The sequence below is a fragment of the Anas acuta genome, chromosome 8, assembly GCF_963932015.1.
Source record: "Anas acuta chromosome 8, bAnaAcu1.1, whole genome shotgun sequence".
NCBI classification, from domain to species: Eukaryota; Metazoa; Chordata; class Aves; order Anseriformes; family Anatidae; genus Anas; species Anas acuta.
Genome location: NC_088986.1, coordinates 17,032,358 through 17,320,715, shown reverse-complemented (window position 1 = coordinate 17,320,715; position 288,358 = coordinate 17,032,358). Strand labels below are relative to the sequence as shown.

At 40.2% G+C, this 288,358-nt stretch overlaps 6 protein-coding genes and 1 long non-coding RNA gene across 20 annotated transcripts; 5 read left to right on the top strand and 2 right to left on the bottom strand.

Moving 5' to 3' along the window:
- The first annotated feature begins 61,178 nt into the window (after positions 1-61,178).
- Positions 61,179-78,343, top strand: IVNS1ABP (influenza virus NS1A binding protein). 3 transcript variants are annotated; one of them, XM_068691258.1, is made up of 15 exons: positions 61,179-61,344; positions 67,102-67,349; positions 68,675-68,797; positions 69,261-69,430; positions 69,512-69,587; positions 70,297-70,470; positions 70,912-71,037; positions 72,428-72,535; positions 74,701-74,827; positions 75,116-75,340; positions 75,441-75,562; positions 75,734-75,860; positions 75,941-76,072; positions 76,227-76,400; positions 76,908-78,343. In XM_068691258.1, the coding sequence occupies exons 3-15, from the start codon at positions 68,687-68,689 to the stop codon at positions 77,159-77,161; spliced, it is 1,926 nt and encodes a 641-aa protein (XP_068547359.1). In that variant the 5' UTR covers positions 61,179-61,344; positions 67,102-67,349; positions 68,675-68,686; the 3' UTR covers positions 77,162-78,343. The 3 variants fall into 3 exon arrangements, with proteins under 3 accessions (XP_068547359.1, XP_068547357.1, XP_068547358.1); XM_068691256.1 differs by having other exon boundaries at positions 68,671-68,797; XM_068691257.1 differs by lacking the exon at positions 61,179-61,344 and adding an exon at positions 66,425-66,692 and having other exon boundaries at positions 68,671-68,797.
- Positions 78,344-79,365: 1,022 nt separating this feature from the next.
- SWT1 (SWT1 RNA endoribonuclease homolog) lies at positions 79,366-119,628 on the bottom strand. 6 transcript variants are annotated; one of them, XM_068691246.1, is made up of 19 exons: positions 119,428-119,628; positions 118,343-118,417; positions 110,095-110,153; positions 108,043-108,781; positions 106,439-106,504; positions 106,257-106,313; positions 105,525-105,654; positions 105,292-105,393; positions 103,734-103,922; positions 103,087-103,180; positions 101,715-101,851; positions 100,745-100,896; positions 99,512-99,650; positions 98,444-98,589; positions 96,733-96,941; positions 94,899-95,021; positions 86,296-86,362; positions 85,223-85,287; positions 79,366-80,755 (listed from the first exon to the last, which is right to left on the bottom strand). In XM_068691246.1, exons 1-19 carry the CDS (start codon positions 119,626-119,628, stop codon positions 80,650-80,652), a joined length of 2,856 nt encoding a protein of 951 aa, XP_068547347.1. In that variant the 3' UTR covers positions 79,366-80,649. The 6 variants fall into 6 exon arrangements, with proteins under 6 accessions (XP_068547347.1, XP_068547349.1, XP_068547350.1 ...); XM_068691248.1 differs by having other exon boundaries at positions 119,432-119,535; XM_068691249.1 differs by lacking the exon at positions 86,296-86,362.
- A 2-nt stretch (positions 119,629-119,630) lies between these two features.
- TRMT1L (tRNA methyltransferase 1 like) lies at positions 119,631-140,633 on the top strand. Of its 2 annotated transcripts, XM_068691254.1 has the most exons (16): positions 119,631-119,890; positions 121,760-121,915; positions 122,992-123,054; positions 124,970-125,083; positions 126,212-126,276; positions 126,790-126,919; positions 128,789-128,912; positions 130,173-130,252; positions 131,149-131,395; positions 132,949-133,161; positions 134,573-134,763; positions 136,101-136,179; positions 136,971-137,137; positions 138,698-138,757; positions 139,171-139,297; positions 139,411-140,633. In XM_068691254.1, exons 1-16 carry the CDS (start codon positions 119,728-119,730, stop codon positions 139,790-139,792), a joined length of 2,361 nt encoding a protein of 786 aa, XP_068547355.1. In that variant the 5' UTR covers positions 119,631-119,727; the 3' UTR covers positions 139,793-140,633. The 2 variants fall into 2 exon arrangements, with proteins under 2 accessions (XP_068547355.1, XP_068547356.1); XM_068691255.1 differs by lacking the exons at positions 119,631-119,890; positions 121,760-121,915; positions 122,992-123,054 and adding an exon at positions 123,562-123,656.
- Positions 140,634-143,420: 2,787 nt separating this feature from the next.
- On the bottom strand, positions 143,421-167,109 carry RNF2 (ring finger protein 2). Of its 4 annotated transcripts, none has more exons than XM_068691261.1 (7): positions 166,970-167,109; positions 150,217-150,305; positions 149,708-149,868; positions 148,527-148,742; positions 147,530-147,802; positions 146,230-146,401; positions 143,421-145,767 (listed from the first exon to the last, which is right to left on the bottom strand). In XM_068691261.1, exons 2-7 carry the CDS (start codon positions 150,301-150,303, stop codon positions 145,666-145,668), a joined length of 1,011 nt encoding a protein of 336 aa, XP_068547362.1. In that variant the 5' UTR covers positions 150,304-150,305; positions 166,970-167,109; the 3' UTR covers positions 143,421-145,665. The 4 variants fall into 4 exon arrangements, with proteins under 4 accessions (XP_068547362.1, XP_068547361.1, XP_068547360.1 ...); XM_068691260.1 differs by lacking the exon at positions 166,970-167,109 and adding an exon at positions 166,669-166,949; XM_068691259.1 differs by lacking the exon at positions 166,970-167,109 and adding an exon at positions 164,103-164,121.
- On the top strand, positions 167,027-185,629 carry LOC137860700 (uncharacterized). The gene is made up of 3 exons (XR_011099134.1): positions 167,027-167,504; positions 167,969-168,068; positions 184,646-185,629. It is a non-coding gene; the product is annotated as an uncharacterized lncRNA (long non-coding RNA).
- A 3,841-nt stretch (positions 185,630-189,470) lies between these two features.
- On the top strand, positions 189,471-254,422 carry NIBAN1 (niban apoptosis regulator 1). 2 transcript variants are annotated; one of them, XM_068691244.1, is made up of 14 exons: positions 189,471-189,658; positions 218,347-218,477; positions 219,857-219,988; positions 220,663-220,777; positions 222,330-222,497; positions 237,774-237,889; positions 243,351-243,455; positions 243,550-243,712; positions 244,690-244,877; positions 245,129-245,290; positions 247,430-247,540; positions 248,173-248,280; positions 250,089-250,200; positions 251,080-254,422. In XM_068691244.1, the coding sequence occupies exons 1-14, from the start codon at positions 189,604-189,606 to the stop codon at positions 252,804-252,806; spliced, it is 3,393 nt and encodes a 1,130-aa protein (XP_068547345.1). In that variant the 5' UTR covers positions 189,471-189,603; the 3' UTR covers positions 252,807-254,422. The 2 variants fall into 2 exon arrangements, with proteins under 2 accessions (XP_068547345.1, XP_068547346.1); XM_068691245.1 differs by lacking the exons at positions 189,471-189,658; positions 218,347-218,477; positions 219,857-219,988; positions 220,663-220,777; positions 222,330-222,497 and adding an exon at positions 229,045-229,120.
- Positions 254,423-255,359: 937 nt separating this feature from the next.
- EDEM3 (ER degradation enhancing alpha-mannosidase like protein 3) lies at positions 255,360-286,753 on the top strand. 2 transcript variants are annotated; one of them, XM_068691252.1, is made up of 21 exons: positions 255,360-255,667; positions 257,841-257,886; positions 261,755-261,855; positions 264,414-264,453; positions 264,915-265,027; positions 265,784-265,937; positions 267,098-267,232; positions 268,746-268,851; positions 269,447-269,544; positions 270,863-270,988; positions 271,544-271,627; positions 273,104-273,187; positions 273,734-273,858; positions 274,354-274,519; positions 277,916-278,070; positions 278,830-278,983; positions 279,581-279,775; positions 280,540-280,705; positions 281,198-281,383; positions 282,261-282,308; positions 282,939-286,753. In XM_068691252.1, the coding sequence occupies exons 1-21, from the start codon at positions 255,507-255,509 to the stop codon at positions 283,340-283,342; spliced, it is 2,847 nt and encodes a 948-aa protein (XP_068547353.1). In that variant the 5' UTR covers positions 255,360-255,506; the 3' UTR covers positions 283,343-286,753. The 2 variants fall into 2 exon arrangements, with proteins under 2 accessions (XP_068547353.1, XP_068547354.1); XM_068691253.1 differs by lacking the exon at positions 282,261-282,308 and having other exon boundaries at positions 255,363-255,667.
- Positions 286,754-288,358: the final 1,605 nt, after the last annotated feature.

Sequence of the window (288,358 nt, the reverse complement as noted above, 5' to 3'; positions counted from 1 at the left end):
GCAAAATAGGAAAAAACAAAGGAAATCATAACCACACATAAACAGCCTGAACTTCCTCCTCCTTCCTTAGCATAGGGCTTTGTTTTTCCCTTAACCACTGTTTAGATGTTCTGGGAGGTCAGAAAGGCAGCTATCCATGCCCTGAGCTCTCAGGCAGCTGAAGGAGTAACTCCTGACAAGATGCTGAGGGCCTGAAGAGGTCGAGACTTGGTCCTATAGGTGTCAGTAGCTAACCTACAATTGACTTCAGAAGGTAAAGACCATATTCAGAAAGATTTTATATTTTCCAGCATTTCCTTGGGTGAGGAATGGTTTGGTATCCTGTAGCCAAGGTATCCTGTTCCTCAACAGAAAATGGGGTAGACCCCAGAGACAGAGCAAAGCTGAGTAAGTCAAAATGCCTTGGGGCAGGGGTGTGTGGAATGGTGGAAAAGGGAAGAAGGGGAAAAAATCGTATTTCAGATAACAAAATAGACAAGAAGAAAGCAGTTTGCTATATTACCTGTACAGCTGTGACTACAGCGGTGTGATTTGTAGCATACATGCTACATTCTGTGATTCAGCTAACAGTAACTGCAGTTATTCTTCTTTACTTTTGTTAGTGTATTTTGAAATACTTTAAAGATATGAAACAACATAAGCAAGAGACAATAGTAAATGTGTAATAAAACCAGCTTTCCCTTGTGAAACATTTCAAGCCCTATCAAGACTACCAAGTGTTACCCTTGCCCTTCATTTACCATAGGTGCAAGACATCATTAAATACTTTTACAGAAGCAGTATTTATTTATTTCTGCTATTTATTTCAATACTTGAAATACTTGAAATAAATAGCAGAAAACCCTACATGTCCCATTTGGGACTTTAAATCTTGCAGATGAGCAGCATTGCTGGGGACACAAACAATTTTAAAACTGTTTGAAAAACTTTTCAAACACCAGAACACCAGAACACCTCCATTGAAATGGATAGAAAGAGGTGGATGATTCATCCAAGGATCATGTTTTAATCGCTAGTCCCATCGTGCTAAAAGTATCAAGCAATTCTCAAAAGTATCGAGCAAAACTCAAATATGAACACTTATCCCAACACACAGCAGGCAGGTAATAACAGTTTGATTTCATCAGCATAACCCTCACCGAACTATGAGCACTTTATGCTGGGGATTGGATGGGCTTAGCTGGGGCTGATACACAACCGCAGGGGATGGATATATGCCTTGGTTAAAAGCAAATCCACATATTGGATGTATCACTCATTCTTTTCAGGATGTATGGAACCTTTCCAACATATTATGGACCAATATTTTTAATTTCGCACAATGGGAGGCTGAGTTCGCCTACAGGAACTGGTGATCCACAGAGATTCCCCTTTATGCAGTGCGTGGTCTTGTTTGGTCTAAACACAATGAGAGAACAGTCTAATGTGATTTCAGACCCTTGCCCCTTTCGTCACTAACCTAGAGATGTTTGTGCATCAAAAGGAAGAACACACAATGTGCACTCAACCAGACAGAGCCGAACTGCCTGCAGCCAAAATACAAAAGATTGGATATGTGGTGTTTTTTTTTTTTTGTTTTGTTTTTTGTAGTATAATCATTCTGTCATGTATAATGGATGCACAGGCACAGTTTGAGCTTTTGAAAACCTAAACCAAAGCTTTACTTTATTCCTGTAAATCTCACTGGCTTCAAATTGACACATTCTCTTCTGCCAGCAGCACATTGCTTAGCAATGAAACTCCATGGCCCAAATAGGATTTTGAGACCTCAATCATAGTTTAAAAATAGATGGTTATTAATATTTTTTGTTATTGGGGGGGAGAGGTATGAGATACAAGAGCCATAATACATCCACATCACCTAAGGGGTATGGGAAGCAAGACACCAAATAACAGATGACCCCCAGATTCTGTTCTTTTTCAGGTATAACTAACTAATATTGAGTTAATATTAGTTAGTCTTAAGACAAACTAATTAATGTTAAGACTAACTTTTCCAGAGGTCTCAGAGTGGAAGAAGTTAAAGGTGCTGAGACAGGAGGTAAAAAAATACCTGGATGCAGAAGAATCTGTTTTGCACATTGTCCTGCACTAAGGAATTAATTAGGCAATAATTTTGCCTAATTTAGTCTATTCAAGAGTGTTTATGGCTCACAGTAACATCATAGATCAAATCACCTCGAGTATGTGGCTTGTTTTCTTCACAAGATAAGCAGAAATGTAACCCTTGTTTTACAGACAGGGAATTATTGGGAACAACAACAGCAAAGAAGAGAGAGACTGGATGATGTGGCCCATATCAGCCAGAATGTCTCTGATGCAGGTGGGAATGAGCCAGGTATCTCTCTCTTTTAGATGCTGTAAGAACCACAGTCCCTTTCCTAAAAATGAAAATCATATTTTCATACTGATGAGTCTGAGCTGCAGTGTCCAAATTGTAATAAATGCTCTTGATGTCTGGTATCTTTGACATTCAAAACATTACTTCAGCATGATTCATTACAAAGAATGAGGCCAGCCACCTCACTCAAATCTAAATTCTCAATTTTTGAAGTGGTCAGTACTGAACCTCTGGCTCTGATAGCGCCTGCCCAGATGCAGTGAGGTCCCCTTTGTGCCACCATTGCCTTCAAGAATTCCAAACAAGTGATAACAACCTGTATGTCTGGGAGCTGGTTGCAAGACATCCCAGACCTATTCTGAACAGGCACGGTGCAGTAATAGCCCACATGCAGCAGTAATTTCAGCCTCAACGAGTTTTTAAGGCTCAGCCTTGTAGGGAGAAAATTCCACCAGCACAGCCACTACAAAGTTATCCAGAAGAGGGAGTGCATAGCATATGTACACGTAAATTGGTATGTTGCTACACTGTCCTCAAACTCAGTGCAGATCATGGGGGCTCAGCAAACATCCAGCTTGATATCAGACTCAGCCACATGCCCAGCGCTACACACTGCTCAGCAAAATACCTACTGCACAGCTCATCCAACAACATCAGTCCTCTCTGCTGGGTGCTTGCAGTTGGAGATTTTCCTGAACATTTTAAATATATATATACACACACACACACTTTTTTTTTGCTTTCTGACAGGCTTGCCTTACATAATGTCTTGCTCTCAGGCAACAATTTAAGTAAATTTGGTTACAAGTCTTTTAAAATCACTCTTATTTCCTGACATAAGTAATTCACAAGAAATGCTGCAGAATGCAAATTCAGACTTGATTGCTCAGACTTATTCAAGAGCAAAGTTTGTAAATTCACTTTTCATGAACAGTAGTTTTCCCAAGTACAACATCCACTTAGGTTATTTATTTAAAACAACAACAAAAACCAGAGCAAAACAGTACCCAGAGAGTGTTGTAGGTGCCCTTGACAATTAGAAACGCAGTTGACTACAAGAGCAAAGCCACAGGCAACCAGCATGTACAGTAGTTAATCAGTTAAACCTAGCGCATGAAAAGGAAGCAAGAAATGGGCATGCATATTAAAACAAGTTTATAAAGAAAACAATTTTGATGATGTTTTCATGTTTTTCTTAGTATCTGTATGGGCACATCTCCTCTCCCTTCTTAGCACATGCTGTTCTATATCCTAAGGAGTGATGTTCTCTTTATATTGGATTAAATCTCTGACCTTGATTTGACTTTTCAGTTTGCTTATCTTTGTCCTCTGTAGTTAAGAAGAAAACAACAACAAAAAAAGAATGCATACCTTCATTTTGAAAGGACTGAATGGCTACATTAACTTTGTTTAGCTCCTAGTAATAGTATAATTAGTAACAGGAGTCCTTAAGTGATTATTACCTGTTTTTATGTGCCTCCCTTACCAAACACTACTTTTTTTTTTTTGATGACTTCTACAGATTATTAAGAGCTAGTATTTTGTTGACTTTTGTTACTTGTTAAGAAATGAACTTCAAGGTCATTGCAGCTTCTACAATATATTTTGTTGTTATGGTTTTGAAAATAAGAAACTTCCTATGTAGTTCAGTGAATCAAATTTTGAAGAGGAAAAACATGAAATGGAGTTCTTGACAGTGCTAGAATCAAACAATTTATCTAAGTGGGCTAAAAAGAAAGTCAGCACTGTAATTTAAGTTATCAGTACAATATACTGCTTTATTTTGCTCAACAGGCACTCTTTTTCTACAAAAGCAAAAACCAAAATAGCAGGTTCAGGTAACAATTCCTCCTATCTTCAGCAAGTTAAAAAACTGAAGATGCCACCAGCAGTAACTTGCAACATATGAGCATTGTTTCGTCTCTGTTATCAAGCCCTGGAAGTTGCAGGCCCAGGTCCTGACCAGTTTCACCTGATCTGCGATTAAACACCAGAGCAGTGGAAGCCTGAGGACAGCACAGGCGTGTCTGTGGGGCAGCTGCAAAGTAGGGATATCCCTCACAATTGCTCTCATTGAGCAAATTACTTCCTTAGAAGACTGAGAGAAGAGGCTCTGTGGCTCCTCCTTTCACCTGTCCCCAATACAGTGAGTAGTTTTCTCACTGTGCACGTAGACTGGCCCACGTTGCAATTCCTGGCCAAGTGTCTGACGGCAAGGTCATGCCTGCCAACTGGGAAGTTGGGAGTTTTCCGACTCCCAGAGGCTGTTCAGGGCAATAATCACATCCAGAGCATGCCGGTGCCGAGGACACAGGTGAGCCCTAAGCGATAAGGGAAAAGGTGTTGTTCAACAGTGATTTAACAGCTGCTGTCCCAGGCAAGAACTGGCAGAATAACTTTGGACATCTGGAGAGTACATAAAAATCCCAATCTACGCATTTTCCCTTTTTATAAGCCTAAAGCAGTAGCTACTGCCTAATGCTACTAAGGCAGTAGCACTGAAAGAAGAGATCTTCCAAAGAGCTTTTCATGAGACAGCAAGCAACAGATTTCATTTTCCTTTGCAAACAAAGTCATTCTGAATTGTTTCCATGAAGCCCCAGCACAGAAAGGACTGGGCACACATGGCTACTTGCACCACAATGCTTGGCAAAGAGAGTAACTTTTGTTAAAAGGTGTCCTAAGGGCTAATAAACCACGTAATAGTCTGCATTCAAACATATAGTAAAATTACCTACCTACATTCAGTTTATCAGTTTTATCAACTGAATCAATCCTCTGCTATAGTAGCTGTGAAAGGGGTGGAACTTCAAAGGCTTGCTGCTAACAAAGGCCCCCCCCCCCCCGCCAAAAAAAAAAAAAAAAAAAAAAACCAGCCCCTCCTTCGCTAATACGTATTCCTTATTCAAACAAAAGAAGGTAATGGCAGTAGGTGAGACCTGTTGAATTACTAGTGTCAATAAGAACAGCCATGGAAAGTGGAAAATGACGACAGAACTAGAGCTGTGTGGCACACAGCTGAGAGCCTGGTGTAAAGCAATGAACTACCCTCACCTAACTTTCATTTCATCAAAAGACAAGGGTATGTTGTTTCTTTTACCACCTGTCCCAAGGAGTGGTTTGCTGATTTGCTAAAAGCTGCATCTGCTTCCAAAAAGAACCAGTTGTTATTCTACTTAATGGTTGAGCTAGAGTACAGCTGGGGAAAAAAAAAAAAAAAAAAAAAAAAAAAGTGGTAGAATCCAGGGCAAGCTTTTCTACAGCAGTTTCCCATGAGGAGAAAATAAGTCTTTTCTTGTTGACCAAAATTCTGGACTAAAGTACAGAAAGAACAAAAGGCTACAGAATAAATATCTCCTTGTTACACAAACCAGGCATTCATTAAGCTTAACTTAGGAGCTGAAGGTCTCTGTATAACCACTGCAGTCTCCAGGGCTTCTCAAAACGTCTTAAAGACCTCTCTCCTTCCACTGAGAAAGGGTATCTTGGTTCATAGTTACAGCAACGCCTTCCACATAGAGTAGTTTTTTGGAATACCTTTCAGTTTGACCTCCTTCAGTTTCTTTATTCCTTAAGTTTTTTTTTCAGGGATTTGCATACACATATTAAAAGCAGGGTAATCTATTTGCCTATCTGGTCTGATAAGAAAATTAATTTCCTGTCATAGTAGGATTTTTATTTTTAAATAGAAATCCACGATGCCAGCAGAGTAGCCAAAGATAATGAAATGTTCGTAAGCCCTGGGCCCCTGACTTAAAGCCAAGGAGATACTAATGCTGACAGTCTGTATTTCAGCTTTCTTTTTAAGAAGTTGTCAAGTAAACGTAATGTGTCTAGAGAGATCCATAGCATATTCGAGGTCCCAGGTGTATGTTTGAAGAAATAACTATCGGATTTCAATGTCCCTTTTCCTTCATAGCCTCCAAACAAACAGCACACAGAAAGGTTATTCCATTAAAAGATAAGAAAGAAAATCAACAGAAATTCCTGATGTTTGGTTGTTTGCACATCCCTATCTCACATGCTTGGAAAGATCACAAACATCAGATGTGTTATTGTTTCTGGAGAGGGTTAGGGTTTGGGTGTTTGTTTCCCACCCCCCCCCCCCCTTTTTTTTTTTTTTTTTTTTTTTAAAGGAGGTCACAGCTTTACAAGCTCACAGCAGCGACTCCACACACAAAAATCTGTATTTTTCTGGTTTTGGGGGAGGCTTTTTTTTTTTAATTAATTTTAAACAGTTCATTTGCTAATTTGCCATTTCCAGAATGACACAAGACATTCAACAAAAGATCTGTGCCTTACCCATAAAGCTTAGGCACCAGTGTAATGCAACAGAACAACTAGCAATTCAATTCTCCAAGCAAGTTTGTTATTCCAGTTCTGCAATAGGTCTTTGATTTTAGAGAAAATCTTCTCTCATTGCAAATCTCCTCAAACTACCAGTTCAGCAATAGACTCACAGAATCACAGAATCATTTATGTTGGAGAAGACCCTTAAGATCATCAAGTCCAACGATCAACCTGACACTGCCAAATATTATCGTATCTGTGGAGCAGCAGCATGCAGGACCCATGGGAAGGTGTGATTATTTTTTTTCCCCCTGTAATGTGTAAGCCCCATTGAGTGTGTTTCACCTGAGAGTTGCTCCTCAGCAGCAGCAGCATACACACAGCCAGCATCCTGCCAGGAGCAAATGCTAAAGTAATCTACGTAGCTTTCTTACTTCAAGCTGCAATAAAGTGTGTAAACTTGGTAAAAATAGTAAGAAACAGCAACTAAGAGAAATCCTTGCAAATTTTCTGACTTCTTAAGAGCCTCACACTAGAAGTAGAAAGCAAATGTTCATCAAAGAGATTTGAGAAAAAGCAAAAAGAAAGAGGCATGGCCAAACAGAATGATTAAAGTTATTAAGCACACACCCTTCAGAAAGCTGAAGTCAGGAAAGACTGCAAAACTCCGACAGATCAAACCTAAAAAAAATAATAATAATAATTAAAAAAAAAAAAAAAAAAAAAAAAAAAAAAAACATGCAGAGAAAATAGTAAGGCAGGCCAAAACAAAATTTTTGAGGAGCAATCCATAAAAGACAGAAATAATAGTACTACTTTTGGAAACATACCAGGAACAGGGTGTCTGTTAAGATGAGTGTCTATAAAATGTACTCTCTAAGATCAAATTTATATGGGAGAACAACTGAAATGTTTGTGTATTCACTCCAAAAGAGATTGATGAGGTTCGGTGCTGGGATCCTCCTTTCTGAGGAACTCTTATGAGGACCCACTTCAACTAAATTGTCAGTAGAAAGGTTACTGCACAAAGACAGAAGTGAACATTGGTATCAGATCCAAGAGTTTCTAAAAGACTGGTGATGGATTCTGCAGGACTTCAGTGGTGTGACCGATGGGTTACTACCTATGCCATGGAAAGGCTCTCTTGAAACTGGAAGTTTAGGAAGTGGCAAGTAACTTAACCAATTTTTAATACAAGTTCTAAGAGAAGTCTGGAAAACTACAGACCAGGAAACCCGGTATCTAAATTATGCAAATTTCATCTGCTGTGAAAGATACAGTTAGTGAATACTTAGACAAATATGATTGGTTGGAGAGACTCAAAAGATTTGATTTCAGGACTAAGATCTTCCAGAGAAACTGAAGTCTGATTAATTCTGTGTAAGGCTCTAGGTCCTGTGATCACACTGCTCTTGCATATCTCTCCTCTGTGGTGGCTGCCCCCCTTCATGTTATGTGTAGACAATTACATGCACTTAACCAATATATTTCATATTTAATTCACTGTTATTGGAGTCTGATCCCCACAAGTTATAACAAAGCATCAATTCTCCTTTTGCACTTTGTTCTAGCCCTGTTTGCTGTAATCATCCAGGAAGAACATTCAGAGTTAACTCTTACTGTTACTGGGTGAAAGTATTAATCCGCATGACACAGAATTAGACATCTGTTCACAAGGATAAGAAAGAGTTGGAAACAAGTCCATTCAGTAGCTATACTGCAAACTTTTGAGTAGTCAGATATGGACACAAGATGATGTAGGCTTGTTTTCTAAGTCAGAATCTAGGACAACAGAGTTCAATGACACTTGATCAAGTCTTTCTCTGTTGCCCAATTTAAAATTCGTACCAGGCTTGATCCATGAAGACAGGTCAATTTATGTTTTTCTCTTCCCTATTGGAAGATACCAATATGAGAACATGCTCATCTATTCTGCTGAGTTATACTTGAATTTTCTTGATTTATGTGTATGAACTGCAATCTGTTATGGTAGGAGAAGTATGAACTTGTTCAACAGAAGAGCTGTGTGGCTACATCCAGGATGCTGAGAGCACCTGGGCACTTTTATAATCCTCCCTGTGACTGTGTGTAAACAATTTTAATAGCTGTTATAATTGCACAGAATGAAAATGCACTATAATTGTGTTTGTGACTGTGTATCTCTCATCTGCTATTTCAAAAGAAAAGGGGTGTGGGAAGATAAATACTGTGGAAGTTACTCCTGACATTAAAAGAGAGAGAGAGAGAGAGGGAGTGAGGGAAACTAATTACAGTAAATATAAACCCTTAGTCATGTGAGTAAACCTTTCCCCTGCAGTTTTATTGACATCAAGATATGCTCCTTCTGTGATTACTTATGTGACCGAGGGCTTGCAGGATTACATCCAAACATTTTTTCAGAAAGATTATGTCTTCAAGATTATTTTAATTGTTTTACCCTTTGTAAAGCAGTCATTCATCTGAAATTCCCTCTAATAAATTCAATTTATCCTCTGTGTTTTGTATTATCTTTCTATGGGGTTTTGGTTACTTTCTTGCAGACATAATGATTTGAACCTGAGGTTTAATTTGGCAGCAAAAGGTAAACTCATTGCAAGATTAGTTTACAGTAAAATAATACAGGTCTGGCTTTAGTGCAGCATTACCTATGATCAGAGTTTATATACTGCCACTCACTGATTTCAGAAAATGCCAGTATCTCTATTTCCATTACAATTATTTGATACAAGATTTCTGTGTCAAATTATTACATCAGAAATCAAGAAATCCAACTTGCAGAAGGCTTTAAAGATTTTAATATATAAATGACAAAAAAGAAAGTCTCCCTTTCCCATATAATTTCAATTATATTATGCCTCTATAGTAGAAAAAGACTGTAGTGTAACAGCACTTAATATATTTCAGTAATTATCATAATAAAGTCACGTATCATACCAACACTTGTTTCTACTGAATTTTTAACCTTGTCCAATCTTACACTATTTTATTAGGAATTATAAAGCAGTATATTTAGGAGGTCATTACCACAATATCAGCTCAAGTATAAATGATTCAAATTATGCACATTGAAAAAGAGAAAGTTTCTAAATTAAAAACCCTACTATCTTCTTGGGCAATTGTTGAAATAGTGTTGGCCCTTTAAAACTGAGTGTATTAAATTATTAATCTACCAGAATACTATAACAGTGAGCAATATTAAATTGTTTACACTATGTCACCTTGAACCCTTTATCTTAAGCAATAAAAGCACATTAGGGTATGCACAAGTTTATATGCCTCTGTGCTGTGCTCTCAAATATACCAGTTTACCCAGAAATGAAGCAGTTTTTAGTTTCACTCTTTTGTCTTTTGCTGTAATCCCAACACTTAATTTCCCACTGCCAAGTTTAAGATGCTAGAAAGAAACCCAGACCTCACACTAGTAAGAAAGAGAAGTGCTGCCAGAGCCAATTTTAAAGCATGCAGAAGAAAACATCTGCTCTGGTAGATCTTCCAGAATACACCACACATGAGGCAGGGGAAAATGGCCCCTTGAGGGCTGTTTTGTTTTAATCTAGACACAAAGAAAAAAGCATACAAAGATAGAAGCGTCTCTTACCAGATAGGTCATCATCTGAACTCCATTATTCCCCACGGCCATACACAAAAAATTGTTGATCAAGTTCAAAACAGACACAACTCAACTTTCCAGATTAGCACTCGCTACAGGATTGATACAATTTAGACCTACAACAGAGAAACGCTGATCAAAGTGGCAAATAGAAATCTGTACCCCAGACTTGCAGTTAGAAATACTTTCAGTTATACCATACCTAACTCTGTTTCCAGACCTAACATATAAGCAGACACTGAGCTGCAGGAAAATTCTACTGTTTTGTAAGTTCTAAGCTGAAGTGCATTCAGACTCCAGATTTTTTATTTTGAAGGTACAGGATTTGTTCTGTGGGTTTAGGTAATCAACCATTTCCACAATGACCAAAAAAAAAAGGGGGGGGAGGGGAGAGTGATGTTCGGCCACGTCCTGGGAAGCAGGGCCTCAGAACGCGTAGTGGTTGTTCAGGAGGAACAGCCCCCTCCCCCACAAGAGCCCCCCTTTTTATTGCTGAGTGTGACATCAGGTGTTATGGAATATCCCTTTGGTTTGTTTAGGTCAGCTGCCCTGGCAATGTCCCCTCCCCATCACTTGCCCACCCCCAGCCTGCTGGCTCTTGGGGGCTTGGAAGGAGGCCTGATGCTGTGCCAGCACTACATGTATGCAGCAAGAGACACAACACCTGAGTGATAAGTGCTGTTCCAGCTACGAGTGCAGAGCACAGCACTGTGTGGGCTGCCAAAGGGAAAAGGTGACTCCAGCTCAGACAGACCCAACACATGACCCTATATATCAAAGTCTCTAATGTTGATTTGTTTTATTTTCTTTTCAATGTTAAGTTGGAACATCTATTCCTGTCATCAGGTAATCTTGCAAAGTACTAACACTGTCATCCATCCATAATAAAATTAATTATGAGAGATCTAAACAGGACAAAACCGAAACATTTTGTAAAAACCACAAGCTTTGCACATTAAATTATTTCTAATTCAAGTTGTTTAGACTTGGTATTTAGGAAAATGTGATCCAGAATGAAAAGGTTCCCCTGAAAAAGATAATCTTTCCAAGCCTAAATTTCTCTGAAAATTGCGAACAGCTTCACTGTAGGAAGCGGGACAAGAGCAAGATCTCCTGAAATCTGTGATGCTTGTATCATTTCAGGTCAATATAGTTGGTGGAAAACTGACCACCATGTTCTTTCCCTTCCTCTATCAATAATATTTAAATTCAGCTAAAATTGGTTTGAAGACACTGCTTATAGACTATCTTTCTGGACTCGTGCTTCAGCTGAACTAACAATTCCTTCTCAAACACAGCATGGCTTATCAGCAGAGCAATCCCATGAGAGATTTCAATGCACTATTCTAAAAGAAAGCATCAAACTTTGAAGATATTTTCCTTCTGGGTTCAACACACTCATTTATATCAATATAACAAAGAAAGCATTTGCTGTGAGAAAAAGTCTTCGCTGTATTATGAACATAATAAATTAAAACTGGCCATTTGGAATTCTAGCCTCATTTAGGCCACTAAAATTAATCCACAAACATTTAGTTTGTCCGAACTCTAATGATTTGTTCTTCCTCTGAGGACATTAATGCATTAAGACTAAAAACTCCCACACATACCTCTTTCTATTTACCCACTGGAAACAGAAAAGGGGCCTGAGCTACCAACTGAAGAGTGAGATTTGAACTGCCCCTAATATCAGGAGTGCCCAGTGCAGGGCTTTTGCTGTGGGCCTTCCTCCCATTATCAGGCTCTTTAGTGACAGACAAATCCTAAGAAGTTAAGATAAAGCTCCTAACCAGATTCAAGTCAGTGGTAGCTTTATATTGAATTCAGATCTACATCCACATCTTTGTCCCTTTCACAGCAAATGCAGGGTTTTTAATGAGATTATCATCTGCCTCTGCACAAAGTAGATGCACAAATACCACCAAGCAGTACCATTTTGGGACCAATTTTCAGTCTCAAGGAATGCAAGTCAGCATGCGTTCCATAACACTTCACTCCTCTTTTTACAAAAAAATACAGTTCCAGTGGGGCCACTTCCACCCTGAAAAGTCAGTTTGCAGAGAAACCAGTTTGGGATTATCAGTGACTTCATAGAAACCAAGCTGTGAGCTGTCTGCCTGCTTGCCAATCCAGTCACCAATCTGCTGTTCATTATCAGCACCTAATAGGCTCAGAGCCAGCAAATAGGAAATAGCAGGTGGAGAGGATGAATTGGAATTTAGGGAACAGGACACAAGCCTTTTAAGGCATCCTATTTACAACCACAGAAGAAATTGACACCCAGGCTTTTTCTTCTGTCAAGCCACTGTCTATCAGGAAGTACCTACTGGCATGTTTTCAAACTCTTATATCAAACCCTGTCAAAGAAAGGCAAGCAGGGAAGAAAAAATTTCAAAAGGTGTTAACGTTCATCTACTGACCGATATATTTGTATAACATCTAAATGAAGCAACATGCCAAAGGTTCCATTAGCAAATTAAAAGACTTCCTCTATAGTCCCCAGTTTGCTTTAGATTTCTACTTATGTCGTAAAAAGAATATCTATATGTACCTGATCACATTCATATGTTTTGCAACAGTTCACTTCATGAAATCAACAGCAACAACACCAAAACCAAATATTGATATATTTCCTAAGTCTGAAAGCCCCGTGTGTTTTGGTTTTCTGCCTTATCTGGCCAATACACATGACCTTATAATGTATTATGTGTTTTCCAAAAGTCAATTTTTAATCAACTGCAGTCTTAGTGACCTCCTTTGGAGCATACAAAGTACAGTCCAGGTTTGGTTTACATATTGATAGGTCACTCCAGAACAAGATCAGTGATCCATGGAAGCATTTCATATGAAATTCAGCCAACAGCATACTCTGCCAGCACCTGACCATACTGAAAGCCATCCTGAGCATGCATGGTAACTACTTTTTCTAGCTGAGCCTGGTCCAGCCTCCCTCCAGACAGTCATCACTCTGTTGCAAGTATATCTAGCTGTGTCTCATGTGATTTCCTCTGGATCCAGGCTGAATTCAGTCCCTGTTTCTCCTAAGAGGTCTTTCAGGTATGCCTGCACTCACATCTTGTCCCAGTGCTTTCTGTAGAGATGTATATCTGTAGTTGGTTTCACTTTCCAAAAAACAGGGACCCAGCTGTACAGTTGCACACACTCCCCCAAAATGCTGCTTCGCTCTTCAGGCATCTGGCAGCAGATGGTATCCTCAATACCAGTGGGAACTACTGTGAGTGTCAAAGCAGGCAATCAGTGATGTACACAATACACATTAAACTCTCAACAAAGAGTCATCCTCACTCCCCACCATCCTGAGATGTAGGAAGCACTGAGGAAATGCAGTGTGGGTGCAGCACTGAAGGACAGGAAGCAAGGCAGAGGACATGCCAGGCGGCAGGGATACGCAGCACCATCTTACAGGCCAGGAGCATCAAGAAATTTCCACAACACTTGCAGTGTGCTTCCTCCAGCAACCTTGGAGCTAAAACTGAGCGGCCCTAAGGACACTCTATGCACCTTGTATGGATACACTTTGTCTGGTTTGTCCTTACATGATTGAGCTCTGAGCAGAAAGGGAGAAGGACCTGGGCATACCAAAACTGTACCATCAAAACACCTACATATTACTGCAAGAAGTGTTATTAAAATGAGTGATGCAAGCATAAACATATCTACGACAGGCAAGGGAAAATATGAACACAGACTCCTCGAAGTAAATCAGAAGTTTGCTCTTTGTGCAGCTATCACAGATTATCGCATAGGTATTCCTGGACACTGCTGTAATGTTTCTGTCTTGAATGAAAACTGAGCAGAAATGTTTTATCCTGTCTATTGGAAAAATTTCTCAAACCCACTAGCAGGTCTGATTCATTCTCTAGGAGTTTATACAAGGCTCCTTTATACAGCTAACCAGCAAGATGGATGGAAATCTTGAATTCCATGTTTTTAGCCAACTACTTTAATTTACTTTCAAAGTGTCCCAAACACAGCAATAATCTGTAATATTAAATAAAATTGGATTTTCTTTAACACTAATTGAACTGTGCTACCTGCCACCTCTTGTTTTGTATACAATAGATAAATAGTACAAGTAGTTTGGTGGAGTTACTCTGAGAATAGTTTATTTCTGTTTCCCTTCTTAAAGCTGCACAGAGCATTCCCTCAGGTTCACACTTAACCTACTCCTTGTGCTAACATTGTGTTGATGTTTTTAACCACCTGAAATATGTTTGTTTTAATGACCCATATCCTAATGTCAACCTGGCCACAAAAATAAGTTCATAAAAGTACTGGCAAATAGAAGGTACAAGTTCAAAGGCAGGCATTTCTGTTTTGCCTGGTTTAGGGTCGTGCTGGCCAGCTTCCAGGGAACAATGGTTGCATCTTGTTTACACAAAGGTGAGCAGACAACCCCTTCCTGCCAGGAGTACTTGAAAGCCTGCTGTCAAAGTGGGCTACCTGCCTGGGAAATGGGCAAGGAGGCAGAGACCTGTCATCTGGAAAGGTCATTTTTTCCCACAGTCAGGAGGACAGCTAGAACTGCCCTTCCTCCTCGTATGTTGTTTTCAGTTTGAATCAAGATTGCACTCTCAAAAGCGTCAGATCCACTCCACAGACTCGTAAACAATCATATTCTCTTTTAAATATTCACAGCAGAAAGAAAACAGGACAAGTCTTGGTCACTTTGCCGCAGGAGTATGTATGACTACTGTGTAGTTACAACACTAGTGCAGTCTTACACTTGCCTCACACCCACCCAGGACATTGCTTTATGCAGTGCTTTCTACAAAGAGATGGGCCAAACTGTTCCCTTATTTTACACAGATGACCAGATTGGACCTCTCCAATAAAACACAATATGTGCTTTGTCCTCACAGAGATATGGGCTGTTTACCTAAGCTTGCTAAAACAGGATTTGATCTGCAGTGTGTTGAGCAAATATACCACTGTCTTAAAGGTGAAAAGAGAATCTAAGTAGTGTTTCAGCCAGCCAGCCTTAAATCCTTTGAAAAGTCATGCTTAAACAAATGTGAACCAAGAATACATGCTAATTAAAATAAGGCAACAAGTCATCAAAGCAGTATACCTTTGGGCCTGGATGGGGCAAGTGCTCTAGTGGCTAAAGGTTTCTTCCCTCAAGGTAGAAAGGGACATTCCCACAGGACATTCTCACAAGGAACTGCCACCCAGAGCATAGCTACCAAACCAAGGATGTGCAACACGCTGAAACAAATTCCTCTCCAAATACAGCCATCAACGTAAGATTAATATCAGACCTGGAGGGTATTGCAAGTGGGACCGTATCATGTTTAGGGCAAGCCTAGAACTCATATCTTAATACAATAACTCAGGTGAGAATAGAGGAAGTTTGCTTATAAAATTTGCAACGCAATTGCAGATGCTTTGGAGGACAGGATAAGAACTGAAAGTTGGAACAACAAATAGAAAAGGAGGTCAAAAAGAAAAGAAATAGGACCCCAAAGAGGTCATCTTATCTACCCAGTCTGACCTACAGGATCGGTTCTGCCAAAACAACTACTTCAATTTTTCTGTCACACTAATACCTACAATCCTCTAGTATTCAAATATTCCACTTACTCTGTGTTTATTTTTCCCCCAAGGCTTTACTACACTTACTGCTAGAAGAGCTTTCCAAAAAAATAAACCAGATCTCCCTTAATGCAATCTGAGTTTGTTTGTTTTTGTTTTTTTAAGGGTTTACAGATTTATGTCCCACAGTCCTTCCTTTGGCTGTCTTTAAACTGGAAGAATTGGGGATGTTTTAATTTTTCCCTAAAAATTAGGTTTATATTATATTAGATCTTTGACCACACTCACTGCTTTCCTCTTGATGCTCTCTGATCAGCCCGTGCCTCTCCTGAACAGCAGCATCCAAAGCTGGACCCAGCTCTCCAGTGAAGGTCTTACTGAGCTGAGTAGACACATTACTACTCTTTCAAATAAGGCTCCTCATTTCGCACTCTGTTACAATATTACCTTCTCCATAACATTTCACCATCTCCATAACAATTGCTGCTTAGCATTTGATTTGTGATTCCTTCTGCTGGCCTCCATTTCTTTGCTGTAGCTTCCTTGGTGCAACAGCTTCCTCCATGCCCACTAAACGACATCTTGAAATCAAACTAAAAGTTGAGGGCTCTGAAGTCAGAAGCCCACACCTCCACTTTTCCAGGGGAAGGCCAAATGACACAGGTGGTTATAAGCTTTAGTCAGTGGTTTAGTTGTGAAATTTTACCGGAATGGCAAATACTGTTATAGGCAGAAGGAGTTTGCAGATTTACCCCAGGGGTTTCATCATTGCAACATGGAGTTAGCCTACCAAAATGAAGATAGTGCTCAGAAAGATTAATGCAACACTGAGAGGCACACTCACAGCGTCTTCCATGTGAGTGACATTTCCTTCAAGCACCTGCATAAACCTGACTAATCCTGATCTTTTTTGAATCAAAGTGACACCCTGCTTACCAAGGAACTTTATTCAATCAGTACATGTCATCTCACAGGAGCCAACAACCTCTCCCCTCCGGTCTTTCAGGAAGACCTTTGTACAGCTGGCTTCTCCTTTGATCCCTAAACTCTTGGCAAAACAGCTATGTCATCCGGGTCAAGTAAGGTAATCTGACTCTTTAGATCTATTACCTTGCTGTTGTTTCAAAGAGTATTGTTTGGAGTCCCTTACAAGGCGTTAAACTGCATTGGCCAAGAGATTTCCTCCCCTTGCCTGGTCTTTAAACATGCAAGGAAATGCAACAAAATTACTTTTTTTTTTTCCCACCCTCACCCCCTTCCTTTCTTAACTTCCATTCTTTCTTTTCTCTATTTCTCGCTTCTCCTCTTTCTCTGTCTCTTCCTTCTCCACCATGTATCTTACCAGCAATGGATAATAATAAGCCTCATTAAAGACTCAATTATTCAGCCTTAGGTTTCACAAACCACAGAAAGCTAGCATCCCATTTTAAGTGATGTCAAGAAGTCAATGTTTTAAAAGCCCACAGGAAATCTTGGCAAATACTATAATCCCATTACAGATGGGATTTCAATTAAAAATAAACAAGCACACAAAATAGCCCAACACCTCCACGTCCCAAGTCAGGCTTTCATTTCTCACCCTTCCTGCTTAAAATCGATTTTTGCTATTAAAGACGCTTTTAGAATGAGACCACACAGGACCCTGACCTTATATTTATCTACAGATGGGTGTTGTATACGAACATAAGCATTTCCACATCTATTTGTTGTGATGGTCCAGCCTTTTGTAAGTAAAAGAGCAATTCAGCTGCTGTCAGCTCCAGGAGGCTAATGATTTATCAGTGAGAGCACAAAACAGAGTGTTAATAGTGCAGGAGATGGAAGGCTAGAATAACAGCTTTCTAGGAACCCACTGTTGACTTACACTGGACATCTCTAAGTGTCTGCTGAGGAGATGGAAAACCATACTAACACATCCAGACATTTCAAAATACACTAAGCTTTGCATCAAGCAAAACCTGAAAGATATTCAGATTTCCATTTAAATCTTGTTTGCCCTAAAGTATAATGAAAGTGTCAGTTCCTCACTTCTTCATCCACCTTTCCCCAAAAACTTTTCCAATTGTCTTTTCAAATCTGGAAAAGTAATATTGTCAAAAGGAAAACATGTAAGGGTTCTAAATATCATCTTGTTAATAAAAAAAGATAATTTGATTTTACAAACATAAACACATCCAATTCACTTTCAGACCGCTGTTTAATCATAAAAATCCACACGGGAGAGTAGAAGTTTCCACCAAGAATATTATGTCCTAGGTACATGAGCTGCACAGCACTGAGCCAGCCTTAACACCCTAGGAAAACAAACCAAGCCTAGGGAATAGCTGATTAATAGCCTGAGCACAGGGATGAGTGATTTCTGGGGAAGAAAATTACCAATATACACTCAAAAAACTAATCTCAGGAGAAGAGTTTTTACCAGCTTCTACATGTTTTCAAATGCAAAGCCTATTTTTTTTTACCTTATTAAGCTTACCAAAGCTAGAGTCTATCACCACTTTTTCTAGCAATGAAACGGCATTTCCTTCAACAGGAGACTAACAAAAAAACTCTAAATAAATACTGAGTTTACAGATGGGTATTTGATTAAGAAGAGGCTAAAACTCCCAATTAAAAATTGCACAAAAGGAGAGGAAAACAGATTAAGATGCTAGACTCATCATTAGTTTTCTGAGAAGCAAGTATTATGACCAGTACAGAGACTAGCAATTCATTTTGTATACCAAGAGAATATATGTTGATCAAAAAGTCTTACGAGGAGTGGCTGAGGGAGCTGGGATTGTTCAGTCTGGAGAAGAGGAGGCTCGGGATGACCTTGTCACTCTCTATAGATACCTTAAAGGAGGCTGTAGCAAAGTGGAGGTTGGTCTATTCTCCCACATGCCTGGTTACAGGACGAGGGGGGATGGGCTAAAGTTGCGCCAGGGGAGGTTTTTGGATATTAGGAAGAACTTCTTTCCTGAAAGGGTTGTTAGACATTGGAATAGGCTGCCCAGGGAAGTGGCTGAGTCACCATCCCTGGAGGTCTTTAAAAGACGTTTAGATGTAGAGCTTAGTGATACGGTTTAGTGGAGGACTCGTTAGTGTTAGGTCAGAGGTTGGACTCTGTGATCTTGGAGGTCTCTTCCAACCTAGATGACTCTGAAAATGCATGCCAAACTGTCCTTAGGACTCTCATATGGCCAAATATTACTGAAAAGACAAGAGCAGAAATGGTGGTGATGTTTCCTATTCTAGACAGTGGCAGTAAAAGCTATTCCAAAGAAAAACTTAAATGCAGACCAGCCAGTGGAGTTTGGAAGAGTCACTGCTGGTGCCTTACAGACTAAGGGGAACAATTTCTGACTAGCTGCAACCAGCACGTTGCTGGAAGTGGGGGAGATATTTAAAAATGTCTGCTGAAAGAGTTATAAAAAGCAGTGCTGCGCATTATCCATGCTGGTAAGGAAATGGTGCAGGAGCACATTGGTTGGCATACAGTCTATTTAATCAGCCATGCATGCAAGCAGACAAACTAGCTTACACCTAAAGTAAACATGGAAGAGATGCTAACCAGTCACCTCCAGCAGGGAGGGGGAAGCAGAGGCTGGGTTTTGCTCTTGTAGAGAGCAAGAGAGGTTGTAAACCAAGCAGAAATTTGAAAGCTTGCTGAAGCTGACAGATAAATTGCCCTCGATTTCTGAATACTTGTGCATGTGTTGTCTTCATTTGTGAAAGACAAAACAGGTCTCAGATGAGAGAAGTACTTTGTTGTTCTGCATCTGGATCTGGACAGAACTTTTCACCTTGTTTAGGAGTTCTTTGGGGAAGCTGACTATCACCTTTCTTTCTCTGACATCCCTTCTGACTCACCCATCAATGAGTCTCACCACACTGGCCACGTTTCACCTCAAGCACAAAGCTTAAGGTATGTCTGGCTGATTGAGAACTACAGCCATAAGTCACGAAGACACAACAGGGGATGAAACATTTCCACTGCATGCATTAAAAGGCACTATTGCTACTCCTTTTTCCAAACTTGCAAGGAACGCTACCAGTGCTTTGAAGCAGAGTTTTAAAGCAAACATTTAGAGACAGACTTAAGCCACATGACTATGGAAAATAAACAATGTATTGAACTCTTCTGTAACCACACTGCAATAGTCTTAGAAATAAATAGCTATAGAAATAATCCCTGCTGCCTGGCAAAAAATAAACAAAAAATAAACAGTATCTTACAGCTGAGAAATGATGTCTTTGTGCTGCAATTCATCCTTTTCTTCCAATTATTTTTCTTTAGTCTGGAAGTGCTGTTTGTCTCTTCCACTGCTCTGAGGTACGCTAAACATGCCAGCTTGCATTTCTCTGTAGCTACTGCAACTGCAGCCACTGTCAGAAACGTTGCCTTAAACATAAGCTGGCAAACTCTATTTCCATAGTCCTCTTACAGAGATACTTCATGGACAAAGCACTGATTTCTTGGCAGCATTCACATTTTCATGTGGCAGTACTGGTTGCATGGAAATCAAATACAGAATCACACTATATAGAAAGCAGTCCTGGAGCTTGGTTCTGGTGTCACAGTTCACCCTTGTGATAGCTCTTTACTGCTAATAAGTGCAGAACTGCAACTATCTTACTCAAAGCACAAGATCAGAATCAGGAGCTTAAATCAGGGCTACGAAGATGGTGAAAGGCCTGGAGGGGAAGACGTACGAGGAACGGCTGAGGGCTCTGGGCCTGTTCAGCCTGGAGAAGAGGAGGCTGAGGGGAGACCTCATCACAGTCTACAACTTCCTCGTAAGGGGGTGTCGAGAGGCAGGAGACCTTTTCTCCATTAACACCAGCGACAGGACCCGCGGGAACGGGGTTAAGCTGAGGCAGGGGAAGTTTAGGCTTCACATCAGGAGGGGGTTCTTCACAGAGAGAGTGGTTGCACACTGGAACAGGCTCCCCAGGGAAGTGGTCACTGCACCGAGCCTGACTGAATTTAAGAAGAGATTGGACTGTGCACTTAGTCACATGGTCTGAACTTTTGGGTAGACCTGTGCGGTGTCAAGAGTTGGACTTGATGATCCTTAAGGGTCCCTTCCAACTCAGGATATTCTATGATTCTATGATTCTAAAACTATGTCATGACCAGCCTGAACATCCCTTGTATGCAGCAGGTAAGCAATGTTTTGGCTGTTGGAAGTGTTACATATGCATTAAATAGCACACACAGTCATCCCCTAAGGGGTAGGGAGCATTAGTGACCATGTAGTACAGATGTGGAAAACAAATGTAGATGTGAGAACTAAATTTTACCCACACTGAAGCACCACGGATAAGCCATGGCTTGGTCCCATGCTCCACAAACCATTTTAACTATGACACAAACAGACAATGTCATATAAGTTTAGGCCAGCAGTAGGATCAAAACTCAACACATATCTAGCTAGTTTTGGTTCTATTCTCAGGTCACCGAACCATCTAATTAGCGCCACTGAGTCTGTGGTGCTGATTTTTATACAAGAAAAAAAAAAAAAAGACCCACTCCAAAAAAAGCAAAAATGGGAAAGGAGAAGGGAATGCAATGCTTGATATCCATGACCATTTAATAATGGAAGATGCAGCTCTTCAAAATAAGGCAATTAAAGAAACTAAAAGGGTTCAAAACCACAGTGGTAAATTAGAATAGCTTCCTGCCTGCAGTGATAACCAGCTTACCAAAAACCTTTGCAACAGATCAAAATCAGCCTATTCCTCATCTGTGCCAACAGGAGCAAGCCCTTTGCCTGCAGGCTCACCAAGATGGCAGCATGAATCACAGAACCATTACGGTTAGAAAAGACCTCCAAGATCATCTGGTCCAACCACCCCCCTACCACCAATATCACCCACTAAACCATGTCTCTAAAATTAGATTATTTGTTTGTTATACCCATTTCTCTCAACAAAACAGCTGTAGGATAAAAAGTCCATCAGCACTGACATCCTAGGACTTAGCCTGTCCCATCAGAACAGCCCTATGGCTCCTTTTTCTGTGTTGTGGCACCATTCAGGACGTGAGACAAATTCCCCCCCCAGTTCCATCTTTGCTGAAATCCCCAGGAAAAAGACCATTCCTCCACCTAGCCATTTCCCCTGCACCAGCTGCCATTGCTGCTCCAAGCTCCTGCCACTGCCAGCCTTTCCCTCAGATTATTTTTTTCTAAATGGTACCTTCCCCTTAGCCCCATACATTCCCACAGGCATTATCTCCTGCATAGGATATATAGGCTTCGGCCTATTCTGAAGTCCCAATGAATTTTATGGGGTGCATGTGGCTATAAATGCTGGAATTAACTATGACCCAACACTACAACTCCAAAAAGTTGTTACTCCTCTGGACTCTAGCAAAGATGTAAAAATGAATACGATAAAAAAAATCAAATGATGTGGCTCTAAAAATAAGTATAAAATCAGGTTACTCATGAGTTTTTGTTGTTGTTGTTGTTTTGTAGTTACACTGTATGCTGTTATTGTCAATCTACTTACATTTTTGGAACAGTCCTCCTGGATGTACCACCTGTACAAACTTCAGAAATATCTCATTTCAACAACTAATATAAGAGCTGGATCAGGGAAAAACTTTGTAGGCTTACACAGGTTCTTACAGTATTTTTTTTCAGTACGCATTGCAGAGAATGTTGTCTGAAGATTTATGCATATATTTTTACATTCCTTGCAACAAGATAGCTAATTAACACATGCATAAGTCTTTGCATTATTACAACCCAACATAACATGATACTGCTATATGTTTTCTGGTATATGTATCTGCTACAGAACTAAATGGGTTCATTAAAGAGCCTATTTAAAAGCATCTCACTTTCCATTAAACTCTTTAACAGCTTTGATTATCACAGAATTTCCAACTGGTTCATCCTTATTAAATACTGGACAACTTTTTCATGACAGTATTTTAATAGAGGCTGACAAACTGTGAAGATTTCATTTTTTTTTTTTAAGCATTTGATTATTTACGTCCGTAAAAGCACTGTGCTCTAGACAGTGAAATTAATTTGAGCTGGCTTGCATTAATTTTTTTTCCAGCTTCTCAAGCAATTTTGCTACTGGACTTAAAAGAAACAATATTAAGCTGGTAAAGAACAAAGTATGACAAGATTTGTAGAACAATCTGTAAATCTCATAGATAATGAAATTTCAGGGAATTAGACCTGTTTGAAATAAAGGAATTACAGTGCAAAAAATAAAGAGAAAAACTTGCCCAAAATAGTGGTGTTCTTACCAGACAGTAAGCCTAGGTATATAATTGATTTTTCTGTGTAAAAATGTTTTTGTAAACTATTACTGGACTACTTTTGCCAGCTACGGGTAGGACTGGGAAGAATCTAAGGAAGGACTCTTTCCTACTCAAAATATGTTCAACTTCACCTAGCATTCAACATTGAAAGTCTGCAGAAGCATGCCATAATATCAGATGCACATTAAAACTACCCATCTCTCACTAAGAAGCGCATCCCAAAGCTCTTCTACAGCCAGAGCTTCCCTAGAGGACCAGCAGCAGCAGTCCTTGAGCCATTTCCACAGAGTTCCTTCAGGCACTACAGATGTGCATATAGCTCTCCAAGCTGCAAGAAACTCCGTGCAATCAAGTATATCCCTTACCTTTCACATGAACAAGATGTAACATATCAGTAATGGCAACAGCAGCAAGGGACCCCCCCCCTCCCTCAGCTGCCAGGACTGAGTGAATGCACAAATTCCTGCTGAGCGTGAGAATCGATGGGGCCTTATTTGGCCTCACTTCTCAAGAGGCAGCTGTTCTGACTCCCAGGTCCTGCTGAGGTTGTAACTACATCCCCCACTCCTCAGCTGCTGGCTGGCTTTGTAACCAGAGCAACAGGACTTTAATTCAAGGTCTCAGTGTGGAGGTATGGCACTTTCCTAGAGAAACTTCTGCAAACTAAATTTTTCTTGAGGCTGTGTATTAGAGACTTCATAGACATGGAAAACAAATTAGTCCTTTTGCCTTTATATTCCATGAAACTCTACATCCTTCTTCAGTCTCCTCTTCCTTAAGCTATACAATCTTCATGCTTTCAGATTGCCTCATACACCTTATTTTCCATATCCCAGATAACTCACATCACTCTTGTCTGGATTGTTTGCAAAAGATCTACCATGTTCTCAAAATGCATTCCTCAAACACTGCAAACAGAATATCTCTTTTGACTTATGGAAAGACAAAAGCTTGTCCTTTAAAACCAGTAAGTTTTTGCTGTAGGAAGAGTCCCAGACCTTGGTAGTCAGACTAGGAAAACGAAGTTATGATCAATCCTTTAGTGACAGCAATGACAAAAAAGAAAACACTAATATTGCATTTCAGTTTCAGATTTCTATAATTAATCATACCCATATGAGAATATTTTCAGTAACTTGAAGGTATCTCATTAATTATCCATTACAAAGCCTGTGTAATTGCAGATGGCATAGCTGTTTCACATATTCTGTGTTACACAACTACGATTATGGTGACCTCAAACTGCCACCACAAGATATTTAACACTCATTTCAGGCCAAATGTAAAAAAGATAATATGCCTGAAGATGCAGATTGAAATAACTCAAACTATTAATGCTAATTAAATTCAGTATGCATATACAAGTATGATCTCGCAAATACCTATTATGAAAAATATTACTTATGAGTTTTGGAATTGCTAAAACAACATCAGCTAGAGAAAAATGGACACTGCAGGAACTAGGGTTAAAAAAAAACTTTCATAAAATCATCGACTCAGTGCTTGGTAGCTGCCAAAAAGAATAGAGAAACCTCAGGAATTATTAAGAACATTATACATGAAAAATTGAAAAGGTTCATGAGAGAACAATGAGGATGATCAAATGTATGAAACAACTCCCCTATGAGGAATGACTGAGTGGAAACTCTACAATACAGAAACGACCTGTTAGTTCTTACACTGCAAAAGAAAGGAAATCTTGCAGGACACAGGTTTAGAACAAACTAAGCTTGTTGGTTCTTTCCAAAGCATGTGTTCAGCTGTTCAAGGTCCTGTAATCTGCAGCTACAACATCCTTTGGTGAAGAGTTGTGCAGATCTACCCCAAATTGTGTGAAGAACTGTCTCCTTTTGTGTTTTGGCTGTAGAGTTCTCTTAAATGAAACGTCACATGGAAGCTGTTCCATACCTTTGCTGTCCTTTCCGTTCATTGCCCTTTCCATTCATTGCCATTTCCAGTTTTAATATGCAATAAGCTTACATAAGATCCCAAGCAACTGGACAAATGCCTAGGAAATAGCTGCAGCTGGCTTAACAAAATTGATGACACATCAGACTCCAGAAATCCCTTACTTGAATACAGCTGGGGGTGAGAGAGCACACGGGGGTAGATAGGAAGAGGGAAGGGGTAGTGAGAGGTGTCATGTACACTTACGTTATTTTTACTCTTCTCATGCCATCCATCTACTTCTGGCAAACACTGGAGTCAAAGTAGTGTGCCACATCACTGTGCTCAGAAATAACAATAATAAATAGTAATTGATTTAAAAATATTGATAGCATTATGAATATTGCTGTGCAGTTTATGATTTATCAAGATGCTTTGCCAAGATACTTTTTTGTGACTCATTTTTCCAGGATATTTTTTCCCTTCAGGACTCCTGTAAGCTTGCCCTGGTGACTCATTCCTGTTACTTATTCTTCCTGCTAAAGGCATGGCTATTTTGTAAGAATCACTAACCAGACCGATGGATTATTATCAGGATCAAAACAGAGGGGAATAGACAGCTTCAACCTTTCACACAATTCTGTTGTTATTACATAGATTGCTTATAAACTGATCTAAAAGACACAAACCATGTCACTCCAGATTTTGGGGTATGTCCAACACTCTGACACACAGAGGTTGCTAAGTGGCACCTTACTCCCTGTCTTTGATAACACAAAGGCCAGAAATGCATGATTCTGCGTTGTAAGATAGCCGATAAGCACAAACAGTTGCTTCCCACTTGATATTGCTGTGGATCTAAAGGGGCCATTTCATCCAGCAATAAGACCTGACATTGGCAAACAAACTCTTTTCTCTATGCTGATAATTTGATTCCTTTGATCCTCTTATTTCAAAACTGGATCCAAAAAATCCCTATTTATCCTCATTTTAGGCCACTACACTGAGCAAAAACTATCTTTTAAAATCCATTAAACTTCTGAACAATGATGAAACAATGTATTCTGTATTTTTCAAACCCTGCAGCAGCATTCAGAGGGAAAGGGTGGGCTCAAGAAAAGCACTAATAAATTCCTTGACAGAATTTTTACAGAAAATATGGTTATGTGATGTAGCAACACAGGTTCAAAGCATGTTTATTACATCTAGTCCTGCACAGAACAGGTTCATTGCAAATACCAGAGAAGCCTTACAGATCTTGGACTCTCCTGTTCAGATTTACCTTGCCGTTTACACACTGAGAATTTTCATATTCAAAAGAAGAGTGTGGACCAATGCTTCAGTGTTTTTCCACTGGAAATCAAACAGGTTTGCTCAGTTCTTGTGTTTGCAAAGCATTTGCTAAATTAGCTTACATCCCAGTCTGCTGCATTTATAAATTCTTTCACATAGCAATATTTGGGGAGAAGCACAAAGAAAGCTTTTCCACAAACAAATGAGTTCTGAATAACCAAGCTGTAAAACCTTGCTATAGAGCAACAACATAAGCTGCATAAATATTTTTACATTTCAAGACTGTGATAAGCAAGAGAATTTCTAGAATTAACAAGGCAAAAATAAATCAAAGTGGATGAAAAATGAATTTACTAAAAATACTAAATAAAAACTTCCTTCTTGTGAGACTGCATGCAGTCACTACCAATAATTCACTGTAAGCCAGTTACTGTAATATACAAGTCAATGGCAGCATGTACCTCATAAAATAGAGGCTGTAAATTTAATTCTTACAAGGTTTCACCAGATTCCTTCATTTACAATAAGATTAAAACAAGTGAACCAAGCTTAAACTTATCAGAAGGAAGACCTTATTCCTAGTATAAACATTAGTGAACTGACATCACAAAGGGGAGAGAGACTTCACCATAAATCCAATTTATATTGTCTGATCTTCTCCAGAGACAAACACCCTTAATTCCAGGAGAGGTAACCTGAAAGCAGTTTATCAGGCTGATCACCTTGTCTTTGTAGGCCAGGCCATCTTCATTAGCCCCAGGAATTGTGCTCCTACACTCACCTGTCAATTTGGGTCACCTGTATTTTGCCTTTGTGATTACACACACTTCATCTACTCTACCTCACACCTCCCTCAAAGGAAGAAAGCAGGAAAGGGTGGCTGAGAACAACATGGGCGAAAAGGGATTTACCTATAAAAATCATTTAAAAATGCATACAACGGAGGAATATAATAATGTAGTCTGACAGCAGAACATATGTTAGCATATTTTTTCATAGAATGTATGACTTTCTAGTAGCCTTTCTAAACAAGAGTTGTGCATTACTACAGTAATTCAGAAGCATAAAATATGTATTTTTTTTTCTGAGATGGAAACACAATATTTTTCCCCACTATTTATTTAAACTGCTGTGAGCAGAACTGTCCCTTGCTGTGGCCAGACGCTTTGGAGACATAGCAGTTCCCAAAAGTCTACAGAGAGGTTTATTTTTCCTTTGACAACTCAGACAGTATTTCCTTTTAGCCCTGTCATACTGCTCTTTCCACCAGATGGTTTGTTAGTTCCTATTCTAGCTAAGAAGGATTTAACCAGCTTGAATTAATCCTTACAGTTGTCATCAAGTAAGTGTTAATGCTCTGACACTGATCTAATCCTGTGGGATTTCTTTCCCTTCTGCCCCTACCATGCCTTTTTGGGAGGGAGGAGAATCCTTGTGGTATTGAGCTGGGGGAGAAAAATGTGCTCCATTTCTACAATGTTACAGTACCCACCAGGTATTTTCATATGGCAAATGCAAACAACTGGGAAAGAGCTTTTTCTACGATAGGAAAACTGAACAATTTAACTGCTTATATGAGAAGCAGAAGCCAGTACACATGTAAAATTTTGCACATTTGGTTTGTCACTTTTTAGTGTACTCAGGCTAGTTTGTGTTGTTCACACTTAGTTTTCTTGTTCATGTTTTAATATATTCCCTTTTCAACTTTCAAAACTACAGTCTATTTTAAAATAGCCTTAGCCCTGTTTTCTTTTGTTCAATATTCTATATGCACCACTGTACTGCTGAGATTAAAAATCCCATACACCTGCATGTCCTCTGTGCATTAAGAACAACTCTTGGAATCTGGGTCATTAGCACATCACTAATCTCTGGAAACTAATTATTAAGCACATGCCCAATTTACACTGACCTTTTTACCACCTGACTTAGAATCCAACTACTCGATTGACAGACCCTTACTTTTCTCTTCCCATTGTCCCTTGGGGAAGGCAATGTTTTCAGTAAATCTTCATAATCTGGCAGGCATTTAAAATTTTGTAGGAGATGGTAATGTTTGTCATTTGTTTATCAACAGAAGCTAATATACAAGGGGGAAAAAAGAAGGTGTCAGAAGAAGCATCTTTGCCATCAGCGCCTCTGTGGCAAACCTTGCCTCCAGAAAACATTTAAGCTCCTGCAGAGCACAGTGTTTCTGTTACAGAGAGCAGTCTGGAAAGCATCTATATATAAGTAGGATGATTATTCAGGGGCAATCTTCCTGCTGTCTTTGCAGGAAAGCTAAGCATAACAGAGAAATGATTTTGGCTAGTATAAAATCAGAAGCCATCTTTTGGAGGAAATATTTTAACCAACACAGCATCAGATCTGTTTTACTGTGACAAAATCTTTTCAGCAAAAATGGGCAGTCTCCCACTTCCAGATGTTAAAGCAATTGTATTTGATTTTTTTTATTTGATTTTTTATTTTTTTGCAAATGTTTTGATTGTTAGGCTTGTAATCTTTCCTAGGTAGATCATCTCAACAGCAACCAGACAACTCTAGACCTCCTAGTTTTTGTAAAGAAAACACGCAGCAATTTAGCAGAATTTAGACTGTGATCTCACATCGATTGAATTTAATAACCATTCAGAAGTATGAAATTAATACCGTCAAGTGTTTGCAGGATGAAGTGTTTAAATAAACATTTTCAGATACTGAATGAGTAATTTCAGAAGAGAATATAAGCCTTCTTTAGCTACGGCTGGGATACTGAACAAGTCATTCACATTTCCAATTTTATCTTTTCTGTCAGTATTTTTTTTTTTTAATTCTTTTTTTTGCACTAGCACTTTAAGGAGCATAACCAAAGTGCTTTTACAATACAAATGTATATTTATTCTACTTTCCTTCAATGTTTTCATGAAGAAGCAAAGGGATTTTCCCTTAGTTTTTACAAAACACTAATCTGCAGGCAGCAACAGGTCATGCAGGACTTCTGCCCCAAAAAAGATGCACATGTAAACACATTGTTATAATGGAAACTGCAGCAAGCCTGCAGCTGATATGACCTGCTTCCAGTATTAGAGTTTAGCTCATATTTATATTTCTAGATGTATATAATTTCCAGCAGCTTCTCCTACCTCTCCTCATGTTTATACACATTACACATTCCTTCTTCTTTTTATACCCTATTTTAACAGGACCACATTTATTCTCCACTGCAGTGCCTGAGCTCTGGCCTCTCGTTCCTTTCACCAAGGAGAAAACAAACACAACTACTCAACCAAATTGTGTGGATTTTATATATCCTGAATTTATATAACATAATTAATTTTAAGTATAATCTTGAATAGCAATATTAGAAGATAAAAACGTAATGCAATTACAAACTGGGGGGAGACAATATGCTAGAACAGCTTTTATTTTTCATGTACTTTTAGCTTGGACTGACTTTTTTTCCCTCCTGCTGCTCTATTCTGAAAATTCTTTATGATGAGATGCTGATACCGATTTTGTTGGGCTTTGGATGAGTTTGTAAATATTAAGGCTAGAAAAGTTTAGGTCCCAAATCCCTTTTTCCTCTGTCACGTAACAGAAAGTTTGCTTAAAGTCAGGAATTGTCTCTCCCATCTTAGATTTTGGTTCAAGTGCCTTTTTTTAGTGAGCACACAGTGTTTGCAAGTGTCTCAGTTCAGCAAAGCTCAGCTCTATGACTGATTTCCAAAGCTTAAGTAGCCCCCCCCTAAAGCAAAACAATTATTCACACAGTTACGGTAAGTCTCTGTTGTCAGCATGAGACATACAAACTCATGAATCATAAACACAACTCATTCTTTCATATTACCAATCCCTTTCTCCTAAAAATTGAAAGTATACATTGAGAAATTAAAAGCAATCTTACTTGGGGGGGGGGGGGGGGGGGGGGGGGGGCAGACGACTCCAATTTTTTCAACCTCCCCTTCTCCTCCCAGTGGAGACATAAATGGCAGTCACAGTACTACTTCTTCTCACACACCTGGAAATTCAGTTTGGCTCAAGCTTACACATAATGAAAGCATGACAATGAGGAAAAATATGACAATAAGCCATTGTCAAGTGTGGGGGCTGCCAGAAACCCCAGCTGTGGTGACACTCCCCAGTACCGCAATTAAACCCACCTCTGGCCCTGGGTTCCACACTGTTCTTGGGTTCCAATCCATCCAGGGTCAACCAAACTGCAGATTTGCCAAAGATTTGCTTTTCCTTGGTCACCTGGGCATGTGGCCACCTCTCTGCTCCCTCCCTAAGGCATCTGTATGGCCAGATATAGGGCAGGGCAGATGTCAGCCCCCTTGAGTAGCCAAAATGGTGCCCACCAGCCTGTCCCCTGAGATGAGGAGAGGCTGGGACTGAACATAAAATGGATGCCACTAAGGCAAAGAGCAAACATGGCATCTTGCTGCAGCCAGTGCTGGGGGAGGAAGAAGCTTTGCCATTATACAGATACTAAAGGGAGCTAAAAATGGATAAGGAAAAATAAGCCAAAAAAGACTGGAGTGACCATTACTGAAAGACCATTCAGTGCACCATGGAGAGCAACTGGAGACTGTGACCAGAAGGAAGAAAGAGTGACTTCACTCGTTAAAATGGCACCTTTCACGTCCCCTTTCCAAATTCCCTAATCTAAGGAGAAAAAGTCCCTTTTGGGGGTTCACCACTGCCACCATGAGGGCACCCACCATTGTCTCCTCACCTCAGCAGGACCTAAACACTGGCCATGGCACTGCAAGGGCTCCATCCTTGTGTGAGGCAAAGGCGGAAAAGCTTCTCTGGAGAAGAGAAACGCATTCCTGGCATCAAGGCAGCTATGCAAAGCATTCACACAGCAACCTAAAGTCTAAAACCACATACATTTTGTTCAGATGAAGATGCAGACCCTTGAGGGTAGGTAGCAGGAGGAGGTAACATGTTCTTGGATACTAACTCAGATAATGGTTTTATCCTCCTGTGGGCCAAAAGAAGCCATTTTTCACATTCTCCCTTTCCCTCTTGCTTGTCAGCACGTCTGACATTTAATGTAGCTGCTGGACTAGTTTCTTATGAAAGAAACTACAGAAATATTTTCAGGATTTTTTCTGGATTTTTTTAAGCAAGAAAATTCATATTCAGTCCTCTGTGAATTTTACAACAAAGCAGATGCTTCAGGTTGCCCTCTCCACTGAGTTTTAATTAATAATGTCTTCCTTTCACATTTTATGTGAGTGAAGTGTTGATTGTGTGCCAGTTAACAGGAGGGACATTACCTAAACAAACACAACACAAACACAGCAAGGCAATTGGTGACTGTTCTGCTCCCCTCAGTCTTCATGCCATGTCCCCAAAATCTTCCATCACATGCTTGTCTTGATACACAGACAATATGCTTACTACTGACTGGTGGGTGGTGGTACAAACCTGTCCTAAAATGAGTGCATTTTCCCCTTATTCCAATGAATGACAGAGAAGAGGGGATTTGCTCAGTGTCAACAGTAGGGAGAGTTATATCTAATCTATGAATCAAAACATTTCCAAATCTTAACAGTTGTACAATAGATATTAGTTACCTACTACCTCTAGTTTAATAATTCATAATGTCAGTCGTTGTCAACTTGCTATTTTATTCATGTGAATATGCTTATGCAGACATATACTCTAAGCCTATAAATAAAAACTGAAAGTAGAAAATAATTACATGCAGATAATCACAAGAATTGGTCTTCCATCAACACTATTTCATCCAGTACTGTAGAAAGCCTGGGCCAGTTTGAGTTTTGCTGGCAATGGTTTTATCTGATAAAATGGCATTAACCTACTGATGTATGGTGATCTAACACTTATGATTTTCCTGAGGTGCTGACGGAAATAGCATTCTACATAGGGAGGATTACCCTTTTATGGCAACATTCTATCTCAGGTTGAATTTCTAACACTTGTGTCTCTCTGCTGTGCTCCAGAAGTTTAGATTTACTTTGGTTATATACAGTACATTTATTTACTTGTAAATGCCTACAGAGTTGTGACTGATTCCCTAAAGACTGATAATTTAAAAAATCTATTCATTAACATCACAGCATTATTTTTCACAACATCAGTGATTACTTCTGCTATTACTCAGAACACCTTGTATAAACCTGCGTCTGACAGTTAATAAGATGGTGACTTCTTGTCAAAAAAAAGAGGGCCAACAACTATTTTACTCATTCTTTCTTGAATTTAAGCCCTGACATGTGAACACACTCACATTAAACACCAGTATGGCTATGGTCTTTTATTCAAAATAAGTATAGACGTATTATATTTTAAACAAACACGGAGATCTGGCTAGAACATGTAACAAACAACTAAGATTTTTGGTCTTGTTGTAACCTGTAACAATCACCATACTTTCCAACAGGCTGCTTTTATGTTTGCTTTTATGAATATTTTCCCTTCTGCTCACTAGTTAAAAGTGGTTCAAAACAGAGGGAGTTCACCCATACTAGTGGGTGCATGTTGCCCTACACACTGCATCACCTTTGTGGTTAGATTTAAGAAAAGCGGACAAAGGAGCACATATGCCAGGTTGTAGAGAAAGGAAAAAAGTTTACATTGCTCTTGCAACGTAAAAGATAACCCCTCATGTTGCTGCAACCCCACTCAAGTAGTTTGACAGAAAGCAGAAAAAGACTTCTCACAGCAGTTTTCTTTCCTGGAGGGGAAAAAAAAAGATAAAGCAAAAAGAAGCAGTGGAACTATCTGTGCACTCGTGACAAAGACAGTCAAAGCCTGTTCTCTCAGCTACCCCTTACAGGAAAAAGATGTGGAAAAGATAAAAGGCAGCAGATGTCTTCTCCATTAAAACTACCCACCTGGTCTTTATATATTGTTTTAATGGACAGTAGCACAGAAGCAACAGAAATTCTGCACTCCTTTGGAGTATACGTTACCTTCTTGTCTGAAGAATTTATGTGCCTAAAGGAGCTGGACAAGCTCCAGGGCACCACAGCACACAGTATTTTTCTGCTCAAAAAAAACCCCATGAACTCAACAAACCTTGTTGGATTTAGACAGTTTACCAGACCTCTGTCCTTTCTCTCCCCAAAATGGCTTGAAATATCTGTTTGGTTGGGTTTTTCTACCTGGAAGGATAAGGTCCTATGTGCTCTGAACTAATCAGATACCCAAAGGTCTGGAGCTACTACCTAAAGCCGTTTTTAGAGACCCTTGGCCAAAAAAATCATAAGAAAATTAAAATGTGTGCTTAGTCTATATCCAGCTGCAGGTACTAATAGGAAATTGCAAGTTTATTCTGGTGAAAAATGCTATGACTTAACCATGTCAGATACCTTGTTTTGTCAGGTTAACAACAGGCTTTTATATCCATGGTTTTATTACAGGAATCTAGAGCTCTGCTTTCAAAGGAAATAGCTTTAGGCTGCAGTGCATGTTATACTTCCATATGGTGATAGTTATAAAACCTTTTTCTTAGACATATCCAGGAAAACTCAGAGTTGCTGTCAAAGCTGACATAACATTCTGCTTTATCTCCTTAGTGGATGAACAGACTAAAATAGCCTTTTTCTCACTGAATGCTAATACAGTTTTGTTTCTATATATAAAACATGGATTTATTGCAAACCTACTGATAAAACTAGCAGTACAATAACTTCTGCAGACTACTTAGGAATTTTTTCCCCTTTAGAAAATTCAAATATACTCAGAGTACTTCTCATTTTCAATCTTTTTAAAAGTATCTTTAGGAAAACAACACAGTTTCAATGCACACTAACACTTCCTAATTTGACAACCATCTCAGAAAGCAGACATGAACTTAACAATGCTAATTCATACATTTGAGCTCAATCTGTCAGCTAGAGAAGTAAAGTTAATATTCTATATAGGCATTAATTTATCAAATGTCCAACCAACAATATCTTGCCCAAATCAACTGACATCTTTGTTGACAGCAGCGATCTCTAACCCTGCCTGGCTAGGATTTAAACTGGTGATCAGGTTTCACAAGACTGCATACCACTCACTGCCAGTAACATGAGTTATTCCAGCTCACATAGACTTTCCTTTCCTATATAGTTTTGCCTGAAGCAGGGGAGGTGGAACTAAATGATCTCTAAGGTCTCTTCCAACCCAAACCACGCTACGATTAGTAAATCTTCATTTTAGACATACATTCTGCATGCTCTTGATAGCTGGTGGTATGCCAGCACCCTTATCCTCACCTATTTCCAGTTCTCCAAATAAATTTTTAGGCAGTTAAGTTTTTAGTAAGCTAAAGGGAGGAAGGGGGAGAGAAGGTTATTTATGGTAAACTTTAAGCTGCTTTTCTCCCACATTCTTCTTACAAATTTCTTCTTTCTTTCTGCTTTAACTGGCAGGCTCTAGCTACTTCTTCACTGTGTGCATGCAAGTTTGAGATCTGATGTGATTCCGACAACAATAGGCCACACCTTTCAATGGCAAGTTTCTAAGGTGTGGTAAGAATTACTGTCTCTTGTGCTTAGAGGGATGGGTAAATAGGTAAAATGCAGCTGGATCTCAAAGTGCTATTACATAATGCTCCCACCTTGAGCTCCAATTATCTAGTAATGCAATATTTTCTTACAGTTCTGGGCGAGCTTTTTCTGGAACATGTTAAGTCTACGTAGGCTTTAAATGTGAGAATCTGCTCTTAGCACTATTCAGCAAACACTTTTCATTTCCTGGTAATTAGTAAACACTGGCCTTGGTATTCCAGAGCTAGAGCAGAACAAAGGCAAAAGAAGCCTTGGATAAAGCCGAAGTGAGAGAGTACTTCGTCTTTTTCTCTGTTTTGACAACTTGTTTATTGTTCTCCTTCCTTTTCAGATTTGCAAGGGGGGGGGGGGATTAGGGTGCTTTTTTTCTTTTTTTCTTTTTTTTTTTATGTCTTAATTTTCCCTAAATGCAGAAGATCATATAGAAATATGCCATTTGCAGGCAGTTGTGCTGGCCATCACCTCTACATGCTAACACCAGATGTAAATTTGCTATACTGTATCTTGTTCACCTCCGTTTAATAAGGTGACATTGTTTTTTTAAGAAGAACAGTTTAAAAACTGTCACAGAAACTGAAACTGAGCCAGCCAGGAAAGAACAAGATGTTCCCTTCCTCAAAAACATCAAGTAGTATAAAAATGAAGAACAGATCTTGCATTTTCCACTCTTACTTGCACTATCTGCATGCTGGAGATGGCAAGAGAAAATAAGTCTGCTCTGAAATCTCTTCATTGCTCCTGAGTAGTCTTGTTTGTCCATATATCCAAACCTCTCATTATTCAGACAGACACTCATACTATTTTCACCTTCTTGCTTTGTTTATCCATGAAGGCATTTTTTAGTAGTTTTCTCCTTTAGCATGCAAATAGATGTTATGATTTATGATATGTTTTCTTAAATAACCTCCTATAGCAGACTCGTTCTTCTTCAACATACAGTCTCCAGTGCAGTTTTATTTTTTCACATGCATCAGGTTAGGTAACATTCATGTTGTCGTTTCTCTAACCCCAGAACAGTGGCAGCCTGGCTAGAACTGAGCAGTACTTACACTAGAGCAGTCTGTCAGCCACGATGTTGATGTAAAAAAAGTTGATTGAGTGGCCATGGAAGGAAAGAAAGAGTTCAGTCTTCAAATCTCTTCAATCCTTGTCCTTTTTACTGAAACATTGTGTAATAGAAATATCTCTCCCTCTGGAATAGAAGAAACATCATATTTCTAGCCAGCAAGCACAAATTGTATAGTTTTTAGCCCATGCCAACCTTGACATGAACTGATAACTTCATAGATGAAAATAATAAAATCCCATTCTTCAAACCAATGATTCTTTGCCACTGGACATTACATTTTCAAATACTCAATAGGATTATATCATTGAGTTTTGTGCATTTCTCCCACAGGAATTACAAGTTGTAAGTACTAGTGCTGATCTATGAATTCAGTAATCAAATCCTGTTTTGCAAGTCAAAATGACAGAAATCTTCCATTATATGATACCAGAATTTCCAAACCAAACATGCCCTTGTAGGTGAAAAACAAAACAAAACAACAACAACAAAAAAAGTATTGTTATTTCAAGGAAAAAATAAATATTTGGTAGCTACTACTGAAACAAAGCAGAGTAAATACAGAAGGACTGACATATTGTACGTATTACTGGATAACCACTTCACAATTAAATCTGCTATTTCCCAAATACATGGACAGTATTTACGTTACAGCTTTATTACATGGAGTGAAAATATTCTGAAAACTTTGTCACTCAGTAAATATCTTGAGCTAATTGTTAACACTAGATGTTAAAATTTAAATGTCCAACTTCCTGTTGTACTTTATCATGTTATCCTGAATAATGTTTTTCTATTAAACATCTTTTTAAATTGGTTTTACTTTGCTTCACTATTCTTAACAAAGCACTAAAGGAAGTTCACAGGATAGGGATTTGTCATGTCTTTCCAAATACAAATGCATCTCTTAAAGTATGCAGTCCTAACAGACATGGGGTCTCCCACTTACTGTCTATGATGTTGTAATAAAAAAAAATAAATATTGTACTTATAAACTTACAAGAGTTTAAAAACTCTTGTAAACTTATAAACTTAGAAGCACGAAGATGCAAAGCTAATCATATGCAATCTTTATTCATATACCCCATATGGTTTGCCTTAAAAAAAGATTTGGTCTGCCACAGGTCAGTCCAGAGATCTACGTCGGAAGCAAACACTGAGATAAATCACTTATTTCCCTGCTTTTTGTCTTCAGATTCAGTCACATGTCCACTCCTTTGTATAAAATAAGGAAGCCTCAAGCTTAGTTTGAGGCTGCCGTATACCAAGGCTATTTTGTAACATATGCTTTCATTTCATTTTTCATCATGCATACATGACCCTGCTTCAGCAAGGGAGTTGGACTAGATGGTCTCTGGAGGTCTCTTCCAACCTCAGTCATTCTGTGATTCTGTGGTTCTGTGATATCTTTGTCAAAGCCCACTACATTTAAGGAATTAAAAGAAAAGGCTGTAGTAATAAGGCAGAAATTTAAGAAAATTTCTAGAAAGACCCAGCAGGTTTAAGCTTCATCAGTATGAGGTAGCTTCTACTCAAAAAGTAATTTGGCTAATTATTCTGTATCCCAAGCTGTGTTCACTATTTTTGTTTGTCCTCAAGTCCCCTTCATCCTAGCACAGTTAGCACAGTTTCCTTTTTTCAACATAGAATGATACTGATAGTTAGATACCTTTGTTCTTTAACCGTGGGCACTAAATGTACCACATAACAGAGTTATAGTGACTTAAGTCATTCTTTTTGTGATAGTCAATGATCAGAAAATACTTCTGCAAATTTAGTAATGCTTCATCAGCCATTCCTTACACATTATAATAGTTTATTTTTCATTTTTTTGCTTACAAGTTTTGTCTCTGGAGGCTAGTGGTATTTTCATATATTTATATAAGCTCTCAGTTTCACAAAGGATAACAGCATTTATGATGGTAGCAACATGAATAATTGCTATCACCCAAGAGGGAAGCAGAGCCTACCAAGTTCCTCCTTAAAATTTTGAAAAAAAAACTTATCTCACACTAGAGATTTCATGGTTTTAAGTGCCTCCAACTAATGACTGTTGCCTTGCAGATTCACAAGCTATCCAGTGTTTTCTGGAGAAACATACAGGCTAAATTCTTTCCAGAATCTAGAAAACAACACTTGCTCACTATAGATAATACTTTCTACAGATTTTGTTAACAGCTAATGTTTCTTACATCTTGAATAATTATAGCCTTAAGAAATTTTACAACTTGTCTTTATCTTCCCTTTTTTCTCCCTCCCCCATGGCGTCATATGAGATCTGGCTGTGTACCACTAACAGCCTGATGTGTTCTGGATATAATCTGGAGCCAGGACATTTTCATGTTAAATTATTTTTAATGAATTTTAAATAAGAAGCTCTTACTCCATCTATTAAATATGTTTTATGTTAGCTTCAGCTTTCAAACTGCCTCAATTCATGAAATCTCCCAGAAATTTACAACTTATATACTACAATGTGATACCTAATTGAGTTTATGCTATGAAATTCTGATCCAGTTCCCATAGAAAAAAAATGAAAAACCTTGTATTGACTTGAAAATTGGATTTGACTCTAAAAGTGTATAACTCTTTTAAGTAAGAATGAAAATTCGTGAACCTCTTATTTGAGAGAAGGAGAGAGATAAAGACATAATACCAGTGGAGTCAGCAGAGATAATGTGATATAAATTATTTCAGATAAATTGTTCCATTCTGACACATGATCCAAAACTGCAGTAGCTGTTAAAGCCCCAGGTAAAAATCAAGACACAAAATAAAAATGATTTGCATGATAGAGACTCTACTGCATTTATGAACATAAGATATATTCATCTCAGCATTTTCATCCTTTTCATTTTATGCTTGCATTTATGATCTCCTCTAGATTTCCTGCTCTTGTTTTCTTAGCAGTTGTAAACCTGCTACACTCTTTACTTAGGGACTTTGTGAACTATTACGCATTCTGCTTGGAGAGTATATATTTCAATCCCTACAGAGCACTGCTTCAGCACTATAAGCCGGCTTTTTGTTTAATTCATATGCTACGGCTTTCATATTTGCAAATGGTATTTCATGTAGGGATAAGTTTCCTCAAAAATAAACCTTGGCCACATCAGCAGAAGTCCTGAGGTCTTCCTGTGTTCTGCATACTATGGAAAAAATAGTCTTCCCAAAGGTTATGTTGTTGCTTCCTCAGATCTTCCAGAAGGAAGCATAGCAGCTGAAAAAGTTTAATTATTCTGTGCTGTTAAGGCTGTGTGTGACTGGCATTTGGGGATACATGTATTGCTATGAAGCACTTTCTGATAGCTTCCATATAGCATGGGCCAAACCAAAGCTGTTACCACTTGGTGAGTGTGAAACACAGGGGCACCCATTTGTTTCCTCCTTATATAAAACTCCCTGCAGCATTACTATCTAATAGAACTATCACTGTGTATCTAGAACCATCCTGTAACAAGGCTGGTCCTTAAAATCTGAATAATCATCATCAATGACATGCTTAAGTAGAATCTGATAAAGTTTACATACTTTTATATTTACTTAAAAGACAGCAGTAACTTACCCAAAATGTGGATTTTTGGAAAATAATGTTTAAAACTAGCAACACCCGAAGTGGAGCCACCATTAGAGAAAATTGTTGCTTAGGTTAGTCAGATTATCGGCTTTTTTTAGTGACTGAACTTGATCTGTTTCCGCAAGTGAAGAAGGGTATCAGATGTTAGGCCCAGCCGTTCCTCTGCATGACAGTTCCCGTAACTACAAAGAGTAAGAAATCACATTTGTGGTAACATTGAGGTTCTTCATTAAAAAAGGCTATACATTAAGCAAAGAACATAAAAACAAATTGTAGAAGAAAAGGAAATACTATTTGTAAAGACAGAGAATAAGGAAACCTGCCTAAGATTCATTTGATTAATACATTATGAGTAACAAAATAACCCAGGTAATGTTAAGCTTCCCAGCGTTAAGTAGCCTTATTAAATTCTACTTCTGTAATACAAAAATATATGCGTGCTGCAGCTATCTATTGTGTTGAAAAATAAATTATACTTTTATTTACATAATTCTCAGTAACAGCAGCATATTTTAAGAAGCAAAAAATAAAGTAATAATGTTTTGTATTTAGGTTCTGTTCTATAGCCCCTGGAGTTAAATGTAGTCTCCCACTGAATCCCCCGCATTAAACTGAGCTTTAATAATGTGAAGTGTTTCATTCTGGGGTGTGTAATTGCTCTCTGGCCTATCTGCCACTCACTGAAATGCTGTATTTACCACCTTGCTGTAGGTGAGAAACTGAGTATCAAAATTATGACTCAAGCTCTCTACCAGGTTTTACAGCACTGCATTGCTAGGAGGTTGTGGGCAGCAGCAGTTACCAGGAAAGATTTGCTGCTACCCGATCCTCAGCAGCCCAGACTCGGCAAAACATGAAGCAAGGGCAGATTGCTGCCAGCTCTTCCATTTGCATAAGGCAGAAAGTAATTTAGTGGCCATGAACGTTGTGTGTGGTGGAGTCATGGACCCTACTGGTGCTGCCCAGCTCCATCTTTTCCCTTTTCAAGGGGTAAAGCATGTCCAGACTGACACCATGCATTTGCAAGCATCTGCCATCTCTCTTTAGCAGCTAGATGCTGCTAGTTGACTGAAGACCTAAGCCTTAGATGAACTGTTAAAGGACAAAGAGGGACAAGGTAAGAGTTAACATGAAACATTTGAAAACATATTCTCCTGTTCACGAATTCACCCCTTTTCGTATATTTTTCTCAGTGAAAATGATTTGTGAAGGGAGATAGTAGCTGTTTATAAATGTGGCAGCGTGTGTTATTACTGTGAAATACAAACCACTCCTGAAAAACATAAAATTATCTAAATTATGAGTGAGGCCATTGAACCCAACAGTGCTGACGTTTAGAACGGTAGATATTGGAATGAAGCAAACAAGTAAATAATGTCTTTCCACAAAACACTGCACATAATAATCGACTTTTTCAGTCCCTATTTTATTGTTATGTCGTATGTTAAATACTATTGCCAAATTAAAATATAAATTTCAAATTTCAAATGCTACAGAAATAAGTCCCACTACCTTGAGGAATTATTTTAAGGTCAAACACAATGGGCTCACCTGTAAACAACAGCTTATCTTCTGTTATGGACATTCTGCCAAGACATGCAAAAACATTTCTACAGAGGCAAACAGGTTTGGATGGGAGGGGTTATAGTACCCCTCTGGAGCATGTATTATTATACAAATATCAGTTTCTTTTTACCTGTAGCTTTGTTTAGCCTAAAGTACTCCATGGCTCATGTTATAGATATGATTGCTGATGGTATGGGGAAAGGTATGGGGAAAGATGGTGGAAAAGGGGAGGGAGAAAGGATGAAGAAGGCAACCCTCTTTCCCTCTGCTTACCCCACCATCCCTCCAATTCAATTCTCCTGCTTTCAGATGCAGAAGTACACAGTAGGGAGTGGTATGTGGGCGGAAATGCTCTCCTGAGAGAATTCCTACAATTTTCAAGATGTTTTGTTGTTTTTTTTTTTGTCTGCAAAGTGTGAATACTATGCTCTGTACCACAACATTCAAAGCAGAGAGGAAATGTAAAAAATATGAATCCCTAGACTGCTTTTCTAGACTTCATGGAGGCCTGCAGCTCCCTCACAAGGGGAGCAGAGGGGCAGTTGCTGAGCTCTGCTCTCTGGGGACAGTGACAGGACCTGAGGGAACGGCATGGAGCTGGAACAGCGGAGGGTCAGTCTGGGTGTTAGGAAAAGGTTCTGCACCAAGAGGTGGTTGGGCACAGAGACAGGCTGCCCAGGGCAGTGGTCACAGCCCCAATCCTGCTGGAGTTCATGTGTTTGGACAATGCTCCCAGAAATGTGGTTTGCTTTTTAGGTTGTCCTGTGGAGAGGCAGAAGTTGGATGCCATGATCCTTGTGCATCCCTTCCAACTGGAGATATCCCATGATTCTACATAATTTAGATTACAAAGACAATGTTCCAGGTACAACAGAGTCAGCGTGATGAGTTGAACCCATCAACAGCTGTGCATCCAGTTTTGGTCAGTGAATATCTGAGGTTTATTAATAAGAAGCATTTATAATATTTACTAATGTATGTGCTATAACTAAAGCCATTTTTGCACTTCTAAGGAATTTGCACTGTATTTATTCCCTTTTAAGGAGTTTAATTTTTATCTGGAAACAGATTTCCTGTTTTGAAGCTTTAATATTTAAAACTAATATTATATCATATTAAGGTTGTTACCTAATGATTAAGACAGGGATTCAGCTCAGCTGGTCAAGTCACTTCATATCTCTCCAAGATGTCAGATTTCATGAGATGAGATTACTAACATCTGCCTCCTTCATGCAAAGATGGGACAAGGTTTATTAGCTCTTTGTAAAGTTTGTTCAGTGAAGGATATTGACTTTGTGAAGTGAGGGAGGTTTTGCTGCTTCTTGTGAATTATCCTCCTGTACCACTGATCAGCGTAAGACTTATGTTTTGCAGCCCAAAGGAGGGGTTGTTGGGCTTTAGTGACCCACTGATTCACTCAGACACAAAGGTACAATTAGTAGGATGTACCTGAGCATTCAGACTTCAAAACCTCTACTCCAAAGGAAAGGCTGATGCCGGGTTAAGTAGCTCCCATGAATTTTAGCTTGTGCACTCCATAATGCACCACATACATGAGGCAGCCCAGCTCTTTTCTGAGTTTTGCTGTTACAGATGACTTTTCTCACTCTGTCACAACTCTGAATATGAGAGCCTTGCTAGTGTGATGTTTTTGGGGCTTTACAGATTTTTTTTTTATTATTTTTATATTAATTTTCATGAAGTATTTGCACAAGACTTTACAAGCACGTTGCTTTCAGCAAAGGAGGTGTGTTTGTTTATTCTCAGATTGCTTTTGACTCACAGACCTTTCCCAGATTAACAATTATCTCCAAATTACATTCTTGGTTTCAAGCTTAAGGAGAACAAGCTAATTGCAAAGAGACTTTATGCACACAGAGCTATTAATTGCAGTTAGAGTGTAATATACAGGAAGGCTGAGAGAGATAAAATTTTGTTATCTGGTTGCAATCAACTTACACGGACCAGGGTTGTAAACTTTATTTCCCATCATATGACTTCTCTCTCTATTCCATGGTTGGCAGCCTTGAAAGACACCATTGTAATTTACAAGTCCTATTATATTTTCATAACTATTAAACTTCGGTGGTGATTTGCTGAGTATCCTGTACTTTATTTCCTCTTTCATCTTGGAGTGATTTCCCTTGATAAACATTCATGAAAATGCAAGCAAAGTTAATTGACACAATTTCCCATTTTTATTCTGAGTGCAGTTGCTCTCAGTTTTACCCTGTTTGCACATGTCAAGGATCAATTGTCTCAGAGATGGACTTACTCTGCCTGAGAGAGAAAGCTCCCTGTTAATCATAACATTTTTCCACAGGCATTTCTGTGACAATCTCCCCCAGCTGTCCATAAGTCTTTTGCCAGTCATATTCATACCCAAAGATAGCATTAATCTTGTGGAAAATCCTCATAAAACTGAAAACTGTTTTCACTGTTAGAAATCAAGAAGCACTCCTTCCCTTCCACACAGCCCCATAACTTCTCCCTGAAAAGATGCATCCCAGAAAATAGACTTTCTAGCTCTGTTTTAACCAGAATGTATTTAAAAGTTTGCTTTTCTTTAGAGATTTACGTCTTCTCTAAGAGCCATGATATCAAAAACATTGTTTGGCAGTGTTTCCTAAACAGTATTCATAGCACTCATTTGTCTCTAACCAAAGTTCACCAAATATTTAGCGACAATACCAACTACTCTTTCTTAAAAATAACAGCACCAGTTGCTGCATTCCTGAAGATTTTTATACCATTTCATATTAAGGTTTCAAAATAGGAAGATAACCAGAGAAAATAAATGTATTTTTGTAACATTCATTTTTGTTTATGATGACATTATGTACACAGAATGCTTTCTTCAGACATGCCTCCAGCTTATGTATTATTTCCTTGCTCAAAGCCCTCCAAATATTAGTATGTCGACATCAGTACAAAAGCAGCCTCCAGCACCAAACCGTGATGCTAGTAAGGTTTGCAATTCTGCACTGAAATGTCTTACAGTTATGAGTGTGTCACTTTATTCTTACTATAAGCTATAAAATATCATTACATTAAGAATTTGCAAATATTTTCAGTTCCCTTCTTTTATAAGGGAATGTTGTTACCATGCTCCTAAAGATTCCTGAGTTTTAGCAATTTTCTAAAGCTTCTCCACAACAAATTCTGACTTACACTTGCCAGGCAGTTCTGCTTTTTTCCTTTTTGCTGTAGCTGCAGGAGCCAACCTGCTTGCCTTTGGGTTCCAAGAACAAGACCATGCAGAGTTAATCAGACAAGAGATTTCCCTGCCAAGGAATGGACAGAGTCAAAGAATGTCAAGAAAATTTGTGCATTCAATCCCATCTGATCTCAGTTCTCACCTCTCTAATTCCTGCAAGGCCAACCCTGCTGAGATTCTCCTGCTATGAGAACTAAGGTATCTGGACACCTTGCAAAGCTGGGCTCATTGCTTGAAGGTAACCCATGATCAAACGATTAAAAAATTGGCACTGAGGCATTCTGGGGCATTCTAAAATGATTTTTTTTTTTTTTTTTAATTAATTGTTTATTTGTTACTGGAATGGTATAGCAAAATAATCCATTCCCTGCTGATTGGATTTTCAAAGTAAGGCCACAGTTTTAGCATTCAAATTTGGTTTTCTTTAACATTAAATCCCCAATACTAGTTTTTTGGAAATACCTAAGTCCTGAAGAAAATGAAAAGCTTCAGGTGATTTTGAAAATATCATCAGGCCTCTGTATTTTTCACACGCTTAAGCAGCAGCTTTTTCTGTTGGAAGAGACACAGGGGTTAGTCTCTTCACCCCAACATCTCTAGATGAAGAGGTGTAGAAAGCAGTGGTGCTTTTCTGTCTCATTCATCATCTGGGCAGAAATTATGCTTCTTTAGACAGGTATTGGGCCATGATTGTGTGCTGCAGATAGAGGAATAGAAAGAGATGAATACAGAGACACAAACAAATCTACTCTACAGCCTGATTGGGAAACAGGATATGAAGGGGGAGCATTTGTACAATGAAACTGTTTTTCTACAGGCTTTAAAGTTCCACATTACAAAACAGTCACTGAAAATGACATATAAGTACGGGTAGTACGTATTCACAGGTGATCAGATCAGAAACAGGGATTTTCTCCATACAGTGGATGACACCTAAGGGGGCTGGTGAATGAAAGTGGTGAAAAAGCTGTGTGTGTAATGGGAGTCAGCCTGTGGCAGGGGTGCTCAGGCATCACTTTGAGAAAAGGTGGCTGAGACCTCTTCCCTGCAAACTCTCCATCCCACTGGCTCCAGATCACAAACCAAGAGGCTCATCCACTCTTCTGTAGCCACTCATGTTCAAGGACTCACGTTATTTCTAATTCCTAATTTCTAATTTCTAAACTAATGTAGAGTAAGAAATTACCTCATTACGTATCTCACTGTTCTCTCTGGTATGAGCTGATAATCAAGGGTGGGCACACCACTTCCATGCAGCAGCTGCAGGATTAGTATTTGCTGTTGAGAGATACAAAACTGGTAAAATATAACAGCCTAACGCAAAACCTCCTGAAGTTTGCAGAGTGACACCCAAAGATTTCAAGGGGATCTTGCTCAACCTCAGAGCATCAGATTTTCCAAAGATATTTAGATGTCTAATGGGATTTTCAAAAGTACCTTAATAGATTAGGCATCTAGTTGCCCTGAGATTTAGGCACCTCATTTTCTTTTCATTAGATCTTCATTTGAAAATGTGATGTCTGGGTGCCAGCTGCATTTCTGGAAATCCACCAATCTTTGCAAATTTGACTGCTAGCAGTTTGCCAGTGAGCACCTAGTATGTCAGTGAGCAAACTGAAGAGCACTAGCTCTGCAGTCCAGTGATTGTGGCTCTCTTTTTGAAGCCTTAAGCATTAATGAAATGAGGATGTCTGACTGACATGAATAAAAATAACTGTAAAGACATCAAAAGTAATTCCATGTCCTGTGCATTCCACATTAAGTCTTATGGGAAAAGGAACAGGTATTTGTACTCTAGAGAGAAAGAAAAAATCCACTTTAGGTTTTGGCTTTAAAAATGAAAATTAATTTATTTTTATCTCATTCAGATGTCTGATTTTATTTTCCACAGAGGCTGAAAACTCTCTGTGCATATTATTATTTTTTTTATTTATTTTATTTAAATCCTTCCTTTAAAGTTCTATGCCCTATACTGCCTCTACTTCTTCACGGAAATTTTTACCATGACCAAAGAGGAGCAGGCTCAGTTAGTGTAATTTCACTTTTCACTTTATTTCACTTGGCCTTTGCATGGACCTAGATAGTTGCTTCTGATTTGCAAGGTTGCTGCTTTCATCTGGGCAAAAAGTGGTTGCTAAGCAGCAGTATTGCTTTTGCAAATGCAGACCCAGGGCCTGATCCTGCACCAACTCGTACATGTGCTTATTCACAGGTTTGTGCCCAAGGAATGGAAAAACAGTAGCTTATGCATATTTCCCACCTACACGAATGTATGTCTCTGTACAACTGACACGGGTGTGTACATGCGTGTACACATATGTATCCACAGAGAGAAAAAGGAACGGTGTTTGTGTGATATGCATTTCTGAGTGCATTGGTACAATTTGGCTTAAAACCTAGTAGCTGTTCTATTAAATGAATAACTAATTGCCTGTAATTGTGGTGGTGGTATGCAGCAGATCCACTGACTTGTGCCTTCAAACAATCCATCACAAAAGCCTTGCATCAGCTTTTTGTTGTGAGCTTCTTGCCAGACTTCAAACACAGAACTGAAAACCTTTGAAGCAAACAAACGAGGTTCATAATGTATACGAGAACTATCAAGTAATGTCTCAGCCAGTAGTGCATGGTTGTGTCTCTGACATTATTTATATTAAAAATCACTCATTTGTTGAAATTTATGCAAGTGTGCAAGATGCACAAGTGTAATACTGTTTTGAAATTTCTCTCATTTCATTAAATTTATGCAAGTGTGCAAGATGCATAACTCAGTAATAGCATTTGGAGATTTCACTCATTAATTCTTCACTGAGTTTTTACATTTGGTCTTGAACACAGCAGTCAGGAAAATTCATGCTGTTATTTTCATCTCATAAAACAGACCAAAAGCCTTAGAGAGATGAGTGCAAATACATGAATTAATTTTAGATGTGCAGGTGAAGTAACTTTAGCAAATGTAACCTAAAACATGGGAAAGCCACCATTCCATATAGTACCAAGAACTGGTGTGTTTTTAATATTCAGGCTGCTTTGTATGCTTTACCTAATTCTCAGCAGTGCCCTTGAGAGGTGAGTCAAGTATCTGGGTGCTTCTGCAGAACCACAGGAGCAAAAGCACTGCAGTGACTGTGTTAAACAGTGGGTTGGATTGAGCAGAGGTGTCATAAATTCCTTGCTTTGTGAGCCTTGTGGTAAATAGGCTGGACTGCAATCCATAAAACTAACTCATAAAATCCCCCAGATCTGGCACAGGCTGCCAGGTGACTTGGGGCAAACCACGTAGTTTATCCACATGTTGTTTTCTTTGTGTGTATAATGCACTGCTCTGGCTCAGTGTTGTGGCACAGGGGAGATAATGTTGTAGCAAACAAGGGTACATACACATGCCAGACAGCTCTGGATCATTAGGGGACTGCACACATGCACATGTGTTTAGATAACAGTCTGCAGATCACCATGTTCTCTCTTTCCTCCACCAGCATCTGCATTTTTGTGGCAAATCATGCAGTCATAAGTATTAAATGACACGGATGTGAACATTTTAAAGTGTAGTCACAATGTCTGACAAGGAACAAGGTTGGTTGTTTTGTTTGTTTGTTTGTTTGTTTTGTGTTTTGTTTGTTTGTTTGTTTGTTTGTTTGTTTTTTAACAGGCTTCTGCCTCACTCTTTCCCTGTTACTTTTATAAGAAACAGGAGACTGCAGAAGACCACAGAATCACAGAATCATCTAGGTTGGAAGAGACCTCCAAGATCACCTAGTCCAAACTCTGGCCTAACACTAACAAGGACTAGATGAACTTAGAGGTCTTTTCCAACTTTAATGATTCTATGATTCTATTCTATGACTGCAGATTTTGTACAACTGGAGAATCTTTCAGCATCAAACAAAGGCTGGGGCCACGGTTTTGTTGAAATGAGCCCCTGTATGCAATCCCATGGACACAGAAGAATGGGATGATATTGCTTCAGAAGAGCATGATTAATTTGGAGTACATGCCAGTAGCACTTAGCTCAGGTGAGATCCCTGGCACAAAAGTTGGAGCAAAATGAAACAAGCTTCAGAAGCAAACACTCACACATTGTTGGGGTACTAAGGCCAGTTTGTCAAAACTCTGTTTGAAGTACTATAGAAAGAGGACAAGGAAAAGCAAGGGTTAATCATCAGGGGTTGTCTCATTAATCCAGACAGGATTATACAATATACTTCAGTAAGCATTGCACAGTCTTCCCCTGTATGTGTTTATTACTTTTTCAGACTACCCACCTTACTAAGCTTTAATAGTTAATTAACAATATATGAGTACATTGGCACAACAGTGGGACTGTAGCCTAAACTCATATTTTTTTTTTCCACTGCTGCTAACATGAATTCACTTTTCCAAGGTATTCCAGTAACCAACATTTTAGCTATCTTGGTCCGACATGGTCTAGACTGCTTGCTTATCTAAAATAACTTCAGCAGCCACTCAGTAGCTGTGTTCCACCATTGACTAAATGAGATACACCTAGTACCTCCAATCTGAATTTTAGATATATGCAATCATATATACTTCTCTCATATTCTATAGAATTGTGTAAATGTCAGAGTTTAAAATGACTTTGCATTCTTAGCACATGAAAACTTAATGCTTTGGCCAAATCTCCAGTTCTTGGAAGAATTTATTGCTGTTTCTCTTCAGTGTCAAAAAGCAAAACTGATTTAAAGTATATTTTTAAAAAGCCAGTAGGAAGTTAAAAAGAGAAGTCATACACGACTCATGGTCCTGGAAACAGCTGTACTGCTTTTGGTAACAAAGGGCTGTTTTTTGCCTTACGTAACTTTGGCAAAATCAATATGCTGCAAACGTACTGAGCCAGAAAGGAATTTGACCCCAAATTTTTAAAAATAATACAAGCTGTCCAATCTTATATCTTTAAAAGAGGGTACTTGTCTCTCCAAATATCTTGCTGTCATTTCCAGAGAAAAGAATGAGTGATGCGTCTGTGGTAGATTGGGTCACCGGGGAACACCACAGATAAGGATGGGTTCAGGGTTAATCACTGCTACATCAGGATTGTTTAAGAACATAAGGCTTGTTGATCAATTTAAAAAAAATGACAAAATACCAAGTTGCACCTAGTCTAACTGCAGGCATCTTCATAGACATAAAAAGGGTTATATGGAACCACCAGGCAAATGCATCTGCACAGCACCTACCTGGACATCAATTTCCAGAGATCTCTGTACAGGGCTCTCAAAACCGCTCACTTCCACACTTCCCAAGTATTCTGAAAATCAGAGCATCCTCTTTGGTCCTTTTTTTCACCCTAATTTGCAGAACCCCATAACTCCATGTCTACTGGAGGTATAGGCTGATGTGATAGTCCTATCAAATCTCTCAAAACTGTTCCTTTACTGCAGTTTTTGGATCTGCTCCTGAAAAATAAAAAGACATTCCAAGTAATCCAGCGGGCTGTGCAATAAACGGTTGTAGATTATCTCTACTGCAGGAGAATCCGCAGTCCTGTACAGCAGCAAGAGATGGATCCCTTCATGGAACAGCTCATATTCTTATCCTTTTCCATTCTCCTGAACAGAAAGTGAGTACAGCTGCAATGTCTTCTTCCCCTGTAGCTCATTTTCTATATTTTATCCATTTGAATCATATATCCACTACCAAAATTATAATCCCAAGATAGTGAAGCATCTATCCAAAAGCTCATGGCAGTGCTGTGCCTAACATCACAAAACTTGGAGACAAGTTGCTGTGGGGCAGTCGATCCTACAGGTCTGTTTCTGTCTTCACTTTGTGCCTGGCAACTGCTTTTGATGGTGTACCAGAGTTGCTGTAGTCCCTGAAATCTGCAGCACACCTGATTCTCATGCAGTATTTCCAGTACCACAGCACTGAGTGGAGGCAAAGGCTAAGTAGGCAGGACTCTGTGCAGAGCTCACTTTCTTCTGCCACATAAAATTAGGACATGTTTTCCATATCTAGGAATAGTATTCATGCTGTCTGATCTCCTGTTCCTTTAGATACAGCAGCAGCTGCATGCACAAGTGTACCAGTGGTCTGAGACAGGAAAGCAAGAGTTTCTGCATCTGTCAGGGGGTTTGTGAAGGAATGGGTCTCACTTTACCACTTCACCACCTGCTTTTCTAACCTAAATTCTGGGTAAGGGAGGGAGACAACAATGAGCATGGGAGCAAGCAGAGAGCGATCAGAAGTGAGAGGTGACAAGAAGTTTGATAATAAATGAAGGGTTTTCAGGCAGCAGACCTAGATGTGTGCCTGGGAATGTAAAGGGAGACTGGAGAAAATGACTGGGGACCACAATGAGCTAAACAAGTCCTAAGCTAAGGCAGAGTTAGAACTGGCAAAGTCAAATTCATGAAGAGAGTTAATTTTAGGATGAAGATGAATTGAGTCTGTAGGTGGAGAAGGATAAAGGAAAGTGATATAAGGACTGCATCTGAAAAAGGAAAAACACCACAAAATGTCAAATAATACCACTTCCATTCCATTTTGTTGTCTGTTCTGTTTGTTTGTTTGTTTACTTCAGAAATCCTGGAAAGCTTCAGAATGTTTCCTTCTTTCCCTCCTCGCCCGGTCTTTTTGCTATGATCCTAGTGTTACCAGGATTCTTTCACCAAACATACCCTTTCATAGTCCCAGTGTTTTATTTTTCAAAGTGGTGGCTAGGAATACTGCACAATACCTGCAAGTAGCCAGTTATTTTGGCCATCAGCCTTCACTGATGACTTCAAAAAAATCTCAGGTTTTTAATCTTAGCCAAACTAATTTCTGGGTATTTCCTCCTTAAGATCAGGCTGAGTTATTCAGATTCTTAAGGTGGTGCTCTTCTGGTTATAGTTACATAGAAGAGAAAAAGAAGCATGCATGCATGAGTCATTTGCTTTATTCTTTCTTCACAACAGAACAATAGTTGTATGGTGAAAGTGTTGATAGAGGAATTGGGTAATCTGAATTTAATTCATAATTTTGCTATGCACTTCCGTTGTGATTTAAGCCAATGGCTTAGCTTTGTTAAGCCTCAGTTGCTTAAAATGTAAAATGAGTCTATATATCTGAATCATTTTGAGACTACAGTCATTAATCTTGGTGATGGGATCAGAAACTACAGTGGGGAAAACTTTAAGAAAAGTAACTATAGTTACTGTATATAATATAATATAATATAATATAATATAATATAATATAATATAATATAATATAATATATAGTATAGTAGAATTCCAAGTAATGACGGCATAATCCTGATCAGCTCATAAAAAGGGAATGATTACAAAACTGAATGAGATCGAACTTTCACGTACAGGTTTGAAATGTATTTTCCTTCCATACATTGTGGCTGCAACTTATAGTTACGCCACTTCCATTTTCCTGTCAAGCACATTTTCACATCTCTTTCTTGCTGTCATTTATAAGCAAAAGGAAAAGATAAGGCATCCCATAAAAGTACTACAATAGTAAAGCCACAGAGAATTTGTAATTTATCACTTTGTTTTTTTCCAAGTGACATAAAAGCAGACAATGAAAATTTCTGAAGAACATTCAGAAGACAGACCATAAATGAACAAGACAAAACAAGAGAAATGAATAAGAGATAAAAATTAATAGATGAAGATACATGATCGTTCTCAGTTTCTCTTTGGAATTCAGGCCCCAGCCATACCAAGTGAAAATGTTTTTGTGGACTGATATAAAATGAGCATCTCCCTTGTTTGCTGTAGTGACCACTAGAATTCACAAAAGCTGAATACACACTGTCAATTTTGGAGAGGTTGTATGTTATGTTTGGTCTCCATGCATTATCTGAAGACTGCTGGTAGAAAACACTAATAACGTTATCTCCTTTTCCTAAATATATGTCTTTTCCTTTCTAATATTAGAAACGTACAAAATAATTAAAAATGTAAATCATGGTGCAATTACTTTAGTAAATTGGCTAAAACCAATGTGTAAGACTGATCGGATGGGTGAAGTAAGTGTTACTAAAGTCTATTATTTCACGCAATTACCCAAGAGGCCAGTTCTTGGTCCGGCAGAGTTCAAAGGTAAACATGCTTTCAACTATCACAGGAGTAGAAACTTGATGTTGCTGGACTGGAATGGCTGATGAGCTTTAAAGCTGGAACAAAATACACATAGCTATCACACCTCAATAATCATCTTGGCACCAGACACATTTTTATACCATCACACTGCAAACATTTAATCTTAGGTATGATAATAACAAAACAGTCCTTAAAATGAAGGTCATAATGTGGTATTTAATCTTAATAAAGACTGAATTAATTAAATTCCTCTCCTGAGCATGCTGGTATGCCTATATACAACACTTAAGAACAGCAGTATGTCATATATATGTACTTATATATTTATATAAAATTATATATTTAAAGAAATAAACTGATCATTTCACTGCAATGTGTTTGGCCAGGTAACAACACTACAAATACTCCAGTGAAATATGAGGCAGCCTGTAGCAGTTACCATTCTCTGTGCTAAAAGGACATTGCCAAAAAGTGAGATGTATGACCTTATAATGGAATTTGCAGTCCTCAGTAGAGTAGATATACATAACACCGAGTGTTGCATTTAGTTCACTCCCATTGACAGCCTGCATGCTAGAATTTTAAATTTCTGCAACCTTTTTGTCTTCTCTCAAAGCTGTGCTGTAATGCAGATTTTTGGAGGCACACTAATGCTGCAGAAGAATTGTTTTCTTTTGCTCCAGACATGTGCCTTTACACATGTGCTGCTCTATCTTCCATGAAACTTTAAGAACTACTCCTATTTACATTTGTGTGCAAGTCTTCAAAGTACATGGTTATTTTCATTACACACTTTTTCTGTGACTGCATTACATAGTGTTGGCAACATAAAGTTCCGTCTGTGCTGAACTGATCCTTGATTAAATCAATATGTGGGTAAATTAAATGTAAAATCAGCCTGCTTTCTTCCTGTTTGCTTGTATTTAAATTAATAACTCTCACTAAGGAGCTACCGGTGTCCTTTAATTTTAATGGTGACAGTTTCCTTAGGTATTATTAGGTCACACTACAGACATTCAATATGAACATCTGTTAAAATTGTGAGAAATTTCCTCATGCTAGCATTGCAATCAGAAGCTACCAGCCTAATATTAAAAAAAAAAAATCAGAACTGAGAACAGTGACCTTCACAATTTTCAAAAGGAAGTATGTAAGCAGAAGGGGCCTCAGGTACCTCAGTTATCCTTTTAGCGCAAGCACTGATGAGATTCCTACTGCAATAAATACAATGACATCCTTATATCACCGAGTTTTTGTAGCTTTCCTTACACGTCCCCTGTCTGCCATATAATTCAAGATGCGCCCTGGCCTCTTCTAAGCTACTGAGAAAGAAGAGAGCTGCTAAAGAAATAGGGAGTTACCACCTCTGCAGAGCAGAGGAGATCCGGGCAGCAAAGATGCAGCCCTCCCACAGATCTCAGGAGGGATGTGCTGGAATTAACAGTGTTATAATCAAGGCCGTGCTGGAAGTGGTTCGGTACAGCTCAGTACAACCAGCTGTGAAAATCACAGGCAGTTCTCCAACCTCCTCTTAATAATAATTTCCATCATTTGCTTTCTGCTGCGTCTCCCTCTCATTGCTCCCTCCCAGGAATTTTGGGTCATCCCTAGTATGAATCACTAATGCCGCACCCTGCGCTTGCAGAAGTCCCACAAAACTCCTGATTAGTGGAGACTGCCCCATTTTTCATTTTCTTGCATTCTCTCTAGATTCGGGAGTTGGGAAACGTACTTTTTTCAGTGTTGCCAGTTGCATAGACTCCTTTTGTGATCTCACACAAATCAGTTCTCTTCAAGGAGTCCACTCATCTGTGAAGAAAAAAAAAAAAGAGAATAAACATAAAATAATTATCTTCTCCAATGCATTTCTATGCTGCTGAATTAATTTACATACTGTTCTGAGGTCTTCAAACAGAAAGCATTCCGGAATTGCAAAGTATCATGACTCATGAAAGAAATCATTCCAACAGATACTCTGCTGGCTAAACTCTACCTTTGGTTCAAAGACAGCTCATTTCTGTGAAAGCATTGCTCAGGCACATTGAAATCCACAATATAGTGCAGTTGTAGCTGTCATCAATGTTTTTGGAAACAAATCATACCATTAAAAGAGACATTTCACAAATGTTAAACGAAGAAACAAACAAACAAACAAAAAACACATTTTATGAACTCCTGACATGGATGAAGTCAAAGAGGATCTAAGTCCATGTATAAGAGTTATTTTTTCAGATACTACCAAGCTGCAGGATAATACAGCATGAGGACACAGTTCTAATAACTGTCTGTGTTCTTTGTATTCAACAGAGGGAATAAATTATGAGTTTTTAGGTTTAATTCATTGCTATTGATCAAAAAACAATATAGCTCATCTTTGGCTTGTTCCTGTGCACATCTGAAAAACAGACTGAAAGGAGTCTCTCTCATTAACCTTTTGCCTTTCACTCAGGATGATCTACAATGGGAATAGCTTTCCTTTTGCAGGTCTAAAAGGATATTTATATTTTTCTTATTTTTTGAAATGAAATTGCTCAGAGCATTACTGTGGTAAATGCATACAAGCCAAGTTAAACTTTAGAAATAATGCTACTCTTCTACTTGTGCAGAGATAATATATGCATAGTCTGGGTTTTAAATCAATTCTATTCACATTAGCTTTAGAAGTTAGCACTACGTTAAAAAAAATAAAAAGGCAATAGCTTTTTCTTCAAGATTTCAGAAGCACTGAAAAAGGAGCTTTGCTTGAAAAAAGCACTGAAACAGGATCTTTAGACCTACTAGTACAAATCTTTGCTCACTGCTGCCTGGAGCAGTTGCTGAGCTTAATTAACAGTTGCTTAATGGAAGAGGATGCTTAATTCTCTTTTATCTTATGAGAAAAGCAGATAAAATGACCTGATTGTTCCTGAACTTATAGCCTTTGTGTTATTTTAAAAGCCAGCCCGAGATGGCGATGATGGACAGTGTATTCCTCACAACCACTGGAATGAAAATAATCTAGATACCTTAAAGGAGGCTGTAGCGAGGTGGGGGTTGGTCTGTTCTCCCACGTGCCTGGTGACAGGATGAGGGGGAATGGGCTAAAGTTGCACCAGGGGATGTTTAGGTTGGATATTAGGAAGAACTTCTTTACTGAAGGGGTTGTTAGGCATTGGAATGGGCTGCCCAGGATAGTGGTGGAGTCACCAACCCTAGAGGTCTTTAAAAGACGTTTAGATGTAGAGTTTAGGGATATGGTTTAGTGGAGGACTGGTTAGTGTTAAGTCAGAGGTTGGACTCTGTGATCTTGGAGGTCTCTTCCAACCTAGATGATTCTGTGATTCTGCAATCTGTCTGGAAGCCCAGTCCTCAGTGCAGGAATGATCTCACAATCTGTTAAGAGGGTGCTATGCCTGCTACCAAAGTTGTATGCTAGTGCTTCTAATTACAGTAATCAGTTAAAGACCAGATTAGGGATGTAAAATTCTGCAGAAGTGCAAGTGACACCACTGGCAGGAAGCAGCCTTTTCTAGCTACTATGCCATAATGGGATTCACCGGTTCTTGGCACAAGAGGCAGCTGCCAGATTTGCACGTCTCCCTTTCTTTTGCCTGTGTGATCTCACAATAATGTAACTTTTCATCTGGTTAGAGGCAATTAGGTGTTCCCTTGTTTGTTTGTTTTCCAGAGATTTCCAAATACTACTATCCTAATGCTTGAAGAAATTCACATAGTTGAAAATTTCTGATTTATTTTTTAGATTTTTTCATTAGATCACTGAGTGAAAGTAATGATGTAGTTTCTGTGGTGAAAAAAAAAAAAAGAAAAAGAAAAAAAAAAAAAGAGAGAGAGAGAAGGAAAAAGCTAATTGGGAGCTACCATATGGCAGTACAGCCAACAAACATATTTTGTGAAAGCAACACTAAGGACAAATAGTACAAAGCTCTTGCATGCACAGCCAGAAGCTGGCAGAAAGTTTAAGGGTCATGAAGGCAAACAATTTAAGAGCAAACAGTTTTACAGCCTTTTATTGTAACACTCTGAACAGGATGTTTCTGCCAAAGAAACTATTGTCCTTATTGAACCAAGAAAGACGCACATGTATATGGAACAAGTAATCATTTTTATAACGAACAAGTACAATATATTTGCCCAGCAACCATAAATTAATATAGCTTGAAATCAGGAAAGAGTTAAGGAAATGTTATTGGTTAATTTTAACCAATAACAAAATTCCACGTTCTACAGGAAAGCCATTAACTGGAGATTTATTTTTTTTTAAAGGAGGATTCCTGATCCAGCTCTTGAGAAGCTCTTGAACATGCATAGTCCAAAGGACTGAACTTAAAGCAAGTCTCCCTTATGTGTCCCACCACATTTGCTGGGGAATCAGATTTCAATATCAAATTTTGATTTGTTTCCCCAGAGAGCAATGGCATGACAGATACTGCTTTGTGAACACTATTACACAGTTTACATATGCAAATCCAGTCTTTCAGATTGGCTCTACACCTTGGTTAAATACCATTTAAAATATTGCAGGCCAAATAAAGATGACTTGTAACATAAATAAAGGTGGTATCTCCATGCACTGAATGCATACACTGACAGTCACCAGGTAAGAATTGTCTTGAAAGAGCTAAGAGCTATACTTTTTCAAAAATTGTAGCTATTTTCTCAATGCAAGATACATCTGCAGATTGGAGCTCCCATGATGCTTTATGATAAAAGCTGTGTTTCTGAGATTGCAGGAATGATCCTTCAAGGACAGGTAGCTAGATGAAGCTATTTTTTTTAAGACACTAACAAGTGGCTCTGTCAGAATCCTGGGCAAATTTCTTATTGGCTTAATCCAATGTAATTAATTAAAAATTATTCAGTTTATTATTCAGTTTATTAATTCAGTAAATTAGATGAGACGCAATTTATAATCTTGGTGTAGAAGAATCATAGAATCATTCAGGTTGGAAAAGACCTCTAAGATCCTCTAGTCCAACCTTTAACCTAGTACTGGCAAGTCCACCACTAAACCATGTTACTAAGATCTACATCTACACACTTCTTGAAGAGAGTCTCTGGTTTTCCATCCAAGACAAAACTATTTGAAATCAAGGAAGTTCATTGTGGTGTCTCCTAAAAGCAAGGAACAAAGTTGTTTACACCCCTTAAGAAAGATGAACAGAGACTTGATAGAAAACCAGCATTTAAAATGTAAGGACACAGTTATTAACACTATTCTCCCATACTGTGTCTAAATTTCTGATAATCTTTGCTCCTGAGTAAAGAATTCATCCATGATTATCCTGTTTTGCCTAAGAATAAATAAGGAAAGGAGAAGAACTGCACTTCTCAGAGTAGCTGTTATCAGACAGACAGATGGCAAACGATGTGCCAGAATTTACAGGAAACAGTCCAACACAGACAATTAATTCCAACTCAGCCTCTACACCCCAAACACCATTAAAAATGTCACTGTTAAGGATTCTAAGAGCCAAGACGCCAACAAAACATGTTCTACACAAGGATTTCTGCAACCATAATGAATTGCTGAAAATCCTTCCAAAATGTAGCAGGGAAAACTTACGGAACAGTAAATTGGTATACATAATAATATGGGAGAACATGAGTGACCTTTAATTGCAAGACCTATCTATCTATATTTTAAATATATATAGATATTAAGTGAGGTTTCACTAAATTTTATTCAGCCTAACAAAACATTCTGTTCATTCATAAAAGCTATTTGTATTTTTAAAGGAAGACATCTTAAATGTCATGGACCTGACCTTGGTAATGTGCCTCACTAAGGCATGTCACTGAGCTATACTAGTATGTGTCAAAAAAGAAAAGCTCCATGATGCTAGATTTAAAGCTATATTGTTGAGTTTCTTACCTGAAAGCAGTATTTGTTGTTACTTCTAGGACTTAAGTATTTTTTCTTAATTTTCTCCATTTTTAATACAGCAATCCAAGCCACATATTTTGCTGTCACCAAATGAAATATTTTTTACATGTCAGGTGGTCTTTGTGACTAAGCTGTGGAGGAAGCAGAGTTTAATGTTTATGGCAATAAGCCTTCCTGGTACCACAAATTTACAAATTCAGCTTCCACAAGCATAACTTTAGTCTTTTTTTTTTTTTTTTTTTTTTCTCTTGAAATACAGTGTTATTAAAGACATGCTGTTAGAGAAGAGTTCTCAACATCTTAATATTACTGTTACAGCATAGGACAGCTGTCAAAGTAGGAGCTCTAGGACCCTAATGAACATCACTGCTGCTCTGATGTTTGCACGTGTGCTAACTAGTTCTTCTGCTTTAGCTCCCAGGAACTTAATTGTCTGGTATCAACTTGATCCCACCAGCCCCTTTCAATAAAGTGTTCTTCTTTATGGATCAAGCAACCTCACTTACAAAACAAAAAATTGCAGTCACAGCTTTCTGCATTCTACTCATTGACATGCTTCAAGAACTATGCAATACTGCCTACTTGCCTCTTCTGTTCCACCAAGCATATTTTTCCCTTCCAGAGACCTCATCTATACAGAGTGATCTCCTGATGTTCAGTGCTTGCCAGTGGCCAATTTCTGACTACCAGGTTTTAACGTGTATCATCCACAGTTCACTAACATGTGGAATGGTGCAGCTGCTATCTTAGCCTGGTCATTTAAACTATTATAATATTTATGTAAAGGTGCTCAAGATTTCAAGATACACTTTTGGCTAAGCCAATGGACAGTCTAGGTGAAACTCAAGCAGAAAATGCACTCATACATGTGATATTAAATCTACTGTATTGTTATATATGAAAGAACAAACAAAGCAAGAGAGTGATACCTGAGTATTTCTGAGAGGTCTTGCTTTCTTGAGCAAAAGTGACAGCTAAGGAGAGCACCCTTGTATCTCACTTTCACTGCTCTCTCTTAAAGGAAGAGTGATAATTGTGTCTAACAATTAGCGTAAGTTTCATAGAGACAGATACCAGAGTGTTTAGCAAATTTAAATAATCTTATTTGCATGTTACAGAAGGCTTTTCCATCATCACAGGAAACAGTTACATATTAGCTGTAACAATGGTGTTTTAATAATGTATACAGATTTCATGTAAATCACAAAGCAAGAAGCACCTTTCTGGGGTTGTGAGTTTGGGTGATCATAATGCAACTGGTCCCAAGAAGACAATGGCCGAGATCAGAGTCTAGCCAGTCTCAAAAAGCACAAACATATTCCTTTGCCACAAGCATCTATGTGAAAAGAACTGGAAATACCCACCTGTTAACTGTGCTGTGAAGAAGGTGCTATGCTTGCTCTTTGACATCACTAAGAGTAGCTGATAATGAAAATTAATGGTGATTCATAAAGACGTATCCTTTCCTAAGAATACTGTAACATCAGCTTGAGCAATACCGAGATTTACTTAATTAAGGAACATCCCCAGAACTGTTTCATTTGATCATAGTACTTGTGCCTTGTCTTCACCTCCCTCTCCCTCCCAGCTTTACCACAACTGCTTTTGATTAGCATGTCCTTAATAAGAAGCTTCATTCAAAAAGAAAGCAAAGAGTGGGAAGGTAGGCACTGAGGTGTGGCTAGTAATTTAAATATTGAAAGGAGCAGGGAGTGGAAATATATCAGAGAGAGGTGAGAAGCCAAGACAGCACTGTTTGCTGCAGGCAGCGTGAGTATCTGGAAAGAGGGCGCAGCACGGGTGCTGCGTTACCACACACATTGCCAGAGAGTGGTTAGATGTGTACGCCTGAGCACTGTACCTGTGGCTTAAGGCCTCTGGTTCACCTCTCATTAGACAATTACTTTCAGCAGACTGAAGCACTTTCTTCTTGTAACCTCATAACCATCCAACTCCAGTGTTCCAAAATATGCTTTTCTATTGAGACTCTTGGAGAGTATTAGGTAAATGGGAAAGTATTATCATATATGTCTTATATATTTGACAGCTTAGATTCTGAAGCTGCATCTAACATAACCTCCTATAAATTCCCTAGTTTCTGACCAATGTGGCCTCAGAATCACAAGAAAGTACAGAGGAAATAGTGTGGGGAAGCATATCCCTGCCTTCCGGGTGACCTTGATGCTTTAAATTAGGAAATAAGCAAGGAACCTCAGACTTCATCCAACTACATGTTTTATGTATTATGATATTGCAGTAGCACTCAGGGCTCAGCCATGAATCAGAAAGCCATTACACTATCTCCCATGCAAACACATAATAAACAGACAAGACTTCAAACACCCCTCATTTATCAGCAGTTATGTTTGAAAACTCCTTTGTCTAGGAAGATATGATTTATCTTGAAAAGCGGGGCCATATTTCACATTCGGATGGGAAGACGCCTTTATCCGAGCAGCTCACAGAGGCTGAGGCCAGAGCAGGCTGCCACACCGGGCAGGCTGCCACAGGGAGCCCCGCGCCAGCTGCCCTCGTGTTATGCCCGTCCACCCATCTGGCTGCCTTCAGCTACAGGCCCAGGTGAAGGGCGGCCACCACAGCTGAGGAGGAAAGGTGTGAGAAACAAACCCATCGAGCTGGGCGCGCTTGAGCTAAGAGCTACCAGTAAGGGCGCGAGGCGCAAAGACACGGCCCTGGGCCAGCCTCTGCCTTCTCTCACGCCGCCTCCTTCCCTGCGGGGCCGGCGCTCTCGCAGCCCCGGGGCAAGCCTCTCGCCTCTCGCCTCTCGCCTCCCGCCTCCCGCCTCCCCTCACGGCCCCCGGCCGCCACCGGCTCCCGCTCCCCTCGGGCGGCGGCAGCACCCCCACCCTCCGGCCGGCCGCCTTGCCCTGACCCCTCGGGAGCCGGGGCAGGACGGAGGGCCACACGGCAGGAAGGAGCGCGGAGGCGGGCAGGGCGCGGCCGCCCCGTGCCTCGGCACCGCCTCCCGCCCGCCCCGCAGGAGGCGGAGGGCGCCGCGGGCTCTTCCTGCTCCGGCGGCGGGTCCTCGGCGCCGTGCCCCGCTCCGCCCGCCGCCTCCGTTCTCCCTCGCGTTCTCCCTCCGCCGCCGCCTCACTCCGCTCCCTCTTCCTGCTGGCTGGGGCTGCGTCTTCGCCTCGGCTTCCCCCGCAGCCTGGAGCCTCCCAATATGAACGGCGTCGTCTGCGCTCAGAGGCACCAGGTGGGCGGCGGCGGGGCGCGGGGGGCGGCGGGGGGCCGCGGCTCTTTGTTCCCGGCGCGGGGCATGGCGGCGGGCAGCGCCGTGGGGCCGGCAGGGCGAGTGGAGCCCTCCGCCTCCCCGCCGGGCCGGGGCGTTGTGCTTTTTGCAAGACGTTTCTCAGATCCCGAAGTTGCGCCGAGGAGAGGAGGCGCGATCCGCCCTCAGGCGGCGCTCCAAGGTCAGGCCGCCCGAGGAGAGCGCCCGGAGCCAGGCCTGGCGCGCAGCGAGTCACGGGGGCCGAGGGACGCGTGCTGCCACCCGGCACCCGCATCGCTTCTGGGGGCCAGATAACGCGGCGGCACCGCGGCTGCGGGCCCGGTGGCGCTGCTGGAGGCGGGCGATAAATCAAAGCCCCGCTGGGCGTGAGCGCTCGGGGGGAGGGGGCGAGCCGCGGCAGGGCCGCCTGCCTGCAAGCCGCGGCCTCGCAGCGCCTCTGGGGCCCTTCAGGGCGGAGAGCGCCCCGGCCTCGGCAGGTTCGGGGCTGCGCCCCAGGCTCCCAGCAACACAAAAAGCAAATTGGATGCGGTTCCGTGAAGGGTGAAAAAATGTTGACAAAGTGAGAGGCGAGGCAGCCGAGTTACTCACGAAGGAGGAAGGATAGCAAGGCCGAGTGGTGACAGACTAGTGGAAATTCAGTATCACATCACTCTCTCCTTATCCGTCACAGTTTGTGAAGGGGAAATCCTTTTTTTCAGTAATGGGTGTGTAGACATCACATTTATTCTTTTCCGTCAGGGATCTACAAAGTAAGGAGCTAAGCAGGATGTCCTGCTGCCATGGTGAGGTTGGTTTAATTTTAGAAGGTGGATTTTGTCATCACAAACCCAGCTCCTGGAGCACAGGATGCAACAGTCAGCAAATACATGCCAACTAGGAAATGGTACTTTAGCTACTGTAAATAGGTACTTTTTTTTTTTTCCTCAGTTTGAGTTTTTAAGGAGTGGGGAGTGTTAAAGGCAAAAACTGCCCAGCTGGGAGGGATGCGACAACAAACAAACCCAAACAGTTTGCTGGTTGTGTGATAAACATTTGAAGAACTGTAGGAAGTGTGCTAGCAGAAATCCATGGGGGTGAGAGGTGGGAGAGGTTCAGGTTTTAACAGACTACGTATGAGGCAGAAAGTAGACAAAGACAATGAGAACAACAACAAAAAAGTTTTAACAAGGAGGAAAAGGAGAAGAGGAAGTGCAGAAATGGTATGGAAAAAGGAACTTCAGACAGTGAAAGAGAGCGTGTCAGAAGCGTGGCAGAAAAGCACTGGAAATGAGCCCTAACTGGGCAGCTGAGTGTGTTGCAGCTGAGGATGTTGCAGCTGAGTTGTAGTGGAAGGAGCAGTAACATTCTAGCAGAAAACCTGCTTCTTGTAAATTTCTCTAAGTCTTCAAGCACGTTTGTGTGTACAGAGCTCTGTAGCCTTGCTCTCTATAATACAGTACAAGTATTGCATTTTCTTGGACTACGTGTAAAAGGTGTTGGAAAATGTCCATAGTACTTTCTCCTTTCCCTGCAGTCCTTAACTGGTGATAGCAAATGCTCTATCCCTTTCTCCTCACTGTGGGGACATGGGGCATGGTGTGGGTTGATTTGCAGCCAAACACATCAATGTCATTTACAGGTCACAGTTACGGACCAGACTAAATCTGTAGTGGAAAATAACCAAAAAGTAAATACGCAAACCAAATTTGATACATAATCTATGAGTCTTTACTTGTATTAAATCACTGGTGTAAAGAAGTTGAGTCTGTTCAGTGGTGTAAATTACATTGGCATATGTCTTAGCCCATAGTATTAAACCCAGATGTGAAAATATATTATGATATGGGTAAGGGACTGTAAGTACTCATAGGTCTGACCTGTGTTTCTTCTGAAGTAGGCTGTGAAAAGCAGGAAAGCCCTCAGCAAGCAGAAAACATTTAGGAACACCAACTGTGGTGTTAAATTCCATTTATGTTCCACTGCATCAACAAGTGTCAATCAAGTGTCAATCATTCTATCAACAGGCATCAACTTGTAATCAAAAGTTTTAAAAGTGTCTCCCAAACTAAAACATTAACTGAAAAATCAATGGTTTACTGTTGAGTTGAAGAGGTAATACCTTAATATGGCGAAAAATCTTGTGCAAAATTGGCATAAAGCATCAACTTAAATTTTTTACTGAAGTACTGCACATGGAAGTACCACCGGACTTAGACCTAAGTTCTCAGCTGGGAGGAAAAATAAATAGCACGTGTGGTGTTTGGCCATGGGCAGCCTTAGTGCTGGGACCTGCCGGCCTGGTACCTCACCCAAGGCTGCAGCACGTGCTGTCCCCAGAAGTGGCTCTGTAGAGGACAGTCCTAGATCATGGCAATGGGTTTAAGACTTCAGAGAAATTCAACAGTAATCTTAATGCAGGTTTTTTTTAATGGCTTTTTAAAATGTTTTTGATGTTGGAATGTTTTCTGTGTGAGGGGATTGTAAGTACTAAACACAACCAACAAAGTAAAATGTCTTAATTATGACATTTAATTGCTCTTCTAACTGCCTGACCTGATCATATTTCAGTACTGTTTGCATTGCAAGATAGGTGTAAGAGGAGAGTGCAGTGAAAGATGAGAAGACATCATTACTTAAATGAGTCTTTTGAAAATGCACCTTAAAGTGTATATGCAGTGAAATGACAAGATGAGTTTAAGAGGAGAAAATATCTCTTCTGGGAGTCAGCTTCGTGCAGTGAACTTATAGTGGAAAATTTTAACTGAGCTGTGAATCTTCCACAAGAAGATGTACCACTGGAAATGGAGATCTCAGCCTGTGTATAGGGGTAAGTGTTCAGGCACCGCAGTTACGGGAACCCAGTGAAGTTTCAGTCGAGTGAGAAGCAGGCACCAGAGTTGTGGCATTCCTCTGCCCAGCTGCAGCAGCATGGCGGGAGTGCTTAGTAGCCTCGAGCTGGCTCCTGGCTGCGGGGTGATGCCTCCAGGCTCAGCACCAGTCAAAATCCTTAAGGCAAAAACTACAATGCAAACCCTGATCACTCGCTTCTTGCTTTGGATTAAAACTGTATGCAGGAAATACGCCTTCTCTCAAGAAACAATTTTCTCAAATGGAGATACCCAGTTCCTGCTCGGGAGTGCTGGTTCTGTGGCTTTAAAGTCTTTAAATGATTCCATTTTGATGGAGCTTGAAAAGTAATTTCAGAGGTATCAGACCTCATGCTTTACCTAGCTTACAGTGATCTGTGACTGTCACACTTGATTTTTAAAAAAAAAAAAACAACCAAAAATCCCGGAGAATTAAAAATAGTAATAATAATAAAAAAAAATTGTGATAGTTCTGGTGACAGTTCTTGATGGTGAGCCAGAGGGGAATATAAGCAAAAATCAGAAAAACTGGTATTTAAAGGGTTATGTAAATTTCAAAGTGACCACAGAAAGGAATTTGTTTGCAGTACCTTTTTATAGCCTTTAAAGTAGAAAATGCTGTCACTCTTGGCTTTTTGTTGATTTTTAACTGATGAAAACAGTTGTTCTACCATTGGTGTACCAAAACAGAAAGTGTGCAGAATGCAAATAACACAAGCATATTCATTAATGCTGCCTTTGAATACTAATACTAGCCATGGTTTGCATACAACAGTACTAAAACTTAGTGGCAGTAGTTAAGATGTTCAGATTCTTAGAAAACATTAGAAAATACTGCTAGGTGCATAAATGCAGAGTCTTGCATTCATGTGTGAAGGAACACTTTAAAGGACAGATCTTTTGTTTAAGTCCAGAGTTATTTTGGATGCCCTTTATAGGTCTTGAAGGTTGTAAGTGAGCACACAGGACAAAGTTGAAACGCTGCCCATGAAATTAAGTTGTTCTGTTAGAACAGAACATGGCAGGACATGCCTGGAGATGCAGACAGAATGGGGATGGTTCTGGCATTTAACTGAAAGTATTTGAATAGTTGTCGTGTAACTTGAAATCTACCCAAAGCCTTGACACTGGTAATTAGCAGCAGTTCTAGTGAATATTGAACAGGGGAGTACATAATGCCATGTGCAAGCAGGCTGGAAGCCTGTTTGTCTGGATATGGGAGCAATGTACATTTAATTTGCTTTGGTAATTGTGGACCTCAGAGCAGGTGAGCAGTGCCTGGGTGGTGGTCCCTGGGAGGGAAAAGGCAGGTCTAAAACCTGAAATTGCAAACTCTGAGGTCTTCTGGGTGTAACTCTTGTACATTTGAAAATAGTCTTGATGAAGCACAACTTCTACTGCTTTCTTACAACTTCTTTTGGAACTAGTTCACTGCCATACTTGTGTTGAAATAGCATCTTTGCATCTTTGAACAAGAGAATATTTCAAATGAGATGAATCTCCGCGGGCAGTGTGGACACCAGGTTGTTTTTAAGAAGTGAAACTTCTTGTTTGCTTTAGAAACTGGAGGTGTCTTCCCTGCAGCACCAATAAGGCAAGAAGCCTTCATTTTCTGTTGTTTGCTTTGTGTTCATGCCTTTGCTAGTGGCCAAATGTAGTTAACGCTAACTCTGGCTACCTGGCTGTCTGCTGGCTGCCACGGCCTGTCCTCAGGGTTGTGGGAAGCTGACAGGGATGGGTGGAAGCAGTTTTTTTCCCTGGGGAGCTGCTGTGCTGTGGGTTAATGCCCCCTGCTGCCTGGGAGGATCGGTCCTGTGCTTGAGATGCTGCTGATCTGCTTGAAGTCCGGAGGAGGGCCAGTTCCTGACAAAATGGCCCTGGCTGTGGCTGGGCAGGAAGAGCCATGGGGCTCTTTGCCTGCTCTGTAGGTGACTTTTAAGTTTTGACAAGAAAAATGGGCTGCACCTATTTTAAGGAAACCTGATTCCCAGTGCGGCATTTAATCTGTAGCTACAAATATCGCTCGGGAACTGCAGCGGGGAACTCAAGTGGATGAAGTGATTGATGTTTTCCCGGGGCGGCAGCAGGGTCATGGAAAGTTCCAGAGTGGGTGGTTGTTGCCTGCTCCCTCCCCGCTGCTGCTCCTCCTCCCCTTCTCCCCTCCCCGCAAAGGCCGGCATAAACAGCCCCCGCACGAAGGATCCCCCCAGAGCTACCCCGGGCTGCGGTGCCAGCGTGGGGCTTGGCTGCAGCTGACGGGTCCTGCTCGGGGGTACTGAAGAGATTCATTATCCAAGAGGTTGTCGTAGAAAACGGCAATTTCCGACTCTATAGTTGTTTATTTGGAAGTACCTAAGACTGGAGACATGTCCAGTCCTTTCAGACGTGTCCTTAATTCATCTTCGGTCCATTTTAGGCGTTTAGGAGAAGAAGGATACAAGTAGACAAGTACAGGAAAAGCAAAAGGTAGGAGGCATGTGGAGTGGCTTCTTTTTCTATATATGTCTAGTAGTTTTTGTTTTGTTACTTGAGAGTTTGTCTTCTTGTGTAAGCAAGCAGCGATACCTAGATATAGGAAATGCTGAAAGTCAGGATTGGTAAGGAATTGTCTGAAAATTGGATTCAGCTGTTCTTTTTTTTTTTCTAAATACTGCTATAGCTACTATCTTGTCTCTGTGTGTGTAGGAACTGGTGTGGTGCACCTGTTGTTAGACATGAGGCTGTAGTGGTGTCAACATGGAATTTCTCAGGTTGTTTTCTCTTTGTATAGAAGACTTGTTTTTGAGGCATCAGGAACTTTTTAGGAGACTAAATTTCACCAGAAATATGTGGCAGCATTATATATTGTCCTTACTTGATAATTTCTTTATTGCAGATTATGATGCACGATTATCACAGAAGAAATTCATGTCTATAGCTCTTAAGGACTTGATTACATCATCTTCAAGCCTGATAGATTTGGAATCCATATTACAGCTGCAAAGACACATCTGTTTTTGCATTTCAACAAACATCTTCCCTATCAGAGGATACTGAAACTGAAGCGCTCTGTTTTGACACAGGGATACGACAGGAATAATTTAAGACCTCCCAGTTAAAAATTTACAGTAATATATTTGCTAGGTAAGTTAATACTGGTAGATGTGTATTCAATAATTAATAGTTTCGCTGAAATTCTGTGACTTAAAAAAACTTCCTGTTCTCTTTTTTTTTTTTTTTAGTTTAAATTGTAACAATTGAAAATCTATGCAAATAGAAACATCTGGAAGTAAGACTATTGCCAGTTTACAGTCAAATACTTTCTGTATTAAGTGAAGTTAAAACAAGTGGAATAAAGCTAAAATTATTTGTGTGGAGCTTGCTATTATTTTTGTACTTTTTTTTTTATTTCCAATTTTTGTATTTTGTTGGGGGGGGTGTTTAATCATTTAATTTTTTTTTTTAATTTCATATGGAAATATAAATTATTGCTGATAATGTTACTAGCATTCCACATATTATTTCCTCTAAAATTGTTGAGGAAATTTTGCATACATTGGCAACTCAAACTTAAAGATTTGAGAGAGAGACAAATTCAGTATGTCATCTCAGGGTCTTATTTTAGTACTCTTAGTTTGCTTTCTATTTCTTAAGAGGACTTTAGAAAAAGTGCTTAGATTTAAAGAAATAAAAATAAAAGAGTTAAATGACTTACAAAATAGCTTTCAAGTTCAAAAGATAGATAGTTTCCTGAAGTTATTTTTCTAGTCTTGGTTCAAGTTGCATGAGGTGACATGTTTGTATATGGGTAAGATGTTCAGGGGAAGTTGCTTTAGCTTCATGAGGACTTAAAATACATGGTGGTGATACAGAACATATTTCAATCTGTTTTCTCTTATAGTTCTCAGCTACTCTGAAATATTTCAGCCATTACATTCATAAAATCAAACATTTTTTCTTTTTAATTTCTATGGCTATTTGACTTCCCTTTTTACTTTAAATTCTCGGTTTTTAGTTTTCGATGCAGCTGCGCTTTAGGTCTGTGCAGAAATAAATCTGGTCAATATGACATTTTATGCAGTGAGCAGAAAATAGCAATGAATCTTCCAGGTCTGATCTTCATGGAGGGAAATAAAGTTTCTTGCCTAATCTAGTGGTTTCCAGTTTGCTCACAGAGAGCAAGCACAGGTTCAGCATCTGCTGGTACCTGCAGATGGGATGTAGAAAAGTTGAAAGGGGAAAAAAAAGTTGTGGAGCATCTCATTTTGAAAAATCATTAATCTGGGCAATCCAAAGTATTGTTGTTAACACAGTCATCAGCAGTTGTACTCTTGTAGTTTGTTTTTTTTTGAGGAGGATGTTCTTTTGAGAAATTTCTTAAGAATGTTTGCAAGTGATGTGTTAATTGTACTTCTATATGGAAGCAAAATGCTATATCTGAAAATGATACACATTCTGTTCTCAGCCAGACCAACTCCAAAATGATTCCTAATGGATATTTGATGTTTGAAGATGAAAATTTCATCGAGTCATCTGTTGCCAAACTAAATGCCTTACGTAAAAGTGGTCAGTTCTGCGATGTCCGACTCCAGGTAACTTTTTTTCCTCTCAAGTATTATGGTTGAATGTGTTTTTTCATTATGTTTTGTAGTACTATATATATATATATATATATATATATATATATATATTACTATAGTAATATATATACAGTATATATATATATATATACTATATATACACATATATATACAGTATATATATATATGTATATATATTACTATATATATATACAGTACTAGTAATATATATATATTTCTGGAAAATCCATAATTAAAAAAAAAAAAGATACTACTTTGAGAGAAGCACCATACAACACTAGTGATTTTTTTCAGGTGATGTAAGTTGAAGGCAGTATTGATTACTATTGATCAATAAATTGATTTGAATTGTGCCATTCACTTGGGAAGGTCTTTATACTGTGTTACAATATAAATATATTTTTTTTAGAAAATCTTACAACCCTGTGGATTTTCATCTGTTTTTTAAATAAAGGTGTGTGGACATGAGATGTTGGCGCACAGAGCTGTGCTGGCTTGCTGCAGTCCCTACCTGTTCGAAATCTTCAATAGTGATAGTGATTCTCATGGAATTTCCCATGTCAAATTCGATGATCTCAATCCAGATGCTGTTGAAGTTCTGTTGAACTATGCCTATACTGCTCAGTAAGTACTTTTCTGAGAAATGAGGGCAAGTTTTAATTATAAAGAATCAAAGTAACAAAGTTACGTTTCTTTCTTCAATAGGTTAAAAGCTGATAAAGAACTGGTGAAAGATGTATACTCAGCAGCAAAGAAGTTGAAGATGGAGAGAGTTAAGCAGGTACAGATCTTCCAGAGGTCTGTTCTGTTTTCTCAGTCAGACAGTGTTATGCTTTTTGGTGGTAATGAGACTAAAAAATTCTGTGGAAAAAGTGCTTAGCGGGTAAGCTTTTGCATAGTGTTAATTTGAGTGACATCAGCATGTATTGCTTCGGTTTGTGTTATCCTTGTGCTGAAGGGCTCTCTGAAGCTGTTTGTGCACATGTGTAAGTAAAATGGCTTATGAATCTTAGCTGGTTAATTACCTTACGGTTCATGGGAGCACTGATGTGCTTGGTTGTTTTGGGGGGACATAATTGGCTCTGTAAGTCTGTGGCAGTGGTATGTGAAAAAGAAGTAACACACACACTGCGGAACCTAAGTTTTGAGCTTGGTTTCCAAAATGCTTGCTCTTGCTGAAAATGGGGATACCTTTGATAAGGCAATTGGGATTTGTGTCTTCACTTAATTGCAGGTAGGCAGTTTTGAACAGATTTGCAAAGAAACGCGTATGTGTAAGTAGAAGAAAGTCCTACACATATAAAAGCTAATGTATGCATATTCTTACGGAAGGCGACATTTCATTTATAGCAGCTAGTGCGGGGAGATGACAACAGACAAACAGTCACTGTTCTGCAGTTAAAAAAAATAAAAATTGTTTCTATGTTGGGGTGGATAATTTGTACATACAAAAAGCGTGTAAATTAAGATGCAGCTTCCTTTCTTAAAAGGTTTGTGGTGACTACTTGCTCTCCAAGATGGATGTTCAGAGCTGCATCTCTTACCGAAATTTTGGAAGTTCTATGGGAGACTCACGTTTGTTGAACAAGATTGATGGCTACATTCAGGAACATCTTTTGCAGATTTCAGAACAGGAGGAATTTCTCAAACTTCCACGGTTAAAGGTTAGCCGAAGTTTGTAGACTTACTTTTGGTATGGGACAGCAGGCAACGTGAAGGGAGTTAGAAATCACCTTTACAAAAAGTAATCCAAGGAACAAATGTAAAGCTTTCCTGCTCCCAAAAGGGAAGCCATAGTATGCTGAGTTTTTAAAAAAAACAACATGAACATTCTGTTCATGTTGAAAAAAAAAACAACATGCACATTCATGCTAATGTGCAACTTGACTGTAGAGCAGTCAAGTACAGTTGAGTACAACTGCAGTTGTACTTCAATGTGCTTACTAGTTTCTACTGCACAAACCGAAAGCTCCTGCTGTCTTCTAGCTCCACTGAAAAGCAGGAGTAATGCTCACTATATCAGGTACAGTATGCTGCAAATAAAAGGGTAAAACCCAAGGAGTAAGTCATTCAGTAATTCACTTCCCTTCCTCTTCTATTTCAAGCTTGAAGTAATGCTTGAAGACAATGTTGGCCTACCTAGCAATGGCAAATTGTACACAAAGGTAATCAACTGGGTACAGCGCAGCATCTGGGAGAATGGAGACAGCCTGGAAGATCTAATGGAAGAGGTTAGTCTTTAAGAAAATGGGATTAAACATCATTGTCTTTTTTTTTAATATAAAAAAAAATCAGTATGAAGGATGATCCCTTTTTCTTTTTTTTTTTTCCACTTTTTTTAACTATGACCCTGAAGAATTTAAATTTTACTGTAGGTACCCCTAAGCTGAGAAACTGGGGGGGTGTTCAGGTGAGCTGAATGAACTGTTCAGTCTGGTCTTCCGCTTTCCTTTTTTGCTCACTATGTGCTGTATAGAAATCTCAGAAGTGGCATGTATCTTGCTTTAGAACTGGGGAGGTGGTACTGAAACTTGCTGTAGATTCTTGATGTTTTCCTTTGCAGGTTTTACTTGTAAATGCAAAGTAGGTAAAAGCTTCTAATGGTTGTTCCTCCCCATTGATTTATCTCCCCATAGGTTTATTAACAAAACTAGGATACCAAGGCTGAAGAACCAAGAAGAAACCTCAAGTGTATTGACACGTACAGAAGCAGCAGTCCTGCCCCAGTTCTCCTAAGAAAATCCGCTGTGGGCAGAGAACGATGATGATGATTTAATGGTGTTTACTTACTCCTTTACAGGATATATTATTTTAAAAGTTGTGTGTTATTAAATGGCTTTACTCATGAATAATAATATTAGATATAGCCTGGGCAGTATTTAATGGAAGAATTGGTGGGGAATCAAAATTTCTAATTGGCTGGAAAAAATGGGCTTTAGAAATAGACACCAAACATCAGAATTTTCCCAGTTTGTTACTACAGGCACAGTAGATCTTCAGAAACACTTGTATAGGCAAAAGTACATGTTGATAACTGTCATACCTTCTTGAGTGTATGTTTCCTCTTCGAATAACTAATTAATTTTAAGTTTTGATCATGTTGAAATTCAGATGCATTTCATTGAAACGGTTGCATCTGATGTTTAGACGTGGACAACAGTTTCTTCCAGAGCTTAAACTTGTGTTGTCTTCCCTCATCCCCATACCTTTCTTTTAGAGTCCACTGTTGGCTTCCCTTAACTCTTTCTGGTCAACATAAATATGTGTATTTTTCAAAGCAGAAAACTTGTTTGCGGGGATAACAAAAATGCTTGCATGAGATTGTGAATTTGTGTAATTCTGCAAATTAATGTACCTCTTGCTTGTCTAATGTTTCTGTGCTGGAAAAAACAGTAGAAGTCCTTGGAAACTGAAGATTTCTTTCAAGCTGAGAAAGTAAGGAACCTTCATCCAATGTTTGAAGATTGCCACCATGACATCTGCTTCCTTTTAGTTTTGTCATTCCGCTAGATTGAGATGAGATGACGAGAAGTATGCTGGCGACTGCCTTTTGTAATCTGCCTGTAGCTAAGTAATAATGGAGACAGTAGCCACATGGGTATTCTGTTGTTGTTTTTGCAGGTTCAAACGCTGTACTACTCAGCTGATCACAAGCTGCTTGATGGAAATCTGCTAGATGGACAGGCTGAGGTGTATGGCAGTGATGATGACCACATTCAGTTTGTGCAGGTACAACTTGCAGAGAGTCCGAGGTAACCTCAGATAGACCGGAGCAGTTCACAGCAACCTGAAGTCCTGTATACTGTAGCAGAGGAAGCAGCAGTAGTTTTAATGGTGAAATACGTGACAAGAAAGCGTATTTTTCTCAAAACTGCTGGACGCAATGATTTACACTCTCCTGTTAGTTTATCAGCAGACTGACTCAAAGTGAGCCTTTGCAACATTAAGTGCTTTAGGTTTGACTTCTGAATAAATCTTAGGCTGTTAGAAGGAGGAAATGGTAGAGAAGCAGTCAGCTGTAGCAGGTCAGTTGTAGTGTAATAGAAATGTAGACGAAATCATCTCCAAGAGACCGAAAAGAATCGTGGACTGACTGCTTGGCTTGCAGTTTTCCTGTTCATGAGAATGACTTATGCATCTGTTAAGATTTTGGCACAGAAAAAGATTCCAGACATAAGTTCTATTCTTTCAGCTGCCAGCATCCATTTCTTTTGTTCAGCTGTATTGGTAATGTGCAAGAGAGATTTAAAAAAAACAAACATCTGTATATAATTTCTGAGCCAGAGAGAGAGCTGATGCTTTGCCTGTCTTGTGGTTTTTGAGATTTTTTTATTATTTTTTTTACTTCCAGCTAAATATGGTACTGATTCTCAGCTCCTGAAAAACACGTGGCTTAGGACAATGGAGACTATTTAAGAAACAAACAAAAAAATAAACAAAGGCTAATAATAAATAATAAATGTAAACTATCAGTTGCTTTATCCAAATATAGTTTGTTTAAATTCACTGAGCTAAAAGTATGTGTATTTTAATTCATAAGTGATGTGTGCAAGTATATATTACTTGAAATTTTTTGCAAATGGTTATGTAAAATACTTCCATCTTGGAATGTGGATTTTAGAAGTGAAGAGAGATGAAAATGCAGCCAGATAATATTCTACTTGTTGTAATTCTTCTTAGCAAACCCTCACAGATTTCACCACCTTTCGATGCTATTCCTTATAGTAGTTAAAAGCTAAGAGGTGAACTTGCAAAAATTTCTTCTTCAGAAATGAGGCCAAAGAGCCCTCAACTTCTTTTTAAAATCCTTTTTGATAACTGGAATTAACAATTTCAGAAATTTGCGTCCAGCTTTTGAAAAGTCAGGCAGTCGAGAGAACACCAAAAGCCCACAGACAATGGGTCTGGAAAATTGGTCAGTAATTATAAAACTTCTGAATTACAGATGTTGTTTGCAATGTCAGTGACTGTTGAGGTAGTTCAAGAATAAAAGAATAAGCTTTTTAACTAAATGAAGATTCAGAAACAAAAATGCTATCCACAAATGAATTGGTTTTCATGCAAAACTGAGTGTAGCTGTCAAACTCTGTGTAAGGTTATCTATGAGTTAGATGGTGTATTCTGGAAATCTTATGACAGTTTCCATAGAAATCAGACTCCAGGGAACTGTGCAGGCACTGTAAATTTTGGTTCTGTGGTTATAATGTCTTCTTAACAAAACAGAATTTTAACCTCTCTTTTGGTTCTTCTGATTCAGAAAAAGCCTGCATAACCCAATGAGCTGTGTCTGAAATGTGAAATTTTGGCTTTTCTTAGTTTAGCAAAATAATGTGAACTACAGTATAAATTTAATTGAAGAAGAAAAGAGAGCAGTAATCTCCTGTTAGTGGGAAGTATCAAGGGAGTAAAATCCAAGAAATGGCTAATCGGAACACAGAGAGGAACTGAACTGAAATTAATTCATCTTCAGGGAATGAAGAGAATAGTTAATTCACTTCCGAAAAGGTTTATACAGTTAACTCAAGTTCCAGAAGCAGAGTTCAAGTGTAGCTTCTACTTTGTAAATAATTTTTTTTCCAAATAGATGAAGGTTTTTCCTTACCCTTGAAAAACCTGATAGTAATGCATATTCTTATCCAGGAATTTGGAATGATTTCTAGTCATACACCAGCAGTACAAAGGTGCAATCAGAGGATGAAATGAGTACTGAGCTAAGATGTAGGGTTTTGGCTACTGTTGTTGAGTATGCAGTGGTAGGTGGGCTATACATGATGCTCTGTGGAGGTGGTAGCTGAAGCGTTCTCTTGAATAGTTATGTGTTAGCTCAGGGAAGCAAAGGTAGAAGGAGGAGTAGTCTCTGGATAGGTTTCTGTAGCTGCCTTTTGATTTTGCAGAAGAAGCCACCACGTGAGAATGATCACAAGCAGATAAGTAGCAGCTCCTCTGGAAGTCTTTCTCCAAGTGCTACTGTTCAGAGTCCTAAACATGAATGGAAAATCATTGCTTCAGAGAAAACTTCCAGTGAGTATCTGAGGAGGCAGGGGAGTTGTCTAAAGATGCATCTGGTGTTACGTACCCACCACCTCTCACCCTCAAGGGTTCCCTTCAACATCTCTAAGCAGCACTTTTTCTTACTGATGATACACTAATTTGTGGGATGTTTCTAAAATAATTGGGGCCAAGCTGGGATCACCAGTGTTTTGATCCCATGTCCACAGGGCCATCAGAAATCCTGTGTTGTGTATAATTTGACCCAGAAAGTTCCAAGTCATTCGTATCGGTCTTCTTTCCTGTTCTCCTGACTTACAGGTAATACCTACCTGTGTCTCGCTGTTCTGGACGGCGTGCTGTGCGTGATATTCCTGCATGGCCGCAACAGCCCTCAGAGCTCTCCCACAAGCACACCACGACTGCTGAAGAGTCTGAGCTTTGAGCTTCAGCCAAACGACGTGATAGAGAAGCCCATGTCTCCCATGCAGTATGCTCGGTCTGGGTTGGGCACAGCTGAACTGAACGGCAAGCTGATCGCTGCAGGTAAGAGAATGAGTAACAGTTCTTTAAAACAGCTCCCTCAATTTGTAAGGGGTGCAATTGATCTTTGGAAGTTTGATACCATTTAAACTCTTGATTTTAGGTGGATATAACAGAGAGGAATGCTTGCGCACAGTGGAATGCTATGATCCACAGAAGGACGCTTGGACTTTCATCGCACCTATGAGAACACCGAGAGCTCGGTTCCAGATGGCAGTTTTAATGGTGTGTGGAGATCAGATAATATGTTGAGATTATGTAAACATAAGTGGGACAAATATTGGAAACCTTATATAACCATAATACAAGTTGCTTAATTGAATTTATGAGCTTACTAAAGTGGTAATGTTTTGAGTTGACCACTTGTATGTGAAAGTACTCATTTTTTCCATGTAGGGGCAGCTGTATGTTGTGGGTGGGTCAAATGGCCACTCGGATGACTTGAGCTGTGGAGAAATGTATGAGCCAGAAATAGATGATTGGACTCCTGTTCCAGAACTGAGAACCAATCGTTGCAATGCAGGTAACACATCTGCAGCTGATCAACTGTTATTTTCTTTATTAATTTATTAGCTTACTTATTATTCTTTCCTATATGAATAGGAGTATGTGCCCTGAATGGAAAACTTTACATTGTTGGTGGTTCAGATCCTTATGGCCAAAAGGGACTTAAGAACTGTGATGTGTTTGATCCTCTAACAAAATCGTGGACAAGTTGTGCTCCACTTAATGTCCGTAAGTCTGCTGTGCAATTTGGGAGGGAGGGGAAAAAGGGCAGTTGCAAAACCATGGATTTTAAACAAAAAAGCTGGATAAGTTTCAGCTGCTGTGGCAAGTTATTAGTGCACTACTTCTGTGCTGGGCTGTAACTCATGGTGTTTGGTTGCAGGGAGACATCAGTCTGCAGTGTGTGAGCTCGGTGGCTATTTGTACATAATTGGGGGAGCAGAATCGTGGAACTGCCTGAGCAGCGTGGAGCGTTACAATCCGGAGAATGATACCTGGACTTTGATTGCACCCATGAACATGGCTCGACGGGGAGCTGGGGTGGCTGTTCACGATGGTAGGCTTCCGCGGTCTTACACAGCCTCTTATGCTTAATGAATTTTTCATGTTGAACTACGGTGAAGGTAGAACACAAAGGTGTGTTCCTTTGTATTCTAATAAAGGGAGGAAACGATACAGGAAGAACTTGGTTTATGCCTTCAATTATTTAAAAACTGTAACCATAATAACAAAAAGCTCTTATTTTGGGAGCATCTCCCCCAGCCCTTTTTTCTTCTCTCACTCTCTCCTCCTTTTCTCCCCACCCCAAACATCACCCTTGCAGCTTGCAGAACTGCATCTGTTTGAATTTGGGCTTTGGAAATTATTTCAGACCAATCAGCCCTAACGATCAGAAGAGCTCAGTAGGGTAGGGCTGTAACTCCAGACCTTGAAAAAAGCAAGTTTCTGCCAGGAAACCCTTACGTTCCTTCTTTCTGGCTTGGTCTTCCAGGAAAGGAAGGCTGTGTTTGGAAGTACAGTGGGTGCTTAGCAGTGAAACACCTATTTTGTCTCTTTTTCATAGGAAAACTCTTTGTTGGTGGAGGCTTTGATGGCTCCCATGCAGTGAGCTGTGTGGAGATGTATGACCCTGCTAAAAACGAGTGGAAGATGATGGGAAATATGACTACTCCAAGAAGCAATGCTGGCATCACGACAGTGGCAAACACTATTTATGCAGTTGGGGGATTTGATGGCAACGAATTCCTGAACACAATTGAAGTCTACAATCCAGAAACAAATGAATGGAGCCCCTACACGAAAATTTACAAGTTTTAGATGAATTAAATTACCTTTTCAAACTAACAGGCTTAGTGATGTAATTGTGTTTTAGTAGAGGTACACCTGTGAATAGGGTTGGGGAGGGCATAGATGTTGCCAACAGCAACACAGAGCTTTTGCATATTGCATATTAATGTGCTGTACATATTTGTTTTGGAAAGAATATCAAGATGAAGGGTTTTTTGTGTATTTTAGAACTTTTGTTTCAGGGTGGTGTTTTTTTTTGTTTTGTTTTTTAAGACTTTGACGATAGTGCAAGAGAAACTAGATGGAGCATATCATTTCAGGAGCTTCCCCCAGTGTTTGTTTTTGTCACTTTGCACATTATATGATGTTTTCTTTTCTGTACAATGTGTTCTTGGGGCAGGAAGTGTGAGGTTTATGGGGGATCCTTTTTTCATCAGGCCTTGTTTTCTTCAGTAACTGGAACAATCTGTAACAAGAAGCCTTATTTAAATAGATATAATGGCTATTTTTTTTATTAAAAAAGCTGACATGCCTGCCAATACCTTATCTTTTATGATTGCCTTTTTATAACAGTTTTTATATACTCAACAGAGTATTTTATCTGTTGAAATGAAAACAGCAGATAAATGGACAACCTTGGAGTTTATAGAGACTGAGTGGGACTGCAATTTACCACTGTACTTGAGCTTCTGAGCTTTTGCCTCTGCTACAATATTGCAACTTAGTAGGCAACACTTTCATTAGATCCAAATGGAGTTTCTGAACATAACATAGCTGTGACTTTCTAGCATGGGAAAATTATTTTGGCTCCAAATATTTTGACAAAAACGTAGAGGGTGCTTTCTGTACAGCAGTTTTGTTACTAGGGTTGACCTAACATTTGTAAAACAAACTTAAGTGTGGGGTTTTTCTCATGTTTTTTAAACTCTTCCAAGTTGGCAATGACAATATATTCATCTGATTAGTAACTGTTTTATTTTTCTAATATTACAAACTGAAAAGGTGATAGAACACCGATAACTTGACTTCATATGTACTCATAGTGCTATGTTTTAGTTCACTTTCTCTACTCATATGGATAAAATGTTGGTTTGGATGACTTGGTGTCTAATGTGTAGTGCTGCACATCTAAACTCCTGGTGCCAAAACTAGCACTTAACTGCTTGCTGCTGATGCAAACACATTAAAGGTACCTTTTGGGAAATCCTTGCACCACCCGCTTCCTGTGCTGTGTCTTGGTGTTCATTTCTTTAATGAGACAGTTTACAAAAAACTTACACCAGTGAAATGGGAGTTTCAGATGCATATAGGCTTCAGGCAAGCAATATAGGATATTTAACTGAATGGCTGCAGCTCAGCCTTTGGGGGGTGAAAGGCTGTGTACTCCACTTGCCTGTGGTTGGAGATCCCTGAGCTCCTGGGTGCAGACACCAAAGCCTGGCTCACCACATCCAGCTGCTGCCCCTGGTTTTGAGAAAGTGTTGCTCCTACTAGGGGCCATGTGACTTGAAGTAGGGTGGTACTGAAGGTGATATGAGAAACTGGTCCTGTGTCTGAAACATTTAAAAGAAACTTCATTTAGGTGTGTTCCTAAGCGTTAAGCAAGTAGGTGTAGGAAATAAAGCTGCACCCGTGGTAGTGCTCATTTCTGTCCCCATGCCATTCTGAACTCAATGCTTTGATTTACCTCTCAACAAGATAACAGCTGACTGATGCTACCACTAGGAACAGGCTGCTGCTACAGCATGTTTCTACTTGACACCCTGTAATGCATCAGCAGAATACTACAGCTGGACAGCAGAGCAGAAGAACACAAGACCAAGGAGTTACTGATTACACCAAGCTGTAAAACTGGGTGTGTTCTCACAGGAAGAGTCTTTATAAGAAAAGAAAAGCTGAAGTAGCGTCTTAGTCTATCAACTCTCTCCCCCTAAAGCTTATCAGAAGTAGCCATGAGCTATGACAGACAAATTAATGTGTGTAAGTGGACCTACTTTCCCATATATATGGGAAACTGCCAAAAAAGATTATCTGAACACGGTGTCTTACCCACAACTGTGGGACAACAGCGTCAATGAAAATATCCCCAATGAGAATTTTACTCTGATAGTTACTTTTACAAGCTACTTAGCACTAGGCACTTCAAATCAGGGAAGAGACCTGAATTAAACTTGCATCCACAGCAGTTAAGCAAATAGAGTGAAAATAAAGGTCATCAAAGCAACACTATCATCTAGAATTAACTTTCATTTATTATAACAATAAATTAGATATTTTTTTACAATAAAGATTTTTTACAAATACATCCAAAAGTTAATATCAAAATAAACACTTACAGAACTTTACTGGTCATCTCATCTCTATACAAATACATACATAAAAGAGGTAGCTTTAAAGGCCACAGCAGCATTGAAAATGGCTATTAGAAAGTTTTGTTGACTTAAAGCAGTTTTAGAAAGCAACATACAATACATTCAATGAGAGATGTCACCTGAAGAGCAGAGACAAGTCACTGTGTGTAATACAGAGGAAAAAATACTTGTGTCTTTACAAGAAAAGGTGACAGAAGGATGAGGAATTTACCAAAATAATTTTTCTAGCAAGTTTCTACTGCATCAAGATTAGGTGGATATTTTAACAAAGGAAAAATGCTACTTTGCTCTGAACTTTATACTTTTTTTTAAAGCATATTTCACATGCTTTATGGTCCTGATCAGGACCACAAATGGTCCTGATTTCACTGCTGTTAACAGCCCAGAGTCTTCACTGGAAAAGGTCATACTGAATATTCTGACAAAAGTACTTAAAAGAGGTTCAGAACAAATACTTACATGAGTTGTGGTGTGTGTGTGTTTTGCCTGTTTGTTTGTTTTTCAATACAACAAGCATTAATCCATTTCTTTCCTCATTCTATATCCTCCCTTCAGCCTTATGTAGCACAGTACATAGGACACAGACATCGCATCTGTGTTTTAGTCCTTCATATCTGTAGGAGTGCAAACATCATGGGCCAGATCTGGCTTTGTAGTCAACTGCTCTCCTTCTAGTCTTTTCAGAGTCTAGATATCATAAAAACCCTTTTTCCCCCCACACTGTTCACTCCCAGAGTGTCAGGAAAAATAAAAACCTTACCCTTATTTTTCTGTACAATCACATAACTACTAGTAACAGCTCTGACTTCCAACACAAACTTCTAGCATTTAGAACACCACTCCAGCACATCTTGGTGTGTCCCAAAATTTTGTTGTATCGATCCAGAGACCCTCACTTGAGACAGAAAATTCTACTAGCTTGCAAGGCTTGGCAGAAATTCTGACTTTTAATGTTATACATGTATAACTTTTTCTTTTCCCTTCAACTCAAATATAAAACGGCACCATTGAGAAAGAAGAAGGCAGATTTTTTTGGCTCCGTGAATATTCCCTTCCCTCCCACCATGCCCCTGAGGAGCAGGACTTCATGTGGGCAAGGCAAATGAAGGGGGATGAGCACCGCAACTCCAAACCTTGACTCAATTGTCACAGCCAGCCCCTGTTCTTCGCTTCCATGTGAGCAGATGCATTGCACTGCTTAATAGTGTGCTCCAGCTGGGCCAGCTGGCAACATCCAACTTCCAGTCTTTCTCTAGAGACAAAAAGATACAAAACCAGGTTATCAGGACATAGTGGATCCCATTTGATAGATAGGAACATTTCAGCATATTGCTTTAAAACAGAATTCCTATGGATTCTAATACTGTGCTTTAACACTGTCAAAAGCAGAGAATATTCTGTACCCCTGGAAATCCAGATGTTAATCTTTTGCTGTAAAAATAAAGTAAGCTTATTGCAGAGCCAGCTAACCATTACATGCTCCCAGCTGTATCCAGCAATGAAACCTTTAAAATGCAACAGCCTAAAAGGCACACAGCAAACACTATTCCAATCTCAACACAAACCAAGCCTTCAACTAACATCAAATTTTGCTACTTCTCACAGAAGGTGTTTAGCTGCAGTTCAGCTCTGCAGTTCCTGTACACCCCTGGCCTGCAGACAGAACCAAGTTCCACCCAGTTATGTTACAGAAATCTGCATTTCAGGCACGTGCAAAATTTAACTTCAATCTCTAGTGGGTATAGTAGGTCCTGTGGCTCTCGCAATTGCTTGACATCTGTATTTTTTCTGCTAATCCCTGGAGCACCACCAATCACAGAAGAAGAGACAATTTATAAGCTTGTGCTCATAGAAGTTAAATGTAAGAAACATTTTCTGGAGTCAAAAAAGCCCAAAGTCTGGTTTGGAACACAGGGCAGGCTGGCAGATAGTGATAAATTTTGAAATAGTAGCTCAGCACATGAAAACCTTTCAGTGGAACCAGTCAGTAGTTCCTCTGAAAGAAAGCACAACAAACCCTCCATCTTCAGAGTGCTTAAGTAACCATTGGCAAAATGACCGGAGCCAGGACATTCTTTCCCCATGTCTCACTTCCTAAAAATCAACCTGCAGACACCAAACCAGCACAGGTCTGCTGTATTTGTACCTCTTCACGTGGTTTGAGGGTTTGTCCCACACACTTTGCCTTTTCTCTAAGCTGTAGACTTGCCAAAATACCCGTTCTTGTGTTTGTCTCCAAATTTGGACTTAGTTGGTAAAAAAAAAATCTACGTGTCTACACACAAGTTATTGATGCAGCCACTCCCCCACATTATCTGCTGGGTAACTGCCAGTATTTGCAGACAAATGTAACATCTGAGCCAGAGCAGCCACCGCAAGGTGCTGCTGCCTACCAAGACAGTGGCTGCACAGCTTGAAACCTGCTGTCCTGAATCAAAGAAAATACAATTTACTACAATTTTTAACTAGAAAAGGATATTGCACATGACAAACTATGCAGCTGTGATCTATATAATTGTAGAGGCAATTTCCATAAAATGCAAGAAACAGCAGTAACTTTTGCCTTAAAGCTGCTAAAACCAAGGATTTTACATGAATACCTTAAAAAAAAAAACCCTGCAACTCAGCAAAGTGGCAGAGCTGCTTTGGATGTTTTGCTTTTAATTGTAATACACAAAGGTAGGTTAAAAAAATAATCAGTGTTGAAAGGCCACTTACATCATCTTTCTTGACAGAATGGGGATTTTATAATGGTAGGTACAATTCAAACCACCGCTCATATGTTTGCATATTTACACATGCAATAAATCTCTTGACTACAGAGACTGATTATTTAATAGGCCTTTGTTTCGAAAGAGAAACCTAAACCTGCTTGCACAAAAAAACATTCTGCAGCTTTGGTTTTTCAAGATACTTGCTGGAAAGAACATTTAAAAGACTCTCCTTAAAAAGCAGGGTTAAATCACATGAGTGCAGCCTGAGGGCTACCAGACCAGCCTCTTAAATCTTTTTCCTTTTTAAACCATGCCAAGCACAAATTTACTTTATTTCTCCATGGCCGTATCCACACAGCTTTTATTCCCATCAGCTATATCTGTTAGCTTTTCTTTCACTTGATCAACTTCTAAAATACATACACGCATATATATAAATATGTATGTGAATGTAATACAATTCAAACTCAGGGATGCAGTTAGAAGGATACATGCCATACCCCCAGCATTTTTCATTCTCACAGGTCACTTAAGGCTGGAGGATCAGCCCGCCAGCACAGATGACTGAAGAGTGGTTAAAATGAACAGCATTTCTCTGGACATAACGCCAAGCACTGGCAGGGCCGCGCTGACGACCACCCATCCTCCAGCCAAAGGAGCTCCATCGCCAGGTCCAGCCTCTCCAATGCTGCACGCACCTCAACAGTCTTTAGAGAGGAGTTCTTAAAAACTGGCACAGAGAAATATCTCAGCTGAGACTTGGGTAATAAGTCACCCACATCTAATTAAAATCTCCCCTACGTTATTCTAGCAGCCGCTGTGTAATGGCTAAAATGGTAAATTGCATGGTACTAGCACAGGATTTACACTGCGGAACAGATACGTAGAGGTTTCTGGTGTCTTACTGGAAAAACCTGTAGTGTTAATTTGTTGAAAACACAAAAAATGGCAACAACTAGATGTCTGGGGAAGGGTCAGACTTTTGTTACATTTATGTGTTTAAGATTCGGATCCTTATATCGTAAAGACCTGGGCTGGCATCTTCTAAAGGCTGCTGTGATACCAAAGCCTGCAGCACCACATAGGGACAGGGAAGCAGTGAGAACTGTGCATGTAGCTGTGGCTACCTACCTTTAACAAGTCCTTTTCTTCTCCAGATAAGAAGAAATACTTTGGTTCAAAATCTCAAGAAGAGAGCATTTTTGGTTTATCCTGAGAAAGGAACAGTCCCAGTACAAGTATCCTACACTACGGCACCTCCTTCAGGGGCCTTCAGGCTGAAGGAAAAATGTTTACTGGTAATTGACCCTGGGGAAACACTTTGTTCAGGAATTTCTGCTGAAGCCCGAGTAATTCAGCCTGCCTCAAAGCAGCCTCCATCCCGTGCCTTTGCTCTTGGAACACCTCCTTTTAACTAAGTCCTTTTAAAAATTCATTTAACTCCACCCAGTAAATGAGGGATGTTTTATTTCCCATCTGAAACAGCACCTAGCTTCATTCCTGTAATAACTGACAACAAGAGTTAGGCATAAGAGGGATTTTAAAATCCTGTGGATTAACTTTGTATGTTTTCAAAGCTTGTAACCTCTAGATAACAAAAACATCCCCCTCCCCCTGTAGCACCACGGATCACAGAAACCAAAGTTCCGCTGAGAACATTTTTTTGGCCATGAAACCTCCTGTGGCAGACAGAAATCACAAAAACACTCCAAGTTTTTGGGCCCTCTAACAAAGTATGGACCGGGGGGCACCTTTCAAACATAAAGAAATTGAAGTTTCCTCGATACCCATAGCACAATACTCAAGGCTGTAACACTGTAGATTTTACACAGACAATGACAATGATGTCCACAAACGTCTGAGAACTGCTGTTTGGGAGCTGTGGTCACCAGCTGAAGCCTGCTAAGCTCACAGACAACTTGTCTCTACTGATACATGGATGGAATCTCTCCCTTCCCTGCCTAACTTTTCTCCCACCACCCAGCAATGAGCACTTTTAAATTCACAGAAGAATTAGGAAATCAGTATCAATCCAGGCAGGCAAATGGAAGGTTTCCAGAACAATTCTCCTACTTGGGTTAAAATAATCTGCAGGCCTTTTACACAGCTCATGGAACCACACTTCATATTTTGGTAAGTTACATCTAATTCATATATATATATATATGTATGTATATATGTATATATATATGTATATATATGCTTTAACAGGAACTTCAAAGAAAATATTTACCTACCTTTTATTACCCACTCACAATTTATTTGAAAAAATAAATTTATTTATATAAATTCATGGCATTTTAAAAACTCAATTGAACCTGGTTTTACAAGCCCTCAATTACACAAATTTAGAAAAAACTTTCTTATAACCCAGAAAATTTCCAGTAAAGAACTAAGACTTGCATGACACTTATTTTTAGACTAATATTTCCAAGGTCTTTAACTCAGCTGTAAAACAGATCTTTTATTTCCCTCTGACTGAACTGTAAAACATAAAATAAAATGGAAACAGAACTCGGAACCTTACGTTTGGCTCTCCTTTTCTTTCTAACTGTACTTTACTACACACAATGGCTTAATTTATGGCTTTAAGTTCTCATAGCAATGACAAGTTCTGCTACAAACAGAACTGCCGTTACAATCAAATCATTTTAAATGCAGTCTCACATTCTATCCTACATTATAACAGATGCTGACCTATAATGGCTCTGTCTGCCACTAAACTATGAACCCAAAACTGGTACTGGGACCAGCACCTTGCCCTGGAGTCAAACAGCTGAAAATCTCCTTCTGGGTGCTGTTGGCTCATCTCTAATTTATATTCTGTCCTCTCACATTCTGTTGTAACACTATATCATAAGAAAAAAAAATCTCCATTCTTCATCCCTAGCCCCTTCTTATGATGGCAATTATTTTATTTAACAGAACAATTTCTCTTATATTACTCTGGAATACAGTAAAATGCTGTCCCAAAACCTATTTGATGTGGTTAGTAATTGGCTTACCGATATAACTCTTGTGAAACACACTCATAAAGCTCCTCAGCAGTAAATTTTATACTGTTATATATCTAAAACAAAGAACAAAAAGCAAAGAATTACCTAAGTACATTACCAAGTATCGCATATCAATTAAAATTATACAGCTGGTATAACAGATATTGTTAATGCAGTATCTAACAGGCTCTCAAGTTCAGACAATACATAAATGAATAAAATCACGCTGTGTGCTATAATATTAAATATTACCAATTAGCAATCATGACTGTACATGATGGGAGGACAGATACCACCCCAGCTCCATTTTTGAATTGTTTCTGCACAAATGTAGAAGACCTTCAATTGTTCTTCCTCCCCTCCTATTTACCCTGTAAATCTATAGCAACCAAGGTAAGCTCTGATTTGCTTTAATTCCATAAATACAGTCATCCCATATGTACAGGTCTCAAAAACAATAAATATATCTTCCTGTATAGAAGAGGACTGCAAATCTGAAAAATGCAGTACACTAAACGGAAAAACACCTCTATTACACTGCAAACACTTATTTCTATTTCTCTTCTTAAAGTCCTTCAGCACAAATGAGTTAAAATTCATGAAAAACTGATAATTTCAACTTACCTTCTTTTCTCTAAACTACACACAGGATTCTCCATAGAATTACCCAGCGCAATGAATCACACAATCATAGCAGCATTTAGGTTGGAAAAGACCTCTAAAATCATCTGGCCCAACCTTTAACCTAGCAAAATTCTCTATTTTAAAATGACAATGTCAGGGATGGTTTGGAGACTTCGGCTTCAATGCTTTCACTCTCTACAAGAAGTCCTTCTTAACAAATGAGTGCTCCAAGAGTCAGGCAAGCAACTCAAATACTGGTACAGATTCTAATAATTTTTGGTAGGTATCAACTAAAAAAAAATATTTTTATGTCTAATGTCTAATAAGCAAAATATAATCCTCAAAATTCTAGTTTAATGGAAATATAATGATGAGACTGCTAACCTCCTGACTGTTTTAAGCAATCAGAAAACTGCAATAGAAGAGTATCTGACAAAACAATAACGGAAACTTCATACCTCATTGCTTATGAGAAAGTTATAGAGTGTCCAAATGTCTTGGAAACTACTGGTTGGGGTCAAAATTCTGAAAAAGAAATTTTTTATTTTTTTTAAGTGTAAAATGATTCTATGGAACGATTAAAAAAATAGCAGTCAGAAATGATTCATGAAAAAAATCTAATTATTTTCTTTAAACAAGAAGGAAACTAATTTTTGAAAAAATTTCCCTTCCACCCATCCTTTTCTGCTCCTCTGCAAGAACTAAAGATGAGCTTATTATGTCTGCAAGGTCCTTCTATGAAGGCTTTTCATAATTAAAAATTCAACTGATATTTTTATGAGCAATTCCTCTGAAAACCAGCAATATTTAAAAGCCTTTTGTATCAGATAAGCAAAGCATGTTGCATTAATGTGGAGCAACAGAAAACCGACAAGCTTAAAAAAAAACCTTCTCCCACTAGCCTACGTTGTATCTCATTCCCTCCAGTATGTTAACATACAGCCCAAATTTTACATTTTCCATACCATTTTTGCTACTTCTAAGAATAACCAATTCACACCCAATACTGAAAACTGAAACTAGGATTTGACAGCCAGAGAGGTGTTATTTTAACAGAAGTACTGTTATTTTATTTAGCCACAGAAGGCGCAGAGCAGCCAGCAATGTTCTTGTCCTTCCCCAAGTCTCATCCCTGTCCTACACACTACGTTCAGGGATACCACCTGATGAAACCTGTAGCTTCAGTGTCTCCATACTGAGCTGTGAGGCTGAGGGATGTAAGCCTTTTTCCACAAGGCTCCAAAAATGATCCAATAAGGAAGTGATTCGCTCACAAAAAAAAAAAAAACAAAAAACTTCTCCTAATCTAGTTAAGCAGATATAATCCAGTTATACCTCAGTGCAACTTCATTTGCATTCACAAGGAAAAAAAAAACAGAACATTCTTGTATTACATTAAACATCATGTAGCACTTTACATATATTAAGAAATCGTGATAAAATCCTGCTTTATGTTACAATCCAAGTATGTAAATAGATTAAGAAAATGATTTAATGTGAAAAAAAACTGTGCTTTTGGGAAACTGTATTTTCTTTCCCATGGGAAAGTGCCCCAATTCTCTTCCCTCCTCCCTCCCCTTGTAAGTCATAAGCCTTTATAAATGAATTAATTAGGAACTGAAAAGAAATACAGACAGAAAACTATCGGAATCAGTTAAAAATCCCAGATAAAAATGACACTGTATTTTAAACACGCTGGAAGACGGTGACATACTCCAGGATTTATCATAACTTGTACGTCTGCTTATTTTCAACATGATTTTACACAGGAATTACCACTGTTCACAAAAATTAGTCACACATTCTTACCCCCTTCATAAGAAGATGCACCCAGGATTTGTTCCTTAAAGCGCAATATTTAGACCTGCCAAATAAAAGTCAGCACGAGAACCCACTGGCTGGCTTTCCTAAAAATACCTCGAAATCTTCAGCAGCTACCTCAGTGAGAAAGCTATCAACTTTGACAGGATAAAACCCTTGCACAGATGACCTGGCAAACATCCTCATAAGCGCTGGGAATTTTGGCAGCTTGAAATGCATCGCCGCTACGATTCCCACCGAGGAGCTACGCGCAGCCAGAGCCAGCAGCCCTGTCTGCACGGGACAATGCATCAGCTTTGGCTATCGCAGCCCTCATCCGTGGCATAAATAAACGAGCCTACCGGAGCCTGGGAAAGTGTGGTTTCTACTGCTGCTGATTTTTGTACCATTCTGCCCTCTGCTTTGTGCCAAGAGGAGAGCCTGCATATTTAACTGGTGTCAAAAAATTGAAGGCAGAGGGCTGCAGAGCCCAGAAGGTGAGGCACTGCAGCAACTCCCCTCCAAGGCCATTACGTGCCGCCAAAAACGTGCTAGGGCAAAATTTGCCCATCCGAGTATCAGGACACACAGGGAAGGAATAGCGCTGGGGTGGGAAACCAGCCAAGTAAGCTCTTCACCTGGGGGAAAGAGAAGCTGGGGAGAGAGAGAAGAGCTGCAGAAATTACAGACTTCTGAGCCCTGAGGAAGAGAAGCAAGTGCATGAGGGAGAGACCGAGGGCAGAGCAGGCACAAGGTGAAACCACGCTCCATCTCCTGACCGTGCTGCACCTTGAGCAGGGACTTCTGGCCACCTGACTCGCCACGTCCCTCTCCCCGGGGCCTAAGACCCTGCGTGTCCCGCAGGCCTTCTCAGTGAGGCTACCTTCAGAGACTGCGTCTGAATATCACTCCACAAGCTGTATCAGGCCTTCGTTCTAGGTTCATTTTTAGACCTCTAGCTTTGAGCACAATATTAACTGTGGGCTTCAACTGACACCTCCCAGACCGTGCGCTCTAGGCACCGACCAAGATGACCCTCACTACTCCTCCTATTAATTTCTGGTGAGGGGATCAGGTTGCAAAGCACACCTATTCCTGTACTGGTGCCAAATGGTACTAGCGAACTGCTGACACAATGAGTTCAGCTCACCAGACCCCAGGTGGATGCACAATCCAGCTGTATTTCCAGTTCTTTGAAAAAATCCAAATGAAACATGTTAATAAGTATGTAAGTAACTTACTGTTAAGTCCTGCATCTTATCTTACAGAGGCGGATTGGACAGTCACAACTGTTACTTCTGGGTTTGTAACACGACTAACATTTGGCTCAAAGCACTACGGTATCTTAAAATGAAAGGCATTTGTTGTCTTTAAGGAGGAAACATCGCTACACAGGGAGTTCTGAAAAGAATTCATCGAGAGGAGCCTACACAGCGACTTCCCCCACAAATTCTTAATAGGTCAACATCCATAAAAACGCTTATTGTTGTTTTCAACTAAATACAAGCTCCAGGCTTGGAATACATGGGCAGGGATTTTACACTGCTGCTGCTGTCTACTGATTTAAATCATTTCACATTCCTTTTGTCTCCTGTAGCCACTATTCTGTTACGGAAAACAGAAACTTTAAGAGAAGTTCAATTGTCATTAAAATGAAATTTGTTCAGGCACTGAGCTGTAGTATGGTTCTGTGCAGTTTTATGAAAATATTTAGTGCATGAGGTACAGAAGGGCATGCTACCAAAAAAAACACACAAAATGCCAGTACGGGTACCAGCCACAAAATGAGGGTCAACCCTTGTTTTGGGGGGAGAAAGGAGAGAACCAGACTTAACAATTGCTACTTCATAAGCACTAGGGCTTTCCCCACCCCTCTGAATGTTTGTTTACTTTCTGGCATCAGACAAGCGATAGGACAAATGCACAGAGTGAAAGATGCGACAATCAAGAATGTAAATGGGTGGGAGACAGCTCACAATATGATTCCTCACTTGTGCACAATACCTGGGAAATGAGCAAAGCCTATGTGGAAAGGATCAGAAAATTAAATTAGCAAATAAAGAATGATTTGGCAGGGAAAGCAGGTCTGCCTGCCTCCCACTCACAAACACTGCCGTCCTGGGCAATGACAAGCAAAGCACACAGCTACAAAGCAATGTGAGAATACATGGCGAGTGTTCCCAAAACTGTCCATACCTCAGTATTTGTTACCCTAAGGTGATGCCTCTCTTCAGGGGATACATGGAATTGCCTGTGGTGTAAGACTGAGGGAGCCATCATGCAGCGTTGGCCAATTCGATGAATCCACAGGCTTCACCACAAAGGCGTATGTGACTGAACTGTATAAAGTCAACTTAACCCATTGAAAGCCCCACTGAACCTCAATGACAGAAGATCAAAAAAGCAGAAGAGATGACAACTGGAAAAACAAAACTACTGTGTGGCTTAAAATCTTGGTAATTTAACAATTCCTCAAGGCCAATTCAGTGAAGCCAATTTCTAGCCTTCCAAACTTTTCAGACTGGGCTAAAGGCAGCAAGGTGTAGGCACTGCATCACCTCAGCCCCACATCATGTTAAGTGCTGACCCATTTCAGCTTCACTTGATGGAGGCAGAGGCCTTGAAACATTTTAATTTCTTAAAGCTCCCATCCAATTAGGCAGCTGGATAAAGGACCAGATTTGGAGTCTGGTAACAGAGAAGGCTGTAGGTAAATTCAAATGGAACAGAAGATTACAAAGACTTCACTTATGAAAGAAAATGTTACTACCGGAAGAAAACTGTTTGCCAGATACCACACATTTTCAACAATATCAGACAACAATTGAAGGACACGATACTACAGAAAGATGAGCTTGATATATGTTATTACTGACATACAGTTATTTTTTTCTTAGTAACCACAGGCTGTTTCCACATTTCTGCTGATCCCAGGGTAGGGCCATTTCTACAGGCAGCCCTGCACCGCGAACTCCCTCCAGCCACAGCCCTGCACCGCGAACTCCCTCCAGCCACAGCCCTGCCCGCAACCCTGCCAGCCCAGCCTGGCATGGGTGTCACACGCCCTACAGAAGGGGCTACAAATCCACTCCCTGCTCACTGTTTGCAGGTTACTCCGATTAAGTTAATGCAGCTCATTCAGAGATCAGAAGACTGATCACACATAGCACACGCTGAAGCAGCGTTAGCCTCAGGCAGCGCCGTCAGCCAGATCTGACCCGTGCCCCATGTCCACGCAATGTCTAGGAGCTATATTTCAAACAACCGTTTCTCATCCATCCCAATTCGGTTTACCTTGGAAAACTGCATGGAGTCCAGCACTCTGAGGCTGAAATTTACATTTAATTTAACTGCTCTTCTTTAGTGGGTCAAGAATGTTTCATGTTTCACCTAAATTAACAATAAAAGAACCAAACAGCTAATGCTAGGAAAGTCCAACGATTTTTGAACTAGGAACTACTCTCTGTTTTACTTGCAGAAGAAGACAGCATGAGGAGTCTCTTAATTAAAAAAAAAAGTTTCTTAATATAGAGACTTTATGATAAAACTGACTAAATGTCTTGGCAGCCTAAAGGAAGAAAGACAATTTCCTAACTAGACATCAAGAAAAAGAAATCTCAATTCCCTCACTGACTAGCTGAGGAAAGTTTCTCTGAACCCATAGAATTGTTTTTAAATTAGCAGAACTGTTTTAAAGTTAGTTAATCCCAAAACATTCAATTCAGTGATCAGATCTGATACAATGATGTTTTACTTCGGAAGACTACTGTTTTACTGAGATCCTAAAAAATTATACTTTAAATTACAAATATTTATGGATTCCTTATCTAAAACAGTGCTTCCCAAACAAGCAAAAATATTAGAAATTTGACCAGAAATTCCACTCAGGTAGAAAAAAGAGGTTACTTACTTAAGTCAGGTTACTTACTGCAGTTACAGATAACTGTATTTATACCTGACACTATACTAGCGTAAACGTCTGACTATTGTATCTAAGAGTATTTGCTGTAAATTGTGAGCAATTTTCAAGTTCACATGTGAACAAAACATTTTCCTAGCATACTGATGAAAAAAATAACAAAACCAGAAATAAATAAATATAACAGAAATATAAATATAACAGAAATAACTAAATCAGTTCAACAAAAGACTAAGATTTTTTGTTGTTGTTAACAAGAATTTCTTATCTAAAACTTGGGCAGGAAACATGAAGGCACAAGAAGGTTCCCATGTAAAATTCCCCAGAGGTGCATGCAAACCCTTGAATCACTGGTTATACTCAGCTGAGGGAAAGTGAGGCCTTATATAAACCCCTACAGACACATTTAAATGCTGCTGTTGAAGCCTTTGAAGGCATAAGAAAGCCGTCTGTTTCTAACATTCCAATCAGTATGTTAAGTGGATGTTTTAAAAGCAACAAGACATAATATGTTTCAGAAGACTGATGATAAAAAGCTCCAAGCACTTCCAATCTTCTGCTAGTACTGGCACACTCTTTACTTCAACAGGTGAAGAAACATATCCTGCATGCAGAAAGCGGAGGGAAGTTATGATGCAATTTTAGGAGACTGTCAAATACATCTCAAGTATATACACCTGCTAGCAGTGGTCTCTTGTGAGGCATTCTGCACTTCTTAGAACAAAATTTATTAAGAGCTAATTATCTGTGATAAATACTTTTCTTCTTTCTTCTCCAAACAGGAAGGGCCCAAATGTCTTCCACCAGAATCAGTGGAAGAATGTTTCTACAAGTGATGAAAGACTTGGCACAATCCTGAAAACCCCTAGTTGCAGAAATACTTCTGTTGCCTCAGAGAACCACTTGAAAACCAAGAAAATATTCCATGGATCAGGACTTAAATTAGGCCCCTCTGTAAATTAGTTCCAAATACTATCCAACATAAATAATCCACAATAAATATACAAGCATGAACAATCACTGAAAACATGCATAAATACTGTTCCATGCAAAAATTACTTTTAAAAAATATTTTAGTTATGTAAAATGACTTATGGACCATCATCACTTTGGAACAACTGAAGGATGCCAGAAGATTTTCCAAATCAGTCAAGCCTTCTTTCTCCTCTCCTGTCTGAAATTTTATAAATAACTTAATAAAAGTGCTTTGAACATGCTACAGAAACACCCAGGTGAATTCCAAGACATTGAGTGTGATAGATGAGGTGCTGAGTTTTGGTACACCTAAGATACATTTCATAGCCTCATAACTTCAAGTATAAATGTCAGAGGTTTAAGAATGTTTGTTAATTCCCGGTCAATGTAATATACGTGGAACAGATATGATGCCTTCTGCAATCAAAATTAAAAACGGGCCATTTTTTAAGTGAGCAAATCTCAAAAACACAGTGATAAAACAAGAGGTGCCAGGATCAGCAATATTTGAGAGAGAACTATAAAGTAACATGTATTTGTTTAAATAAGAATCTTGCTGCCAAAAGAAACAGATTATCTACAGTTGCTAAGCCATACTAGCTATTGTCTTTATTGTAGTACTGAATTACTGTAAAACATTTATGGCATGCAGCACTTTATACCATACGTTCTATTCTGCTGTCAACGTCATCATAGGAAGAAGCAAAGATAAAATTAAACATTTGTACTATGCTGTATGACAAAAGTTTCAAAACAGGATATGATGCAAACACCTATTAGTAAGAACTCTTCTATCAAACAGCTGTGATTTTTTTTTTCTTTTTTAATATCTGTATTTGTCGTAAGTATGTTCCGGTTATCAGTCTGAATAGCCATAGTACTGACACAGAATGTATTTGTTTGGGAGGAAGTACATCATCACATACTTATCTCAAAAAGTGTGATTGTGCTTCTCTAATTGTTTTTAGCAATCTGAAAATCTAAACTTCTAATGCAGTTGTACTTTCAATGCAATCTATAGAACTTCCAAACTTCCACAAGACAGTTCCTTTCTTCTTTGTTCTACACAGCAAGGAATAGAAAATACCATAGAAAAGGCTTACATTTTATCACTAAATGCTGTATTACCTCCAAATACTCAAGTTTTTTTCCCACTAAGTTTTCTCCTGATGCTTCCTTTGATGTAATCAAACCATTAGGTTAATTTTAAGTCTCTGAAGGTATTTAAAAAATAATAATAGTTAAAAAATAAATATATTCTAAGTACAGTCTTAGAAAGGCTGAGCAACCCAGGTAAAATAAGCATTCTCACTTTTGCAAACTTCACTTTTTGTTTGGCATCCTGTAATACATATAAAGCTATGATGATTTATAAACACAACTTCTGACTTCAGAAAACCTACTCAAAATCCTCAAATAAGATTAACATAGATCACACTTCACACACTTTGTGAATTTCTTGCTCCACGGTGCCCCCTACTGCTACTCTGAAGAACAAACACAGAGTAAGCATTTCAAAATGAAATCTTTCCAAGAAAATTCATTCTTACAATCATAGTGTATTCCAGTTTAGTAGTAGAAAAGTAAATCTGAAGGAGTACAAAATTAATTTTTGAAACTATTTCATAAGCATTACTGATTGTCAGTGTAATCACATGGAACAGAAAATAGCCTCTCAAATTCAAATAAAGTCAAAGGACTGAATCCTGAATCTTGCTACAGATATTCCTCTAATCAAAAAGCACATCTTTTGAAGGGCAACTGCATCCTGGGCTGCACCAACAGAGGTGTGACCAGCAGGTTGAGGGAGGTGACTGTCCCCCTCTGCTCTGCCCTTGTGAGGCCCTACCTGGAGTCCTGCGTCCAGGTCTGGGGCCCCCAGCACGAGATGTGGGGCTGTTAAAGGAGGCTCAGAGGCTGAAGCACCTCTCCTATGAAGAAAGGCTGGGAGAGCTGGGGATGTTCAGCCTGAAGAAGACTCTAGGGAGACCTCACTGCCTCTTTTCAATACTTAAATGAGACTTATAAAAAAGATGGGGGGCAACTCTTTACTCAATCGGATAATGACAGGAAAAGGGGGAATGGTTTTAAGATAAAAGAGGGCAGATTTAGATTAGAGGTTAGGAGGAAATTCTTCTCAGAGGGTGGTGAGGCACTGGCAAAGGCTGCCCAGAGAAGCTGTGCATGCCCCGTCCCTGTAGGTGTTCAAGACCAGGCTGGATGAGGCCCTGGGCAAACTGATCTAGTGGGTGGCGTCCCTGCCTATGGCAGGGGGGTTGGAACCAGATGATCTTTGAGGTCCCTTCTAACTCAAGCCATTCCATGATACTATTCTCACTAGGTTTTAGGACTAACTTAAATGCTTACCTACGAATTCCTTCAAGGATGTCATTCACAGCTGCCAACAGTTTCTGCAGACCTAAAAAAGCTTCTTCAAACGAAGACTTTGCGGTTACTGTGTGGGGGTCCAACTTTTGGAAAATTTCAAGACTAGTATTAAAAAAAAAAAAAAAAGTTAATAAAAATCCTCAAAATTAAGAGAAAGTCAGTACCTATTGCATGCATTGTATTTTGGCTATTAAAAAGCCAAGGTCAAATATAAAACTGTACTACTACCATGTTATTTAAAGTAGTCTTGGAATAAACAGTGGAAAGACTATGCCCTACAGCTGTACTTCTCTGCTGAAAATCTTCCTTGGTAATTGTACTCTATAACAGTATTTCACTAACTTTGACTTAAATAGATTTATCATTAAACTTCACTTTACAGCGAAACGAATTCTTCATACACAACCTGAGCAAACCTCTCAGAAGAGAAGAACTGCTAGGATGAAGAAGCAAAGTAAATTGCGTTCTTTCCATTTTTCCAAGCAGTTTCATTCTCCAGATTTAGAAGAGGATTGACACCTTTCCTTCAATAGTTGCATTGGGATAAGCTGCATTGCATTTGTGAAGAATAATCTCCACTGGTGGGAGACAAACAGTATTTTCTTGACAAGATGACCGTGAAATGAACTATAACTCTAAAATTGTATCCTCTTTTCACAGCAAGGCTCTTAACAGCTGGCAAGAACCAACACCTCAGTTGCAATTTCATTATTAAGGGATTCATTTGAAAGAGGTTTTCCTCTTGAAACAATGCCTATATGAAATTTTGAAGTTCACAAATATCCCAGTAAGGGAACCAATTCTCTCCATTTTGGAGGCTAAACTGTTATACACTGACGCTGTCCTCTGGTGCAAATTCTCATTTGACTTGAACACCACACCGAGCCAACTCCTCACAACCTTAAATGCAGATTAATTTGCATTGGTTTAAACCAAGAGGAGTTACACTGGTGCAAATATATAGTATATAGTATACTGAAATGCTAGAGTAGAAATGGCATTGTTAAGGTTACTATCATTACATATTACACGAGCACTTTAGAGACCACCAAAAATGGTGTTCCTTTGTGCTTGACATAGTTCAGAGTCCTTCCTTTAAAAAGATTTTAGATTAAGACTACAAAAAGAAAACACAGTATTTATTCTGTTTTTTACAGCATGCAAAAGCACGGTGCTTCAATGATTTTCAAGCAGACTTTTTGAAAACAACCAAAATAAAAACAGTGCTAACACATCTAGGTGGCGGGGTTTTTCATTTCATGCAATTTTAATTTTATGTGAGAAAGGAAATTTGTCGCTAGATTCTACATTTGGATACTTCACCTTTAATATGAAGGATTTTGCTTAACAAGAAAATTGTCTATGTTGTAAATCAATTGAAATAATAATTTAAAAAAAACTAAGTGCTTTTGCTTAGGCTAGTACACATCCACAGGATTTGAAAGGAAAATAACCCCAAGAAAACTTAGAGCTTCAATGCCTCTTTTTTATGGACAAAGGTGAGATTTTCATGGATGCCTCCCATTTGCGTTTCTTAAAGGGCTTTCAACGCTATTCTCTGAAACAACTTGTTCTAGCTACTGTTACGAAAAAGAGCAGCAAGCTAGACAGACACAGACTGCATCTATGTTCTAAGTTGTATGTTCCTAACTTCTTTGTGTGACAAGCTGTGTGATGTTTTTTTTGTCAATCTAAACTAATTACTAATAGGTTTTTCTCTAAAATGAGAAGTAACAAGCAGTTCCTATGGTATGTTTGCTTGAAAATTATGGAAGATTAAATTCTGAAGTTCTAGATATTTAGCACACTGTACCTGTACAAGTTCATTGTATTCCATACACCTTCAAGGACTGACCAGATTTCCTGGTGCCTGTTTTCTTGAGACACATGAATGCTTGAAGGTAACTTTTTTCCTTCACAATTTTGCAGATTTGGTGTTGTTGCTTCCATTCTTTCACACGGAACACTTTCTGAAAGAACCATGATGTCTTCTGATAAATCCTGCTCACTGTCTGACCTCACCTTATAAAAGTTTAGCAAACAAACAATGAATGTATTTAATTCTTAACTTAAAAAAACTTGAACACTTCTAAATGTTTTGTGTTTGTGTTTTATTTTTGTTTTAAAAGTGATGTTCAGAGAACCAAGGCATATCTGTTTCAATTTAACTGTCTTTACTATACTCTGTATCTAAAGCATCTCTCAGTCTTTTACCAAGTCTTTCTGCTGCATGTATAGATCAGGAAACTGACGCAAAGGGAACCCTACACTAAATACAGTAAGCTGGTATAAACAAGAGCTGCCTCTTACTTGCACACATGAAGAGACAACATTGCTCCCTGTACCATGACTGTTGGCACATTCCTCTGGAATGGTATAAAGTATTCACATACTCAGGATAAACTGGTTCAGGAAATGTATCCAGGTAAAACTGATCTGACAATCTAGCCTGTGTAATGGCAGTTCTTAACAAAGTCAAATGTCAGACAAGGATGGTAGGAAACAAATTTTCCAACAGAAAGGCTGCTTCTTATGGCAGCACTGTTCACAGAACTGTAGAAGAAGTGGCCAACTGCAGTGCATGCAAAAGGTACAGCAGAGCAGAGAATCACGACTCCCTAGCAAAAGCTACTGGATCATCCATCCTCCTTGATTTTCCTCTTCGTCCTTTCCTCTTCAGCTTTCTCCAGATGTGAAAAGAACTTTTTAGAGTTCTGACCTGTACTTTTTTCCATACATAGAAATATTTGAAACCATCCATGCTCACTATTCCCTTTTTTATGCCATTACACTTGGGACTAATGATTACCACAAACCAAGACACCAACATTTCTCCCCCAGCAACTCAGATGAGCTGTGTACAAATGCACATCTCTCAGAACACAAAATATATCAAGACACTCTCAACTACCAAAAAGTGCATGGTATAAAAAAGTCCCTGCTGCATGTGTAGCAACAGAGCTACTGAGAAAGCTGAAATAACATGCCCAGGAATAAGGTCAAAAGTAGAAATTACAATTTTATTTTTAATCTTTAAGGCTTTTTTATCAGTTACAAATGCAATAGAAAACTAATTTTTAATTAAAAAAAAAGATTCATTTAATTAACTATTATTTTTAATTAATACTTAATTTAAATTTATTTTAATACAATTGTAATTATTAATAAAAATAATAAGATTAATTAATTAAAATAATTAAAATAAATTTAATTTTAAAAGACTAATTTAAAAAGATGTTTTTCTTGAAGGTAACTAAGTAATGTTTTTTAGTCACCCTTCTGATACCAGCACATTTATATTAGAAAAAAGGCCTACCAAGCACAAACATAGACACAGATATTTGCTACAAGAAAATAGATGTTAAAATTGGGGCCTATTAATTTAAAAAATAACCTACCAACATTTCCTGAAATAATTTGTTGAATTTATGGGAATAATTTAGAAGCGTAAGATGGGTTTTTAATACAAATACAGAGCATCTCCAAGAATCTGTTAAGTGAATGAACACTGAAGCTCCTCTTACCTCTGTAAATGTTTGGTACAGCTTACTCACTTCAGCATAAGCCTTGGGAAGTACACCATTATAGTCAGACCTTGAACTGAAAGCATGCAATAATTTCTTGGATTCCTGAAGCAAGATACCAGCTGTTGAGGAGTTCACTGTTTTACCTGATATTTAGACATTAATATGGGAAATTAAAAAGAAATAAACTAGATGTTAGGAGATACTACTCTTAGGAGGCAAATCTAATACTCATAGCTGAACTAACTGAAGCGCATATAAAGCATTGGAAATGGTTCAGAAACATTAAACAGCCTCAAGAGAAGTATTAACAACAGTGTGTAGTGTTAAGACTTCTCTCCTGTTAATCAAGTCTTCCCTACTTATCCAGAGTCTGGCAAGAGGCTCAAATGGCATATTTAACACAACTGAAGAACAACAATATCCCAGAGGATCTTTATCTGTTATAAACAAATTTATAAAAATGACATTAAATAAATGAAAGGGGGGGGGATGTTTGTTTGGTTTTGCTTTTTTAAAAACAAACCTCCCTGTCTTCATCTGTCACATAAAGTAACTTTTACCCCTCCCCAATTTGTTTAGCAAATGTAGATCATTTGGCCACACATAATGTGGTGGCAAATGAAGGAAGGATTATTTGCTTTTTAAAAATAGTTCAGAAACTTCAGTGACCATTGCTGCTTATGTCCATTAAAATGTTTTTTCCTTGATTTTTGCAGATACAAACAGATGTGTGAAATATATAACCCTAAATTAAAAAAGAAGGACTACATTACTATTAATACTATTTATATATATACTTATATATAGTATTTATTATATATATGTATATAATAATTATAAATTTATATCAGAAATATATTTATATACACCTGCTTTGGTAGGGGGGTTGGACCCGATGATCTCTTGAGGTCCCTTCCAACCCCTACAATTCTGTGATTCTGTGTGATTCCATGATTCTGTGATTTAATCATACAGACTATGTGCCTTTTCAAAGTGTCTAACTACTAAAACCAGAACAATGAGTTTATTTACAAGTTTATAATGAACTTTCTTAAAGATTCTTACCTGTACAAAAGTGTTTATAGAGACATTCAACAGTTGCAAGTAAGCTCCTTGGCACAACATGACCAAAAACAGCCACCCAGTGTTTTTTAAAACACTGCAGCAAGTTTGCTAATGTCCATGGTGGCTTCAGGTACAGTATCTGAAAAAGAATACATTTAAAAATCCATAGACCTGGTTGTATACATTTCAGAACAGCTCTATTCTTCAATAACGTTATGATTTGTGCTTGCTCAAGTATAATTTCAATGATTCCTCAGAAATAGTTATACTCAGATTTAACAAATTTATCTATCTAAAAAATGTGATTTGGCAACATTATGGCTTACACAGAGATGCTCATGTAGGAGTGTCCATTGTACAATGCAACCTTTCCACATTTGCATGAGACTTTGTTCTCCTTTTCTCAACTATTGAAAGCATCCTCAAGTAAACTCTAAAGAGATTTAATGCATTGTTTACGTAGAAATGCCAGAGTAACAGTAAACATGCCTTTGATTATCTACAATTACTGAGAAAGTAAAAAGAAACACGTTTCCTACCTGTTGACTATACACACATGAAGTAATATGTGCATATCGCAATCAAATTTTAATTTATTACTATAAAGTAAAACCAGAAATTGGGAAGACATTGACAAAAATCAGGTAAGTTAATTGTAAATGCCTAAATACTTAACACCTAATCAAAGCTCTCTCTTGTGAAACAGGAGATGCAAATAGTATATAAAAGCATCTGCTCTGATGGGAGATAAGTGCAACAAGTTATTTATTTGCAACAAGTGCAAATAAAATAAATAAATAATTTAATAAAATAAATAAATTATTTAATAAAATAAATAAAATATATTATTTAAAATATGATTAAAGTATTTCTTGAAGGACATATTTACAATGCAGTGATTTAATCACACTGGAAAAGCAGAAATCTAGATTTAATGAAATTAATACAAAGAGGTCTGAAAACTCACACTTCACGGCCAGCATTTCTATTACTTTATTAGTAAAACCCTGCCCATATTAGTAAAACACTGCACAGTCATTACTGGTTAAATACAATAATCTTGTTAGAAAGTGAAACTGGAAAACGGAACACGCTTGGTAAGCGAACTGTTACGTTAGTGAATTATATGAATTAACTGTTTGGTTTAGCATAGGTACTAATACCGTAAAAATACCAAGGACACTTAAACCTCTTAAAACTTGAAATATTAAGAAAGATGTCATATGAAACTACCTCCATCCATAGGTTTCCAAATGCAATTTTCATTTCAGTTTCCAAAATACATGATAAAGCTTCTCCTAAGTTCTTCTCAAGATCTGGAAGGATATTTGGAAATTGAGCAGAAAGATGAGCTTCGCTTCTTTCTGTTTTCTGGAATTCTGTATCTGTAAAACCAATGTCAGTAAGAGGTACTTATTGCAACTGCTTCTGTATCTAATTTAGGTTGATAGCACACAAATCACTTGTTCCCATAAATAAAAGGCAGTCTGCATTTCATATTTATGTTACAAAGCAGATAAGCTAATTAAGTATCAAACATTTTTACTTATACCCACTTGTATTGCAAATATTTTTAATTATGAGCTACTAAACGAGAAAATCTTATTTCTCCAAAGCATTATTCATTTGTAATCTCATTCCATATTACTTTTTTCCTTAAATAACTTATACACAGCCAGTGGGGTTATCAGCAAGTATGAGAAGAACACTACTTACTATTGTAAGCTGTGTAAGCTATTGTATTTGCATTTTTAGAAACATGAATGGGCAACCCAAGAATTAAGACTTACCGGTTGGGATGAAGGTAAAGCTATTATTATAAAATGTAAAGGAGTGACCTAAACATACAAAATTTTACAACTAAATATGAATAGGACCCAAACTGGTTCAACCAGAAAAACCTATTTTCAGTCCTAAAAATTTCAGAACACCTTTTAAATGACTATAAACACAGGTAATCCATGCTGTGGGTTTGTTTCTTTTTTCTGTTAAAAAAAGATATGTCTCATGAATTTTCTCAAACCCTACGAGGCAGAAGTTTCAATAGAGGTCTCAAACTTTCAGGAACCTGCCCAAAACAAGAAGTACTTTTATCCGTTCAAAGTGTATAAAAACCGAGCTTAGAGTAGAAACTCTTCTCCTGCTCCTAAGTGATTACTGTCTCAAAAGTCAGCATATTTATGTACACATTAAACAAACTTACCATATTTTGACTGTTGCAGCTCAACACAGTTCTGGTGCCTGTTTACATTCAGATTCTGTAGAGCAGTAACCAAATCTGCTTTGCAAAATGCCTTGACCTCACTCACAATGGCTTTATTGCATAAATTTTTATCATCCCTAGAAGAGAATTAATTTCTGACATAAAACTGACATTACTACATATTAAGTAATAAAAGTACCACACTGAATGATTTGTCTTCTGTAAGTTAATTTTGTAAGCTTCATTATATACAGAGTTTTCCATCTCAAGCAATTAGAACCAGTGCAATGAATTAAACCAGAATATTAACTAAAGCAGCTATCGTGAAAAAAATGTGTTCCAGGCTCCAGGCTTGCTTTATGGAAAACAACCATAAATACTGTAGTAGTGACACCCAGTTGCTATCAACTTAGAATGCAAACAAAGCAATGTTTTGAAGACATATCTAATTAGATTAACATAACAAATCCTCATTTTTTACACCCATTTCTACTGTTCTGCTGGCCAAATTGTCACAGATGCTACCTTGAGTCATCCATACTCCACCAGAACTACTACATACATGCAATACAGACGTGGATTCTAATAATTTCCCACAAATTCCCATTGCTGCTATTGATGCAGCAATGCATTTTCAGATGAAAAGCACTTCTGAAGTCACCTTCAACATCTCCTGTTCTTTACTCTGATAAATCTAAAGTCATACCAATACTGTGACTGAAATAGTATTTCCAGCAACAACCCAGTTTCACAAATGAACTTACACAAACCTATGAACTTAACCTGAAGCTATACAGCAAATAGTTTTAGCAAAGACCAAACTATATTCAGTACCTGTCAAGCAGTACAAATCTCTTAAAAACTAGCTTTACATGACTTATATCAATCCAAGGATCAATATTCGAAACTCAACTGTCACCATCACAGAACAAGAGCAGAGGCAAATCTGTCTCTGTCTTCCATCTTTCTATGATTGCCCTCATCAATGTTTATTATTATTTCCAACCAGGTGGGCAGAAGCAAGTACCTAACTGGATCTCAATCAATAAGACATTTTTTTTTTCAATTTAATAACTCTAATATTTTTGTGAGAAATCAGAATGAAATCTGAGAAAGCTATGCTTTCAAGAGTTTTAAAATTGAACATTGAATAAACTTCGTCCTACTTCAGGCCTCCTGCACATGAAGGTGATTAAGCCTACAACCTTTGTGTTTTATTGTACCTTTCTACTCCAGCTTTTAAGAGGGTGACTACTCCTTAAAAACCTTACTACTGAAGCAGCCCTTCACTATAAGGTATGACTTGAAAATGCTGTATTTGGCACAAGACTACCTTAAACTTCATAAGAAGTCTAGAAACACAGGAACTCACGTGCACAGTATGACAACAGCTTGAGGAAAGAGGCTCTGATACTGCAGACAACATTGTAAAACACGATCATCATTATTCTCGTCACTCAGGCCATCTGTAATGTTAGTTAAGAGTTAAGACAGAGCTGACTTGTAACTAAACATAAGAAATACTTCAGTGTAGTCATGGCACTGTTTCTAAATGTAAAAGTCCCTAAACAAGGACAGAGAAGTGTAATCAAAGCACAAATATGTGCTGAATTCTGAGGTATTGCTCCACACAAGAACACTACAGTTTTGCCAGGAAACCTCCAAGTAAAACAAGCATAAGTTTCTGAATACGTTAGATTTTGCTACAACTTACCCAAAAGCAAAAGCATAAAACATATCCTTAGCTTGTAGATTAAAAAAAAAGGAGTAACCAGATGAATTTTCATTAAGTAATCCCTCACTTAGCAACATAATAGGTGCAGTTTAAAGTGAGAAACGACCAATAAAACAATAGTGCACAAAGCACCAACACGAATTAACTTATTTGCACACTATAGCCTTGGATACACTCTGAAGCCTGCTGTAAGCCATTAGCAAATTTTTATTTATTGCTGAGGTTCCCACTAGGTAAATCACAAGGATTTAAGAACCCAAAACCAAATAAACTGCACATCTTACATGTTTTTTGAGAAGCAAGCTGCATGGATTGCCCCCACAATTTTGGATCTTGTTTTTTGAGACACATGTAGATAAACTGGACTGCAGGGATAGCTTTGTCCCTAACATGCTGCAACATTTTCCCCTTCTTCAAATTGTCCAACTCTTGTAAAACAACCCAGGGAATTATCAGTGCAAGTCTGCCGACACCTACAAGGAAAAAAAAAAACAAAACAACAACAAAGACAATTTGAAAGATAAACTGATAATACAGTTAAATTTGAATCCAAAGACAATATTTATCTAAGCTCACCCTCCCCACCTTTTTTTTTCCCCAATAGTTTTCATTTTCAGTGCTCAGGAACACCTAGCATTAAAAGATGAACAGCTAAAGTTCCTTCTTTCTAATCTAACTTCAAACTGGAAATGTACCGATTACACGTAAAAGTAACAATATTAGGCAAACAAAATGAATAAACAATTTTAATCAAATGGATACCTTGAAAACAGCGTGTAGCAATATTGTAAAACATTTATGGTAATTAACACCCCATCACACTCGCTGTAAAATGTTAAAGTAAGGTGACAGTAGCTGAAAATACTGGAATGAACATGATAGTCACTATGCAAACACAAACATGAAATAAAAGACTAATGGTTTGCACTAACTGCCAACCATCATTCCTATAAGATAGAAAGAGGAAGTATGGATATGGACCATGGTTTTATTTGTAACTAATTCAGAAATTTTATGATTGTTTTGTTGGTCCACTCAAAACAAGTACTTCAATTGTTTTATTTCCCATTCATATGAGAATACAATATTTAAGATACACATTAACATCCATTTGCATTGCAGTAAATAGGTCAGTAATCATCAGCCCTCTGAACCTTTGGTGTAAAGGGTCCGGTGCATGACCAGAAACAGGGAGGTGCAATATTCTAAAATAAATGCATCTGAGCCAGCAGCTCCCATTTTACGCAATGCAACACCATTCCTAACTTGGGAAAGAGAAATACAGTCTGGCACACTCTTGAAAATTACTTGGACCTTTATTAAAGTTATTTTCCATTTGGCTGGAATAGGTGTATTCATTAGCTAAGAGAATTAAAGCACCACAAGCACTCTGATAAATTCAAAACACGTCGAACAGCAGCTAACATGCACAATCCTAATTCTGCTAACAGTAAACCACTAAAACATCACTACCACTAGTGGATTAATGGATTAAATGTTTCAAAGTATATTCTTGTCTCTAAATATAGACTTATTTACTTCTGAAAATTCATACACATTCCTGGGAATGCAAGTACACAAGTATAAACATAGTAGGTACTACTTCATACCTGAACTTTCCTTAAGAGGTAGCCTATTTGGGTTCACTGAACCAGCCACAGAAACAGCGTGAGCCTCTTGTCTCTGCATGAAACCTGATGTCTTTTCAAGGAGCCTTTTTTTTTTTTTTTTTTAACTGTGGTTTTGTTTTGTTGGTTTTTTTTTGTTTGTTTCATATAGTCTGAAATTCTTAGATCTGTTTTTTTCTTAAAATTTCTTGTTGGCCACTACGTATTCACATACCTGGTATATCCTCAGATTTCAGGGACTTGACAAACTCAAGGTGACTGATCATTATATTTGTGTCAATCACCACTAGTATGTTCAGACCAGAAGTAGAAGTCCCTGGGGAAAAAAACAAACAAACAAACAAACCAGTTGTGAGAAAATCAGTTGTATGCTCTTTACTCAGGTCAGTAACTGATTTTAATGACCAGACTCAAGTAAATACCAAAGAATGTAAGATCACGACATACCAGCAGAAATATTTAAATCCTGTTCTGGAAGATCTATTTCCATACTTGTAAGTTCTCCACAGGTCTGTGCTACGGACAATGACATCCTCTTTTCAATACGAGCAACATGCAAATCTTCAACTATCTGCATCTACAATGAAAAATATGTACATATATGAACTTAATTAAGTAATCATTTCGGAATTGTTTCCAAAAGAGATACATTTGCATTAATGGTTTTATGTTGAAACCGACTAAAACTGAAACAAAATATTTTAAGTTGGCACAGCAAAGGTAAAGCTGTGAGAGTCTTCTGCCCATCCTCCACTGTAAGAAGTCCACAAAAAGACATTCAAAATATGGCCTAGAAGCCTTTGTTTGTGACCTAGTACCCCAAATTTTTCCTCCATTTTTTTGCTATATAGACTGCAATTCACCTATCAGATGTTTCTCAAAAACTATCTCTCTTCCTTCTGGAAAGTTACAGGTAGGCAAATGTGATAGCTAGATTATGCAAGCAACTACGAAGGGCCCCAGTGTTGCAGAGAATAATATAAATATTATACATTTTTATCTCAGAAAGTTCCTGATTGGCAATACTTCACTTTAGTATTTGAAAAAAATGCTCTACATATTTAGAAGTGTAGATCAGAAACTATCAATGGAGAATACTAGGGAAGGCCATGGAATTGTCTAGCCACAAAACTCCATTTTTTAATATAACTAGGAAGTGTTAAATGAAGCATTACTAACCTCTTGGTCTCCTTCTAGGTTCTCACTGCCGTGAGGGGGTGGAAAGACTTCAAAGCTCTGTAGGAAGAGTTACAAAAACATACCAACACCACAAAGTATCAAGAAAGACTGAGGAACAAGTGATCCCCTTGTCATGAGATTCAGAATATAGCTCTTTAGTATTAAACAAGTACATCACTTACCTTTTGGATAGATTTTATATTCTCTCTGACTTGGTAGGAGTCAGATGTGCATGGGACCTCAAAATTCTAGAAACAAATAGTAACAGAAGTGGGATATGTTACAGTCTTTCAAAAAGAATTATTTTTAGAAAACACTGAATATTGCCAAGTGAAATTAACAGGTAATAAAGTGCGTTTTTGTTATCCATGATAAAGCATCTACAACAGCATTTTAAAGGGCTTATAAGGTTGGTTTTACTTTTTTAAAATAGATGTAGTGGTTTACACAGTAAATTTATTTTTCCAATCTCTTGTGGGTTTCTGATTATGAACCCTTTAAAATATCTTTTTTTTTAATGACAGTTAAAACTATTACTGAAGTATCCAGTGGCTTTAAAAGCTTTTTTTTTTTAAAAAAAGAAATCCTTTAGTGTTTGTATTAAAATTTTAGCAATTAAATTAACTCCAGTAAATGTGTTTTTCTTGACCTGGGCTTCACAGTACAAGAAAGACATATTAATGGAGTTGCACAAAAGGTTATTAAGATAATTAAAGATCTGGAGCGTGTCATGTAAGGGAGGCTGAAACAGCAGAGACTGTTCAGCCTGGAAAGGGAAGGCTGAGGGGGCTCTTATCAATATATATATAAATATCTGACGGGATGGTGCAAAGATGGGGCCAGGACCTTAGTGGACTATGGACACAGCACAAGAGGTATCGGGCATGAATCAAAACAAAGAAAATTCCAACTGAACATTAAAGTTTTGTTTGTTTGTTTGTTTGCTTTTACTGTGAAAGTGCTTGAACAGGTTGCCCAGAGCTGCTATTGTGGAGTTGCTATTTTTAGGGATACCCAAAACAGAGATATTGGACACAGTCCTGGATAACCTGCTCTAGCTGACTTTGCTTAAGTAGAGAGGTTGGACTAGATGATCTCAAGGTACCTTCCAACCTCAATGATTTCCATGACTCTGTATGTGATTATCATCTTTGCATGTGCACAAAATGATTGCACTACTACATGAACTGAAATTTCTAAAAATTAATGCTAGGCATGTTAAACAATGACAACAAAAAGTAAGGATGCTCAAGATAAGAAGATATGTAAATAGAGGTGTGGAGACAAACACCACTAGAACTCACAAACAAACCATATCACAGCCAAACAAAAATTTATGCAGGAAATGAATGAATTCAGTCCTAGATCCACAAGAACAAGTTCTCCTAGCATCACTTTGCTGGCAATAAGCACCTGTTTGGCAGGGAGTTTCATTGACTCAATTTGTGCATACAGCCCTGTCAGCTCAGAAAAATTTTCCATTGACTTACACCCTAAATCGAAGTAACCCAAGCACCTGGCAGTAAGGTAAAGCTACAGAAGCATATGTGCAAATGCAGTCCTAACAGACAAGACATTTATTCCTCCAGTTTATCTAACCATTTAGCAGAGCAGAGAAGCATTTTAATGTGGTTTACAGTGTGAGCAGAAAAATCCATCTAGTTGGCTCTGGAATTCTGTTTGAATTATGCAGGACAGTCAGCTTACATAAAAACCACCAGCCATTCAGAAAACCTGCCTGGAACAACTATCTGCATTGTAACAGAAATAACTGTGTTCTTGTTACCTGCTTAAAACATACTGCTGGGGCTTCAAAGTCTGTTTCCTCTGTCCCTGAATTACCAGTAGCTTGATGAGAATCAGCATCCTGTTTTTTCCATTTACAACAGTCCCATCGTTGAGGTGTTTCACTTGATGGTGTACATTTATTAGCTTGCAGATTTTTCTTAGAAAACTCCTCATATCCTTCTTCATACTCTTCTTCACAAGTCCTAGATAATTTATTTGACTTCTTAGTGAAAGGCCTATCATCATGCACAGTCTCTGTGGATGTGCTAGGTAACTTTTTTGGAATTCTGACATCTTCACTCCATTTTCTGGCTCTGTCTGCCTTTTTATGGGGAACATGCAAATCATACACAGATGACTTAAATTTTTCCAACATAGTTTGTTCAGCTTTTTCCTTTAGCTTGCAGAGTTCAACTTTCTCTTTCCTTTTCTTCACCACCTTGTCCCTCTGAACTGCAAAGCTATGCCAGAGTCTTTTTCCTTCTGTTCCATCAAAAGTACCTTTGTTGTGATTTTCCCTGCTAGTAGTCATTACATCAGCGGTGCCTGTACTTTTTCCACATTTAGTTTCTTTGGATTTAAATTGTATAACTATTCTCTTTCGCTTTTCAGATTGGATTAAAGAATTGTCTGTAGTTCTGCTTCTGTTTGGAGATTTTCCTTGGGATCTTCCATCAGCACCAGTCTTAGAACTTTGGTATCGTTTCTTCCCTTGCCCATCTTTCTCTGTTTTGAATCTACAGAAATGTTACCAAAAAAAAAAAAAAAAAAGCTCAGTTGGTATAATAGAACAAAAAACAAAGAAACAAACAAGCACAACTGTGCTTGATTTTGGCAGTTACAACTATATATTTGTGAGTAGCACACTGGTGTGTCCTTAACCATGAGCAACATCTGTCCTTTAAAATAACTTGATAGAGCACTTTTGGTATATACATCTTTATCGGCTGTACAGCAGTTTCAATTTGCCAAATTGAGAAGATTTTTTTGCATTTTACTACCTTTTGGTTTGAGAGTTGCCCTAATGCAGTCTAGTTCGGTCTTATCACATTGCCAAGTTTTAACACCATTTTAGTGATGCTAAGGTGCGTCACCCTAAAATTCAAGTATGCAGCAATCTTGGTCACACAGTGCCAAGCACTTAATGGCTTTCAAACAGTGCAGGTTAAACAGGTTGAGTAACTTGGAAAAGGAATGACTGAGGAAAATACATTAACATTCTACAGGAATTATGACAGGAAGACTGAATAAGAATCTATTTTTTCTAAGAGCAGAGAAAATACTCAATGAATTTACGATACAGTATGTTTAAAATACCCAAAGAAAGTTTCTGCCCTACTCTATAACAGCGTTACCAAAAGTACTGAAGCAGTAAAGGTTGTTTAGGAAACTTGTGCAGGACAGGTTACTTAAATGCACTGATAAGCATGCAAAAAGATTGTGCCACAATTAAGAAACAATCTAAAGCTTTACCATCTCAGGATTCACGACATCATTCTTACCTTGTGTTAAACAGTTTTTGAACACTGTTTACACATGCTATGCTTAAGGTGAAAGCTTGCTTTATTTGCCTTGGAATCAGCTACTTCACACATCTGAAGAAATCAATGATTTCAGGACTACAGGGGATCTATTAAAGGTGCTAATTTCACCTAATTTCACTGCAGAATTATCCTCCAGACTTCACTGTAGCTTTTTTTTTTTTTTTTGCTAACAGAACATGTGTAATATGCAGTACAGATCAAGAAAGAAGTACTCAAGACAGAAAAAAATATTTTTTTTATGACAGTAGCGTTGGAAGGATATTATTCCTATCTTATTAGAATTTAAAAAATGTTGTTTGAACCCTGTTTTCTCCACTATCTCAACATGACCATCTTAGACAGAATCAACTCATACATCCACTCATAAATGCAATGCCAATACTTCATCAATTAAAATGCCAGATTTTATCTGGTGAACAAATCGAATACAAATCTTAAATTCAAATTCAATTTAAAACAATCTGATTTTTTTAGCAGTTCTCTTTAATGACAGAGCAAAAATTTACCTGTGAAATTCTGTCTCTCCTCTCATAGTACAATTATAAGATCTTGTGTCTTCAGAGTTCTGAAAGAAGGGAGAAAAAAACTAAGGGTTTATAAAGAAAACAGCCATAACAAAACCTTCACAAGATGGAACAAGCTATTATTTCATGCTAGATTCACTCTGATTTCAAGTAAGTTAACCTTGAAAAAGGCAGATCCATACCTGTCAAGATCCAAAGAAGGTGTTTTCCCTCAACGCAGCCATGATGTGCTATATACACTATCATCTTTTGAATTGTTCTACAGTATGGAATTGGATTAGATTCTCTAATTCCCTTAAGAACAGGAACCAGAGTTTGTATTTCTAAAGGTGCAGCTACTATAATAGGTTCTATATTTATAAGGGCTGTATAGGTGGCTACTAGTAATTTTTCCCAAGGTGAGTATGATGCTGTCGCTTTGAACTAAACTAGAGTAGTTAATAGGGATTTCTCAAGAGCTCGATACCACAGCCCCTCCTGATATACACTCACGTTACTTGTTTCTTATCCGGAAAATCCCTGATTACTCCTGGTTTGAGTGGAACTTGTTCTATTTCTTTAGCTAAAACCTGATAACATGACAATGTAGGGCTGTTTGAATCCGCCACAGGTAAAAGCAAACGTTTCCTGGTCCTCAGGTTGTAATGGGACCATGAAAACATATCCTCGGTGCCTGAGGCACTGTGGTGGGTACACTCCACTCCTGTACTTGGCATAAGTCTTTCTCAGGCTTACCAGTGGCAGTAGGCCTCAATGAAATCGCTCCTCAAAGGGATAGCCCATTAACAACTGAGCCCCAGGCAGAGCTCATGCCAGGGCACAACCTGATAAGGAATCTGAGAAGGACTAGGAGTCGATCACTTCATCTAATGAATATGAAAGGAAAAGCCATCATGGCAGAATTCCTCAATTCCTCTGTTACCTCCAGAATTTGGTGAAGTCTGACACTGCCTCACTCCCCTATTGAGGACTGGGGGGGGGGGGGGGGAGGGGAATTGCACAACTTTATTCCTAAACAAATCAGCAAAAAACCTAAATCCTGTAAAATTACTGACCAAAAGACAACAGCCTTGCAATCCTACAAATAGTGATCCCAAACAAAAACCCCTGGCACTCTCCAAGGACCACAGTGGTCTGCGCCCTCCATCTCACCCTGAGCTGTGGAGACTTCACGACACCCCTGAGTAGATGCGCATCGCAGGGCTGACCCTTTGAGGCACAAGCTCCTCTGTGGGACAAAGGAAGAAGGAGGCTGAGTAATTAAATCCCAACAATGGAGTAGGGATACCCCTGAGGGGAAGTACATCTCAGGGATGAACTCCATGAGGAACAAGCTTTCCACATACCAAGAGGACGTAGTCTGAGTAATTCACTCAAGGGGATATTTAGGAAGCACGTGACTGTATTTTTAACCCCCCATAGACCCTGCGGTAAGTCCCAGGTGAACCTTGCCATTCACAAATCTTTAAGTTGGGTTTCTTCTGTGGCAAATTTCTTTAGATCATTGTGTTAATTAACTTCTACTTAGATACTAGTTAAGTGTTGCCAAAATCATGTCCCTGCCCATGGCACAGGGGTTGGAATTAGATGGGGTCCCTTCCAACCCAAACCATTCCATGATTAAATCTAACTTTGTTATTTGTTTTAATGGTACATAATAAATCTTCAATTGCTGCATTAGAGTTAACAACATTAGAGTTGTGCAAAATCTAATTCCATGACAGGCACCATCTAAGGATGAGCCACTTGTTATAAAGTGTTATATATGGAGTGGTAATTCGTGTGGAGAAAATGGTTGATATTAATAAAGAAGGGGGAGATTTGGGAGTGTGGCCATGGGGGTCGAAAGCCCCGTGGTTGAGGTAACATTAGACTCTTAACGATGAAGCCATTGGGAATGTAAAATGTAGAGGGAACAAAGAAGGGTGATTCAGGAGACTCCATGCAGTCTCCGGTTTCTTGTTCTCCAGCCATTAAGGCATGGCAGTTACTGGGTGTTTGCTGTTGTTGTTACATTCAAAGTTTGACCAATTAAAAGTTGTTTTGAAAAGAACTGCTGTGGAGAGAAGGGTAGAAGAGGGGAGCCTGCTCTCAAGATAAAAAAAGGCAACACGATGAAGTTACGTCATCAATAAAGAAGCAGAAAGAAGGAATGAAGAGGAACAGGCTAGCGGAATGGAGACCAGGATGGGAACAGGCACATTGATCGCCTCATGAAGATGGGTTTGGCCAAACTCAGCAAACCGCTCAGAGAAGCTCGTACTGAAAGTCATTGGAAACAGGCACACTGGAGCTGGGAAGAAGCTCAAGCTGAGAGAAGCGGACCCAGCACACAACTGCCCCTCGCTGGTAAGCAGCCGGGCATTATGGGGAATCATACGTCCTTAGGAACAAAGACTGTCCTGGTAGGCTCACAGCTTATTCTCCTTACTAACGATCAGACAGTTAATGATCCCGAAATATGGGACCAAATTGAGGTCAAGGTGTGGGACTCCGCAACTAAAACCGACAAGGTTGCAGTGGGATTGCTCGGTACCTGGCGAGCAGTCTCTGAGGCCTTGAAGAGCCCTGTGGGACCGCAGTCACAAACGTGTGGTTTGCCAGACAGTGAGGGAGCTGCGGGCTCCTTTACTGATCCGACTGCTACGCCATGGGCCCTCTGCTGCTACAGCCATCGAAGGCTTTTGCTGTTCCGCCCCCTGGTGACCTGGACGTGCCTTTTGACCCAGGCCCTATTGGCCTTGAAAAGGAGATGGATATGCTTTTCTTCGATCCGGGAAGAACAGGATACATAAGGCCTGAAGACCGAGTTGCTTGACAACTTAAAGCGAGACATATTGTTCAAAAGGAATGGAAAATGGAGACTGTTAAGTCATGGAACTTAAAGGATTGCTTGTTACCTTTTCTGATTTTACGTATGTATAGGCATACTCGGGTTTAGTATGTAAAAGCAATGTTCTGTATATTTAGAATGTTTGATGTGCGTGTGTGCTTGTTGGTGGAGCGTAGACTCCCTAAACACCCAATGGTGTTTACTTGCCTTTTATACCTTTATAGCTTTTATACCTTTTATAAATATTTGTTTTATAAATATTACAAAATTCAGATTGAGTTGAGACTTCATTTATAACAACAGTAACAGAGGTGACAGCAGCATGTAACAGTCTGGTATTTTCATTCAATTCATAATGATCTGTTGTCAAATGCCAGGTGCTATTAGACTTATGAACAGGCCAGACAGGGGAATAATATGGGGAACGAGTTTTCTGAATAATACCACACCATTCTAAATCCCAAACATGATATTGTTGTACATGAGTTAAGGTACTTTGCGACAATTTATGTATGGCCTGTAATAGAAAAGCAGTAGATCCCTAATCTGATATTTCACCCATGGAGATTTACTAAATTTTGAGTTAGAGGGTTCGGCACTCAAGTACCTAAAGGAGCCTCAATGCTCTGAGATCTTAGTGTATCTGTACCTAATATGCTTAAAGGTCCTACCACAACTACAGGTCTCAGGGTCCTTCCATTGGGCAGAGTCAGTTTTATCGCAGCTATGGGAAGCTCTTGCCTTTTCCCAACAATTCCTGTGACAGAAATTCTTGAGTTTTCATAATTAATCCAAGAACATCCTCCACCCTGGACTGGTATTGAGGCTCCCATATCCATGAGAAAAGAGACAATGTAATTATCATTTACCTTTAGCAATATAGAAGGACGGTTGCTAATATTAATTCCAACAATTTCAGCCACTTGGGACAGTTCATGGGAACTCCATGGGCTTTAGCTGAGGAGTTCTTCTGTCAGTTTGAAGACAGAAAGGCCAGGGGATCAGGTAGAATATTATCTGGGGTCAGAAAAGAGGAAGCAGATGGAACAAGGCTGTCTGGCACCCTTCCAGCATTCACACCAGGGGTCTGAGCACAACTGCAACCCCTCCTGTGCTTATTCCATAATCTCCGTAGGAGAAATGTAGGCATTTTATCTATATGACCTAAGTCCTACCTTCACAGAAGACCACATAAAGACCTCAGTCTAGGTCTCCATCCTGTCTATCAGAGAGTCTACTATAACATCAATTAATTTCAACACAGAATTTAGGAACATTTGTCCCTTATGGGGATTTCCTTTTGACATTTGTGCAGCCCTAACCTTTTTTTCCCTGTGGCAAGTAGCTGAGTCAGGATTATTTTTGATGAAAGATGTCCAGTTTTACAGCTCTCAAGACGTTGTATTACTCCAAGTCTGGGCTCCACTGTGTAACATGCATTTATTTGACTTAGAGAATGCAATATTGAATTTAATAAAGAGAACATATTTTGACCGACCCCTGCATTGGAATTTTTAAGAACTATTATGTTTCCTAGGAATTTCTGTCCAGCTTTATCCTGATATGCATGAGAGCCTCTGCTCCCAATTTGCAGCACTGTCACACCTATCCTAACTAATCCTCCACTGAATATTTGGAATGTTGTACGTATACCTGCCTTAGCTGATATGCAGTGTAACTGGCAGCGGTCACTGTGACCTGAGGTGGTGGGGGAGCACCTCCGTTGGCAGGAGGGAGTTGTACCGTGCAATTTTTAATGACAGGGATCAGAGACTATGTTATCTTGGTTAGTTCAAATAAGGATGTGGGGGCAGAAAATTCAGCCTCAAAGTCAGCATAATCCTCCTCATCAGCACGTTTCATTGTGCATATTCTTTCAAGAATTTCACTCTCTGAAACTAGACATGTATGCTCTTGTTCTAACCAGCATAAAGCCAGAGGTCTGAAATTAGTTTCTTAGCTGTTTTTCAAATGGCAGCTGCTCATGTTTTGGTATCTTTAGATCACTGCAAAGAAGCTCATGAGTCTGTTTCTTTTCTTCAAGAAATCTTAGTTTCTAGTTATTACAAAAAAAAAAAAAGTGCCTACAGTAGCAATTGGTTCTGCAAAGAGCCCAATGAAAGGTCCTTTTCCTTCTGCCCCTTTTACATTTATGACTTTCTTGTCACCTCTGAAATTATTCTTGCAGGATTTCCCAATTACAATTCTCACCTACTGAACTCCCATCCCCTAGGGATTTCCCTTATATTCTATTCCATTTTGCTGTTTTTCCACAGCCTCCCCCCACGTATCTATGACTTGTGTATTTCACAAAATCCCCTTTCTGACACCAATTAAAGTCCAAGGTGTGGAGCCACCCAGCCCATGGGTATACAGAGATCACAACACTGAGTTCAGGTAGAACTGTTCAGTTCCTAGTTAGGGGGAACACTTTGAAACCAGTTACACAGGCCTGGTTAGGAATAAGGATAGTCCCCAAACAAAAAAATTGAACAGTTCTTGGTTAGAAGGCAGTTACACTACTGCTTGGCATATCCTTATTGTCAGCTGTATCACATTAGCATCAGAGATCAATTGGAATGCAGTTTTGATCAGGTCAGAACAGAAGCAGTTCGCTACTGCAGCTACAGAAGAGAACACAGAGCGGCCGAATGACAGACTACTGACACAAACTCTGCCCTCCGCTGATACGACTTCTGCACAGTTAGTTTGTACACCTTTGGGTTAAACGACTCAGTTTTTGCAGAACTACAGCAGAATGTAGTAAGTTACAACAGAGAAGGGTAACATATGGAACACTTCAGATAAGGACGCTGTAGACAGTACATCCTTTTATAAATAATTCAATCCTTCAGCTATTGGGTCATGATGACTTGGCAAGGCCATTAGGTCGCTGCTGCAGACGTTTTCCTAAACAGAGAGGCTCGCAAAGGCCTAGGAGGCATTAGCTAGTTTGCTTGTACATTAGAAAGCACTTAAAAAATAAAAGGGTTACAGAAACCAGTGGAGCCCTAAGAAAATTAAAGAAATCTTGAAGTTCTGATTGTAGTTGATTCTAGAGTTCCAGCACCAAAAAAGCAAAGAAATCATAAATTGAGAGGCTGTTACAGGCTGCTGCCATGCATAATCATGTCATGGAACTTGCTGCTGGAAGTGCTGCTCAGCTCACATGATTACAATCAAATAGGAATCAAAGTGTTTCATTGGTTTATTAACAATTTGATTAACTGGCAATCAGTGAGCTAAACGCTCAGAATCAACACCAAAGTCAAACCATAATGAAACTGCAACATGATACAAGATTAAATGATTTGGTACCAAAAGGTTTTAATCTCACAGATGTACAGTGGCACAGTTATTTACATATGCATGCTGCTAAAGATGCAGGAGCTCCAGCCCTGTGTGCAGCCGTGCCACTTCTTACAACCCCCCAACATACACAGGCGTGAGAAGGGCCCCCATGAGCTCACACACACACCCCCACAGTGTGCAGCCCTACAGTTGCACCCCATACCATCACCCCACCGGCTGGAACTAAGGTCACTGGGCATCTGACCAGGAGGGTACTCCATTAAGGCTAGGTAGAGGCTGCAATGCTGGTGGGGCCACAAAAATGCAGTAGTAAGTTTGAGAGCTCATCTGTTACTGCTTTCTCACTTCAGGTCTCTTCCCCTTCACCTACAAGTTCTTGAGATTTTTTTTTTAAATAATTCCTTTAAACTTAAACCCTTTTCTCAGAAGTCTCTTGATCATTCCCTGATTTTCACTTAATTTGGTCATCTTAAGCAAACTTTCCTACTATGACTTTCCTCTTAGCATTACCAGTCTTGGGTAAGTGTCCTCTTGGAACAGACTGTTTTATTGTATTTACACACAATTTACAATCACACAGCAGTCATATCATCTGTTGTTATGCAGGCCACATTACCAAGAGGTGGCAGTGCTGACTCTTCCAGACAGCTCTATTTAAAGCTGTTCTAAATTATCCTGTAGCAAGTGTCCTTTCATTCATACTTTCTGAATTATATGCCAAACTATTAAATGCCAAAAAGGCATAAAATCTTCTGTGATCTGCTGTCATAGTTAAATCACACAGAAACAAACAAACAAAAAAAAAACAAACACAAACACCCTACAATTGTACCCAAATATGACGCTATAGAAATAGCTTACCCTTTCATCTGTATGAGCCAAAGATCTCTTATCCATACTATGATCACACTGAAGATACACTTGCTACTATTCAGAAATTTCCTTATCAGTTTGCTATTAATAGATCAGGTTCCCACCATTCTTTGCACTAGGTCAATGCTTGCATGTAGTAATATTTAACTTTGGCCCAAACAGACTGAAGGCATGCAATAGCGAACTCAGTACTCTTTGAATTGGTATAGGCATTAGTAAAGGCAACACAGCTGTAGTAGGAGGTTTCAAGCAAGATCTTTAACCTTTGCACTATAGAAGAAAAAATAAAAAAGTAAAGCCTTAGAGTAAGCTAATATTAAAAGACAAATGGAATGAGAAATTTGGGAGAAGAAACAGTAGTTACAGACATTTGGCTTTGAACTGCAATTTCTATATGTGCAAAAGGTTTCTTATGTGTATAATTCAGTTTATAAGGCCACAATTCATCAACAAACACTTGTAAATATTTGTTGAAAGATAAGACAATACGATAAGACAAAAGCACTCACCTTTCATATATACTTTACGAAAACCAAAGGAAAAATCTAGCAAACTGAAGCATGGATTTATTGGCTATATATTACACTAGTAGTAGGAAACCTTTCTATAAGTTCAATTGAACAATAAAAAAATGAATGGGAAGCTACATACAAGCATGACCGAAACGATTATCAATGATTATTTTATACACACGCAATACACCCCAGAATATACTAAGACTCTATATACAATTTTAGTCATTGCATTGAATCTCATTGGTTCAGAGGAAACACCCAAGAGTCACTTGTTAAAATATTGCAAATATCATAAAATTTATACATTATATATATATACACACGCATATATATATGTGTGTGTGTATATATATATACGCACACACAAGCCAAAACAACGAACAACCCAGGAAAATGGCAGTAGTTTTGGTTACAGATTTCAGCTCTGCATTCCTCACCAGGAAGTTACACTTAAAAAAAACAACTGTCAACTTCTGACACCTATTCCACCTGCAGGCTCTAGAGAAAAACATACCAGCTACCTGACTACCACTTTGCAATTATCTAACAAATTCAATCCTCCTGCTGTTCTTAGTGGTCCTACCTTTCATTTTAAAGTTTGATTCATCCTTCCATAACAAAACTGCTAAATAATTCATACTCTTCCCTTGAATGTGGGGATGTGATTTAAAAAGAATAATAGTACAACTGTTCCTACTTTGTCATCCTGGTCATCCAAACTATCCTCCTTTCCAGTTAATTTCTTCAGTTTCTTTTTAGGCATCTTCGAATCCTAAGAGGAAAAAAAAAGCATTATTATTATTATTAACTTCAAATTTTTAACCCTTACTGGTATAAAAATAATTTAACTTAATTATGAAAAAATACTTTTTCTCTTCCACATACGAGCCACAGCAAACCTGAACAGTGTTGACAATCCATATCTCACTGACAAAGCTACCCAGAAAAAAGGGTGGCCATTCCTTATTCTACTATCTGCTCCAGAGATGTAGATTTTCTTCTAGTAAACACACCAGATGAGCAGAGGCAAACACCCTTTTATAGCCTGTATTATAACAGTGAACTTTTAAAGCAGTTCAATTCTAATTCTTGCCTTAGACTCCCTCCTTCTCAGGAAGGAAGGCGTTATACAACACAGGGCTCTTTGGATGCTGAGCGACAAAACTATACAGGAAGCAATACCAAATTTGCCATGACTTATTACAGAATTGAAGGACTAGTTTTTGCCAATGATAAGCAAAGAGCACAACTGGATGACAGAGAGGAGCAGTAAGTACTGTCACACCAGGACAATGCCTTGGACGTGACACCAGGTCCAGCCGCCCAAGGCACACAGTTAGTGCTCCCTCAAACCGTGTTTAACCCAGGCTGAGGCTGGGAGCCCCTCCTGCTCCCTGCTGAGCTTGTCCCGATCGCTGTTGGCCCAGAACTGGACGCGCTGCCTCTCACACCGTGCCTCGCCCCAGGCCGACGCGCCCCATGGAGCAGCGCAGCGCGGCGCTCTGGGGGCACCAGCCGCTTACCAAGGAGGCCAGCGGCGGGCGCGGAGAGCCGTGGGGAAGCCTCACCGCCCGCTCCCAGACCCCGCAGCCGGCTTCCCGAGGCACCGGCCAGCCGGCGGAGCGGTGCCGCAGCAGCTGGTGAAGTAACCGCGGCCGGAGACGCTGCTTAGCCGAGGCCCAGCAAGTCCCGGCAGCGCCTGCCCCGGCCCTCGGGGCACGAACCGGGCGGCCTCCTCCCGGTCTCCTCCCGGTCTCCCCCCAGCCCCGCCTCGCCTCGCACCCACCGCCGTCGCAGCGGCTCAGCGCCGGGTGCCTCAGCCCCTCGCCCCGCTCCGGTCCAGAAAGCGACCGCTCCCAGCTCCTCACTGCTCCTCCTCCTCCCCACCCCGTCCTTCCCCCGCCGCGCAGAGCCCGGCCCGCGGCCCAGCAGCGCTCTGGGAAGTGTAGGCGGCGCTCGGCGCCTCCCCCCCCGCCCCGCCATCGCCGCGCCCCCCGCCCGCCTCCCTCCGTCCCTCCCTCCCTGCGAGGCGCGGGGCTCTCGGTTCGGCCCCCACTCGCCTGCCGCACGCGCCCGGAGAAGATGGCAGCGGAGGAGGCCGCGGAGGCCGCGCTGGCTGAGCTGCCCCCCGAGCAGGAGCGAGCCGAGGAGGAGGAGGACGAAGAGGAAGACGAAGAGGAGGACGAGGACGAGGAGGAGGACGAGGAGCGGAGCCCCGGAGGCGGCGGCGAGGCCGCGGCGCTCAGTAAGGGCCGCGCGGGGGCAGGGCGCGGGCAGCGGCTGCCGGCGGGCGCTGAGGGGGCGGCCGCCATGTGGTGCCGGGGCCAAGGCGTGAGGGGCGATCGCTGCGCAGCGCGGCCGCGGCCCGGTAACAAAGGGCGATGCTGGGCCGTGCCGGCCGCTGGAGGGGCGAGAAGCGGGCGGCAGGTGCCCGGTGGCTGTCGGTGCGGGCTCTTCTCCTGTGGTAACGTTAGCAGCCGCCTCGCAGCGCCTGCGGCCGCGTGCAAGCCTGTGCCTTCCTACAGTTCTCTTACAAAAAGGTCTCGGTTTTATTCCTGCCGTTAATGAGCTACGTGGAAACCGTCGCCAGGCACCACGTAACTCTTTAATAGATGAGTAGGCAGGACATCAGAGTACGTCTCAGGTGAATTTTCAGCTTTAAAAATAGATCTATGAGAAATGCAGCGGTACTCTGAGTTGCAGGGCTGTTCTGTTGTTTTTTTGTTTTGTTTTGTTTTGTTTTGTTTTGTTTTTTTAAGGTACTTGGAAGAATTTTGCTCTGCACTTCTAACATTTTTCTACACTATTTTTCTCTAATCTCTGTCTTCAGGCGTTCACTCCATTCCTCTTTTTATTTCTTTGCAATAGGCAAGATTTGGGTCAAACTGCAATGTTTAAAACCAAACAGACCAGACAAAACAAGGGAGCCTTAAGAACTGCTGTAAGACCTGTTCAGGCTTTATCCTGGCTCCAGTAGAGGCCAGAAGTAGGTGACTGCGGGCAGAGCAGAGCAACCAGCCGACCAGTAATGCGTTCTCCAGAAACACTTTCAAACACAAAACACCTCGTGGCTCATCAGTTTCTTGAGCCAAAGGTAGCGCTTTAGGGTTTAAAAACCTGTAGTGGATTTCTCTGCAGTATAATTCTTTCTTTGGCACTCACAGACTTGCAGCAGCCAGTGGCAGGGAGGTCTGCAGCATAGCAGTAGGTTACACAGAAAACTTCTGCTCTGATTTTCCATCTGCTCTTTCCATTTGGTCCATCCCAGGTTCTGCTGGAGCACTGCTGATGTCTGTGCTCCCCCAGTATCTCATGACTTTATGGATGTTAGGTACAGGCTGAAAAGTCATAGCCTGTTCTATTGTTTCTCCATGGCTAAGAACCTGTGCTGTTTCTTTCTGTTGTTTCTTGCCACCCTTTTTTGGAACTTTGCCGGTTCTGTGTCCCTTTTGAGCTTGGGGGATATGTGGCAGTACTGTTCAATATGTAGGCTTTCTGCCTTTTTTCCCAGAACTTTCTTATGCTGGGTCTTGGAGAGGATTTGTACCTGTTCTTTCAATCAAATTGTTTTAAAACCCTAAGAATGTAATCCTGATGTTGCTCAGCTCAGAGCCCATCCATTCATTCCATTCATATGTGAAATGAAGATTATTTTTCTCCCATGTCCACCACTTCTCTTTGTTTCATTGCCCACTCAAACTCCTTTTTCCAGATTGTTCAACTAGTCATAAACAGTTCTAAACTTTTGCTTTTAAACTTTATTTATCGCTACTATATGGTTAAACATATTTGGACTTCCTGCTTGCCTGCCTTGTCTTGTGTTGCATTTTGCCAGAAAATAACATGCAAATATTATTTTATTAACTTCAAACATCTGATAATACGGATGGGTGTGAATGGTTTCTTCTGCGGATTCCAAGGATTAGCAGTAATCATTCTGATGTTCTCAGTAGTGATTATACAATTTCTCTCCTTCACGGTTGTTAGTCTCATTTGCTGTTAGAAGCACCAAATAACTGGAAGCAAGTGAACTCAGTTGTATAATTCAAGCATATCAATGACAATTTTACTGTTTTTTTTTGTTTTTTTTTTTCGTTTGCTTAATTTTCTTAAGATGGTGTGATCGACCTTGGAACGGTGCAAAGCAACAACCTGGGTGTGAAAGTTACTGAGTCAGAAGTGGAAACCAAAGAAAAAGGAACTGAGGAAGAAGAATCTGCAAGGGAGTCTGAAAGTAACATTTTGGATGTTTCATCTGATTATCCAAGAGGTGTGCTAACAAACTATAAGAATATTTGTGTTGTGTGCTTGAACAAAGGAGGAAAAAAATAAAAATAGTGGGAAGGAAAGGTAAAGGGAATGTGTGAAATTTCATTCGTAATATCAAAGCATTGATAAGTATCAATGCTTTTTCCCATGCAGATGCATACTAAAATTTGTGGATGCCACTTCAGAATTTGTGTGCAATATAGTGGCAGAAGAGAAGCCGTTATGGTGGATGAGGTATAATCTGCCTCAGGGTCTGATGCTAGAAGCACCACAGAGAGCAGAGAAAATTGTATCCCAGTACAGAAACTGGAAATTAGGAATTTAACCTTAGCTTTAAAACCAACTTCTGTATCTTCGTACATCAATCAATTGCTTTATTTGTTTCACATAAAAAAGCCTGAAAGACTAATCTTGTAAAAACATTGTGTGAAGGTTTAAACTGAGATGTTCTGTGTGCTATAACCTACAAAATTGATCAGGTAAACTAATTATCTTGTTTTTAGCATATTCTATGCTATTTGCATGGATAAGTTGAAAAATAGGAAGGTAATTTTAAAGGTTCTCAAACACTCTCCTAAGGGAAAAAAAAAAGTGATAGAATTTAATGTATCCTGCCTGCACAGTGAATAATGCTAGTTGCAACTGGTCTGTTTCTGACCAATACTAGTTTTGCCAGGTAGTTCATGGGATGATTTTATGATTTTATACCGCTTTATGTGTGGTTTGCATTCTATAACAACAACATGCAGTGAAGTCAGAAGTAAATGATATGTGATGTGCTCTCTTCTGCTTGTTTTTTCAAATGAAGATCATGCCAGTTTGAGAATTATGATGTGTGTCAGCATGAAAACAAGTAGAAATATTTGTATCCTACTAAATAACCATTCTGAGGATAAATTTTGGAAGTTGTACCTTCTACTATAGTTCTGCTTGTAAGCTAAAGGATGCAGACGAGTGTTCCAATTGGTACAATAGGCCTTCCCTAGTAGATTTGAACTGATGGATTGAAAAACAGTAGTAAGCTAGAAGAGTTTTTAATGAAGTATGTTTAACTTCTAAATATCTCTTGATTTTTAGAGAAACATATTTCCATTCAAAGACAACTTGCTGAACTAGAGAAACTAGCTGGCCTGAGTGAAGGTGAGTTTACCTTGGCAGTATCCCTGAACACAGATCTTCATGTTACAGGTATTTGCATTCTTCCTTAGTTCTTATTTTTAAAACATGACATCACTTGAATTGATTCATTTGTGGTGCTGAAAGATTAAAGGTTTCATAATTAAAAAAAAAAGTCATCTCCCCCCTCCTTGTTTATCAAATGTTGTATTTCCTTCAGTAAATTTAAGGCTTTAACGATTCCTTTCCATCAACTTTCCTCTGTGTCGTAGCACTTCTGATGTTGGCAGTGTGCATGGAATAGCAAAATATTAATTCTAGCTGTACATCATCAGTTGAGTCTCAGTTATATTTTACATCAAGCGCCACATGAATAGGGAAGCTAATTTTTGTCTTTGCAGTGTTTGAATATCATTTTAAACAGGTATGTCTTATGTTTTGGTTGTTTCCTTTTTTTTATCTGCATTCAGTGGTATATTGGAGAGTTGCTTAAGAGTGCTAAGTGTTTTTATTACAACTCTTAGTTTTTTTCAGATCGCAGGTACGTATTTAGTGCTAACAGTGGCAGCCCTTGCGACTGAAACTAGTTTTTATGCACAGAACAAGAAAAACATCAGTGTACACAGGTATTGCATCGTACAGCTGTTGCACCTTAACCATCTTTTAGAATATCCACTGACAGAAATAATAGCCTACTTCATGGCTGTTTAATTTTACTAACAAATATGCCAAGAGTAAAACTACAGAAGTTAGCTTGTGTCTTATTTAATGAGGAGTTGGGTCATAAATAGTTCTTGGGTCTGATACTTATATTTCTTAGCCATTACTGAATTGAATTAGATGCAGATCCACATTAGTGATTAATAATAAATAAATATTCCCTTGCCTGTTCTCAGTAGTCATTTATTTCTTCTGCTAAGAATGTGATATTCTTCTGCTGTTAATGCATTAATGGACTGACTTGTATCTACTGCCATCACCTCATGTATTTGAGACTCAGTAATGTGTGACAGTAGCAGAGTCTGATCAACATTAGAGAGCAATGATGATTTTTGTGAGCTGTAGGCCACCTTTGCTGGTTTCAGTGGCATGAGATTCTTCACAGACAAGGTAGTCCACTTGTAAAAAGGCCATATCAAAGGAATTTTACTGTCATGTGAGCCTAAGTAATTATTACACATTGCCCACATTTTGTGGCATGTTTCAGTATTCATCCTGTACTATTCAAACACAAGCCTCTCTGCTAAATTCTGCATGAGAAGTTGTTTGATTTTCAGCATTGTGAGACCCATCAGCAAATGTATGCATGCTCTGATCCATAATTCTTATGTGTAAGTGTACAGCATGTCTACAAATAGCTAGTTTTTACTCAGGATAGTACTTCAGATGCTTGAATGCTTTTGTTGTCAGATAATGTCACCCTCACTCTTGTGTTTTTGATGTGTGATTTCCAAGAAGAAAGGTTATTTTTAATATTGAGTGCAGTATTTTTGCACCTTAAAAAGTTACCAGGCACTTGTTTTTATCCAAAAGAACATTTGTAGGCTCAGGGGGGGAAGGAAAGAGATTTTTACTCTTAACATCATCAGTTGGGTTTTCTTGAAAGTCTCTATAGAGAGTTCTATAAAATTCTTTCATTCTGCAATGCTCTTAAGAAGTTAGATGGATCAAATGGGTCTAAAACAAAATGTCCAAAAAGTAAAACTAACAGTTGTAGAAGTTGATGATCTTGAAAGCAATCGTGGTTCTGGTCCGTATTCCATTAAGTAGAAAGCAAAGGCAATCCATATATGGTAACATTTTGCACACCTGAAATCGAACATACCTTGCAAAACTCATCTTCAACTCTTCCTTCTTTTTTCTTTTAACAGGCATCTCTTTTGAAATGCATGGTAACTGCAGCTTACATGTTTCTCATACTTTCTGTGTGTGTTTTTAGATGAAAAGAAGCCTTGTCCATTGTGTCCCGAGGAGAAATTCAAAGCTTGCTATGGTCATAAACTCCATCGTCACCTCCAGAATTTGCACTGGAAAATTTCTGTTGAATTTGAAGGTAAAGGAAGTCATATTTCAGTGGTAAATACGAGAAGGACTAGTGGATGTGTAGGACATTATTCTGCATTTTGTCTTGTTAAGTTCCTGTTGACTTAAGCATGAATCTGATGCATCTTGTTATCAGCTCTCAACTAGAACCATACTTTGAGAAGATGAATTTTGCCCTGGGATGTAAAATGTAAATAGCTCTGTATTTTCTACATGACAAAATAGTCCCAATTGTGCATTTTCTCATTAAAAATAAAAAACAACAACAAACAAACAAAAAACAGCAATTGCTTGGCATTTCATGATAATAAAACATATATATGTATTTTATGAAAATTACTTTAATAAAAGATTTTTGTCGTATTGTTAATAATCAGAGCGATTTCCACCATTGCTACCACCACACCCTGCCAAAATTTTTGGCTTGTCATAAAGATTACATAGTTTCAGATAACTACCTAAAGTTAAATTTAATATCACTATTTAGTAGTTTTATCTCCCATACAGCCAAACTCTCTGATCTGATTATAAAATGCATTAAAATCCCTACTAGAAATTTAAGAAGGAAAAGAGTGAGCAACATCTGTCTTTTTTTTTTTTTTTTAAAAGAAATAGAGGTACGGGTTTGCAAGAAATAAAGTAACCAACCAGAATATAGACAACATTAAATTTAAATTTTAAAATGATCCAACTGAGGTTCTTTTTTTTTGCATGCATCAGCATGTGTATTCTCTTTGTTTTTCTTTATACCACGAGACAAGTTTTTACTTCACACAAGTCTGTTGGCCATGTAGCAACACTTGTAAGTGCTTGTATTGTATTTTTGAAAGTTATATATTCTACAGCCTGAATACTCACTGTAGCTCTTTAGGAAGCTAAGAGACCTATCAAAATGAATTGTCTTTGTATGATTTTTGAACGCTTCAAAAATTCAGTGTATACTTAGCTGATAAATGTCTCTGTCCATTGGTTGAATGTATCTCACCATTGTCTTGTGGCAATATTTGGGACCTCTCTTAGTTGAGACCATGCAATAAAAAAAAATCTAAAACACTCTAAATCAAAGAGTTTCTAGTATAGGACATAAGCAATTCTGTTTGATTCCTGTACTGTGTTGTGACATGCATTTGTTCTTTAGGGTACAGAATGTGCATCTGCCACTTACCTTGTCGTCTAGTAAAGCCAAACCTCGTTGGAGACCAGGTAAAATGCCAAATCAGGGAAATATTTGTTGCCCTACATCATGGGGGAAATGGGTGATTTGGAGGAAATTCTGCAACCTATTCTTAGTCTCAAAGGACAGTGTGCTATCCATTCTGGCAAACGTGCATCAGTTGAGAATATAAATGTGTAGCCTTCAAGTAGTTGAATGTAGTTGTCTGTCTCTCTTATTTTTGTGGGTAGCTGCCTATCATGTAAACAGCAGCTTTGTGCGGAAGAGGTGAAGGGATCACAGTGCCCAGCACTGGGTGCATCTCTCTCCTGTGTGCTGAGTACATGGAGGATTGGCAGGCAGCTGAATGTTGTGGTGCTGTGACAGGACAGCTGTGCTGCCTCTGTGGGAATGATTGTTTCAGTCCCCATAACTGTAGATGCAGGATATTTTGTGTGTTGTAGAGTTACAGATGGTTGACTTCTTCATCTCCCCGTATTTAGGGATAGTTTTACTTGAACCATATTTGTGTATTCTGAAACTGCATATGTTTTATTTCACAGACATTTTCAAAGATGGGAGCCCATTACCATTGCATTATCTGTTCGGCAACTATCGCTCGGAGAACTGACATGATAGGGCATATTAATCGTCACGTGAATAAAGGAGAAACTGAATCAAGGTTTATTACAGGTAGCTTCTCACTACTGTAAAATGTTCAATTCTTTTAGACCGTGTAGTACTTGGGTTAGCTATGATACCCAAGTGAAAAGTGTAAGAAAAATTCCAGAAGAAAATTATTTAAGTTTAGTAATAAGAAATCTGCCCTTAATCTTTCAGAACTTTTTTTTCCTCAAAGATGTAGGAGTGTTGTGATTTTTTCTCTGCATTAACTAGTTACTCTATTCTTACTGATAAATAATATTCACTTCAGAAGAGTTTAAAGTTGTAAATGCAGGCTTCTGCAAAATAATGGAGGACATGGTATCCATAACACAAAATCTGGCCAGAGAATTTCATGCCTTTCTTTGGCTGTATTTGTATCAGTCTTCAGTAAATCTCTCTAAAATATGAAAATGCTTTGCTCTTCTTAACCAAACCGCATCAACCTGAATTTACAAAATAAGATGACTTTCTTCCAGTACTGGAGAATCATGATAGAGGTGTCAGTGATTCTTTGGTAAAATTATATAATCCTTGTCCGACTCTCTGAAGAATTAGAATTCTGTTTCCAAACTTGGATAAACTAGATTGAAAGTATTTTGAATAACTACAATATCAAGTGTTTAAAATTAATTTTATTTCCTTTATTTTTGTAAGTTTTCCGTTCTCTGCAGATACCAATTTAAAATTTTCATTATTGATTACCTGGTGTGTAAAAACTCAACGGCTTTTTTTATAATGGCCCAGACTGTTTACTATTGCAAATTGGTCTGTTTTTTTTTTTTTTTTTTTTTTTTTAACCCTCTCTATCTCTGTATAGATGTGTGGATTTTACTTAGTTCTAGTAAAGATGGGACTGGAAGCTATTGAGAATCATACTTAGTTCTGTTAACAGTCTGCAGTTCAGGGAATAGTAGCTCAGTGTCTGGGAATCGGTTTCCATGTCTAAGAAGCAATAGTTGGACATATTTCTACGGCTTTAACTTAAGTAGAGTTTGTGATGTGGAATACATTAATCTGTGCATCATTCCCTCCAGAGCAGTTAGTACAGAATGGCTGATTTGTCCTTTTTACATAAAATGCTTGTGGTTATTTTCCCTCATGGAGAGAGGTGAAAGCTACAGATGACACGTTTAATACTTAGGAGGTGCTTGAGCAGAAGTTGAAGGCTGTAAATGTGGAGCAGGTGGTAGAGCAGTTCAGATAATGTACTTAAAAGCACGGAGGGATAGGCAGCCGTGCACAGAAAGGTATCTGGTTGAAAGCTAACAAATTTTGCCTGGTTGTTTCTGGGTAAATTTTGCTACTCTCAGACTGGGGGTAAATTTCTCAGGGGAATGACAATGTGTGTTTAGAGCTGTCAAACCCAGAAAGCTTATTTTGCCACAAACTATTTTATACAAAGTTTAAGTGCTGAAACTGTCCCTATGCTTGTGCTATCTGTACACATTTCATGAAGCTTCTCGGTAACTTATAGAGATTGAATCAACGAGTTCAATGGTATAAATTCAGCACTTTGTTAATAGGGTTTTAATTACTTTGCAACATACTACATTTGAATGTGCAGAACAAATGTGGTAAGCCTCAGGCTCAGGGGCTTCCCTTCTAAAATTGGAGTGGATACATGTGAGAGCCCAACTGAGAAACAGATCTGGTCTTCTATTAGAAGGAAACTGTGGTAGAGCTTGAGCCTAGTCAGCCACTCTTAAGACTAGAAGATAAATCGTTGCTTCTTTTTTTGCCCCATGTATGAGTTAACTGATCCATGTGTGCCAGCTGGGTTACTGCAAAGTTTAGACCTTTTGCTACCTGGGAGCACGTTTTCAATTTCATGTATCAAATGTGTTCTCATTAATTTCAATTCTCACTCTCCTTTCCACACAATTACTTTCTTTTTAGCTCCTGCTCCCAAGTCATCTTACCAAGTGCTGAAAGAGTCAGACACAGATGTGCAGGTTCTTCCCAACTACTCCACACCGCAAAAAACAGATTCCTATTTTAACCCCAAAATGAAACTCAACAGGTGAGAGAACAGGGAGTGGGAAGATACACAAAAGGAACGGTGACTTTGTAGTGAAGAATATTCATACATTTTGAAAAACAAACCCTGTGAACTCTGTTCAGAGGGAAGGAGAAATAGCTTTTTCAGTAACAAGATGGTTCTTGGGATAAGATTCCATTTAGACATGTTCCATTTTATTTGTCTGCCAGGATAACTTTTGTTAATTTTGGAAAGTTCTCCATCAGAAAACTCTTCTTGACAAATAACATGTGAAACCAAAAACACTGCGTGGGAAATACTGTTGTCTCTGAAGCAATTAAGCATGTTTACATAAGTAGTTCATGCAAAAAAAACAGGATTTTAAAAGAAGAGCACACTTGAAAACACATTTCCTTGTACACACTTCATATGTTTTTGTGTGTCTCTGTTATAAATCGCTCAGTCCCAAAATAGGATTATAATCAAAGTTTACAATTTATTAAAAGAATAGAGGTAAGCAAACAGCGCTGTGTGCATCGGGAGTCTCCGCTCCACCTAGACGCACACCAGTTACATCAAGTAGCTGATTTTTATGCTCCTAGGCTAATACATATTCATTACTACTTCTAAAAAACTCAAAAGTTCCTTCTCGTATTTGCATTAAAAAAGATAAAGGAAGGACAGTTTTGTTGGTGGTGGTGTTTTTTTTTAAGGAGACTCATAAATATTTCTATACAACAACTAAAATGTGCAAGCATTAACACCAAAGCATAGCAGTACGCTTCAGCCTGTGCAGACCCCTCATGTTTTCAGTGCTGTAAATATTTCAGCTTCCAGGTTTAAAGTTAGCTCAGATACATCTGTCAAAACTTGACTCTGAAGAATGCCATTGCAACTAAGTTTGTGACTATGCCTATGTGAACAATGCCTGTTCCTTGAAACAGTGGAATTTTTTGTTTTGCAGTCGTTTCTGATTTCCTTTCAAACCCAGAGCTGTTAATAGGGTAACATCTGATTGTGCTGGGAATGGAAGAGAAACACTACTTATAAATGCTTACCACTTTTCCTAGTGCTAGAGTAACTGTTAAGATGATTCAGGATTCTACTTCATGAATATTCTGATGTGTTGAGTCACTAAATTAAGTATGAAACACTGTCATATCAATTGAAAAGGTTAAAAGTAAACAATTATTTAAAAAGTGATCTAGCTTAGAAGTTTTAGGAGGATGTTCAAGGGGAACAAATAACCAAGAGGAAGAAAAAAATATTTTCTCATCTTACTGTGGCTTTTTTTTCCCCTAGGCAATTGATATTCTGTGCACTAGCTGTTCTAGCTGAAGAGCGTAAACCAATAGAATGTTTGGATGCATTTGGTGCCACTGGTAAAGTCAATTTCTTTAATCTTTAGCTATTATCCAATACTATGAGACTGCAGAAACCTGTAGTAACTGATACCGTTGTGTTCCTCAGACTGTGTTCAGCTATGCAGTTTTCCTCCTTAGGCTTCCAATCATTGGCTTCCATATAAAAAACACAGCCTTCAAGAGTCCTTCAAAAATTTCGTAAATAATAAATCAAAGTTGAGAGATCTGCTTAAAAATGAGTTGCCTGAAAATGTCCTTGAAATACCACCTTACTAAATGTGTGACCAGGGTCCCAAATCTTATGTGACTTTGTAAAATCAACCTCTGGTTAAAAAATGGAAATGAATCCAAGCACTATCTACATATTCATCTGTAATTGATTTAAAAAATTCTGAATGTGAACTAAACGTAAAGTCATTTGGTCAGTGTCCACTAACTATCTAGAAAAAAAAAATCTAAAGAAATCTGACCTCTGCTGCCTTATTATCAGTCTGCTATTGTAAAGCCAGGGTTATTATTGAGAACAGCTGTAGCTGCTTAGCATTTTTCATAAAAGTTCTTGGTAATGAATTTATCACTGTTCTGAGCCAGGCCAGAACTGCAGCCTGTTCTGCACTTCTTTGTAGTTACAGAGTTTGCTATGAAAGTCAGCAATAAAGTTTGGAGATGGCCTAAGCGTCTTCAAAAAGGTGACAAATTGACTACTGCACTTAAAACTTACTGTCGTTACTATTACAGCACTATGTGCTGATGCAGAAGGTCACCAACACAGTTTTTTATGGAACACACCAAAACTTGCGTCACACTTCCATATTATAAGCATTTTAAAGGATGGATTTTTTTCTCACTGATTTCAGTGAACCGGAAAAGAACTCACTGTTTTGTCACAGAGTTACAATTCTATCTTTCCCTAGGTATAATGGGATTACAATGGGCAAAGCATCTCAGAAATTCCGTGAAAGTTACAATTAATGATTGTAATGAAAATTCTGTGACAATGATTCAGGAAAACTGCCATTTAAACAAAATGAAGGTGAAACTGAACACTAAGGAAGAAAACAATGACGAAGCTTTGGGAGGTGGAGAACAAAATACTGACACCATTGAGGTGACAAAAATGGATGCCAATGTTATAATGCATATGAGATCATTTGATTTTATGTAAGTGTTAAAAGTTTATCTTAATAAGCTTTCTGTTTTGCTAATAACACCCCATGTCCCATCCCAGGCCCCACTGTATGATAGGGAAGTTGGAATGAAAGAAGTAACCAACAGTCAGCTGATAATTCAAAAGTAATTGTATTGTCCTGGGACAGGTGTGGAAATGGAACATTAAATGTTTTAGAGATTACTGGGAAAATATTGTCAAAGCCTTCAACATCCAAAAGGAATATAAATACGCATGAAAATTTTAAGCCAAAGTATTTTTCATAAAACTTCATTGCCTGTTTGATAAAGAGAAATGTTAAATTTGTCCTTTTTTTCCCTTGAGGTTTTTAATTAGTTAAAAAATGTTTCATTTGCATGCTGTTGTATAGGACTGCATGTTTGTTGCATCACTTGTTTTAATCCATTTTGCAGCGTGTACATCTTCAATTGAAATAGTCTACTTTTTTCAAGTTGGACTTACAGATGGATAAATTCTAAACCCATACAGACATCAGAATAAATTATTGGATTTCTTTTGGTATTGATTAACATCCAGTTTGTAGCTAATAAAGCGGCATTGTCGTGGTTTAACCCGTCCGGCAGCTGAACACCACACAGCCGTTTGCTCACCCTCCCCCCTCCCTCTCTGGGACGGGGGAGAGAAATGGAAAGTGAAGCCCGTGAGTTGAGATAAAGACAGTTTAATAAGACAGGAAAATAATAATAGTAATAAATAATAATAATACAATGATAATAATAGTACTAATAATAATAATGTGTACAAACAAGTGATGCACAGTGCAATTGCTCACCACCCGCTGACCGATGCCCAGCCTAACCCCGAGCAGTCCGGCCCCCTCCCCCGGCTAGCCACCCCTATATATTGTTTAGCATGCCGTCAGATGGTATGGAATACCCCTTTGGCTAGTTTGGGTCCTGGGTCTGTCCCCTCCCAGCTCTTGCTGCACCCCCAGCCTGCCCGTTGGCAGGACAGAGCAAGAAGCTGAGACGTCCTTGGCCTAGTATAAGCACTGCTCTGCAGCAATTAAAACATCGGGGTGCTATCAGCACTCTTCTCATCCTAAGCCAAAACACAGCATTCTACCAGCTACTAGGAAGAAAATTAACTCTGTTCTAACTGAAACCAGGACAAGCATGCATTCAGAGTGAAAATTACGCAATTCAGTACATAAACTGGAATGCATATGCTTGAAAAGCAAACTTGTTTTTAGAAGTTTCCTTTTCTTTTAAGGACAAGGATAAGCATCAGGCCAATGTTCCTGTAACATGAACTAGTCAGGGGGACCAAATGCCAAAAAAAAAAACAACTTTCAGTTTTTGTGGTGATGTGTATTTTCCAGTACAGTTCTGCCTTGGTTCTTGCAGCTTGACATTTAATCCTCTGGTATTCCAAACTAATTCATGAGAGATGTGCTGACAGTTTTATTCCTGCTTTCTCACCTTGTTTTAAACCGGAGCATAGATCCTTAAAGTTTTTATTATTTTTACAAAGGTTAGACTGTTGAGCATCTGTAGATGCAGAGCAAGACTTGTTTTCATTTCAGACATTTGGACCCATTCGGAACTTCTGTGAATTACCTGGATTCTGCCTTTAGAAATGTGAGAAATCTTGGAATCGTGTCCCTGACATCCACAGACATCAGTTCTCTGTATGCAAAGGCTCAGCACGTTGCCCTGCGTCATTACGGATGTAACATTGTCCGAACAGAGTACTACAGGGAGCTGGCGGCCAGAATAGTAATTGCTGCTGTGGCAAGGTTCTGTTAAAACAAATCGGCTCAAATTCTGGGAGAAAATTGTTTTTGATACAAAACTTCAGAGTGCTGCTGTAGGTTGTGCATGTTGAGTTTCCAGAATTCTTTAACTCTAAAAAAGCAGACTTTTCAATATGAAAGTTATGTTTCATATGTTATGTGTGCTGCTATGAGACAATGTAAATCTTAAACTAAAAGACCAGGGAAGGTGAAAATGCATAAATGGGGTAGGTGGTTGGGATGGTGGCAGATTGTTGTTGTTCTGTTTTTATTGTTGTTCTGTTTTTTTGTTCGTTCGATTTGGTTTTGACTTTTTGGGGGAGGGGTGGGAAGGTGGTAATCTAAAAAGTAATAGCCAGACTTGCACATCTGCAAGTTCTTTTGCTTTTTTCTCAACTTTGTGGTCATTTCAGTGTTGCATAGGACTTTGCAAATGTTAATTAAATTACTTGAGTGGTTTCTAGCTAAGCATTACAGTTATACCTGCCTTAATGAAAATGGGAGTTAATGGAAACTGGTGTTCACTTCAGGTCCTCGTGCTTGAGATTAAAATGATGCATCTAATTATTAACTTGTGAAATAAGTCTTCTGCATATAGACATTCTTACAAACTTCAGTCTGATAAATAAATGAAGATAGTAAAACTAGTTCTTAATTGAGGAAGAAAAGATAAAGGCAAGAGGATTGGACAACTGCTTGGGAAGCTGAGGAGAAAATAAAGTGTGCAGAGGTCATAAGCATGCTGGAGCTAAAATACCCACCTGAATTCTTTTAGATTTTTCTTCTTTATCTCCGCATGTGTTAGGTTGTCCCTTGGGGAATATTTTTAGACACAGATATTCTGTACCTAATTAAATGTGACCTTCCTATGAAACTATGTGATGAACTGAGATTTTGGCAACGGGGATGAACTTCTTGGCTGTTGAAGTGAAGTTACAACTGTGCTCTGGGTTACATGCTCCAACTTCCCTAAAAGTTTCTTCTTCCTTCTCAGTGCTTACCTACCCAGGAACTACTCGCTTACCTTCCCACAGCCTTTATTCAATTAACAGTTGATTTAACATCATGTGTGTCCCTCTAGAACTCTACTTTCTCAGATTTTCATGTAGCTTGTTAATATTTTTGTTGCTACACCCCGTCATTAAGCAGGTATTTGTATAGAAAGATGATGCAGAGGACAGACTGCTGTTTCTAAGTGTGATAAAAAGTTAACCATGACTTCCATAGCCTTACAGGGAGTAGAGAACACTGCACATTTAAGAAATAACTCTCCATATCACTTTCTGAGATCTTCAGTATCACTTTCTAGAAAGTGGATAAGGTCAAGAATCTTTGAACAGGTTTAGGTGTCTGTGGAAACGTTAGTCTGCTGAATTCAGTACAATGTGTGTTTGTGTTTGTTCTTCCTTCGCAGAGCTGCAGCTCGCTGTAACAAAGGCATTGAAGTTTTACTTGCGGTAGCTCTAGAGCACTTTGTTCTAGTAGTGGTCAGAGTTTTAAGGGGACCATCTCCAGCGGATGATTCAGCAAAGAAAGTAAGATACCTAATCCACTGCCAGTGGTGTGAAGAGAGAATCTTTCAGAAAGAGGGTAATATGGTAGAAGGTAAATAGATCTTCCACTGATATTCTAGAAGGTCTGATTCCTGTATGTTTGGGTGTTTGTTTTTTTTTTTCTTGTTTAGGCCTTGTTTATATTTACATGCTTTAGGCAAAGTGGTATTCTGTAGTATTTCTTTTTAATGTAACAAGTACTGCATGAAGTGGAAGAATTATTTCCAATGCAAAATAACTGTTTTATGGTACCACGTTAGATCCTTTGTGTGCATGGATTTTGCCATAAATGTACTGGATTTGTTTGTAGACGGGATGTTCTCCAGCTAGCTTTAGCTGCTGAAGGGTACCTAATAGGCCCTTGGATCTGTCCTTTCAGTGAAGGGCATGAAGAGTGGGACACCTGTTGCTACTGTGCTGTTCCTCCATACAGGGGCAGTTTGATGAATTTAGGTGTCAGATTGCTTTTCTACAATATCACATTCCCCCCAGGTGAGGGTCTGTTCTGCTTGACCTTGGGCAGTATCAGTAAACGCCTGATAGAGATAATCCCTGTGGGTGTGGTAGGCAAGGTACGCAGCATTCCTGTGATTTATCTAATGCTTGGTAATAAATCAAGGCAGCCTCTAGGTTAAAAGCCAGCTGTTCGTGTGCAGTCTCTATACACAAGTTAGAGGTAGGAGTCAAAAATGAAGCTAAGGAGTAGATCCTAGCCAGATGGTAGTTTGAATAAATAGAAAAGGAAAAACCTTGGCTTCAACGTTGCGGGTTCTTGGATACCAACTACTCAGCTGATGGTGTCTGAACGAAGTCAGGTGCAACAGTGTACAATGTTCTTATTAAAAAGATTTGGTCCTGCTTTAAGAACAGAAATGAGTAACTGATAAGAACAGTGTTATGGTAGAGATCTTAATTAGTAAATGAATTGTTTACTTAATGCCTTACCTGCAAGCAGGCTGATTTATGGCTTAGAAACCTTGTAGGCGGCTGTATTTTGTATGTGTAACTGACAGATGGTTGCATTTTTTTGTTGTTGTTGATATTATCCTTGACAGCTGCTTATATAATCATGGGAAAGAAAGCTAGTAATTTCCACATTATTTGAAATGTGCCAAAACATATAGCACGCTAGGTGGCTTTTTGGTGTTTTTTTTCCTTTAGTGTCATTTCAACAGTAATCAGAGATCAAGCCATCAAGCACTAAATTTTCACAAGTACTGCAGCACTGCTTCTCTGAATTGAGAGTTTTGTTGCACTTCTGCACTTGTTTACCCTTTCAAATACATCCATTTAAATAAACTAGTACTTCATATCTGTATCATGTCTCTTCAGCAAAATAAGCATTGCTGGTTATTTCAAAACAGCTTAAATTCTGTTTTTCTGTTGTAGAAAACCCTTATCAGCAGCTGCCTTGTGATTGTCACGGCAGTATGCCTGGGAAGACAGCAGTAGTTCTTGGTCCCCTCTGGTAAGTACAGAACACAGAGGAATCAGGGAGTAATTGAGGCTGGGAGGACATCTGGAGGTCACATTCAGTCACATAATAGAAATGCAAGTCTGTTGGATATTTTAGCATTACTAAAGGAAGTGTAGCCATCAGGAGTCATTCAAGAAAGAGGTAATGGATAGTAGTTTCTGAATTTAGTATAGGTTGTTCAATTGTTGGTTATGTTCATAGAGTTCAAACTGGTTAATATGTAATAAATTCACATTAAATTTCACATTTACTGTGACTGTTTTAATACATCCTGCACAGGAGAACCTGGCTCTGTGTTCTTCTAGTTGCCAAATGTCAAGCAGCTCTATTACTTGGTACTTGCAGAGAATGTATGTAGTAAATCCTTACACGTGCTGACAGTAGCAAATAATACACTACTTGATAATTAATACTTACTCTTATTTCTCACAAGAGAAAATTTTAAATCCTTCACTAAGTTTTTTAATGGTTTCAAAGCAAATTAAAAATAGTTGACACTTGACAGTACCTTCCTTCCAGACAAAAAACAGGGTTAGATGACTTTCTCAAGTTAGTTGGGCAAGTCAGTGGTAGAAATAAAATTCCTGAGATGGTTTTTAATGTGAGATCAATGCTATTGGCCTTGGAAACAAAGCAATGCTGTATTGCTGCAGCAAGAACACAGTCAGGTGCAGTGCATTGGTGTAATGTCACTGCTAAACAATTTGGGTGAGAGATTTTTTTAAGAAAACTTTTGCTTTCATTAATAGGTCTAAACTTCTCGCTTGTCTTGTGTTTCTTAGGTCAGGAGCCCTTTTTAATACTGGATTCCTCAGAAGAATGCTGTTAGAGGCAGTCCAGTATGGCTTAGACGAAACTCAGCCGCTTTTGAAGACGTTAGTTTGTGAAGCTGAGTGTACAACTTTAAAGAATTTTTCTACCCATGGTCCTTACGATGAGAACAAACAAGGTAAGAAAACCAGCAGTCATTTTGAAAGAAGTCTGACCTGGTGGTGATTTTAGAGTATGCTTTCTGATAACTTAATGCTAACAGCAGTGTGAGCATTAGTTATGTACACGTTAGGTCAAGAAAATATTTGTTGCTTTGAATCCAGTGCAGGACTTATCTGTGCTGTAAAATGAGCATGGTCTGTCAGAGCCAGAGTGCTGGATTTAAACATCTTCAGTCAGTACAGCAGATTGTGAAACAAGTGAATATTACACAGGCTGACTGACCACCGTGAAATCCAGTACATTCCCCAGGAGCTGGAAACAGCATGTGTCTGTTCTCTGGTGTACTGTGCTGCAGACCTGGGAGCCCGTGCCATTAGGAAGACAACTCAGCTGTCCTGCTTTGCATTCTCTGCAGGAATTGCAAATCACTGCACAAAAAGAAATAGTCTTCCATAGGGGAATGCTGTTTTACCATAAAATTAAATTGCTTTGACTATCCCAATGCTGATTGCTCAAACAGATAATGACAGGACAAGGGGGAATGGTTTTAAAATAAAAGGGGGGAGATTTAGGTTAGAGGTTAGGAGGAAATTCTTCCACTCAGCGGATGGTGAGGCACTGGAACAGGTTGCTATGGTGGTTTTACCTTGCTAGGCTGCAGAACTCCACCACAACTGCTATCTCACTCCCCCTCCTCAGAAGAGGAAGGGAAGAAGAAAAGGAAAGAAACAACTCACAGGTTGAGTTAAGGATAATTTAATTAAAGGAAAAATAATTATTAAGGAAAAATTATTATTAATTAAATAATTTAACTAAAGGGAAAAAACAAACATAAGCAAAGGCTATGTGGAAGCACAGAGGAAAGAAATTACTCTCTACTTCCCACCAATGAGCAATTCTTGAACATGTCCTTGAAGCAGGGCCTCAACGCATGTAGCCATTGATCGGGAGGACAGATGTTTTCACAACGAGAGCCCAGCTCTCCCCTCTTCTTGTTTCCACCTTTTATTGCTGAGTGTGACATCATATGGTATGGAATATCCCTTTGGTTGGTTTAGGTCAGCTGCCCTGGTGATGTTCCTTCCTCACCTCTTGCCCACCCCCGGCCTGCTGGCTCTGGGTGGGATTAGAGAGAGTCCTGATGCTGTGCCACCACTGCTCAGCAGCAGACACAACACTGGTGTGATACCACTGCTGTTCTAGCTACAAGTGCAGAGCACAGCACTGTATGGGATGCTGTTAACTCCATCATAGACATACCCTTTGCCCAGAGAAGCTGTGGATGCCCCATCCCTGGAGGTGTTCAGGACCAGGCTGGACAGGGCTTTGGGCAAGCTGGTCTGGTGGGAGGTGTTCCTGCCTATGGCAGGGGGGTTAGAACTTTGAGGTCCCTTCCAACCCAAACCATTCTACAATTCTATGATCCCCTCTAAAATCAGTTACTGAGCTGGTAGGTAAGTTGCCCGTGTGTGTGCTTCTTTAGGCTGCAATGTGGTGGACATTCTGTTTACCTAAGGTATTTTGCCATCATACTGTTTTACAATAGACTTAACTTGGATCTTTAATTGTATTCTAGAAGAGTGTGGTGTATATATTAAAACACCAGATACTTCAGCAGAATCCTGCATGTTACATGGTAAGTGGATCATTTGGTGCAACTCCAGCAGCTTCAAATTAAAGTGCAGTTTAAGTGATGGCTAAACCAACCTAGTGTTCACATACAATTTTTCTATATTCAATGATGCTTAAGCAAAAGTTATTTTCCCACTGAATACTGATTTTACTTTTTCCAGAATCGTATTTTCTGGTACAAGCAAAATGCTAAATACTGAATTATGCATACCTGGCCTCACTTGTTATTACTGAAAATGGTGTGTAATTAAATTCTGGCTAGATTTTAACTCTGCAAAATGTTATCTCATATAAGCATGCATTAAGGTGTGCGGTTGCTGTGTGGCTTTTTTGTACTTACTGTCTTTGGCTTCACTGGCATTTTTTATGGACCTTACTGAATATTCAAAAATTTCACTGGCATTTTCTGTGGTCCAGGAAAAAGAAAAAATAATGAAGTGGTGCGAAATACAGCCAAGCGACAAAAATCTGACAACAGTGCTGAGCACCCTGCATTCTACTACAACATCCACAGACACAGTATTAAAGGAATGAACATGCCAAAGTAAGGCTTTAAGTTCCACTCTTACATTACTGTGACAACTAATATGTAACTTGTATTGAATCAGCCTTACTGTGAGTAAGGAGTGCTAACTCCTTTTTAAATGTCTTTTTCAGGTTAAATAAGTTCTTAAACTATCTCTCTGAAGCTGGATACAGAGTCAGTAGGACCCACTTTGATCCTATGGGAGTTCGCACAAATGCACCCTTGGCGCAATTTAAGACTATTCTTGTGAAGTACAGCACTCCCACATACACTGGGGGGCAGGCAGAAGGCCCTCTCCATCTCACTGAAGATGTCCACATGGGAGACCAGGTTCCAGCTGCTGCAGATACTAAATCTGAAGACGCTGAATTTCTGGAAGATAATAAATCTGGAGACGCTGAATTTCTGGAAGATAATAAATCTGGAGATGCTGAATTTCTGGAAGATAATAAATCTGGAGACAGTGCCACCATGTTCACAAACGACTGCCCTATTCACTGTGCAGCTGATTAATGCAAATCGTCTTGGTCAGGACTTGGCAACTACACCCTGTTTGAGTACGCCCGTACTTCTTACAGAAAGAACTGCATTTTGACAGTTTGAAGCACCTGCTATTTTCATTTGAGAAGACAGTTTAGAATTATGTAGCAGAATTTACCACTGAACACAGTGTGTGTGGTCAAGGTACTCTTACTGTGGGAAAGCCTCTAGACAGCTCTTTCATGCTCACATCCACTTCTACACCAAGGCATTGTGGTTACCCCCAAGTCTTTGTACAGCCTTATTCAAACTGCTAGAACAGAATCCAGAAGAGCAGATGGGGCTGAAAGTCTTAAGTGTTTCTGAACATAAGCTTGGTATGAAACGGACTACCATTCCTAAACCCTGACATATTAAAAATCAGAGTGAGGTCACGTTAAGATGGTAAAATAGTACAGAATGAAATGTGATGTGAACTGAAGCAAGCAAGAAATTGCTAACTCAGTGCCCTTCTAGCTCCACATTGCTTGTGTAATTGGGCCTTCAGTTCCAACTTTGTAGTTCTACCTACAGGCAAGATCCTAACACAAGTGAGAACAGAAAGGAATGGTTACAAAACTGTTACATAAACTTCAGTTCTTAACCAAACTTCAGTGATTTGTGTTTAGTCACACTAGGTAATTGTCAGAGATTAAATTTGGTTGTATACCATGAGAAGAAACAGTGACCAGACGCAAGTCAAAATTCTGGAAAAATACGTTCATAATACAATCTTTGCTGTTAAAAGATCTCTTCAGTGAATGAGCAAAGATGCAGTGTGTTGGTAGTCATTTCTGATTTCCTTAAATATATGGCAGCATTCCAGCCAAATAAGCTTGACTTTGTCCTTTTTTCCCCCCCCAAAAATAACACTTTTTTTTTTCAGATACCTGCATATGTTTCACTTGACTATCTCATTTGAAGTAGTAATTCCAGTTTTTCACAGGATTGGTGTGCAGCCTAGCCCAGTGCCAGGTTCTCTGAAGAGATGGTGGTGAGGGATTATTCTTATTTTCCCATCTCGGAAGCTTTCATTAAGAGCATTAATTGTCTCTCATTGACAACTGAGTGCTGAATAAGAGTATTATGACAGATACAATCCTGATAGTGCAAAACTTAATAAGCTCCTCTCAGTCCAGAATTATTACTGCCTGTTATAACCATCTTAAATTCATGACTGCTTCTCTAAGAGTTATTTTCATTTATTGCCTTCAAAAATGTAGTGCTTTTCCAAGGATAACTTGAGATCAACTTGGAAAGAGTGAAGTAAAAGAATAGTTTCAGTGTTCCCCAATTGTTCTGAACTAAGTATATTTTCTAAGTGGAGAGGATGGTTAAAAGGTTTCATTTGCAGGTGATGCACTGCTCCCTTTAGTATTAGCATGAGATGTAATCAGTCACTAGATCACTTAACAGGAGCAGAGGAGCATGCTCTAATTACAGTGAAGTAGGCTAACAAGAAAATGTAACTCATGCCTTTGCAGGGAGTTGTTTTTGATTATTTTTTGGCTTCTCTTAAGTAACATGGTATTGCACATCTGTCCTCTTCAAAGCACTTATTCCTAATTGGCTCTGGGGAAGCTCCCCAGCCTGCTCAGCTGCACCTGAAACAACCACCAGCAGTGCTGGAGGGTCAGGAGCTCTGCTCCCCCCAGCAGGACCCAGAGCTGTTCTGGTGAGCCTGGGCTATCCACGGTGCCAAAAAAGCCTGTGCAGCACCTAAGTGAGGAGCTGGTGGCAGGCTCGCTGCTGCTGCCCTTCACCTTCTTATAGCCACCAGGTGTTGTGTCAGGAGCACTGTGCTAGGTGCCTGTACCACCAGCACACCACAAATCCTTGTCAGGGGCTTGAGGTAAGCTCAGGAGTGATTTGACTGTTGAAACCTTTAAGGTACTGAAGTCAGTATTAGGTCTTACCTACCAAACACACACCAAAGGATGATGGAAAACAAAGTTCCTATAGGATGCAGTTAGTTACAGTAGCACTTGGAATACCTTTTAGCTGGACACATGCCTCACCTACCCCCTGAGGGCTACTGCACAGGTGTGGCACAGCTCCTGCTGCCTTTCCTGGCATGCTGGGGGTGGTGCAGGCACACAGTATGAAGGACAGAAGCAAGACCTGGGTTGGAGAGCTGTGGAAGAAGTGGGGCACTGGCCCCTGGTACAAACCTCCCTCAGGGTAATACGAACCTGAGCAAACTTCCACTCTCAAGCATGTTTGACACACAGAACCAGTGGCAGATGCAGCTGGCACACCTTGCACTTGGCTGTGAGGCTCGACAGGGCTGCAGCAGAAACTATATCCAATAATCTTTGCCTCTCAGTTTGCAGAGCAGGAAGCTGGTAATGGACTCTACCAAAAAAAAAGAGAGCATTACTTTCCCCATTCTCTAACCCCTGACAAAGCAAGGTCTTCAACATCATTTCATTTGATGACTCTTCAACATTCCTCTAACCTTTCAAGTTCAAGGGAAACCAGTGGTCTGCAAAAATAAATACATGTGTAGGGAACTAGAATTCAGCTGTTTGTAATGAGCTTTAGAAAGCTCAGTATCATTAAAGTCCCATTATTCACAACATGCTGTATTAATGCTCTTCAGTATTCTGGAAGAGTAAAGGTGATTCCTCAGTTACCTTTGTGTTGCATCACACATTCAGGGCTGCTACTGTATTATCTCAAGCATAGGCTTTTTTGCTGAAAGTGTTTTCAGAAACTGGTTTGATGTTCATCCAAACTATGAAGAAATACATGTTTGAAATGCAGCAGAATAGCTGCATGCAAGCTCTCGAGCATTCTCTGGGTCTTTCCAGTTCAGCTGAGATTGAGGACAACTTTAATGGAGATAAATCTCTTCTGAGGCAGCTTTGAAAATAGGTGTCAGCACAGCAAGCAGCCTGAGTACAGCCTGAAAGGGACCTCCCTCTTCCCCTGCCAGAGAGCAGTTAAGCTCAGGACATCCCAGTATACCATACCTTTAGTATATACAAGAATTTTGTCTTCAACTTTTTAACCAGAAAAATGCAATCTGAGTTGTTTTATAGTTGTGTGTAATAAGTAGAGTTATTACAATTATACATATATATAACAACATCAGTATGAAGACAAGAACATAGATTTTTTTTTGTTGTTTTTTTTTTTTTTTAAGATAACGTACCTCAACCTACGTGATTTGTTAGAGCTATCCTATAGGTACTATTTCTGTGGTGTTTTCTGTTGAACCGACTCAGTCTACAACTAAACACAGCCAAAGTTGTTGCATTGAGTACTGTGGAAATCCTTGTGCTTCTCAGGATGCAGACCTCTGCGACAGGTTGTGGCAAAGTGATGGAAGAGCTGTTAGCCTTTACTTGCCACGCACACATGCTCCACATCACCTCTATTTCTCATTCACGGTGTGCGATGTGCACGGGAGTTCAGCTGGTTTCAGTGGACTATAACACTGCTGAAGGCCAAACTCGAATCACATTGTTAGCCAGGATCAATATGTGTGGAGGTCAGCTACATCTATTCAGCCTTCCCTCTGGAAAATCCCATGTACAGTAGCACTAACCCCTCACACAACCAAAAATTAGTTAAACATTTTGTTTTTAAGAGGAAGCAGCATTGGAATTTCCATTAGTTCATTTATAACTTTTGCTTTTATTGTTAATTTATGAGAATTTCAGTGTGATTGTAATTGGATACTAGTGCTTACCCGTACCTAACAAGCATCATGTGCTTAAAGTAACATGGCTTAAAAAGATGGAATAGTAAAGTCATTGTGAAAATAAAATAGTTTATAGCACTAATGAGTCACAGTGCAATCAATGGTTTAATCAAACAACTACATTATATATAATATTTAAAGAACATAAATATTCAGTAAATTCACTACAACATGAACATGAAAAATAAAAGCTTCACATTCCCCTGTACTTTAAGAACTGGGGACAAAGTGACAGACGGTTCCTAAACAGACTGCTCAGCTTCACGAACACCTCTCTTGCTTAAGGGACTGGACATTACCTTAGCTATCACAATGGGCAGGTATGCTGCAACTAAACTAGACATTTCCCCGTAAATTTTAAAGCATTTATAATCACAACACCCCCAGCCCCCTTGGATTATATTCCATGGACATGCACTAATAGTCTATACAATGCAACACTTCACCAGAAAGGAATGAGTAAAGTATTTAATTAAAAACTAACCCCCTGTGATCTGGGGTCTGAAAACTTCAGTTTCATTGTCAAGAAGAAACAGGTATTTCCAGTCAGAGAAAATAATTCTTCAAAGAAGCCTGTGTAGTTTTCACATGGGGATAAAGCTGAACTATGACAGCAGTCAGAACAGACACGTATTTACAAGTGCTAAGCTTGACAGACAGAAGGAATGGAAGGGTAGTTCCTTCCTGAGAGTCCCCGAGCAGTTGGATACTTACATACCACATGCCAAGAGCTCAGTCTAACTACACACAAGACAAAAGAGCAATACCACATGGGTTCAGGTATATTGCTTCTCACCTATTACAGCAACTCTTTTGCCTCTAGCTTCAGATGCAAGCACATGAAGGCTTCATCAGCAAGTCTTACAGCAATGGGAATCTCATGGTAACGCATTTCCCCTCAGCCAGGATGCTAATAGGTACAGCAGCCCCCATGAAGTGACAGCAAGGTCTAGTGCCAGGGAAGAGGAGCTTAACATGCACATGAACAGCAGCTACTGGACTTCACACAACAGTCTACTGCCAAGTTTTAAAACTTGAACCTAAATTTAAGACACTAAACGGTAAACTTTGTCAAGTACTAACATTTTCTTCCAAAGTGCTATGCCACATTTGTTAAAGCTACGGCGCAAAAAAAAAAAAAAAGTAATCTTAGAGCAGCTTATGGTTGAAGTCCTCCCTACTCAAACTGAAGCCTAGATAAGCTCACAGCTGGGGTGGCAAGAATTCTATAAAGCAAAAGTATTTTGATCGCGCATTTTGTCAGCGTGCTAGAATTTAGAGAATTTATGTTGAAAAGAAGTTTTCAAGACAGTTCTTTACAGAACACTGATACATTCACAATAAAAATCTGTTATAACAGGGAACAGAGTAGGGCTGTAAAACTTCCAGATTTCATTTAATTAAGCTTGTGAGAACAGGATCATCACTGCAACAAGGGCCAGATGGGAAACTGCACTGTGAATCAAGACTGGGATGTTCTACACAGGGAAGGGCTCTGGGTTTGCTTTTTTCTGGTTTTGTTTGAACTATATGTTAGAAAGCAGATCAATCTCCCAAATCACCTTGCACTGAAGCCCAGTAAACAGCAAGGTTTTAAAGTGTCAGTTTTCTCACTATAGCTGTATTTGCTCACAAGAAATTGTCTGAATAACAAGTGTTTCCTCAGGAATCTGATCACCTCTAGCTGCAAGACCATCAGAAATCAATTCTCTACTATCTTTTATATGGATAACCATTAGCAAATTACAACATTTAACACATTCCTTGGCATATGTTACTATTGAATAGACTTACTTAGCCATCCAACGCTCAATACTTCACAGAGGCTACTGTAACTGTGTCAAATGTATTAGAAATCCAGATTTACCTGGACAAAATTAAGACATTCCAAACTGGAACACTCGTTCAGTTATCATGCATCGGGAACAAAAAAGCATGTCAAACACTGGAATGCACTGGAGAAGGTCATTTAGTCTTTTAGAGAAAAAAAAAGTCTAAATTAAATACAACCAAGAATACTGTCTAATCATATTAATAAGTATACTGAGAGAGCCTGAAGGCATCGCATGTATTGTCCATGAAGATAACAGTGGTGCCTGCTCTTAATATTGAAGAAGTCAGCTATAAAAACAGTCCCATCTCAGTTTTCCAGCACAGCTTATTTATGTTCCTTTGTTGGTGCATAGTACAGTTCCATGGGTTTGTTCACTTTCCAGTACTTCTCACTGACCAGTTCCAAGGAGAACGACCCATTTAAAACCTGGAAGAGAACACCAGAACAGAAAAGAGAAGACCTGATAGCTTGCACACATAGTATGGTATCACTAGAAGACTGCTTACATTAGAGCAGCGCGCTGACTTAAAGAAGTCACTGATGAGGTGGAACAAGTTACGGCTAAACACTCTGTGTCAAAAAAACAGCAACGCAAGCTATTTTGGACTCCTGGCTATCTCATTAAAATAGTGCTGGAAAACTGTTTTGCTAATTATATACAAAGTGAATATAGCTGTAAATTAAGTCAATTTCAGGTTTCCTGTGTCTGTAAACAAAGAGCTTTGTTTATATACACTTTCCTACAAAGCAAACTATCTGAATAAGCAACCTGGTGCTATGAATTTTATCCCTAGGTCAACTCAGGAGAAGTCCAACTGCATGTATTTTAATCAAATCTTTATCAAAAATGTACTGATACTCAGTATAATTCTTAGAAATTCTACTTACAGTGAACTGCCCATTGGCAGTAGCTATGTAAATGGTATACTGCTTCTCACTGGCCGTGTCAAGGTTCATCTGGTTTGACTCTCCCTTGCTACGAAGCTCTTCCAGAGCCAATCTCACAGCTAGGTACTTGGACAGGTGATCAACGGTGGCGTTGCCTGAGGTCTTGATGTATCTGCACCAGCAACCACAAAGTTAATCAGACACTCGTATTATCAGTATGGGAAAAAGACATCTGGAACACTCGCAAATGGTAAGCATCAAGTGTGAAAAGGCCTTTAAAGACAGTTCACAAGTAAGAGCACTAATTGCTTTCACTGGAGACATGCATGCAGCTTACCAAATAACGTTATTCCAAACAGTCCTTACATCTTTTTGACAATCCTTCCATAGGCCTTGAGCTCTTTGTAAAGCTCAAATAGTGCTGTCCTGTCATCTGCTTGAAATGAAAAGCCTACTAGCAGGATGCTAAGGGTTTTTGAGAACTGCTCACAACTGCTGAAATCTGCACATAGATGCAGTCTGACCTGCCCAGACATGAATCCATAAGGTGTGAGAGCAACACCGCTCTCTGCACCTCTGCTCCTTGTACAAGGTACTCTTCCTTACTGCCTCGTTATCAATTCCTCTTTAATTCTTTATGCAAGAATTAAAGTCTGACACAAATGCTGCAGAGGCCTCTCCCAAAAGCTTTGTTTTCTCTTTGCCTTTCAGAACAACCCCCAAAACTCCCTTGCAATTCCAAACCAAAAAGAAAAGCTGGCTGAAGCTTATAATACATTTTTAGACACCACAAAGAAATGTCTCATCTGAAGAAAAAGACAGGAAGAGATCTGAGGAAACTCCACAAGACTACTCATTGCTCTGATCCAAAATTTGCAGTCTGTGCTCACACTGGATCATAAAAAAAAAAAAAAAAAAGTCAGGTAAAGCTTCTAGTCTACAAATCATGCTGACACAAAGCTGCTCCAAAAACTGCTGGCACTTATGCAAAGTTTGTTTATTCCCAAATAATCTTACAAGAAGTAAATATTATACCATTATCCCAGTATCTACTGTGAACTGCTAGAAACCCTTAAAACCACCTTTATCTCTGATCAAAAGCTTAAAACAGATTGCTACTGTAACACTGTTTTTGATAGTAGTCGAGCAGTACCATCAACCACATGTGCATATAGTTAAAAAGGAGGTGGTAATGACTGAAGCAAATTAGTTTTAAAAAGCCCCAAAAAGCGATAGACAAGAAAACAAAAGTGACAGAAGATAACACCAGAGTACACGAAAAGGAATAGAAGACATTTACCTTGTCTGTGCACTGTCATCATTCTCCATGAGGGTAGGATGAGGCCTGAAGACTAATTCTATTTCACTAGCACCATCCATTACAGGGTCTATGGCCACAGTTGTGTTGTTATTGTCCAGTTCTAGCCCAGAATCATCTGATGTTTTGGTCCTCTTATTGCTAGGCCCTGCTTCCTGATTGCTGTGTGTTGAGGCATTGCTGCAGTGTGAACTGTCACCATTATCTTCTGCTCCACTGCCATTCTCAATCTGCTGTTTCTTGCCCCTCTGTAACCTGATGTAAGTATGTAGAAATGAAGCTAATCTGCACTCAGAACTCACCCAATACACAGGCCCAGCCTACTCATGCAGCTCCTCCCTCTCCCCATCTCAGTCATGCCAGAAGTTAGACATGGGCAACATACTGCAAAGCATATACATGCACAAGCACTAAACATTTCTGAGACAGTTTAAAAACAGAAATTAAATCATTCTTATATAAAGATAACCACATACAAGACTTTGGATTTTTCCCTATCCCTCAAGCATATTTTAGGCATGTTTTAAGATTGTTTTTAATGTCACTCAGTTTTCATGCTTCACTACAACAACGTCTGGGGTCTCCTTCCCAGCTAATTCTCAAGCTTAAATGCACACACGCAATTCCAAGACTGTGTAAACACCACACATTCTAGTATTGGGAGGTAAGCTGCACTAATACCTTCATCCTGGCATTACATGCATTTTTTCACACGTAATAGCAATACTGGTACAGGATTTATTGCATTAGTCTATTATTAAAGACACAATGTGTGATTTCATAGAACAGCATCTAGCTGCCACAGATGTTACAGAGAGCAATACAAAGTTCTCTCTTCATAGAGAACTGTTAAAAGTTATTTTAGCAGCCTTCAGAGGAGAGGAATCTCTTGCTACATAGGGAGCAAGGAGAAGAGGTGGTGCACTCCTGGCATTAAGGCAGACAGACTGACGTGAGGACAAACTATGCCATTGCGTACCTGTTCATAGCCTGAATCTTTAATCCTTCCTCAATGCTGTGACTTAAAGCTTGCTGGTTATTGTGTTTGCTGATTCTTGCTAGCACTCTCTCCTGATGAGCTTCATATTCATCACGGCTTGGATAAATTTTACTGATGAGAGCATCAAAATTGGGATCTGGTCGCAGTGATCGTTTTGACACTAGCTTCTTACGACAAGTGGGACATTCTTTGTTGCTAGACATGAGGAAAGAGAGAAAGCAATACTAAGTCTATGGCAATAACAGAAGCCTGCCCCAATGCCACATTTCTTAGACTCAGTGTTTACAGTAAATCTGGAAGAGGGCTTCTATCTTTTGACAGATCAAGTAATTCAAAATATTTAAACAAAATAAACCACGCATCTCCTTGCTTCAATTTTTAAAGTGTGTTTACTTAGAATGTGTTTAAGCAAACTGTATTTAGACTGAAGAATTCAGAAGTTCTATGCTGCAAATTGTTTCTTCCCTTAACCCTCTGCCTGGATTCTCCCCTAGAAGAGATGCATTTTGCATGAAGTTATATCGAAGGCACGGTCTTTCAGAGGACCCTGAAAGGATGTAACAGGAGGATGAAACCAAGGTTGAGGAACCCATTCTGAAGTTCAAGCACTAATTACTGGGAAAACTAAAACAGAGTCTTATCCTTCCTACCCTTTGGTCTCATTTAACCAAAGGTTCACGTTAGGTTTGTGTGGTTTCTTTTTTCCGTCTAAAAGGAAGAGGCCTCAATAATGGAAATGCAGACTGTCTTGAGGACAGTTTTGTTTCTCTCTAATAACAAAAGTATTTTTCCTAACCACTCATCAGAATTTCCACAAGCACAGCAAATTAAGTGTGTCCTCTGAAGATGGAAATAGATAACATAAATCACTGGCTACGTTGCTGTTGATTACTTCAGACTGCTATTGCTTTTTGAGAAAATATGAACTTGTAATTGAGTATACAAGAGAAATGATTTTCCATATCTGCAGAAAGCCTGATCTGGTCTGCCACAGGTGGCTGAACACAAGGAAATGAAATATGAAAGGTGTGCTACCCGTTCAGAAACGTGCAGTGCACAGGCACATAACTCTTACTCATCAACACCCAAGATTTACAGGATTCTTGACCATATTTTCATCTGAAGCGGAATCCCTTTTCCTTGTAATGATATTTTCATACCCGCTCCTGAGGGCTGTAATGATACAGTCAGCACAGAAACGATGCAAACACTCTTTTGTCGTCATGGTGTTTTTTAACATATCCAAACAAATGGGACACATCAGTTCACTGTGCAGGCTCCTGGGTGACACCACTATCTCCAAGCCATCAGTGATTGCTTCCTAGCATAAAATAAAGTAAAAGTTCTTTATTGAAATTTAGTGACTTTCTCACAGAGATTGCATGTTTTACTCTTTTACATTCAAAAAGACAAAACAAGAGACATACACAGCCACACCGAACACGCACACCCCTATTGCTAAAGGAATGAAAAAGACAAAGATCAAACATCAGTATAGTTTCCTAATATTATGAGAGAGGAGGAGTTTTGGGTGGAGTTTTTAAAAATATGCTGTCAATTAAAACAGGCAGTTAGCACTCTTAAAGGAAAATCTTAAACGTCAAGCTGTAACAGGTTTAAAATGAAGAACAAGCCCTGCCATGAAGGCCAGCTCTTCAGCATGTATTACCTGAGGCGTCCTTTGCAACTCGTACAAACTGAGCTCCCAAGTTTTGCTTAAGGGCTGTGTTCCGTTGGTCTGCACAGCTTGAGACATGGCTGGGAACAGAAAAAACACATTGCATGGTGAGGTGCACCTGACTCCAAGAGCAGCTCTTCCTCTCCCAAGCAGACTTTCTTCCAGGGTCCCTTCAGACCCAGCAGCCCAAGTGCCAACAAAGCAGAAATACAGTGGGAATGCATCCTGCTAGCAGACTGCTTGGCGTTGGACACAAATAACCCCATGCACTGCATCAAAACCAAAGGAGTTACTCAGCCATGAACACTTCCCAAGTATCAGTTCAGGTCGTTAAAACAGAAGTGACATGGACCTGAAGGCCATGAAGTTTGGGCTCTGTGGTGTGAACGTTTTGCACAGCGGGTGGCGTTTGCAGCTTTCCAGAGACTTGTGCTCACACATGCATAGGGATCAAACAGATTCAGCTCCTAACCAGTGGAAGGTCAAAATCATGCAACCACACAGGAAAACAGCTGAACATGTTCATTGGAAGCACCCTATAATACCTCTCTTTCTTCCCGGACACACATCCCCCTAAGGTTTCCCAATCCAATTCAGAGAAAACTGAATGTTTCCCACTAGATTCTGGGATTGCTGCTAAGAGATGAAGCAAAACTAATACACATGTTGATTGCACCCATACCAAAGGAAGTCAGGTTAAAACAACAGTAAATTATATTTCCGAACAGAAAATATTTTCATGTTGGAGAGGGGACAGTCATCCCTGTCTCTCTAAAAATGCCTGACTTACATCAGGAAAGCTTATCCTAGATTGTGTTGTATATTTGGAAAAAAAATAAAATAAAAAATGTACGAGGCAAGATTGTAGTAGCTGACATTTCTACTAGGTGGAGAAAATAGAAGTGATTTCTTCCCAGATCACTCTCTCTCTCTTTATTCATATATATATATATATATACATATATATATATATATATATATGTTTTTATTTTCAGACCCTTCAAATTGGCAGCCAAATACAGATTCTATTTGCACCCACCAGCTATGTTATAATCTAGTCCCAAATTCATTGAGTTCTACATGAGTCAACCTCTCAAGAGAACACGGTTACTTTATAAGCTTTAATTAATTGTTAAGGGGAGAGCAAGAAAAGCAGTGCAGTGAAGATTATTGCATCTATTCTTCTTCAGGACCAGAGATTAGATTTCCCACCTTATTTAAAAAAAAAAAAAAAAAACACAAGGAAAAAAAGCCTGACAACAAGTAGACATGGTCATTATGTCTAGTAAGTAACACGGGTCTGAAGGTGTTAAAAAAAAAAAAAAAGGAGATGACAGACTTCCAACTCCAGTTCTTACTGTATATCCCGTGCCCTAAAAATTCAGTTTACTTGTCACAAGAGACACGTTGCTCCACAGTGATCATGTGGAGAGCAACAGCAAGTACCCAAGCTAGCAGGGAGAAGCCACCACGACCCCGCTGCAGACTGTCAGCTCCACGCCTGCCAAGCACTGCACCATCCTGTCTGGGTATTTTCCTTAAAATACTTTGAGATATGAATTTAAATTATGGTATTAAGTAACACAGCTCAACAACGACGCAATGTTGAAAAGTGTGCCAGTAGAAAATAAAGGAAATATTTCTCTGCAACCTAATTTTCACTATTTTTGGAGTAATTCCAGGTATACAAGAAGTCAGGTCCTTCAGAGAAGGATTTCTGTTGCATGTTATCAGTCAGTTGTTCTAACAGAGATCCAACATTATTATTCTGTGTTTGCATTGAATTAAGCACTCTTGAGTGCTTTTGGAGCTGAGATATTTAATTAACTATCATCTCAACTACTGAAATGCATGAAGCGGCTAAGCACTCACACCCCTCCCAAAATCTGCTCAAGCACACAATCAGACTGCAGCAGAGTAAGACACATAAGAGATCTTGGACTTCCTGGGACTTAGCAGAAAGCCTGCTTCCAGCGTTATGCAGCTCCACCACTGTAAGGAGCTCACTGAAATGGCCCATGGCAGACATCACCACGTGCAGGTACCATCCTGCCTCAATGTGCATGCTCACGCTAACACAACAGCAGCTGTTCTGGTGCCAGACAGCCAGCAAAACCCTCAGCCCAGAGAACAAGCATATGAGCATCATCCCTTGTATGGCAGCACTGCAACACACCAGAGGCTGCACTACAGAAGACATGGTACAAGCGCCACGATAAATAATTGATTAGCTTTCTTTTAAAGGCTTCTAATTTGAGATGCAAAGTGCTTAATTCTCACCCTGAGGTCTGCAGTGATAGCACTTTCAGACTTGAAGAGGAAAACCACTGGCCTTAAAGCTAGCTGAAAGTGAGAGAGAGCCACACGCTCCTCTTGGTCACCAGCAAACACCTCTGTTGTCACCACTGCATACAAAGTCAAAATCAGAGGAACACTGGAAATGTGGTCAGTTCAAACAGGCTGAAAAGAAAAATCAGCCAACAATCACATCACGCTATATGGAGTTTTTCATCTGTTTGACGAACAGAGGAGCTTCCTTAGCAGTTTTCCTGCTTCCATACTTTTTATAATCCATTTCCAGATATGTACTGGGCCTGAAAAATGCATGCAAATGAGGTTTAACTTCTTTCCCCAATAACATTGTTAGACACCAGCTGTAAGAAGAAATGTGATGCAATCTAAAATCTAACACAGCAGTATCAACAACTGGCACCAAAGTCAAGGACCATCAAGGATCAAACTCCACATTCTGACCTAAAATTGCACTGACCACGTAATAGCCATCATCAAGTAGCAGCCTCCAAATCATCTCTGAAGTGATGGCCCCAGGTTATGCTCATTGCTGACTCATCTCCTCTCCTCACTTTGGGAAGGGAGGTAGGAAAAACCTCTCCATTAGCTGACTTTCAAGGCAAACATTATAACCAAGCAGGAGGAGCCTGCACCTGCCCCTGGCCGTTGGGCTTGGCAGCAAATAGTCGGACAGCTACACTGACACCTGCTTTAACCAAGCGAGCACTGTACCAGCAGTCATTTTGACAGCACATCCCAAACAGCATTGCCCAGTTTATGCTCTAGTGTCATTTAACATGCTGCTCTCCAGAAGGAGACAAGGCTTGTGACCAGGCACGTCTGCCCTGCACTCCGCTGCTCTTGTGGCTCTCGTGCTGGCTGTGCAGCTGAGTGGCTGCAGACAGACCATCTCGGGCTCTCCTCACCTGGCACAGAGGTGAGTCCCTCAGAAAGGCTCCTTCTGGCTGTTCTGATGGTGCCAAGGTGTTCACAGCCTCAGCGGCAGCGCAGACATCACTCCTCAGTTTGGCTTCCTTTTAAGGCAGCCCACCTCCATTGGGATTTGATGCAGCGACAAAACTAAAAGAAATCAACTGGTCTGGTCTGCACCAGTCAGGATCCTTCCTAAAGCTACAAAGCCAAGAGAAAAGGCTTTGGCAAGCCAAAGAAAGTTCACTTTTGTGTTGACACTTTGTAGAGAGTGAAAAACAAAGCAGAAAGTTTCTAGAGAGAAGGAACAGACTTTCTATTAACTGTTGCTGGCAAGGAGAGAAAAGATACAAAATAAATATAAAACTCATGTTTATTCATTAGTCTGGACATTTATTTCACTGAAATCTCAACCTGTTAAGATCAGTCAGATCTTTGCTGACAAAATTCACTGTCCATCTGCATCCCTTTCAGCCTTTTTTTTTTTATATTAAGTCTTAGAGAACAATGCTCGTGTTCATTTTTCCAACCCAAAATATTAAGCAGATTTCATCACAATAATATCTACTTCAGTTTTCAGCTATTCAATATTTCAGATCTTTTCCACTTTATCAGCAAGGAAGACGGGATCTTAGAGGTCATGTGCTGGGAACACAGTGCAGACAGAAACCCCCTGCAAAACTTTTTTTCCACCATTAGTTTTTGAAAAAAATCCTAACACATCATGACTTTCTACTTTTTATCATTTTTTACCTTTGTGACTTTTCTGCTCCCTCTGGCTACAAGAGGAAAGCAACCAGCTACATGACAATGGGGCACTACAAAGGGGAGAAGCCCAGCCTGGTAGGCAGATCAAATACCTTTCTCACTTCCACAGGTGCCAGTTGTGTGATTTGTGCCATAGCCAGAGGGCTGCTCTTGCCAGCCACTCAAAGAAAACATGGGATTACAAGGACACCTACAATCCTTCTGACTGACTCACTCTACAGGTGCAGGAATACTCCAAGGCACAAGTTTTGCAATTACGGAGCATGCACACCTGCCACTATCAAAGCTGGAGACACCCAAAAGACATGAGAAAACCATGAGAACCACAAAGGCTATAAATCTACTTGTGTTTGATTTCCTGTCACCCTCCTGTTCCTAACAGCATTTGGAAAAACTAAAACAAGTTAAGATCTAGTAAATATCATTCTATTTCGTCATAAAGTTTGCCTAGTTGCTTCATGTCTTTTACAGAAGCAAACTGGAAGGTAAGTCAGGGAGATTGATGAACATTACAGAATGTACATACATTTTAATTCATCTGTACCCAAAGGGTTTCTCCATTCCCTACGTTGCCATAGCATTAAAAACAAAACAAACCCCACCTGTGCTATTCTGAATGTGTTTCAAAAAGTTTCTGTTGATTTTCTGCAACCAGGCTCAACCTCTGAGTTGAATGGCTCCCTTACCAGAGCCAGAAGAGGAGCCTGGCAGTGCCAGCAAAAAGCACCGCATCACTTCATCTGAATGACTACTTAAGCCTGGTGTCCTTGGAAAAATGGGCTTATGCAATCTCCCTCTTTGCGCTCACCCCTTTTCAGACTATTTTCCACAACTAATTTGAAGACAAGTGACTGGGGCTTAAAAACAGAACAAGTCTTGGTCCTGCAGTATTGAAAACCAGGCAGAGAATTACAGCAAAAAGTACAGAAAATTCACCACAACATGAGAAATCCATCCGAAAAGCCACTCAGTCATCTCCTGCCTGCTTACTGAGCAGACTATTTGTGCCAGAAAATCATTACTGAAAGCCATCACTTAGAAACAACTCCAGTAGAGCAACATCCTTGCTTGCCACACACACACATTGAACAAGCTCCTAGACTGAAATACACTTAATTATTTGCTCAAACATGGTCGTGAGTCACAGTAGGTCAGACATTCAGGTATCCCATTCCTGAAACTGCCCAGCACAAACAAAATCCAACTGGCAAAACATGCATTTCAGACAACTCGGAGCTGCCACCAGACATGCTGTTCTGGCCACGAGGGAGCCAAAGGGCTCACCGGCAAGTCCTCGCCCTTATTTCTCAAACTGCCAACGTTTCTCATTTGTGAGAATTTAGGAATACATTGGCTGCTGCTTGGAACTAACCTTGGCACTGGTCCTGCTTGAAGCAAGGACGGAGGCACTTGCTACAGGACGACATTCAGATTCCCTCCAAGGCTGAGCCTTCCCTGAAACACGTACCAGTGCTTATTTTAGTCCAAGCAGAGGTTGGAAAGCAACTGCACACGTGGTCACTCCGGCACGCCTCGAGGTGTGAGAAGGGGTGAAAGTACCAAGCAGCCAGAGCCACAATCCACAGAGCCATCTCCAGTGTGACCACAGCGGTGCCAGCTGCTACTTACACAAACCTGTGCATTCTTTTTGAAAACTTTCATCAGCAAACACTTTTGAGGGTGGGGGGGGAAAATACATCAAGCTCTTTTAAATAAATATACACATAGTAGTATTAAACATGTTAAAAAATCCACTAATTTCTGTTCCAAACATCAGAAGTTAAATATTTAGACTTAAAATAGTAAGAGACTCAGACAACTTTTCAGCATGCCAAGTTCAACAGCATTTTCAACTCTTCTGATTTTAATTTTTTTTTTTTCAGCAAGGATTATATATATACAGATATTTAAATAAAGAGGTATCATTGTCCAGTTGCTTTACAAGCTTAATGGATTTAGAATTTTACATTTTACTCTTTCTGATTCTGTAACTAGTATTAGAGACAAATTGCCTGTTTGGACAAAGTATTCTATGTAAGAAGTTCATTTGTTTATTTTCTTTTTTTGTTTGTTTGTTTTTACTTCCTGGTTAGGAGCTTGATTTGAAAAAATAATTTTATATGTATATATATACATGTGTGTGTGTGTGTGTGTAGAGATATATATATATATATATATATATATACATATATACACACATATATTTCTGGAAAGACACACTATTTGACAGAATTAATCTTCTCTAGAGTTCACTGCCAGCTCAGGTTGCTTTACATTCAGCTGTAATCTAGGACAACTACAACTAGTCCTTGAGTACAATCCAGTACAGATCAGTACAACACAGAACAAAAATCTGATTTTAAGTACGATTTGAGGTATAGAAGTGTTTATTCTTTTCTGAAGTGCCTCCCCCCCCCCACCATCTCTCGATCTCAAAATCCCTAGGAGACAGCCAAATCGGGCTCTGGCCTGGAGCTCATTTTGTTCCCAGCTCTGAAATTAACTGCTTGATGATCCTGAACAAGTATGTCACCGCATTCATCTGTGCCCCCTCTTCCTCTTCTGCTTATTTATTCACATTGTCACCACTCCTGCAAGTGTCTCTCCTAATGTGTATATTGCATGCACTGTAATTCTGTGCTGATCTCCAAAGGGGATAAGCTTAAGAGAGGAACGTCTTACTGAAGTATGCTTAGTTCATTCAGCTATCAGTCCTTGTCCTCTCGATACCAAGCTTCAGTGTCACAACCTCCCTTACTGGGAAGGCTGCAACTTCTTTCTAGTTGCAAACTGCATTCAATACTATAGCAGCTACATGTACTCTCATCTTCTCTTGACACAATCAGCCCCTCCACTCCCCTCATGAGGTAGCTGCAGGCCACCATGAGGCCTCCCCTCAGCCTGCTCTGCTTTGGGCTGAACAAACCAAGGGACCTCAGCCGCTCCTCACACGTCTTCCCCTCTAGACCCTTCACTATCTTCATAGCCCTCCTTTGGACACTAACAGCTCTATGTCACGTTGTGGCACCCAAAGCTGCACCCAGTGCTCGAGGTGAGGCCGCCCCAGGCAGAGCAGAGCAGAGCACCCCTCCCTCAGCCAGACGGCAGGGCCGTGCCTGAGGCAGTCCAGGGCATGGTCGGCCCTTTGGCTGCCAGAGCCCGCTGCTGGCTCATGATCAGCTCGACATCGACCAGAACCCCCAGATCCCTTTCTGTAGGGCTGCTCTCCTGCCTCTTGTCCCACATCCGTATGTACAGCTGGGGCTGCCTGGATAAACTCCACTGGACGTGATTCTGAATGATCTGACCTAACTGGCCCTGCTTTCAGCGGGAGGCTGTCTTAGATGGCCTCTGGAGGTCCCTTCCAACCCACATTCTGTCATTTATACAGTGAGACATATCTCACTACCAGAGAAATTCACACATCATTTCTTGTACAGAATGTGCCACGGGCAGAAGCGGAGGACAGGTGCCGCCAGTCACACACTGCCCTCCGAGAGCTGAGGAAAGCCGCAGCCAGGGCCTCTCCCGCCCCATCCTGCTTCACCTGCCTTCCACAAGGAAACCCAGCAGTACCAGAAGGCTCTTCTGGGACTACACTGCTTCCACACAGCTCAAACTGAGGGGTTACACTTCTCATAAAACCAGCAACGTGGGCACTGAGCCTTCAGATGCTGATATACTATATAAAATAACCACCGAGTCTTCTAAACACTGGCATTTCCTCTGCAAACATGATAAAAGTGCAATTTTAAGCAAAAGAGCACTTTCCTTAAATACTTCCTGAGACCCTGGGGAAAAAATCAGCAGTAATATTTACATTGAGGGATTTTTGTCTAACATGAAGAATAAGCCCTAAACCACCACATAAACGTTTTCCAAGAATAGTTTCTCTCCCCGTACATATATTTAATCTGGACAACAGCATGCAAAAGCACCTTGTTTTTTGGCAGAAGCAGCCCTCTCCTTGAGAGCTTATGGTATCTGCCAGAATTTCAACCTGTAACTGGTAGAACAGAGCTGTAAATGGTGATGGATCAGTAGTTAATCATGAGGAACAGAATTTGAAAAAACAAAAACAGACACATACAGATTACAAAATGAATGTTATCAAATGAACAGTTTTAGCTATCAGACAACACCTAAAAATATTATTCACAGACTAATTTCAGAATTATTACCAGACACTATCAATTAATACTCTGCAGTACTGTAAGTGAGCTCCTTTGAAAATGCCTAAGACGTTGAAAAATGAGTGGTTAGCAAAACTTACACAAAGCTACTGTTTAAAAAAAAAAAATTTGTAGACATTAACTAGAATTCTATCATCTGCAAAGCACAGAGCCAATTAAAACACTATTAAAGATGCCAAATTAATGCTAACTATTAAGCTGAAACTTCAAATAGTAATTACATGCTCCAGAAGTCAGATCTAATAACAAATAACAAGTACTTATACCATGCTTTCCACCCTTCAGATACACCAGCTTGCAAACAAGCATATCTTTGCACTCTACTTGGGGGACAGAAATGCTGGATTAGAAAAAAGCAAGGAAGAAGAGAAGCTATAGCTCATTTTTATATGCTCCATGAAAGCAGCACACCAGTAATGCAATGGGCAACAGCACTGCCGGGAAATAAGAAAGCAAACAGATTTTTGTCAGACCATCATCCTTGGATCCTGAACTGGATTTCAGCCACTTGTGTTAAAGCCACCTTACAGCCCTGCCCAGCTCCTCTGCTCTTCCACCTCCCTTCGAACCAAGACGATGTCAGTCCAGAACAAAACCTCACCACCTTCACTGCACATCCCACTGCTGCCCCTACACCCCACCCCAGACAACCGAATGACAGCACAAAGCCCACAGTTACCAGTGTTCAAAGGCAGGTGATAAAACCTGCCTCAGGAAAGCTACCAGCCTCTAGGCACTCACATAGTTAAACGTGCTCCTTGGTGTCACTGTTTCCAAAATTCATTTTTAAGGGGTTCTGCAAGTCACTGTTCAGGAACAAATCTGAAAACCTCCCCACTCCTTTTTTTGAGCTAAACAAAAAATAAAGAAGCTAAGTGTGAATAGAAATGCATTAGAATGAAAAAATGGCTGGGACTACCCAGAGGCCACACATTACCATCCATAATCATGTACATTAACGCAAGCAATCTGACTCGGTATACATCCCAGCCAATGCTTGGTACGATGAAACAACTGGAAGGCAGCCTACCCTTTCGTTACTTTAAATCATTCCAGTTTCAGCTACACTTGAAGGATAGCGTGATACATGCTGAGAAATAAACACACACAGTGTGACAACCATCCTGACAATCCCATTTTAACAATGCTTGCATCTGGTTCCTTGCCATCCTGTTTTCTTAATTTATTTACAGAAGTAAATTAAAAGATCAACATTCAAGTGTTTTCATCCATTGCATCAATCATGCCCCACCATAACTGAGAAAACAATATAAATAAAATAAATACCACATTTTACTGTCAGATGGGTACATCCAGCTCCCATTGATGTTAGATAGCAGTCAGCTGATACAATGAAGTTACTATTATAATAAAATGAATTGTACATACACGAGTGTCAGACATTCCCCACAATCAAGGTTTTGCTTAATTCTACATTCAAAATACAAAACCAGCCCGTTCTGTACGGAAAAATATATCATATTCTCCTTTTATTTATAACACAGTGGGGAAACAATACATTTTCTAAGCAGTTTGAAGTATACATTTCTACAGTTTGCTTGAAAGAAAGCACATGATCTTTAAGACATTTTCTCAGATTCTCTCAATTGCCACTTAAAATTGAACCTGGATTTCTCAAAATGCAAAGTTCATTGGAATTTACTGGAAAGGTCACCCTAGAAAGATTCATACTTTTTCCTCTTACCCCTTAGTTTCAATAATAAAGTCTTAATTAGGAAGAGATTGGACCACATAGGAAGTTGTTTTATGGCACTGAACATGTTTAGGGAAGCTACATTAATTCCCAAAGCATTATGAAGCTCTACATTGTTAGATGGTTGTACTGAAAAAAAGTTCGTCAGTCTGTGCAGTGAATCTAGCAGACACTTCATTTCTGCTGCACAGCACTGCTAGCCAAGAGAAAAAAACAAAACAGTTATATAATTCATTCAAGACCCCACACTCAAAAATGTACCAAAGCAGCTGGTATAGCCAAAGAATGCACAGGCACAGCTCAGCAGCACTGCAGAACCTTTCCCAATATAACTGTTGCCCACAGTCACACTAGTTCTGAATTTTTACTTTTCTGGATAACTAGTCCCAAACCTCCGTTCTCCCATGACCTGCCCCATACAGTCAGTAAGCATTTCTCTTTAATATTAATAAAAAAGCCCTAAACACCCAATACTGTCACTATGAAACCTGTAGCAGGTTCCCTGGCAGATGACAGGATCCAGTAGCTTGCTAGCGTGTGATCTCTCACTGCTTCTTCACTGTATTTATTCTCCTACAGAAGGACATGATTTGCCTGGTGCCTTAAGACACGGCATCTTCCAGTTAATTGCCATTCACAATTTACTGGCACTGAAGTGAATTGATCCACGGAGTTTAGCAGCATCCAATCTGGCCATCAAGCTGCTCATCCTGGCCTTGGCAAACATTTGTGCTATGACCTCATACAAACCATCTGCTGCACACATTTACACCTATGGAATAACCTGGTGAACCTAATGCTGGTAGAAGTGACCACAAATGAGACGATCCTCCTACATTAGATACCAGGAGTGTCAAAAAAGTTGTACCATGTTAACGTTTTGGTCATTCTCAAGGCTGCTTAATCACAGAGCCTTAGGAACAGCCACACACTTCTGGGCATCACAGAAGCGTATGGTTTTAAGTTGATGTTTCTGTGTGTTTCCAGCAGTAGAGTAAAATCAAGTATAGGCACTGGACAGCTGTATGAGAGTAATGCCCATAGACGACACTCAAGTTCCAGTTTATTCTGATGGGTTCTGTATTCCCTGCCAAGGGCATCAGCGGCCATTTCTGCTGCCTCCCAGATCACAGCATTATTGGTCATAGCCAAAATCCTCATTGTTAATGTTACTCAGTTCTGCTTCACACCCTCCTGACCTTCTCTGAGGTACAAACACTGCAGCACACACGATTACCACCCCACTTCCAGAGAACTCTCTCTGCAGCACATCAGTTGTCCCCAGGTAGTCCAGAACTCACAGGGACACCCATCTTCCCCTGGCTGCCATACCTACAAATGCTCACACACATCACATTTTAAAGCCAGGCTACTCTAAACTAAAAGGCTGTGGGATTTTGTTTGTTTCCTCGTTTAGTTTTAAATATTAGAGGGATTAAGTAAAAAACTTTTCAATTTTCAGAAGAAAAAAAAACAAAACACCAAACCCAACATCGCCCACTGTTCTAAAGCAGCAGGTAGTAAGATTATTTTAATCGTTACAGCTAAAACAAACTGGCACTTACCCTCCACAGACCATCTGTATCTTGTCCAAAGTGAGTACTACAATTCTGCTGGGAGTGCAAACGAAGCTGTTGCAGGAACAGTACCTATTCACTGCTGACGTGGGCCAATAAATCAGACAAGAATTCGACACCAAAAACATCGTATATGCCAAAGACCTTTGCTAACAATTGATATAAAAGAAAAATAGCCACGACCAACTTAGCCCCATGAAGTAACACTATTAAGTAGAACTCTGGGAGGTGGAGTAGAGTTACCACTTTCTCTGTTATCTGTTAACTTTTATGCAGTTTCTCATATTATCAAGCATGCTACTGTATATAGTGCCTATGGCTGCCCACATGAGCTTCAAAAATGAAGTTCTTATTCTATGGTTGATTTTATCTCTAAGAGCCTTCAAAATTAACAGCTGGCTGTAAAGGAGAAAGGCCAAGTGAATCTTTCCCTGCCTAGAATTAATTTCAGTGCTGTATCAGATCAGAACAGGAGGGATAAAGGATTGAAAGAAAACAAAAGTGAACTTTCAAACTCTGGAGAAGTTGAATCTGTCACAGAAACTAAAAGAATACAGACAGGAATGATGCACACTGCCTTAGGGTCAGACTTGTTTCCTCCCCTTGACTAAGCGCATCACCTAAGCATGAGGTACAAGCAGAACTACAGATAGAGTAAATCTTTGCAATAAAAGCACTCCATTACTTTCACACCAAAGCAGCGATAAGAATGTGTATTATGATTTATGGTTATAGTGTTGTGTAACTCGCAGTCTACAGTAAAAGACAAGCTTTACACGCATGTGATTGTGTGAAAACACCACACACCCTGCTATCGTGGAGCGCACCCCCTAGCCACAGAATTATGCTTCAGAGCCAGCACTTTCATTCTTACACTGCCTTCTAAGCCACACAGTGCAGCTGGCACATTTTTTGAGGCTAACCAACTTCTTACTAACTCCCCGAAATAACAGCTGAAGAAGATGAGAACTGACCACCCCATTCACTAAAGAATAAGTCTGATGATTTCAATAACACTGTCATTAGCCTTTTAGCTTGCAGTACATTTTAAAAGAAATCCTATGAACATACTTAAACAAAGCTTTCCGCCTCGATAAGCTCAGCAGCAAAGGGAAGGTCTCTAGAACACTTTTTTTTTAAAAAAACAGTTGGAAGCACAGAAATACGCAGTCCTTGACTGATGAGCATGCTGAAAGAAAACCCTTTTATAGCTAGTCACACCAGAAGAAAAAAAAAAACAAAACTCAGCTGTTTTCTGCCCAATAGGTGACCCCAGTTCAGATGGTGGCAGTGACTGAACTGCAGCCCTCAGACTGTGCAGATTTAGCACAGCGCTGCGCTCACCCAGAGGGAAACTCCTGCCAGAGCTCCAAGGTTCCTTCCTGACAGCTGTGGGGGCATCAGGCGCTGTCAACACCAAGACCTGCAGACACGAGGGGAACCTTTAAATGGCATTAATAACCAGGATCTGTTACCTTCAGGCTACATTTGTTAGAGGACCCCAGGGGTTCTACCTCCTGCTCCTTACCACTGCTGCTGCCCCAGACTTCGGATGCCCCTCAGGGTCGAGGGGGAGCAGCTCGGTCGCCAGCAGGGTGTAGAGACTGGACTCACGCAGGGAGCTGCCGCACCACCCCGAAGTGCGGTGCTTTAGAAGCCAGCACAGATCTGCTCCCACATCTACTGGGCAGCCACCGTGGTTTGGTTTTTAAACTCCATCAGCAGAAAACACAAAAAGCCTGCACACCCATTTCTTGGATTAGCAGTCTGCTTTGTTACACCGCTGCAGCATCCAAGGTGCTTCTCAGAAGCCTCTAAGAAACACCGTGCAGCCTCAAGCTGACAGGTGAGTACATCTCAGTCAGGTGTGCTGCTCTTGCCGAGCCACTGGGATCACAGCAAGCCAGCCACTTTGTTATCCTTCTCTTCTGCATGCAAGATACCTACTGTCCGCCACATTTATCAATATAAAGGGCAGCAAGTAGCAGTTTTCCAATGTGTATAGATTGTGGGAGAAGTGTTGAGAGTATCATGTCAAGAGAGATGCTTGTTTTTCCAATTTTTCCAGGGATATATTCGCTAGCTACATAAAGTTCTCACCCATTTGTGATCTGGTGAGACCACAAGTAACAGTGATCTCATTTTATTAGTAGGAACAAAAGTTGGCTTCCTCTACCTGGCTATTAATGAACAGAAAATAAACACAAAATCAGAGACACAAAAGGAAAGACCCCAGGAATCTTACACACGACTGACTCAACACCTCCAACAAATACACAGAAACAAAGCTGTTAGGTGAGCATGCAGCTTTCCTCTAAAGCTGCGTGACAGCTGACAACAACTTGCATCTGTCTCAAATAAAACTCTGTATTTTACAAACAGTATGACAGGAACAATACTTACACAGTTTAAAGCCAGGAATCATCCCAAATAGTTTAATTTCATCCCTGAGAGGTGAAGAGTAAAGAGTGGATTAGGTTTTTAATTAGTTAGCAGAACACTGCTGCTAGCTCCCAGCTGTTTGCAGGCCAGCTCCATGATCCAGAAGGGGGGGAAGGCGGACAGGGATAATTCCTAAAATACTTCTCCACTGCAACAAGTCCAAACAGCTCCATAATACTGAACTCTGCTCATTCCTCAGAAAATTAAGAATTTAAGGTCAGCTTCAGAGGCCAGTTATTTTCACCACCAAACAGAACCCAGTTTAGGCTCAGCAACATCCTTTCTCCAATCTCTTTCCTCTGTTTGCATCATTACTAAACTGCTGTTCCAGTCAGTAAAAATAGGTATAGGGTATTTAAGTATTACTCTGATATTTTCTTCATGCACATCCTTTAAATTGGTGCTTCACTAAGAACGGATCCAGCGCTGCTTTTAGGAAAAAAACAACTGAACTGTTGCAGGTTCATGCCTCATTTTTGAGGTTCCCTTTTCCCCACAACATTTTTTGCCTCATGTTCTTTTTATTCAGCAAGACAAAGAGAAAAATAAAGGAAGTAGAAGAAATTCACATACCCTGACATCTATCGCACATTTTAAACTGACAACTGTGCTACAGGTGCCAGTCTTATTTCTAGTTCCTGATAAAACAGCCCTGAAGATGCCAGAATTCTGCTCTTGTCACCCAAGATGCCCAAGTGAGTCTTTCCACTCCACATATTATCATACACCAATCCTAAAACACACAGTGCCATTGATAACGGCAGCCCCATGCAATTCATCTCACTGGGGCTCACGCTGTACGACATGCCAGGCGGTGCTTTCCTTGGTGACTGCAGCAGTGCTGGTGTTTCAAAGCTGCAACGCCGAAGGTCAAAATCGTAGCCACCAAAGAAGTTAAAAATCGCCTCCAAGGCGAAATTCATGTCCCACTGTTATTATGAGGCTGAATGAGCCATTTATTAAACATGATAAACCGTAGCTCACAGAGCCAATAACCTCTAACCAATAACCTAGAAGTTCTAAGTTTATTTAAATCCCATCACCGAAGCGTGACAGAGCCACAAAGCTTGCTACCTGAAAGCACGGATAATGCTAACGTCTGTCCAGTGAAAATTCCTCCCATCTCCAAACAACTGGCATCGCTAATCCTTCAAATAATGGTATTTTTAAACATTAAAGGTACTGCTTATCGATACCTGCTACTCTCAAAGGTAGTGCCTCTGTCTTAGCTGACAATCTGAATGCCAGCTCTGAGCTTGACATGATGTAGAGAAATGTCAAATTATCTCATTACAAAAGTTTCTACTGCAAACATAGATGAATGCAAATGAGAGTACCTCTTCAGGGAACTCCTATAACAAATCAAGTCTTTGTCACTGAATGAGTGACACATTTGATTAAAGAACTTTCCCCATGCAAAAATGATTTCACTCGCACACCAATCATATTTTTTCATATGCAAGCAATTTCCTTTAATCCTTAAAAGCCTGCGTGCGATGCGTAGTTATTGCACAGACGAAGCTATAGCCACTTCCAAACAGGACTGGATTACGGTTTATCCGCCTGGAAATCATCTTTCTCCACCAGTTATGGTCTGGATTTCTAGGCAGTTAGGCACTTAGGCACTTGATCTGGTTATTTTCCACAGCAGAGGAGCAGAAAAGCAAACAGCTTAACCAAAATCCCCCAAAGAAGAGCACCGCTTAGAGCGTTTGCTCCATGCACGCAGCGGGATGGGGCCGATGGAGGCAAACGACTCCGAAGGGGCAGCTACCGCCGAGCGCCGAGTTGGCGAGAAACAGGTGCCACAGTGGGGCTGCGGGCAGCGGGCGGAGACGCACCCATGGCGCCTTCCTGCCCTGCCGCCCCACGGCATTCCCGGGGAGCTGCCGGGTGCTGCCCGCGTCGCTCCGCCAGCGGCCGTGCCCGGTGGGCGCCGCGCTCCGGCTTCGGGAGAGACAAAAGACCGGCGGGGAGGACACACGCAGCGCACCCCATCTTTGAGCGGCGAGGGTTCATAAACTAGCAGCAAAGGCTCGTGACTCCGCTAACCGGCTCCCTCCCGCTCAAGAAGGCGTCGGGCAGTGCCCCCTCAGGGCTGGGGTCACAGCAGCCCTCGGGGTCGCAGCACCCCAGCCTCATCGGGGGGCGGCCACGGCCCCAATCACCCCTCCGGCCCCGGGAGAGCTGGGGGCGGCCGTGGGGGGGGGGGGGGGGGACACAGCCCCAGGCTCGTTCCGCAGCCCCCGCGGGAACGGCTCCGGGGCCCCCATTTTACGTCAGGAGAGGGCGGTGGGGAAGGAAGAGCCCGACCCCCAGCCCCCCCACACCGCTCCCCGCCGAGCGCCCGCCGCGGGACCCCCGGCTCGAGTCGCCCCCCAGACAGGACCCAGCCCCTGAGGGCTCGGGCACTGCTGCCGGCACCAGGCGCCCCTCCGCAGCCCCACTAGGGGGAGAGACCCAGCGGCGGCCGTGGCTGCCCTGGTGGCGGCCCCAACCCCGGCCCCAATCCCCGCCCTGTGCTCACCGCCCGCCGCGCTCCCGTCGCCCTCTCTCGCCGGCGAAGCCGCCGCAGCCCCAGCAGCACAATATGGCGAGCAGGAGCCTCCGCAATGGAGCTCGGGAAATAGAGGGGAGTTACATATTCATGGCCGGGGCTGGGCAGGGGTAGCGCGGATGGGGCTGCCGACACCGAGCCGCGCAGCGCCCGCCTCCCCTCGGCGCGGCGGCCGCTGGCTCCTTCCCCGCGCCTCAGCGGCGGCCGCCCGGCCCCAGCTGCCCGTAGCAGCCGCTCCCACAGGGCACCCGCCGTCCCCGCCCTCCCTTACCTCAGCCCGCAGCCCTCCCGCCCTGCAGCCGTGCGAAGCCCCGGGGGCTTCCCCCACCGCGAGCGGGGAGCGGGGCCGGGCTGCTGCTACCCCCTCAGCAGCTGGGACGGGGGCAGCCGGGCGCCGAGGGAGCTCTCGCCGCGCCCCGGTGGGCTTCGAGGCGCTCCTCGGGGCCCCGACCCGCTCTGCGGCAGCGAGTCGAGAACAGGCATTTATTTGTCTCGGGGTGTCGGCGTTTTAGCGTCTGGTAAATTAAGGGGATGGCTCTCAGGAGCGCACGGTGTCTCACCGCGCCTTCCCCGGTCTCGTCGTTAACTGCGTTCAGGCAAAAGCAGAGGGTCGCACCTCGCCTAGTGCGCCTGAGCCTGGTGAAGGCAACAAGCGGGCAGAGATCCTGTCGTGAGACATAAGCCCATGCTTCAGTCTTTAATGATGCTACAAAATAACGTAGAATTGCTCAATATGGGGTATTGCAAACGCTTTAAGTTTTCCTTGAGTTTTACAGTCAGCAGCTGCACAACTGGCATATGAACAGGTAAAGTCCTGGCTTGGATTTTTTTTCTCTCTTTGCAAAACTTCTTATTTTTAAGAAATTCTGGCACAAACCAGGCTATTCCTGGTGGTTGTAAACAAACGTTTTTACCTAGCAGCTCTTACTCCCCCACACTCCTTGTGACCAACACAGCAGCCTTTATAACTAAAGCCTCCCAAAGGGCTTGCTTGGCAAGGTGGCCAACAAGAACCTCTCCGTTTTCCAAGTGCGATCGAATCTCTCCACTAAATCTCACAGGCAGTAAGATAGGGCTGGGTTTAACAGTTGTCTTTGTTCCTGACATGTTTTTGGATATTTTTTTCTTATTAAGTGAGCTAGGTTGGGCTTTTTAAAGTTGAAATTCAAAAGCTGTATAGAAAGATTAAAAAAAAAAAAAAGATTTTGATCAGTTCTACTTAGAATGCAACAGGTCAGAATCAATAACTGAAATTTTTCTCATGTTTCAGCTGTTCATCAGCAGTGAAGAAGGGAAGACTTCAGGGAAGCTACACCAGAAAGCATCATTCATAGAAACTGCCTTGCTCGCTTAGGGTCTTCAGTACTTGGGTGAGTGGAATAGCTCATGTCTTAATGTGCGGCCATTGGTAAAACTGGTCTGAGATGAAAAAAGCCAAATGAATTGTAAGTTGTAACATACAACATATGGGGTGTGAGGTATGCTGGAAGCATCTGGTAAAATCCGGGGGTATACAGTGGCATGTAAATTTAAAAAAAGCCAGGCGTTTTTAAAAGCAATTGGTATAAAGGGAGACAAAAAGAAATTCAGCACAGTTAATCAGTTATGTCAGTGGTATCCAGGTCACCATATTTATAAGAATATTTATTTGATTGTGGTTTGTGTTTGTCATGTTTACCAGTTCATAACAGTGCATTGGATCTTCTCTGCAACACAGTGTTGTCAGTACTTTTAAGGGTGTTTAATAATAATAAAATAATTAAAAAAAAAAAAAGGCCACTGTATACTTTTCAAGTGCAGGCTGTCAGTTTGCCAAGACATTGACATGAAGAGGTTTCCTGTTCAGGGGAAATATGTGGTGTAGATGCACAGTTCTGCTCCATACCAAATACCCTGCTTAGTGTGGGAATGGGGAGCCTGCAGAGCCTTGGCAGCACTGAGGGCAGCAGCACCCTGCATGGTGTGAGCAAGACATTTTTCCCCCTCTGTTTAGCAGTCATTAAAAAGCATCCAGGTACTGTGTCCAGTTCTAGGGCCACACTACAAGAAAGGCGTGACTAAACTGGAGTGCAAAAAAAAATAAATAAAACAAGAATGATTGAACAGAATATGAGGAAGACACAAAAACATCACACGTGTTGCCCTGATACACTCTGCCATCCCCTACCTTGGGGGTTTTCAGGACCCAACTGGCTCAAGCCCTGAACGGCCCGGTCTGACCCCAGAGCTGAGCTGCTTTGAGCAGGAGGGTGGATGGGGACTTCCTGAGGTCCCCTCCAGCCCACGTTATGCCACCATCTGTGATTCTGTTCTCCCAGTGCAGACAAGGAAGCCTAGGACGTGAATAATATTGTATTTGAAGCCTTGTCTTTGTGATCATGTTTGTTCTTTGCAGCTTTCTCTGTAGCAGGTAGAAAAAAATGTGCTGCATGGTAGGTTATATAGCTTTCATCAGCTTGTGACTTCCAGTGTTCCTTGTGTAATGGGAACTCTTCTCATGCTCCTTGTAGCAGCAAAATAATAGTACAGAAAATTACCCCAGTCAACCGAGACATGCTGTTTTCATGTCCTCCTTCCAGGTAAAATAGTTATTACCTGTTAAAGTGATTGAAGGTCATCCATTCACTACTTTTTAGAAACTAGTATAAATAGAGAAGAAAATGGAAAATAAAGTACTCCCATTTTCAAAGTCTGGAGGCAGAGAACTGTAAGTAATACATAAAATGTGGGAGAAAGTAGGAGATGTCCACATTGGTGTGTTACTTTGCTGGTGCATTACACTGGGGAAAAATGAGCGTATAACTAAATGACAATGAGGAAAAAATACTCAGGTGGTGGATTGGTAAAATGAGGTAAGGTAATTGGTGGTGCCCTAGGTAGGCTGAGAGTCTTGTCTGCCCTCACATTGGTAAAATCAGTCTTTCTCCTTTGCTGGCTGCCCCTGCTAAACAGGGCAGGAGAAATTTCCGACACATTTACCCTTTGCGTTCATTGCAGATTGTATACAAAGGATCTAATCAGAAAGAAGGGAGGAATGAAGAAAGGGCTCTGAGGTTGTTCCTCTGAACCAACACTGGCTCAGAATCATCATTTTGCTACAATTTAAAATTTAGTTCCATTGCAATAAAAGCAGAGGCAAACAAGTTGTTTGATCTTAGTTAACAATGAAAAATGCTTCATACTATGAATGATAAAAGAGTGACATTAAAGAAGATTGCTCAGCACAGGTTGTGTTGTGACAGACCACATTCTAGAGAAAGTTCAGGATACAAGAAAACTTTGTGTTCCAGCTTCAATGCTAAATTAAGACACTTGAAGAATAAACATTTGCTTGACAATATCTTGAACTGACAAGCACAACTAGATCCATGTGTGCCAATGATGTGATGTTGCAGTGTGGCTTCTTGCTAGGGCTGTAAGAATTCAGTGAAAACATCCAGTTGAAATCCAGAGTAAAGACTCTTCACTGGACGTAAGAGCAGCACAAATGTATGGTAAAGGAAGGAATTATGCCCACTCATTAAATAAAAATTCGCTTTCATACAGATGTTGTGTCTGAAGTAGGGCTCTCTGGCTGTATATGGGTTTAATAGACCCAGAGTGATCAGTGATCGGGGGTATCTTTCATAGCAAGGCTGAAGTTATGTCACTTTATGCAACATTTGGATGAATATCTTGAAGATAAGTGTAAGGAGTTACTTTGGATATACTTGCTAACAGTGTGGTAAGTTATGCTGAGCAGTACTAAACATCCAGAGCCATAGACTTTGTCTGTTTCACTAGTGGGTCACCTGTTCTAGACGCTTGTTTGTGTATGCCTCAAAAATAATTCATTGTGTGACAGAAAAGATCAGCTCTGCTGTAATCTAGATTAATTTCCATGATTCATAAGAAACATAATACCCCACTAAAGTTTTTCTCAGAACTTTGAAAAGACAGTGACTTTAAGACTTGTAGACAAAAACATGTGTGAAGGAAAAGAACATGGCACATTATCTACTCACAAAAGTAATGTGCATAAATGGGAATTGTAGCAGAATCCATATTACTTAAGGATTAAATTGCACAGATTACGGATTCTATCTGCTTTATTCATTTGGAAAAGAAGTTCTGTGTGAGGCAATGCAGGATCTTCACTATTCAGGCCCCACTATATAGCTCTTGATTTCAAAAAAGGTCACTCAAGACCAGTATATAGCCAGCATTTGGGCAATCAGTGGTGATTCAGTGGCAATCAGAGGGAAAGTTATCTCTAAAAACAGTGGTTTGTAAGTCCTGAATAAGCTAGAGGTAGCAGAGATGGGAGCAGATAGTAATACAGTGGATCTTGTTTAGTATGAAACATTTGTCTTCCTTTTCAGTGCTTCCTGAATATGTTGAGGCATCTGACCCTAACATGTCCTTAATCAACTGCAATGCACTTCTTATGCAGTGTGCAGAATGGCAACAGACTTTGAGCAATCAGGAGCGTCAAATTTTTCGCCAGCTTTGATGGTGAGTGTCAGGCCAAACTAATGCAGATTACTTATAAGAAGGCAAAGATGAGAGTGTAGGGGAAAAAAAAAATCTAAATTCTTAATAGGAAGAAATAATCTCAATTCTTAATGGACACTATAGTCTAGTAGCTTTGGAACAGGCATGAACCATTCCAGCGTAGGTACAAGACAAACAATTATGCAACCCTGGAATAACCGTAGTACAGTGGTATCAGTAACTGGCAGTAATTCAGCAATATGTTGTATTTTCCAGCCACTGTTTTCATGACATGATTTAACTGCGTGCTTCTGAAAGTAATCATATCAGCAAAGTAAAATCCAAAGTGACAACTAGCCAAGAACTTCAGGAGCAGTATCAGAAAGGAAAGATGTTTCCTACTTCATAAAATTGAGTTTCAGGCAATGATAAAAGGATTTTGTCAATTAAAAAAAAAAAGTTCAAAATAGCAAACCTCCAAATTACAGAAATGGCATATAAGCAAGAAAGTTAGTACATGAAATTCAGATTCTTAAATATTTCAAAAGGCAAAATCCCAAACTCGCTTAAACTGAAAAAGATATATTTATAAAATCTGTAGCCTTAGGGCTGGTGCTTGAAAATATACAGTGCTTTCATAATATTCGTACTTTGAGTAGACATTTTATGTCTTCTTAGTTTGTGAAATGTCTTTAAGACAGATTAAGGTGGTTGTCTGACATAAGAAAGCTGGATAATGAAAAGTATTCTTTGTAAAGACATGCCTAATTTGGACTTCTGGGGTGAGGTAGCATGCACTTAATGGCAGGTATTAATTCTGAACTTGATATTTAAGACAGTATGTTAACAGGTGTAGAAATTCAGGGAGACAAAGTAATTATTTAATCGTGTAATTAGCTTATTAAAGATATTTTATTTTGCTGGGAATGCTATCCAGGCATTTCCTTTTTCCCTTAAATATGGTAAGAGAAGATAATTAATTGATTTTATCTGAAACATTGTTTAGCCACTACAAAGGCAATAAGTGTGTTTTTTTTTCTGGCACGTGCTGCCAACAAAAATCAAATGTGCTGCCCCAAGTAGTACCTTTCTGACAGTATTTGCAGCCATTTAGGTGCTCTAACATAGGTATGACTTTACTGTTGCTAACACATTGTTTTCTGGTATAGACTCTAACAAGTGAATGGAGCTGCCTGGTATTTTCCAAGTACAGTAAACATTTTGGTTTCGATTCAGTAATGATATCAACTCTGATAGCAGAGTATTCCCCTTGCTCAGCTTATTTCAAGCAGTGAGAGCGATGTGCTGAACACATGGTTTTCTTCTACTTCTGGGATGTTGTGCAGGCTGCCCTGTTCCATGTAGCTAAATGGACACTCAAAATCCAGGCTCTGAAAGATGAAGTGTTAATAGATACCCTTCCATTCCCAGAAATCCCAGGCCAGGAGATAAGGACAAAAAAGTGATAAATTATTGTAAGTAAATAGGAGAAAGATGCTTCTCCTCTTGAATGCTAAATCAAATTGTCTGTTAGGAATGTGTCGAGGAAAAAAAACAAAAAACAAAAAAACAAAACAAAACAAAAACAACCAGAAGAATCCCACTCTATTGTAACTATTCTAAGAATAAATTCTAGGCAGGGAGAGTTCTTCACTTTCCCACCAAGCATATTTGTTCCCTGTAGAAGGAAATTACAGAATGTGTGTGGCTGACAAACTATCACTGACCTTCTTCTGTGCCCCTGTAGGCACATGCAATAAAGATTTGTAATCTTTTCTTCTCTTCCTAGGGGACAACGTCCTGCCATTCCACACCACATTTCCCACTAGTGTCACAGCTAGGGGGCAGGGCTAGTTTGTGCTAGCACAGTTTTGCTTGCAAAGGCATGAATGAAAGGCAAAATCTGGAAGACAAAATTCCAAAGGTGCAAAGTATGTGTTACCACCAAAAGTACTTGTGCAACATGAACCATGATAAGGAAGAAGCTGGAAGCCAGAAAACACCAGCAATGAGTCAGTTTCTAAGTAAGGACAGGATAGAACAGGAGAAAAACACCCCCACAAGAGAGAATTTTAGTGGGGATACAGGACTCGGGATTTCTCTGTTCCCACTCCTGGATGGAATGACTCAGGCCCACCTTACTTTCCAATGTGCCAAATTACGAGGTCTGAACTCCACAGTGTGGGTTGGCAGCAAAGAGAAAACACAGGTAGAGTTTGGTGTTTGCAAAGCTGCTTCCCTAAGGTATTTAGAGCAAGTCACTAGTAATATATCCAGGATGTTCTGGAGTGAGCCAGAACTTAGTGGTTCTTGGATCTCCAGCCATGTTTGTGTTTCATGCTGCCATTAACTTTTTATTTTGTAGGATTTAACCAACAAACATAATTTCTGTTTTCCTAATTCTCTTTCCTGTGCTATGTAGGGGCTTCTGCTTTTAAGCAGTTGTTTCAAAATTGTTACAAGTGAGTCTTGTAAATTTGTTTTAGATGACTTTTTAAAATGCTTTAGTGAGGCTGTAGGTATTCCTGCAGTCAGCCACCTTTCTCTGTAAAACGGCAGTAAAGAGGACAGAAACCAGACTAAGTGTCAAGTGGTATCTGGTTTTCCTATAAGTCCTTTTTTACTACTTAACTTACCTTTTGCATTATAACAAGTGGATTGAGAGGACAGATATATAATATATATTTATCTTCTTATTTTCCCAAAGTAACTGGAGATTTTCCACATACTTTCAGAAGAATCTAATTATTCTCAGGGCTGAGAGAAATGCAAATCAACTTTAGTTGTAACTGGTTATTCAGCAAACGTGTTTGTAATGTCATGTCCTCTGCAGTAAGGAATCATTAACACCCATCATATGTGGTTTCCCATAGGGGAAGTTCTGTACAAACATTTTGAAATATATATATATATACATATTTTTAATAACTAGATAGACTTTGCAAAGATGAGGTCAAAGTCCTCTGAAGCTTGGAAGGTGGCAGTGTTTGGAGGAAAAGCTCTACAAACTGAGACTACCTCATAATAAAGACGTCTCTTGCACAGATTAGCTTTTCATTTGTAGCAAAATAAATAAATTTAAATTGTATTGTGCCCTGGAAAACAAATTTGATGACCATAGCTCTCATCATAGAGCTCTAGGCAATATTTTAGGGATGCACCACAAGACAGCATGGTAGTAGGATGAGAAGTGGGGCAACATTTGTAGAACATCGTAGAATCTAACTGTAGAAGCATTGAACGTTTGTATCCTGAAGGCCTGATGTGCAGTTGGTTAATACCACTGCTGATCTCTAGTTGCAAGGAGCTGCGTTTTCACAATAGCCTCCTGGATGGTATTTTAGATAACTATCTGGTGCCCTCTTGTGGAGTTTTTCATATCACACAGCAGTAGGATTGAAGTACCTTGCAGCGTCAGCAGAGATCCCAATAAAGTAGGGCACTAATAAGTTTAGTTAGTCACATTTGTAAGTGAAGCAATATGAAATCAAATGAAGAAAACTTTCAAAGCTTTCTCTGAAATTATTACTATAATCCTGCCAATGAATACCCCAACCAAGAGCATCTTTTCTGAAGTTGCTGAAGTTTTCTGCTTATATTGAAAACATATACGGAAGGGAAATAAATATAAAGATGCCTTGGTTTATTGTGTTTATCTCTACGAAGACATTATAAAACTAGTGAACAAGAGGATATTTTAAAATAGGCAGTCCAGGATAAAGACAGAAGTAGGTAAAGAAGAGGGGAGGGCAAAAATCCAGGGGGGTGAGGAAGGGGAGGGGGGGGAGGTGAACAGGTACAGTTTTAGGCAGACCTGGCATACGCCTCAGTTATAGCGAATAAATGACTCCTTATTCACTCTTTTTATACCTTATTTTAAAGTATTTGCCATAGCACAGATTTACCTTGCTTTGCAGCTGGTCAATAAAACAAAAAAAAGTTAACTTTATGCAGGATTGCATCAAGTGCGGGCTAATATTTGCCACTGGAGAAGCTCAACAGATTATTGAGCCATGCTCTTCAGAAGCTGGGTAAATTTTGCAAGACTGTCTCTAGAGCTGTGTGTTTCAAATATAGTTCAAGGGGTTTTTCTTTTATCTCATCTGTTGTTTCCATTATTTCATCTTCAGCAGTGACCTCAAGAAAGTGTGAAAAACAGGCGTGTGCCAGTTGTGTTGTTTCTGTGAGCATGTGACCTACCAAAGCAATTCTGTCCACGTCATAACACAGCTCTTTCCTCATACATGTCAGGAGCTGCTTAACTCAAAGACAGGTCTGCTGCTATACTCTGGAAAACCCTTGAGTTTGGGGCACGTAGATCTGATATCTAATTTCTTTTGGGGTGGTAGTACATATTGCACACCCTTACATCTCAGTCCAACATCATAAATAGGATTTTGCAGTTAGAGAGTTACCGTGCAGGGAGGCCCAGGTTAATTTCCACTTGGACTACAAATTGTGAATGTGAACCCAGTCAAGTCACTTAGAGCCTGTGAATAGGCTCCTACACCTGATGACAAAGATAGCAATTGTCAGGTAATCTTCTAAACACCTTTATAAATTAGGCTTCTGTAGTGACCTTTGATAGGTGCTAGGAGCAGGCATTAGGGTAGAGGTCTAAAGAAGAAATCATTTCCCTTTTTATGTTCCACCTCTACTGTCCTTTCATTATTTTGAAGTTAAGGTATGGGAGGGAGATCTTCATTGTATATTCACTGTTTTTAAAGCACCTGGCTCCACTATTTGGAAGAGTTTTGCTTTCCAAATGACTAACAAGAACTGAATTTAGAGGAAAATATCCTACCCCTCTTCCCTGCAGACTTGCACATCTGGTTCAGACTTGTAGTAAGAAGAGAAATGAGATGACTAATAGAGGTCTATGAATGAAGCAGATGTGTTCTTGTACCTGCATACACACGTGTATGTTGGATATAGAAGAACTGAACCTTTTGGGTTCAGTTAAATGAGGCAGAAGGCTAGCAAGAAGTACCCGACTATTTGTTATAGTGGTTTCCGTGTCACTTGTAAAGAACCCGTATTTATGAAGCCCACTGTGAGAAGTCTAATAATGAGGAGTGCCTTGTTGCATTCAGTAAGTCAAGAAAGACAGCTCAGCACTTACTCTTCCATTGTCCTTTTTTTCCTCAGATGGAATCTGTCAGAAAATCAATTTAGAAATTAGTGGTTTGGAAATGGAATCCCATAGATCTGTAGTGCTGTGTTAAAAGTTGTCAAAATTTATTAGTATCTTTAAAACATTTAGTGGAAAGGCTAAAACCTTTTAAAGGCCAAATAGAGAAAAACAGAGTAAGCCAATCTTTTCAGACACAGGAACAGATAAGTATTAATGTACAGTCATTTTAAAATTCTGAGGGGAGATAACTCCCCACAATATTTGCATTTTATAGTTTAAAATTGTCAATATTAGTGCACGTTAAGTAAGTTAAAATTTATTCTATTTCCAATAACTTCTTTGTGATTAGTTGAATAGAAAGATGAGTGAAATGCCTCAGGCTCCCAGTCGTTATGAATCTATTTTTCTATATTGATTACTGCAATGTACATGAGCAACAATGGTCAGAACAGAACATTTAGCAGTGTGGTCTGTGGGGGCAGCAAGTTTACAAAGCCATTGAAAGTGGTTTTGAAGAGAGCTGACAGATTACTACAAAGATTATCATTGTTACAGTCTCAGTGGGAGTCTGGTTTAATCTAATTAACATGACAGTGGCAACACAATGACAATAAAAATTAGAAGGACTAAAGAACTCTTCTATTATGTAGCTAGGGTCTGACTGGAAAAGAGAGACGTGATGAATGCAGAACAGGAGAATGCTTGAGAATGACTAATAGATCAGAGAAGCTTTTTTTTTTGTACTCATAACATATGGGATTTTTTTTCACACAGTGTGCTCTAAGCACCAATTTAAGGTATTCTGAATTGGCCTCTCTCTATTTACATGCCTTTGAATTGACTGAACTAGCAAAATAGCTTTGGTCCTCTGAATCATACCTAAGTTAAATGTATAGAATCAGCTAAAGCTGAAGTTTCTGTTCAGGTTCAAACACGTAAAAATAAACTCCAATACAATTTGAAGTTGAGCTTAGAAAGTTAAGCAAGAGAAATCACAGAAGGTATGATTCACAGATTCCATCATGAAAACAAAAATCCAACTAAGTTCTTAAAAGCAGATTTCATTAGTGGTTTTTTGTTGTTGTTGTTGTTTGATTGGTTTAAAAAAATCTGTGGTGTGTTTCCACCACAGCTTTAGAATATAATAATTGAAGGGGAAGGAAGGAAGGAGGAAAAGAGGAAGGAGTGATTCTCTTCAGATAATGATTCCTACACATCTACAGGACTAGGGTACATTAAGTCATACCTATTTTTAAAAAGAACGTGTGTTGATTTGAGAACTTTACATTTTCTCAAGGGTCAAAGCTAGAGGTTCTGAAATACCTTGAAGTTAGTGGAAGCAGGTGGGAGAAAATTGACTTTTTTTTTTCCATGAACCACAAAAATCAGGCTTTTCTTTTGTAATAATTTGTCAGCAAAAGGAGAACACTTTATGAAGAAAAGTTAGAACAAGTCTACTTCAAACCCTGGAAACAATTTAATGAATTGGCTTCAAACAGAATGCTGTTTGAAAGGAGTTCTAGGCATCACTAATGATAAAGTATGTTTTCATGGAAGGAAACTGTCAATAAATAACAAAATATTTGCTTTCATAAAAAAGTAAGCATTATTGGAAGCTTTGTTACGTTCTTTTGTAGTCTTTACTGAAGTAACTACTGTGTTTCAGGAACAGATTTACTGAAGTATATCAGAGAGTAGGTGGTTTCAATTTCTAAAGTTTTTGTGACTTCCTTTTCCATTAATTTCAATAATTTATTTTGCAGAATTCAAGTGGGTTGGTGTGCATCAGGAGGTCTTGAGTGGAGGGATGACCTAAATCCACAACACAATTATAGAAATAGCTTTCACAAATTTCCATGCTCAGCATATATCCTGGCCTTAAATGCTTAAGTCCAGCAGGAACATTTGGAGCCACATTCTCCTCTTCCCCTAGGAGATATAATGTAACATTACACCATAGGTTAGTCAGACAAACAGAAATTGCAAGTGCCTTTTTAGGAGACTTCATTCTGTCACTCACCACTGGCCCAGGAAGTTTACAGGAAAAAAAAAAAAAAAAGAGTCCAAAGAAGTAAGCAATGCTGAGTTCTTGAGCAATGAAACTGCAGAGCAGTTTTTTCCCCAAAGCAGCTGAAAACAAGTTTTTAATATATTTTCTTGTGAAAGAATTTACTGTAGTATTGTGTAGCTATTGATCAGAGAATAACCAAACAGGCCACCCTGCAGAAATATTTTTCAGATGCCTAGAGAGAATGAACAGCCAGTACCTATGAATTTTTACTGAAGGCAGGCATCTACTTCTCATCCAAAACCTACAATGAAAAGGCCTTCAAAAATGTCAAGACCTAATATAGTAAGAATTACAGCAGAACATTAGCCAAGAGTCAAAGCATTCCCTGTGTTGTTCTCAAACACGCAATTTATCTCCTTTTTAGTTTCTTGCAGCTTTTTGTGAAAAGCTAGAAAAATATGCTAAAGAGAATTTTTGGAGCACTGAACAGGGATGAGGAAGCAGTGCAAGCAACTTGACAGAGTATGCAAAAGGCAAGGAGGAGGAAGGAAGTAGAAGAGAAAGTGATTTGGCAATCAGCCCATGAGAGGAGGATATAGAAATGTGGTGATTAACTACTACCCCCATATTGTTTCCTTTTATATGAATGCCTAAAATCCTCAGAGTTTGTGCCCTACATTGCCTTTTGTGGGATTTGGGACCATGCATTTGCATCTCCAGATAAAGAGGTGGGTTCAGTGTCACTTACACCAGGGGCAGAGGACACATACATGGAGCAAATTTTCCACTTCAGAGCTACTGTTTCAGATAGCTATAATCACAGCTGGATGACCTGATGGTCTGCTATTAGGAGGCAGAAGTCAAGTCACATCTCTGAACGTCTTCTACTGAAGATGCAATCATCCCTCTGTACAAATTTTCTCAGTTCAGAACAGTGACACAAGATGTCTCCTTTCATTGCTTCTGCTGAGCACAGGTTCAATCACTGCTGCTTAGCTATTGCTGCCTTGCCATGGAAATGGAGTAACAAAAAGGCTGAAGGCGGTGCGATGGTGGTGAGGATGCAGTGAGACTCGAATCGATTGGCTTCAACTTCAGATGAAGTTGACTCTGTGAGGGAAAAGGTAGAAGAGGTAAAAGAATCACGTTGAGGAGGTAAAGACACTAATACTAGTCATGGCGTTTTGTGGCAATGGTAATTATTGTCAATAAGCCAGACAACCAGCAGGGAGCTGGGCCATGGTAGGTTGATGATACTAGGTATAATTTCGCTTTGTAAAGACAACTGCCTGATAACTATACATTAACAAAGTTAAGGTTGCCTGGAAGCCTTTCAGCGTGTAATGAGAAGGCACAACTTAAGTATTTGAAAAATACGAAGGTAAGGTTTGCTGGGTCAAGAGTGACGTTTGTACTGCAGGGCTTTACCAGAGGAGTGGGAGGACGCGGGCAGATACTCTCTCCAGCCAGAACAGCCTACACAAGTAAACGAGAGAGGGCGCCAGATAGCAAGGAGCACTTTTAGCGTGCTAACATCTTAATAAAATAGGGAAGGGAACAGCTTGTTTGAAATCTAGGCATAGGTTGTATTTTCAGTGGGGTAGGGTGGATAGCCAAACATCCACACTTGGTAGCTACTGCATGCAACATTCATTGCAACAGTTAAGACATATGAGCATTGACCAAAAAGTATGATTTCTTGCATTCGTGCCAACCCCTCCAGCCTTTGTTCAACCAGAAGAATGGCCTTTGTCACTCCACTTTAAATAGAAATGTGAGAGCAAACTTGGTAGGAACTCTACAGATTCCTTTATTTTTTACTGTCACTCTGGTACCTCAGTTACAACCATGTGATACCATGTCTCTACCCTGAATTGGTTCCTTGTGAAACTAGAAAAATCCCAGAGTTTTGTTTGCAAAGACTTAAATCAGCACAATCAGAGTTGGCTCTCTGTGCTCCCAGGATATTGAATTAGGCTGTATGCAGCTAGGTTACAGCTTCGGCTCTGTTCATTTTCAGAGCTGCAACCAGCAGAAGGTGCCTGCACTCAGCAGACAGCAGAACCATTCAGGAAAGAGGACACTGGAGCACTGTCAGACAGGGTCTACCAACTCCTTTTGCAATGACAAATCCAGAATGCATGAACTGGGCTGAACAGCAATTACTTCTACCTGTCCTCAAACACAGCATGCTTCCTATAAACATCTTCATGCTTGGTGGACTTTCACAGTCCTTCAAGTGTTTATATAGGTTGCATTTGATGTAAAGCTTTCATTGGGCTATCTTTAAGTTTATATACTCAAACATCTCTTATTTTATTGCTATGAAAACCTACTGGAAAGAAGTCTTTTGTGCACCACTAGTAAAAATCTGCAGAATTCATTTCTTTGAATCTTTTTCACCACTGGCTCCCTCACAGCTGCAATTACAGTATTGCCAAGCTAATGCAATACTTTTCCTCACCATTCCTTGCAGCTACACCTAAACATAGCCAGCACAGTTGTCATCTGTGCAGCTCACTGTAGTGATAACTGCCCATGGTGGGGACCAGAGTTAAGGCTGCCCATGGTGGGGACCAGAGTTAAGGCTGCCTAGCAGGTACTTCAGTTTCTGTTTCCTCGTTTTCAGAGGATTTTCATTTTGCACAATGCAAGACTATGAATGACTCAAAATATTACCAGGAGCCCATGAAATCTCTCCTTGCCGTTTGTTTTTGTCCCTGGATTAACAATGCTACCAATGCCCTCAGCTGGGAGCAAGCAGCAAAGTGGCTAGCAGTGATAACAAGAAGAAAGAGGCACAAGTGAGAGTTTGACCTCACAAGCTTTGTTTAGATGGCTGGTCCTTTTTAGTGTTTCCTCTTGTTATTCTTTCACATATTTGGGGGAATAGAAGGGAACTGTAGCCAAACCATTATACATGTTCATTCCATAATCTAAACATTTTTATCCCCTCTCTCTCTCTGGCAATTGTTTAAGTAGCTATAGTGGTATGCCAGAGAAATGGATGCTGGAGTCTAAAATTTTGCAAGATTTTATTCTGGGCAGTGCACCAAGTACCAGGTAATTGTTGGCAGAACTACAAGATTAGATTTGCATTCTGCTTTGAGTCTACAGCAGTGCACAAAATGAGAGTCGAATAGAGTCCTTCAGGCAGCAGCTGGGACACTTAGAGCATGATTATAATGTGTAGGCAAAGTCCCAGAAAAACTTTTAAAATGGGGTGGCCTTCTGCCTAATTCCTTCATTCCCAAGTACTTGACAGAGTACTTCAAGACTATTCAGTACTTATGGAGGCTGTGCAAAGGGGCAAGAAGAGGGTTTATGGCTCTATTTTAAGTTTTTTGTTTGTTTGTTTGTTAGTTTTTGTTTTTGACTTGGACAAAAACTAGCCTTGAGGTAGTTCAGTTACTATATATTTGGCATGACATCATCAGAAATAAAACAAGGCCACTGCTGGTTCTTTTATTGGTTATTTAGATAGGCAAGTGCTAATTTGCTTATCTGACCACATCAAGAGAAAACACATTAAGTCTAATACAAACAAGTTGCTTCTAGGAGAAATTCTGTCTGGGTATAAGTAAAACAAAGTTACATGGTGAGAACAATTAAAGATTGGAATAGGTTGCCCAGGGAATTGGTAGAATTTCCCTCACTGGAAATATTCAAGATTTGGCTTAGCGGCGTCCTGGACAACCTAACACAACAGCCATCTTTCCAACAGAAGGTTGGACCAGATGGTCTCCAGAAGTCCCGTCCAACCTAGATTCTTCTCTGATCTATGATAATACTTCAAATCATCGTGTTTCAAAGTAAGTTAGAATAGCGGAAGAAGGTTTTTATTTTGTCTCATGTCAGACAGTGAGGATTCCAGTGCCTACTGAAATACTAACTTTATTGTGAAATGGTAAAGGAAGGAAAAGCAATGGTTGCATTGTAATTACAAACATTATTGCAACCAACTGTGGTCATAACCAATCTGGTAAAGCTAAACTGCATAGATAAACAGGAGAGTGGAGGCTTCTGCAAGGACCATCGAAAAAAGTCATTAAAATATATATATTTTTTTTTCCTGAAGAGCGCAGCTTTATTGCACTTAAATGTGCCAGTATGTTCAACCCAGTACAGCAAAAATACTGGAGTTGCAATGATGGATGTGTGTGTATGAAAACAAGCAAATTTTAAGTATTATTCTTTCCAATAAAAGCATAATAAATGCAGATATTTAAACTGCTTTAAAAAAAAAAAAAAAAAAGAAAAAATGTCTTAATAGTGATAGAGCTTTTCCGTTTTAAATAGATCACTATCATATAGAAATGCACCATTTAGACCAAAAGGAAATATTAGATACTTTCTGAATTCTGCAGATCAAAACTGTATGTTTCACAGCTACTACAGCAAACCATTGTGTCTGGTACTATACAAATTAGCATTATAAGAAACATAAACAACAGTGCTAGCTTGGCCACGCACTTTACATGTGTACATAAATTGCACAGCAGTAATACAGGAGTTGTCTTTTCTTTTTCTTTCTCTTTTCTATTTTTTTTTTAGACTTAGTTACCATAGAAGAAGGTAAAACAAAGCAAAGCTTATGTGACCCATTGTATTACAGACAGACATGTATTTTGCAAGATACAGCAACTGCTGTAATGATGGCTAGAGCAAACACAAGCCAGATAACAAGATAAAGAAATGGATTACTTGTTACCCACATTAACAACCAGAAGAGCAACACAGTAAGTGTAAGAAAATCAGTGCAGAGGTACATAATATGCTGGTCCATTACATTTGCTCTCTTAGCTAGCAATGAAGAACTATGTGTCCAAATCTTACTACCCAAATAGATCTTGGTTATAATTATTTGCTTAGATTCTTGGTTCCTGCTTCAGCATAAGATACTAGTTACAATTAATATGCCAGTTAGCAGTACTGCAGCAGATTCTGTGCCGTTGATGAGAAAATGTACTACAGTGAGTGCTGGAATGAGGGAACTGCCCTCTAGATCTGCTTCTCTTGCCTGGGCAACTTCTTGCATGACTGCAGATGAGCTGGAGAGGAGCACGAGACTAACAGGATTACAAGGATCAGCAGGCACCTCACCCACTGACATGATTAGTACATTGTGCCCTTTGTTGTGAAGGCTTATTACTTCATGGCTTTCCCGTGTCAGAAGCTAGGTTTATATGGATAGGTTTATGAGAAAGTAAAATGCTGTGAGAATCTCACCTTCATGAGCAGAAGAACCTGTAAACATTTTGGAATCCATTTACTACAGTTAGAAATCTAGGAGTGCTAAGGTTTTCATAACTTATTTAGAGAGTAAATTAAACAGACAAGACAATAACTTCTGAGGATAGGGAGGGAAAAAAAAAGAAAAAAGCCAAACTATTCAGCTCTTCTTTGCGTATCAGCAATGCTTTTGAACTCTTGCAACACATTCAGTGTGCAAGATGGTTTAGCAAATCCCTTTTCAATCACTATGTATGCTGTCTTGGATAGGCTCCCAATAAGAAGCTTCTCCATGGAAAATGGAGACTTGGAACAGGAAGAGTACATTTAAACCCCGTGCTTAGTCTTAATGAATGGTGAGGGGGGAGGGAAGGGGAGGAGGAAAGGCAACCGAAACCATCTGTGCCCAGAAGAAGCAAACCCAGATGTCATGGGGATTTAGTCCTCTCCTTCATTAATCATATCTGCAGGATCATTCAGCTTCTGCAGCGCATGCCTGCTGCATTTTTGAAGGATAGTTAATAATATGCGAACATCAGCTCACTTGGGAAGAAAGTTTTGGTCACATCTTTGTTAATTAAATGGAAACAATTTCTGCTCCAAGTAGAATCATGCTATGATTTACCTAATTAAGATGAAAAATGACAAGTCTAATTTGTAAATTTTGATGTCTTGCCTCAATAAAGGCTGTTTAAAGATAGTGGAATGCCTCTTTTGTCTGATGCATACAGTGGCACATCTTTTATTTGAACAAGAAGTATTTGGTTTTGCTCTTTAACTCCTGTAGGACCAGTTGAGGTGTTTGGTTTGATCATGCTCTCTGCCAGCCAGGACACGGAGTAACTTGGATATAAAATTTCATACTGGCTTTTAATTTCCAAACATCCCGAACAGGGATGCTACATAATAGCAACAGAATGAGAAGTTTCCCTCATCTTTACAAAGCCAGGCAGCAGTGGAAGTCACTCAGCCTGTCTCCATCTACCAAACATCACCATACCTGAGCCTTCCCATTGCCTGTGCTGAAAGCCTCCTGCAAATACCAGCCTGTAAATGCATTTTCACCACTTACATAGCTTTTCTTTTTGTTTTCGCAGGCAGATGTGGTTGCCCTTTTGAGGAAGTAAAGAATCCACTGGATCTACAACAGATAGATTTTATTGTGAAATTCCCACTGAGATCAACAGATTAAGCTGTGCCTTCTAGTTTGCCCTTCTACAGCTGTGAAAAGTGTAGTTAGCTGTGGTTTTATTTATTGGTTTCCATATGGCATCCCTGTTTCAAGGTGAGGGAACAAATCCATGCATTTTGTCTGACAATGAGGAAACTTGCCTTAACAATGAATTTGCAGAGGATTCTGTGTTAGCTGTTTTGACAAGAATGTCGTAACAAATTAAAATACAGCCTCTGTTGGCAGCTAAGCAGGAAGGATCACCTCTAGCATTGTCATTGAACAGATTTCATAACCTAGTGACTAAGAAGACAAGGAAATGGTGTTTGAATTTACCAGATATGATTTGTGTGTTTAGTAAACAAGAACATTTCAACATATAATTTATTTCAATTTGTGCATATACAAAAAAAAAAAACACAACATAATTACTTGGTCACTAGGACAGGCAAATGGAGACATTTCTAGACAGCAGCCAGAGGCAATTCTCAGCTCTAGCATTCTTTAATTTATAGGAAAGAAGATCGAGAATCACATGTTAAGAATTCTGAATTTCACAGCCCTGTTCAGAGACTTCATTCCTTTCCCAGATACCCTTACTCCATTTGTCATATTATCCTAACAAACTGAGTTTCCTTCTTACTGATTCCCATTTGTATTTGGTTCACTGAACCTCTTTACTTTTCCTGTTCTTCTAGATATAGCATTGCCTCTCCAGCCTTCCAAAGGCAGACTCCAGCTTCAAAGACTGGTATCAAAAGAACAAGATTAAAATAGAGCTCTCGTTAAGTTCTTGACATGGCAGGAGAAAGGGCCAACAGCTCCTACAGTAAAAAGAGAGAGAGAAGGAGAAAAGAACAGGGGAACTGTTCACCACAGGGCTGGAGGATAAATTATTTCAAAGTTAAGGTATGGTGCAGTCTCTTGTTTTTGTGAGGTTACTGGTTTCAGAGGATTTTTCTATTTAAGTTCACATGGTGTTCAGACTGCTCTTCCTTCTCCATGACCAGAGTGTCTACAGCCATACTCATCAGAATGTTTATTTGTAATAAATCAATTTTAGAATGTGTTTTTAAAAAGCAATCTCAGTAGCAAGTTAGTAAAATGCCGTACATACTAAGAACTTGTGTATTCAGTTATAAAAAAGTATAACCTACTCAGAATATGTTCACAGGTTTCTGTTTGCATTTCAAGTGAAATGGGAACCAAGACAGTGTAGGGCCTTTACAGACACAGAAAAGCACAAACCTTCTCTTGAGTGTACACAGTTAGCAGGCTGCCACTCTCCTAATTTTGGAGAAGCAATTCTTAAGTAGCATGCTTATGTTCTGCTTACCTAGTGTCTTTAAGGCCCAGGTACTTAAGTCCTCAGGAATTTCAGAAAGCAGAAAGGTCCTAGCCATCATTTACAATGTACTCTATTTTACTCTTCAGTGACTAAGGAGAGTTTTTTTACCCCAAGTGTTCTACCTTTCCACTAAAAATATGTATTTCTGAGGAATAAGATGTGTGCTGTTTGGATACTAAGGCTGGAAATTTTAGATTTGTAGCAATGCAAACGTCTAGTTGAACCTCCCAGAGCAGTAGCTAAAGCACGTCCAATTCTTACCTTTTTTAAGGTTATTTTATCAAAATACTATTTTTTGGATCCCCAACCAACTGTAATTCTGTTAGAGTATCTTCCCCAGCTAAATTTTAAAATCTCCTTCTAGCCCGTTGAAAATAGCTTATAAGAGTAACATTTTTCTGTTACTTATATGGAAGGGATTCAGAATATATTTCACACAACAGCCTGACCTGAGAAAAGAGCTCCTTTAATGTTTCAATGTGTCTTCCTAGTATTTATTATATGCAGCCTGGTTTTGACTTTCTGACAGTAATGATTAACAATTTCCTCTAGCAATACATAATTATTACATATCCTTGATGATTTTATTATTGCTGCTCTCTTTGTCAAGAGCACATTGTTATTTTGCTTACAGCAGTCAGCATTCTTAAATGGCTACTTTCTCTTAGAGAAATCTTACAAGGTAGTTTTGGATAATTACTTCTCTCTCCCAGAGGATGTCATGTGCATTTCACTTAAACGGTTCTGATAAGGTTCTGTGCTTCTGAGACAACCAAAAAATTGTGGAAGAGTACACACAGGATGAACCCTGCAGCTCCCTCTTAAGCAAAGGCTGCAGCCAAGTGCTGTTTTGCACCATGTCAAAGCAACTGGTTCCTTGCACGCCTTACAATTAGAAAAGAGTTGGTATGCAGGGGAAGTAACCAGAAATGGCACAGATTTTATCGGTCTCTCTGATGAGCCATCTTCAGTTAAACAGCCTTGTGGTCATGGTAAGGACTGCGTGACTAAAAACCACTCAAAGTGTCTTACTTGTATGGTGTAACTATCTGTGTTGCGATGGATCTTGTTGTCATGTTTATGTCTTAGTCACATCAGGGTTACATTACAGGTCCCCCTACAGGGAGATAATAAAGAAGTGAGAGAACGAGCACAGAGACAACCTCCTTCTGCTTCCTCTCTCAAAATAGAGCTGGAGGCTGATACAAAATACGGCAACCTAGTAACTGTGCAGTGCACTTTTTTGAGTATTAGTGCTTCTAGTATGTTCAGTGGCTGCCTCATGGGTCCAGACCACGTAGTGAAGCCACAACAGCCACCAGAGATGGATCTTCACTCCCTTGTTTGGGAGGAGATGCCAGCAGGGTATTCTCCACCTGGTTCCGTCATTCACTTTCTCTGTAAAATGGAAGAGCTCTACCACGTTGCCCTTTAGGATGTCACACAAAACAGCTATTTAGAGAAGTAACTATTTAGGAGATAAATGAAGCTGATTTTTCCCCCTCAAAGATCAGGATTTCACAGGGAGGGGAAAAAATCAAGGAAGATGCTTGCTTTGTTTTTGCTGGTGGTATTTTTGTTTTGGTAGTGTCACTTTATCATTGATAGTTGCTGTATGGTTGTGCTTCATCAGATTAAAATCTAACAGGGCCAATTTATCAAGAGATATCAAAAGAGATATCATTATCAAAAGATGGGTTTGTTATTAAACAGTAGAGAAGTAGGACCATTTATATCTGTTCCAGACCTTGCTCACATTTCTCATGGTATCTTTTGAGATGTTTAAGGTACAAACTTTGATATTAAAACACAGCATTTTCTTATCTTAAAAGGAAAAATATGGTCTTTAATTAGCTAGCATTTGTGAAATGCTTGGGGATCAGGTACTACCAAAGTGTAAAATGTTGTAATTAAAAAAACTGTTCAGTTTTAATTTAGTTTTTACCTTCATTGTAATTAGACAGGGAGGCTTCCCATTCTGTACGCATGCTGACATCTTTCTTGAGTATTAAGCTTTTGGGATTTGGCATATTTTCATCTGCTGAATGGCAAGACAGAACGATCCACTTTATGGCTCATGAATTTTCCATAGGTTTCCTCTCCACTCATGGAGCTGGCTTGCATCTTTCATGTGACTGTACATTATGAAAGGCTTCTCAAATACATTTGATAAAAGATATGCCACACCCACTGGAGGCCAAATTCTTCTGAGTTAAAGCCTTTAAAATGCACAACAGCACACAGCATGTTTCCTCTTTGTCATCTCCTTGCACAGCTCAAAGATGCACGATGAGCAAACCACAGCAGCCCCCTTTCTGCTTCGACCAGGGTGTAACGATGAAATACATTGATGAAAGACTCCACTTTATATCACACCTCTAGAAGCGCAGTTCTTTTAGTGTTAGGCTCAATTCTCAGCTGAGATATTTATAGACTTGGGAAGCACTGCTGTATTGATGCTCTGGAAGCCAGTCTCCTTGGGGTAGATAAGCAGTCGCTCCATCACGCTGCCGTGCAACCCACATGTGCCTAGAGAGAACATTGAATAGTGAGAACTTGCATTGAAGTTGCTTTCCATCAGCTTTAAGGAAGATGCTGTTTAGCAGAACACTGAACTTGGTTTCACATAAAGGCTTCCATGTCATCTTCAGTATTTTAAATCCGACTGAGTTCAGTGTGTGTTTAAAAACCGTAAGCTTTTATCTGAAAGTTTTTAATCATCCCGTGATCAACCAAGTGGTAAATTTTTGAATGCACTTAATGCACAATCAGCTTAAGCAAAACTTATGTTAAAAAAAAAAATTTGCAGGAGGTGACAGATGTGGGCAAGTAGAATTAAAAGTGTTTATGTGTAAAATACAGAACTTGCAGTCGCTATGAATCTGAGAAAGTCGCGTATGGTAAAAAGCCACGCTGAAATTGTCGTTCAGGGGCATGGAAATGCAGGGAGCCGAGCTGCGGTGCCCTGCACTGCGCACCCCAGCTGCCTGGCTTTTGGAGACTTCCAGGGACGGCGACTCAACCGCTTTCCTGGGCAGCCTGTGCCAACGCCCCACGACCCTCTCAGCGGAGAACTTTTGCCGAGCATCCCACCGAAACCTCCCCTGGCACAATTCGAGACCACTTCCTCTCGTCTTAGCGCTTGCGGGAAGACCCCGCTCCCCGCCACGCTACCTCCTTTGGGGTACTTGTGGCGAGCGGCGAGGCCTCCCCGAGCCTCCTCTCCCGACTGACTGCCAAGTAACGGCTCCCCGCGGGCTTTGCCCCCCAACATCCCCCACCAGCTCCGGCGCCTCGCCGACCCCACGGCACCGCTCGAGGCTCGGCCGCCCCCCGGTGCTGCCGGCCCCCCCGCCCCGAGGGGGCCGGGGGCGGCTCCGGCCGCCGGGGCCCGGCCTCCCGCTGCCGGCGGCGGGCGGAGGCGGCGCCTGCGGGAGCGGCGCGGGGCGGGCGGCGGCGGAGCTCCGAGGCTGCTGTGCCCGGCAGCCCCCGGCAGCCCCCGGCAGCCCCCAGCCGCTCCGCGTTCCGCCGCCAGCATGGGCGGCTCTGCCTCCAGCCCGCTGGACGACAGCAAGTGCGCCTACATCCGAGGTAGGGCCCCGGGAGCTTTACACCCCAGGCGGCCGGCCCCCGACGGCAGCGCGGGGCTGGGGGAGCGGTGGCCGGGGCTGGGGCTGGGGCTGGGGCTGAGGTTTGGTTGGGGTCGGGGTGAGGTCGGTGGGACTGGTCCTTTTATTATTTTTTTTTTTTTTTGCAAAGCCCGCTGAAGGCCGTGGAAGAACGGCGAGGGTGGCGTTCGGGTGGGCAACTGAGACTGTCAGCACAGTGTTTTGTCCCAGCGAGGAGTTAGGAGAGGCGAAGCGAGAAGCAGGCTCGCTTCAATTGTGCGCGTGGTGCTGTTGAACTAGGAAAGGAAAGAGCGCAGCGCTCCTTTTGGGGGTGTGTGCGTTACTCGAGCACCAGCAACTGAAAGACAAAATAAAAAGCGTTTTGCTCCCACCTGGCTACCTACGCTCCCCACCACCGCGGCAGCAGGTAGGACACTGAAAAAAAAAAAAAAAAAGCAAAACATTTTAAGACTGGAGAGTTGCAAGCAAAGTACAAACTTTGCACGCACTGGGGCAGCCCTGTTCCAGTGCGGTGCGTGGGGATCCCAGCTGCAGCCGCTTCTCTTGATATCGCAGCAGATCTTTCAAGAGATTCCCAGAGCAGGTAGCACTTCCAAACGTTAGATGGCTCAGACCCAAAAAGCAATTGGCAAAGCTGAGGGCCTCACACACAGAGATTTTGCTGTGGTGTCCACTCAGTGCTGTCATTTTTTCCTGCCCCATTGAGGGTTGTCTCAGCTCCATCTGAGCCGAGCCACGAGGGAGTAATCTCTGTGGACTCCATTTTCGTTGGCACTTGCTCCCATGTTGCAGCCAAAACAGCACTTAGACGCTGGAGCCTTTCAAGTTTTCTGCTCCGTATCTGTATGAAGGCAGTTGGGAGTGCCTGAAAAGCCTTAAGTGGAATTACTGAAGAAAAAAAAAAAAAAAAAAAGAAAAAAGATTCAGGGAGCTTATTAGCTTTTCAGTTGTACAAGAGGGAATCATGCTGATCCTTGGCATGGACATCGTTCTCCACTAGAATGGAGAACTCGTGTCAGAGGGCTGTGGAGATCTTGTCTTTCAGTTGGGTGTGAGGCTGGGCTGGATGTGAATATCTCATGGCAAGGGTGCCACTGCTGTGCCGAGAGCACATTGCACACAACCATATCTTGCCTAGCACATCTCTGCAGATAAAGCGAAATCATCATGAAAACCATACTTAAAGTGTTGTCTTGAGCCTGCTGTCCTTGCTGGAAGTGAGAGTGCCCTGCTCATAGCTCTTGCTTTGAAAAATAATGAGGCGCTTTGTGCAGAGGCAGCCCATAAATTATTACTTCCAGAAGGAAAAGCAATCAGGAAGAGCATCTTAAATCGAAACGTGTCTCAAGAGCGCAGCTTGCCAAGCCTACCGCTTATTTTGGGGCTGGTGTCAGTATGATGCAGACCCCACTCACCATCCCGCCGTGTTTTGGGCTGACGGGTGGCAGGAGCTGGTGCCACAGTGAGCTGTCCTCCATCAGGGAGGAAACACACCAAATTTCTGGTGCTGTAGCTTAAGAAAAAAAAAAAACAGAACACATTTTTAGCTTTTTAAAGGTTAGGTGGATTTCTCCAGGACGCTGGGAGTTTGTTTATTTGTTTTATTTTTCTACTCCAAATACGATGCTGGGGGGTCTGTAATAAAAAGGGAAGGGGGATACCTGCTCTTTGTCAGTAAAGTGGCTGGTCTGTAGCAAGGACAGCTCTGGTGAGGGAGGCCGTGAGACGTCAGGCTTGGGGAAACACCGGCCTCATCAGACCAGCTGGAGACGTGAGTCCAGAGAACATGATGGGAGCATCCGACGCTGAGTTGTGCTTACTGCCTGCAGAGGCTGCAACTTCCCCTTAAGCCTGCTCCAGCTTCTCTCTTCCTAAGGAAGAAGTGGTGGCGTTGAACCAGCCCGACTGCGAGTTGCAGAGCGCTGCCTGTGTTTGAATGGGGGGCTTGTGGGGTTTGCTGCTGGGAATGAGGTGGAGGGGATTTGGGGAAGAGTGGGATGCTGCATAGTGCCAGCAAAGGGGCGGGCAGGCAGACAGGCCACATGTGCTGCTGGGTTACCCATGCTGAACCTCAGCTGCGTCAAAGATGCCCTCTGTTCTGTGCAGCCTGTTTTTCTAACCATACCTATGGTAATTTTTTCCACTTATTTAGAATCCTGAAAATATTTTAATGTGCATGTGTTATAAGCAGAAAATGTCTGATTTTTGTCTCTCTGAAATTAAAGTAGATTGTTTGTAGGATTTTGGTGGGACTACAGTCAAATTATACAGGATGATAAGATGCAAGCAAAATAGAGATTAAAAAATTGACGGTAATAACTCACAGACTGGCAGTTGGTCATGTGAAAGGATTTTATTAAAAAAATTCATGCTCACAGTTTGATGAGGCATGGGCTAAACCTTTGATGGGAGGTGTTTGTTGCGTGATTTGTCTAATGATGTTTAATGAATGTTACACCCAACAGGGAGCAGTATGGGCTGGTAGCGGGGAGTTACGGACTCAGGGTGCAATTATGAAACTGGGGAAAAAGATGAAAGTGCCAGGAGAAACAGCTCTCAGTATGCCCTGAGAGACTGTGCTGGAGATTTCAAAGGGAGCTGGTAGAAATGTTTTGATTTGGGTCTCTGCTGTTAGACAAGGCACAGCCAAGCGGGGCAGTGGCACAGCAGGGAGGAGGGACAGCCCTGGGAACTTCATGGTTTTCCATCTCTGTAATCTCAGTGTGGTGGTGGTGGACCAAGCTCTGCTCTGTCACATGTGGTCTGGTGTGACCAAACGTTTTAAAGTTGGAGAGGCAGAGAGGTTTCAAGGGCTCAGTGTCAGCAGGTACATCCTCAAAAAAGCCTGGCATACGAGGTTCTCCAAAGGTTGTTTTTTTATACTTGACCATATCTGATCTATCCATTGCTGTAAAAGTAAAGCTGTCTGGAGGACAAGGCTTTGTAGTCAACTGCTTTTGATTTGTTTGTGTGTTTAAAAGCAGTTTTTCTTCCTTCCTTTCCTTCTTTTCCGTCGTTTCTTTTCTCACCCAGGCAGATGGGGCAGCTCGGTGATGGTGCTGTGACTCCTGAGGGTTTCCTCATTGTTCAGGACTTTTTTCCTCGCAGACCTTCCAGCCATTCTTCTTTTCATCTGACAGTGAGAGCTATTACTTAATGTCTGCAACAGATTTCTTTCTGGTCATTTGCTTTGCCTATGAGTTTCAGCATGGTACTAATTAAGATGGGATTTTTTTTGCCCAAGGATAAAACACTTTTGGTGTGTTCCTGCAAGATGCAGCATAGCTAGAAAATGTGGATGGTCTCCTCGTGTTCTGTCGAGTTTTAGAGGCTGAAGAGGAGCCTGGTGCACCCTTTACTTAGAAAGCAAGATAAGGAAATTGGCTGCTTTGGAGGAAGCCGTGTGCACACATACCATCAGTGTTATGGAGACAAGTCCTGTCGACTCAAGGAGAGATAGCCCAAGTGCCTGACACAGCTCTGGAAGCAAATCCTTGCCAGCAGCCAGCTGGTGTGCACATAGTCATAGGCAGGGGTGCTGGAGGATGGGGGAATAACTTGGAATTAATTGTGGAAAAGTTGGCCTTTTTTGGACAGGCACTCAGCCTGTATATTTGATTTTCTGCTTTAAACTGTCGTGCAGTCCTTCTGGTTTTAATTTGGTGGACGGCTGCAAGTACAACAGAATTTTGAGAAAATCTGGCTGTATTTACTGCCTTTTTTCTCAGCCTGTTCCAAGTTATGTTTCGCTGTTTTTTGGAAATCCTCTCTCTCGATTTCTACAGGTTAGCATAACTGTAAAAGCATGAACAGTAGGTGTAAATAGTCACGCAGAATGAGGAAAAGGAATGGAAATGTGTAGGAAATTCAAATTAGAATATGGATATGTTTCTGTTCTTCATTATGTTCACCTTGCTAAGCCTATCAACTTTTTGCAGATCTTACAAGATTTTGAAGAAAGATCCTTTTGCCTTTACTTGCTTTATGAGAAGTTTTAGTCCTCAGAGAGGGTGTTGCCACTGGAGCCAGTGGCAGATTGTCATCCCATGGTTTTAAAAACTGGTGCCTGCCTGTATTGGAAAGGAGAGCCGGCTTCTCCTTGGTTCTTACACCCTTTAATTCTTGGGGATGGACGCTTTATCTTAGCTTTTGACTGAATACAAGCAAAGGCTGTTGAGGGGCATGAATGATGGGAGAGGTATTTGCCACCCAACTTGAAAAGAATTTACTGAACTGGGTAACTTGCTGATTTCAGCTTTGTGAGGCTAAGGCAGGAGGCACCTTTTCTATTCAGTTTCCATTGCTCGCATAGTCCCATTTACTAACTTCTTTGAAAAGTACTGCCAGCAGTTTTGGAAGTCTGCAGTCAGGTTCTTTTGCAACCAGCATGGTACAAATGAGAATTTCCCTCATTAAAACGGGAGCTAAAATTTTGTTCTTCAATTTGCCAGTAAAAAGGTTGTCTGTGCTCACACCCCATTCCCCTTCTGCAGGCGGCTGGAGGTTTTCACAAAGCCAAAAATGTCAGGTATCCATTTTCATGGCATGGTTCCCACTCCTGCCATGGCAGGTAGAGAGCCGGCTTTGGTGCTTGCCCTGGCTGGCCTGGTTGGCACAAGCTCTCTTCCACCAAAGCAATCCGTGTTGCTCATAGGAGAATGAACCCTGTGCTATGTAACGCTTGCTGCAGAAGCTGGCTTCACAAACTGGAGGGTGGCGTCTTTCTGGGAAATAAAGTCTCTTTGTGGTACTCTAGGTGAAGGTAAAGCTCAGTGTGGAGAGGAAGGCATGTACGTTTCTGCTCTTTGTGTAGAAGCTGTGTGTGATGTTGAATTAAGCACTGGGCACTAATGGAAAGAGCTTCTTAATAGGGAAGGTGAGCAACGCACTCACACTGGCCCTAAAACTGTAACTGAGAGTCGCACTGTAAACGTGGTGTCTTCTTCTCTTTTGTGCTTGTTCTCCAAAATCGTGAAGATTTGAGGATCTTTAATTGGCACAGCTTGGCCAGAAATTATAAGACAGTCTTTGCATTTGATAAAAATTTTACAGATATAGAGAGGAGAAAAAGAAAACTACAAGATAGCCTTTCAGATGATTAAAGCAGCTTTGTTGTTGATGCCCTTAGGCAGTAACAGCTGAAAAGCCAGTGTCTGGATCAAGAACGATGATATTCATAAGCAATGTGGTCATGGCTGCTTGTAAAGTACAGCAGCATTTCTTTTTCCAGCTTTTCTCCTTGCATATAATAAACATGCTGTTCTCTTCTCACTTAATGAACAATAAAAAGTAGCTTCAAGCTTATGAACATGCATGCAAGCATTTTAGTTGCTTTTGCACTTGAAGGACAGTGATGAAACACGAGACTGACTCTTATATAAAAGCATGATTAAAGCTTGTTGAAATGGCTGAGACTTGTATGAAGAAAGGATTAGCACGTTTGGGTTTTCTAAAGATTTATTGTGTACTTTATGATTAGTCTTACACGTTAGAAAACCATGGTGATGATTCTATGCTAGTGCTTAACTTGATACGCCTAACCTAAGATATTGATGAATTAATTTCTTCAGGTATTTAACATGATTTTAATTTTTGAAATCCTGAGCATTATTTGAAACCGTGCTTCTGAGATATTAGTTACAACATTAGGCACTGTCAGGTGCTCTCTATTTCAGATAGCAGTAAAGCTTTAAGCTTACGGAGTAGGCCAGTGTAGTGCTAGCAATCCTACTATTCTGTTATTGCACCTTTTTTTTTAAACTAGATAAATGTCTGAGTTAGCGGTATCAGGAATTAGAAAGCAAATGCAAGGCTGCCGCTTTTTTTACTCCTCATTAGTTGGTTAAAAAGTTAAAACACATTTAAGTTTTAAAAATCTGTAGGTTACTTTTGTATGGTTTAGTTCTTCCAAGACACAAGAGAAATAAGAAACAAGCTAGTCCAACTTATTTTCAGAATACATTTACTAATCCAAAACCACTTGTTAGAAACAACTCTCTGAACCTTCATATGTCTTAATCCTAATCCTGTTCTTCTGCCTTGCCCTGAGCATCATGTTTCCCAGGGAGGATGCAGGTGCCACGGAGGCTGTCGTGGATGCTTTTCGGTGTTAATGTAGTCCCTGCTCACCTCCAGAGAAGCCCTGTGGTGTCTGTCAGGTAGCTGGATGCTGAACAGGGGAGGCATCGCCTTGTGTGTCACAGCCTGGCCATGGTGGCTGGTAGATGTTGGCTGCTGGCTGTTGCAGGTGCCCGGGCATGCTCTGGGGTCTGTGGGGGTGCCCATGTGCCAGCCCATGAGGCTGCAGCAGCTTTGCTGCCAGCCCGTGCCACATGACGCAGCGGGATGGCCGCAGCAGCAGGGCGCAGCATCGCCGTGATGCCTTGGTGCACAGCAGCAGCAGCAGAGGTTTCTGGCTTGCTACCCAAATAATGCATCTTCCCAGGTGCGAACTGCATGCTGGCCTTCAGGGTCAACTGTGCTTTTGAAATGTATATGGTCAATATGTTTAGCTGAGCTTCAGGCTGTGAAGTTTTACTCTATGCTCTCTGCTGACACCACCAGCGGCAGCGATGCCTTTGCAAATGATAGCAGGCTCATAAGGATACCATTGGCAATGGTGTAAGGCAATCAATTCCTATTCCCCCTGAAAATGCCTGTTTTTGGAGGTTCATTCTGTGTCATGATTCTGAGGTCATTACTCAGGTTGAATGCAGATCCTGTGCATTAGAATCACAGAATCATTAAGGTTGGAAAAGACCTCCAACATCATCTGGTCCAACCATCCCCCTACGACCAATGTCATCCACTAAGCCATGTCCCTAAGCCATCCAACCTTTCCTTAAACACCCCCAGGGACGGTGACTCCACCACCTCCCTGGGCAACCCATCCCAATGCCTGACTGCTCCTTCTGAGAAGAAATGTCTCCTCATTGCCAACCTGAACCTCCCCTGGCACAACTTGAGGCCATTCCCTCTAGTCCGATCACTAGATAACTGAGAAGAGGCCGACCCCCAGCTCCCCACACCTTCCTTTCAGGTACTTGTAGAGAGCAATGAGGTCTCCCCCGAGTGTCCTCTTCCCGAGACTGAACAACCCCAGTTCCCTCAGCCGCTCCTCACAGGACTTGTGCTCCAGGCCCTTCTCTGGACACGTTCCAGGGCCTCGATGTCCTTCTTGTAGTGAGGGGCCCAAAGCTGAACACAGCACTCGAGGTGCGGCCCAACCAGACATGAGTACAGGGGGACGATCACCTCCCTGGTCCTCCTGGCTGCACTATTCCTGATACAAGCCAGGATGTTGTTGGCCTTCCTGGCCACCTGGGCACACTGCTGGCTCATGTTCAGGTGAACATCAGCCAACACCCCCAGATCCTTTTCCTATGCACAGCTTTCCAGCCACTCTCCCCCAAGCCTGTAGCACTGCTGCATGGGTTTCTTGTGGCCAAAGTGCAGGACCCGGCACTTAGCCATGTTGAACCTCATCCCATTGGCATCGACCCATCCTGTCCAGGTCCCTCTGCAGGGCCTTCCTACCCTCCAGCAGATCTGTGCCCAAATTTAATGTTTGCTGTTGTATGTGGGATGTCTTGATCCTCACAAAGAGCATTCATGGTACAACACATGTAAGACAATCCTTGTTCCTGGTTGCTTATTGCTTACACAGGCAAAATATGCAACGCAGAAATAAAGGCGTGAGAGCAGGCAGTGCCAGAACGAGGAGGAACCTGGTGCAGGGTCAGGCCCCTGCAGGGTTACATCTGCAACATGAGGCAGGGATCAGCTGGACCATCAGGCACTAGTGTACTTCCACAGCCAGCCATAGGAAGAACTGGCAGTGACTTCTTTTTGTTATAAAAACATTGGAGGTTTCCCAGTGAGGTTTGTTTTGCTCACGCCAATGAAGTGGCAGGTTTTGCGGAGCTCTGTCTGTGCCTGCTGTTTCTGAACACCCCCTGCTCATAGTTGGGGACGGCTCATTTGCAGGACCCATGCCTGGAGCTGCTGTTGGTTTGAGCTTTGTGCACTTGAGATCCCAGCTGAAAAAATTGGCCTCCTGTGATGAATCTGGAAACCTGCTGGTACCAGAGAGCTTTTCCCTACTCTTCAGAGATATTTGGGCACCATTTCTTCAAGTTTACAAAAGGTGCCACCATCAGCCTGGCACTCAGCATGCAGCTACTGAGTCGCACTCACCTTTAGCCCCTTTCATTTGTTATCAAGTGGGGTAATCTTTAAAGCTTTATGGGATACTTGCCTTCCTTTGCACCAAACCACAGCTGCTGTTTGTGCTTTGGTTCTCCTCTGCAGAGGTTTTTGGTGGTGTTGATGACCCAAAACCATTTTTTTGAAGGAGCATGGGGACATGAAATATATTAGATGAACATTGTCTAAAGACAGACCTGCATTTGCTGGATATGATACAGTGGATCCTTGAATATTTCCATGTATTTTCTAGTGGTCACAGTAGAGGGAAAGCAAGCTATTATCATCCCTGCGCAAAAATTTAATGGCAGGGTCTGTGCAAATGAAAAAAACAAAAGGCTTTTTTGCTCTTAGGAGTATTCTATAAAGTAATATGAGTGTCCGTCATTTAGTCTGCCAGACACTTTCCACTGTTTTCAATTGCAAATGAGGCTTTGCCAGTCTTCAGCTGTTCAGACTGAAGTTTCCATGCTGAGTGTCTGCCTCCAGTTGCAATTTTGAGAGAACCTCAGCTAAAATCGATGAGCTTTTTATTTTTTTTTTTTCCTTTTAGGATTAAGCTAAAGAAAACATGTTTTTCCTCAATTTGGATGCTCCATTGAGCATCTCAGGCGTATCCTGGGCTAGGAGGGAAGGAGTTGGGGCTGCAGACATGGAAAAGGGACAGCACAGGAAGTATTTCTGAGTGCTGCCAATGTTTACCTGCCCACCTAAACCCCATTGTTTCTAAATTTGCCTTCTGTGCAGTCTAGCAAATAGCTGCAAAACCCACAGCTAACAGCCTGTTTACCCTTGTAGACAAAAGCGAAGCCACAAAGCAAACACAGCTTTCTGCTGTTTATTGTATTAGTAGAAAAGGTCCACGGATCTGAAGTCCTCACCTCACCATGGATGCCTGAGGGAGACCAGGATTCGAAGGCAGCTGTTTGGTATTTTTTTTTTCTATTGGCATTATTCAGTAGAAGGCCCCAGATTTGGTAGTTTTCTTTGATTTTTTTTTTTCTTTTTCCTTCTGAGGTTCCCTGCAGCATACCTGATGCACTGCATAGCATGCTGCAGGCACTGGTCCACTGCTTATCCCCCTGAGATGCTCTATTGGCTGGTGGCAGGAACTGTGGCTGTTCATTTTGGGCAGGCAGCTTGACAAGCCTAGTCCTTCACTTTTTAGGGAATTGTCCATTTTAAACCTCTCCCTGGATTACCGTGGTGCTCAGCTGTAGCACTTCGGTAAATCAGAACAAGGAGGCAGCAGGGGCCACCTGGGAGTGTCTGCCCTAAGTGACACCCACCTTGTCCAGCCTCATGTCTTGCAGCAGACAGAGAGGTAGGATCTAGTCCTCAAGGGTGGTATTTACTTACCTTAAATATAAACCAAGTCCCTGCGATTTCCAGCTCTCCACAAACTTAAAGAGCTCCATGATGATAGGGGCAACCGTATCGGGATGATGATAGGATGTGACTTTAGATGCAATTGTGAAGAAAAGCAGCTTCAGCCACTGTTGTTTGTGCTCCCTTAGTCTGCACCCAGGAAGCAGCAGCAAAATAAGTGGCACAAGGAGTGTCTGAGATTGTGGTGATTCACGAGCACACCTGGAAGGAGATACCCAGATGTGAGAGTTGCGTTTGATGTGTCCCCAGGGATCAACCCCCGAATTGTCCAGGTTGTCAGCTGATCCAATCTTATGGTGGTTTCCACAGGTGCTTTAGTTGGGGAAAAGATGCCTGGTTATAGTCAGTATTTTATGGTACAGCTGACCTGATTTTTGCTCACAAACCTGATTTATTCCCAAAGCACCTTTCATCCTTCGCACTTAGAGAGGCAGCACTATATTAAAAAAAAAAAAAAAAAAAAAAAAAAAGAGAGAGAGAGAGAAATATTTAATGATGCGTTTAAAAGTGTTTCAAATTCACGTAGAAAAGGGGACCGGGCGAATTAAGGGCACAGAGGAGACGCAAGTTGTTGATTTTCACGTGTCCTTTAAAATACAGTCATGAGCCAGAAGTGGAGATCATTTATTACAGTCAACAGGCTGGAGGTATTTCTCCGTGGCACCGTGGCCCACAGAGGCATGGAGACCCTCAGTTGCAGAAAACGAAACAACCAAGTTATAAAGCAGTGCCAAGTGGAGGTCTGTTACACTGCCCCACTTCCCGCAGAGCAGGGAAGGCAGAGACTATACCATCTATACCATCTCCAATGGAGTGATGTTGAAAAAGTTATCCCAAAACCAAAACTGAAAGCAGCAAATGTCAGTCAGCCTGGGGAAGGCGCGTCCACCTCCTGTGCTGGTTGGGGTTAGCAGAACGACCAGTCATGTGTGGAGGAAGGGATGATGTGCAATTGAAAACAAAGGTGTAAATCCCTGGAAAAGCCTACATGCAAAAGTAACACAGCTGCTGGATTGCTCATGAGGATTTGTGTTTTATACAGCCCACAAAAGAAAGCTGGCATTTCATGGAGCAGACCTTCGAGACATTGTGCTGAAGCATAGCAAAATGAGTGCTACGTGGGTGCACACATGGTGTATCTTCCTATGCCCTCTATGGGAGCCTTGCGAGACTGGAGCCAAGGGTTGTTCAAGCATGTTTTGGTTTAAAAAAAGGTAAACAGTCAGAGATTCCATGAAGTGACCTTATACTTGCTGCCCAGAGGATTAGATCCAGGAGAATTGAACAGATGAAGCCAAGTGTGCATTCTGTGAAGGATGGACGTGTCTGTTTGAATATCAAATGTAAGGAAGGTTCTGTTTATCTCAAATATAAAAAAAAAAATACTCTATCCAAGCAGGCTGGCAAGCTAGGATAGCCTCCTTCTCCATTTGCTCAGCTTGTGGTATAATAAATCAAGCATCACAATTCGGAAAGGGCTCTGGAGTCTACTGGTGGAAGGCCACAGGATAGGCATTGCTCCCAGTATCCATGAGTTTTCTTGCATTTGAACTATATGTGGAAGGTATTCAATGTTTGTATCTCATGCCAAAGTCTCAATTCAGCCATCACAGCGTATTTAATAGAATAAATTGATCTCTAAAAAGTTCAAAAGCATTTTGAGCCATAGAAGCAAATCATGTGCTAGGTAGAAAGTGGTGTTAATGGCTGCTTCTGTCAGCCTGTTGCTCAAAAACAGACTGAAGGAGTGTGGAAGGCCATGGGGGTCAGTGTGGACTGGCATGGGATTTGATGCAGTTTGGCATCCAAAAATCAAGCCATCATGAAAACTTGAATTCTAATTTCACTTCAAGATGCATAATGCTTTTTAGAAATTGCGGTCATTAGGATACCTTAGGTCAAAATGCCCATCAGTCCCAACTATTAAAATTGTTGGAACTTAATACGTTATTTCAGTTTAAAAAGGTATTTATTTTAGGGAAGTACGTCCTTTTTGATATAATAGTAATGAATACAAGAAGTGTTTTAAGTTGTAAGTGCCTACAAATAGAGTAGGGAAGGAAATACAAAGCCATTTCAGATGTCTCAGTTCCTGCTGTGCATTCAGAAGCATAAACACTCCCAGCGCTTTGCAGTCTGTTACGTTGGCCACACTGCATTTTTTTGGCCACTGTTAGGATTTGTCTCTCATTTCTTTCATTCCTTTTGAGATAAGTATTTTAATTATGTGGTGTATGTTTTCCTTATGGAATGGCTGCAGCATGCACGCGTGGTTTCGTGGTAACGTAGATGCTGAGCAGCCTGAGCAATGACCATGGTATTATGTTAGGACTGCAGTTCCTTTTGCAAATTCACTTGTCCTTATTACCGGCTTTCTTAGAAGCTGTAGAAGAAATCCATCCTTGCTGTCAAGTGTAGTTCATCGTTCTCTGCCACTGCCCCAGTTCCTTCCTGCTGGCATCAGGGTCCAGCTGCTGAGACCTGATGTCCAACTGGGTACTGCCACATCCCACCAAACCCAGGGGGAGCGCCCCAAACCCGCAGCTGAGGCTGCATTGCAGTGAAACACTCCCAAGATCTGCAATGAAAGAAGGGAGGCCCTGATGTGAGTTTGTCACTGGCTTCCTGCACACGTGGAAACCACAAAGTTGCCCAGCACGTCTTGTACCAGAGTGGGGACGTCGAAAGCTGACAATGCTCAGAGATGCAGGGGAGTTACCAATGTAAGCAAACATACAAAGTGAGTGTGCTGGTAAGGGTGTAAGATACCATGTGGTAATGAGCAAGAGCTTGTGGTTTGTTAGTTATTAATCTTGCTACATGGCTTTTTCTTAGGGTTCCTTAAATATTTAGGCAGCAGGAAGTGTGGTCAACTGAAGAGCTGCTGAGCTGCTGTGTTTGTTCCCTAGCGCTTGGCATTAGCAGGTGCTGGTTTCATGAACACAAACCGAAATCAGACTTTGCCTGGGAGGCTGCTCTTGCATATCAGGTGGTATAGCTGAACACTGTCAGGGGTTTCATGGTTGCTAGCTGCAAAAGAGCATTTTTAAAATAAAATCCAGCCCCTCTAATCACTGAGGTGTCTGGAGTTCTGCTGTTGGAAGAGAGACACAATTTTCTGAGAGACCAAACCAAATGTAAATCAAATGCTGGATTTGAAGATACTATACAAAATGTCAGGGTGACTTTCTGTGATCATTGCATGCAATAGCATAGACTGAATTAATGCCAGAGATGTGAGCGTGCACAGTCTTGGAAGGATGTGAAATCCATATTTCAGATGGGGCCCATCTCTCTATTCATAGTTTAAACTTCTTTTGGATGATGAGAATGGAGACATCTGTAAAAAGTAATGTCCCCTTTCCTTCCAGAGTAAGACTATGAGTTTTCCAGCTGTTGGCTAAGACAGGTTTTCCTGTTGAAATAGCTTTTGTCTGATGTAAGGCTAAAACAATATGGTTATGGTAACTGAAAATATTTCTTTGTTGGTTCCGTCCCATCTTAGTTTTACTTGTAAATCCAAGTATTTTTGTTCATTGTTGCTTCTCATAGCAACTGTTCAACTGTTTGATTTTTAAAATCTTATATATTCTTTATCAGCAGCACGCACTTTACTGGAAATAGGAGTATTGCTTATATTCTCTTGTATACTATTTTCTTTGCCATATAGTGTGGCTAATTTTCTTTTATCTTTAGAGTGGATTCTCATGATCTCAGAACATGCTCTTACTTTCCTTCAGAAGTCCTGTCATCATGAATAATGCAAAAACCAGGCCATAACATTGATTCATGTGGTTGTTGGTTGCAACCACAGTAATATGGACTGTGCCATATATTTGTCAGCTGACGCTATTCTATATTCACATAACATGCCTAGAGATCTTTTTTTAGATGTGTAGAGTTTAAAGATTAGCTTATTTAGGCATCTCTCAGATGTGTAATTATTCTGGACTGAATAATACGTTAACCAGAAGATACGTAATTTATATGCAGTAGACAAGCAAAGAAGACTGTATGTTTAAAAAATGAGCTTTCCAGAGCAGTTTTGCAAAAATGATAGTTCTAATGCATTTAAAAGACTTTTATTTTTATTTAAATAACTTAAGAAAAAAGAATACACAGTGAAGTGCAGGTTAGTGAAACAGTTTTACTTTTTTGTATCTTATGTGTTTCTTTACTTCCTGTAATTCTTTTTCTTTGTTTGTTTGATTTAAAGATACTGCATTCTACAAATAAGAGGAGCCCTAGGAAATGAAGAATGGAAAAGGCATGTTAGCTATCTGTTCAGTTTAATGCCAGGGCTGGATTATCTTCTGCAACTTTGTTCCCATTGCTCTGTACTAGTTGTTCTTGAATGAGACAAAATTTGATGCATGCACTTTTTGTCACAGAAGGTTCTTCTGAAAAACACTAAGCAGATATTTGTAATAGATCCATGCAAAATTTAAAATTTTAGAACTTCCTTTGGCATTTAAACATTTGGTGTGGTTCTGAAGGTGCTGAGCACCCACCTCTCAGGAGGTTGCTGGTATCCAGCAGTTCTGAAAACATGAGGAGTTGCTTCACACCAGTGGCACCAGAAGTAATTTTCCAGAAATATTTTTGAATCTTCAATCAAATATAGTAGTATCCTGTTAGTGACAGAGATAATTCTAAAAACGAGGTAATTATATGGACCTGAACTTGTTACTGATTCAAAGGAACTTGTAAGAAGACTTGCATCTCCTAGACTGTAGTTAGTGGTTGTTAGCTGGGGCACACGTTTTGTGAGGGACATCCTGCATGCAAAAGCGGAAACGCTTATGTTAAATCTGAGGCTTGTGTTGTCCTGACCTCTGAATTTCTGAAACAGGAAAGTAAAAATCGTTGACCCACTGTAAAAGCAAATTTTTGAAGCCAGAAGATTCAGCCTGACTTTGCTCATCAAGCTCCATTTAAAGCAGAGACCATAACATGCACTTTTTCAACACTGTCTTTCCTAACAGCCATGTTTTTGCATTGGAAATTACGAAGAATTCATGAGTCATATTGATGATCTTTTCATGAAAAAGCTTTCCAAAATTCTTGGCTTGTTACTCTTATTCAGTATTCCTTTTCACTGCTTGGCTTTTTAGTTAACCGAGAGCTGGCTCATTTGCATGAAGCTGCTGGCTTTATGTAAAACCTGTGGTGAAGCTGTTGGTGGAATAATCACGCAGCAGGGCCTGAAAGGGTAAAGAGTGAAGAAGTAATGTCCCGGTGTACAAAGATTTGCTACTACATGACTGATCAGAAGAGAGGATTGCACTGTCTAGTAGAGAAATTAAGAGATATTTAGGAGTAGTGGTAAGGAATAGGAGAGTCTCCCAAAGGTGTTGAACATTCAGAAGCTCTTGGGGTGCTTTGAAGTTGCACTGGATGCTGTTAGACATTGTAGAAATTCTTTGCTCATCCTGTGATGAGCAGCGTCATCAGGCTGGTGAATGCCATCAGTCCAAATGAAGACAGAAAATGGATTTATGCAGCTTTCCCTGCATTTGTTTCTTGGGAGGATGCAGCCTGACTCTAAGCCAGTTTGCAAAGAATTCAAACCTGGCATGAAACCTGGTTGTAGTCTGTAAATGCAGGCAGCCATTGGAGGAATTCAGGTTTGGATGTGAATCAAAATACGTTTTACTCTGTTAGAAGCTGTTTGTGGATATTGGGCACTGCCATGGGCTCGTGGCCAGTTTTTGCAGAGTAGCCCTGCAGTGTCGGGGCAAAGCTAGACCTTCCCATAGTCTCTCCTTTGTGTTCTGCGGTCACTTCACTGAAGAGTTCGGGGAAAGGGACAGCAAAAAAATGTATAATTTTGAAATTTCAAAGCAAATCCAAATAACCACAGTTGTTTATTATTACTCTGAATCCACTCCTTGTTTTGAAGATGTGCATTAACATAAACATTTTGTGACCCCTTGTACCTTCAACATCTTTCTCTCCCGCTGTGTGTCTGTAAATGACACTGCTACCTGACTGCCTCCCTGGTGAAATGAGCTGTGATAGTGTGCTTAAAATGCAATTCAGTGGATAGGAGCTAAATCTGTTTCACGTAGCATTACTAATGCTTACTTCTGCATTCAGATAATTAAAATCTAATCTGATGTACTTAAATTTGCCAGATAAAACTCTTATCACACAAAAAGATGTTTTCTTTATTCTTAGCAACTCTTGCACGTCGCATTTTTTTTTGGCTGTTTTTTTTTTTTTTTTTTCCTTAGTCCCCTAAGTAAAACACTTTACAAAGCACAGAAAGATCGATGTGGACAAACAAAACAGAAGAGGAGAAGTATCCATGTTGATAGTAACTCAGATAGGGTCGACGGGGGAGCACTTTACAGAGACATGATGGGAGAACTGCGACTTAAAAAGCCAGAGCTGTAAAATTGATCATACAAAGGCAAAAACACCAAAGGTAGACTGCTAGTGCACTAATTGAGGTATCACCACCGAAGACACCTGTAGGTATGAAAGCAGGCCATTTTAATGCGTTCTAGTTTTGCTGCCTGGCCTGAAAATGGTGAACATTCAGATATATGTGTTGCTCCAGGCTGTGGCATGTGGGCAAGTACTTTGGTATGTCTGTGCATGGAGGTCCCGCTGAAGATCTCAAGGGGTGCAGGGTTACTGTGAACCTGCAGGAGAGCACTCACCTGCCAGACCATTTCCAATTATCTCCTTGGGAGTGAATTTCCTCTTCCTAATAATAACCTGACCGGCTGTTTTTCTAAGCCTAGAAGCTCACGTGGTCCTACTGTACAAACACAGTGCTGGAAGAAGGTGGTTTTGATTTGTTTTTTTCCTTTCAAGTTGTGTTGAGTTGACACAAGCACTTCTGAATGTGAAAGATAAATGGAGAGGAAATGAGGAAAGTTTTTTTTAAATTAAAAAAAAAAAGGAAGGAGCATTGAAACTTTGAGGCGAAAGAACTGAGCAGCCAAGGAGACTTAAACACATGTGAAGTGAGAGATACAATAGCTGACTGTTGATTCTTCCCAGGAAGTCTTCTTAGAAATGGAAAAAGAAACCAAACAAACACCAGCACTAACCCCATTGTCTTCCCAGCGATCCTTTCATGAACACGTGAGAAACTGAAACGTGTCCAGGTGGAAGAAGAAGTATGTATACCACCTGGCAGAATGTCAAGTGGCTGGGCTGTAACCCCTCCAAGCTTGCTTCCACATCTGTAAATGGGGATTTTGTGAAATCAGCTGCACGGAGGAGAAGAGATGACTCGGAGACGCTACCTGTGGAGCTGCATGCCACCACCATCCCTTCACAGCCAGCAACACCAGAGCAATGTCCTCCTGTGAGTCGCAGTCACACTCTCTGTGGGGTTCTGCTGTTTCTCTGAATCACAGCTATAAAAAGAAGTCTGAGAAAGAAAATAAATACTCTTCAACAGTTTGCTGGGGCAAGGAGTAATTAGACCTTAAAGCCCAGCATTTGCACAAGAGTGACTCTAAGATAAAGGTTTGGCTTTGTATTTGTCCTCTGTTATTTTTCCATCAAAATCTTTCTGAACACAGTCCTTTTCCTTTTTTGTTACATTCCCCTAATGTATGGCCTTGTAACCTGGGAGCATTTCTTCTGCCTGTGATGGTCTGGATTGCTGGCAGTGGCTGTTTATAGGAAGAACAGATCCAGTGAACATGAATGCAATCTTTTATCTTTGATATTTCTGCAACTATGGAAAGTTAAGTGTTGCTTTGTTTTTTACTCGAATCCTTCTTCTGGAATTAATTCTGAATTTGACAGCAGGTGTATGTTTATTAATTGGATACCAGTTTTAATCCAGAAGAATCAGAGGCATAAACTCTGCCAAGTAAGGAACAATAAATTAAATTTAACGGGTCCTTTGACCTTTGGGGGTAAAAAAAAAAAAAAAAAAAAAAAGAAAAAAAAAGAAAACGAACAAAACCCACTAAATATTTCAATCATTTTGATACCTTCTCTTACAGTGCTTTGGAAATACTGGGATCTTGCATAACTTTGTGTGGGAGAATAAAGGCAAAAGGAGGCCACTGACAGGTCTCCCATGTTCAGAAGCCCCAGACAGCCAGAGGGCTATCTCCTGTCTTCTCTTTGCTTGTTCTCTGTTATTTTATTTTCAAATCCTTTTGTATTATTTTGTCTGCTTCTGCCAATGGATTGTCCCTGGACTTTATTTAGCAGGGGCTTTTAGAGCAGCTGTATTGGTTTTGAAGGGAAAACTTGCTTGGCTCTATTGCAGCCAATTCTGTTGCTTTTGCACCCATTTCACAGATGGACCTAACCCAAACTGAGACTGGAGCAGGGCTAGCAATGAGCAGCTGCTGCAGCTGAGCAGCGCCTGATGAGTAAAATGTGAGCAAAAGAGAAAAACAGAAATACTCATTCACGCAGAGGTTGTTTTGAAGTGTAAGAGGACATTGTTCATGGTCTCCATTTTTAGCTGAGCATCAACACAAGCTCACAACTAACCAGACATTTCCTTAGCTCTGAAGAACTCTGAGTCTGGGCGGTTAATGCTCTGGTACCACAGTAATAAATAGTATTCTTGGTGTTTCTAAACTAACTTGAACTGTAAAGCCTGTTTGGAAGCCTTTTAGCATAACAGAGCTGTATTTTCCCTCTCGTGTCTGTAATATGCAGAGAAAAAGAGGCTGTTGTACATGGGGTTTGGTGAGCAGGTTTGTGTAGTAATTGCACACCTTTTTCCTAGACTCTTAACCTGAACTGATGCTATCTTACGGCAGTGGGAAGGAGCCTCCTTCCCTCTGAGCACCAGACGAGGCTCCAACACTTCCTCCTGTCTCTTTTGCAGAAATAAAAATGCAGTGAATCATGTGGTTGACCTGGCTGGACAATATTATCTTCTGCAGAGGAGCAGAGAAGGGTTTGTTTGTAAAAGGGCAGGCTATTAGTTGCATGAAAGGTGCTTGCTATAATACTCGGAAGTTTTTCTTTCAGAGTGAATGCAGTATTTTTCATGGCATCAGTTTTTTATCCATTTATTTCTCAGGATTTAGCAAATGTGTTTAAGGACATTGTTTTTCTAAACATGACAACAGACTATCAGCAAGGAGAATTTGTCTAGTTTGGGTTAGATGAGGTACATAAAGATTAATCAGATATTGGGGAAAATCACTTAGAAATGCCAGAACTAAGAAACATTTCTCTGCTGATTCATTTCTCCAGCTGAAAACCACCAGTCCACACTGGTCACTATTCTGCAGCGCTGGGTGTGCATATGTATGTATGGTATGATGAAAATACCTTTCTCAATATGTTTAATGCAGATACAAAACAGATTACTCAGAGTAAGTAATTCCTGCAAGCACACAGAATATCTTCTGGGATCACGTAACTGCACCTTACAGCGTAGTGCTGTGAAGCATTTGTGTTTTTTTTGTAGGTTGTGCCAGCCATGGACAATTCCTGCTGTAGCATCTTTATTGCCAGCACAATCATGGTGTCATGTTTGAGATTTTATATATATATATATATATATACACACACACACGTATATGTATATGTGTGTGTGTGTGTATATATATATATATATATATCATATATATATATATATATATATATTAGTTTGTCCATTTTAAGAAAGGGAGCAGAGCACTAAGTTGATTCTTGCTTTTCACAGGAAGTTGCCTTTTTGTCCATATAACAGCCTACGTTGTCAGCTAGTAGGGATGACTACTTCTGTCTCCCTTGCTGTTTGAAATACACATCTGTTATTTTTCCCCTCTCTGGTTAATAAAGTCTGCAGCACAGCTATCACTGTGGTTTCGACTTAGAAGAACTTCCTGGAGAGCTCTAGCAGAGATCCAATTTTAAAAATACGCATTTACTGAGAAAGCAATGTGTTGAAAGACCACAAGAGGAGGATGCTTGAGAGGCTGCTGCAGAAAGACTTCTGCAAGCCTCTACACTGGAAGTGGGAAGGAGGCAGTCTGCGGCACCCGCTCTGCACCACGAAGGTGCCTTCTCCAGGTGCACATCCTCACTTTTTGCTGACCATCCTGCGCATCGTGGGGCTGCTTGCTATGGGGGCCATCCCCTGGGCAGGTTTCAGTAATGGGGCATCCTTCTGGTTCACGCCTGAAGCTTGAGCCATCACCATTTCACATCCCATCTTCTCTCTGAAGGGAAAGGCCCACTGGCAAGCTGTTGGCACAAGCTAAGGACACCACACAAAGCTGGAAATTCGTCCAAGCTGGTGCACCACTGACCTAAAATGTATGTGGCTTGGGCTGTAGGTCAGCGGCTTCAGGAACCTGTGTGTTGAACCCGTTGGTCTTTTGGGGTTCGGAATGGCAAGGAGCTGCTCTACGGCTGCAGTTATTTCCTGTGGTAAAATTAAGAGACTGGGCTGTGACGTTTCAAAAGCTGTCAAAAAATAAATGCCTCTACTTTGATGCCTGTGTGTAATTTAGTTCAGAGGTGAATCCTGATGTATTTTTACTTTTTTTTTTTTTTTTTTTTTTTTGCATGTAGGCTGAGATACATTTATTTGCAATCCATGACATTTATTCATTTTCAGTGTATATGGAAGCAAAAGAGAACAAAATGCCTTGCAATTCAGTGAGAAAAACTGCAAGGAGATGGGAACCACTGGTACCATGATTCTTCTCTTAAAATCCACGTGTAATGGAACAAAATATTAATTTGGGATAATGGCCTTTCGCTACAGCACTTAAAAAGTGATGCACGAATGGAAGACCCAGTATCCTGAGAAGGCCGTTTGGGTTGACTCGGACGGAACTAGTGGTGAGCAGAGCTACGGTGAATAGGGGGAATAAAGGGAACTTTAAGAGTCACATAAGGCAATCTCAGCATAAACAAGAAGCTGCATAGTAAGACTTGTTTGTGCACTCGGAATATCCTATAGGCCTTTGAATGATTTTGAATAGAGCTGGCTGCTATGGCACAATTTTGGCAAAATCATGAAGCCATGAGCACTAGCATCTCCTTGATCTGTATGAGCATGTTGCATTGCACAGGATTAACCTTGTGCAGGCCCGCATGTCTACAGCAGTGTCCATATATTTGGAAAACTCTTCAATTAGTATTTTGTGAAGATGGTTGCTTCTGTTATCTGTATCTCTGACATGAGCATGTTTTCCATTATTTTATCTTGTGGATGGCTGGGCAGTGAAGTAAGTGGCTGCAACGCCTGTCACGCGCAGGGGAGGGAAGAGGGAATACAGCATCCTGATTTAAAGGGTGATGTAGCACTGGCTTATGTTTTCGGAAAGCTGTTTAAACGTTCCCAAAAAATGTTCTTGTACAACTGCTGTAACATGTACTGTGATGCTGAGATCCAGGCTGAAGAAAGCTGTTCAAGATGCCTTTGGTGTCCATTTAGTGGTTCGGCCTGTGGCTCATGGAGGTTAAAAACACACACACAAACAAACAAAACAAAGCTTTAAAATCATTGACCTTCACCAAATTAGCTTAATACAGAGCATATTTTAGCTTCTTGTGGCCCCCAAGAACTAGATTAGGTTCATTTGTTTTGTTAAATCCCTAGTTCTTCTGGTGCTGCAAAATACGCCTCTAAATAAAGGAGTGTCAGACCTTGCTCCTGTTGAATTTGACCATGCGTAACTGTTTCTAGACATAGCTGTGCTGCTTCTAACCTCATTACCAATAAAGGATAAATTTCAGCAACTTTAATGATAAGCTCCTCTGACACGGTGTTAATCAAACTTTGGTTCATGTTGAGCTCATTTCTGCCTGATTAACCACAAGCCTTGGCCTTTATGTAATTTATGCCTATTGTGTTTCTTTTCTCAATCTGACAGAAATGCAAGGGCAGCTTGTGAAATGTCGTCTATCCCCTAAATGATGATTTGATGGTAGGGGTGATGCGGAGCTCCCAGACCACCCCACCACTTGCTGTTCAGCACTTCTGGAGAAACTGATGTCCGTGTCGTGTACGCCTCACGGAAACAGCCAGTTGCTCTGCCATTACAGATTGATGCTAAAATCTATTTCTCTGGGCATTTCCATCTTACAGCAGCTGGCCTCAAAGAAAATACACTTGCAGCATGTGAAGGAGGAACTTGTGTGCTTCTTGAGAAAGGCATAGTGTGGAAACAATGTGATTGCAATGGAAATACCTTCAAGAGAATTTCAGGTTTTAGCAGAAGCTTGTGAAGGCGTGGAAGACGGGCTGTTAATGATGGGTAGCAGCAGATCAAAGGTGTGATTTGCTGTCTGTCTGTGTCCTGTCTGTGAATTTCCCAAAAAGAATTTTCTTGATCTGGGTCCGGGAGGGAAATGTGTCTGTAGGAATCAACCTTTCAGGGTGACTTGGTAGATGAAACACCTTTAAGCAGGATTAGTGCTCTGTATTTTTTTTTTCTGTATCTTTAACAATGAGGAGACAGTATTCAGAAATGGGAGAATCCATAATTAAATCACAAGCTGCTCTTGCTATTGGGAAAACGAGCCTTTTTGGTAGAGTCTGTGGGGTCTGACTCACTCAGCTCTGTCTCTCTGGAATACAAGATGCTCATGAAGTTGCATAAGAAGAACATTACAGGTATATAAACCTATTGAAATCTGTCGTCATTATGCAACTCAGTATAAAATCCAGCCTTGCTTTACGGAGTAAAGAGCTATGTACTCAAGCTGTAGAAAGGGAGATCAGCGAGGCTGGAACAGAGCCTGTTATGTTTGGCTCCTCCTTTGCTGTGGATCGTGAACTCACAAATGTGTTTGTTTAGCTTGCCCAGAGAGAGGAACTTAACTTTTGGTGGAGCACAAATTCCACACCCACAGCCTCAACAGGCAGAGCATAAAGAAATCTTTTTTTTTTTTTTTTTTTTCTCAAAAGACCACATCAGCTTTCACACATAGAGAACATGTGTTAAGGCATAGAGAACATGGGCTAAGCACCCAAAGAGTGCTTATGTAGTGCTTATGTGCTGAGATTTAGGAAGAGGATGATCTGGGGTATTATTCCATCCTATGGCTTTAGTTTTGGGTGACTAGCTGGAATTTTACCATTGCAATTCAGCATCTGCATTCCTGGTGGACAGTTCAGGGATCTGTGTGCACACTGGTGTGGTTGCAGCATTATACATTTTTTATGAGAGTAGTCTCCATAAATACAAAACAAGGCTGACCATAAATATTGTGTCTCAATATTTTACCAGGTGTGAACGGCACTTTACAGTGTGTCTGCATCGGGGAAGGGGTGGCTCCGCTAGGGAGCTTCTTGGTTTGGCTGAACAGGCACAAACAAACCTGCCGAGTTGTGATTCACCCAAAGCAGAACACGGTGTTTGTGTCTGTCATCTCTTTTTTCATAACAGGTATTAAATGGCTCACAACTAATTGGAATGCTATTTCTATAAATAAAGATCAAACCGAGGTATGCTTTCAGCAACAAAGAGAATATTTTGTGTTGCCTCCCTTTACATGTAGGACGAAGCCTAGGAGCGCTTGGAGTTAGATGTAACTTCTAGGTGGTGCCATCAGTACTGCATGAGAAAGACCACAGAAAAGAGGGAATCCGTGGTAATTTCCATGACACTATTACAAGTCCCAGAGCACTGGAAGCTGGTAGGCACTGTTAAAGAAGATATCTCAATCACTTTCATGGATTTTGTGGTTCCCAGATGTATTTAACAGGTGATGGTGAGTATGGTATTGCAGGGGCAGGAGAAGCCGAGGCTGTTTCTCCCTCTTCACAGCAAGCATCTGACATGTTTCAGAGCTGCTAATACTGAAATCCAGCTTTGCCAAGTCACAGAGCTCAAGTAAAACATCACAGATTTTAGACATTATCTCAGTCAAAGGTTGTATTTATCTTGGATGTAGGATGGAATTGTCCCTTGAGGTGAAGTCAGAAATTATTTTCTAAACTCATTTCACTGCTACCCTGATGGGCTAGGAAAAGATTTTCTGTTTTCTTATAGAGGTGTGTATATGTATGTATAGCAGTAATTTTTAAGCTCACTACTGAACTCACTGAGTATCGTTAAGGTACGTGATAGGAAGAGCCAGCACATCCCTGGCTGTGGTTCGCACGCCTGGACGGTGAATGTTTGTATGGTCACCTCACCCTTTTAGGTTTTCTTCTGGCAGCTCTGCTTGCAAGCTTGTGGAAGAAGCACAAGGAGAGTGTCGGTCGTTCCCAGTCTGTCTCAGCACTTCACAGTAGTTTGAAGTGCTGGGCACTCACCAAGTACAGTAGTTATTGTTTCTTTTATGTTTTATTTTGTCTAGGGTTTGCTTTTATACAGCAAATAATCTAAGGATTTTTACAGTTGCTGTCCCATGGGGCACAAAGTATATTTTCCAGCGGGCTTAAATGGTTTAAGAAGATAAATCTCCCCACCCTCCAGAGGGACTCGTTTTTTGAAAGCCCCTCTCAGAAGCAGTCATGCTGCAAAGAAGAAGGGTCCTGGCAGCACCCTGGTGCCAGATGCTGGCACTGAGGGGCAGTGGCAGCCCTGGCAGCCAGCTCTCGTCTCTGCCCCTTCCTGGCTCCCACATGGCCACAGCCCTGTGGCTGGGAATGACTCAGGGGGCAACCAGCAATGCTTCTTGCTTCCGAGTGCAACATCTGTTTCTGTGCTTCAAAGACGCACTGTAATGTGGGCTAAATTACTGGGACTGAGTGCAGGAACGGTGCTGTAAAGCAGGAGGTGCAGCGTGAAGCGATAGGAGGGTTCGTTCTCTAGCAAGATCTAAACCCTCAGCAGAGGGTGAGCATCCGCAAGCACAGGCCCTTTGACAGAAGTCCTTCACCCCCCTATCGCTGTTGTCTTCTGCTCATAGTTCTGGTTGCATGCAGGCTTCTAATGGAGGTGATCTAATTTTGTATTCTCTGAGGAGAAATGCCCATTTTGCTGCTGGATACAGATCGCATTTACATGGGCTGGAGCTGTGCCGTTGCCAGCCCAGCCAACTGGGAAAGTTGGCCTTGCTTCATATAAACAGCTCAGACTAAGAAAGCCACACTAAATTTGGAAAAGAATGAGGGGAACTCATTTTTCAGCAGTCCTAGAGTATTTTATCTTGAGTTGCCCCATGTTATCATCTCATGGGAAGAGATTCTAGTACTCATTGCTGTTTCCATCATGTTTATTTTCAGATAGCATATTTTTATCTTCTGTAAACCAAAACATTTAAAGATCACTGGCAAACAATGGATCAAGGGTCTGCTGCTCTTCCCGCCTGCAGCTTGTGTTGCAGCTCCCGTGGATCCAAATGCTGTAGGGTCAGGTCCTCAACAGTTCAAGTGGCATTCACAAGCTCATTGAAAAAACTTTCCATGTAGTCTCAAAAGCATTTTTAATACTATGATCCTTTGCAAATAGTGGTGCCAGGACTAGAAGAAATAGCATGAAACATTTGCTCCTTGAGTCATTATTTTGATTGATAATATTCTGCACAGAAAAATTGCATTAATGTTATACTTCTTAGTATATATATTGTGAATTGCTTAGTTCCTTTCTTTTGGGCCATGATACTTTAAGCTAATCTAAGACATATTTATGCTGAGGAATCACCCTTCTGCATCGATTTAGCCATAATTGAAAGCCTTTGCCAAAATTACAGGTATTTCCTGTGATTGTTGGGTGTTATTCTAACACCAGAATTTTGTCCTTGTCTCATTTCCTCTAAAAATTTTTACTGCAGGATGCAGGCAGTAGGGACTTACAGAGTCAAGTATGTCCAGCGTCCCAGAGCCCTCTGTAACAGATTAAGAGGCCACTAAAAGCTGGAGAAGAAAAAGCCAGGGTGGAAAATAGGGGCAAACCCTGCCAGTGGCCTGAGCAGGAAACTCCACTGGGGCTGGGGCCAACAACATCCTACAACATCCTACTGCTGGCAGGGACTGTCCACTTTGTGAATTAAAAAAAAAATATGCTGTAAAGAAGGTTTTGGGAAGCCTTGTCCTTATTTGGAGAATAAGTTTATGCCTCTGCCCAAAGCAGGCTGGTTTTAAAAGGCTGTCAGATGGGCAGGGATGTTGTGCCTCAGCAGCACTGATATCCTGCTATTATATGTGAGCACATCCTATAATTACTAATCTCAACAAATCTGGTCGCATAAAGCTGGAGGGTTGGAGTCTAGATGCTGATTTAGGTCTGTCCCACAGCTGAATTTGTGAGAAACTCACATACCTGACAACTTAGCATGTCCCTGCAGAGGCCTCCTCAAAGGCTGCAGGCAGGAGAGCTGCGGGGCTTGGAGATAACATGGATGCAATTGCAACTGTCTGGAAGTTACGGGATGGGCAGACTTTATAAGAGATTCCCTTACCGGGTTATACTTCCCTAAATCTTTTGTTATTGCCTGTCTCTGTGAACTCCTTAGCAAACTAGCTATTTTCCCTTGGCAGTCTCAGCCACTCAGGTTGGATTTGTAAATGGAAATAATGGAGCCAGAACTGTTAGGTCTTGGACCATAACACCCAGTACACCAGAACATTCCACGCACTTACAGTCATCCACAGCTTTCCTTTCTTTAACCGTGTTTGTTTTGATCTTTAAAATTATTTGAGATGACAAAATGCATGGACATCCTGGGAACTGTGAGGGTATATAAACTCCCTTTAGGTGTTTTGGACTGGTGCACGCTTCGTTGGGTTAGAAACTGGCTGGATAGCCGGGCCCAAAGAGTTGTGGTAAATGGAGTCAAGTCCAGTTGGAGGCCAGTCACTAGTGGCGTCCCCCAGGGCTCGGTGCTGGGGCCGGTCCTCTTTAACATCTTCATCAATGATCTGGACGAGGGCATTGAGTGCACCCTCAGTAAGTTTGCAGATGACACCAAGTTAGGTGCGTGTGTTGATCTGCTCGAGGGTAGGAAGGCTCTGCAGGAGGATCTGGATAGGCTGCACCGATGGGCTGAGGTCAACTGCATGAAGTTCAACAAGGCCAAGTGCCGGGTCCTGCACCTGGGGCGCAATAACTCCAAGCAGAGCTACAGGCTGGGAGATGAGTGGTTGGAGAGCTGCCAGGCAGAGAAGGACCTGGGAGTGATGGTGGACAGTCAGCTGAATATGAGCCAGCAGTGTGCTCAGGTGGCCAAGAAGGCCAACGGCATCCTGGCTTGTATCAGAAACAGTGTGACCAGCAGGGCTAGGGAGGTGATCGTCCCCCTGTACTCGGCTCTGGTGAGGCCGCACCTCGAGTACTGTGTTCAGTTTTGGGCCCCTCGCTACAAGAAGGACATCGAGGTGCTTGAGCGGGTCCAAAGAAGGGCGACGAAGCTGGTGAGGGGCCTGGAGAACAAGTCCTACGAGGAGCGGCTGAAGGAGCTGGGCTTGTTCAGCCTGGAAAAGAGGAGGCTCAGGGGCGACCTTATCACTCTCTACAGATACCTTAAAGGAGGCTGTAGAGAGGTGGGGGTTGGCCTGTTCTCCCACGTGCCTGGTGACAGGACGAGGGGGAATGGGCTCAAGTTGTGCCAGGGGAGTTTTAGGTTAGATGTTAGGAAGAGCTTCTTTACTGAAAGGGTTGTGAGGCATTGGAACAGGCTGCCCAGGGAGGTGGTGGAGTCACCATCCCTGGAAGTCTTCAAAAGACGTTTAGATGTAGAGCTTAGGGATATGGTTTAGTGGGGACTGTTAGTGTTAGGTTAGAGGTTGGACTCGATGATCTTGAGGTCTCTTCCAACCTAGAAATTCTGTGATTCTGTGATTCTGTGATTCTGTATGTGTTTGTGTGTGTGAGAAATGGCAATAAAATCCATAGTAACACTGGAAATTTTTCATGATTACTTTAGCAGGACTGTGGTTACGTGCTTGAAACAGCAAATATGACAAGACCTTTCTATGAGTTCGTCATAGCCGCTCCATACTTACAGCCTGTTGTATAAAATACAGGAACATCATGAACCACCCCCCGCAAGGAATCCTTTTAGGTGGCTGACTGGTGGGTGGCTGGGAGCGTTTGTCTGTCTGGGTACATCACCACAGGGGGCAGGTGGTCCAGACCCTGAGCACTGCCTTGCTTCTTGCTGGTTCCCGTTTCACCCTTCAGGAGTGCTGAATGTCAGTCATGGTTTGGAAACCCATGCATATAGAAGGCTTCAAAAAATCACAGTTTGGGAACTACCTATTTTTGTCTTACTTTTTTTTTTTTTTTTTTTTTTCCCCAAGTGGGATAAGATGTAATTTTGAAAGCCTCAAAATCGTTTGAGGTGTGAAATTATATTTCTGTGTCCTGTGCTCAGAAGAAACCTTTGTCACGGGGCTCCTTAAAACAAAGAAATATGGGCTGCCTCCAGTATCCAGGCTGGTCTCCAGTATCCAGGATGTGCTTCCAGAAATCTAGATCGTAGTCCAGGTTTGGGATTTTGCATTGCTTCAGCGTCACATAAGGACACATGACTTTAACTTTTAGCTTCACTTCCCTGTCTGTAAAGCATTATTATTTCTTTGATAGGGTTAATGAGTTAATTACTTGTAAATTGCTGTAAGATTTCCAGAAATTAGACCCTCAATGTGTTTACTGCTGCTACTGCTGCTGCTGAGATCTCGATCTTAGCAAGACAATACAAGATTAATGTTTCATGCGATGTGACTGAGTATCTGTTTACATTAAAACAAAGAAGGGGCTGCAGTGCCCAAGCCTAGAAACCATACTTTGTCAGAGCTATGAGTTGGCTTTAAAACCTGATTATGTGATAAATTTGGGTAACATATCTAAGCACTATGCAGTACCAATTGTGTGTGTTTCTTTGGAAACCTTATCAGCTATCAAACATCTGACTCTGTGGCAGTATGTTCCTGGGAGAGACATAGAGCATCTTTACTTAAAGTAATGGATTTGGGGTATGTTTTGCCCACTTCTGTCACTCCTAGAATTAAAAAAAAAATATATCAAAAAATCTCTGCTTGTGTTATCACAACAGCTGAATGCAATGAACCCTCCATGAGGGTTTCCTGACCTGCTGTGCAAAAAGTAGCCATTGGTGCAGTTGGGCAATATTTTAGGTTGGTGGTGATAACTGCTTTGGTTCTGCGTTACAGTTCCTAAGCTAATGTATATTAAATGTAGTTAATCTTTATTTCTGCTTCAGGAAAAACAGAAGCTGTCATAAAAAACTTCAGCCCACACTACAAACGCCAGTACACCGTGGCTTTCTGCAAGCACGTGCAGGATGAGCTGGAGCAGCACCGTGACTCCCAGTCACAGTTCCTGAAAACCAAGGTAGGAGGACATGTGGGCTTGGCCCCATCCAGAAGCTGCCATACAGCTCTGCCCTCTTGCATGAAATAATTAATGCATTAACTATTTAAATAACCCATTTAGTAGTTGTAAGGTATGGAAAGCGTGGTCTGGAAGACTATTAGCTACCAACTGGGCTCGGTTTTCTTGTTTCCCCAGTGTTGAATGCCCTCAAGTAATGTTAATAGGCGGTACAAATACTCAAAGCTTCTAAAAATCAAGTCCATAATTCTTGCAAAGTTATTTAGATGTTTCTCTATGTAAATACACAGAATTTAAATACCTAATAAATGGGTATCTAGGACATTTTGTATGTGTACTTTTGTTTACATCACCCAAGTTTACACAATAAATTAGCAAGTGTGGATGCTGGATTTGGTTTGGTTCAGTTTTAGGAGGAAAAGATGTACTTGGGTGTGGGTTTAAAGTTTATTTCTGAAAATTTTTCTTAGTTTTGGCTGTTTTAAAATGTACGTCTTTTGGGAGGACATCATAGGAGAAAAACCTTAACATGTTTCTGGTACAAAGTATGCGTTTCATAAATGTAGAGTTGTACACTTGAGCAAAACTAGTTGTTTCCCAATGATTGCAAGGTTTTGCAAGGATGTTGGGAGAGCTATTGTATGTTTAGGGCAGAAATTTAGGTAGGAAACTCAATTAATCCTTTCAGCCATGGTTAAAGGATTCTTTAAAGAAGATGATAATAATCCCCTCTGTGAAATAAGCTACAGAGAGCTGATTTTTTATTAGAGCACAAGAGAAAAAGAGAGACAAAAGTCTCCTTATTAGAGGAAAATGTGGAGTACCAACCTTTAATATAAAGAAGGTTTAAATCTAATTTTTTGGCTGTGTTCAAAATCATGGATTTCTGATGCTCCAGAAATGAGTAGGGAAAAGATGTAATGTAGAGGGTGCGGTGATAGAAAAGCAGCATCTTTCACAAACATGTGTGCCAATTATAAGAGCACAGGTGTAAAAGTATTACAAAGAAATGTGAAATAATTGACTGTTTTGTAACAAAACTTTGCTGCATCAAAGAAATATTTTAGTGCATATTGGAAAGTAGGCAATAGTGATTTATGTCATTTTACATTCAGCATATCAACTGAAAGGTACATAAGAACATCTCTGCCTCAGAAATCTGAAGGTAGTGCTGAAAGGCAGAGCTTCTCTGCTGCCTCATCACCACAAACTACAAGAATTTGATTGTTTGTGTAGGATCTGCCTGGTTCAAACTGATGTGCATTACTCCAGATTTCATTTGAAGATTGAAAAGCCCTCGTAGCAGTCTTACAGAAATAAAAGCTTCAAAATGTCCAGTAGTACAGAGTCATTTCAAATCTAGAAAATTGTCTTTGCAGCCAAAGGCAGAAGCTGGGACAGTCTTATATGAAACAGAGTTGCTGCATTTTGCTGAGGACCTGAAGAAGTGGAAGGACAGATATGTTGTTATCAAAAATGACTACACTGTGGATTGCTTTGAGACCAAAGAGGTAAACTCTCCTTCCTGTTATGTTCTTCTACACTCCCAAAGAGACCAAGATCTGATGAATTTGTTGCTGCTACTGTCTTTGTTTTAAGCAGTAATAGATGAGATGCTGTCTCCAGAAAGGCTGCTTCAGCCTTGTGGAATTGGCTGGAACTTGATAGGGATGCCTGAGGGTACAACGAAGTACCTTTCATTGGCCATAGACATTTGCATAAATTCACAAATCCCACAGCACTTTGAACCTTCCTTTGAATATCACAGAACACTTTTTTGTATGTCATTATAATAGGTCACCAGGTTGGGTTTTAAGTAGAAATTTTTGGGCTGCTTCAAGCCTTAGTGTAGTGAGGCTTTTTGTTATGTGGCTGCTGTAGTCAAACTAGCCCTGGCTGACAAATCAAACAAATAAAGCTTAGCAGAAAATCCCATCCTTTTCCCCTCCTTTCAGTCCCTGACTCTTCACCATGGCTGATAAGCATTGAGAGAATATTTTTAAATACATTTTTTACTTAAAGATGTTTTAGACTTGACACGTGCGATGAATATATCTGAAATTCAGTCTGACAAAACCTCCTTCATTTGGGGAATGCATGCATTAGCTTTGTAAATGGTATGGTTATTTTATGTTTTCCCTCTACTTAAATCTCAGTTTTGACTCCCTCTGTCTTGATTTTCCAGGCCTACCTGAAAGGACTCAGCCCTAAATATCATATTGTTCCTGCAGGGGGCAAAGTGCTGACTTCAGAAGAAGATTACAATTTACTGTCTGATAAACATTTTCCAGATCCTGTTGGTAAGCCCTGGTAAAAGTTTAACTGCCAAACCTCAGGCTCTTTTTCTTACACAAGCCGCTTCTGGGCAGACATTGAGGCTAGACTTTAAAGTAGATTAGCAAAAGATGCACAGAGTCAAATCCTAATTTCAAAGTGGACAAGCATAGAAGATGCCACAAACTAAAGTTCAAAGAAACGCTGGCTGTGTTTTTTTCCAGTATCCCTACACAAACCCTTTGGAAGCTGTGCAGAAGCGGAGCAGGAACCACACTACCATTGTTTGCAGGCTTTGTTCATATTCCTGGTTTATTTGTTCCATTTTTAGATGCCAGCTGCCTGTGTTGATTCACAGTTGATAATATGTCCCACAGAGGCGGCAGGAAGGTTGCTGTTGCTGGATTTGTTGTTTCTGTGACAGGAACTGCTGGGATTCTGCCTGCCCCCACTCCAGTCCTTGAAGATGAAGAAAGTTCAGTGTTTGAGGGACCAGGTCTCTCCATGTTGTAGAGTCAAATTTGGAAAGGGATAGGGGCAACAAGTAGATAAGTTTTTTGTTTTTTTGTTTGTTTGTTTTGATGTCCTGTCTCATACTACTTGACTTATGAGTGCTGGGAGGTGTCCCAGTACACCTTTTCCCAAGATGGTACCACTGGCATAGGATGGTCAGAGGCTGGCATGGGGCAGCAGAACCCAGAGGTGTCCTTAGCATGTCACCACAGCTCCAGAGGAGTCAGGGATGAGCAATGTGGAGCAGCCCAAAGCCACTTTGGCCTTCCCATGGCTCTCCCCCTGCAAAGAGTGGCTCAGTTACTCTTTTACAGCCTCTCTGCCCTTTTGTGCAATGCTGAGATGAACGTCTTTTGGCTCTTGATGCACAGCACTGAGACAAGATTAGTTATATTTGTTCATCTCTAAATGGTGTTGTACACATTTGTGTGCAGTACACCCCTGCACACAGTGACTCAGGTCAGGCTGCAACTGCAGATACTTTATGCTTTCTTTGCTTCACCATCAAGGGCTTGAAGTGACAGTCCGTCAGGCCATGTTGCAGCTCTGTTTGAAAATCTTGGACACAGGGAAACTGCTGATGTTCCTTCACAATTTAATGCGGTTTGTTTCTACATGGACTGTAGAACTGTATGCTCCTTTATGGTCTCTGTGTGAAGACACAGAGTTGCCCAGTATCTTACTTATTTGCCATGAAAACCTTTTCCCTAACAGTTACAGTCCAACGACATAGTTTTCCTTGAAATTTTACCAAAAATATGTAGCTTCTGTTTACCTTGAATATAAAAACAAGAGGACATCAAGCTGCTACAGTATAACAGGGAGGTAGGTGGCTGGTGCCAGCTGAGTTTGCTGGTCCTAGCTGTGTCCCACTGAAACCTCCCAAACCACTTGGATCAAGACAGGACCTCTGATTCTAAATTTTGATTTTGACATGTCACATTCATTGTTCAACTCTAGCAAAGGTCTCTTGTTTTAACAGTTCTGTCCGTGCTGTCATAGAAGAGAAAAAGAGCCAACCCCCAAGAGAGCAGAAAATTCTAAGCTGAGATGTGTTTTGTGTAGGGTCAAGCGAGAAGGAGGTTGCCCAACCCTTCGTTCAGCTGCCTAGAGAGTTCCCAGTGTACCTGTGGCAGCCATTCGCCCGACACAGCTACTATTGCTTCCAGGAGCCAGAGGCTCAGAGGCAGTTCAGCGCAGTGCTGAATGACTGCGTGAGACACTCAAATCATGGTGAGTACAAAAAGGATTTCTGCCTGTACATCATTTACACCAGTGAAAATTTAAGTAGCTTATAATAGTAAAAAAAAAAAAAAAAAAAAAAAAAAAAAAAAAAGGTATGAAAATGAAAGTCACTTATGAAAGCTGTTCAATTTTCACTGCCTGAGAGAATGCATTAACAATTAGCATACCCCTTTTTCTTGCTTTGCTGAGAGCTGTTGGGTCGGATTTGAGCTGCAATGTGGTAAGCATGGAATAGAAGACATGGGAATGACTTTGAAAGTGGCACTATCCTTTCTGTCAGTTCATGTGAAGCCAGTATCTTGATGCAAAATCATACAAGTTGTTTACTAAACATTGCAAGTCAAACTCTCACCTGTGTTTGCAAGCTTAGCAAATGCAGCATAAATCTAGTAGACCATGTGTGTACAGCATTGAGGGAATGCAGTCCTCCAGTACACATTTGAAGTCTTGTCTTGTACATACATCTCCAATGGTCAAACATTTTCTGTTTTTGTTGGGTGTTGAGATGGCAGCTCAAGTCCTCAGCCAGGGTAGAGCCTTGTGAGTGGAACTTGAAACCTGTGTAAGACATGGTATTGATTGTTTGCACAAGGGCACATTTTAAATACAACTTCCTGAGTACATTAGACTATAAAATTTGAAAAAACACACAAACTTGTGACTTGCTAGGAATATAAAAATAACCTTGCTCTCATGAAAGTGGAAGAACATTTATGAGTTGGATCCTTCAGAAAAAGAAGTGCTTTTCACTTTTTCAGATGAGTGAGTTGATGTGATTTTTCTCTTTTTTTCATCAAGCTGACCTGATTCCCCCATTGATGTCCAGGCTCTTCTATGCCTTTAGTGTTGCTTTCAAGTCCCATTTACTCCTACTGCCCTCCATGGGAGATGGAAACAGAGGAACTTCTCCAACAATTTCATCTACTTGGGCCTGAAGCCCATGCTTGTAGATAGATGAATTGAGAGTGCAATGTGTAGACGGTCTGTTTTGCTTACAGCAGTTGCTGCCAATGTTTTTTTAGCTGTTGCTTTTGTCTGCTGGTCATCAGTTTCACCCTATTACCCTCAGACAGTTGTCTCACACTGTCCTCCCCAGATTCTTCCCATTTGCCACCTCTTCTCTCTTGTCTCCACTGCCAAAGAAAGATATTCCTGGTCCCCTTTAAGACTCCATTCCCTGATGACAACACACATAATTCTATTTCTAGGCAGTCCCCTAAGATGCACAGTTATGTGCCTAGGGCTGGGTGGTGGCTGGTGGCAGGCACCTTATTTGCAGGACATGCAGGACTCCCAGTCCTGATGCTCATGCTGAAGGTGGAGAGACTCAGCGTGCCGTTCTAGCACTACCAGTGTCGTACAAACCAGACAAAGCATCTCTGATACAAATCTGTGTAGGCGTGGGGAGGCTGAGGGCTAAAACACTGTGGTAAGCAAATACCCAGTCATGGGGACCATAAAGACTGTTTCATTACTAGATTAGCATATGCTAGAGGCAACAATCTAGAAGGAACACACCTTCACTTGGCACTTCCAAATAGTTCAAGTCTATAGTCTCAATAAATATTCCTTTTATAGCTCGCAGAGGAACCCACATTCCCATAGTGTGCCTGAAGGCAAAGCCAGCCTCTGTGATTTACAGTTCTGATTAGCCTGCTTTTAGCTGTGGTCATCCAGTATGAAAATGCGCCAGACTTTGGAAAGCTAACCCTTTTTTCCTCACCAGGGTTTGGTAAGGAGATGGGGATACAATCAAGTTTTCCTGGCACTGTGAGTCCTCCATGACTCGAAGCCTGTTCATTAGGTTTGGGTTTTTTGTTTCCCTATTCTGGAGCAAGTGTAATAGGCTTGAAAAGATTTTGGCAGCCTTTGTGTGTGTGTTTTTTTTTTTTTTTTTCCTTAAAGTTCAGCACATCACTCTAGGGCACAATTCTGAATTGGCAAAAGCTGGGACTAGATGACCTAACAGGTCTTTTCCATCTTCAGTGCCTGCAAGTCTGTGTTTTATTATATTTCATATGGCTCAGCTGTTGCTCATTTATGCATCTGTTCTAGGATTTATTCCTCTCAGCTTTTTTTGTGGTCAAGTTATTATCCAACAGAAGATTTTTAGTGACACCAGAGTACCTTTATCAAGGCTCATCCTTTCTGTCACATTATTTCTGCTTGACAGACTGGGAGATAAAGACAGTCTGGATTAAGACCTACTATTACAATGGTAAACACGAACAGGTTTTTATAGCTAAGTAAATGGGACCCAGTATTTTCTTGATTTCTTACAGTTGTACCATCTCCTAGAAACCAAAGTGTCATCAGTGGAAAAATTATCGCTGACCTGCACCTCAGTAACCTTAGCTCTGCCCTTGAAGTGAACTTCTTCAGTGTTCTTTTTTTTTTTAAAGGACTTCATATTGATTTATATTAGTTCCTGTGTGACTGAAATATTACTTTATTAATACTTTTTTAAGCTTTATTTGCAACCAGTTCCATCCACAAAAGACGGGCATCTGAACAACTTGACAATGTTATATACACGTGCAGCAATACTACAGATTAATAAAGCTCATGATACAAAAATAAGCTGTGTTCTTATATTAAAGAAAAAGTGAAAAGTGAGAAGAAATGTGAAAAATCCTTAAAGTTTGATTATGGAATAGAATTTAGTGGGATGAGGAGCACTGGCCAAGGCAGCACTCTCCCCATCTCTTCATTGCCAGGGCAGATTTGGCAAGGGCAGGAGAAAAGCAGATGTAATGTCTGATCAGAGGCTGCCTTTCTGTCTTTTCTATAAAATAGCACTAGGAGTTCTGGAAAGGAGTGTATCTTACTGGGTTTCAGCCAAAAATTCAGAGGAGTTTTTAGTTAAAACCGGTTTTCTCCCAGGAAGCAGAATTAAATACCGTCTCTCACTGAACACAAACCTTGAGTGAATCAGCGTGTGGTTTTGACATGGGAGCTACTCTGGGATTCAGCTATTTACTCTCTTTAGAGTCTCTCATCTTAAATAACTGGTCCGTCCTGTGTTTCTGGGTTTTTATGTTGGAACTCCTGGTCAGAAGAATAATTACAAACACGTATGGATTTAGGGATTAGTGCTTGCAGCTGTGATTCAGGTGTGTGGACTGTGGGGTTTTCATTCCCCCTCAAATTTTCTATTGTGTTCACGTTTCCTTTATATTAATTGATGAGGGTTTGTAGTTTAAGGAGCAATGTTATACACCGTTCTTGAGTGCAATTCAGATAAAACATATTAAAAACCTTTAAAATGTGCCTAAACCAACCAGGACCAGATTGGCCATGGTACCATAAATATTCTAACTGAACAGGATGTGTACACCGAGATTCTGTGAATTAGCCTGATTTTGAAAGTTGAGCGATGGATTAATCTAAGTACAGAAATCATCCAAGTTCAGTGATTCATCTGGGGAACTCCCCTTCTGCTCTTTGCAAGTTGGCTTTTGTGATGCCTCAGGATTTGGAGAGGAGATCCAAATACTTTGGGGGTTTTCAGCTGTGAGGATGTGTGATTAAGGGCTCATTGCTGAAAACACAAATACCCAGGGAGCAGCAGAGGAACCCTGACAGAATAACAGAGGAAAAAGGAGATAAAAGGGGGCAATTAGGTGTAAACAGGAGGGTGGTGAGTCCAGTCAAGCCCCACACTGTTACTTGCTTGCGAGTGAAGCCTGTGTACATGTATACCAAGTGGAATTAAGGATTTCAGTGGGCTGCATTAATGACCATTGCATGCAACTCTGAAGTGACATGATTCATGGAATTTTACCTGCTGTGCACGTATATAGTCTTCACTCACCAGCAAAAATCAATCCAGAATATTTGGCAAGTAGGAGAGGAGGTGTGGGAGGCAGCGACCGGACAGACCTGGGAGAGGGACTAAGCCAGCTAGTGAAGAGAAGTAGGGGCCTGAGAGTTACTGCCGTGGGACTAAAGCATGGACCCGTCTGTGGGGCAGGTAGGGAAGGATGTCACAAGAGCTGCAGCTACTGGTGCTGCCAGATTTGGCAACCCTAACATAAGCTATGTTTGCGTTTGATACTCTTTTCCAGCAGAGTTTGAGTCAAATAAATTTCAAAATTTGTTTTTACCATTCAGTGTGTGGCCCTTCTCCTATTAAAATTAATAGTTATGAAACTTTGCTTCTAGGGAAGAAAAAAAAAAAAGCTAACTGTAAATTTGCACGCTCAGTACAGAGGTGCTGCTATCTAATCTTGGCAGTTATCTCAAAACTTCTTTACAAAAGCTCCATCAAAAAGCTTCCTACCCTCAACATTGTCCAGTTCTCTACCAACACCTTCATAATTAAGGATTTCAGTGGGCTGCTTTAAGGAACATTGCATGCAGCTCTGAAATGCCATGATTCATTGCTCATTGAATTTATCCTAAGGCATAGGATATAAAACATAATGGGCATATTTGCTGCTTTCAAAGCTTTTTGGCTATTATGAATGAAAGGGTGAGCTAAATTAGTTAAATGACTTGAATGTGCATATATAAAGATAATTTTCAGGGGAAGTCTCTAAACAGGGAACTTGGGGAGCCAAAAAATATTCATGGCAGAAGAGGCTTTTTCTAAGCCAGCAAATACAGAGGAGTCAATCATAAAATGTGGTGAAGAGTAATAGGATTTAGTGATGACTCTTCCTAGAGATAATTCCACATACAAAGAAGAAAGCACAGTTCTCTGGGCACAGTGCTACACAATTAAGCTTTCAACATTTGTTTATCTGTCCTTGTGCTGTGCAAGACTTGCAGTATTTTCCCAGGGTGATCATAAAGCCTTCAGTGTTTCAGCAAAACTGAAAAATAAATGTTTAAAATGGCAAATGTGTCAAGACAAAAGAGAGCTGTCAGAAGAAGATGCAGGTTCAAGGGCTACTAGAAAACATGTTCTGATCTTAGTTGGGACACATTCACAATGTAGCCAGTGTGGGGTTATTGATTTTAGTAAATAATTCGCATTGTTCACCACAGTAGAATTTTTTATTTTTAAAGACCCTTTACTGCATCGTGTCAAATCTTTTGCTATATTTGTTTCAGTTTTCATGATCCCTCCCTCCCTCCCTCCCTCCCTCCCTCCCTTCCTTCCTTCCTTCCTTCCTTCCTTCCTTCCTTCCTTCCTTCCTTCCTTCCTTCCTTCCTTCCTTCCTTCCTTCCTTCCTTCCTTCCCTTTTTCCCTTTTTCCCTTTTTCCCTTTTTCCCTTTTTCCCTTTTTCCCTTTTTCCCTTCCTGCCTTTCCTTCTTTCATTAGGCAGGCTTCTCCCTTCCATATAAAAGATTACCAGCTATTGTGTTTCACTTGGTATTTGCTGTTAAAAGAGAGGGCCAACCAGTTGGTGTTGGGATGTAGGGAAGTCTGCGTAATGGGAAGGAAAATATAACTAGCTAATTCTGGGAGATGCAGAGTTTCACTTCTTGTTTTTATATTCTTTCATCTGGTTTGATTTCACATCCGTATCTTGATAAACACCCTCATGACACAGGAAGCTAGGGGACTTTCAAAACCATATCCTGCCATCTCCAATTTCACCATAACTAAAAAAGTAGAGAAAAGATACATTAAAGAAGTACAACAAGGAAAAGTATTCGGCAAGAGAGAAATACAAAATGTCATTTTATCCTTATGCAAGACATTCTGGCACAGCTTGGCTATGATAGGAGAACTGAGACAGCATCAGGTTTACTATCTCTGTGATGTTTTGGATTGCCACCAGCTCTGTCCATATTTCCTATTTCAACTCTAAGTTTAGCTCGCAGTTGTTTTTCTCATAATTATTTGTAGCTTTCCTACATGGACATGTGTATAGTACATACAGGACTTACCAACTCTTGGACTGTAATTCAAAATAATTACTGAAGTGTTGGTAAAGGTTGAGAAAAGGACATTTAATATTCAAGCTGAAGGAAAGGTTGGCTGTATCAGGAGAAATACTGTCTTTGTTAGACACTTCCTTCTCCTTGTCATCCTCTTTACTAGCTACGTGCAAATCCCTGCCTCTGAACCTGGTTCTGTACTGCTTGTCTTTATCCCTGTACAGAGCAAGGCATCTGTCATGAGTCCAAATAGGACTTTGGAAAGATTTTTGAGTCTTCATGTTACAGCCAGGTTGGCTTTTCTTCTCTGGGGGGGGAGGGCAGCTGAAGGAAAGAATTTTCTTGTTCAGGTATCTTTATCAGGATTATCTTTCTCAGAAACTGTGCAGAATGACCAATTAAAGTAGAAAGGAGTAGGAAATTGCAATTGCTTTGATACCCTGCAGGTTGTTTTTTTTTTTTTGTTTTTTTTGTTTTTAATATTAAAGGAAAATAGCTTTTCTCTAGGATGAAAGCGAGATCTTTCTGAAGGTTTGCATGATATTTTGGGTCTGGGCAAAGGTATAACATAAGCAGTGTTCAGCCTTCCACCTGTATGTCCCCAAGCTGGGACTTGCATCTTGACTTCTCTCACTGCAGCTGCTGCACTTTAATTAATTAAATCGCTCTATGGTTAACAAGATCAGAACTCCTGTACTCCACATGAGTGGCTGAGGTGATGGCTGGTTTGTGCTATGGCACTCACTTTATCCACAAATCTAAATATGCATTCAAAAGAGGTGTGTAAACTGCCACAGAAGTATTAACTGTCTTAACATTCAAAACCATATTCCTATAAATATGTTTGACATGGCTTGTGGGGTGCTACAAAACCCATGAAATGTCTTAGGATGCAATATAGAATTTTATGTATAATTTGCTTAAAGTGAGACTATTTTTCCTACTTGTGGGATGCTTTTACTCTGCAACATTATTTCCTTTGTTGAGTGATTGACTTTTCCAGTAAGCCCCTCTAGCTTGTACCGTAGATGGGATTTTCAGTCTGTGGGAGGTGTATTCATTCTGAAATGACATGATTAACGTGTGTAAAATCCTAATTGTGATTGTGTTCTTCCTACCTCTGTCACCTCCACACCCTGTTTGTATCTTTCTTCTCTTGTATGTTACAAAGCAGGGGGTGGTGCAGAGGAGACACTGCCTTGTGCCCACCACCTGAGCTTGGTTTAGTAGCTGTGAAGATACCCATTTGTGCAGGTGTAAGGCTGTATTTGGGCTGCGGCTTCAAAGGTCAGTGGCAACAGAATGCTCATCTTTACCAGGAATACAGGAGATGGTTTGTAAAGCACTTGGAGATTATCAGAGATGAATGAATCTGTGGTTTAGACTATAAAACACCAGCCTGATGTTCCCGGCAGAGGGAGGTGCCATGTAATCTGTCTTGGGCTGCTTTGAACAGCTTTAATACAGGCATTGCATGCTGCAAAGCAATCATCTGAAATGTTGGTTTAATGTTTAGGAGGGAACTTGCACTGCAAAACTTTATTTGCTATAAATACAGTGTATTATTGCAGGGTTGTATCCTGCTTGGAAATGACCTCATTTAGCTTCTGTTAGTGGTTAGCAGTTTTATACCACATGGTCTATGAATCATACGGTACTACATTGCTCTCAGGAAAACATCAGAGCTGTGAGGTTGATGCTTCTCAGATCCGGGACATTATACTTCACTTCGATCTCAATCTGGGGTAATAATATGACAGGACTCCATTTTGTAAATTTAAATGGTATGTCCTTTTATTCATATAATTTTTTTCTGGAGGGGCCGTAGCTGCATTACAAGCCCTAGGCAAGCTGTCTTTTCCTGACATCCAGTGCCTTAGCTCTTCTCATCTCTCCTTGTTCAGACAGATGGATTCACTTCAGTTTTCTCTTTGGGTTGGGACTATGTTTGTTTTTTGGGAGACAGAATTTTTCGTAACTTCAGCCTTTTGGAGATGTTGGCCACTACCTTTCTTACCATTTTTTGGTAATATCTTACAAGCAACAACTCTTGAAATGTGCTGAGAACTTGGATGGTTGCTTTTTCCATCTGATAACAGGATGATAGGCTGGTCTTGCTTACTTGTGCATAACAGACTCAGGGTCTGGGCTCTCTCTTTGGCAATTCTCTGTGTCTTGTCTGTCGTTGTCTGCGTGATGGTATCACTCACACACCTCCTAGTAGAAAACTGCTCATCGTTAACAGAAACTGCATGAGCAACAGACATTAACCACTGCAGTCCCTACCCACAGCAAATAAACCCCAGGCAGGTATTACCAGAAAAATGCTGTTATAAGAAACGTGGGCTAAATAGATCACTCTTAGAAAGGGAAACTGTTCTTTGTCATGTTCGTTTACTTTCTTTTGATGGGCATCCCCTAATTGTGGTGGTGGGAAGTTGGCAGAGTGATTCTTTAACTGCAGGAACATCTCTTATTCCCTAATGTTCTCCAGATGCCTTCACCCAAATCTGTTGGTGTTTGGCACTGTGCAATAGCTTTTCTTCAAGTCCAATACAAGAGATAGAAATGTCCTGTGTAGTGAGATGGCTAAGACACCACACTGTCTGAAAATAAAGCCTTTTTTTTTTCAGCAGCCTCCCTCTAGTTTTGGGCTGTGTGTTTTCTTTTTTACTAGTCTTTGTTTAAAAAGAGCTGAATTTTAAAAGAAACTCAATTAGATTTTTTGTTTTTAATTGAAGAGCATGTTTAATGCAAAACAGAGGGAACACAACAATCTAAATGTATTTTAAAGAAACAGATGCCAGGGGAGAGGGGGATGACTCGGAAGGGCAAGAGAACTGAGAAAAGTTTAATTTGCATTTCTTAGCATAAAATCTGTCCTGTTGAGGGTAATGTCCAGTGGAAATAGTAAGTGGTGGAAGCACCATCTTTTGAGACTGCTAAAACCAAAGGTAGAACACTGAAAATCCCAAATATTTTTGAGCTTTATTCACCTCCTACTATTCTGTTCATAGCATCACAAGAAGCACAGCCCTTCGCCATTACTGTACAACTGGAGATACTTCTTGTCCCAGGAAAATGCTACATAACAGGATCAGGAAGAAACAGCTACAAATAGATGTTTTGGCACTACCTTCATCTAAGCCAGGCTTTGACCAAATAGATGAGGAAGCAAGAATATGTTACTGTAAGGTCATATAAAATTAAACACAATTTCTACTAATTCTCATATCCCCAAAATTATAGTAAGTGCCAAATACTCTCCCAGTCAGCGAAAATCCACCAAACTCAACTCCGCTGCCATCTTTATGACCTTCCAGTGAGCATCCTCCTGCCTTGACTTCCCCACTCCTTAGCTGAGGTCAGTCTGTCACTTTGAAGATTTGAGGTGGTATTCATGGGTCCTGTGGTGTTAGGAGAGGGAAATAAGAATAACAGGTTGTTAGCACTTCCCATATGTGAGGAAGAGACATCTGACCAAAGCTGCAGTTACTGACGGTGGTAGGGAGGAGCCAGGCAAGGCAACCTTCCTACCTGTGGGCCTACATGTGATCATCATGTATAAATACTGCCATTGCTAGATGCCAGATTGCTCCTATTATCAAACAGAGTTACCTGCAGGTAGAATTCAGGAACCATATGGAAAGTAATGCTCTCTGAATACAGAGTCTCACACCAAACTGTACACAGCTCTCCAGCTCGGGAACATATACATTGATGTCATCGATGCTGCAGGAAGCAGAGGAAGCCAGAGTGAATTTCTTCTGAGTTTTGGTAGTCAGATGATGGGCATTATGTCAGAATCAGCTTTTCTTTAATTAAAACCTTTGCTCTGTGTGCTGAAGCTTCTGGATTCTGTTTCAGCATTGGTTCATCTATGTCTTGTTTGGACCTCAGCTTTTTTGCAAAATGTCAGTTGTAAAGCTTAGATTACTCTCAGTGGTTTAGTGAGATTTGGTGAAGCACTTTGTCCACAGTCAATATCCCCCTGCATTATTATTAACAATAAAAGTAATAAATTTACTGTAAGAGAAGCCTGTAAGGGAGAAGGGCATTTGCAGGATTGCAATATGGGCACTGCATTTGTTTTGAAGGATGACATACTCAGTTTTTACACATCGTAAAATATCCTGACTGCAGCTCCTTGGCTCTCTGAACAGCTTCATGCTGTAATGCTGCTGCTGCGTCCAAAAATGAGTGAGTCCCAGTTTGCAGGATTAGTCAGGATGCAGAAGGGAACTGTGAACTCTCGTTGTCCCAGCAGAGCAAACCACCCCATAAATTGTGGGAGGTGGAAAATTCTTGCTGTCTGGTTATAACATCTGACTGCAGTCCCACCAGGAGCTGCAGAAATGTTTCCTGAGCTTCCCAAACACGGCCTTTTACATGTGGTTGTATGAGAGGTACAGAAATGAGCTGTGCTGCTGCTTATCGGAAGACTTTATTTGTTGACTTAATGTTTGTTAAGTGAGTAGATGATATGCCATGTGTCTTCAGACACTTATTGCCATTCTGGTTGTTGCATGACCATTTTAGTCTACTTTTTCATGCTACAGTAATGAGTTTTAATAGTTTTGCTAGTAACTACTACTTTGCAAATAAAACTGGGTATTGAAACACTTCTTAACAGCTAGCATGGCAAGTTAGGATATGTAATGTTAAAGAGGCACCTACCCTCATCTATAACTAAGAAAATGAGCATCTGAGTGATTAATCATCAGCGAGAGACCTGATGCAGCAGCCTGTAATACATACAGGTAACAAATTTGAAAGGAATGGTCGAACACAGATTTCCTATTGTCCAGATTTGCTGAAAATCCACAACTTTATCTAGAGGCAGTGAGATCTAAGGTATTCATCTCTGATAACAAGGTCTATTTCTAGAAGTTTTTGCACGCAGTGTTTTGGAGGAGAGCACATAGTAACTTGAGACTGAAGATTTCCTCTGTTACTTGACCATACAGCCAGACATCTGCCAAATGATGAACCGGACCTGAAGTGTATAGCCTGGAGATCCTCACTAAAAGACAGCAAATCCAACAGTGGCAGAAACATCAGATGCAGCTGAAATTGGGCATGGGGCCTTCTAAGTTAAGGGTTCGGCACCAACAATTCATCAGTGCCCACTGCACTCTTTAGTGGGTGTTGAGGAGCCCAGTCTTTTGTGCATTGTTTTGATGAATTAAACTTTGAGATTTTTTTTGGTGTGGGGGAAGATTTTAATCTACTTATACACTGCAGGGAAGTTCATGTCTACAAGGCTCCTTAGACACCTTTCTGCAGTACTGAACAAACTCAGCTGTGTCTTCGTGAGACATGCAAATGTGGGGAGATTTATGAAGCCAGTGTGTTTCCAGTTGTCCTTCCATCTTTTCAATAGGAGCTTTATAGCAGTTACTCTGTGAATGAACTGCCTTTATTCTATGTTTATAAAAGGAATGTATTGTTAGTGGTATCTTATCTGTGTATGTTATTTAAATTAGGCTCCACACTTGGGTATTAAAAGACAGTCTCTATGTGGCTTTTCTTGTTTTAAAATCAAATAGACCAAAGAGAATTTTGTTTTGCTCTCCACAAATGTGCAGATGTTATATCCATTAGCAGCTGGAGAAGCTGTTTGGGTAACTTTCCAAGTGCAGACGAGCCTGGATTAAGCACGTAGCATGAGTCTGGTACCCGTAAAGCCTCTCCAGCCTTGTGCTGGCGGACATGCAGTAAACTTTATGGCTTGCAGTGTTGTTGTGGAAGATTTGCTTGCTAACTGCTTCTTGTCCAATGACAATTAAATGTTTCTGCCCCTGGCTTTTCCTTTCATAATGAGATGTAACAAGAAGGTGGAGCAAGAAGGCTATACATGTGCACTTCAGAAATGAGACTAAGTATTCAGTCTTGCCCAGGCTACCCAAAAGAAAAGTACATTTTTCCATTTTGAGGGAGGCAGCAGCTGGCCTGAGCAGAGGAGAATAAGGTACATCACACATGTAGAGCAGATGTTTCCAGCTTTTTCTGGTTTTGAAAGCTGTATAGATGGCACAAGGAAAAAAGTGGATTGTGATAGTCCTGTACTGCTCCATGGAAAGAATAGTGATGTGTGTTACCGTATGCCTACATAATGCGGTGCTGTATCTCAGATTAGCTTCTAAGGAGCCTGGAACCAATGGAAATAAAACACTACACCACCAGATGACTCCCATGCGTTTTGTGGGAGTCGGACAGGGATGACCCAGAACCGCCTCTGCACCCAGCTCCCCTGGCATGCTCCGCTTTCTGCAAGCAGCAGGGGCAGACCCATTACTGGCGATAGGTGCCAGCCAGATCACTTGAAGGGGAAGCCTCACAGTGAAGCACTCGTTGTCCTTTCTGCTGATGAACAATTGTTCCTGGTACCACAAGGGTTTGCCACCTGCCCTGTTCACAGCTGCAGTTTCTGCTTCCATCTCCCACGCGCCTTCCTCTCTCTTGCACGTAAGCAAGGCTACCCCAACAGCTTCTTCATTGTTTTCCTTACTTTGCCGTTGTATAATGGAGCTGGCTGCCAATCCATCTTCAGTCCTCTAGCCTTGTCATAAACTGCTAGATCTGATTTACAGAAGCCCTGGTTCTTCCCTGCTGAAATCCCCAACGATGTGCTCTGCAGCTCTTTTCAGCTTGGGTACAATTCCCTTTTCTCAAGCCATATCCCATGAATGTGCCTCTGTCTTGTCTCCATTGCCAACAGCTTCTGCACAGGCCAACGCTGGATGGATGTAGTTGTTCAGTGTCTTATCTCTGATGCAATCCTTTCCTCCTATGGAAAGTGAGAAAAAAATGCTTAAAGCAATTACAGTAGGCCTTGAAGGATAAAGCTGCCTTTCTACTTCGAGCTGTTTTTGTAGTAAGACTACCATAATTGTGGTGTCCTCCTCTGTTTACTGGTATAGGAAAGAATGTATGATTTGGGATTTTATGTAATTTACAGTTTGATATTGTTCCCAAGAACTATTCAAATGAATTGCTCTTGTTCTTTTAGCATCTTCCTTCCACTTTTCTATGGGTCAGGGACAGTCATAATAGAGAAAATCCTCCCTTGAGTACACAGTTCAAAACTTGATGACCTTAGAGGGGAGACTTGTCAGCCCTGGCAAATCGTCACCTCAGCAGGTCCAAGATCCAGCCCTTTGGATGGTCTGTTGTCCCTTTTGGTTAGGAGGGAGCACAGCTGCGAAGAAGGAAAACATATGAGTCACGATGGGAGGGCTGCAGGAGTTGCAATCTCCCCAGCCAGGCCTGGCTCTCTTCTGGTCAAAATATCCAGAGTTTAGTTCTGGGAGGACAAAAGTTTTTAAATGCAATACATTTCTTCAGGTGGAGTGCTCTTCTTTCATCAAAGCTGCTGTCAGAGGACATTCTTCTCGTGGCAGTGAACAGGTTGATTCTACAACTCCTAAACTGGTATTTTAACATCCTGGTTTGTGACTTGCTTTTAAAAATGCTACAAATCATGGAGATAGCAGTGAGTAAATGGTTGGGATTTTACGTGCCTGCTGTTCTTGATTGATCAGCGTGTGGGGGTGAAGAAATTGATCTCTCGGGACCTCCAAATATCTGCTAAACAGGAATGGTATCTATGAAGTGGCCGCATGAAAATGTTCACCGTGCCTCAGTTTGTATAGCATACCTTCCCGTAGCAGTTACTGCTTTCAGGGAAAACTCTGAAAGAGCAAATTCTGACACTGATCTTAAACCTCATTGCCCACCATGTAGATGTAGCTGATACAATGCTGTTTTCAAGTAATGAAGCATTGGTAAAATAGTTGTACGTTTCTCCTGCTTTCCTTTTTGTGTAAAATGCATGGAGGAGACATTTGGGGAATTATTGTAGAGTTAATCTTCTGTGTTCCCCATAATGTATAAGCCCTGTATAAGCCCTGTATTGCTCTTGGTGTGCATACAAGCCTTCTATAAAGCTTTTGTCATTAGAAGGTTTCACAAACAAGTCAAAGATATGTCTTGCTTGACAGGCAAGGCTTGAGAATTTATTTTCTGACTTCACATAACAATTGCTTATACATATCAGTATCTTGAACAGCAGTATACTTACCTTTGAATTAACATTCCCCTTCCCTTCTAACATGCACACAATAGGACTTGAGCTGATCAAGGCTGTAAGTAGTTAACCTTGAAGAGGTGACAATAAACTGCTATCAGTTTGTTTTTCCCTTAAGATAATAATCCTCACAGTAGTCCTGAAGCTCTGACTCAGCAAAGGCAGTGCTCAAATTCCTGAAGTATTTCAGCTGTGGTTTCTCAGCCTGAAATTCTTACTCAGGTTTGCCAAATGGCCTCATGGCTCTAAGGAGCTTTTCCACATTTTGAGACAGAGGGACTGTTTCTCCCCAGATTATGACAAACTAGTTCTAATGTGTGACTGCTATTGCAGCCTTCATTAGATGTGGTTTGATGTGCTGTAATGTGAAGGAGACTGTTGACTGCAACTATCTCAAATGTCTTGCGGATTGGAAAGAAGAAATTGCCTGAGATACAATTTCTACTGCATGGCTGGTTATCCGGTATTTATAAGAGCAAACTAGTTTAGCCACTTGTTTTCATTTTTTTCCATGCTGTAGTCCCATTTGTACAGCATAGTGCCCCCAGGCTTTCTTCATTTCATGTTCTTGGGACAAGCTGCCATGTAGCAGTAGTAGCTGTGGATGGTAACTTGACCTGTGGTTAAACATGCCTGAAATATCGGGGAAAAGCAACGCAATTTTGTCAGAAATGTTGTTCTTAATTTGTAAGAGCACAGAGCTTACTTTGTCCTGGTCTGTGTTTTTGTATGCCCGTGAAAAAATCATGCTGATCATCGATTCCATAATAAAACAACGAAATAGAAGATTACTGGGAAGCAGTAAGTCAGGATTTAGCAATTTCTCAAGGGCATGCAACATGCTGTAATGTGCTGCTTCTCAGATGATTATCACTACCTTAAATTCGTAAAATTTTATTTTAAATATAAGAAGCAGAAACTCCCAACTCTTGGCATTAGGACCTGCTGTCAAAGTCTGCCCATGTACCATCATATGTAGCTTATAGGTATAAAAATAAGGGATGAGCTTTCATGTGTTAATGACTGCCTTTTCAAAATCTCCCACATATGAAGCTTGCTGTAAAACTGTTATCTTTTACGGTGTGGTCTGTGTTATTACCTGCTGATACTGGTTTTACTTATCAGCTTAAATGGGCTGGCTTATGATAGTTTATATGTGGCAAAATTAAGCTTCTGAATCTTAATGAAACCCCAAAGGTCTTCAAACACTCAGGCTTAGTAAATGATTGGAAAATATTTCTGCTGGATGCACATGGAATAAGAAAATGGATTTAAAAAGGATGTTTATTTTAAAGGTTATTTACGGGTAAATCCTTTGTACTACCTTTTTTCTTTCCCTTCAGATTTCCTCAAGCAGACCACGTATGAAGTTGAGGCATTCTTGGAAGCCGTTCAGTTCTTCCGGCAGGAGAAAGGCCACTATGGGACATGGGAAATGATAACTGGCAATGAAAAAGAGGTAAAAGAATATCATCCTAATTTGGGGACGCTTTGGCTATAGCAACTCTGAGGATAGTGAAGGTTGTAAAGACTCTTGGGGAAAAAAAATTACATTCCAAAAAAATTCTAGTAGGTAGAAGTTCCCAAAATTTCAAGACACTTCTTATTGATATGTAAGAAACATTTATATTTTAATAAACTGTTCCATATTTTTTTAAACTAAAAAGTGAAAGACAGTGTGCAGTGAGCTAAAGTTGTGGTGCTCATGCTGGAATATTGGGATGGCCACATTTCCACAAAAGGCTTATGCATCTACTTTATTTATATGAGCTGTATTTACCACATGGTCAGTGGGTGAATAAATGCTGTCTCTAAAACAAGGTACTTTCTACCCTTTCTGTATTTTCTGTATTTTCTATACTTTCTGTATCTCACTCCCACATTTGGTATGTTTATAGTTCTGGTAAATCAGCGAGACCAAAAGTGCTATACTCCAAACTCAGAACACATGGTTTGTGTGCAGCAAACACTTGCTGTCTGCTGCATTGGACTGTGCTTTGCTTTTCTACCTTCTGAGATCTTCTGTAGATAAGAAACATATTTTCTTCTGTTGCTATTACCTTTGATACTAAACACAGCAGTTTCCAGTAACTTGTGGTCTAATGCCTCCAGATGCCATTGCAGAAGACGAGGCTTTATGGAGAACAGAAAGGCACCAATGCACGTGTTATGAAGAATTTCATCATTTTGTTTTTCCCTGTTCTTTGAGAGTGAAGCTTTTAGATCTGAGCAGATAAACTGATAGACCTACTTCTCGTGCCAGCCTTCTGAAATGGAGTATTGCGTAGCAACAATTACACTGGGAACACCAAAAATTTGTGTGTTTCAGTACTTCAGAAATGAGATGTGAAGCTTAGGGTTGAGATCCATACTGAGTGAGTGATCCATACCTGAGTGAGCAGCTTTGGAGCACTGATGGCAGATGAAGTAACTCTGCCAGTCCTTCTGGCATCACTCCAGGTGTATTTTAGTGCAATTAAGACATTATTTGTGCCCTGACTTATACATACGTTTTTTTTCCAAAGCACTGAGCGCTCAGTAATAAATATTACTTTAGTACCAGCTGTTGGGTGTTTTCCTTGATGAAGTCTGGCATCCCTTTGGGAAAATGGAGAAAAGTCTGATAGTGTTCATGATACAAAATAAAACGGGTTTTGTTTTGAGAAACCAGATTATTTATTTAGGAAAAGTATACTTTGGAAATGCTGAAAAATACGGAAACTGGCAAAGAATTTATAAGCAGTGTCTTTCCTGGTGCTGTCATGTCAGGGACTGAAGTTTTCTGCTAACATCTGATAATAAATACCACAAAATAAAGAGTTCCATCATTCCAGTGGAGGGACTGAGGGTTTTTCTCTTTTTCCCTCTTCCAAAAAGTTACGGAGCTATTATAGAGCTAGTTTCATTTTGTGTTTTATTTTGTCTGCTTCTTGCCAACTCCTTATTCATAACCCATACACCTCAAGAGAACTGTAATCAGAAGACATCCAGAGTAGTTACACCACAGTCTTCTTAACAATAATTCATTCTTTACGTAGAGTATGTTGTCATGCCCATTTTGATCCAGTATAATAATTGTTTTAGGCAAATATCCAAGCTAAGTGAATGGTTTGGAACAAGCAGGCTACAATTTGTTGCTTTAAAAATTTCTGCAGAATGCCAATATATATATCTACTGACATTCATTTATAAAGGTAGACTCTCCACAGTATTTTCTGAAGCAGTCATTTCATTAGCTCATGCAATTCTGCCTTGGTACCTCAACATGAAGGTAGCAAAGCTAGGATGCAGTCACTCAGCTGAAGACCTACTACGTTTTTGGGGGGTTGTAAGCATTTCTTTCCCTTGTTTTGGTACTTTTTAATTTTTAATATTTTATTACTAACAAAGGATATATTGAATTACAGGTGCTGTTTCTGTAGGTAAGTGCTGAAAGAGAGGGTTAAAACTGGGGATTTTTTGACAACACTTGTTACAAGCCACAGAACAGCCACACAGTGAGAGCACTACAACACCGTTATTTTATTCTAGCATAACTCCATTGATCAATACTACACCAATGTAGAATAACTTACTGGTGAATCAAATAAGGCATTAAAAAAACTAAAACCCCTATGGTGTAACTTTCAGTAGAGCAATATAAACCCAGTCCAGCACTTCCTAAAAATGTTGCTGCAGAGCTCAGATTCTTCAGAATGTGTTTGATCAGTTGTCACATTTATTATTCAGTCCGTGGTGCTCCAGTTTGGGTTATTCATGAGATTATCTCTTTTAAGTCCCACACTCAAAGCAGAGCCAAATTAGGGGCCTTGTGCAGTTGAGTTCTGAAGATGCCCGAGGCAGGAGATGGCACAGCTTGTTCCTATAACCACCCTTATGGGAAAATCTTTTTTTAATAACCAATAGATTGGAAATTAGGAGACATTACCTTTAGGTTGGACATTAGGAGACCTTTCTCCTCAAAAAGAGTCATCAGGCACAGGTTGCCCAGGGAGGTGGTGCAGTCACCGTCCGTGGGGGTGTTCAAGGAAAGGTTGGACGTGGTGCCTAGGGACGTGGTTTAGTGGGTGACATTGGTAGTAGGGGGATGGTTGGACCAGATGACATTGAAGGTCTTTTCCAACCTCAATGATTCTGTGATTCTAATTAAAATTTCTCTTGTTTCTGCTTGTGGCCGTCATCTTCATCCTTTCCCTGTGCAACTACCAGCAGAGTCTGGGTCTGTCTGCACGGTGTCTCCTCATATCTGCTGTGGACAGCAGTAAGGCCTCCCCTGAGCCTTCCATTCTTAAGGCTGAGCAACTCCACCTCTACCCATGTCATGCGCTCCATCCCCTGACTGTCTTGGTGGCCTCCGCTGGACTCATTCCTGTGTGTCACGTCTTGTAATGGGAGCCCAACACTGGACACTGCTCCAGATGTGGTGCGACAAGTACTGAACAAAGGGTAATGTTCTCCTCCATTGACCTGCTGTTGCCCTTTGCTGCAAGAACACCGTGCAGACAGATGCTGAATTTGCTGTCTACAAGGATGCTCAAATCCTTTTCTTCAAAGCTGCTTTCCAGCCAGTTGTTGCCAGCCTGTACTGGTGCCTGGGATTGTTCCATCTCAAATGTTGGACTGTGCATTTTCTTTTCCTGAACTTTATGAGGTTTTTGGCCCACCTCTTTCTTCAGCCTGTCTAGGTCTCTGAATAGCAGCCTTGCCCGCCAGCGTATTGACTGCTCCCCCAAATTGTGAGCATCTGTATTCCCAGTCTGATGTCTTTTATTTCTGATTGGAACCAGCTGCAAGCCTGAGTTGCCACTTAGTAGCTGGGTTCAGAAAGGGTGATGCATCTCTTCTACAGCTGAACCCTGCTGCAAACTGAGAAAGTTACTGAAAGGGAAAAGTACTCAGTGTTGATTTAGAAAAATACAGCAATGAAAAACAGACAATATACTTAAATAATAAAAAGTGGGGCAACAATAACTTTTCCTTAGTTTTTCTACATGCCAGCACAAATACTTGAATGGAGATTTTAATGTATATAAATTCTACAATGTGAAAATTTTACTGTATTTGTACCAGTTTTACTGACAGAAGTAATTGTTTGAAAAGTTTTTCACAAACTCCATCAGCTATTCATTTTATCCCTTTTTCCTCTGGATAGCGTTGGAGCTAATGAATCTTTTGTATTGTGCTACACTTCTTGGAAAAAAAAAAATCAGAGTAGAATTATTTGATCTACAGATTACCCCAATTTCTGTATTCCCTTTCCAGGGGATACCAGGTTTTACTGGGACCCCCCATCCTTGTGTGAATTGTGAAATTGGTGTTCACAAGAAATACTCCTAAAGATCCACATCAGTATCATTCTATCTTGCTTTTTTTTTTGGGTCAAGAGTCATAGAATCATAGAATGGATTGGAAGGGTTGGAAATGTGTTGGAAGGGACCCTAAAGATCAATTTGTTCCAACCCTCCCATGCTACCCACTGCATCAGGTTGCCCAGGGCCTCATCCAACCTGGTCTAGAACACCTCCAGGGATGGGGCATCTACAGCCTCTCTGGTCAACCTGTTACAGTGCCTCACCTCCGTCTGAGTGAAGAATTTCCTCCTAACCTCTAATTTAAATCTGCTCTCTTTTAGTTTAAAGCCATTATCCCTTGTCCTATTGTCATCTGCCCAAGCAAAAAGTTGCTCTCCATCTTTTTTATGAGCCTTCTTTAAGTATTGAAAAGATGCAGTGAGGTCTCCCCAGAATCTTCTCCAGGCCAAGCATCCCCAGCTCTCTCAGCTCTTTCTTTCAAGAGAGGTGCTCCAGCTTCTGAGCATCCTTGTGGCCTTCTCTGTACCCACTCTAACAGCCCCACGTCCTTCTGGTGCTGGGGGCCCCAGACCTGGATGCAGGACTCCAGGTGGGGCCTCACACGGGCAGAGCAGAGGGGCACAGTCACCTCCCTCGGCCTGCTGGTCACACCTCTGTTGGTGCAGCCCAGGATGCAGTTGCCCTTCTGGGCTGCAGGCACGCACTGCTGGCTTGTGATCCGCATTTGATGTCAAAGGCCTTGTAGAAGTCCAGGTAGATTACATTGGTCATTTTTCCCTTGTCAATTGATGCGGTCACTCTATCAGAGAAGGCTACCAGACTGGTCAGGCATGATTTGCTCTTGGTGAAGCCATGCTGACTGCCTTGGACCACCTCCTGCATGTGCCCTGACATTGCTTCCAGGAGAATCTGTTCCATGATCTTTCCGAGCACAGAGGGGAGTCTCACCAATCTGTAGTTCTGTAAGTCTTCCTTTCTACCCTTCTTAAAAACAGGAAAAAGTCACTGTTTTGCCCCAGCAATTGCTTAGAAGTTCAGGGAACAGCTGCAGAACTTACTTGCACCAGCTGGGAATCGAATGCGGGTAACAAGAATGGGAATTTTGCATGATACCACTACACCACTGTTGCTGCAAGGTATTTTCTTATTAGAAGTGACCTTTGGCTGATGAATCTTCAGAACAACTTCTCCTCAATGATGCTTCTGGGAGGGCATCAGTGTCTCAGAACAAGGTCAGCCTTGAGAAGCAACAGTCATTATAACAGTTTTTCAAATGTTTTTGATACAGCTGACATAAATCATTTTAGCTCCATTGTTTTTCACATGGCAATCTTTCTAACAGCATACAGTAAATTTTAATAGACATCTTTGTTTGTCATCTTGGTTCATGTTGTTAGTTGATGGTCTTTCAAAACCTGTCAGAGAAAGATTCTTCAGATGGAATTCATACCTGATATTTTAAAAACAGTCCTCCTGGCAACCTGGGACAGCTAAGCTGTTGTGTGTTTGGGGTTGCCTATATTTACATGTCATTCTGTGATGCAAGTGCTCAGTTTTTAGATGGCAAACAATGTATGAACAGGTCATTTTAATCTCATAACCATATAGATCTTGAGCAACCTTGTGATGGAGGAACTCCTTCCTAACCTTCAGACGATGATCCTGCCTAAAATGAAAGGAAAGAGGAATGACAGGAAGCGGGCCTGGTTTGGTGTAAGTATGAATATTTCCAGAGTAGTTGCTTCTCATACTAATTGTCTGAATGTGCTGATTCTAATCTTTGCTTATTAATTTAATTTGAATTTAGTTTGTAGAAGAAACGTATGGCTTAGTCCAGCAGCAAGTTTCAGAAGGACTGAGTACCTTGAAAGAAGAGTGCAGAGAGTTTGCAAAATCTCTTGAAGGAACCATTCGCTCAGACATGGATCAGATTCTGAACTCCAAGAACTTTTTAGCTGGAAAAATCAAAGGTTAGTAGGAAAACAAATGTGTTTTGGAGCAATCCTTAATGTTTCCCATTGTGCTGCTCAAATTACCAGATGTCTTTGTTTTGAAATCCTTATGTGTTTTGAAACTCCATCCGGAGATGCTCATTTTCAGAAAACAAATGCTTTGAGCCCCTGCTACCCATGATGGGAACTGACACCTGGGGCAGCTGCATCTGTGAAAATACAAAGTCTTCTCAAGTTGGAGCTAGAGCTGGCAGGTTATGAGTATCCTGATTAGAGCTGCGTATTCTGCTTTAATTTTTGCTTGGACAGCTTTGTGAAATGAAGGTATAGATTACATGAGCATAATTTAAAGTGTGGTGGTTTTGACCTTATGTCAAGAAATGCTCCACACAAATAGGTTCTGGTTAAGTGACAAGTTCATAGGATACCAAAGCATGATTAAAACAAAGAGCTTTTTAAATGATGTCAAACTAATATGAAAAAATATATATTTGCCATCAATGTAAAAATTAGTGTTAGAAGTAGGCAAACATCAATTGATGTTGCTTAAGTTAACAAATAAATAAATAGCTGATCACTTAGGAGCTGTTTTGATAAATCTCCGGATGTTACATTGATATTCTCAGATAACAGCCTAGGATGCTTTCAGTGAACTGTGGAGTACCAAGGTCAGATAAATCCTATACAAGCACCATGACCAAGCTTTGTGCAAACTCCCCAGTATTTACCAATACTTACAGCTTCCCTTTCCTCTCCTCTCACAGTGTTCCCATGCTGCTAGTTTGCTTAGGTGGGGCATAGGAAAAGATGTTTCATTGCCACTCGAAAAAATATAAACTCTCCTTTCATCACCCATGTCATCTCTGAGAAGGTGTGACTCAAGAAAAAAATATGGGGACATTTAATCCATTGCAAAGTATATCAGTTCAGATTACATTTTTCACTGTATATCTTAGTCGCCTAAAATGCATCCACTGTTTTGTCTTATGCTCCAGCCACTGTTTCTGAGCCTGCTCAGAAATGCTGCACAGAAAATATCCAGCCATTTCTCACATCCATATTGGAGGAGCTTATGGGTCCTGTGAGTTCTGGATTCACTGAAGTTCGTTCACTTTTTGATAAAGAAGTTAATGAAATCATCCAGAACTTCCAGAAGACAAAAGATATCACAAAGCTAAAGGAGGTAAGACAAAAATATAACTGGAGCCTTTTACATTAGCACTTTTCTACCTAGAACTTGAGTGACAGCAGTACTTGCTTCCCAAAGTGGTAGTATATTACTGCTTTGTTCGTGGTCTAGAAAGTCTTGTGGAAGTTGTGCAACTAGAGTGTAGATAATCAGAATTTGTTTTAGGGCCACTCGTATATTCTCTACTTAAAATTGGTTTCCAGCTGCTTTTTCTCAAAGCCTGTTTTTCCTCCACTGGAATGCAGAACGTGGATCAGCTGATGAACCTGCCATTCAGTTCTGTGAAGATGGAGCCTTGCTATCTCAAAGTGAACCTCCTCCAGGAGCTCCTTCAAGACCTCAAGAGTCGCTTCAAGGTCTACCACATTGACTTTGTGGTTCAGAGGACACAGAACTTCATGCAAGAGGTACTGTAAAATCCAGTTTTTCCTCTTGAGAGAACAGGTTAGGTTTGTTCTTCTAAGCTGCTTCAAAGTAATCTTGATAAAGAGCTGTGCAAGAGGCCCCAGATATATACCAAGCAAAACGTAGATTAAAAAAAATAATAAGAGAATTGCAGCTAGAAGCTCATTTTCACATTCATATTTGTGACATTGCATGCGTGAGAGTCTTTCAGTAAATTACAAGAATTTTGGATGGATCAACACTTCCCATGAACCTTGACATTCTGAATTCTTGGTGTCTTAGCACCCGGGAAGGTTGCGCTTATGCCAACAGGGTAGCTAAAATCCACCTGATTTTCATTCTCAAGCGTTTATTTTTCAGGAAGAGTCCTGAATAATTTTAACAAAATAGAGTGTCTCCTTCTCCTTCTTGATAGTTTATTTTTTCATGAATATAAAATAAGGCAATTAATGTTAAAAATTGCCAATTTCTTTGACACAAATGATGTCTCAGGATGAAGCTATTTTAACCAATTTCACTTCTCATGGGAATAGTTGAAGTGAAATCATTTCATCATTTGAGATGATAAAGGAATGTTGCCTTTTTTTCCCCTCCAGTGTGTATTGGTATAAGCTGTAATTTTGCTTTGCTTTTATTTCTTCTGGATCCCTGACCAGAAATCTATTAAGACCTGGCCAATAGACTTTCCATTGCCAGAATGCAGGGCAGATTTGGCCTTTTAACAATATGTTGAATCCTGTGATTACAATCCATAGCTGAGAAATTAAGTAATCTAGTTGGTCATTTTGTGAAATGGAGGTCATCTTGTGAAATGGAACTGGTTCCCTCCCGTGAAGTGGGAGTTATGAACATGGAAAGTAAGTTTCTAGCACAGTGTTTGGATAGGATTTTCCTAAAAGCAGTTTTTCTAATTACAGCAATGATCAGCAGCCAACGATTTAATCAGAAATAAAATCCTGATTTCATGTCTCAGTCTTTCAAGGAAACCATTCCAAAATGCTGCTCAAATAAAATGTCTTTCAGTAAGTGAAGACCATGAATCAAGACAAAGAATTAGAAAATACATCCTGTACAAACCATTTTTTTTTTTTTTTTTAATGTAAGGAAACAAAATTCACAATAAATAAGTTAAACAAGAAATAAATAAGCTAAACCTGAGCAGAAGTTACTCTGAAAGTGCTGTTATTGTTTCTCTTTAAAAGAGGCTATTATTTTTCTCATAAAAATAATAAGTAGCTTTACTTTGTGACATTTTCACATGGACATTTATTTTATCAACAAGTAAGGTCACACATGTCTGTGCTCATGTATTTTTAATATAAAAGAATCGTTCAGCTTAAGTCTAACTTGGGTGGAGTATTCCTTCTTTCAGTGCACAGTTACAGGCTTGGGAGCTTGGCATCCTCTAGTGGTCAAATTTAGGGAATTTAGGAGAGAAACATTCAACTAGTGTAAATAAACCAGCTCCAGTGTCTTCAGCAAAGCGATGCCAGTTTATGATTTGCTCCAAATAATAACACAAATAAAAAGTGAGTCATTCATCTTGGAATTAGTCTCAAACTTAACTATACATTGTTCCTGTACTGGATAGTACAATTTGATAGTACAATTTGTACTATCCAGTACTAATCTGTACAGGAAAGCTATGATTAAAGATACTAAGGCTTAATTTCTTTATTTACTGAAACATTTCTATGCATGTTAGCCTTTAGAGTACTAAAATAGAGAGTAACAAGAGAAACACAATTTTGGGACAATATAACTGAACCTATTCTGAATAAGTTTGCGAATACAACTTTTTAGCAGACTTTCTGGTATTGATCCTGCTTTATGCTCAAGGTAGAAGTTGAGGTAGTTTCATTTTCCTGTGCTCTTGCATTAATGTAAGAGATTATTCTTTTTGTTTTCCAATTACAAAGCTGAGTGTTGCAATCTAAACTGGGCAAGGCTTTTCTTCCCCTTCCATGATCATTTGAAGCACTTGAAAATATGTATTGATTTTGATTTTTTGATTATTCTTTCTCTGTTTCACCTCTCAGAAATACAATTTAAGTTAATGGTTACATTTATCAGGTTTCTTTATGTATGTAGACATTTTGTGCTAGTTGTCTTTAAAATATATTTCTTATTATTATTCTTAGCTGATGGAAAATGCAGTTTATACTTTTGAGCAGTTGTTCTCTCCAAGTCACCAAGCAGACTCAGCGAAAGTTGCAACAACCATTGAAAAAGTCAAACTGAGAGTACTGAAGGTAAATGCTAAGCTTTTGTGCAGTAAGATCTTGTGTTCTGCCTTTTAAGAAACCTAAAGAGAGCATCTCTTACGTGAATTTACCTGAGTATTTGAAAGAAGATACCTCTTACTGTCTGGTGGGAAATGCTGATTTGGTGGCACTTAGCAAAGCTGCTCATTTTGGGGGTAAAACCAAGTTCTGGGCAAACAATTATAAGAGTATTTACATGTGCAGTCATTTTAATTACTATTAAATCAACTGGAAATGATGCTGTGGATCTGAGTAAATAATTTTATATTAGTTTACAATCAGCCTGCCCCTAGAATTCATTTCCCATCAGTGCTAAAATACCTGGAGAGAGCAAGCATGAGGCTGTTTCTAGTAGCTCAGACAAAAAAAAAAAAAAAAAAAAAAAAAAAGAGAGAGAGAGAGAGAAAGAGATACCAGAAATCTCTCTGATCTCAGAGTATTTTTCCAAAAGCTGGAATAACCTGCACTGGAATTGAAACCCCTGAATGTACCAATTATACAGTATCCCTTGGTATTTCCCTGTCACCAGTTACAGGTTAACAAGAGCCAGTTCCTCCTGTGAATGATTAATAACACCAAACATGTGTGGACTTGCTTCTCTTCTTGTCTGTCTTTAACAGCAATATGATTATGACAGCAGCACTATCCGGAAGAAGATATTTCAAGAAGCACTAGTACAGATTACTTTGCCCACAATGCAGAAGACACTGGCTTCAACATGCAAACCAGTAGGTTACATTACTGCTCTGTGAGTAAAACAAGAAACACAAAACAACAGTAGTAAAAGGCAAGAAAGGAATAACACCTTGACTATAAATCTTAAACTGTGTAAAGCTGTTTTTTCTCATGCCTATTTGGACAAAATATGTTTATATTTGCCAATCTGTGGATTGATGTAGTAGCATGGTACAAGACGTGGAATGGATTTAAGATTTTGGGACACATGGAAGCTGCATATACAGCTTGCTTCCTCAGAGATAGCTGCAGACCATTGCCCATCCCCATTTTGCTTCTTCCCTAGTGATCTGAAGTCCCCTCAAACTGAACTCCTCTCTCTATCTGACAGTTGCCAGTTTAGGTTCTGAGTTTGTCCCTGTGTTCGGCATCCCTGCTGCAAGCTGAAATTTGATCATTTGGAGAGGGCAGCACCCAGAGGCACCACTGTGACTGTACACAGCCTCTGCTCACAACCTCCTTCAAAACCAAGAGCTTGTTTGGGCAGCAGGAGCACCAAGCAGACGGGCCATGGGCTGGTATTCAGTGATTTTAAATTGAAGCAATTGTGTCAGCAGTCAGGAAACAAACATACAGGGACTGTCTCTGTTGTCCTTAATCATCCTGGTAGGGTAGTACTCTGCAAACACCAGCTGCAGACGTTATCAGTGTGGCGCATGAGGGGCCAGCTGGAATGCTGTTCACCTTGGCTCAAATTAATTAGTCCTTTCTTTTCTTGCAGACCAGGCACATTCACTTGCATTTTCATTGTAGCTGATGGAAGATGACTACCCTAGCCCATCCCTGCCCTTTTGTTTCCCTGATGTTCATCAGTTCCCTGAGGCTCTGGCTGAGTCTCTCTAGCTTGTTTTGGTTTAAAAAGCAAGTGTAAAACCAAGCGTTTATTCAAGTTATGCTTGTAAATCTTTGAGTACAGATCATTCGAACTCAGGACTTTGAAAAATGTATTTAAAATCACTCTCCTCTCTACGTCATTCTACATACTACCATATCCCCAGAGTAACAGCTGTAGTAACTCTTTGCTGTGTGTCAGTAGTGCCTTCAAGACATGGTGTTCATGCACAGGGGTGAGCAAGGAAACAAAACTATTTCATCCCCTTAAATATAGAGTGTGGACTCCTATCTAGTGTCTGCCATACAGGGCCAGAGGAAGCAGTGGTGGTGCAAACATCCCAGAAAACTTTTGAATTTGTACCTATGCAGAAGTGAGGGGCAAGGACACTTTTCACTGGACCAGGTTTCTTAAAGCCCCACCCAACCTGGCCTTAAACACTTGACTTTAAAGACTTAAATCCACCAGATGTTAGTCTGTAGGTATCCCTTTTAGAAATGGGCAGCAGTCACTTTGTTTTCTTTTTATGGACCACCAAGCTGCTTCCTAGTGATCATGACTCACTTATTGCATAGATATAGCCTACTACATATAATTCAGTAAGCTGAATATGTTACACACCTATTAAAAAAAACAAAACCAAACCCTGGATCTCCCATGCTCACTGTGGATTTGCCTCCTTGGACAAACAGTGAGTGAGGCATTTCCTCACCAACTCTTTATTTCAGAATTGTTTATTACAGTGCAGATGACAGTGATCTATAGTGCTTCTAAATGTAATTGTAGTGTAAGAACAGTGTTTGGTAAGTGCATAATGAATTGTGAAAATATATACTTCATTTACTCATAGTTCAAAAGAAGCATTGCATGACCTGGTAGATGCAGATGCTCTACTGAAGTAGGACATTCAAAAATCTCTGAAATTGCTGTGTTTTTATGCATCTGTTCCTTTCTTCTGTGTCTGCACAGGAGCTGCAGAAATATGAGCAGTTCATTTTTGCTGATTACACTAGCGTGATCCAAGTAGAGAATGTGTATGAAGAGATTTTATATCAGACACTGCTTGAAGAAACCCTGAAAGGTGAGGATACTCTAGAAGTGACAGTAATAGCATTTTGGCTATTGGTCCTGGCAGTCTCTGAGCCAGGTCCCAGCTTTGCCAAAGAATTACAGTGCTACTGTTTGGATTCAGCTCACTGAAGATGTGTGGCAAGCCCTAAAATTTAAATTCATGTAGTGACATTACTAAGCTTGGGAAAGTCAAAATTACAGCGTGGCATCAGCATATTTCTGACAAAATGTAACCTTCATTTTATCTTGATTTCCTGGGCCCAGGAGTGAAATTATGCTCTTATTTGTAAAGGCCTGGTGACATCTAATGGCAGTGAAAATGAATTTCCCCAAATGAAATGTACTGCCAGGTGCAGTTTCCCATACATTCTTGATGCAAGTGCAGTACACCGGGCAGATGTCTCTGCTTGTGTGCCAGAAAATGAAACCATGCCAGATGGTATATAAAGATACATAAAATATTTGTATCTCTCTGGATCTGTCTGCCTATCTATATGCCAGATAAAGACAAGCTTCTGTGTTACCCAGTGGCCTTTTGTGGCACAACTGTTCCAAAATATCAGTATAATAATTAATGTAATAAGCACACATTTGTTCATGTATCCAGTGTAATCACTTCTGCATTTAAACATTACCTTTGTGCACTGCAGGCCCTCTGGTACTTTTGTGTTACTGCAATTACAAGTTTAGGTTAATACTGAAGTTCCATTAATGAAAAGAGAGAAAATTCTCCCCCCTCCCCAATAAAGATAAACTGAAAACAAGTTGAAAATGAAAATTACTATTGTTTGTAATATCAATATATATGACATTAGAAACTCGGGGAAATAGTGTACCTTCTTTGGTGTACCTCTGTCAGTCTTTCCAAACTGTTTTCTGTTTTATTTAGTGATAAAAGAAGCTGCCATTCTGAAGAAGCACAACCTCTTTGAAGATAACTTGAACTTGCCCTGTGAAAGTGTGTCCAGTTTAACTGACCTGAAGACCCCTTCGGGATCAGCACAAACCACTCCCGCTAAGAAGCCTTCCACTGCCAGAGTAGAGATGTCAGATACTGACACTCAAAGTGAGGAGACACTCATTGTGACTGAAAAGATTTCCTGGGAGAAGGATCACGATGATAGCAAACCATCAGACAAAGAGGCAGTCATTTCTGTTAATATGGCTGGTAATCAGGCAAGCAAAAATGAAGAAGTGATCATTACAGATATCAGTGAGAAACAGGAGTCCCTTGCAGCTACCGTTATGAAACAAAAAGTTCCAGAGGAAAATACTGCTTTGGAGAAGGAAGACATGGTGAAAAAGGACTTCGTAGGGGACACTAAGACAGAGCTTACTACAAAACAAGAAGTTGTGGAGGAAAAAGTAGCTTTGGAGACTGAAAATGCATTCAGAGATTTTGGAATCAGCCCTGAAAAAGAACTTAAGGTACATGAAGAAGCAGTAGAGGAGAAGGCAACTTCTGAGAACAAAACAGCAACGGATGCAGCGTTTGATGGTGGCACTGAAAAAGAAAGCAAAGTACAGGAAGAAGTTGTTGAGATCAAGCTGACTTCCCCACATGATAATGTAGTAGAAGCAGAGATTTTAGGAAATGACGAAATGAAAATCAAGGTAGAAAAAGGGATTACAGAAGAATTATCACAGAGTGAAAATGCAGTAGGAACAGGGCTTGAAGAGGAAAGTAAAAAAGAAAATAAAGGCACAGGAGTGAGTATTGACATGAGGGTTACTTGTCAGGATGAAAACACAGGGAAAGGAGGTTTTGGGGAGGATTCTGAGAAAGAAAGCAAGTCAGAAGAAAAGAGTTGTAAATCCCCTGATGATGTGAATGAGATAAGGAATTTGCTGATGGCAGTAGTTGAATTACCAGCAGATACTCCACCTGAGAATATAAAAGAGATTTGTGAAGGTGAGATTTTAAAGTTGCAAGAGCATGAAGGGAATGAGATAAGCAAAATAGCTGTGGCAGAAACAGAAGTAAGACAGATGATGATGAATAAAGATGCAGCGGAAAGCACAGAGTTCAAGGAGGACCGACCACCTTCATCTAGTTTGGGGAAAGGTGGTAAGAATTTAGTGAATGTGTCCAAGGCGGGCTGCAGTACGGCACAAGTAGAATGGCTGGTGGAAATCTCAGATACACCTCAAGTGGTAAAATCAGAAGTCGAGATGAAGCAAAGTGTTTGGTACACGGGTGCGGAAGGCTGTGACAGTGACAGATTGCAGCCAGAAGAACACACTGAAAATGTATCTGAAGACAAAAGATTAGATAGGAATGGAGGAGGAGCAGAGGATAGTCATGCTGTCCCAGTGGAGGTAGGGACTGAGAGCTTTTTTCATAATCCTGCTGAAAATCCAGACACAGCACAAGTGCCTATTTTGAATACAGAAAAGCCAAGAACAGGACTGATAGATGTGCCGGTTTCTTTGGTGGTGGATCAGGGAGAGGTTAGTGCCATACAAGTCACAGGAGGTGTTGAGCCTGGTGAGGGCAAAGGGAAGCCAGAAGATGAATCATCTTCACATACGGAAATAACAAGCTCAGAAGTACAAGATATTTTCACAGAAGAAAACAGGGAAGGTAGTTATGTACAGCAAAACCCTGAAGAGTAAGAAGTGTTTTTCAGCCCAGCCCTATAGGATTTATTTGCTTCAGTAATCCCTGTTTAATCATGAATACTTACTTGAATTGGAGCTAGAGGAAACGGGCTGTACTGTGGTATTACCAGCTTGCAGTTTTATCACAGATCTCTTCCTGAGTGATAGGTGATAGGTTTCCTTTCAGTTAAAGCCCTCACTGCTTAAAATCGGATCGCTGTTGGGAAACCTCATCTTTCACTTAAAATTTGCTGCCTATTATGGTTATAGAAAAGTTTGAAAATATCACCACTGAATGCTTCAAAAGCAATTCACCCCTGTCTATAAAGTTATTTTAACAACTTAAGACTTAACTTCTTAGGTGTTTTAACTGGGGAGTGGCTCATGATTTTGAAATGCATGGATTTGACAGTACTGTTAAGAGTCTTAGATGGTTGGTACATACGTTGCTATTCACAGATGCTTTTAGTATTTGCATGCAGTATATGGGAAATAAATAAAACCATTAGTAGTTAAACAGAACACGATAGTTAATTTAGTAGGTTGCTCCAAAGCCACACTTTGAGCAAACTCTGCAAACTGATAACATAATTATTATGAAGTTTTGACAGGTATTAAAGACAAGTGACTTTTCTGATTTTTTTTCTTATTGCTATATTTAAAAAGGGGAAAAAATGGGAGCACGTTTCTCAGTCCAACTCTGTACTTCTCGGTTATTTAGCCTTCCAGAGCACTTTACAGTTATTTTATTTTATTTTATAGACGGGAAAGATGAGAATGTTTACAATAACTATAACCATAAGGCAGCATCCTTATGTTTTACTTCCCACCATAAAATATATTCACTTACAGCTATCTAATACCAAATATTAGGAGTCCTGCCATTCACATTCTTACTGACTTGAGTTACTCACTTTTGTAGGGCTTTCTAGGTGTGTAAATTACATCATAAATTGCAATAATTGTGAAATATTATGATGATTGCATGTAATTTCTAATAGAGAAGTTAAGTGAAGCAAAAATCAGCTAAGGGCTATTCACTTGTGCTTAGATTTTGGAAGGCAGAATCAAGTTTCAAAAGCAGTAATTAAAATGAGACTTGTTGCTTTCATAGCCAGCATACTATCATCCACATCAAATTGTGATCTATGCACAAAGTGGCTTACAAGCATTATTTGCACACACAATATAAAGACTGTGCACAGAAAAGCTTGGAAATGAAAAACAGCATTGTAACAAATTGGGCTTTAGAGATAAAGACTGCACTTCAGAGGTCACTGTAGGGCACCTTACACATTTGATTTGGGGTTTCTGACTCTTTCTGAATAAATATAAGGCTGTACAGGACAGCAAGATTAATAATAATCACAGTAAGCAAAGGACTGAGGGATCTGCATTCATGAAGACACGGGAAGAAATAACAAACTCCAGAGAGCATAATATTTGTTGGCATTTAACAACCTGTGTAAAGTCTGTTATTTAATGCAATCAAAATCTGCTATAATACTAACAGAGAATGGATACTGGAGGAACAGGCAAATATTACTGCCTGAGTGTGGAACATGTTGAGTAACTTGACAGAGTGGAGTGTCACTGTTGTAAAATAAATGCAACTCCTATTTATTCCAGAAGCTGTAGTGCGGTGTACAAACATTAATGTGACGTATGTTTTCCTTGCAAAAGTACTTTCGAATAGTTTCCTCCTTCATGCAAAATTACTTAGTTATTTCACTGTCAGCTTTTTATTTCTTTTGTTTTTCTTTCTTCGTTTTATTATTTATTTTTATTTAACAAATCATTAGCTATTTCTAATTGGTACTAAACATTAAGTGACTTCAAGTTTATAACGTGTGTTAGTTGGGCAGTGGCAGTCCCTTTTAGCAATGTCACGGAACAGGGGACATGACCTTTTTATGAAGATGTGTGCACAAGCGGATGGCAGGACGGCGACGGTTGCTCTGCAAAAGCAGCTGTGCTCTACACCAGCTGTTTATGACCAACGTGAATTAGGGACATCTGTACATCCACAGTACAAGAAATATTTAGCATGAACGCTCCCATCACAGCCGTTTTTGAGTTATTCCTACGGCAGGCCCGGATCAGGGTGATGGCCTTGGGCTGACAGCGGGTGTGGGGATGGGGTCGGGGTGACAGCAACGCCGAGGCCAGCGGCCGGTAAGCCGGGCCCGTGTCTGGCAGGAGCTCCTGCCCTGTGTCTGTCGGGAGCCCTGCAGGGGCACGGGGCATGGCGGCGGGCAGGCCGCCTCGCACGGCGCTGCTGAGGGGAACAACGCCCGCTCCGCCGTCAGCGGGGCGGTTCTGGGCCGGGTCACGGCGCGGGGCGGCGCTGAACTACAGCTCCCGGCAACCGCGCGGCAGCCGCCTGCTGCGGAGCGGCAGCAGTACACGCGCGAAGCACGCCGGGAGTCGTAGTCCGGCCCCGCCTCTCCCCACCCTTTTGTCCACGTCGCCTCTCGCGCCTGCCGCGGTCACGTGGCCCCGGCGCCCTCACGCCGCCGCGGCCCGCTCCCATTGGCCCGCTGGGGCGGGGCCGAACCCGGAAGCGGCGGCGCGAGGCCGTTCCCTTGGCTACGCCGCGGGAGGGCCGGGCCGGGCCGGGCCCCGCCGCCGGGAGCCGCGGCCGCCGCGCCGCCAGGGGCGGGATGGGCCGGGGCCGGGCCTGGGCCTAGCGGCAGCGGGCGGGCGGCCGCGGCCATGAGCGGAGCTGCGGGCTGCCAGGGCGGCGGCGGCGAGCGGGGGCCTCGCTGGAGGCGGCCGTGGAGGCTGCTGGCGCTCGGCCTCCTCTCCGCCTCCTCTGTGCTGGCGGCCGCGCCGGGAGCCGGGGCCATGAGCAAGGAGGAGAAGCGGCGGCTGGGGTGAGCGCGGGGCGGGGAGGGGACGGGGCCGCGGGCGCTGCCGGCGGGCCCTGGCCGGCTCCGGCCCTCCGCCTCGGGGGTTGCCGCTGCCGCTCGGGGCCCTGCGGCTGGCGGCGGGCGGAGGTGAGCCTCCCCCCCTGTGCCGGCCGGGCGGGTGCCTCGCGGCCGCACCTGGGCACCGCGGGGGGTGGGAGCGATGAAGAGGGGAGTTTGGCGTGGTTCTGCCCGCTTCCTTGGCTGAAGGAAGGTTGCAGCCGTCCCTGGTCCGCAGCGGAGCCCGGGTTGGAGAGGACCCGCGAGGGGGTCGCCGAGCCCAACTCCTGGCTGCGCACAGGGCCCCTCACAAGCAGACCCCGTGTCTGAGAGCGGTGCCCGAGCGCGTCCTCAGCTCCTGCGGGCTCGGGGCTGTGACCAGGGCTCTGGGCAGCCTGTGCCAGCGCCCAGCTGGCCTCAGGCTGTGCTGCAAAACAATCTTAATAAAATTCTGTGCAAGAGGCCCAGAATATGTCTCAATCAAAGCACAGATAACGAAGCCAAGGAAAATCACAACTGGGAGCTTGTTTATGTTTGTATGAATCATTCAGTAAGGTACAGCAATTTGAGATGGGTTATCTCTTCCTGTGAGCCTTGACATGCTACATTAGAACCATAGGTTCTTTTTGTGTATGTGTAGAAAGCTGATTGGTTTTTAATATGGCTTTTAGTTGCATGATAAAGACTATAATGTAGGTGGCAATGTATTGCACTGCATGAAGTAGTTTGGTTTTTTAGACAGACCTTTAATCAAGCTTAGCATGATCTTCGTTTATTGCCAGAGCAGCTTCACTGTCATTGTGTTCACATCAACTGGTCATTTGCAGAGAATAATGATGCAATATGTGTAGGGAAAGCACTGTGGAGACTTTCAGTTATTTTAATATCACTTGACCTAAGCAGATATTTAACTTTGGTAATGCTTACAGTTAGTTGGCCTCTGCATCTTGGGTTCTCAGGGTACATATGTTGTGTGCTTTCCTCGTGTCACTACTTAATGACTTTAAACTTCCCCCTTTGGTTTAAATTTTTTGTGTTCATAAATTCAACTTTATGCTCCTGATGCCCCTAGTGTGTGCAAGCAGTCTTGCCACTGATTGTGTCTGGGGGCTCTCAGCTGGGTCATTTACTGCAGGTAAGCCGTGCCTCTGCTCCAGGACAAGGTTATGTCAGTCACAGAAGTCCTTTCAGAAAGTGTCCTGTAAAAGCAAGTTGCATGTAGAGAGCTAAAAGCTGTGAGAAGTCTTGTGTGTACTAAATTGCAGGTCAGCCTGGTGTGCTTGGTGGAGCTGGTGCTTGAATGCTGCAGCAGGTGCCGGCACTGCAGGTCGGATGAAGCCTCCAAAGTACCAGGAAAAGGCATCCTGTCCTTTTTTTTTTTTGATGGCTTGGCTCACTGGAGGAGTGCAAACCTCTGCTTTGTTTCAAATCATTGAACTAGACCCAAGACATTGAACCAGACCCAAGTCTATTGGGTCTGGTTTTATCAGCGGAGAGTGAGTTATATAGCTGTTAGCTTAGAAATTAGCATGGGTAGGTACTCAGTAAAGCAGTTAGGTACAAGTGGAAGTGGTGCACTCTGGGGAAGGCAGCCCTGTTCTATATGGCAGTGCTCCTCACCTTGATTGCTTCTCAAAAACATGCAATAAATGTATCTGAGGATTTTCTTTACTGTGTGCTTGCCAAGACTCCTAATGCAAGGAAGATGTGTATCTCATCACTTATCTGAATCACAGATCAGAATTTAATGCTCTGTCAGTTGGTTTTAGTGTGGGTGATTACAGGATGAACATAACTCTCTATGCTGGCTTTTGCTGAGCAAGGAGCGTGTCCCGTCTCTGCCTGTAACATGTTAGTGACATCTACAGCTATTGAAGAGGAAGCACAGGAGGCTTAGAGTCCCCACATGCCAAATACTTAATTTTGTGTTAGGCAAAGGAAAAGCCAAATAGCAGCCAGATTAGGGAAAACTGTTTTGCTTTATTTCATTTACTTGAATAGAGTACACTAGCAGAGGAGCTGTTACTTACTGAGACTGAGATTATGGTAGTACATCTTGCTGTTCTAAGATAGCATGGTAAAGGACATTGTGATGCAGACCACCAATGCTGTTCTCTTTACTTTTTGTTTTGTTTTTTAGAAACCAAGTGCTGGAAATGTTTGACCATGCGTACAGCAATTATATGGTAAGGAAAATACCTGTTTGTTGAATTGTTTTTGGAACTGTTATTGCTGACCTGGAAGAGAAAGCAGGGTACAGTACTTGATGTTCTAGAGAAATAGCAGGAAGGTATTGGGGAAAACAGCACTAAAATAAATAAGAGCATCCATATATCCTTTAAACGGAATTGAACAAATCTTTCAGGAGGAGCAGTGTCAGGAGAGTCAATGGATTTCAGAATGCTGGCTAGGAATTGCTAGCTGTAACTGTTAATCTCTGCCTGATGCTTCCTCAGACTGGTTTCTCTCCCATCAGGTTATGAGCAGTTTTCGTCTTCATTAAACTCTTGGGTCTGTAATTCCAGACTCACAGTGAAAACAGGAAGGTTGAGAGAACCTGTTATCTGATTCTGGAGAATACAAAACGATCCTATTTTGTGGCTAAAATTAAGTATTTTTGTTGTAGAAAGACATGCTAGATACAACTTGGTAGGTTTTGTTTTTTTACAAACGAGTATGTTTTGTAGAACATAGTAGAACAAAAAGAGGATTAGGTGTCTTGTTTGCGCATTGTACCCTCTTCTGGGTATGTGATTGTCATATGGCAGCAAGCCACACTTACCAAGGTTTCTTCTAATATGGTTTGTAACTTTTCTGTTTAGGTGTCCTCACGTTCTGGGTACGTGAAGCCATTTTGCAATCTAATCAACTTTGAAGTAGGTTAGCTTAGGCTTGATGTGCTACAGCATAAGGAATTATTCAGTGGACTGACTCCTCAAGTGATAGTTACTTTCAGATATACTCTAAATAATATATTTCTGAGTAGAAGCTGTAAATGTGAGTAATATCAAATATGTATTCTTGCATAGTTTTACGAAACAATCTTTTTTTGTATATTCTTTATGGCTGTTACAGAAACCTCTCTTTTAAGTTGCACCAGTTCCTGCAGGACAAACTCAACAGTTTTTTGACAGTATCTTGCCACGTGTCCCAACTTCTGTATCACGATTTTGTCATTTAAAACAAAGGCGGGGGGGGGGAAGCTTGTGAGTTACACATTTATACACTGCATGAGTGGTACAGAATTAATAAACACCAAGAGTATTTTCAAAATGGGTACAGGTTCCTTCTGAACTCCTGAGCTCCTGCTTTTGACACCTTAGCAGTTAAACGTCTGGCATTTTGGTGTTGATTTGTAACTACTTACTTGAGCCCTGGTTCTGTTAAAAATCACTTGGCTTGGTTTTCTCATGACATTCAGAAGTAAAAACTCTTAAGGATTTGGCAAAACTGTATAAAAAGTTGGCTGTAGAAAGGATCTGTGCTCTTACTGTTCATTGTGATCGACTAGAAACAGGTAGGTGTCTTGCTGCATCTGACGCAAGAAAATTCTGGATTCAGGAGAATGACTTTGGCTATCCTGGAAACTCTGAACCAGAAGGATATTTATTTGCCACGTATGCTGGAACACTGAACAAACAGAGATGTGGCTTGTTTGTTCAATGCTGAAGAAAAGATTAGAGTATCAGGCTTGATTCTGACAGCAAGAAAATAAAGTGGTTTTGCAGCTGCTTTTGAAACAGCCAGGTGAAAAGTTCTGATTTTCTGTTTCTATTAATACTTATTTTAGAATTGAATAGCTGAAAGACTGAAAATCTGTCCTTATGTGCAAAGGGGAAACCCCTTTGCCCAGATGTTTTTTTTTTTTTTCTTCCAGATATTAACAGGAGCTTTGAATAAAAAGCTGTTGTTATTTTCAGTCCTTCGACAATATTTATAATAATTGGGATGTTTTATTCTTGCCTGTCAGAAAGAAAATGTGAAAATGTCAGTCACTTCAGGTGTGGAGGCATTTCTTGCTTTGCAGCACTAGCAGCAGTGTGTCTTTTTACTTTGTTCAAGTACCATGCTGCACTGAATTTACAGCCCAGATACTGGGAAATCTGATCAGTGCTTCTATCAGAATGTGTAGAAATTCCAGAGTATCTCTCAAGCTACATTTGTATAATATTTTTCTGAGGTATGTTTACGGTATGTAATATGTGCTGTATTTTATATTAAATGTGTCTTTCTGCTCCCTTTGAGGTTACCTGAAAGGGAGAAGTTAAAAGTTGGGAAACCACTTGTTGAAGTAGCCTTTCCTGCTCTAGGTAGACTACACAAGCTTTTATTTTTTCAAAACTCTTCTTGTCCGTTATGATACTGTAAGATAAAAAGTCTGTTTTCTTCTTTTAGTGCCACCTTTTTTCTCCATAATTTAAGCCAGAGATCTTAGTTTTGACATGGCTCTTGTCATGTACTTCTTTAATCTGTTTTTCTGAATACTTTGCACAGATATTCAGGAACATCTGAACTGTATTAAAATGATCCAGATTCTGGCTTTTGCAGTTGAACTTGAGAACAAAGTCATGCAAAAACCGAAATACCCATGTGGTAGATGGGGAAACAAGCCATCAGTTTCAAAAGAAGTTGCTGTAAGAGCTGTTTATTTATAGAAGAATGTTCCTTATTTGCCTGTCTATGTTGTGTTTGAATATAGATTATTTTTTGTACTGTATACTTGGAAAGATTTATAATGTGTTATAAACTTGCAGTTTATATAATAAAGTTTATATAAATATAAACTTTATATTTATATAGTATATATATTTTATATTTATATAATATAAATATATTTATATTTATATAATTATAAAAATTTTATATTTATATAATAAAGTTTATATAAAAAATAATAAATTATAATTTATATAAGTTTATAATGTGTTGAAACTTGCAGTTTCAGCTGCAGTAATTGAACTTTTTTTAACCTGCCACATGTCAGTTACCTGTGCTGAAAGTAAAGTAGCAGAGCACGATACCCCAGCTGGCTTCCTGATGCAATCAAGAGGTAGAAGCTCTGTCCCAATTCGCTGGTGTTGGGCTTCTAATGGAGAAGCATTTCCATGCATATTTTTGTATTTAGAGATATTTAAGTTTCATCTTTCTGAATGTCATTGTCCACTCCTGTGATTTTTCAGTAAACATCTATTGCACAATGATGAGTTACGCATTTGTGTGTATTTCAGCTGATACCCCATTTTGGTGGTAGTTTAAACCTACAAAACTTACACTGACTTGACTGAAAGTAGAAATGGGTTTTGTTCAGTGGGCTTGACTTTGGCAACAGTGCCGCTGCTGTTATTTCTGCCTTAGTGACAAGAAATTGAGTTACGATACAGCTTGCTTGTGCTTTTCTAGAAGTATGAGGGTAACCATTGCTTCTCCCAAAAATCTAGTGATGCTTCACCCTTAAACTTCGTTGAATTTGTAAATGGGTTAGTTTCGTTAAGCTTTTTGTGAATGTCATCTCTTGTTCTGATTTGTGTAGTGATTCACCAAATTCCTGTTTTACCTTCCAAGTGAGTTCTCGTATCAGGTACTGACTGTGACCCTGAATCGCTTGTGTTCACTTGGCAAAGTTTCCAAAGTGACTTTAAGATCTAATTCCCCTGATTTTTCCATGAAATACCAGTCACTCAATAACATCTGCATTAGTACTCGTTCTTCAGCTCATCTTTGAGGTGACTTCCACCTAAGGAACATTATAGGAAGCGTCATATGAACCTTGCTTTAGAAAGTAGAACTACTTTTCAAGGTAATTGGTGGGGTTATGACTTTTGGGGTTGTTTGTTTTTTTGTTTTGTTTTTTTTTGATGTGCCATTATTTGTTCCAGACTTCTGTGGGAGATGGTAGAGAGGTCCTATCATACTGTTCAGTTTAATCGGTTTTGGCTAGTCATGCAGGTTTTACTGAAGCACAGCAGCATTGGGCTTCCTTTTAACAAGCTCTGAGAATTTCCTGGAATGGCTGTGACAGTTATAACTTCATTTGTTTGTTTTGTTTCCCTTCAGGAGCATGCATATCCAGCTGATGAACTCATGCCTTTAACTTGTCGTGGACGAGTACGGGGTCAGGAACCAAGTCGAGGGGACGTGGATGATGCCTTGGGAAAGTCAGTATTTGAAACACTGATATATGTGAACAGCTACGTACAATTTGCAGCTTGTAAAACTTGTCTCTTCAGTCAACACATACAGAAGCTTAATATTGAAAACAATTCTGTGGGTGCACATAAATCAGTAATTTGTCTCAAAAGTTCTGCTTTGAAGGAGAGAAAAAAAAAAACTATTAGAAAACTGTGATTGTTTAACTTTCTTCCCAGTTAGGCAGAAATAATTGCATTTTTTTATTTCCTCCCATGATGTTAACTGATGTGAAACATTACCTTAATCAGGAAGAGAGCATTGACAGGTGAACAAGATACAAAGATAACTTTTAAAATTCATTCTGCAAGTATTTTCTGTAGCAGAGCCTTCCAAAGTGAGCTCCCATCTATGGTGTTAGTAAATTTGAGCCTTAAATAGGGTTTATAAGGTTTAATTATCAGCTGCACAGAGCAGTAGAGTGTTATCCACTATGCTGGCCTTATAAGCGATATATAAAATGCTTTTTTTAAGTAGAAAGCTCTCTGAAAATGTAATTAGTCAAATGATTATCACATGCATGGTAGCCTGAGGCCTTGGCCTGAGTGTAAACCATTACTTCAGACCTAGAAATTCTTCACAATTTTTCTCTTAAGATAACTTGAAATATAAATTACTAATCCTTTGTCAAACAACACGTGGATTTAAGGTACAGTTTCTCCAAGTTAAATTGAGCAAAGCCAAATTGAATTACTCTGAATGTAATTTTTTCTACAAATGTCTGTGTGCGCTTGCTTTATGTTCCTAGAGCAAATAATTAAAAAAAAAAAAAAAAGCAGACACTGATTTTATTGATGTCACTGCTTAGTGCCTCTGAGCAGAATAGCGTTAATCAAAGGTGAAGTGCTTGTCTTAAGTACCTCATCTAATACATTATATGATATTGAGCATGTCGTTTTGGTTATTTCTGGTAATGTAGAAAACTTCATTAATCTAGAGATTCCTATATAATCTCACCATCTGTTTAAAATTGGACAGATTGACCTTGGAGGTATTGAGAGAGATGACTGATGAGAAAGAAATGTCAAGAAATTTTATTTTTAATCTGGTCATCCATTTTTTAATGATCTTTACTTACATAGTAACATACTATTGTTTGAGTGAAAATACCTTTCCGCCTCATAGGTGCATTGAATAGTTTGGGTATTTATTTTTCTGTATGCGTGCTTTTCATGGTCCTAATAATCAGCAGTGTTTGTATTTCAGATTTGATATATAACACTTTTTCTTGCCAGCTGGCTCATCAGTCGTGTTCTACACCATTCTTTGCAATCAGAATGTAGTTTAAAAAAATAAATCACAGGATGAGACAGCTAGGTCAGTTGTACTTTGCTGTAGGGCTGGGGAGTGTACCTATACAGCAGGCTTCTCTACAGCTGTGTAATACACAATTTTACCCTTTTTTTTGTGGAAAAAGTTCCATATTTGTTACTCAGCTATGCATAGCCCACTAGTTAGTCTCCTTCTCTTGTAGAATGACACCCATGCAATGCCATTATATCTTTATGAATTAAATTTAAAAAGTGACAGTATATGACCACTTAGCTGCAATGCTAATTATCCTCATGCACAGTCGTGTTGCCTACAGTACCCAAAATTTGAGGCACTGTGCTTAAGTTCATTACACGTGTTCTTCAATAGGCAGTTGTGATTGTTTCCCAAGTTTTCACCTTTAGTGCTTCTTACTGTGCATATTCTTTTCCACGCATGTTACAAGTTACTTAACGTAAGAGCGCTTTTATTGGGTTATGCCAAGTGCTCATCCATCTTAGTATGCACTAAAATGGTTGTAGAGAAGGATATTGGGACAACCCTTACTGCAATACTGCTGTTCAAACCGTATGCATCCAACTGTAGCTGGGCACCAGGTGTTGTCTTTTAATGACATGTGTAGGTATTTATCCCACAGAAGAGCCCTTGCTGCTCCATTTTGTACCTTTTCCTGTTCCATTACATCACATGCAGAAGTTTCATAACAAAATAACAGCACTTCCTTTATTCTTTCTCCAGTTAGTTGTAACACTGAATTTGATTGCAATAAATTGCAGCTTTTCCTGAAATACATATTTGGAACAATTTCTGATAGGAGAAATTTAGCTTGGTCTGGCTTTTTGATTTTCCTAAGTAAATAAACTCTATTATTGCGTTTAATAAGTCAACATTCTTCATTGAAAAAAAAGGGGGGGTGGGGAGTTGAGAGTTGAATGTTCCGTTGGGTCTCTTCTCAGTACATTTGATTTGAGACGAGAAATAAAAACTTAATTTGCTTACAATACCTTTAAAAGTTTTGCAGTAAATAAAAGAATCTTTATAATCATAGTTTTGTTTCAACCATTCTGGTCACTGAAAAGGAAAGAAACTAAGTATCAGCAGGATATTAATTTTGATGTTAAACATGCACAGTTTTTCAGTAGCTGGTGACAATTCAGTTTCTTCCATGGTCTTAGTTACTATAAAATATGATTATATGATTTAATTTTGAAACATACAGATCTATAATAAATCTGTTTTAAATTTTATTTCATAGGTTTTCACTGACCTTAATTGATACCTTGGACACTCTTGTGGTAAGTTTAATGTATTGGTAAACTTTTATAAAACAAAAAATGATCTTTAGCTGTTCTGACTTATATTTTTTTAAGCAAAAAAGGAATCTAAAAATGTATATCATTCATCACCTTTAATCTTTAGCCATCTGTTGGAAATGGCTATTGCTTCTAAGAACTTGCAAATGCTGTGGTGATGGTGTTCGTAATTCATTGCAAGAATAATACTGGAACACTTCTTCTGTATTTCACTGTTGCTTTGTCTTTTCTTATGCTATAATTTAACAAAAATGTATGCAAGATTTTTTTTTTCAATTATAATCCATGGCAACATGCTGACATATAAGTGAACACCTCTTAGTATCTACTGAATTATTTATTTTTAAATAAATAAAAAATAAATAAATAATGTTCTTCCACACCTGAGTGTGACTGTACTAGCTGTGGTGGAACCTAAATGTTTGGTTACATTTGTATTCCAGGTGTTAAATAAAACCAAAGAGTTTGAAGAGGCTGTAAAAAAAGTAATAAAGGATGTTAACTTAGATAACGACATAGTTGTATCTGTCTTTGAAACCAACATACGAGTCCTTGGGTGAGTAACTTTCATGTCTTCAAAATTATTTAAAACTCAATTTTAGTTCAATGTCCTGAAGGTCTACCTTCATGTGCTATTTCACCTCATTTAAAAACATTTGTTCCTTTGGCAGTTAGCATAATTCAACATAATTTGCCCTAAAAAAGATTTTAAAATGCTAGGCAGGAATTGATGCAGTGGTGCTGAATCAAGTTGAACCCATCTGACTTCTGCAGATGCAGTATCTGTAATTAAAAAAAAAAAAAAGCCTGTGTGTGCTGAGGTAGCAGTGTTTTTTAATGGAAATAGTCTTAAAGGTTGCACTGCTCAATACTTGATTTAAGAGAGAGAATATTTCAAAACTTAAGAGTTGTAAATTATTTCAGGTTGGAAGGTACCTCTGGAGGTCTCAAGTCCAACTTCCTGCTCGTAGCAGCATCAGAGCAGGTTAATTTTAAGCTATTTATATGCAGTTTTAGAAGTGCTATTTGTTTCTCTTAACGAATTTTGTTGGTCAAGAAAGCTGTTTTTCTTTATGAATCCATGATTTGTCTGTAACTTGGGGCTGAGTCCTAAGCAATAAGAATTGCTTCCAAATTACCAACACCTCATCTTGATGGTGGTTGGAGTTGCATCTGCTAAGCATTTCTGAAAACTATAGCCATGTGAACATAGCACAGTTATTTGCATATGGTCCTTTACACGATAGAAATTCTTGCATTGCTGGTAGATGGATATACCTGTTGAACTGTGGATATCTTCTCTTGTGTTTAGAGGTCTCCTAGGTGGGCATTCGGTGGCAATTATGCTGAAAGAAAAAGGTGAACATATGCAGTGGTACAATGGTGAACTTCTGCACATGGCGAAGGAACTAGGCTACAAGCTTTTACCTGCTTTTAACACCACTAGTGGTCTCCCTTATCCAAGAGTAAGTTCTGTGGTTTCTGCAACTGAGTATTTCCATAAGGAAAATTTTTGTTCTTTCATTTTAATCTCAGTTTCTGACTTCACTTGTATATTTAAGTGTACTGAAAAACAGAAACTTGTAAATTTCTTGTTTTCAATACATGCTACTTACTATTTTTAAAATACAGCTTTTGATACTCTGAATCCCTGCATTTCCGTCTCTGCCAACTCTTATACATGTTGTCATGGGTAAATAATAACAGCATAAATCTTGTCTAATCACTGTCTGCTGATCTCTTGCTCCTACAGGCACTATCAAGTATCTGAGAGTAATTTTTGTTTTGGTACATATCGCTCAGTAAAAGATCAACTTGCAAGCACATGCAACTTAGCACAGAACTAATTAGTCTTCATGGTCTACATCTGATTTTTTTTAAAGAGGGCAAATGTAACTGGAAAGCTGTAATCTAAAAATATTCATTTAATATAAAATCTGTTGTTGTATTCAAAGTGTGGTACATATTCTCTGAATGACAGAAAAATATTCTATGTATATCATCCATTCAGTATGTAGCTTTGACACTATGTTCTCCTGCTACACTGTGGGATGTAGCTTTGATTGGAAACTTTCCTGTGAGTTAAAGACTCAGGCTCTACTGAAAATGTCCAATTCAAAATGTTCAGTGTTTCTCAAAATTCTGGTGAGATGGCCCTCTCTAGAGTGCAGAAAGCTATGTTGTGCCTGGTACAAAAGCGGGTCCATCTGCCTGGTATATTCCCTGGAGCCAGGAATATTGAGATGTCTACACAGCTTAATTTCCACGAGCACTTCCAATGTTGTTGAGTTTCTTGTTTGAAGGTTAATAAGGTGCTAGAATTTTATTTTTGGGGTGGTATTCTTTTTATTCAAATGTCTAGTGAACCAAGCAACAGGCTTTGGGGCCAGTCCTAGTTTTGCTGTAGGTAATTCTGGAAATTTTATATGCATGTTTGAGGTGACAGTATATGGTGAAGCAGAGCAAAACTGAATTGATTGAGGAGGGGAGGGAGTGATCTTTCTGTCTTGGAAAAAGCATAGATGATCTAGTTGCTGTACAGATGGCAGGATGAATTTTCTCTACACAGGAGTATAAATTCTTACAGCTAGTAAAAATAAAGGTAATAATCTCTACTTTTCTCTAGGTTAACTTAAAATTTGGTGTAAGACATCCAGAAGCAAGAACGGGAACAGAAACCGACACCTGTACAGCTTGTGCAGGTACCTTGATCCTTGAATTTGCTGCATTAAGCCGATTCACAGGAACATCTATATTTGAGGTTTGTTTTTTACCATTGTTTTCATAATAGGTATTCATTTGTTTTCTGCAATTTTGAAAAAATAATTTTGAATGGATGTATATAATAACTGTTTTGCATTAGAAGTTTGCATATGTTCAGATTTGTTTGTGCGCTTCTTCCAAAAGCATTCCCTCTTTTTTTTTTTTTTTTTTTTTGAACATACAGGAACTGATTTTGTTTCAAAGCAATTTCAGTAATGCAGAAGTAAACAAATGTATTGAAGACTCTAGCTAAAGTATATCATTTGCATAGTTTTTGGGTAGAGGGTTCAGGACTAGAAAAAGGAAAAGTGGTACCTCAATATGCAACTTAAGGAAGGAAAATAAATCATGCTTGTAATTATTTTGCCATGTATCTCTGGTAGTAATAAATATCCCACTGGCACTCTTAAAACTGTCTCCTAGTGCCTGTATAGATAGTGTACTCACTGATTTTAATTTTTTGCCATTTTTTGAGACTTACTATCTACTACTTAGCATCTCTTGCTCAGTTTAGTTTGTAGTCTCTTTAGATATTCAGTGAGTTGAAGAATACAAAGCAGTGACAATATATAGCAGTCGCTATTAGATAATATCAAAGTTTTTAATATGGTAAGAATTCTACTTTGAATTTTTTAGGGCAAACCTGATCTTCATGACATATTTTTCCATCTTCTTTGTCACAAAGCAGGAAAGATTAAAATAGTAAAACAATTATAACTCCCTTTTATAAAGAAAGAAAATCATAAAACTATCAGTATCGTGTTGTTCTGCTGTACATTAAAGAGTATATTTTCAGAAGTCCCTCAATTAGTGTAGCCCCACTGAAGTTGTATAACACCTATCCAGGGGTATAAGGACAACAGAAAGATGAATGAAAATGTTTGAGTATATATGCACATATATGTGTATATATATATGTGTGTGTGTGTGTATATATATAAAGATACTAAATAAAGCAAGCTCTTTCAGATTATAATTTTTTTTTGATCTTTCAATATGGCATTTGATTTCATGAAAGCAAAGTTGAGCCTCTGTTTGGGGTTTGGTCAAGTTACTTTGCATGTATGTAAAGAATGCATACAATTTGTATACTAATTAACAGGGGTTGCTGCTCCACCTTGAGATGTCTGAAAAGACATAATTTTGCTTAGAAGGCCATTATGTTTCTTGAAATATTTTTGAATGAGGTTACACTGTCCTGTCTGTAGGCACCATTTCACAGTAGTAAACATGTAGAAGGATGTTTATGACTTTCCTAAGAACATACTGGCAAATAGTTGCTTACACAAGCACTGCTCTTTCTAATCAGCAGTAGAATAATTATTTATGTGAAGTGTGGACTAAACATTCTTCTACTTAAGTGTGTGTAATCTAATACAGAGTTTTACAGTTTTGTTAGACATGAAACTACTTCATAGCATCTTAATTTTAATAGACAAAAGAATAAACAGTCTTTATAGTTTCCTTTAATGAGTTACCATTTCCTTTAATGAGTTTTCTTGTTTTTACAGGAGTATGCACGGAAAGCGCTTGACTTCATTTGGGAAAAGAGGCAGCGCAGTAGTAATTTAGTGGGCGTTACTATTAATATCCACACTGGAGACTGGGTTCGCAAAGGTGTGTGATATTCTGACTCCAGAATCAGTGATTACAGGTGGTTTGGGGCAAGGAAAAAATCTTAATGTTTCTTTCCCCCTCTGCCTTTCTGTAGACTATTTTAAAATGTTAATAGGATAGGCAAGTTGTATTACGTACTTGAGAGCTGGAGAAACAAACAAAGCCTGGCTTTCCTCTAAAAGAGTATTTTTGTTGAGAAACTATTATTTTTCAATGTAAAGAAAGCATTTTCTGAATCACTTTAATACCAAGAGTGGAATGCCTTGGGATAAATTCTGAGAGATTCTACTATAAATACAAAGTGAAAATATAAATAAGACTGTGTTTGTATATGGCTGTCAGTAGGAATATTTTCATATGAGAAAAGTGCAGCTGGCTTAGATGCATGTTTGTTCATATTATGTGCATTGATATTGCAAAACCTTTAGTATAGCTGAACAGTATTGTGTATCTGCATCCATCTGTGCTTTAATTCTAGTTAGAGCCCGTTTTTCCTTTTACTGAAAGAGCCTTTGAAATCAAAATGAAGTCATGTGAAAACACCTATGTACTTACTTAAACTAAAAAACACCTTTTCATTTTCTGTTGTTTCTAGATAGTGGAGTTGGAGCAGGAATAGATTCATATTATGAATATTTATTAAAAGCCTATGTCTTGCTGGGAGATGACAGTTTCCTGGAAAGATTTAACACAGTAAGTTAACACCTTGCTCGGATTTCTTCCTCCTGTAAGACTAATGTAGGACTAATTGTATTGTCAGTCAGTTGTTAGCCTGTGAAGTTTAAGCAGAGATCTTTAGCAGAATCTGAGATTTTGGATGTCTGCAATGCAAGTTCTTTTTGATACAAATTTTTGCTAAACTTGGGTGAACTATCATAGCAGCAGCTATTTTAACCCCATCCAGTGCAGGCTGGAATCTTCTCCTGGACCTTTTACCGTGTTTCTAGTAGACGAGAACTGTAATTCAAGATCACCTTGAGAGTGTAGTGTTGCAAAGATTTCTGAAAAACAACAAAAGAGCTTCTCATTAAGAACTGTCCTGAAGCAATGGAGAGCTGAAAATCATGTTCTGGATATTGCATTGCATTTGCAGATTCCAAGGCCTAGTATACATTTATGTATACATACAAACTGAAGATTAGATTAGATTACATTATTTTGTAAGATTACTAAGTAATTTTGTCAGCATTGTTATTCTTTCATAAAAGATTATTATTTCATTTGAAAATAGCAATGTCCAATAAAAATTTTTATAAAATGATTTATATGGCATGACTTTTATATCGTACACAGTACTTAAATTGGATGAAATCAGTAGCTAACGGCCTATCGCAAAACTTGGTGTAATGCTTATTTTATATATGCTCACCTTTTAAAGCCACCATTATTATATTTATCTTCAATTATATCTGTTAACTGTGCTTCCTATTGTTTCGGCTCATGCTCATGATTTATCTACTCTTCTTCTGAAAACAAGACAGCTATCTTGAAAAGAATAGGATTAGAAATCAGAAAGCTGTCAAATGAGCTAGAGGTTTTTAAATTGTTTTCAGTAATTAAGTCCAGTTGCTTTAGGTTTGTTTTTTTTTTTTTTTAAGCCTACTTTTCCTCTTCTCCTCCTGAGTTGTACTTGCCTTAGAATTCTCTTTTATTCAGAGAAAGCAATTTCAGCTTTGCTTAGTGTGCGCTTAAGGTACAGATGTTCAGACTGAATCTTTAACTGTGATAGTTGCTTGTTGAGTATACTCATGGCTTTTGAGTATACCTTTGTATGTGTGTTACTTGGAAAATGTGACTTGTATAGCATGTACAGTACTGTGGAGCATTGCAATAGCTGGTACCCTTTTGGTTTGCCAAGCTAGAAACTACTCTGTATTGCAAAATGCAGTAACAATTGGGTGGGAAGTACTGGTTCTTCCATTGAAATAGAATGCCATAGGCTTGTGATCTAAATCTGTCACGTAAAACATAATTGATAACAGAAAAATAACAAATTTATTTTATTTGTCAGCACTATGATGCCATAATGAGATACATTAGCCAACCACCTCTCCTTCTTGATGTTCATATTCATAAACCAATGCTAAATGCTAGGACCTGGATGGATTCTTTGCTAGCTTTCTTTCCAGGATTGCAGGTAAGGCTTAAAACCCATGTGCAGATTAATTTTTATAAGTAATAAGCAGTTAAATAGACTGGATATGTAATTGACAAGTCAAGCTTAGTAACCTGGTTTTCAAAAAAATTTATTTGGAATTTCTGCACTCACTCCTTTTATTTATATGCTATGATGCAGGTTGACTTGCATCCAGAAAAGTATGTTCATATGATTCACTTCTTCACTCCTAGTCATGAAAACACTTGAATTAAGCTGCCTTTTTAATAATCTAGAGACAAGTTTTCTAGCTTGTGTGCAAGTTACATCTTTAAGGTTAAATAAATGAAGTTTCCACCACGCCTGTCTGTAAATGGTAGTAATTGTTTCTCTACACAGGCAGTCTTAATGACCCCACTGATTTTGCTTAAAAAGCTCTTATGAAATATCTGTGATGTACTCTGAAATAGGGTAATACAATGTGTATCTGCTGGGAATGTAGAAATTCGTGTGTGGTTTTACACAGCAAGCGTGCCTAACTTTGAATATTATTTGCACGTGTGGTAAGTTTGTGTTAATTTTATTACTGAATTTTAGGTGTTGAAGGGTGATATTCGACCTGCTATTGAAACTCATGAAATGCTGTATCAGGTTATAAAAAAGCATAACTTTCTTCCTGAGGTAAGGTGGTAGTTTTTTTTTTTATCATGTAAATTGATTCTTACCTTACATTGAGCAGTATCAGACATACATTTGAAAAAATAGTAGGTTACATGTCATTAAAACCAAAGGCACACTTCTACAGCATTCTTACGCAGTTTACAGTCCTACATGTATGACAATAGGGATATGAAATATTTTTCCTTCAGTTAGGCTGTAGTTAACACAGTAATAATAATTAACAGTTGCTTAGACTTTATATTTCAGCCTTTCAAAATTGATTTTGACTTATTTCAATATGCAAAGCTTATATAAACACATGTGGTTGTAGCTGCTTAGTAACATAATAGCATTAATGCTAAAAATCAGTCATCTTCGTTAACCCAAGGAAGGAAAATGAAGGCTGATTGTTCAGAGAATGTTCTGAAATCTCGTATAATGTTCCTGAACGCAGGAACAAGAACTTGTATGTAGATACTGCAGATGCAGTGTTTGAGCGAGTTAATTCTGCACAGAAAATCTTGCTTACCTGTTGAAATATGTCATTCTGTGATGACCCAGAAGGTCTGAGAGAGCTTCTGACTCTTCTGGTAATTTTGACTTTCATCTGGTGCTAGTTTGTTTCTTTTAGAGGATATTTTAGTTAACCTTACTGTGGAAACAGACCAGAAAATGCTCTCCAGTCACTGGAATGATTTTTTGAGTACTTTTGAAATGATATGATTTTCTTCCTTAAGCTTTTGTGTTGTTTTTTAGTGCTTTGTATTCATAAAGGAGATTTTGAAAGATCTGCTAGTGGTATTTAAGCCAATATTGTATCCCCTTTAGCAAAGACTTGGTTTAAACCCTAGTAGAGACTAGTAGTGTGTGTAAGTCATCACAGAAGCGACTTTTGCCAGTGCATGTTGAGAGTGAATACACAGAGTAGGAAATTTTTAGATAACTGACTTCTGGTCTCTGGTATTTCTTATGTCAAACAGCTGCTTACAATCTGTCAGTCTGAGATGACAGTTTAATGCACTGGAAGTGTCGGGTGGTATGTATGTTTGCAGAAATGGTATTTCTTGAAGCTCTGGTTGGTCTCTCTGTAGCAACCCTGCACCAAGCTACTGTGGATGGCTTGTAGCAGTGTGCTGGTGCAGGTGGGAGCAATGGGTGGCTGTGTGCTCCCTCCTGGGGCTGGAGCACGAATTCTCATCTGGGACCTTTTGACTCCTGAAAGCCCTGCGGGGCTCCCCTCATTTCTAAGCGGCTGGATGATGTCAGGTCTTCTGTGCTGACACAGCTTAAATCTTTCTTGTACTAAATGTGCTACAGCACTGTTTTAGGTTTTGGTCTCAAGTGAACTAACTAAAAGGAGGTTCTTGTGGCCTCCTAAGATTGGCGTTGGGCATCAGTCCTCCACTGGTGTACTTCAGCTGTTGTAATATGGTTAACACAGAATTCGAAGTAAACCCATGTTTGTTTTTCTTGCATGATTTTTCTCTTCTTCCTCAGGCTTTCACAACAGACTTCAGAGTTCATTGGGCTCAGCATCCTTTAAGGCCTGAATTTGCTGAAAGTACTTATTTCTTGTATAAGGTAAGATCAGTTTCATTCCTCTTTTGGTTGCTTTTTCTTGCACCTAGAATTGTAACTGAATTACAACACCAACACAAAATAAGTAGCCTATCCAGCTTATTTTATCTACTGGAACCAGTTCTGTATATAGACAGGACAGAAGTATTATTAGTATTAAAAATTGTTCTAGGAATTTTATATGTCTAGCATTAAAAAAAAAAGTCGTTAAGTGACAAAAGCCCGTATTTTTAAAGATATTAAGGATTTGCTGATCTCTTAGAACTTGTAGAGACTTAAGAACAAAAGCTACTTGTACCTTGCAGAGTAACACCAAATGTCTTGGTGTCTGTAAATACTTCCATGTGCTTATCTGTGTTTCTGCAAAAGGTGACAGTGTTGTACCTCAGAGGTCCTATTTGTGACTGGTTAGCTCCTATTGATAAATTAGGCCTTACTGGTATCTAAGAAGGTACGAAAACAATATATTACAACAGAGCAATTAAAGCAGCTAATTGTGAAGTCTGCGTATGCCTGAAGGTTGTTTTTTGTTGTTTTTTTTTTTAATAGGCTACTGGAGACCCTTATTATCTAGAAGTAGGAAAAACACTCATTGAAAACTTAAACAAGTATGCAAGAGTACCTTGTGGGTTTGCTGCAATGAAGGACGTTCGTACAGGAAGCCATGAAGACAGGTGAAAGCTTTTGCAGTATTTTTTTTCTATTAAATTGTATGGGGAAAAGAAGTCTATTTACCGTGTTGATAAGATTGAATTGAATAAGACTTTTGAGTAGCTGTCTGCCTCAAGGTTGGTAACCAGTTCTGAAATTATCAATACTTGTCATAGTCTGTAAACTATTTCCATATTTTTACAGATTGTTTTACATAAGAATATTTTTAGTTTAATAACCTTTAATTTTATAGCACACTTTCATTAGATTCAGAGCAATAGATTAATTACTTTCAAACAAAATATACTTCAAATCTAGAAGTTTCAAAAATTAAAATAAAATAGAATTTGTTTTAGTGTAATGCTGCTTTGTATTGAATATGCTGAATTGTTTCGTTCCAAACATAAAGATCAATAACAATAGTCATGAAGACTTCAGAGATGGAGCAATATGAGTATTTCTTTTACTGACATTTTAGAACAATGCGTATCTTAAAGGGCATCTGTTTTTTTCCATAGAATGGACTCTTTCTTTCTGGCTGAAATGTTTAAATACCTTTACCTGCTGTTTGCTGATAAGGAAGACATGATTTTTGACATAGAAGATTATATATTCACTACAGAAGCTCATCTATTACCACTTTGGCTTTCCACTACAAACCAAACCATCTCTAAAAAAAATACAGTAAGTAACCTCAGGTTTAATGGTGCTGAAGATCAGTTCCTTTTTTGAGAGGAAGTGGAAGAAAAATCATAGTTCATAGTATGCTAGTTTTGACAGTCTGTTTTGTCTGAACCATTTCATCATATTAACAGTGACAGTCACATGCATCCGAATGTTTCCGTAATCAGATTCTGCATCACTCAGTCTTGAGAAAAAAGTTGTGGCTATTAGCGATATTTAAAAAGAATCATTCTCTGTCTCGGGTTGTATAAATCTTAAAATCACATGCTTTGATATTTTTATCTTCACATTTATTTTCTCTTATTTTTCTACAACATTTACAACAACATTCTTAAGTCTTTTTGTTGCTTATTTTACTACACAGACCCTTTGCAGATTTTCAAAGATTCTTGAGACTTCTGCAAGGTTAATTTGACAAGATAGTTATAGCTTTTGAGATGTTTAATTGTTCTAGTTTGTGTGATATGCATCTGTTATGTAAATTTAGGACTATAAATGTGTTTATAAATTATCTTCACCTTCCAAAATACCTTATGTTACTACAGCTGTGTCTTGAAGCATAGAAACACTTCTCTTATTTATGTTCAATAATGTGGTATAGTTTATTTATAAATAAGTGTCATGAGGTTGATTTTGTTTGTTTCCTGATGGTGGATATCCTGCACTCTTTGAAGTGTTCTTTTCTTGAATATCATCTCTTGTCTTTGAGTTTAGGAAACAGGGATTGTGAAGGAATTGCAAATGGATTTAAAAGGGACAGCATATATTACCAAACTTTTTCAACACCTGTGATGTAACTGTTTTTTTTGCTGCTTTTTTGTCGCTGGTGTGATCAGTGTTTTTCAAATTATGCACAAAGTTCTTCAAAGGTTTTTAAAGATTGTTTTATATAATTTTCATTCCCAATATGAGAAGGTGATTACTTCTGAGATGCTCAAGATTCTCACAGGTGATGCTTTCATGAAGTGCTCGCCTAATTATGTAGTCTTCTTGAGAATATCAAATGTTCAGTAAAAAGCCAAAGAAAAGGATAGAGTAATTTATTTGAATCAGCTTTGTTAAGTCTGAATTACAAATGTGCTTAACGCAAATCTAAGAAAGTTTCCGTTTAGTATGTTGTTGACAACGTGCATGAAATGTACCCTTGGTGGGAGAGGATCAGGTCAGGGAATTCTTAAGCAAACTGACCATTCATAAAGTTCATGGGCCCTGATGGGATGTACCCATGAGCACTGAGGGAGCTGGTAGTTGTGATTGCAAGGCCACTCTGTATAATCTTGGATTGATCCTGGCAACTGGGAAAACTGCACAAAGACTGGAGGAAAGCAATTGTCACTCTTGTCTTCCAGAGGGGCAGGAAGGAGGACCCAGGGAACTATAGGCTGATCATGATCAGCCTCACTTTGAACCCTGAGGAGGTGATAGAACAGCTCATCCTGGAAACTATTTCCAGGCACATGAAGGAAAAAATTCTTGGGAGCCAGCATGGATTCACCAAGAGGAAGGAAGTCATGCTTGACCAACCTGATAAGCTTTTATAATGAAATCATCAATCTGATGAGGGTCAGGCTGAAATCACCAGCCTGAGGAGAGAGCAGTGGGTATTGTTTTCCTGGACTTCAGTAAGGCCTTTGATACTGTCCCCCATAAGATCCTCATAGAGAAGCTGTTGAAGTATGGGCTAGATAACCAGACCGGGATCAAAAATTGTCTGAGTGGCTGGACCTGGGGGGTGGTACAGTGTAGTTGGAGGTCAGTGCAAGCAGAGTACACCGTAGGTCCAGTCCCGTTGAACGTTTTCATTAATGATCTGGATGATGGTTGGGGTGCATCCTCAGCAAACCTGCAGATGATGTGAAACTGGGGAGAGTGTCTGACTCACCAGGGGCTGTGCTGCCATCCAGAGGGACCATAACAGGCTGGAAAGGTGGGCTGTCAAGAACCTTCTGAAGTTCAGCAAGGAGAACTGCGGTGTCCTGCACCTGGGGAGGAACAGCCCTAGGTACCAGGACATGCTGTGGCCACCAAGCTGGAAGGTAGTGCTGCAGAAATAGACCTATGGGTCCCTGCTGGCCTCAACAACTCTGTGAAAGGGCTAAAAGGCTGTGAAGCTGTGTTACTATTTAATGGAATTCAGCTGATGTGGAAAAAATGGATAGGAAAAATAAAGTGTGTAAACATATTTTTAATGTAAACACAGTGAGCTGAAATGTCTATGAGATAGTTGGTAGTAGCAAGCCAACATCCTGTTTGTATTTATTCTTGTAAACAGGAAAGGTCGTACTGTACTGTGCTGGAACACGCAATGTACTGTAGACCTTTCTGAAGTGACGTGACTACCATTGGTCACACCAAAAGCAAAGATACTTGAAAGTGTTGATTCAAGTAAGCTAATAGCCTTTTAGTTTTTTTATAATTTTTGGGAGCCTTTAAATAAATGTTTTTATTAGCTAATACATTGTAAACAGCGTTGTTTTTTACGTAAGTAAATACTACCTTAATTTTTATAGGTGGCAAAATTAACTTGCCAGTTATTCAATGTGTTATTTGCAAACAGTGCAAAGAAACAAAGTGGAGACTAAATATGGCTCCACTTTTTCCACTGTACACACGCTCCACATGATTTCACGTAATAAAACAGTGATTTGTGCAGATGTTAACTATCATCTTTTCTGAAAATATAGAATATTATAATTATATATAGGTACAGCCTTGCCCCTTCACAAGCTTGCAAGTCAGTATAATTACTGATGAGGAGAATCTTTTGTTCATGAAGTTTCAAGAAGCCGCTGGTTTTCCTTTTATAATATTCTTTATAAACATGCGTTTAACTTTATGATGTATGGCTATTGTGGTATTTTATGAATGAAGTTGATCTCCTACAATATTTTGTAGATTTTTTTTGCCCAAAGGAAAGATGTGACATTATTAGTAACCTCAAATAAGAATTGCTTAAAACCTGCAGCTGCTTCAGACAGCATCAAGGCAATTACAAAGAAATTGTAATTACTTCCTCAAGTTGTCAAGCGTGTGAAGGAACAGGGACACTAGGTATGTTATGAGCAAACTTGAGAAATACTGTGTGCTGGTTGACAATTAACTGTGCAAAACAGTTCTAGAAACTGAATGCAAGATGGGCATATTACAAATTGCAAACAATGTGTTTATGCCTAAAAAGGTGTTGTGGCGCACTGATTTCTTGTTATCATTGTGTGGTGAGACACAGAAGAATTATGCATTTCTCACTTCTGGAAACGGTGTGGTTGTAGGACATTCATTCCATTCAACTGCTGCATGTCCTGAGCACACTGATGACTTAGGGTAGGCCTGTTTGTTAATTTTATTGTAAAAATGTAACCTGAGTTTTTAATAAGTTATCTGTATCTTTCATTTTAGACTACAGAATACACAGAGCTGGATGACAGTAATTTTGACTGGACCTGTCCGAACACCCAGATCCTTTTCCCAAATGACCCAATGTTTGCTCAGAGTATTCGTGAACCTTTGAAAAATGTGGTGGATAAGAGCTGTCCTAGGGGTATTTCCAGAGCGTAAGATGAATATCTTCTGTCTTTTGTTACTGTAGGAATGTCAGGAATAGTGTCTGTTGTGCGTGGGAGGAGAAATAGGAGGTCTACTTGGAGCTTCTTGACCTTGAGGTTGTAGTGGGAAAAATCAGTTTTGTCTGGCCTCATTGGTAATGCTTTGTTCATTTCCATCAGGAATTGGTGAATGTTTCATAGCAAAAGGAGTTTAATGAGCTATATACTCTAAATGGAAATTGTAGCCCACATATTACAGGAAATACATCTTCTGAATTTGTAAAATTAATTCCTGTGGTTTCTTGAACAGTTCTGCAACTCTTTTCTGTAGTAAGAAAAGAATATTGCTGTACATAATTTCAGATATTTTGAAGAGCTTAGGTCAGTCTGAAATTGAAGTTTATCCTTCTGACCATCTGTGATATTTGTGCTTCATGAGTAAAAGACTGAGTAGCAATTGTTAGGGGAAATGTTCTGAATCGGTCTTACAATTACACAGACTACTTAGAAATGAGAGGCAGCATATGATAGGTTCACATTATCAACATTTTTGTGTTCTTTGTCGCAGTACAAAATCATCAAGAATATAGGCAGCTTCTAAAAAAGGCTGAGAAGTTCTCTGTTGAAATAAATGTGTGCTCAACTTTATTCCAAAAAATTGTTATCTTGTGGTGGTAGGAATAACCTGTGGAAGCTGTGTGAGAGTTATGTTTCAAGAATAATCTTTTTTCTTTTTATAAAGCTTTGATTTCTAATATCTTTTGTCAGAGAGGAGAGTTTGGGAAGTGGACCAAAACCACCATTGAGAGCCAGAGATTTCATGGCCAGTAACCCTGAGCATTTGGAGATACTGAAGAAGATGGGAGTCAGTTTGATTCATCTCAAAGATGGAAGAGTACAATTAGTACAGCATGCAGTGCAAGTAAGACCCAACAGTACCTCTTGAAAACTTCTAGTAAAATTGTACTAGCTATGATATTTAGCATTTTGAGGTTCAGGAGGGACAGAGTGACTGGAAAGGGGAGGGACTGCATGAGGTGGATGTGCAGCTGTATTTAGCAGGTTTATATGTTGTCATTATTTTGTCAGTAACACTTTTAACTAATCTTCCATTAAATTAGATAGAGGCTTTTCATGTCCAAGTAATGCAGTTAATAGGGTCTCATCTGAAAATATGAAGTTCTCAATGTGAGATATTTCTATTCATTTAGGAGTTCTAATTATTTACAGATTTTTAGTCTACAGTGTGGTGAAATTGCTAAAATTTAAATTCCGCTTTTGAAATGGTGAATGAGTGCCAAGAGCAGTCCACTCTGTATCTTACAATCTTTGTAACATTGAATGTTTGCCAACAGTATTGTTTTGTGAGGAAACTGATATAAAAACAGAGCATTATTCTGAACCATTAAAGTACTAATGTATGTGATGTAAATGGTGGCCCAAGCAAAGCTAACTTCATTTTTTTCTCCAAGTTTGTCAAACATTAAAGATGAAACTTTATTATTTCTTTACTCTCTAGGCAGCAAGTTCACTTGATGCTGAAGATGGCTTACGGTTCATGCAGGAAATGATTGAACTCTCCAGTCAGCAACAGAAAGAGCAACAGCTACCTCCTCGTGCTGTTCAGATTGTTTCCCATCCATTCTTTGGCAGGGTGGTCTTGACTGCGGGACCAGCACAATTTGGGATGGATTTATCCAAACACAAATCAGGGGTGTGTAAGATGTATCTGGGATCTGTTCTTAGCTTTCTGTTACTTTCCATATTGCTGAAGCCTAAATTTTGTAATATTGATACTGTTTCAGGGTAGCTAGGTAGTGTGATTAATTAATTACAGGGGTTAAAATGACAAGGGTGCGGCAAGACAGAACACAGTCTTCTTAGATGAGTGGCTTATTGGTCTGTAGCCCATGCTCTGATCTTGAGCCATCAGTCATGACTGAGAACTTAATATACATACATAGTGACTTTGAAACAAATTCATATAATTCACGGTGCATTTCTCAAGAGGTGTTCAGTGATAAGGGATGGTTTTCCTACTATGTCAGCCGTGAATTCACAGAAGCCCTTTTAGAGTTGGCTATTGTTTTGTAAGCTTTCATAAAGGCCTGTATCTAGATGGAAGAAGAAAATATCAGAGGCAGTGGTTCATATTAGAAGCAGCAGGAAAACTGCATGACTTTGGGCAAGATACAGCCCAACAGTTAAGTCCTAGACTGCCAGTTCACAGAGGATAATTTTCCAGAGACCTGTTTACTGGTACAGACACAATATGAATAGAAGAATTAGGTTTTCACATGGTAATTCTTTGCTGGTTCAAGGTCCAGGGTGTAAAGATTACCTGTGCTGACAGAAGATACTAAATGCATTATATTAACTGATAGAAACAAAACTAAAATGCTCAGGAATCTTATGCAAGCTTGAACACACTGCTCTAATTCTCTCTTGCTTTGGTTTTGGTTTTGTTTTTCCACACAGACGAGAGGATTTGTTGTGACGATTAAGCCATATAATGGTTGTTCGGAGATCACTAATCCTGAGGCAGTGAAAGAAAAAATTGCCTTGATGCAAAGAGGCCAATGTATGTTTGCTGAAAAAGCACGAAACATTCAAAAAGCTGGAGCAATAGGAGGCATTGTTATTGGTAAATAAGATTTTAATTCACTTGTATAAATGTAACCTGTATTTTACGGATTTGATTATATTGGAAAGCTGACAAGAAGCTGCTAAGCTAACTGAAATGATGGTATTCTAACACAAGTTATACTTTCAGAAGACAAAGAAACATTTTGCTTATGTATGTCTGTGCATGAAGTGTAACCAAACAAAGCATGGTGGGTGATTTGTCTCTGGTTTTACAGAGTAAAGTTGTTATTTTAAGGATCACTGAGTATTGGAATAATGCTATCTAGTAACTATTGAGGCAGACTTAAGGTACAAAGTAAATGAAAAAATTGTAAGGTGTACAAGTACACAAGTTTTTTTTCTTTTTGCACCTGATTTACTATTATCTGCAAGCAGTCCTTAACTGACTGGATGGTAGAAAGCTGCTCAAAAAGTCTGCTGAAGTTTGAAGTTGTAGTCTGTTTATCTAACAGAATGGTTTGCTAGCTTTTTCTTTTGTGTGTCTGGCTAGATGACAATGAAGGAAGCAGCAGTGACACAGCTCCTCTCTTCCAAATGGCTGGTGATGGAAAGAATACAGATGATATCACAATCCCCATGCTCTTCCTCTTCAACAAGGAAGGAAATATTATACTGGATGCAATCCGGGAATACGAGGCAGTGGAGGTGCTCCTTTCTGACAAAGCAAAAGACAGAGGTAAGTTGAAAGGTGTTTTTATACAGGAGTAACTTCTATCTGTGCTATGGCATGATGTGAAATGTCCAAGAGTGATTTCTGTTGCTACCCAGAGGTGCAATATTAAAGGCGCAAAGGTTATTTGGTAATGTTAGTTTTCTGCTTGACCTTAGTATTAGTTTTATTATATGAAAGCCATTATTTGAGAGCCTCCCTCCCTGCACCCCCAAGTTAACATTAACATCCAGAAATGCTGTTCATAAGTTAGATGTCAGTTTAACTGATGAGACAATAATGAGACAATACAGTCCTTTGGATTCCTTTTGAACCCTTTTTGTTATGATATGCTTTGAAGTAGCATCAGAAATAGCACAAGCGTTTTCAGTGTCCTACATTGTAAGTGTAGCTCCCCAGTGACATTCTTGGTACCCAAAAGGAAAGACAGCTATTATAACTGCTTTGCCTGTCAAAGGAAAAGTGGTTATCATGTGAAAGAAATAAGGTTGCTGACCTCAGGTGCTTTTCAGTTTTTCCATTTATAATACGATAAAATTGCAAGCTAGTACTTATCAAATTAAAACATTTGTGTACGGCAGAAATTTCTAGGTTTTCCTTTTTGCAAGCTTTCCTGGTAGTATTGCTTTATCTGAGCAGAGTATGTGAAGAGTTAGTATCTCTAGTAAACCAGTGACAGCATTTATTTTCTGCCCATCTGCAAAGGTGATATTCTTAAAGCTCCAATACTATTTTTTCATGGCTGCTTATAAATTCTTCTTGTCAGTAAATATGGTTAAGTTGGTCTAACAAACTATAAACACAGAAGATAGTTCTGCATTTGAGAATTTGTAATGCATGTGTGTTTCTTCCCTCCTCTTTGTGCTTTCATTTGGAATCCCAGCAACAATCTTTAAAGGTAAAACGATTCCAAACTACATTATTGATAGCAGTAAGTATCCTGTATTAAAAATGGCATATACAGTTAAACTCGCTAGAGGTCTTGAAACAATAGCATCTTGTACACTAGTTAAAAGAAATTTGTGTGGTTAAATTCAGACAGCTGCTGGAAATTTATAAGCTAAATCAGTGCTAGACACAAGTGTTGTTTTGAGTGGAACTATGAGGAGGGAGGCTTCGACTCTCTTTAATTCATAGGTTAGTAAGCTGATATAACTCTGCATCTCCCAATTCCTCACATGTGGCATCATGGTGGATCTGGGAGTGCTTTAAAACCCATCATTAAAGTTCAGCGCACACAGTAGATGCTGAAGTGTTTTCTGAAGTCTGAAAGGGAACTACGAAGTGCTAGTCTAGGCAACGAGCACTGGCCCAGAAATCACAATTCAGGTTTTGGAAACCAAAACTAGACTGCTTGCCCTTTCTAATGATTAAATATTTTCCCTCACTTCCCTCTTTAAAATACATTCCTTAGTAGCATTAAGTTTTCATATCAACTGAACGTTTGTGCTTCCTTAAGTAATAAAGTCAAAGGAAGTGATCTTGCTTTTGAATTATATGATAAAATGCTACCTTTCTATTTCTTTCAAAATACCTTTTTCTTTCTCTTCCCCTCTCAAAGACTTGGAAATGGAGAATATGGACCAGAAACTGTCTGAAAACGATTCACATAAACAAAATTCTGAAGAAGCTTCTTCAGCATCTCAGGATGTTGTAGCGGTCAGTGAGGAACCGGAAGGAGAAAGCTCCGATGTTACTGACCCTGATTCTTTGTCTCCTGCTCATGCAGACAGTGACAGCGTTTCCATTTCAGATCAGGACTCCTACACCCCTGGAACTGATGAGGCTAGTACTCCAGAGCCAGCATGTATGCAAGGGGATAACCAGCCTCAGGAACAAAAAACCGAGACAGAGTCAAACTCCAAAGTTAACTGGGATAATAAAGTCCAACCTATGGAATCCATATTAGCAGACTGGAATGAAGATATAGAAGCATTTGAAATGATGGAAAAGGATGAACTATGACTTGTAATAATGACTTGTTAGTAAACAAATGGAGAACTCTTTGGGTAGAAATGAGGCCCTGATATCTGAGAACTAGAAAACATTCAGTATTGTGATGAGCAACCAGGTGTCACCTGGAAATTATCATATAAATCCAGCACACACTCTTTTGTTTTGATTTTTTTCCTGTTTAAAAATGGGAATGTGCAATTGAAGCATTCGTATGGCTCCACTGCGTGGTGCTGTTACCCTGGGAGGCTCATCAGGGAATGAGCCCATCTTCTGCCTTCCAGGTGCCAAGGAATCACACTCTTTGGCCTCTGGAAAGCAAAAGTTAAATGCAGTGGGGCTAACATACCACAGTAACGGTTTGGGCAGGAGCACTTGCCATAGGCCAGCTGCTGTTCTGGTTGGAGTGAAGGTGCGGTTCCACTGATCTCTACTCAGTTGAAAGCCTTCATCGCTAGCAGCGGGTGAAATCATTTCTGGTTGTTATCTTTAAGACACTGGTAGAAGCAGTTTGATTTTGTTCTGACATATCATACTGAGACACAGTAGTGTTGCTCATCGCTCCTTCCATCTGTTACCATGAAGAATGACCAAGATGACTTGGGAGTTTTTCCTTCTGCTTTACTCTCAACTAACGAAACTATAAACTGAAGGCAGTGTGTGCTTTGTGAGCAGGTTCCATCAGGGAAACAAAGACAGCCCTGCTCATTGGGATCTAACAGGTAAGGGTTCAAAGTGTGCTATGAAAAAAGCTATGTTTGAGGTGGAGGTAAGGTGGATGGGGCAGATGTTTGAGTACAGGCATTTCCTTTGGCCTTCCAGGTTGAAAATACCAATCTACCCTGAGACAGTTTAAACTGGCAATAGTCTCTGAAAGGATACTAAACAGAATTAGATCAGCTATAACAAAAACTTCCTTTTTTTCTACAGTTTTTATTCTAACAGCTTGACTTCATTGTCATTTTTATATGCAACTTCGATGTGTGTGATACTTAAGGCAATGAGGCCAGTACCAGTGGTGAAGTGCAACAGTTCTGGCTGTTGGGTCCATAGTTCAAAGTACAGTGGTGTGAATTGTGAGAATGACTGGTGTGTTACTCTGGGCTTTGGGAGTTTGTTACAGATAAGTGTGGGTCTTAATTTGTTAGCCCTATTATGAAAAGCATTATTTAAATAAAAATGGGGATGCTTAAACAGCTGAGATGTTTTGACTGCGTCCAAAGAAACTGCCAAAAGCTAATTAAGTTGATTTAGATAAACTGCTTGTTAGAAAATCATGGCTCAAAGAATTGTTTTATATCAAAGAATAAATTAACACTGCCTGTATGCTGCACCAGGCTAGAAATGAAGTTTATATTAACCTTTACAATGGATTTTTTTTTAAATGCCCAAATCTGAAGTGCGCCTTTCATTTAGTTGGTGAAATTACACGTGCTGAATATGCAACTGTTAATTAGTACAGCCATACTGTATTTATTTATGTATACTCGTGTACAGTATGAATGGAGAAATCCCAGGCAAATGTTGTATACATGTATACTTGACACTTGCTTTCAACAGGTTCGAGATGCACAGGCACCTTTTGAGAGCATGACAGTCAGCTGGAATACTATCTGTAAATTGAACAATAACTTTAAATTACTAGAGTAGGAGGTAATTTGGAGGAGGAAATGAAGCAGTAGCAGAGTAGTGAATAAGTGTCCTTTTAAAATAAATTAGCTTTCAAATGTAGTTATTCCTTTGCACAGCGAACTGTGTGGAGGCTTGAACTGAGTGAGCAGGGCTTGCAGCAGCTGAGGTTTTTGAGGTTTTGTTGTTTTTTTTTTTCTTTATGTGGGTATCTTCATATAGGGAGTTTGACCATGGGAGCCTGTTAAGTGTCCTTTGTTACTCAGAGCCCCGCTCTGTGCCAGACGCAGTGCTCCCCTGGCAGTGCTGGGGCTTGACACCTCATGGCCCGGGGCAGGCGGCTGTGGCACCGAGACCACCTGGTACCTGTCCTCCTTCGGTCTGCCAGTGCTTGGTGCCACAAAGGAGCACTTGAGCTCTCGTGCTCTTCGGTGTGGACTATGTCCTCATTAGTTATTTTGGTGAAAATAAAATTATTTTTCATAGGCATAGAGGTCCTCCAGTCATTATGTTAAGACTGCCAATATTGCAACTGAAGCTTACTCTTTTTTTTTTTTTTTTAACCTGCAGTAAATTTAGGTGTAGTTGTAAAATTTTACTAAAAGATTAACTTCTCCTTGCCACCACAAGCTTGTGGTTAATCACAGATGTGGATGAAGCAGTTAAGGAAGGAAACATCTCTTGTTTCAAGGGATTCTGCGTAATCCTGGAGCTCAGTATGGGTTTGAAGCATGGGTTTGGTGGTGGCCTACCTCAGATAACTGTTGCCCCCTTCCTTCTGGATTGATTTTCATCATTGTTGTTTAAGTTCGTTTTAGTTTCACTTGGAAATGATCATGAGAGCCATAGCCATGTTTCACAGGTGCACAGGTGGGGTTCATGCTTGGTTTACAGAACTGAATTGGGTAAAGTTGTTGGCCTTTTGGGAAAGAGGAGTAAACGGGGGGGGGATGGGGGACAGTTTTATTCAGGTTATTTTTACTTTGTTTCCTTATGAGGAAATAAGCTGTATTAAACCTTTTCGTATCATGCTGAAAGTAGTTCAATTTCCTGTCACTGTCATCTTAAAAAGCAAAAAGAATGTATTAATCTTTTTTTAATCTTTTGGAGATGGGAAGTAAGTGTTCTTTCCAAATTTTTAATTCTGCTCCATGTGGAATATTGTTTGTGCATCACTAATGGATTATTTGTCTGGTATTGTACGTTAATTTGTATAGTATTGAATACTGAAGAATTCAGGAATCTGAGATGGAACTAGCACTTGCTCCATGCCACGTAATTCAGATTAGCCAATTAATTTCTCATTTGATATTAGAGGAATATTCTCAATTGTTTACATTTATTGTTTGTTAATGAAGTTCTAAAACAAGCCCAGCTTTGTTTCTCCTCCTCCTGCCAGCATACCCGAAGGCGTTAGCATCAGTCATGAGTATGTTGAGAAGTTGAAAATGGGCCATCTTATGCAAAAGGCATCACTCAGAACATAGGAAAAAAAACAAACAAAAACAACATTCTGTGAATGAAATATTGTATGTTCAGATTTTATAAGATTTTTTTTTAGCCAGCCCAATTTACAGCCGTATATTTTCTTATGAAAGATGTCTAATAACAGGTGCTGTAACACTATTGTTGGGTTTTACTGTCTGGTGGTAAATGTATACAATATTTCTAAGGGCAACTATGTACTGTGATGTAAAAGTCTGGGCTAAAGTGTATATAATCTGTGTACATAATTATGTACTTATTATAATTGCTGATTGTAAAGATTTAATAAAATGTAAATATTCTGGTCAAGCTGTTCCCAATGACGCTAGCTTCTGAATGGCCTGGCCAGCTGTGTTTACCTTGATTTTTTTTAATTATCCTTTTTAGCAAAGCCTATGGTAGGGACACCATTACTGCTTGGGTTCTTCATTAATAATGCCCCTTAATGAGGGGCTGGTGCTGACTCCTGCCATGGACAGGGCCAGATGGGGCATAGGGAGGGTGGGATGGAGGAAGCAGCAGGCGCCTCACCCTGCCAGGAACTTGGAAAGGGGCTGGTGTGTCATGAGGGTGGCCAAGCACAGGGACAGGTCCATGGCACTATGTATAAATGATACATCAACTTCTATACTTTAAATTTGTTGTTTAGAGGGTCTGGTCTGGTCTGGTAAGTCTCAAAGGAGAGATTTTTCCATTGCTGTTCTGTGCCACCTCAGGGTCCGTAGGAGGGTGAAGGTAGTGAAGGGCGTAGAGGGCCCTTCATGAGGAGCGGCTGAGGTCACTTGGCCTGTTCAGCCTGGAGAAGAGGAGGCTGAGGGGAGACCTCATGTTGGCCTACAGCTTTGTCATGAGGGGGAAGAGAGGGGCAGGCGCTGATCTCTTCTATTTAGTGACCAGTGACAGGACCCAAGGGAATGGAATCAAGCTGTGAACAGGGGAGGTTCAGGCTGGGTATCAGGGAAAGTTTCTTCACCAAGGAGGTAGTCACACACTGGAACAGACTCCCCAGTCACTGCACCAAGCCTGTTGGAGTTTAAGAAGGGTTTGGACTGTGCTCTCAGTCATATGGTCTGAATTCTTGGGTGAACCTGTGTGGTGCTAGGAGTTGGGCCCAACTCAGGATGTTCTATGATTCTATGACCTCTGCTCCTGTGAGGCTTTGCATCAGGACTTCAGGCCTCACAGCGTTTCAGAGCAAGGCACCTTCTGCCTTCCTCATCCCTTGAAGGCTCCTTAGAGCAGGGTGTTCAAAAAGCGTTTTGGTTTAACTCCCCTTGTCCCACAGTTATCCTCCTTGGGGGCACACATGGCAGGGCTGCATGGAGAAGGAGGTGGGGAGAAGCCTGCACTGGAGGAAGGTAAGTGTAGAAGGAGAAAGGGTCTGAAAACCAATGAATGAGGGGAATTAAGGGAAATTGGTTTGTAAAGTGACGAGTTGCCTTTCCAGGGCTGGTGGTGGGTGCACAGGAAATGCTACGATGGGGACAGCACAGGGGTATTTGGAGTCAGCACACCAAGGGCATAGGTGTGCAGAGGCAGAGAAAGCCATGAGGAAGGCTTTTCACAATCCCATTCTTTGAAGCAACTTAGTGCCTACTTAATGAAATGACATGACCAGTGCTAGTCTCTCTTCTGATGTGTGCTAAGTACGAGAAAATGTAGCAGGGGTGAGGCTAGAGCTGTGAAGTGATGCTGATATCCCTCCTGCACACCCCAGATTAAAATCAGCTTTAATAATTACTTTATGGCAGTGGTTGTACTGATGGGATGTAATGTGCAGGTCTGTAATTGGCTTCTCATGGGACTTTCTCAGGCACGAGCGATTCAGTGTTGCCAACCAATTTTTACATTTCAACTTTTCACATCACCCAGCTCTGGGGGAACTTGGTGGCTCTGCCAAAAAATTCATAGCTA

Bases quoted from the DNA above. Each gene is read 5' to 3' on its own strand.
- SWT1 (XM_068691246.1), bottom strand. From the start codon at position 119,628: ATGGCGGGGCGGGGGGGGAGGCGCCGAGCGCCGCCTACACTTCCCAGA. The intron at 101,852-103,086 runs GTGAGTTCCTGT...ATTCTCTTCTAG, and splicing joins GCTGTTGTCATACTGTGCAC to GGATGATAAAAATTTATGCA. The intron at 86,363-94,898 runs GTAAGCATTTAA...TTTCTTTTTCAG, and splicing joins ATCCTTGAAGGAATTCGTAG to AATTTTGACCCCAACCAGTA.
- NIBAN1 (XM_068691244.1), top strand. From the start codon at position 189,604: ATGGGCGGCTCTGCCTCCAGCCCGCTGGACGACAGCAAGTGCGCCTAC. The intron at 237,890-243,350 runs GTAAAAGAATAT...ATAACCATATAG, and splicing joins TAACTGGCAATGAAAAAGAG to ATCTTGAGCAACCTTGTGAT. The intron at 243,456-243,549 runs GTAAGTATGAAT...ATTTGAATTTAG, and splicing joins GGAAGCGGGCCTGGTTTGGT to TTTGTAGAAGAAACGTATGG.
- EDEM3 (XM_068691252.1), top strand. From the start codon at position 255,507: ATGAGCGGAGCTGCGGGCTGCCAGGGCGGCGGCGGCGAGCGGGGGCCT. The intron at 264,454-264,914 runs GTAAGTTTAATG...TTTGTATTCCAG, and splicing joins ATACCTTGGACACTCTTGTG to GTGTTAAATAAAACCAAAGA. The intron at 268,852-269,446 runs GTGTGTGATATT...TGTTGTTTCTAG, and splicing joins TGGAGACTGGGTTCGCAAAG to ATAGTGGAGTTGGAGCAGGA.
- IVNS1ABP (XM_068691258.1), top strand. From the start codon at position 68,687: ATGATTCCTAATGGATATTTGATGTTTGAAGATGAAAATTTCATCGAG. The intron at 74,828-75,115 runs GTGAGTATCTGA...CCTGACTTACAG, and splicing joins TGCTTCAGAGAAAACTTCCA to GTAATACCTACCTGTGTCTC. The intron at 75,861-75,940 runs GTAACACATCTG...CTATATGAATAG, and splicing joins AACCAATCGTTGCAATGCAG to GAGTATGTGCCCTGAATGGA.
- TRMT1L (XM_068691254.1), top strand. From the start codon at position 119,728: ATGGCAGCGGAGGAGGCCGCGGAGGCCGCGCTGGCTGAGCTGCCCCCC. The intron at 128,913-130,172 runs GTGAGAGAACAG...TTTTTCCCCTAG, and splicing joins CCCAAAATGAAACTCAACAG to GCAATTGATATTCTGTGCAC. The intron at 137,138-138,697 runs GTAAGAAAACCA...ATTGTATTCTAG, and splicing joins TTACGATGAGAACAAACAAG to AAGAGTGTGGTGTATATATT.
- RNF2 (XM_068691261.1), bottom strand. From the start codon at position 150,303: ATGTCTCAAGCTGTGCAGACCAACGGAACACAGCCCTTAAGCAAAACT. The intron at 148,743-149,707 runs GTATGAAAATAT...CCTCATGTCTAG, and splicing joins ATTACAGCCCTCAGGAGCGG to CAACAAAGAATGTCCCACTT. The intron at 145,768-146,229 runs GTAAGTAGAATT...GTTCTCTTCCAG, and splicing joins CTGCCAATGGGCAGTTCACT to GTTTTAAATGGGTCGTTCTC.